A 210,637-nucleotide genomic window follows, 5' to 3' on the forward strand; every position below is an offset into this window, starting at 1 on the left:
AAGCTAGTTAGTTATTAGTTATATTATAGTATTAAGTATTACTACACTCGTTCTATAAATTGTCTAGCCTTATATAATCTATTACTATGGTTCTATTACTACCTTAATAGTTCTACCTTAATATCTTATCTCTATAGATACGCACGGCCTACTTACTTGAGTCTATACTTAAACCTCTTACCTATAATAATATAAAGGGCGATCTTTATAAACTAATCTACTACTATAAGAATAGAATTATATACGCTAGCTCTACGCTTACTAGTAGGTAAGCTTATAATAAAATCTATAGTAATTTCACTCTATAGTACCTCTAGATAAAGTAGCGCTAATATCTTACTATAAAGAAAATATCTTAGCACCTTAACCCTTTAGTAAATATTATAGGTAGCTATATAGTCTTTAACTTATTTTAATATATATAGCTAGTAATATTTTTTAGTAAGAAGCTTAAGTATTCTTTACTCGCTAAAATAGTCTACTAAAGAATTATTATAATATCTCTATAGTAGCTCCTCTTAAATAGACTCTTCTTCTAGTATATATAACCTATTATTATACTAAAGTAGTCTAGTTAAGCCTTTTATTTAGTCTATTAAGGCCCTAGCTATTCTCTTTTATCTCTCTTTCTTTATTATATCTTTTTAGATCTTATAAGTAAAGGCGTCCCCCTACTATAGGGTATTAATTAGCTTAAATAAGAATTAACTTATAGGAGTTAATACTATTTTACTATTTGCTAGCTCTCTAGCATCCTAGTATAGAATAAACTATTTATAACTAGTAGTTCTAGTAATAGGCTTAAGCGCGTCCTATACTCTATTACTTACTTTCTAAGCTACTTAATTAAGGTGTAAACTCGCTAAAAGTTTAGTTTTAGATAGAAAGTACCTAGTTCTCTAAGGCGTAACTAAGTTATTAGCTTTTTACTATTTTAATACTACCTCTATAGTAGTACTTTTACCTATTACTAACTTCTATTATAATATAAGTAGTAACTAGCTAACTATATTACTAGTATGCTTATAATCTAGTCTTCTAGATAGTATATTAGTAGAGTTAGTTTTATCTAGCTAGTACTTAATAATAAAGTTATATACTATAAGTGTTATAGCCTAGTAGGCTTATTAGCTATTTAAGACCTTAATATTTATAAATCCCTTTAGGTTATTATAGTTAGTTAAGACCTTAATTAGGTAGATACTACCCTTATAGTAGTATCTCTACTATCTAAATACTATAATAATAGCTAGAAGCTTCTAGTTATGTATTTTATAGTTCTACTCTATATTAATTATCTTTCTTAACTAAAAGACTACAGAGTGCTATTAGCTATTCTATAGTTATAAGAGAATACTAGCTACTATAAATATAAAAGTATCTATTTTAATATAAGTAGGTAGCTTAGAATTAAAGTAAATAAGAATTAGTATAGTAGTAAAAGTATTAATAAGCTAGTAAAATACTATCTTTATAGCTTTAAGAAAAAAAATAGTCTAGTCTTCTTTCTATTCTTACTTCCCTTTAATATTAAGGTTAAAGGGCTAGTAATCTTAGAGGACTAATAAATAAATTAGTAATAAAAATTAGTAAAGCTAAGAAAAACTTAGATATCTTAAAAGCTTATAGACTCTAGCTACTCCTATAAGGTAGCTACCTAGTAAGAATCTATTATAACACTAGAGTTAGAAATAATAAATCTAAGAAATTCTACCTATAAAATAAAGAATTTATATTTACTTCTTTTAGTATATATCTAGTATTACTTAAGCTATTCTGATATAGTGTATATATAGTATATATAACTCTTTTTATTATTAAAGTATATAAGGATATTATCTAGATATACTATATAAGTTATATCTACTAGGCCTACTAAAGCCTAGTTAATATACGCCTAAAAGGTTACTAGAGTATTAGTAAGCCTAAAGGGTATAACTATATATTTAAAATAGCTATAATATATATAAAATATAGTCTTCTACTTATCACCCTTTTTTATACTAATATAATAGTAGGTATCTTAAAGATTAAGCTTACTAAATACCTTTAAACTACTTAACTAGTCTAGGATTTTAGTAATAAGAGGTAAAAGGTAATAGTTCTTTATTATAATTCTATTTAAACTATAATAATTAATATATAGTTAGAGGCTTCTATTCTTTTTAGAAATAAAGAGAACTAGTGTATCTACTAAACTAACTAAATATTAAATTTAGCTTTTTACTAAGATATTATCTAGATAGCGCCTTAGCTCCTATAACTCTTATATAAAGAGATTATATAAAGAACTATAAGAAGGAGTTTTCTTACTTATATTAATAGAATACTCTATACTTTTAATAGAGAGTCTTTACTTACCTATAGGCTTAAATATATCTATATAGTCTTTAAGTTTTCTTAAAAGTAGTAAGAGTAGTAGAAGCTAGAAGTCTAGCTCTAATTCTTTACTTTTTTAGTAGCTTAGTAGCGCCTTAATAATATATAGAGTAATATTCTACTTCTTTAGCCTATTATAAAGAATAGTAAAACCTATAGCTCTACTTATATATTCTCTATAAATAACTAGGCGTCTATAATCTTATAAGCTTTTAATAAAAGCTTAAAGCGCTAGATATTCTTAGATCTAATTACCTCTAAATATACTATTATATCTCTATTATAGAAGTATTAGTATTCTAGGGGTACTAATTCTAGAGTTAGTATTATACTATTATAGAATATTAGTAAATCTTTTTTTCCTCTTAGAGCCCCTCTAAGTACTTTAAGGGTCCTCTAAGCGCTCTAAGGCTCTAAGCGACTCTTACTCCTATTAAGAGGCTTGCGAGCGTGTCTAAGCGCTCTAAGCACTTTAGATATCTAGATTATTTAAATCGTCTAAATTATCTGAAATGTCTAAATCGTCTAAAACGTCTAAAACGTCTAAAACATCTAGAGGCGCGGCTTAGTAGGGCTTAGTATACTTATCTAGTAGCTAAAAAAAATTAAAAAAAGCTTTAAGTCTAATTCAGCTACTAGAATATAGGGGGTATAGATAGAGCTAGTTTAGAGAGTAAGCTTTTAATAAAACTAATTATTATCCGCTTACTTTTTAAATTTGTAGATACTATATCTCTTTTTACTAGGGGGTAAAAGTTAAGCGAAAATAGAAACTCTAAAAAAATCTGCTTACTAAGCTGCTTACTAAGTAGCCTGTCGTTCTAGATGTTTTAGATAATTTAGACAATTTAGACAATTTGGACAATTTAGATGTCTAAAGCGCTTAGAGCGCTCGGAGCGCTTTAGATAAGGTAGTCTATACGCGAGAGGCTCTGAGGGCTCTCGGAGCTCTTAGAGCCCTTAGAGGGGTTTCGATTTTCCTGAGGCATTAAAAGATTTGCTGATGAAGCGCTAGCTTTTACTTTTTATTTAAATAGTAAAGTCTACTTTCTTAAGACTTAGTTTATCTAGGAGAATTAGAAGTCTAGAGAGATTAATAGTATATATTATATACTATTCTTCTCTTACTTAGCCTTAGTAATCTATTAGCTACTAAGGCACTAAGTAGGCGCTATAATAGTATAGCTTTATATTATTTATCTATAAAGAGATTAGTAGATTACTATTAATCTTTTTAAAACTATTCTTTAATATAAGCTATTAAAATACTATACTAGTATTAGTACTAGAGTTAATAAGTATCTAGGTATCTACCTAGTATCTATTAAATTAGGTCTAGCTTTAGAAGATATAACTTAGTAAACTCTCTACTTTTTATCTCTATATTACTTATATAAAGCCTTCTATAATACTTTAGCTTTTTCTAAACTTTTACCTAATTTATATATAATATATAAGGAAGTCTTATTAGCTCTAGTTATCTTTATAGTGTAATTTTTAGTATAATAGCCTTTTAATCTATATAAGAGATACTTATTATTTTTAAATTATTTACTCTTTAAGGTGTTTTACTAGTCTTTTAATAATATGTTGCTACTATCTTAATAGTTAAGCCTCTTATAGCTCTTATTAGGCCTACGAGTTCTAGCTAGCTAGTAACTACTAGACTATCTTCCCTCTAAAAAAAATAGTAGTATATAGAGTCCTTACCCTCTTCTAGTTATTCTTTAGTTATACTACTAGCTCTAATAGGCCCTTTCTTATAGCTAGAACCTCTTAGCAATTAGTAATAGTAGTATAAAGCTTAGGGTGTAGCTTTATTAATAATATATTATATTACTAGTAAGGAGTCCGCTTTTCTATTTAGTCTTTAGGTATTTAAAGATATATATTAAAGGCTATAATTAACTAGTTAGCTATTTATCGCGCATCTTCTATTACTATTATAATAGTAAGCTTATAGTTTATTAAGTTCTTAGTAAGATTAAGTAAGAAGGTAATAAACTACTTCTAGATATAGGCTTTATATATAGTAGGAGTAGCTTTATATATCTATATCTTAAGAGCTTCTATCTTAAGATATTACTAAGTATAGTGTACCTTCTAGCTATCTATTATATATAACCTAGAGTTAAATTTAAATATCGCCTCTACGCGTTTAACCTAAAGCTTATATTCCTTAATTATTTTACCTTAGTATAGTTTTAGCTTATAGGACTTAATATAGCTCTTATTAAGTATATTAATAGAGTTAAAATAGTATTTTAGAAGTAAATTCTATTTAAGTGCTAAGAATAAAGGGGTAAAATTAGGTCTACTAGGTATAAGTAGACTTAAGGTAACTAGTCTTAGAGTAGATATTAATACTAATAGTAGTTAGCCTGCTTATTACTAGTAAAGAGCCTTAATCTCCCTTTTTAGCTTTTTATATTCCTATAAGTTCTAATTTAATTATTAAAGATACTATAGCTTATAATATCTCTTCTCTAGTACTTCTATACTAAATCTTATAAAACTAAGTAGAGGCATCTTTAGAACTATTAGGTTCTTAATATCTAATAACTATAAATACTAGATTAATACTAAAGTTTTACTAGCTTTATATTAGCTAGACACCTTAGCTTATATATTTATAAATAAGATATTATCTTAGCTAGCTCTTAACTAAGAATAGGTAGTAATTGTTATTCTAGATACTTAGGTAGATACTTTAAAAGGGCGGGAGGCTTTAGAATTATTAGTAATCTAAATTCCCTTAGCAAGATTTATAGGCTAGTAGGTAAATATATTTACGTAAGTAGCTAGTAGCTTAATAATATTAAGCTAGGTAATTACTAGTAGTAAGATATATTCTATAGTAGTTAAGAAATAGTATTTAGTAGTATATACAAAGACTAAAGCCTACCGTCTATTAGATAGTGGGTATTTATAGATATATAAAGAATACTAAGAAGGCGGAGTTATAATATCTAGCTTAGTAATAAGCTAGGCGCGGTATAGCTTAATACTATACTAAGGCTCTCTTCTAGCTAGATTATAATATAGAGGCTCTAGCTAATACTATACTCCGATTCCTTTACATTTTGAATACTTAGTATAGTAGTCTAAGAAATAGAATTACTAACTTTAGGTAGTTAAACCTCTAAACTCTTAGAAATAGCACCAGAATAAATATTGGAGATTGTAGAGAGAGTAGTTAGAGATATAGAGAAACAGCTAGAGCAGGTAATAGAAGGTACAGATAAACTCCAGGAAGGCGTGCTTAGAGGTTTAGTAGAAGAGATTAGACACTCAAAAGCGGAGGCTGAACGTGTTCTTGAAGAGGAGGTATCAGATGCAGAGTTGGAGGTGAAAGAGCTGCTTGTAGACGTGGAAGATTGGTGATGAGAACGCGTGCTCGGCCGGTAAAACGCCAGGGAGCTTTCCTAGAGAACTGGAGGATCAACAGCGATTGTACAACTACTCGGGCTATGAAGTATCAGCGGCTATGTAGCACCCAGCATAGTTCATCCTCACCAAGCAGCTATCACGGAGGTAGTAGTAATATTACACGAAGCGGTTGCGACGCAGTTGGAGGAGCTGGGAGAGCTTTAGTGCATATCCCTTCGACAAGCTGCATCGTAACATACCAGCTTATTTGTGGAGCGGGGTATTGCGTTCCGTTCGTGAGGTTTCCGCATCTTACGGTAGCATTTCTTGCCCTGAAGTCGTCCTGGTCTAGGGATATTGCGAGTCCGAGTGCTACTACTACAACAAAAAACAATAATTGGCATGAAATACAAACATTGCTAGAGCGACGTGGAGAGATACTGATGCATAGCGCGCCTGTACACCAGATTACTACGCTTACTCCAAATATAAGCATTCCCACAGCAAATGGTCCGTCGTATCCAAAGTAGAGAAACACAAACAGCATGCATATTAAGGCAGCAGTTATCCTACAAGCCACGATAACGAACTGTATTTTAATAAAATACCTGATGTGTTTCGGGACATTCTTAGCATCATTGGTGCCAAGCAGAATTAAAGAGATCGGAACAGATGCGAGGATCCCCCTAGAAAGAGTACCGAAGCGTATGCTAACAGCTTCCGAACCAGTATATCGGCACATGTGAGCGTCAGCGCGAGACCGAAAGTAACGGAACCGCCGAAGGTTCCTATACCAGCAACTACAGGCGTGATATTTGAATAATTCTTTGGTGCATATCTTGGTTGCTCGGGGAGATTAGCTGCCTGAGCCTGTACAACCTGTAGTGGCAGCAGAGGAGGCGGACCACCATCCGGCAGGGCTGCAGGTTGGTTGGCGGTGAGAATGGCTGTTTCTACCTGCGATCCATAAAGCGCCCGCATTGTTTTGACTCGTAGCGCCTGAGCTTTCCGCTCCGGGTTATCGTCGCGGGCAGTATGATGGTTGCATTCCGCTTGATACAAAGCGTTACACACTGCTACTAGAGCTGGTTCCCGAGCTGCCAAACTTAGGAAGGTGGACACCGCTTCGAGCGCCTCCTCGCTTTTTTCCTGGACGACGCTTTGTCTGATCGTATCCCGTAGTTCGCGTATCCTCCCTAGCAGATTGCGCAGAATGTCCATAGATAAGATTTATTCACAATGAGAGGAAGTAGGATTCAAACGATGTGTAACGGTCGAGAGCAGTGAAGTTCAGGTAGGTTAGAAGAATTCGAGGATTACATCTATCGACCCTCTTCCCCGCAGCTGAACTCAACAGAGCCCTAATTAAGGTATTGTGAATCGTATCATATCGGAGCCGGCTAAAGGCCGGGCCGGTAGAGTGCACGGGCCTCGAACACGACAAGCTCCTCAATCGTCACCAGCAAGCTCAAACCTATTCTTAGGATAATTAAGTATTCTACTACTGCCACTGTACTAAAGAACTATTCTGGAGGTTGAATTTTAGGCACTAATGGGCTATCAATCGCACGGCAGTCTGCGATACTCTCAAGACGCCAATCTAAAGCCAAATATAAGCAGATTGTAAAGCAGACTAGCGTTAATAAGGCTTCCGCGAGAAAGATTGTGTCTACTACTAAGAAGTGCACAAATAGCTCTAAGGAGCTACCGATTCTACTTGAGGGTATTAAAAGATACAAGAGGCAGAGACGCAATAGCCGGCAGCCATTAATTCCACCCGGTTCTAAGGTATCCTGCTCCCAGGTCTCAACGCCTCCAATATTCACTAAGTTTATAGGTAACCCACAAGATCCGGCAGTACCTTCTTGTAGGCCAACCTTCTGCTCTGCAGCCACGGTCCCTCTCGTCTTGCTCCGCAGAGACCCTTCCGTATGGCCCGGCCCTTCCCGCATCCCACGGCCTTAGTACCCACTCGGCGGTGTCGACCGCGCCGTACTCCTCGTCGGACTCCTCTGTCTACAAGCGACGTTTCTCCCCTGTCTGGCAGCCGTGATGTTGCTCTGCACCGCGTCCTCGATGCGTCTGGCCCCTTTCTCATAGACTGCCCATTTTTCGCACTTCCCGCATGTGATCGCGCCCCGTCTGTCCTTCACGTCTTCCGTCTAAAATCTTGCTCTGTGCTGCGAATTCTTCGGGAAACATTTCCTTAACAATGTGCATGCTTTTGATCACCTCCGGCAAACATGGACCGCATTTCGCTGCACTATTGGCTCCACTCTTGAGAAAAATAAGTAAAAACCGTTCAACACAATCCGCAGTACGTTTGCATCTGCAGGCAGCGTTCTCGTGGGCTAGCAAATCTCGAGATGATGCGGTAGCTCCTCTGCAGTTTCCTTCTCCCGCATGTATACACAAATCCCTCATGAACAGCAGCATGACCAGCTCAGCAATCGAGCAGGCTGGAGATGCTCGGCCTAACGTAGGTGACACAGCATCGGCCGTCCAGCCATCACCAATTACTTCAAGGCAACTCCGTTGAGGCAAATCCTCCATGGATTCTTGCAGACAAAAAGAAAAGCCGAGAAGCTCGGCCGCTTCGACACTTCATGTGAATCATGTCGTGGCCGCAAAGTTGCAGGAGACTACTAGGAGTGAAGATGCTCGCCGAAGCAATACATGCACATACTGACAGTGCGGTCGCCCGATCACAAGGACGTTCCGAGATAAGGGATGAAGCGAGGCATTAACGGTTGACGCATGCGCGCGGCCCGTATAGAAAGCTATCCAGCTATGTGCAACCATTTGAGCGGGGCAATCCTTGGTCATCCCGTCACTTTACCTCCTTGCCTTTTTGTTGAGCTGTAAGAATGAGGTTAGCAATCTTGCCGACCACCCTGTTGACACAAATACGCGGACTCCATAAACAGCAAACCCAGAAGCTGCTGCAAAATGAAATCGATAACTTGGCTAAATCAATCCTGTGTAGTGTGCGCATGTTCTTAGTTATAAGATACTAAGACGAGAAGCTTTGATAGCCCCTAGTTAATATATCGAAAGCTACATAACTAATTATTTACTTTGTGGTTTACTGCTTCCTGGTTATGGAGTCCGCGTATCTGTGTCAACAGGGTGCCAACTCAGATTACTCGGGTTACCGTGGTGTTAGTTCAAGAGTCTATATAAGCAGCTTGCGAACACTCAAACCTCGGACATCAACAAGCTCTCAATTGTTACATACCAGAAGGTCGTAACATTCTACTGTAACCGCATCTCTTCACTCTTTGCCATCATGGAGAATCTGGGAAATGACTCGGCCTGGCCGCAATCACGCTACATCGGCGGCAAGGTTGCTGACGGCGACAAATTCTACCTCATGTGCTAGAAGAACTACGAACCGGGCTATGTGAGCCTATACCCACAATACACCGAGGGTAAAACGGAGGCGAACTCGATAGATGGCTTAAAGGTAAAGGATTCAAAGACCACTAATTGGGGGATCTGGGTCCCAGCAAAAGAGAAGGCAGAAAGAGCGACAGTATTCAGAATGCACCGAAGGCAATCGGATTTGGACACATGTATGTTGGAGGCTATGAAGCAGGGTGACACGGATCTACGCGTGAGTAAATTCTCTCGTGGAAGCACGCAACGCTAAGCAACCCACTAGGTAATTGAGATGCGGTTTGAGGGGAAGTGGGTAAAGTCCTGGTCAACAGGTTACGAGGAAGACTCGGCGAAGTGCAAGTTTTACGCCGATGGTTCTTTCAGGTTCAAGAGCGGCCCGGGATGGAATCCCCTTCACATCGTGCGGGACAGCCCAGACAACCAGTTATACCTAATTTGGATAAGAGTGGCGACAGGGCTTTCTTTATGGCTGAAAAGGTGCCCAAATCTCTATTCGACAGCATCTTCCAAGGTGCCCTTTACTAGCCGCCGGAATCATTTGGTGGGGATGGAGCAGAGTGTTGAGGTTGCTACTGAACTCGCGTGCCACACGCTTTTCCTTCATAGTCTCTGTCAACAGTGTGGCTGTTCCGTTATGCATTATCTGTCCCGCTAAATATACAATACCCGCATGGTGCCTGAACAAACGGACCGCTCGGCTTTATCGCAATGATGTTAATGTGCTGCATGCCTAGCCTCACGCTGCATTTCCTCTTCCTGCCGATCCGAAGCCTCCTTGATGATCCGCTTCTTGGCCGCAGGTGCGGCCGGCTTGCTGGGCGTAAGGACGCCGCGTGTTTTAGCGGACTCTATGATCTGGGCATACTGGTAGAGGGTGACCGCCGAGGTAGGATTGTTTTCGCGAGACTCCTCCCACGACTCCCGATAACGAGCGACCCATTCCTACTGCTCTGGCGGCGTGGGAGGGTACATTACACGGAGCCGCGCGAAAAACCCCGCCCAGAGACCTTCGATTATGATGTCGTAGTCCAATCCATCCGGCGCTGCCACGCCAGTCCAGTAGATCTTCTCAAACGCACGCAGCGACTCGGGATCGTATTGGTCCACCCACGCGTCGAAGAGGGTCTCGGAGAGTTCGGAGGCTTTGACGACAATGCGTGAAGGCGCGTCTGTCATCTGGACGAGCTTGTGTGAGCATGACATATCCATTCTCGCGAAGCGCGCTCGCTTACAGTGATGTCTGGGTCCGCTGCTGTCCCAGGGCCTTGGTCTGCCATGTAGATTGCGTGTCTGACCGACAGGTTAGTGTCTTCCCTCCACTGCCGCGTCTGGACTGACCTACGGTGATAGCTTTTAGACTGAGGGGTTTGCAAGGAGCACGGCTCCTGTTTGAGCGAGATCGAAGGCGGCGAGAGGTTGAAATATAAAGAAGCGCGGCTCCTCGACGGCGACGTGGTGGTTGAAGATGAAGGTTTTTTGGAAGCTGCGGGACAGACCCATCTCTTTCTACGACCGCAGATCACGTGAGAAGTGAACAGGTGAAGCATTATGCGCGCACGATTCACTACGGCAGCACACGCCGTACCTGAAAGGTGTCGAAAGAAGGTAAATTGATGTGTATTCGTAAGAATCGCTCACTCCACAATCTCACTCGTTAAATCATCCGGCCACCTAGGCTGATCCTTGCCGTTCCCTCTCGTGCCAACATTATATCGCAGATCAATCTCGCCACCATCGAAACTGATGATCGGCTTGACAGTATGAATCTTAACGCCTAGCGCCTTCGATTCACGACTCTCAAAGAACTTAGGATTGAATACGACATCGCCGCTATTCTTCTGTATCATGTCTAGGACGCGCGGAATCGTGTATGTCATGCCGTGATACGATCTGCGATGGCCCTCCGTCAGCTTCATACGAACACATCTCCCAACCAAAGACCCTAGAGGACTTGCAGCACGTACCTGAAAACCTGCCTCCCATTCCTTTCCCATAAAGTCTTCCAGGTCTCACCTGTGTACTCACCCACGCTGTTTGCCAACCACTGGTTGTAGTAGTTCAGCGCGACATCAACCTTGTAGCTGCCACCCTTCTCGCCACGCCTCATCAGCGCCGCCAGAATCCCACACACGCCCGCAATCCCGGTCATGTAGTCCGAGTTAGGAAACACAGGCGTGACAGCCTCACCGTCCTTCAAGCCCATGGCTCTCCCGAACGCCCAAGAGATGCCTACGCACGCATCACTGATCTGCTGCCAGCCGCTGCGGTACGCCCACGGGCCGTTCCAGCCATAGCAGTTCTCACGGACGGATATGATGCCGCGCTCGCGGTCCTTGCACAGCTCGATGATCCCCTCGTGGCTGAAGCCGTACTTGTCCAGCACACCGGGCCGGTAGCCCTGGACGACGACATCGGCATCGCGGATGAGGGCGCGAAGCGCGGCGCGCCCTTCTTCTGTCTTCAGGTTTAGATGGCTGTTCCACTTACCCCAGTTCAAATCGATATGCAGAGCTGAAAAGTCGACGAGGTTCTGGGACGTGACGCGCATGACGGAGGCTCCAAGCTCCGCGAGGCCGCGCGTGACTGCGGGTGCGGCGATGACGCGCGTGAGGTCGACAACTTTCAGGCCGGCGAGGGGGCGAGAGGCGGAGGTTTGCGGAGTGGATGGCCACCAGCCGGCCGGCTGGGAGGCATTGGGTGCTTCGTGGATCTCGAACAGCCCGACATGTGCGTTGGCTCTGCCATGCTCTGAGGCGCGGAAGGAGTCTAGGGTTTCTGTAACCACACCGGCTTGCTTGTAGACGTCAGAGGCAAGGCGCTGCATTTCGGCGCTGTCGATCTGGGAGAGTTTCTCGATGAATGATTTCCAGGAGTCTTCGATGGTTGCGTTGTCCATGTCATGCGGCAGCCCTATGCTATCGAGCGTGGGGTCGGGGTTCATGCTGCCGTGGAGATGGAAGAAGCGGCCGTCTTTGGTGCGGTGAATGTTGGTGGCGGCGACGCGGTGGTACGAGGACGCTTGCCGGTGAATATCGAAATTCGGAATCAACTGGTCGAATGATTTGCCGCCGGCGTCTTTGTAGGAAATCACCTCGCCGGTGTCTGTGGTCATCGTCCACAGCAACGTTGACATCAGGAACAGCGAGGCGTGGTCGGTGTTGATTGTTGCGCTAGAAACGGTCTTCCCGTATTTCCGCTTCACCAGTTGCGCGATAACGGCAGCTTCCAGCCCTTTCAGTGACGCTGCGGACTCGGCGAAGCGCCAGTTGATGGGGATACTCGGCGCGTCTGAGCCGACGAAGTTGATGGATTTGGCAAAATCTGCGGTTCCTTCTGGCAGGTCTTTGGCGATCAGAGGATTGGATAGAATCCCTTCCTCAAGTATCCTGCGCGATTCTTTGGGGACGGAATATTTGACAGCGCCATCGACACCGCTTGTTATGCCAATGCTCCCCATCTTGACTATGACGAAATCTTAACAGTATGCATGGAGAAGAGAGATGCGGTGAGGATCACGACGAAAATACCTTGCTTTGGCCTTGAAAGACACGGGAAATCAAACCTTCGTATCGCGAAGACTTCAACTTACCTTCACACAGTTGCACGGGCCAAGATATGGAGCTCCCAGAAACCCGTAATGCGGGATCCATGTGCCGGGAGCATGCATAAACTGCTCGTACGTCAGGCATGGACGGCAAACGGTTACCGTAGATGTAGGTAGACGAGGAGATGCTCATGAAAACGAGGACCAAGCCGAGGATCTGCCCATCCATGCGGGGTAGCGTCGATTGCGGTTGGCCAAATCGTTGACAGCCTCGCTCTTCTGGGTTACATACCACGATGACCGAGCCGAGCCACGGAATCGAGTCCGCTTTGTGTTTGTGATGTCTACGAGCGTGTGCAAAGCTGATGGCAGCACCGGATGCACGGCATCAGGCCTATGCTGACCATTATAATATTAACGTCGCGCGACAACTTCTTGACAATGCTGCATCGAGGATTATTGTACCTCAGAGAAACGAATTCAATACTCAAGTGACCCAGTATGGGTGATGTCAGAACAAGATGGGCGGCGGCCGGGACTCGGCCTGTACGGATTGCGAACTGCTCAGGGGCGAGAGGTGACCCAGGCTCCCAGTATATATTCCCACACTCTGTCAATTGTTAGAGAAAGAGTAGGCTTATACCTGTTATCTAGAATGAGACGGCAAGCAATAGAGGGTGATGTCGACTTCATCACGGGCGACTACCTCGCGGAGATGAACCTGGCCGAAAATGCCGAAAAGATGGCCGCTGGAAAACACGATGGCTGGGAGCCAACTGCTTGGGATGGTCTTGAGCAGACTCTCGACGTTCTCGACGAGAAGAGGATCAAAGTGGTCTTCAACGGCGGTGCGCTGAACCCAAGTGGTTTAGCGAAGAAATGCCAGAAGCTGGTGACCGAGAGGGGCTACAATCTCAAGGTGGCGTACGTGTACGGAGACGACTTGATTGATGAGGTCAAGGCCGATCTCGAAAAGACTAGAACTCTACCGAAACATCTCGACTCGGAAAACGACAAGGTCTCTTTGGCGCAGAATGCCACATCATTGCTTGACACCAAGGGCAAACGCATCGTGTCCGCGAATGCATACCTCGGTGCCCGAGCGATTGTGAAAGGTCTTGAGCTTGGTGCAGATATCATCGTCTGTGGACGTGTCGCGGATGCTTCTCCAGTCATTGGCGCTGCATGGTACTGGCATAAGTGGAACGAGTCTGACTACGACAACTTAGCAGGAGCACTGATTGCAGGTCACCTTATTGAATGCTCTGCATACGTGACTGGAAGCAACTTTGCGGGCTTCACCGAATATCCGCTGGAGACCTTCGTCGACTTGCCTTTTGGCATCGCTGAGATTGCCGCCGACGGCACATCCGTTATAACCAAGCACGAGAACACAAAAGGGTTGGTGAACGAGGACAACGTGAAGTGCCAGTTCTTGTATGAACTGCAAGGCAGCATATATCTGAACTCGGATGTGACCGCGAACGCGAAAGACATCGAGATTCAGCAAGTTGGCAAAGATAGAGTACGGTTGTCGAACATCAAAGGGTTTCCTCCTCCACCTACCACAAAACTTGCCATTTTCTACCACGGCGGCTATGAGGCGCAGCTCTTGTTTAATGCTACGGGATATGCAACCGCTCAGAAGTGGCACTTGATGGAGACCCAATTTCGCTTCGCTCTCAAACAGTCTGGACGGCTGGAAAAATTTCAGCTGCTTGATTTCCAAATCATTGGTACGCCGGAATACAATCCTCGTAGTCAGTTTGCCAGTACAACCTACTGCCGTGTTTTTGCCCAGGCCGATACCGAGACCGTTCTCTATGGCTTGTTGAAGACGTTCTCCGAAATTGCAATGCAACACTTCTCCGGGTTCCATTTATCACTAGATACTCGAACGGCATTGCCAAGGTCTTACTTGGCTTTTTACCCAGCAATCTACCCGCAGAACTCTCTGGATGAGGGTGTCGCAGTCTTGTCTGCGGACGGAAGTGTTGCAGAGAAGGCGTCAGCAGGCCACCCGTCCGAATACAGGAAGCTCGACGCGCGGGAGAACTATGAGACAGCCAGTCCGGTTGACCTTTCCATGTTTGGACCCACTCGCAAAGCACGACTGGGTGATGTCGTCCTCGCTCGATCTGGTGACAAAGGGGCCAACATCAACCTAGGCTTGTTCGTTCGTCGTTCCGAGCACTATCCATGGCTGCAATCGTTCGCAACCAGGGCCAGAATGACCGAGCTGATGGGAGATGACTGGCGGGAGGATTTTTTCGTTGAGCGAATGGAGTTCCAAAACATCCTTGCGGTACATTTTGTCATATATGGACCCCTTGGACGAGGCGTGAGCAGCTGTCGTTTGCTGGATTGCCTAGGGAAAGGGTTTGCCGACTACATCCGCGATAAGGTCATTGATGTGCCGGAATCAATCTTAGCTGATATGCCTGCGATTAGGGAGGAGAGGAAAGCAATGCTCTGAAGCGGATTTTGTCTCTAGGACTCGGGACTGCGCCTGTACCCGTCATCAGGGATGAGTCAAGCTTCCGATATTGCAAAGCGATTTCTTGCCATAATCATGGCAGTCAGAGCAGATTTCCGTAGTGATCGCCCTTGATTCATGAGCGGAGAGCTGCTAGTGTGTGGTGTGAGGTCACGGCTTTGCCCCTCAATCTTCTACGCGGTGTGAAGTCTACGAAGCGAAATAGGAGTAAGAGCAAGCAACGGACTTGGAGTACCATGAAGTCATATACACGAATTCACAGTGGCGACCAAGCTGTTGATTGCGTTTGGTGTTAACGTGTGCTCGGGATCCTATGCCTTTTCGTATCTCTTCGAGGCTCGCTAGCATACTCCGGTTGCAAATGCTAAACTAGTATTTAGTGTTTGCATGTTCAACCGGCAGGTATCCTAGAGGGTTCTAGGGGGGCGTGCACTAGGTCTAGCCCTGTTGTCAGGGAAAGCCGTGATGGTAGTATTCCAAGTCAGGGTAACACGCTGAAGCGCTGATAGCCTATCCGAAGCTAGTAAAGATAGGGTTTGCATGTATGTCTAGGAATATGTAGTTGAAGCAGCTCAAGTACATTGTACCGCTCTTTTGAACAATAACAATGATCAGCTGGCTGACTAGCATCTACCCTTTATTCACGGCGCATATCTAAAGCCCTCAACACCCTCTAAAGCTGGCTTCTTGCCTTCATCGGCCAGCTTGTTCTGCTTCTTGAAGTACATCGACATAGAGAACGTGAGAAGAGAGTAAAGCAACTGCATACAAATGGTTGACCACATGCCAGGGAGGTAGGTTGGCGCATCTTGCGAGCGGAAGATGGTGCTACCAGTGATGCCACCTGCAGCCCCGATACTAATCATCGCAGCAGAGACGATGCCTCGCTTCTCTACTCTCGCGGTCTGGTTCTGGCCGTAAGCCAAAGTGCCCGGAACATTGGCTTGTGTCCCGTAGACGGCAAGGAAGAGACCGAAGTAACGGACGCCTGGTGCGTGAACATAGAGGATGATCAGGAGACCAACGACAGCGGTCAAAGATTGGAAGACGAGGACGGGCCAGCGCAGGCGGATTTTGTCAGAGACCCAGGCGAGCAAGATACTGGCAAAGATTGCAAAGACGTAGGGAGGGCTGGAGAGCAACTGGGCTTTGGCGTAGCTGAAGCCCATCCCTTGTCGGAGGATGATGGGTTGGAAGTAGGCTAGAGAATAAACGCTAGATGCGGCGACGAAGTACTGAATACAGCTGGAGGACGATACATTAGCTAATCACTGATAGTTGTGGAACGCCGAGACTCTCGAAGGAACATACTAGACGCCTATCTTCCAATCCATAAGCATCTTGAATGTTTGTCCGACTGTGGGATGCTGGAACTCGTGGCTACGCCTACCGAGCGCAACACGCGCTGTTGCAATGTGCTTCTGTCGTTCATCCAAGAAACGCGCTTTCTCTGGGACTGCTCACCATCAGCTGTCGTCCTGCGTGGTCTGTCAACTCAATCAGACTTACAATCGATCAGGAAGAAAGGCGCGACGAATCCAGCCACTACAGTCGCGATGCCTTCGATAATGAAGATCCATCTCCAGCCTTGTCGATACATGCCGTTTCCAACTTGGATAAGAGACAGGGCATAAGCGAACTGTTCATTTTGTCAGCTTTGTTCTCTTGTGAGCAGAATGCATGAGAAAACATACTATAGGACCGAAACCGGAGGCTAGCAACGAAGCCATGTAGAAGATCGAAACTCTGCGTGCCGTCTCGTACTGACGATACCAGGATCCGATGATGTAAACGGCGCCAGGGAATACTGTGATTCAATCAGTCCAGCAGATGTTGAGATGCTACAAAAAACGTACATCCAGCTTCGAAAACACCTAGCAAGGCTCTCAGGACGGTGAGAGTCTTCCAACTGTGGACAAAGCCCATGCTAATTGCAGGTCAGCTTATTGAGTGCTTGCATATTTCGTCGGCGCCTAGACTTACCCCAAGACACACGCACCCCAGGCTATGATAAGAAAGCTGAGCCAGTAGCGTGCTCCAAACCGCCGTATGACAAAGTTCGAGGGAAGTTCGAAGATCGCATAGCCTGTGACCAGTTGGTACCACAAAGCGTCTTGGGAGTCCCCACTCTTGCTTACCTATAAAGAAGACAAGCAATGCAGTCGAGTATCTCGCGCTACAAGTCCCTGTGTCAGCTGTTTTGATGCTCCTCCTAGCGCGATGAAGGAGACGGACCCAATGTCCAGTCTCAGGTCCTTCGCAAGGCCTGCGATGTATGCTGCAGAAATGTTGGTCCGGTCAAGCAGAGACAGACCGAACACTACACAGAGCATTGGAAAAACGCGCAAGTCGACTTTCCATCTGAAACAGGTCAGTGTTGTACATTGGGCCTGAGAGATGTGACCCACACGAGCGCTTTCTCCTCAGCTGCATCCCAGTCTTGGGAATTGGTGGCTGCTCCCTCGCGGATGGAGAGTTGTGGAGAGTCTGGTGAGACCTTCTCAAGATGGGTTGCTTCCAAATCTTTGCTTGCCATATTGATTGCGCGTGTTGTTGCGGGTAGTACACACGGACTAATAGCAGCCTCGATTGTAAGCAAGCCGCTCCAAACCCTCGCAAGAGCAAAAGATGATTAGTATGAAGGACGAAAGCAAGAGGACTACGAATTTCATGTAGCCGGCTATACATACTTCTCCACGTTGCTAAGGTTGTCGAATCAATGTGCAGGCTTGCCTACCCGAGGCACCAGGATAGAGGTCCCCCAAGTTACGATGCATATCGCGGTTGCATATCCGAGCCAGGTTCGAGAAACTAGTGTGAATGCGGAACTGGCTCCGCCTCGTGCGGAGATCATCTCCCGTCCCGCCCGCAACCCACGAGCTTCCCCAGATTCCCGAACATCATCGTTCTTAGCCGCCACGGACAGTATGGGGAACGGCGTCCCACGAAGCCCTCACCGCAACGCAACAAATCCACCCTTTGTGTAACTCGCCTACCTCTCCCTCCCCCGCCTCGTCAGCTACCGCCGGAGCCGGTTGAATACCAACGCCCTCTAATGCTAGAGTATCGTATCCGCCGCGCAGCCCATCCCGTCCGCTCCATCCTTTCTCTACACTATATATAATAAATTGTCCAACAGCGCCGAGTCTCCCTAGTCGCTTCCGCAACGCTATCTGCAGCGGCTTGGGTGCGTGATTGACTCTAGCCTCGAACATAACCGCCTACTCACCACGGTCGCGACATACATACATATTACAGTGAGGGGACGGTGAAGGGTCACTCGGGATGGGACACCTGCAAGCTCGGCGTTTTGAACACATGCCAATCCGCATTCTGTGGGCTGCAGACAATCGTGAAAGTCCGCGTACCGAACGAGATGGAAGGACCAGCACACAGCGTACGGCACACGAAGCTGCTTGCGCGCTTTCTCCCCTCTTCAGGTTTCGCAAGAATGGTTTCTCCAAGCGACTACAGACGAGGGTCACCACATGAACGGCGAAAGCTGCACCCGCGCGTCAAGGGTTACGCCGGCTTGAAGACCGTTGCGCTGTACCTAATCATTGTTGCTTTTTACTTCCGGTTTTCTAGCTGTGAAAAACACCCTAAACGTAACATCGCGTTAGCATAAGCCATCGGAACTCTAGTCGCAAACGGGAAAGGGCAGAAGTCTACTTACGCGGTAGTGTATGTATGAATTTTAGGATCCTTGAGCTCCCGCCGAACGTGAGCAAGCAGCGAATGGATCTCTACTGGGTCCCAGCCGCCACTCGTGAACAAAAACATAGAATAGTTCTCGAAGCCCATGTCCAACATGTGAGTTCGATGATACAGCCCAATTGTTTTGAGGTTACGATCTTTCGGCCACGGGCCCACCGGCACTATCTTCGTGACCTGTTGCACATCGACAAAGCCCGCGTCCTCCAGCCACCCCGCCATCTTCGGTGCGGTTTCAAAGTCCATCCCGAATATCGAAACGGCAAGATCATGGAACGCCACTTCCCACTGCTTGCAATAAGAGTCTTGCTTGAACGTGCCATCGTTGCATTGGAATCGAGTTGTGAAATCAGACACTTCGATCAAGCCGCCAGGTGCGAGGTGGAGATAGGCGTCTGCTAGGAACGCTGACCAGTCTTTGATCAGGCCAGCCATGCTACGGACATGAACGAAGTCGAGCGAATTTGGTCGGCGCTCCCATGGCTTCGTGACATCGTCCTAGGGCGGAGGTCAGGGTTACATGAATGGTTCGCAGATCATAGGAATGGTTCGACATACCACCTCAAACTGAACGTTTGGCGGCACAAACGAGGGCTGAATTGGTGCCTGGTCTAGTCCCTTGATCGTGGCGCCTGGATGCTCCTCGCCCATCTCGATGGCCCAGATGCCCGTGCCGGTGCCCACGTCCAGCACTGCTTGCACGTCTTGAGGGATCTTAGTGGCGGTAAGCTCCCCGTCCAGGATCATCTTGAAGATGTGGTGTTGCAGGTCCAGGCGATCTTGCTCGCTTTCATCGATTGGCAGCAGGTCTTTGCCGTCGCGGTGATAGCGGTGCCCGTATTGCTCAAGAAAGTCGTACACAGATGCCGTTAGGGAAGCAGTCTCGGTCATGATGCTTTCGACATCGCAGGCGGAGTCGCTATCGGTCTGGACAAACATCAGTCATCAGCAAAAGATTGCTTGAGCCAGCGCGAGGCTGAAGCTAAAGTTGAGGTTTTACATCTGCCTGAAGAGCCTCCCCGTCCGTGGGTATTGTCGTGGGGGCGCTCATGATTCAATTGTCTCTTGCTTGTGCCTGCGCTTGGAGGGTCGTGAGAGCTATGTGCGCGGTCTTTTTCCGCGAGTCCTGTTCCTCAGGCATATCATTGTTTTTAGAGGCAGGTTGAGGGGGTGGCTTTGCCAAAGGTAAAGCAGGGTCATCCGCATGCCGCGCAGCCGCTACTGCGGCACAGTAACACCGGGCCAACGATACGCTCGGAGGGCCCTGTTTAAGTGGTCCTCACCGTGACAACCGCGATATCAGTAAAGAATAGTGCGAGGCGCATGAAACAACCGTGTCCGGGATTCGGAACGCTTGTCATCCGATAAGCATCCACGTGGCACTCATCTTTAGCGGATCCGTGGATGTGACTCTTGACGGCCCGCTACCCGCGCTGCGGAGAGGACTTCGTCGGCGAGATTACAGTCTAAGACGCACAAGGAACCAAGCCATGGAAAATATCTCCCTGCAGCCAATGGAGATGCTTGAAATCGAGAGCATTTACGGATTTAACCGAGGATGGTTTTGCTTCTTTTGCCCGCAATGCGTCATACAAAGTACTTTTCCCACCCCGTTCCTCTCTACCTGCCACCCGGTAATCACCTGCAGGAACACGGTCTCGCAGTCATGGCTCTGGATGCATTGCTACAAGGGTTGAGCCTGTCAGGCGTTTTGACAGCAGTGGCCATCTCCTCGCTCTTCTTGGTATTTGTGAGGCGACGATACGGCTCGTCAATCTCTGATGTCCCCGGTCCCTTCATTGGGAGTTTCTCGGTTCTCTGGCTGCTATGGAGCATATTACGTGGTCAGCTGGGACAAGCCACTATTGAAGCCCACAGAAAATACGGTTGCTACACCTCCACGATGCTGAAACGAAGGATTGTGAGCTAAGGGAGCTCTTTGCAGGCAAGTTGGTCCGCATTGCATACAATGAGGTCAGCATCAGCGATCCAGACGGTATCGAGCAAGTTCTCAAAAGTAAAATGGACAAGGTAAGGTTATACTCAACCCCCGAGCATTCTAAGCAGTCATCAGCGCTGATGACAATTCGCGTTTGCAATTACCAGGGTGATTGGTACAAAATCACCAGTCTTCCGGATTCAAGGTTCATAAATCAGATGAGCGAGACCAATGCCAGACGGCATATCGAGAAGCAAAAGAACATCGCGTCCGGTTACACGCTATCAAACATTATCAAATCCGAGCCATACATCGACAACCTGCTCTCCCTTTTCCGAAGCCGACTCGACGAGCTTGCCGCCGCGAAGCAGCCCGTTAAGTTTGAGCAATGGTTTAATTACCTCGCCTTTGACATCGTTGGTGAAGTTACCTTTTCCCGGCAGTTTGGCTTCCTCGTGCAAGGCCGCGACATCGGTAATGCAATCGCTAACCAAGGATTTCTTACGCTTTACCTCTCTGTCGTAGGGTATTTCCAATGGGTTCACAATCTACTTCTCGCAAACCCTCTCATAGAGTATTTTAACCTCCAACCGGCAATGCACGTCTTCGATACGTGTGTCGCTGCTATCGATGCCCGCTCAAAAAACGACAAAGTCCGTAAAGACATGATTGAGCAGTGGATGGGCACCCGGAAAAAACATCCAGAGTCCATGGACCAAAAAGAGATCTTCGCCGCGGCAGTCGCGACCATCGGTGCTGGCGCGGATACCATCAGCGCGGTCTTACAAGCGCTGTTCTACTACCTCCTCCGAAGCCCAAAGACGTTTGATCTCTTGCGAGAAGAGATTGATAACGCTCAGCTCTCCTCGATCCCCAGTTACGAAGAGACTCAGAAATTGGAGCTCCTTCAAGCCTGCATCAAGGAGACTTACCGCTTCCATACCCCTGTTTCCCTGAACCTTTCACGCATCTCTCCACCGGGTGGCGTTATAGTATGCGGCCGACATTTTGAACCCGGCGTCCTGCTTTCCATCAATCCCTGGGCAATCCACCGTCTCACGTCAATCTTTGGCGCCGACGCCGACTCCTTCAACCCTCTTCGGTGGCTGGGCAGCTCCGATTCGATCAGGCAGATGGATCGAAACATGGTTGCCTTCGGCGCGGGCTACAACCAATGTCCCGGACGGAATCTGGCGCATCTGGAGGTGAGCAAGGCAGCAGCGTTGATGGTGCGGGACTACGATATCAAGCAGGTCAATCCGGGGCAGGAGTGGAAGTTCATGTCGCATTTCGCTGCCATTCCACACGACTGGCCTTGTTGGGTGACCCCGAGAAAGCGGAGCTAGTCAATTCGGTTGCTTTCCTATTGCGATTGTACAGATTGTACGTTCATGTGGCAAAAACTGCTTTCCAACGCATACTCCAATGCGAAGAGAGAAAGCGGCGATCGTCGAAGACGTAGAAGGCTGAACCATCTCGCCGAAGCAAGTCGGCCGGCAGAACATCAAGAGTGATTATCCAAGCAACTGAGTTTCCGCCGCCTTTTCAATCTCGACTAGGAGAGCTTGGTGAATTGTTCATCCGATTGCTCCACATCACTGCCGGACCGTCTCTCGATTTGCTCTTCAAGTGCTCTCATGCCGCCACCAACACAATTGAGGTCAGGCTCAGCAGCTCAGATTCTCCTGTAGCCTTGTCTTCTACCGGCATGAAATCCGCTCCGTACGACTTGCCGCTGGACCACTTCGAGCTCATGGCCCAAGACTCATCAAGCCGGGCACTGCTGCGGACCAAGTTCTGCTATCACGCGTTAAGCGGTTCGCGGCTATTCCCTGCAGGGAGATCAAGAGGTTGCAAGGCCTACCGGATCAACAAAAGCGGTCGTCCGTAAACAGGTCGGAAAGAGGAAACTTCTTCAGTCGATCCTCCAGGGACACTGTCGGAGCAGCCACCAGTGTTGTGAAGCCTTTTCGGCGCGTGTAGTGGGAGAGCGCGCAGAGAATCTGGAGGAATCTCAACGCCCAACGGGGAGAGGCTGCAGTGTCGTACGGATCCGGTGGGATCGATCTTGGTCTTGCCACTCTGTTCCGTTTGTGTGCCTTTCTTGTATTGCTTATTAAGCAGCTTGTTTGCTGGATTTGATTCTCCTCTTAGTCCGATAGACGAGAGTGAGGAAACAACCCTTCAGTGCTGAAAGGGACACAACGCTTGATTTAGCAGGTATAGCCCCAACCTTACCGAACCTCTCAGCCCGAGAGAACTTCCTCGGAAGTGATGTATTCGGAACAGTGGTCTCCTTACGCACGTCCAATCTTACTGCATGCCATCAATGTTCCAAAGCAACTACAAAGACGCACCGACGGCATGTGCATTGCGGCGATCGATGCGAAAAGGCGGTTTAGTCCGACGCAATAGTGCGTAATTGTCCAACACCAAAGGCCCCGTGCAGCAATCAACTGAATCGTTCTTCTCAACTTCCTAACTCTCCAAGAACTTCTGCCCAATTCCTCCAGCTCTCTTCCCCGCTCCGGACAACATGTCTCATCCGCCCCATCCCCACTGCCCCACCTCCGTTCTTCTCCACTCTATGTATCCTCCCATTCCCTCCACCCGAGCAATCCACCACGACCGTGACCACCTCCCTACACAACCCTTCCTCAAACGCATCCAAATCCACCAGCATCCAGCTCTCCTCCTCCTTCTCCCCACCCACCACCCCCCTCCTCCCCGGCGCAAAAACCCCCACCGTCGCCGCAACCGGGCAGCCCCTCAGCCCCAATCCCCTCGCCTGCGCGCCATCCTCCTCACAAAGCACACACTCCCTGTCCGCATCCCACCACGCGTGCGGCAGCCTCGTATCCCCCAGCGCAGCCACCACGGCGCCCCACGCAGCATCGAACACCGCGCCATCGAGGCTGATGAAGAGGATATCGATGTAGAGCGTCCAATATGCTACGACCTCCCACCCCTTGACCTTCCCATCCCCGTCTCCATCTACAGCTGCGTCGGGGTCCAACATCTCGTCCCCCTCGTCATCGAGATCAGAGCTTCGCGCCCGCGGCCGCAGGATGCGGAGTTGCTGAAGCGGGACCAGACGCGTGGAGTGGAGGAGCGAGAGGATGCGCTGGGCGAGGCTCTGGGCGAGGCTGCTGGGCGGGGACCCGGGGAGGTGGGAGGGGTGGCAGCCGGTTGAGAGCTCGAGGTTTGGGACGAGGAGTTGGAGGTGCGCTAGGGAGTCTGCCTCGGCGTCTGCATCTGCATCTCCACCGCCTTTGGAGCTGGGGTCTGCGCCGCTCCCCCGAGACTCCTGTCTAGTGGAATTGGTATCAAAGTCCCGTTTCTCGCGCTCAGGCGGGTTGGGGATGTCGTCCGCAAGCAGAATCTCGCCGCGCACACCCGCAACGACGGCCGTGTCGCCTATCCGTACCACAGCACTGCCGTGGCTGTGGGTCAGGCTTCCGGTGTTGATGTTCGGTTTGCGGAACTCGGATGGTCGGCGGCCGTTTGCGCGGAGGGAGGGCTGCGAGGGCGAGTCCGGCGCGAGGTGTGCGCGGAGGAAGGAGGAGGGCTGGAGGGCGGCGAAGATGGGGGCGGGGAAGGAGAGAGGGGTGGGGGTTGGAGAGGTGGTCACTGTTGCTGCTGGCATGGCTGCTGGAGGGGAGCTTGCGGTGGTGCTTGCGGTGGTGCTTTGGGAGCTGCTGTGAAATAATCTGGGATACCTTGTTATCGATAGGGCTGCCAAGATATCTGGATAAACCATTGGGTACGAGTACGAGCACATGTCCTCCGTTAGGGGTGTCTCGTGAGTAATCATCTCCAAGGTGTTCTTGTACGGATCTGTCAGATGTTGGCAGACACCATCGCTTCGTGGCCACATCCTCGAACCAGGTGTATAAAAGTACATGACCCCTGAGCCTGTCGCGGCAGCAGGGTTTAGGGAACGGACTTCAATCCTCCGCCCCATTTAGTAAACCACCTCATCCTTCCAAACCGGCATCTCCCTCACCTTCTCCCTATCCCAAATAATCCCATTCCCCTCATCAAACCAAGCGCCCTCATCCGTAATCTTGACCACCTTCCCCGTCTCCCTGACCTCCTCCTCCGAAATCCCCATCTCATCATGCACGATCCACAGCACCGGCGGCTCGCTTGTCATCACGGGGTTAAGGTACGCCTTCCTCGCCACATCGGCCGGGTAAGGCGGGACTAGCCGTCTGAAGCGCGGGTGGAGCGAGGCGGCTATGTCGGCTGCGGATTGGCCGGCTGGGGAGAAGTGGCGGTGGAAGAAGGATGGTTTGGGGCGGTCTTTGTGGAGGGTGCTGATGTCGTTGATGGCGGCTGGTGCTACGGTATCCTGGGTATGAGGGGCTTGGCTGTCGCCGGTATCCGCTTGCCCTTGCTCCGGCTCTGACGAGTCGGCGGACTGGCTGTGCTTTCGTGGGGTGCCGGCTTCGGCGTCGGCGAGGCTGGTATCGTAGGGCACTTCGCTTTCGGCGAGGAGATTGTGTGGCAGGGAGGTGATCAAAGGTCCGAGGGCTTTGTTCATCGAGTAATGGTAGAGAACCGTGACTACAAGAAGGAGGAGTGTGAGAAGGAGCGGGCCGCTTGACCAAAGGCTACTACCGAGACGGATCACGAAAAGTCCAATCAGACAGAGTTCGGCTAGGTAGACGCCTACAGTCAATTGCTGTAGAGCCATGGCATAACTAGCACCTCTGGTGTCGATGTCGGTGTTGTAGACGAAGAACATGTTGTACCGGTAAGCGCCATATATCAGGCTCATGCCAACGGTGGCGAAGCCGAGAACAAGCGGCGCGATGCAGGAGTAAGTGATAGCGATGACACCGAGGTTGGTCCACTTCGGATACTCTGAACCCCAGCGCGGGGAGGTCAGCTTCACGTAGTCCGTGAACATGGCTCGTGGCGTGTTCGCGGTGAATCTCCCTACCACGAATGTAAAGAGACCCCCGAAGTTGATCAGGTATGAGGCGCTAATACCAACGCCATAAAGTACGAAGTAAGTGATGTAGAAGTTGGAGGCCTTGGGCAAGTTTCGTGCCAGTAGCTCTGTGACGGAGGTGGGGTTGGAAGCAATCTGGCTAGCCACGGATGCCGCGCCAGAACTGAGGGTCGTCACAAGGAAGACCTGTATGACTTGGAAGCCGAAGTACCAATACTGCGTCTGCAGCTCGATTTCCTCGCGAGTGACGGCACCGGTTTGCTCGGCCAGAACTACGATTATCAGTACTTTATGCATGAGCTGACCAAAAGGGGATTGCTCACAACGAAAGATCATAGGAACTAGTGATAGAAGAGCGGCAAGCAAGATAGTTGGTAGGAGACCGGTGATGACACCGAGCACAGAGCTCGGAAGGTTGTCAATGAACCGCAGAAAGGGAGCCTTCTCCGACAAGTAGTTAATGTTCGACAGGATACCAACTAAGGAGACGGGTATGCTCCCTGTGTTCAGTTCGTTAGGACGGTGCAGGAGGACGAGGTGCGGTTGTGGACATACAAAACAACACCATGGCACATATCAACACAGTGGCGAATATCCACCGAATATTGGCCTCGTAAGCAGTCATCCGCAAATTCTTCCACACGATTTGTTTGGGAGGCACGGCAATCTGGCGAGGGACCATGCTTTCCGGTTTGCTGTGCACGACCATTGTAAAAGCGGCCTGAGCGGCAGCTTGGGTATCGAATTCGATGAATACGGCGTTCACTAGGTTGCGGTTACCCCCTAAATGGGTTTGCCGAGAAGCATCGATCTTTGGAAGGAGTTTGGAAAGCTGCCGGCGGCAATAATCGATCGTATCCACCTTCTTGCCGATGATTGGCGTAAGCCTATGAGTTGGCCGCTTTTTTCTGTCCAGCCATCGGCGGTTGTCAGACTCGGGTGCTCCGTTACGAGCCGTGTCCTTGTTCTTCATTGCTTTCAGCCGTCTCTTATTGGCGTCTTTCGAGAGCTGTATCTCAGCTTCCTCGAGTTTCAAGGCGGTGCTGTTACGATCTTCCACCATACCTTCCAGATCCTTGTAGTTCGGCTCAAGCCATACCTGATTGACAGCGGAGAAGAGGCGCCGAAGCCTCTCTTCATCGCGGTATTCTCTGGGCACGGACGTGAGCAAGACTGTGCGCGTTGATAACCGGCTCGCATTCCATGGGGAGAGTAGATATGCTTGTCGTAGGTTGATGAGATATATCGTCTCCCTCGTGATCGCGAGCATCACAAAGCCTGTGTAAACAAGATTAGCATGTGTCTCGTCAGTAACTGGACTCCTGTACGCACCCAAAAATACCCACGCGATCAATGCGTGAGCGTAGTACCTGGCAGGATCACGAACGTTGCCGAAAGCGACGCGATTGAACTGCTTCTCTCCGCCGCCACCAGTGGCGTTGATGGGAAGCAGGATAGGCCATGTTAGACAGCATCCGACAAAGCAGATGCCAATAACAACCTTGAAGAACCTGATCAAGAGGTAGCCGTCAAGGGAGTGGTGGTTCAGGATATATTCGTCATCTACATCGCGGAACTTGCGGATCCAACCGATGAAGGTATTGTCTGGTATTGGTGTCTTCTCACTATCCCGCGGTCAGTTTCAATACACTCAGAAGATGCGCAGTCTTACTCGTCGGGTATGGAGTCGATGTACGTCCTCGGAGCATACACGCGTCGTTCTTTACGCCTCAGCACCAAGAAGGCAGTGACGAGAACGACAAACTGGAGCAAGGATGGAACCAGGGTTGCAAAGAATGCAGCAGCCGAAGAGGGCGAGTTCCGATGGCTGCCCTCATTGGGACTCTTTTGAAGACTGATGATGTACTGAGAGCTCTCCTGTAACGCAGTTAGTCATAGAAACGGCCCCAAGAAGAGACACTGCACAGGTGTGCCAACCGGACAAAAGACACCAAAAGAGACGATCTACGCGAGATATCACGAGATATTCAGAGGGCGGTTTGACCGTTGCAAGACGAAAAGAGGCCGGTAGATAATGGGTGGTTTCCTTGAGCTAACAATAGCACTGACATACATACCATTGCTTTCCTTCAGGCTAGTTTTCCGCCACTTACCGCCTCGACTTCTGATCGGGCTCACCACGCATAAGACTTGGGTAGGTCTCTGCAGCAATGTCTCACAGTAAGACTGCCCGTCTTGGCTGCTGTAGAGTGCCGATAGAACGCTCAGATCTACACACAGAAGACCTTCGGATAAGGATAGATGGAGCTAATGAGCGAAAAGGAGGTCGATTCCGAGGTAGAACGACTGCTACAGCAACAGCAACACCAACGGGAGTTGCGGATGGACGATGGCGAGCAAGAGGAAGGATCATGAGCAGGCTTCCACGCCAAGGTAAGGGTATGGCTGAAGTGGCTGAGGAGATAAGATCATTGGATAATACTCTACACATCCCTGAAGGTTCACACTGGGGCTGCTCTGGGGGAGTGGGAGCAAATTGCCGCCGTATTAGCCGGACCATATCCTGTCACTTAAAGGTAGAAGACTCCCAATTTCCATTAGGCCTTGCCTGCCAGCCTAGTAAGTCATCTCGCCTGCCCGCCTAGAGGTCTGGGACAGTGACAGTAGAGATCCCTGTGCCTAGGAACGAACGGCAGAATGTAGTTGCCGGCCCCGCAAATGCTTTTAGCACGGGGAGGACATCAGGATCTAAGCCGTGCACAAGGGCTTTTTGTCTACGGCAATGCAAGAATGGTGGATGAGACAGGCCCTGCAGGGGGGTTGTTGTTCCCCGCCTAAATTCCGAACTGACCGTCAACACAAACCTGCAAGCCCCCACCTCTACCCACCACCCGGCTTTCCACACAGAACCTGCCGCACAAACCAAGGAAAACTCTCCCCAATTGCCCTCTGGAACTCCCAAGTCAAGAGTACGTTCTCCAGGCCAGCTTGCCACTCAGCTCGCCGCTGGTGGGCTTTCTATCGCTATGGCAGCCGCCATCAGCCCCGACAAACACGACTTCAAGCTCCCAATGCTCCCGCCAGCCCTCCACACGCGCTCGACAAACGATGCATACGACCGACCTTCTACCCCATCCCAGCAAGCCTTCACCTCCCCGCAGCGAACACCGCAGGGAAGTCCGAGCAAGAACCAGCTTCCTCCAGGAGCCTACGACCTGCCCAACGTCTTCGACAATGCCATGAAGCTTGTGCCAACCGTTGGTTCTCCCTCCAAGGCCGGACGACAGCAGCAGCCACCGACTTCGCCGGGCAAAGGGGTCTTTGCAATTGCCGAAAACCGGAATGACAGCGCCAACGACGTGAGTGCGCCTGTACCGGGCAGTCCGACACGGAAGTCGAACAAGGAGAACACCCCACCGGGCAGCCGGCCACAATTGACCAAGGAGTCGAGCTACCTCAACCATGCAGCCGCATCACGCCAGGAACCGTACAGGGCGCGCGCTGAGCCGGTAGAGCCAGCACGTACAAGTTACACCGTCCAACGGGGTCTTTCTCCAGAAGAACTAGAGAAATTGCAGAAGCCGTCAGTGAAGCGGTTGGCGAACGTCTCACAGCTATGTAAGTATAGGGAGGCGCAGACTGATGCAGCCAGACCGAGCTAATTGCACCAGACTTCCTCGATTACTACTACGACCTTCTCAGCTACGTCCACACGCGCCAGAACCGGCTGTCTCAGTTCAAAGCGCAGTATCCGCCTCCGCCAGATACCGAAGAAGCAGAGTATCAAGCCGCGCTCAGCAAGTATCTCGGACGAGAACGGGCAAATCTACGGAAGCGAAGGACGAGACTGAGGCATGGCGACTTCCAAATTCTCACGCAAGTTGGGCAAGGAGGCTATGGGCAGGTCTACCTCGCGCAGAAGAAAGACACCCGCGAGGTATGCGCGCTCAAGGTGATGAGCAAGAAGCTGCTCTTCAAGCTGGACGAGATCCGCCATGTGCTCACCGAGCGCGACATCCTCACAAACGCAAAGAGCGAGTGGCTGGTCCGGCTGCTGTACGCATTCCAGGACGACAAGAGCATCTACCTTGCCATGGTAAGTTGCTTCCCCTCTCTGTCCACACTATCCCATAACCCAAAGTTTCCAGCGGTTCTGACATGTCACCTCAGGAATACGTCCCCGGCGGCGACTTCCGCACCCTCCTCAACAACACCGGCGTCCTCCACAACCGGCACGCACGCTTCTACATCACCGAGATGTTCCTCTGCGTCGACGCGCTGCACAGTCTCGGCTACATCCACCGGGACCTGAAGCCCGAAAACTTCCTCATCGACGGCACGGGCCACGTAAAACTGACCGACTTCGGGCTCGCAGCGGGGTTCCTCGCGCCCGCCAAGATCGAGAGCATGCGCATCAAGCTGGAAGAAGTCGGCGACGTGGTCGGGGCCTTTGGGAACAACCGACCGATGGAAGAGCGGACCGCGCGGGAGCGAAGAGAGGGCTACCGCTCCCTGCGCGCCAACGACGCGACGTACGCGAAATCCATCGTCGGGAGCCCGGACTACATGGCCCCCGAGGTGCTCAAGGGTGACGCCTACGACTTCACCGTCGACTACTGGTCGCTCGGCTGCATGTTGTTCGAAGCGCTGTCCGGGTATCCGCCCTTCGCGGGCGCGACGGTCGAGGAGACGTGGCAGAACCTCCGTCGCTGGAAGAAAGTGCTCCGGAAGCCCGTCTACGAGGACCCGACATACTTCCTCTCACGGCGGACGTGGGATCTCATCACTAGGTTGATCTGCATGCCCCCAGCGCGGTTCGCGGGGATCGAGGAGATCAAGCGGCATGACTATTTCGCGGAGGTGGAGTGGAGCAGGCTAAGGGAGCAGAGGGCGCCGTTTGTGCCGGAGCTGGAAGGGGAGACGGATGCCGGGTATTTTGATGATTTTGGGAACGAGGCTGATATGGCCAAGTATAAGGAGGTGCATGACAAACAGGCGGCGTTGGAGAGGATGGAGGATAGGGATGATCAGATGGGGAAGGGGCTGTTTGTTGGATTTACATTCAGGTATGTTGCTGCTGAGACTTCCTGTTGCTTGCTTGGAGCTGGTGTCCGGAAAAGGGATGCGACAAGGAAGGGGTTGAGAAAGAAGCTGACAGCGGGATAGGCATCGTAAACCCGCAACGGACGAGAACGGCAAGCCGGCAAGCCCGAGGAAGGCGTTACCGACGATGAACGAGGAGGCTTTTGGCACCATCTTCTGAGCGGCTGGCGACACTCACCTCCACAACCATTAAGCAGCCGCTCTTCTTGGAACTGCTTTCTTCCGGGGATCGCTTGACGAACGCATTCGCTCGCAGCAAGAATCTCCTCCTACGTTACTTTCGTTTCCGTATTGTCATTGTTCACGTCCAAGGTTCGTTCAAGGTTAACAGAGGTGATGGGAAGAAGGTGATGCATGGTGGACACACTCAGGGGCCCCGGGTTTTAGAGGGCATGCGGAAGGCATAATGACTGGCAGTACGGGGCGCGAAACTTCAGGGAGGCATTTGTTGGGGTCTGGTACTGGCGCCTTGCTCTGTATGATTAAAGTGGGACATGAGCAATGCGAGTTCTAGAAATGACTTCTCCTGGATGTGCTTAGTAATGAACTCATATTCCGTTTCACAGTATTGGTCGTCACTGCCCATCGGGGGCTCTCGATCATGCGATCCTCTGTGATTTAATTATCCCTCAGCGGGAAGAGTGCAGCCTCGAACAGAATACCAAAACGCTAAACTACCAGAGATCCACGTTATCTACACATTCCCGTTTTTGATACTTAGACATCTACTTCTTCTCCTTCGGCGAGATCATGAGCTCCGGCCTCACATACTTGTCAAAATCCTCCTCACTCAGCGCTTTCAACTCCATCGCGCTCTCCTTGAGAGTCAAGCCCTTCTTGTGAGCATTCTTGGCAACCTTTGAGGCCATGTCGTAGCCGATGACTGGGTTGAGACACGTGACGAGCATGAGACTGAAGGCAGCGTTAGCGGGGTGCCTTTTCCATCGAACGGGGTGGCGCTTACCTCTCGTGCAGCAGTGAACTAATCCTCTTCTCATCCGCATCCAGCCCCTCCACCAAGTTCTTCTCAAAACTCCTCATGCCGTCAGTCAGCAGCCTCGCGCTGTGGAGCAGGTTCCTAATCATGACAGGCTTGAAGACATTGAGCTCGAAGTTACCCTGCGAACCCGCAAACGTCGTCGCGGCATGATTCCCAAACACCTGCGTGCAGATCATAGTTAAAGACTCGCACTGCGTCGGGTTGACCTTGCCAGGCATGATCGACGACCCCGGCTCATTCTCCGGGAGTTTCAGCTCGCCGAGCCCGCACCGGGGCCCCGAACCCAGCAAGCGGATATCCTGCGCGATCTTGAACAAGCTGACCGCAAGCGTATTCAGCTGTCCCGACGCCTCAACCACAGCGTCGTGCGCAGCGAGCGCCTCGAACTTGTTGGGCGCAGTCACGAAGTCGTGGCCGGTCATCTTGCTGACCTCGGTCGCGATGGCCTCGGCAAAGCCCACGAAGGTGTTGATGCCGGTGCCGACGGCCGTGCCGCCCTGCGCGAGCATCTTCAGGCGCGGCAGCGCGGACTTGACGCGCTCGATGCCGAAGTCGAGCTGGGTGACGTAGCCCGAGAATTCTTGGCCGAGGGTCAGGGGCGTGGCGTCCTGCAGATGCGTGCGGCCGATCTTGATGAGGTGCTCAAACTGCTGGCTCTTCTTGTGCAAGGCGTCTCGCAGGCTCTGGATGGTGGGGAGCAGCTCCTCCTCCAGCTCGAGCACGGCGGCAATGTGCATGACGGTCGGGAAGGTGTCGTTGGAGGAGGCGGACATGTTGACGTGGTCGTTCGGGTGCACCGGCTTCTTCGAGCCCATCGTCCCGCCCAGAATCTCAATCGCGCGGTTCGAGATGACCTCGTTGGCGTTCATGTTCGACTGCGTGCCGGAGCCGGTCTGCCAGACGACGAGCGGGAAGTGGTCGACGAGCTTGAGGGACGCGACCTCTTCGGCTGCTTGCTGGATCGCCTTGCCTAGCTTGGGGTCTGGACGACATCAGTGTCGGTTACGCGATTGCTGGCCAGATGTGTGTGTACCCACCGAGTCCGAACTGCATGTTCACGGTAGCGGCGGCGCCCTTGAGGATGCCGAAGGCGCGGACAATGGGTGGAGGCATCCGGTCTTGCGGCTGGTTGATCTTGAAGTTTTCGAGTGACCGTTCTGTTTGAGCGCCCCAGTACTTGTCTGACGGCACTTGGATCTCTCCAAAGGCGTCACTCTCTATCCTCATTGATTCTGCCATTCTCGCGGTGGTGGTGAACGATCGGCCGGCCAATGCGTGTGGTGTTGAGGATTGTATCCGTAGCGAAGCTCGAGGCAGTCGACGCGAGGTGGAGAGCGGTCTCTGGGATGTGCAGGTGGTGAGAGCAGCGGAGGAAGTCAGAAAGGTCGAGGCGGGGGAGTGACATGGTGGGACATGTGCAAGCGGGCGTAAGACGGCCTCGGTCGACCGCGCCTTAGGGAATACTGAGCGCAGCATGGCGTGGAAAAGCAATTGAATGGTTTGGGTAGGATGATGGAACAACTGCGTTGATGGAGCCTACCGCCCTTCTACAGCTTGAGGTTTCTGCAGATTGCTTTCTTTTGCTTCCCGTAACTAAGGTAGGTATGCTTGGAAGCTCGAACAGAGCTCCGCCGAAAACGCTGGAGGCGGCTCGGGTGCTTCCGGCATTCGGCTGTGACGGCGACCTTTACATACCTACATACCAGCGTCCGCTCTTGGGCCAAAGCACCAAACTCCACCTCCATCTCCTTCCGCAGGCACTGGGATCGCTACCTGCCTACGTCGACCTAGAGCCAAGGGACTCTTACAATGGCAGCATCGATCAGAGCGAAGCCATCCTGGCTGTGGCCGTTTCGTGAACGTCGAAGCATTAGGACGAGAAGTCCGATGAGGTTACCGCAGCATCTTGTAGGAACAAGTGGCTAACCTGCGAAGAAGCACAAGTACTCTGTTGGATATCCCACCACTCGACATAGCCCGCCACGTTCAACTGACTCAGTTGTGGACTGGCGAATTCTGGTCACCGAGTGTCGTTCCACGTGGAGCAGTATGCCACAACGAAATTACAGAAGTGTACTCTTGACTTGTCTCTTCTACCTTGTGTTTTCAATGCGTTCTTGAAGTCTCGGTGGAGTTCATGAATTAGGCACTCAATTTATGTCGTTGAAATGACCATATCGTTCCTGCTCGCAAAAGTTTCGTCCAGATTCACAATTTGCCAAGCCTAGCAGATCTATTTTGGCGAACCGCGGGAGGGTGAGCACCTAGATCGTACCTTCCCACAACCGGAGAATCAATTCTGTATCGAGGGTTATATCAATATCAAGCTTCGACCCGTAAACTTCTACTGGCACCATGTTCGCTACCAACATGCTATTTCTGAGCGGTCCTTAGAAAGTATATATCTTTCTTCCATCATCATCGTTCTGAATCCCCATTAATTATCCAGCCGCTCCAAGTTCCCAAAGCGCAAGGTTCCAGACCGCTTGCCACTCTCCTACCTTTAATCCTCTTCCGAAGCTCTCCAATTTGTCCAAAATCACCAACCCCTGGGTATCACTTGGGCAACCCTCTGATGGAACCCGCTCAAATCCCACGATCACTCACCAACTCCGTCATAGAATCTTACCTGATACCGATTCCATACCCCACTGCTCCCGAGGACGGAACCTGCATCATCTGCCATCAAGAGTACGAACACTTCGATCTCATGCCCAACGTGGACATCGACAGCCCAGTACGGCTCTCTCCATGCAACCACGTCTTCGGCATGCTATGCGTGCGCAGGTGGCTCAGGCAAAATCCCACTTGCCCGCTCTGCAGGGCCAGGATCCCAGTCCCGCACTCATGGACTTATGCCGAACACTTGGCGCATCACCTCGACCCGCCAGCTCCCTCCCAACCGCCTGCATTGGCCTCGCCGAACATACATGCCAGGGCCCTAGCCGTCTTTTTCGAGGTAGCCGAGGCCGCAGGTCTGGTACGTCGCGCCGACACGGTTGGCGTCACAGCTTGGACACCTGAGCAGATGGCCGCGCAAATCCGCGCATACGACGAACGTCGTCCCAACATCTTCGACTGGCTGCGGCAGCTTCCTTCTTCCGTCCTCGCTCGCGCGGATCCTCAGAGCGTAGATGTTGCTCTCGACATCATCAACAGCATTGATCGGGGACGCGATCGAGGTACTTTTAGCGTGACTCATGCCGAGTCCCTGGAGCGTCCGACGGCGCAAGCGCTGGCATATGAGGACGATCGGCTCGGCGTTTACGATCAGCTGCGCGAGGATCCGGGCGCCGATGTGGCGCGGCGGAACCCGAGGAGCGTGAGCTTTTGGGAGAGTATCCCTGCCAGCGATTGGGATACACTCGGCGTGCCCAGCCAAGCGCCCGCTCCCGCTTCTGCTTCTGCTACCGTTGTTGCTGCCGCTGACCCGGACCCGGACCCAGATCTGGACTTGGAGACTGAGGATGACGAAAACACTGTTATCGATGTGAATCCGGACCATGAAGAGTTTCGCGATCGGATTACCTAGGTACCGAGCCTTTGTTAATACGGACGGATCTGGCGATGGGAACAACTAGAGCTGCGGGATGGCGCTGTAAAAGTACCACACGACGGCAATGGCGAAGGAGTATGGAATGGAAGAGTCAAGCTTGAGACGGAGTTTCGTACGGACCTGGATGTCCAATGTATTGGAAACGGTTTTAGCACGGTTGGAAACTCTACCAGTCCATACGGTGACGGCTTCACTGCACGATGCGTTTCTACTTGTGAAGACATATACAAACTGTAATGACATCACGCCTTTAAAGTTATCAATAAACCAGAGCCTGAAGAAAGCAGTCTTGAGAAGACTGTAAAAGCGTATTAGATTATTACTCGTAGCTATGCACTTACGGCCACGACGATCGACATCCTAGCATTCCTTTCGAAGGTTGAGGAGAACTTAGGTACGTTGATAGACTTCTCCCCGAAATCTATAAAGTTAAGAGCAGCGAGTTGAAAGACGTCTTGAGTTCTCGAGCGGAACGTCACCGCTCGGTTCGGCGCTGGGATTTCTTTTGTCCGAACCACGGTTGCTGGGAGAACCTGGGGTTTACTAACGCCAAGAACGTCTTCTCTTCAATTTCAATTCCTCCCCGGCACGTATTCGATGATACCTCCAGCCAGCATACCAACAACCAACTGCTCTGCTACTCTTGCCATCCGGCTCTCGTTGACAAAATGACGGAAGAGGAGAAGTATGAAGTGCTAGAGAAGATAGGTTTGTCGTGCAAGTTCTGCGCCGTCGACGCATAACTGACAAAGTCACAGGACATGGCTCCTTTGGCGTAATACGTAAGGTGCGGAGAAAGTCAGACGGCTACGTAGGTCTACTCGGCTCCTAGTGTATAAGAAGAGTGGAGGCTAATCAATGTTACTAGGTCCTCTGCCGCAAAGAAATCAGCTATGTCCGCATGTCGCAAAAAGAAAAGGAACAGCTCCAAGCCGAGCTCTCCATCCTCAAAGAACTGCGCCATCCGAACATCGTCGCATACTACGAGCGTGACCATCTCAAAGGCACACAGGACTTGCACTTGTACATGGAGTACTGCGGCAACGGCGACCTTGGCCGCGTAATCAAGAATCTTACCCTCAAGAACCAGTTCGCGGAAGAAGAGTTCGTATGGAGCATCTTCTCTCAGCTCGTCACGGCGCTATATCGATGCCACTATGGCGAAGATCCGCCTGAAGTTGGCAGACATATCATGGGGTTAGGGAACAACGCGAAGCCCTTGAAGAGCAAGCAAGGGCATTACATGATCCTGCATCGGGACCTGAAACCGGAGAATGGTAAGCAGATCACCACAATGTGAACACAGCAGTGGAATGGCTGACCATCCCCAGTCTTTCTCGACGCAGACAACTCTGTCAAACTCGGCGACTTTGGGCTGTCCAAAATTCTTCAGTCCCACGATTTCGCGTCTACATACGTCGGCACCCCGTTCTACATGTCGCCTGAGATCTGCGCCGCGGAGAAGTACACCCTCTACTCCGATATATGGTCGCTTGGGTGCATCATATACGAGCTGTGCGCGAAGGCGCCACCCTTCAACGCGCGGACACACTTCGAGCTTATTCAGAAGATCAAGGCTGGTAAAGTCGCGCCACTACCGACCGTCTACTCGCAGGAGTTGCAAAAGGTCATCAGCAGCTGTCTCAAAGTCAACCCAAACTCAAGACCGGATACAACACAGCTACTCAATCTACCGATCGTCAAGCTTATGCGGAAGGAGCAGGAGGTGGTGCAGCTAGGGCAGCAGATGAAGTTGGAGAAAGAGCTCGCATCAAAGACGCTGAAAGAAGCGAATGACAGAATGGCAACACTGGAGAAGGAGAAAGAAGCCCTCCGCTTCGAGCTCGACGCCACTGTACGGCGAGAATGGGAAGTAAAAGCACGACTCGAGATCGACCGTCAAGTAAAGATCGAGTATGACCGGCTTTGCAAAACATTCGAAGCGGAAGTCAGCAAGCGTGTGGCAGAAGAACTCGCAAAACACCCTAGCCCCGCCGTTCCCACACCCCCTACATCATCCCGCCACTCGTCATCCGGCTCCCAGACCCTCATCGCTTCATCAGAAGCCGGCGACGACTTACCCCGTTCCTCAACGCCAACACTCCCAGACCAGCAACCGCACCACCATCGCCACCCCTCCGAAGTCGACCCCTCGGACAACCCCTCCAGCACTGATCTCTCCGCTCTCTCAAACCTCTCAATGGATTCCCCCTTCCTCTCCAAAAAGCCCCTCAAAAAGAGCACCCGCACGCCCTTCACCCGCGCAAAGACAATGTGGGGACCCACAGCCGTCGCGCCCTCCCCTATGGACATCCACATGGCCGAGCCCAGCCCAATCTCCATCGCCTGTCTCTCGCTCTCTCCCCGGCGCCAGGCCAGCGGCACCGGCCCAGCTGAATCCGCTACGGGCGTTGGAAAGCTCTACCCCCAGCCCCGCACCAACCGCAACATCTTCGCCGCCGCCGCCGCCGCAGGCACCGCGTTGGCGCCCCTGCAAACCGCACTCCCGCTCTCCCCAACCCCACCATCGTTCCCATCCCCACATTCGTCGGACGCGGAGCTCGAGCCTGACTTCACGGCCTCGGACGCAGACGATTCAGACGAGGATGTCGTGCCGGACCTCCCCCCGTCGCCGACACGCAAGGACAGCGGCAATACCAACAATGACCCCTTCAAGGTCCTGGCTACCGCGCCGCCAGCTCGGCCGGGGTTGAGTCGGCAGAGGACGCTTCCACAGCGCCTTGGGGCTGCGCCGAGTTTGTTCCCTGCGCAGCCCGTGGGGAGGGCGGTTGCGAGGCCGGCGAGCGCCGTGCCCGTCGTGGCGACCAGTCCGAGTCGGGTGCGGAAGGGGCGGGCGGCAGGCTTGGAGCCGGCATCGCCGACGCGGAAGGTTGGGGCTGTCAAGGACGTTAACGTCGGAGCTGGCGCTGGGGGGACTGCTGGTGGTGCTGCGACGGGTGGGCTCAAGAGCAAGAAGGGCAACGACGAGATGCTGAGGACCGCGATGCGGAATCAGGGGCAGGCGCTCCTGCTGCAGGGACGGACGCTGGTGGAACTGCAGCAGGCTACCTCGAACCCATCGAGCGGTACTGGGAGACCGGTATCGTCTGGCTCTACAGACCCGGCCGCGCCGAGGCCGGGCAGTAGAGAAGGGGTTGCGGTGGTCAAGCCGGGGACGAGCGCTGTGGACTTCGCGGTCAAGGCTGTCGAGCGGGACAGGTCGAGGGAGAGGCGCGAGGACGTGCCGATGTGGGATCCGGAGCGGGATGAGATGCCGAGTCCGTTTTTGGTGAAGACGACGGGGAGGATTAGGGCGGGAGGGCGGTAAGCGGGTGACGCATGCAGACGACGTTCCGTTCGAAACGCTTGGCTGTTGAAGTGGCATTTCGTGGTGTTGGGGTACTTCTTGGGTGGTACTTTCGGATCACGTTGAGGCGGCGTCTTGGGGCATACACGAGGAGAGTAAGGTTGGATATTCTACCTTCGGTCTGAATTGGAAAGACTTGATTCGAATTGTGTCTTTGAGACTGCTCGGTTAGTGATCTGAAGCCTAGGGGATCTCGTAGGGACATCAGGAATGTCTTTCTAAGACTAGTTGGGGTGTACGCCAAACCCGAGTTCGTTGGGTAGCAGCCCACCGCCCTACATATCAGCCTTACGCTCAGTTTCCTCCACAGCTGGGCAGTTGACTGGAAGGCAGAGTATGCTTCCTCTTCTAGCAGTCTCAGTAACGACCTCTGAAGTTAATGAGCGGGGTGTTCTACACAGACGGAAGGAAAGTTTGGTGCCATATCAAGACCGCTTCAACGACTGAAGAAGTAGGTTGAGAGAGGAGACAGAGAAACGAACGTAATGAAGAGATCTTTCTCTTTCCAAATCATTGCTACTGGTGACCATGGATGGCTCTAAACGGTGTAGGTATTGGATAGGCAGCACTTGCAGCTAAAAGCGACGATGAAACTCAAGCATCACTGAGCAAGCCGAGAAGTTCGAGAGACTTCTCGTACATACCTATGCGAAGCAGATCAGGGAGGCTGAGGGACTTGTGCCACCGTCTTTTTCGGAGGAAGCGATCCTTGCGTGTCTTCGGGTGAGGCGTGAGGCCAGCCCTGCGAAAGCGTACGAGTAGTCCTAATTAAGCATCAAGCATCAAGCATCAAGCATCAAGCATTGCCCAATTCGGAAAGGCTCGGTCTGCAGGACTGGCCACCCCTGCGGACACCACTCCCGGATGAACATGGATGAACATCGCATGTAAACCACTCCTTTCCTCTCTCCTCTCTCCTCTAACCCTCCAGTTGTACTCCGCAGGCATGTACTCCTGTGAAACAGACACCTGATGATTACGACCTCAAGGCCTCTGCAGAGAGAAACGGCTGAGCGCCCTGACATGCATGATTTGACTCGAAGCTTTTCAGCTCGGCTTGCCAAGCTGCAGAAGCTTCTGCATGGCTCTGGGATGCCCGTTGCACGTTTCTCTTACTGTATCGCGTAGAGTAGAGTAGCAACGGTTCAGCCCAGAAATAGTAACCCCCGCTCACACAGGCGGTCATCGCCGTGGCCCAGCTGTGGCCCAGCTGTGCTTCGCTTCGAGTCTTGCCAGATGCACTTCGCCCGCGCCCATTTTGGAGGCTTGCGCTAGGCTGTATCGCGACCCAGCAATACATACCTACTTCTGCGGCTTAGTCAAGATGCACGTTGTGCCTCGACCTCAGGTTCGCCGGGCGCCAGGGCTGAACGGCGTCCCGCATGTTTATATTCTCCACTACGGTAGGTCTGCGCTGGACTGTCCAGCAGCGCTTTCCTCTGTTCCTTTTCTCCACGCCTCCCTTCTCGTTTCATCGTCTGTGCTTCTTGTTCAATTGCGTAGCAGCGCATTTCTCACCTTGTCGTCAGAGAAGATGGGCTTCTCCGTCTTGGGCAGAAAGGGCCATGGCAGCAACGAAGTAAACCCAGACAGACTAAAGCGGAGAAAGCACCACCTTGTCCCGTGGATCGAGAACCCTTGCAAAGGCGCCGACGTGGAAGAGCTTGTGTTTCATCAGCGCCACGAAGCAAACACCGTAGAGCTCTTCTTCGACCTCTTCTTCGTAGCCAATCTTGCAACATTTACGGCCTACCACTCGATAACGGACGACTACACCCTCTACGCCTATATAGGGTATGCCGGCTTTGGCGAGAAGCTGCAGTGCTGCGCTGACTGGGAAATAGCTTCTTTGCCGTAATCTGGAGCACATGGTTCCAAATCACATTGCACGATGTCCGCTTCGCACGGGACTGCGTCTACGAACGTTTCTGTAAGACTATGCAGATGGTATGCAGCGCACCTCCAGCGCGCCCATCATCTCTGACACATGGCAGATCGCGTTTGTCGGCTTTGCCTTGGTCGGCTCCAAGTTCAATCCTAGCAGCAAGAGGGGCAACAACACCAACTTCAGAGTTCTCTGCTATACGCTTGTTCTTTCGCGAGCTCTCTTCACAGTTCAATACTCCGTCGTACTGGTCGGCTCCCTCATGAAGAACTACAACGAGCTGATACTTCCCCTCTGTCTCAACATCGCTTTGAACGCCGCGGCGGCAGCTACGTTTGGTGCCATGACCCCGGCATTCGCAGACGAAGCGTCTACCCACGAGCTGATTTACGGCGTCTGGTGGATTGTCATGTTCGTGGAGGCGGCAGGGACAATCGCAATCGCGTCTTGCTGGCGGACACTTAGCTTCAAGAAAACCCATTTGGTTGAGCGTATGGCGTTGCTGACACTCATCGTGATTGGTGAGGGAGCCATAGGGGTGACCAAGACTATTGCTCGCATGATGGGCAAGTACGGCCTCGATCCTGAGGGAACTATGTTGGTTGTGACGATCATCTTAATACTGGTAAGTGGACAGTCTGGTCTACAAGCAACAGCGGGCTGTATTGACGCACCCACAGGTATTTCTGTGGATGCTCTACTTCGACAACCACCCGCACTACCATTACGGCACCATTAGACAGCAGTTCTGGAGCGCGCTCCACTTCCCCTTCCACCTCGCCATCGTCGGCGTAGTGGAAGGATCGCAGCAGATTGCGCTTGCGCGTTACGTGTTCAAATCTACCGCCAAGCTCATGGGGGACATCGAACTCTACTGCACTCACCGGCAGCTAGAAGGTGACCGCCCTCCCCAGTTTCTTTGAAACGCAACTAACATACAAATTCCCCAGGCGTGGACCTCATCAACGCCCTCAACAAAAGCGTCGACTACTTCCAGCTGGACACGAAAATTGAATCCCTCCTCGAATGGCACATGATCCAGGAGGACCTGCGCGTCCTAGCCGAACGCGAGGTCGGCCTCTGTAGCCGAGAAAAAACCTCGCAATTCTCGAAAGCGAACGAAGCCTGGCCCTTCAACTACCCGCCCGAGTTCGAGAGCCTGACGCAGCACACCTACGGCGGCATCTACGCCTCACTCGGCATCAAGCTCGACTGGCAGAAGAACATCGCCTCCGTCGCCATCTCCGCGTTCCGCACAACGTACATCTACTACTGGTCCGCGATGCTGGTAATGCTCGCGTGCATGATGGTGTTCCTATACCTGATCCGCAGGAACCGGATGGACGTCTTCGACTGGGTGTCGCAGATCATGCGGGCGCTGCTGTTCGGGCTCGCGGCTATCATGCTCATCCTGGCTCGCAGCGACGCGACGCTGACCAGGCTCCTCGAGTCCCCCGCGCTGGTCCCGCTTGTTGCGATTATGCTGTTTCTGCTTGTGCTGTCGGATCGCATGAGCAAGAGCTTCAGCAACTGGCGGCTTAAACGGTCGGGATGGGAGTTTGTGGACGACGAGGAGGAGGAGGATGAGCACCACGGTCATCAGCAGCTTCATGACCACGACAGTGGCAAGGAGCACGGAAACGAGCATGGCGAGCAGGCCGAAGAGGAAAAGCACGAACCGCACGTTATGAGTCACGAAATGACGACATTCTACACGAATACGCGATATAATCCCGTCCCGGAGATAGGCGTCTTCCCGCAGACCCCCCCGACGCCGATGGCGCATTATGATAGTCCGATGCCGCAGCTTAGGCAGCCGCATCGGGATGGGCATGTGCCTGTGGATGGTGGGCGGTATGAGTCTTGATGTTACGATGAGAGGGCTTGATTTGGCGTTGGGAGCGAGGTGTTCGTACTTTTTGCACGGCGATAGATGGGCGTTGCTTGGATTAGCATGTCATGCTATGATGGCGAGATGAATTTCGCTGAACCATAATTGCAACGTCATTAATAGGTTCCGTATAATGAACAACGAAGTAAGTGGATGTACTCCACCCCAGGAACCCCTTTTCAACTACGTTGCAACACATACGTGTTGCCCGCTGTAGCCCTGCATATTTCCCTCAACTTCAACATCGTACGCCTTCCTACGATTAGAAAAAGAGGGATCGGATCTTGAGCGAAGAAACTTCTTGCAAAGGCGAAGCGGAAGATTACAGCAACGTTTACATGTAGGTCACGGCGCATGCGTTAGGATAGAAGGCTTTGCTACCACGCCGTGCAGGTACCCAATCAAGAAAATGCCTCATCACCATCGAGGCTGGTTTTGCGTAGCTGTGTTGTCCCGGGTATTCTTATCGGCAAGCCTCCGACTGCAATCTGGTTTCAAAAGAGTGGAAGTTGTCGAGTAGCAACCGAATGTGGCCTTCGTCCCACGTCAAGGTGCTTTTCCAGCTCCTCTTAGAACCCCCAGCTCAAGTCGCTACACGGAACCCGTGGCTGCCTTAGCGAGCACGAGTAACTTACTCTCAAGCTTATGATGAACGGTACAACTAGAAGCGCATCCGCCTCGGCCTGAATTTTTACGTATTCACGCTGGTCGAGCAGTGTCACTCGGGATTGGCCATGTCAACGCCCAAGAAGAGTCGGTAGAGATTGTTCTTCGGGCGATTGAAGAACAAGGAGGAACGCAATGTCTTCAGCCGCGAAGGACGCGAATATGTCTCGATCGTGCTATGTCTGCGGCGCAAGGGCAGCAGTCCTCCATTCAGCAACCCACCATGCAGAATCCGTCTGTACAGCAAGCTTCAATCCAACAAGCTTCGACCCAGCCAGCTTTCGCTTGGCAAACTTTCATTCAGCAATACTCCGTTCAGCAGACTTCTGGACTAGAAGAGCGTCCGTTACATACGGGACACAACCTACAACCTTCTGGGCAGCCGCGTCTGAACTCTCTACAGCGACTATAGTGTTTACCGTCCGGATTAGTCAGTTCGCGGGCTTGCTGCTTGAGCTGGCTCCTCCAATCAATGCTTCGCAATTCGTTGCCACATCCCTTCGTAGGGTTGAAGACACAATTCGAGCTCAGGATCCCAATCTTCCGTCCCAAATCCAGATAAGCTGCTTCAGAGGAATCGGTAGGTACGAGATGCCGATGCCAGTGGAAGCAGCGTTCCGGATGGTGCCATCGGATCGGGCGTTGGGAGGGACATCCACAATGCATCCAGATAACCTTCGATGGATGAGGGAGAATACCGAGTGGTGGTATAGTGCTGGCGTAGAGTGCAGGACATCTTGATCTGCTAAGGTATCAATGAATAAGCTTTCCCGAAGATTCAGGCACGCGGAGAGCTTGTACGGGGGAAGTTTGTGGAGAAGCCGCACGTCGAACTATTCCGAGGACGTAGATGCGAGGATGCGAGAGAATGGGTTCTCTGGCGCGAAGGAACTGGTCTGCACGAAGTCAATACATGGGTCAGCGATAATTTTGGCGCTGCTGTCGGGATTGATTTTCTTTGAATTGAGTAGTGTAGAATCTTGCTTGCCTAAGACCGTATAAGACGATGACTCGAGATTAAACTTACGTGCACCACGCACGAGTATGCGCTTCGTGATTTTCAGATCTTCAGCACGATTGAACCGTGACATTTCCAAATTCGTCCAAACCATCCCTCGCAACTTCACCCTCACCTCCTCATCAAGTAAACCGCATACCCCGCCGCCACGACCGGCGAAAGCGCCAGCATCCACGTGAGCACTCCCCTCAAAAACACAATCCTAACGATCCACTTCATCGTCTTCTCATCATTACTCCTCGGAAACGGCGCATCCGGGACCTCAACCCCCAAGAACTCACACAGCGGCTCCCAGCCCATGCCCGCCTCCCACTCCAGCAGCGGGACGCCCTTCTCCCTCACCAATTCCCTCACCCACTCGTTATGCAGATCGTAGCTCTCGGCCGCGAAGAAGCCCTTCTCCATCTTCTCCCCATACCTTCGCCGCATCAGCGCCCCGACCCCATCGCCCATGAGCCGCTGCGCCCAGTACATCGAGGGCACGAGATAGTTGGCCCAGTACATGCTCCTGCTCGCCAGCGGGCCGAGCGTGCGGCTCATGCTGCGGAACCAGTCTTCCCGGCTGCGCCGCACGTTCAGCACGATCTTGGCGTCGGGGTAGAGATCGATCAGATCGTCGACGACGACGCAGGAGGGCGCGTCGGTGCTGCTGGTGTAGCCTGCCATGAGGGACCGCAGCAGGGCCTGCCGTTTAGGAGCCGAGGGCTCGAGGTAGACGGCCCGCCAGGCCTTGCAGAGGTGCGTGTGCGGCATTACGCGCGCCATGTGGTGGGTGGGTCCCAACCCGAGATGGTTCTCGAAGGCGAGTTGGAGGCTGGAGGTCGCGCAGCGGGGGAGGCCGGCGGCGATTACAAGGAGGTGGGCGGTGGAGGTGGGGGAGACGGGGGCGTTGTCGTCGGAGATGAAGCGCATGTTTGCTGGTGGATGGGAGAGGTGTAGGATAGGTAGAGGCTGCCGAGACAGGGGAGCTACTGTGTGCGGTGATAGTTATGGACGTTGTTTAAGGAAGATGAGAGCGGGCCTTCTGGAATCTTTATGGGGTATGAGCGTTGTGCACAGCTACCTTATGAAAATATCGAGGAAAAGAAACTGTATGTGAGATGTGGACGCGTCTCTGTACTTATCTGCTCAGGAACCCGATGGCTTGTCCAAGATGCTGAGCTCGTGATAGGGCTGCGTGTCGGCCGTAAGGTTTCTTTCGATGCCAGCCGGTGGCTCCTTCCACATCTTGCATCTTTCCCGCGTCGCGAACTTGGACACCGGGACGTACCGGGTCGTAAAGCGCATTCAAAGGCTCATCGGCCAAACCCGTCTTACGAGACATCTCGTACATGGACGGACGCCTACACATCTCCTGTACCTAGCGGAGGAGGATCTCGTGCGGTCACGGCGCGAGGGAAGACGAAGGATTTCGGCCCCCACGGGGAATGCGGCGGTTCTAGGGTTGCAGGAAACAAAGGTTCGGGGATTGCACGTGATCTTGACATGTGCATACTCGAGGAGAGTTCATGGAAGTGTGAATCCTGCATCACATCGCCAATTCTGTAGCTACTGCTGCAGTCTAGTATTAGAGAATTCCGCTATCCAACGTCCTGCGCGTGGACTCAGTTGACAAACGATGATTCATGGCAAGTTGCCAAATCAGTGGGCTACGGCGGGAAACACATGACAATCTCCTTGAGTCAGTAGCAGGGCCTGAGCACAAGGCTCAGACTGTTGCTTAAGCAGTGTTGATGTGTCAGGCTCAGACAGATGTCCTGCGCGAGCGGCGAGCTGATCACTGGCAGCTTGGATGCAACCGCAGGTGCTGTGTGTGAGAGGAACTTTCGAGCTGCTTGAACGCGGACTTTTTCATCGCAACTATCCAAAGCAAGTGATCGCACATCAAGTCGGGATACAGAAACATCCAGAAGCCAAACGTGCCCAAGATGCCCAAGAAAACCTCCAAGCCTCAAGCGCTTGTCCTCACCACCGCAGACATGTGAGCGGAGGCTTAAACGGATGCCCACATGCTGCCGACGTATCCAGGTGAGAGAAGCGCAAGAACCCACATACATTGCCACCGTGATATGTAGACAAAAGAGAAGAGAAACAGCATACAGTCCACGTTCCAACTGAAATTAACCAAGAAGCTGGACAAGGTGCTCGTATTCCACTTCGACGTGACGCAAGGTGTTTTCCAACAGACGGCCAATGTTCGTTTACAAGACGCGTAGTGAGTTTGACATGGACAGAGTTGCGGGGTGGGAGGTGTTGCGACAGTGCGGGGGTTGAGACATTTGGTATCCAACAGGAGTTGGGAGGCGAAGGCAAGAGAGGTGTGGTGCTCAGCCGAAGCGAGCGGCGAACTGCTGCTTCGCCGGCGTAGAGAAGCCGTTGAACGAATAGACCGCGGAAATGATCTCGTTCATAAGGCCACGGTGGAGAACATGAACCCACTGAAGGTTGGTACCCATCTGCTCGCGGAGGGCTGTGGCCATGTCGTTCGCGAAATCATACAGCAAGTTGCACTCGTGGAACGGCACAATCTCCCAGGCGTGGCAGGGGTACTGTTTGCTAGCATCAGTGCTGTGACTATGATGATGGATTGGATGCACAAACCTTGCGAAGAATTGCGAGAAGAGCCTCGTAGGGGCGTTGGGGATATTCCTTAGCTACTTGGGTGCGAGCGTACTTCGCAGCTCCCGCAGCCATGCTAACGAACGTCGTCAAGTCCTCCACGTGGACGAAGCCTTTGAATCCGTCCAATGAAGAATCAGCAGGCGGATGGAGGAGTGGACGTCCCGAACTGTCCCAGTTCACACACGCGGCTTTGTCGAAAACCACTTTCATAAGCTGTCCCTGGTCAGAGATGGACAAGTTCACCTCACGGTTGCCAATACGGCGGCGGCGGCCCTGCTCTTTGTTACCCATAAAAACGCGCACCTGGCGAGCTGCCTCGGCCATATCTTGAACTTCAACGTAGATGACGCCAGTCGCACGTTGGTTCTGCATGTCAAGAGGGAAGTAGACACCATAATGGGCCGACGGCTGAGGATATTGAGCCAGCATGACGTCTTTCGTGAGAACGGAGACGATTTCATTCCTAGTGCATCCGTACGGTGCCTGAGAAATATTGATCAGCTTCAGCTCAAGCATAATCGCTCTTCGTCTTCAGTCCGAGACGCTGCATGGCTTACATTGTCGATCCGAATCACACCGAAGACAGAACCCATAGGGAACGGACTGATGCCTTTGGGCTGCAGAATATCCTTGAGAGTAACGACACCATCCCATGCGAGCTTACTGTCGTGATACGTTAGATGCTGCTGTTGAGAGAAACCGCCGTAACCAGTTGAACCAAGCTTTTCAACGTGCTTGAAGGTGAGTGCTGTCGAAGTCGGCGATGAATCCGTTGGGCTGCGCAACTGCATAACAGAGACGCGGTCAGTACCAAAGTCTCCCATGATTGCGGTAGCATGCAGTCTTCTTGAAGCACCCCAGATCTCGGACAAGAACAGTCAGTGAAGTTAAGCGGCGGACATGAAGGGCATCTGGATTTATTGGCCACCGAATGGAAGCGAAGCGCGAGAAGATCTTGACAAAGCGAGACAGGCAGAGAGGCCATCCAGAGAAGTCGCGATCAAAGCTGATGACCTGTTCGTCGGAAGAGTTGAAAGTTGCAGAAACTGTTCGGCCTCCCGATGGATTGACCTGTCGCATGCGGCGCTGTTGTCCAAGGCCGCTCGATAGTTGAACTGGTTGAGAAGCTACTGGAGGACCTTCGCCTTTCCGTGGTTGGTTGCGCTGATGTTCGGGTGGCACGTCGACATCCTCAGGCTTTTGGCTGCTTGTCTGAGGTGCTTCAGAGAGAAAGAGAAAGCGCGAGATAACTTCAAAAGAGCACTCACCGTAACCTCACTGCCCCTGCGGGACTGCTGCGGCTGCGGTAGGGGCCGCGAGTACTGGGCCATTGTTTCCTGCGTCGTCGGGTGGTGCTGATGGTGGTGGTGAAGGCGATGGGTTGACTTCAGACGAAAGATCTTTAAGAACCAGAGTCACTCGGCTAAAATTTGCATCGTGATGATAACGTCACTTCACACGATAACGCCGCTGTGAAGGTCAGGCGACATCGGAGTTAATGCCGCTCCTAATGAGGGCATTTGAAAGGAAATGAGCGACGTGAGTGAAGGCATCGTGGGAAAAAGACTGTGACAGCCACTGGGGCACCAGCCAGGAAAGAAACGCGGGAACAACCAACTGTTGGTGTGGAACATCTTTAGCTGCATCAGTCCTCATCTTCGAGCGGTTGATGTCTTGGTCGAAGTTTGCAATGGCTTTCTGAAGCCTCGTTGGGTGTTGTGCAGGCTCAAACACGGCGAACGACTACCTACCTCCACATGCCCTGGGCTTAGCGTCCAGCGCGGTCACTGGCATAAACCTCACGAATCGACTGTTCCAGCCCCTAAGGGCATCCCCTCAGCGACTTACTCAGAACATCCGAAAACAATGCGGCCGCTTGTCCCCGCACTACGTCCTTCGCCTCCTACCGAATCGACACAGTCATCTTCATCATAGACCACTTTTGTACTTGATGTTAGCCGAGACGAAGGCTCATCTCGGGGATGTGTGTGGACGATCTGATATGAGTTCTGAGCTTATTCGAGCGCTTACTGGGACTGATGATCCTCTTGAAGGTCCGTGTCGTGCTGTCTACAGTGCCTCCCGCCACCACGGTTCGCAATACTCCTGTCACGGTCTTAGACCGGCAAGCCCTCTAGACCAGCGAGTTATTTACAGGCTGGCAACCATGCACCTGTTACCTTAACCCCCGGAAACGCCATGCAGTCATCCCTAAGCTGCTATGCATCGCGGTCATAGGTTGGAACACAAACAACATAATGCGATACTAATTGGCTCAGTCCAACTGACTCAGTCAAACTGTAGAGCAAGTCAGTCGAAGCTACACGCCAAGAGGAAGGAGTTCAGCACACACCGGTGTCAGGAAGGACTCGGCAACAAATCGCGCTCTTGAGTTGAGCTACACGAATGTCAGTCACATCTCTCGCACGACACAAAAGGCAAGGCTGCTCTGAAGAGTGCGCTTCAGCTGGTGAGTTCTGCGACATACGAATAGCTTCATCTCCGAGATCTCCTTGTCCACCTCCTCCATAAACTGTATGATGAAGTCCACCAGCTTGTGCTTCAGCATCTCCTCGGTGTGGAAGTTTGTGATCAAGAACGAGATGTCATAGCCCTGATGAGCGTCAGCCACGTGCACGAAGTATGATACTCCGTCAACTGTTTACCTTTACTGGCTTTCTCCTTAGGATGAAAAACGCTTCCGCCCTCTGCGTCAAGAACCGCGTAAACTTGTGGACCAGAATATGTTCTATCTCGTCCGCCTGCTTGATCTTGATGCTGATTCGCACGCTGTTGATGCTCGGCTCGATGAACACCTTCTCGTTCTCGTTGCGGGATACGGTAAATGGATTTAGCAAGACTTCCGGCGAGCTGGCCGCTTCGATTTCAGGAACATTATGCCGTTCCGCCGTTTGCGACGCGAAATTCGAGAGGGACAGCGCGGCGGTCAGAGAGGAGCGGACGCATTGGAGGTACGGGCGGAGCGATTGAGACTGCAAGCGTCAGATTGTGCGGGCTTAAGGGGGCAATGTTTGTCTGAGAGTCCACCATTCTGCTTGGTTCCTCCGCCCGGCAAGTCCGAAGCAGATGGCGCAAGTTCTTCTGTTATCCGACTATCCTTTACGGTTTGCTCGCTCTCAGCAGGCCGCCGTAGTCGAGCATGTCGTGTGGGGGATGTCAAGAGATTAGATAAGATCAAGATCCATCGCCGCCCGCCAGGTCCGCGTCACTCTAGCACTTTCCACCGCGCAGTAAACATCTCACAGTTCCGCCATCGCTCTCCCTCCTCCCTTGCCCTTCGCACTGAGCTTCTGCAGCCCCCTGAGAACACACCGCCGACTATGGATCCTATACCAGGCAAGTTTAAAGCATTTCACCCCTGTCTATTGCGGATATGCTGACAGGAAGGTGCTCAGTTATCGTCAAGCACCAGGGCAAACGCCACAACGTCGAACTCGACCCCTCCTCCACCGGCGAGACGTTCAAATACCAGCTTTACTCCCTTACTGGTGTTGAGCCAGAGCGTCAAAAGATTCTCGTCAAGGGTGGCCAGCTGAAGGATGATGCGGACCTGTCGAAGCTGGGTGTTAAGCCCGGCCATACCTTCATGATGATGGGGACACCTTCCGAGGGCGCCGTAAAGCTCGAGAAGCCCAAGGAGAAGATCCGCTTCCTGGAGGACATGACGGAGGCTGAAGCCGCGCAGTCGGAGGGCGCCACACCAGCCGGCCTGCAGAATCTGGGGAACACATGCTACATGAACTCTACGCTCCAGGCACTCAGGTCGATTCCTGAGCTACACGATGAGCTTCTGCGCTACAACGCAAGGTAAGCACGCCTCCGGGTCTGCCGAGACTTCTCATGGCTGATGTGTGTTGTATCTCCAGCTCAAGCTCCAGCGGCCCCAGCAACCTAAGCCAGTTCGGCCTTGGTGGATTAGGCGCCTCTCTGGACCTGACTGCCTCCCTACGCGACCTCTTCAAGCAGATGTCCGAGACCCAAGAAGGCTTCCCTCCGCTCATGTTCCTCAATGCCCTGCGCACAGCTTTCCCTCAGTTCGCCCAGCGGGCCAAAGATGGTCACGGCTACGCACAACAGGACGCTGAAGAGGCATGGTCACAGATAGTGTCGCAGCTGCGACAGAAGTTGAAGACGAACAACGCAGACTCGAGCTCAGAGCAGGCTAAAGACATGTCGTTCATCGACAAATACATGGCGGGGAAATTCGAGTCTGTGATGGAGTGCGACGAGTCCGCCGCAAGGGAAGGTGGGGAGGAACCCATCAAGAGCCAGGAGCAGTTTTTCAAGCTCAACTGCCACATCAATGCCGAGACGAACCATCTGCGGGATGGCCTGGCTGCAGGTTTGAAGGAGCAGATCGAGAAGAACTCGCCCGTACTGGGGCGAAACGCGATCTATACGAAGACTTCCCAGATCTCCAGACTACCGAAGTACCTTCCAGTTCACTTCATGCGGTTTGACTGGCGTCGAACGACCAACAAGAAGGCCAAGATCATGCGCAAAGTCACGTTCCCACAAGAGCTCGATACCGTAGAGTTCTGCACAGAGGACTTGAAGAAGAAGCTCGTTCCTATCAGGGATAAGATTCGAGAGATCCGGAAGGAAGAGGAAGATGTCGAGCGCGCCCGCAAGCGGCAGAAGCGGATACAGCGCGGAGAGGAGGACGCCAACATGGACCCTGAAATCAGACCCAAGGGACCTGCTAACGAAAAGAAGCTTGCCAAGGATAAGGCTGAAGCCGCGAAGACTTCCTCGGGAGACACCGAGATGCAGGACGTCGTGTACAAGACGGATGCGGAGATCGAGGCCGAGCGCGCTGCATCGATTCTTGCGGCGAAGAAGGAACTACTTTCGCTCGTCACTCCTGAACTAGCGGCTGACGATGGTGCGAACCAGACGGGGCTTTATGAGCTTCGTGGCGTCATCACGCATCAGGGTGCCAGTGCTGACAGCGGTCACTACACGTCCTTTGTCAAGAAGGAGGGCCGCAAGGATCCGGTGACTGGCAAGCGGAGAGAGGAGGACGGCAAGTGGTGGTGGTTCAACGATGACAAGGTCTCCGAGGTGGAACCGGAGAGAATAGAGACCTTGTCTGGTGGCGGTAAGTTTCTGCTTGCTAGCCACTTCAGTTTTCTGTGCGCCTTGCTAACAATCCCCAAGGCCAGAGTCACTCAGCCCTCATTCTTCTCTACCGCGCCGTTCCCCTTCCTACCCTAGATGAGCAGGCCGAGGAGAACAAAGCTTGAGCGTTGTCAATGGACTGCTCCTGTGTACTACGGTACCACGGTCCATTGAGATACGGACTCATCTACTCGGGCGTTGCGTGGCAGGTAGCATCTTCCGGAGCGTGTCTTTGAATATGGCATGGGCTCCTACGAGGTATATAGATGGCTGAACGGCAAGCATAGATTTTCAGATCAACCCACATTTACACTGCCAGCGCATGTCTGCCTACCTCTTCATCTGTGTGTTAAGCATTGTCTCTTGCCACGGACGTTGAAACAGGAATCAGATGAGATCTCTGCTGCGCTGAGATGTCAATGACGCTTATATCTAGGTAGGGAATACCACCAACACGTCGAGATTTACGATTCTAGAACAAGACATTTGCCGAGTTTGACCGGTACTTTCATCGCTATAAGATTTGACGTCATCTTTTCTACATCTGCATCGGTAAGGCTGATATATTGATCTCTTGCAGCGCGTTAAACGCGCGTCTCACACTTTCGCATTCCCTTCCGACCTCTATTGCCCTCCCGTGAACTCGTAAAGCTTCCTCAGATCACGCGGTCGCTCAGTGCTCGCCTCTTTCGTTGAAGGAGTTTCACGCTTCACAATGTTCTACAGCCATGAAGGTTCAGCTCCGTTCCCACTTGCTGCGCGTTACTCATCGCTCATTGCCTCTGCCAGTCCTCACATCGCGCAAGTACGGCGTCGCCACAGTCTGGTAAGTAAAGTCCTTGACTGCAGGCACGACATTGCTAATCGTCCTCGCAGGCTTGTCGCCACTCTCGGTTCGAAGTCGTCACTGAAGAAGGTCAACCGGAAAGCGATCCTAGAAGTCAATGTCCCCAAGGCATGCGAGACCATCCTAATGCCAGAGGCACCAATGGCGCTGCGGCTGCAGAGCAACCTTCTGTGAGCTCCCATGCCTTCTGTCGACCTTACGCGTGTTCCAGCCGCGGCGGCCTGAGCTACCAACTAACTCTCTTACGCGCAGCTACGGCATCTCACGCGTCTACTCTCAGCAATGCGGCTACGTCCTCGCAGACGCGGAAAACGCGCAGCACAGCATCCGCGCACTTCTTAAAGTCGTCAGAACCACCGATCTCGATCCGGAAGCTGGTAGAGGAAGGCACGCGTACGCGTCGCGAGCTGTTGTCTCATGGATACTGACAGAACCCTCAGGCCCGAGCAGCTCCTCCTGGGGGATGACCCATCTTTCTTGCCAGACCTGGCGCTGGCTCCTTTCGACTTCGACCTCTCCACCCTTGAAGCCTCCCTGACGGCCGAATCACCTTTGACCTCCCTTTCACCGCACACGCCTACCACCAGCCCCGGCGCTGCCTTCGGGGGACCAGTCGGTGGCCTCGTTATCCCTACCTCAGACACAGGAGCAGTGGGTGACATTGGTGGCTTCATCGTTCCGGGCGACGACTGCCTTGGGGCAGCCGCAGCACCTGGCGATGATGAAGGATTCTTGCCTGAGGCTGACTTCTCGTTCGATGCGGAAGGAAATCTGCTGGACTTCTCAGTCGCTGGGACAGCACCACGACCGAGTGTGCCAAGAACGGGCGCAGCAGCTGGGGTTGGCGATGTCACTGCTGCCAGTGCGCGGGTTCGCGCAGAGCATGCTGCAGGTGTAGCAGCCGGAGTTCCCGTGAGTTTGCACGAATCTGCCTGTTGTGGCGAGGCCTCTAACAGTACGTAGCTCGGAGACCAGATGGACATTGACCTGCCCATGATAGGAGACGACAACAGCCTGCCAGAAGGTGAAGCCTTCCCAATCGCCCAACGCCCCCCACCCGCCATCCTCCGCGGCTCGTCCCTAGCTCGTGAGACGGAAGCAGAGCCATCCTCTGAAGCACTTGAAGCGCAGCAAGCCCGCCGTCCTCGCGCCCCCCGCGTCATCGCACTCGACCAGAGCATTGAGCTACGCCACGGCGATCTCGCCCGCTGGAACACAGATTACCTGGCCAACATGCAACAAGCCGGGCAAACCAAGCTCGCCCACCGCCTTCCCCTCCAAGCGCGGAAGAATGCCGAGTTCTGGGTCCTGGGCGCCGGACTCGGTGGCATCGGCGCACGACCTACAGATGGGATCACGAACCCTCTCGCTGCCTTCGCGGGCGCGGGCCTCTGGGAACAAATCACGGGACAGACTTTCTACGCTGGCACAAAACGCGATCGCGACAGCGGCATCGACACCGAGACCGAAGAAGCCGCCCGCCGCGTGCGTCCGCGTCCCTCCGCCGACGACGTCTTCCGCGGCGTTGGGCCGGAGCAGGACGAGGGCGTTATTACGGGCTTCGGCGACCATGACGTCGAGTTGCCGCGTGAGGCACCCTCGGCACTCGACGACATCTCCAGCGTGCTGCCCTGGAACATCACGGCCTCGATCCGCGGCTCCTCTGTCGCCCGTGCCGCGAGCACCATCCGGCGCGGCACTCTCGGGCGTCCTTCCTCTGTCGGCGTGCCTGGCTCCCTCGGGCGACGTATCGTGAGTCCGAGTCCTCTTGTCGGCCGCGGTGGGCCTCTCCCGGCGGGAATCGAGGAGCTGGACTTCGGCGCCAGCGACGCGTTTGCGGATCTCGGCGACCTAGGAGCCGCACCGCCGACGGGAGACGACGAGTTCGAGCTCTATGGGCCGGCTGCGGCGGTGGATACACAGACGGCGGGGGAGAGCCAGTGGCAGCGTGCTGCGCTGGATGAGCAGGCGCAAAACTTCCTCACGTTTATTGAGGCGGGGATCGAGGAAAAGCGCGGTAGAGCTGCTGATGGAGAAGTTGGGGCCGCGGCGCGCACGGAGGATGTGAGTGAGGTCTCGTTCGAGGAGCTGTTGCCGCCGGCTACCAATTCGAGGATGGTGGCTGCGCAGGCGCTGTTGCATGTGTTGAGTCTGGCGACGAAGGGGCTCATTTCAATAAGGCAGGAGGAAGACTTTGGGGAGATTGGGCTGGGTCTGATTGAGGTGTGAGCTGGTGGGATGTCGTGCTAGGTGGTGTAAGGTGTTGCGGAGGTGGCTTACCAGTGATTGCTATATGTGAGGAGGGATGTATGGCATGTCGAGGAGTTCTTTGCTTGTACTTGCTCTCTCGATTATCCCCCAAGGTGGAGGATGTGCAATCGCTCGTTAGTTCATTCTGTTCATTGCTTTGCTTGTATTATTGCCTGTACGCTAGAACTGCTATAGTAGGCACAACGCAGAAGTGACATAGGACGTGACGTCTCGAGTGCCAGCATTACTCAACCAGGCTGGACAGTAATCTGCAGAAAATCTTCAGAAGCTCAACGCATAGTCTCATGTCTTCATAAGAGAGGTGCTTAGCACTTGTGGTCTAAGAAATGAAGCCGTTAATGTTCGCATCTACAAATCTATATACCAAGTACTACAAAACCACATAAATCCAATGCCCAGTACGCGATATCTCATCATGAAGTGATTTCAGTCTGCCGCCTCAGTCCCTACCGCGCTTTCTTGATAGACACAGCTCATATTCGCAATCTATTGTCTCGGAGCCGCTGGCTGCACATGTGCCCTCTGCGCCATCATAGCGGCCCACGTAGCGGTAATTCTGGCAGCAGACAGCTGACGGAAACGCTGCAGCTGTATAGCTTGTTGCCTGGTATATTCATGTAACATTTTGTGCTTTATTGACAGTATGTTCATCGCGTTTTTGGAGCAATGTAGCTGTAGATATTGTCGCTTGGCGTGTTCGTGTAACATTTTGTGCTTTATGGACATTATGTTCATTGCGTTTCTGAAACGATGTAACTGTAAATATTGTCGCTTGGCGTGTCCGTGCAACATCTTGTGCCTTGTTCCGAGTGTGTTCATCATTTTCCTGGAGATGAGGTTAGTCAGATGGTACGTGACGGAGGGACGGAGCGGTGGAGTGAGACCTACACTAGCTGTTCGATTTTCTTCTGCTTTTGGCTGTGGGTGGTGGAGTCAGTATGATTGTTTGGAGTAGTAGTGGGAATGCAGACTTACGCTAAAGCTTCTGACATCTGCATGCTGATCTGCCTCTCGGAGATTCTGTGGGTAGTTTGGGTAATGAGAGGAGTTGTATTAGTAACCCTGGCGATATAGTTAGTAGATATAAGACGGACTTCTCGAACAACCGCAAGGCTTGTTTTTGACAATCCTTTTCGTCCAACTGTCATCTGTCGCACCGCCGCGTGTTGCGGAGATGGGCCATAAAAGGATTGAACTGGATTTGGAAAGCTGACTTACTTTCTAGGCCTTCCTCGCTTGCGGGCAACTGTGGCTGCCGATGAGGTGGTATTTCTATCAGTTGAAGCCATGTTCGTATTGTTTGAGTAATCTAGTTGAGTGCTCCTCAAGGTGTTTGTAGTGTAGAGTAGTTGGTAGTGAGTAGGCTCTAGTTAATGAAATAGCAGAAGTGATTTCCTTTCAAACCATTAAGAACAGTGATGTTTAGAGGTCTGGAAGAGAAGAGGAAAAAGAGAGGTAGGCATCGCTCTTTTATAGAAGAATAGGTCTATAGTAATAGCTGTGAATTAATATTATATTAATAAGACTAATAATATAATATTAATTGCAGCATTCGGATCTTCTATCATTCCGAAATAATATTAATTAAAGCATCCGGATCTTCCATTATTCCGAAATCACGTGCTTCTACATTGCATCAGCAAATCGTTCGAAATCAGTTCTAGTTCAGAATATTCAAAGGGTTCAAAATAGTCCGAGCAAAAACTCAACTACCAGAAAAGTGATCCTCGATCATCAGAAACTGATAGTTGTTACTGAAACTGACATTCGAAATCGCCCGCGAGATTTCCAGCAGCCACGAAGAAAAACCCCGCACCATCAACACATCCAAAAGGACTTCTTCAACAAAGTTTAGTGCTCAAAAATCTTCGAACACCTAGCTATCAGACCATACAGCTCTCGAATCTCGAAGATTAATATTCGTTAGCAGGGCTAATGTACTCCTTCTCCACAAACTCACCCCGGACCCCTGCCCGAGACCGACAACACGTGACTTTTTCAGGACTCATTGCCTATCAAGCAAAGCGGAACGATTGTGCAGAGATCCTTGCACGAGAAACACCTGGTTCAAATAACAGAAGGTACAGGCAGTCTCATCAGAGCCATCTTAGTCTCCGGGAAGGGAGCCCTTCGGTACGTTCCTGGTTTCAGTCCCCGCAGACCTTGCAGGTGCAGTAGAGGGATGAATACCGAGAGGTGGAGCTCAGAAGCTGCATAGCACGAACTTCACGGTAATCTCGTGTAGTGAGCCCGAGTGGGTACGGGTAACGCATTCCTGCCCGGCCAGATCGCAATGCGCGTTTTGCGCTGGGAATCGGTAGATAGTCTACAGCGGATGGAGATGGGCTGCAGAACGTCATATTGGCCCGTTGTGAGACAGTTAACAACCTCTTCGCAATCTCTTGCGGAGGTAAGATGGAGCGGTTACGCTGGCGAGGGGCCCGGATGAAGGTTGTGGGGTGGTTCCTCCAAGTGATATACTGCGAGTAGGACAGGCATGGTGATTACCAGCAACATGGCAACGCCGGTGACCTGGCAGCCGATCACAGAAGGGGTGGATACGGGGATTAGGTGATAACAAAGCGCCACAATACCAATATCCATATCATAAGTGTAAAGGCTCTCAAATCCGTCTCATGAGCCAGAATTAAATCACCAGCTAGGACTATCTCTAGTCGTCTATGTGTGTACCAGCATGAGCCGCGCTCTCATCGCACAGCTCGAAGGAAGCAAGGAGAATCGTAGGTCTATTAGAAAGAGCGAAACAGGTCTTGCTCCTCAAAAGCCAAGACTGCCCGCTGAAAGCATGACGTTTATCGAAGCCATTGAAGCGCCTGCCTCCATCAATGGCTTGACTGCTGTGCTTGGCGGAGTTGTGGATGTGCATTAGAGAGAGTGAGAAGTGGAGGAATTAAATAGAGCCGAGGTCCCCATGCGCAGTGCGGAAAGAAAGGGACAAAAGGCCACAAAGGGCAAAGGTGTCCAGGGACTGAGAGAAGATCTGGAAAGAAGGAGAGCCATCCAGCCAGAACCCGATCGGGACGCCCAAACGCCGGTCGTGTACTGCCTTGCCCGTATATGGTCTTTGGCAGGATAGAAAGCGGACTGAAGTAAATAAGCCGTGACCCACATGGGGTGGTGAGGGAGAGGAAATCGGCCGCAAGATCCGCCAAGCAACATTACTGAATAACCGTCCTCTACCCGCGTCTATACGACCATCGCCCAACTCGTACTCAAATGGTATCTCGCATCAATCGACCCAACTCATGTCCCACGCAATCGTCGCTCGTAGCGTCCAACGAACCCGCTTCCCTGAACGCCTTCTATATCCCGCGCCTAATCAGTATCTCACTCCTACTATCTCACAAGCTCATCGTCAACCACTCCCACTCCTGCGGTCCGCTGTGACCGCCCGGCGGAACACCCTGCCCCATCGCGCCCATGGGAATCGGGTTCGCAAACTGCGACGGCATGGTAGGCACCGCAGGCTGCATTTGCTTCCCGCGTGCCGGCGCTTTCCCGCTCGTGTCATCCGCGTCCGCCATCTCGATCTGATGACCTCCAGATCGGCTCTGTCTCCGCACCCGTTTTGGCGGCGCAATCGTGACGGTTCGACTAGGCGCTGTGCTTGCGACGGTTGTGACTGTTGGTTTCGGCGGACCGGGAGCAATAGGCACAACACCGGATTTCACGGTTGAGGTTGATCCAGACATGGGAGTGCTGCTTCCGGCGTTGGGCGCACCAGTCGCTGAACCGGCACTTGACTTGGGTGACTCTGAGTCAGTCGGGCCTCTAGCAGATGTCGGCGTCGTTGCCGGAGTCTGCACGATCGAGTTCTTACGCGAGTTCTTTTTTGACGAGCGCGTGGAAGAGCCGCCTCCGGTCGGTACCGTATTGCCGCTACCACGGTTTCGTTTCTTGATGACGTCTGTCTTCAGAGACAGCGGTCGGACAACACCATGAAGCTTTAGGAACAGACCGCAAGCGTTGCAGAGAGGATGGCCCTCGGGATTGCGCCGCCACAGAGGCGTTGTTTGCGTAAAACAGTTAGTGCAAGTGGTAGGGACCCCATTCTGCTCTCCAGTCTTGGTACCGCCAGGTGTTGTAGGACGTGAAGGTGCTGCCGAACCAGCTGTTTCTGGAGGAGAGTTCGGTGACGATTGCGGCCTTTGGTGGATCGCGGATGAATTCGCCAAGGCGGGTGCATTGGGAGTCGAGCTGGTTCTTGGTATCTTTTGTCGTCGCTGATCGTTACCGCGGTTGCGAATGTCGCTCACGGACGCCGCGGACCCGTGAGTGCGACCTAGACTGCCACCACCGTGCCAGTCCTGCGGCGAAGGCACCATCTCGGTTTGCCCGATCGTGACTGTCTTTCGGGGTGGTCCTGCGGGATAGCGTGCCGGTATAGGATTGAACTGATTGGAAAGGTTTATTTCCCACTGGTAGCCACCGGTCAAGTCCATCGCCGGGTCGTCCATTAGCGAGTAATCTGTCTGCATCGGCATAGTCCGATCTGGAAACGATCCTCCTTCATCTTCCTCGTTGTCTGAGTCGGCGCCGAAAGTGAACATATTCTCCTGACGAGAGATTTGCATGCCGGGATACTGAGTGGTCGAGAAGTCCGAGTGCAGCACCTGGCTCGGATCGATGTGACTTGACTGATGGGATGACGGTGCAGAGAAGGGCGCAGGAGGCCCGGATGGTGTGATGGCGCTGAACAAGGTGTCCCCATTGGGGTTGAAGATATACTGAGGTTGCATTGAGGTCGAAAGGTTTGAAGGTTGATGAGATCCATAGCCTTGCATGGGATGTGGCCGTCGTATGTCCATGCCAGTGCGATCGAAATAGATATGCTCGCCTTCCGGTATTGGCTGAGGAGTGGAAACAGTGGACGGATAGGCGGAACCGGGGGATGAATAGTAGTCGGTCGAGTTTAGAGAAGAGGCCATTGACTGCGGGTTGAACATGCTGGAGAAGGTATTCTGGTTCATCATCGGAGAGCCGACCGGCGAGAAGGCAAACTGCTGCTGGAAGGGGCCAGCAGAGCTCATGATCGGATCGTTGTCAATGTTGAAAGTGTCGAGAGCAAAGGGTACTTGCGAAGGGTGCAGAGCTTGGGGTTGATACGCTGGATGAAGGTGGGATTGGTCGAGGCTGTAGTTATTAAGAGCCGCTTCTGAATCAGGATCATTGGGTATCATAATGCTGTTGACAGCTGGAACTTGAGGCGATGTTTCTGCTCGTCTCTTGGGGGGCTGGTTGTGTATGGTAAGCTGACGGCGACACACAGATGGGGTTCGGTCCGACTTACCCTTCTTTCGTCAATGCTTGTCTTGCGCACGTGCCGTTGTACATATCCAAACTCGCTGCCTCTTTGGACCGCAGGTGGTACTGAAGGAGCGGAAGCGCGAAGAAGCAGGTCCTGGTCGTTCATCTGGCTTGATCGCCTTATCGGGATGCCAGGTGCAGTAGCACTGGTGCTAGTCGAATCCGGCTCGTGTGCGGCTGAAGGCGATAGCCCTGCCGGGGATGCTACGGACGATGGAACAATGAAGTCGTCAAGATTCATAGAATCCAAGGATTGCATCGTCGGCGAAGCCTGATGGTCGACGGAGCTTCGCAGTTGCGCGATTCCGCTGGGTGCGCTTGCATGCATCCTACTCCGTCGAGACAGCCTAGGAACAAGTCATGGTAAGCGTCAGCGTCGCAACGTCTAATAATCAGCATCACGTAGTTCGTGGGAACCCACTCTTGTCTCTCGAGCTGCTTCCGCCTCAAGTTCATGGACATCATCCGCCATGTCAGGTTCTCCATGCGCTCCGAGTTCGGTAGCTGCGCCTTCGTCCGACTGAACAGCCTCCATATCTGTGTTCCCAACGGGTCTTTCCGCTGCATTTCCTCTGGGCTTTCAATTTCGGCCAGCCCTCCAGTGTCATCTTTCCAGTCAGGGAAGAAGGACTCCCGCAGGACGCCCTTACGAGCAACGTTGTCCGTGGGCGACAGATCCAGCTTGCTGTCGATTGTGCTGGCGGAAGTGAGCGACTGTATCGCCGAAGACGAGCCTGAGGAAGTTTGGAAGTGGCCGGGAGGGAAGTGAACGTGCCGAGGAGACGAGGACGAGTGAAGGTTTTGGAGGTCTGCAGCTCCGCCAATAGCGGAGCCATTCGAATCTTTGGACAGGCCTGAAGCGTGCAGACCTCCCCCACGCTCCCCATATTGCGCCCCAGACATTGCCGACCGGTGTTGCGCAAGGATGCGGGGAGGAGCGCCCAGTGAGACAAGCAATGGGTCTCAGTAAGTATGCTGCAGTTCGCAGTTGAAGCCCTGCCTTTCTGCTGTTCTGTCCACGAAGGAACGCCCAACGGGGAAGAGCGCGGACTCGAGGGGATCTCTGCTGTGGTTGTGGGCCGTGTGCAGCAAGCGGCGTGACGGAGGTGACTTGGGTCGGGATAATTTCAGAAGTCAGCCCAGCATCTGCCGGCTCGACAGTGCGGCGAGGCTAGCTGTCCTGAGCCTGGTTATTTTGGCGTCGACCTTTTTCTGCGACGCCCTAGGATCGACTGAGGGCCTCCTTGACCAGGTGTCGACGGTGGGCGCTGACGATGCGGGATGGGAGTTCGGTGGAGAGGAGGGGGGGGGGCTTGTGTGTGGTGCGGAAGCGCCGAATCAGCTTCTCAGCTTCGAAGAGCCGACGCAGCCCGGCTAAAAGTGGCGCTTCCACTTCCAAGGGTCTTGACGGCGGACGGGTGCAGGGAATAATGTTAGGTGGGTACGGTAGGTAAGGTAGGTACTCTTAGATTTCTGGTCAATTTCTCGCGCCTGGCCCTGCGTGTTGAGGCGGCGTGTTCAGGACTTTGCAGATGCTGCGGACAGAATGCCGCGCAGCTGCTCCACAACCAACCCGAGAGTTTGCACACGCGAGCAAAGACTGGCCCGCTGCGGCGATCGCAAGTGGTGAAAGGGTGAAAGTAGGGCTTCGGGGGACGTTAGGAAGTACTCGGTAGCTCGAGGCTTTACCGGCTGGCGTCCGTGGCGTCATCTAGCAGCGAGGAAACAAGCGCGGCAGGGCGTGCCGCAGAAAAGGCATGTCGAAATGCACGAAGCCGCGAGGCCTGGTGCTGCAATAGGCCGGCTCGGTGAAGGATCGGTGCAGAGGGGAGTTGGTCTTTGTGGGTTGGAGGCGTCGACTCTCGCCTCGGGGATGTCTCGGATGCTGCTTGAAGATGGAGCAGGAGGTGCAGGATGGAAATGCAGAGTACATTGACCTCTTCTGATAGCTTATGCCAGCGCAAGCACCAACTCTTGTTGATACTGCAAGTCGAGTAACCCGATCTGCCCCATAACGCTTTCGACCGTGCGCTACAGTAGCAAAGGAAGCCAGCGCCGTACTCTAGCGTCGACCTAGCCCGCCGAGCCCGCTCACTGGCAATCTCTATGCGGAGTTGCCCCGCCCATAACGAATCCCAGTCACATGTCGGCGTGTTGGAGGCTGCGGCAGCTGCAAGAACACCACAAACTCTTTCCCGCTTTCATAAATATCTACACAGGTACACTGCGGACATGCGGACTTGCACAAGCCCACACGTCACTTTGAGGACGGCCGCACCGCCGCACCGCCGCAATGCTTCAACGTCCCCTTGGCGGTCAACAACTGGGCCAACCCGCGGCTCGCCTTTCCTTGAGAGAACGCTCCGAAGTTCTCCCTGATGCCCACCGGTTCTTCCGAATACTTCCGACGATCAACTTCCAGACTTCATAACCAGCCTCCCGTTGACCACCTAAAAAGTCAAGCTCAGATGGCTACACGCTCTAAATCATTCACAACAAGTCCAGCAAATGCTGGAGCTTGCACAAGCGCTGCACGTCAACAACAGACGCCCGCCAACAGTTGGACCAAGGCAAGGCCAAAATGAAGGTTGCCACGTCTATTTTGGCCTTCCCTCGGATCGAGAGCTTGCTGATGCCCTGGAGTAATCTTATTCCGCCAGGCTCAACGCGACGACTCCGCTAGTGCCGGCTCACTGAAACGGCGGAGCGGACCATCAAGTCGCACGGATGGCCCGCTCGTCTATCCAAACGATACATCCGCAAGGCGAGACTCCATAACCACGGAACAGACCGCTTAACGAGCCACGCGACCTCTCCCCCAACACCGAAGACGGAAACTCCTCGGGGATCGGAGGGGTGTTCGAAAACACCATGGTGGATCGTCTAGCCACTGGATGATGATAGATCGGTCTCTTCATACCGCCTTGCACTAGAGTATGAGGCACTAGCTGGCTTTGACGCGATGCGGAGCCGCGCTAGCTGTCATCACATGTAAATATCGATATTCAGCCTCAGCCAGTGAATCGATGCTGCAGGAACCTCGCTTGTCCCGCTTGACAGAGACGGACTTATTCTCAACCAGCGGTACAGTCCTTGGAGCGTCCGCTTGCGCCAACGAACGGCGGATGCAGGGTCGTCGTAGTATTTTCTTATTCTCTACAGCCGATATCGGCCGTCTGGGAATCGGGCAATGACTCGCAGCTGTTCCAAGATGCCCAGCAATTGGCTCAGGTACGAGAATGGCGAAAGGAAACTCCTCGCGGCGGCATCATTGAAGAGACTGCACTAGGAAAGCCCGCTCAAACGGACACCAAGGAGATGGAAATTGCATTGAGATGCTATCGTCTGGATCGCGTACAGTGTGCAACAAAGAAAGTCAACTCACAAAATCGTGTCCGCGTGGCGATGAAACCAAGATACTCACGACGTCAGGAAACGCGGATAATATCTATCCCGTCCTAGAAGACTCCCGTCTTCGATGTCTCCCGTCCGATACGATTGTTCCTGCTGTGTAACAAAGTGTAACACAGATATTGGCAGGGGTCGCGCCATGGCGGGGATACTTTCACGTGCAGATCGCGGGCCGACTATTCCTAGGAACAAGATGCACAACTTCACCCCCCACCACGGCGGCTGCTGAAAAATGTTGTCGTTCTTCACCGGGAGCAGGAGAGTCCTCCGGAAGGCTCGCACAAGGATCCGCCTGGTGCAGTCTTGGCTTTGTTCCTTTGCCGGATTTGCGCTAGCAGCAGCCGCGTGGGGGTTGAAACACGGGATCTCCAAGCCACCGCGCTGGGACACGGCAGACGGTGCCATGCAAGTCAGCCCGAGGCAGGCTCAACGCTTCGAGCATGTGTCGGCTGGCGCGTGCGCCGTTGCTTGTGTTCGAGACGGGAGCACCAAGCAACTGCTGTGGATTATCAAGCGACTGGTCGAGCTGATCTCTCGAGAACTCGGTCCGCCGCAACAACGGCTGGTGCACGGAGACCTTGGATGGTGCAATCGCCTGGCCGTTGTGGTGTGATTGAGCGTTGACAGTGAAGCGGTGAAACTTGACACAGCGAGGCCGGACGCTTCCAACAAGCGCTGGAGATGGGTTCCAAGGCCGTTGGTCACTCAGTCCGGCACCACGTAGCTCGAATAGTAAGGCATCCATCCAGCAGGACATATATCGAGAAGCGCGTGTGGCGGCAAGAATGATCCGCGTATCTGGTGGTGACGGTCCGTCTTGCCAATAAGTCGAGCCTGCGAACAACGCACTCACGAGGGTAAAGCAGCTTCATATATACGCTGAGATCTGCACGCTTCCGCAAGGGTGTTTGCGAGCTCAGCTCCTTATCTTGCGTGATGCATCGCTGCAAAGATAGCACAACACGGTACCAATAAGGCACCAAGCTCGGGAAAGGTGGTCGGCAAAGCCTCCGTGATAGTTACACAGTACGTTGCTGCGCTTGGCTATCGTGATCTTGTTCTATACTCCAGTTTTAGGCAGTGATTCCGTCTTATCTGCATGGCAACATCCGCAGCGAATAATGGCTTGCAGGTGCTGCAACCATCTTGGGGACGGAACGTGGCGGACCTGAATGCCGAGCTTGATAACCTCGATGAGTGCTGAAGACGAGGCCTTCACAAGCGGTAAACTCTAGACCAATGAGACTCGTGAACATCCTCCCTTGTACGCAGTACACTAAGGTGAATGAAGGAGACTACATCAGATACAATTTGGCCGTTCTAACCTCAGCAAAATCCCCAATCAAACCCTCCAACAAGCCACGTGACTCTACTCAAGGGACTCGGACATGATGAGAGGATTGTCATAACAGCTGCATTGCATCCGTTCCACGGCTGGGCGCTGGGTTCCCGTGAATGACGACAGCATCATTTCACCAGTGTCTCAAGACGGTACTTAGATCCAGGGACTCTCCCGTCTCCATACGTCGATCTCAGGGCACTGGTCTCTATGCTCGAAATCCGGCCCGCTCTCACCCTCGACCCGTTATCACCCTTCCCGGACATTCTTTCCGTTAAAATAACGTCCAGCGATAGGATAGCAGCCCTGAAATTCTCCTGCGCTGAGGTCGGTGCTAACACTGGAGTCGTAAAAAGTCCACACGCAAGCTAGAGACAACCAGTCAAGCACATTGTCTGAGAGCAGGACATGGCCGGATCCATGCCTTCGAACAGCGTATCACCGGCTCTTCCAACGTTTACTTTCAATTTTGTGACTCAGGCAACTCGTTGCTCGAAGGACGCTTTGAAAACGGCTCGTTGGTAACCTCAAGGACCATTCCGATCTCCTTGCCGGCGGGTGTCGGCCTGCGCACCGGATCCTGCGGCAGTGCTCCCACCACTTACGGTCTCTTCGCCGAGGACTTTGCTTGCGGCCATGAACCTGTCGTCTCGAATTGTCAGCCATTTCTCCAAACTGTGCTATGCCCTACTATGTAACATATGCGCAGATGCTTCCATATCGCATACAGCCAAATGCTCCCAGCGCACCGCAGAAGACAGGTGGACTCACATTCCACCAGCATAGCCCCCTAGCCCGCGCATGCTTTCCGCTTGTACCGCCGTCATACGTAGGAGGTTCTCGAGATCGGAGACATTAGCTGTGAGCTGAGCGAGCTGGGAGTGGAGGTGGGAGAGCTGGCGGGGCTTCTGTGAGGGGAGGGTGCTGAGGCGCGAGGAGGTGCTTGTTTGGGGGCGTGGTTGTTGCGACATGATGGGATTGCGGTAAGCTCGGGATTGTGTTTGGATTGTTGACTCGATCTTCGAGGCTTTGCGTAGGGTCTGGATAGACGTTGTGTCTGGACGGAGTAGAGCGTTAGTAGGGGAGCTCCAGTCGGTTTACCTTCCCGATATAGCATCCCGAAAGAGCGTCCAAGCTCCATGACAACTTCGCCATCAACGGCACGAATACTTCCTCTCCAAACACGTCGACGTCGCAGCGATCGCCTCGAGTTTTCCGTGACAGGATCCGAATAGAATGTCTCAGCAGCAACAGATTCGCCGCTTGGTGATGACCGGCGCCGTCGCAGCCGTCACCGTAACCGGAGCTTGGTATGGAGCCGGACTGAAGACACGCCAGGAGTTCAAGCAGGTAAGCTATTACTGCCTCGTTCTTCTTTCAACCTTGCCACTTCTAGGCCTCCTGGCTCTCCCCATTCTCACCTAATACAATTCTGCTAGGTTAACGGGGTTACTAATCACCCGGTGCGTGACAGGAGAGAAAAGTCGTCCTAGAAGCGTCCCCTGAAGAACGGATATCACAGCTCGAGAATGCGCGCGCGAGACTCGTCACAAGGAGGACCGAGTTGGAGAAGAAGATATCCGAGCTCCAAGCCCGCCGCAACCAGAATACTACGGATACCCGGCCTGGAACTTGAGTTCGCTGTGTTAAGGAGGCTCTTGGGAACCACAGTACTGCCACTCCTATCAAGTTATGTGTTGAAGGCCGCCCGGGAACATTCGGAGCTCTACTAGCCATCAGCGACGCCTACCCACACCACTCGGGACAAGGAAGCGTTTATCAGTACACCGAACGACGGTTGCATCATCAGCACCAGGGAATCGCCCGCAGAGTAGCTTGTTTAGCAGGCACTTTCCAAGCCCTGCGCATCCTACAACCAGAATACAAACTGCTACGTCCACCTGCATACAGATTCTCGAAAAGGAAGCTGAAAGAGAGGGATGTCCATTGTATATTGGGACTGCTCGAGCTTGTTATACGGCGGCAAGAGTCATCTGTGCCAGCCGTATCCCATAGTTTCTTCGCCCGCAAGGAATTCGAACCATAGGGCTGGCTGATGGTTAACTGCTTGCGACAATGGACAGGAGCGTCACGTGGCCGTCACGTGGCTTTATCCTGAAACTCCCGCAACGTCATTCAGGGTCTGCCCCGCCAGACCGTTTACTTTACTCCACAACGCCTGAGAGCTTGAGCTCCGCAAGCTGACCCTAAGCATAGCCAAGCTGCTGCACCTACACATACAGCACATCCAGCCACGATGCCCTCCGCACTCATCCTCATCGCCGACGGCACCGAAGAGATCGAGTTCGTAACCCCCTACGACGTTCTCACACGCGCAGGCATCACAGTCCGCTCCGCAGGCGTGAATCTCAAGAACGAGCAGTTCGCCGTCTGCTCCCGCAACGTCAAGATCCTGCCGGACGCGCCGAGTCTGGACGAGAAGCTGCGAGCCGAAGAGTTCGATGCGCTGATACTACCCGGAGGCGCGCCGGGCGCGAAGGCGTTTTGCGATTCGAAGACTGTGCTACAGTTGTTACGGGATTTCAGGGAGAAGGGGAAGCTGGTGGGGTGTATCTGCGCAGGGACGACGGCGCTGGTGAAAAGTGTAGAGACTGAGGGAGGGGAGAGGAATAAAAGGGTGAAGGTGACGAGCCATCCGAGTGTCAAGGAGGGTATTGTGGGGAAAGGATGGGACTATAGTGAGGAGAGGGTTGTGGTTGATGGGGGAGTTGTTACGAGTAGGGGGTATGTTTCCACCTCACCGCTCGGAGAGAGTGCACTTAATGCGTAGGTCACTGACACGGTTGATTATCTTCAGGCCTGGCACTGCTATGCTTTTCGCGCTGACTATCGTGGAACAACTTTGTGGGAAGGAGAAGAGGGAGGAGATAACGGGTCCGATGATCTGTGCGGAAACATTGTAGCTGGACAATGTGTCAAGAAATATGCAGCTTCAAAATGGACTATGGAGTATGATGGCCACCGCTATTCGTATAGTCATACAGAAGCTATCGACCAGGACGCATCCATCCGGTGCGGCTTACGAGTACATGCACGTCACAGCATTCAAGTTCATATGAGATAAAGTCACGATAATCAGACTATCATTTTTTAAAGTAGCTGGCACTCACCGGAAGCGCAGGAACTCTACACCCTACTGCAGTCAAAACAACTGAAGACTCTGAGAAGGAAACACACAATCGAACAACAACTGCCAGCAGCTGCCTCGCACCACCCCACCCGATCCAGCGAATGCGCTAAGCTCTCCTTCTAAGCCCCCCATCTTCTTCAAGATACGGCACCACAAGCCTCCTCTCGTACGGGCACTACGCCGCGACAGGCGCAAACATCAAAGCACTCACTACCTCAAGGGTCCAATACCACATACCCTTCTCCTTGGGCTTCCGAACATCTCCACCTACGGGGACACGATCCATCTGCATGTAGTCCTCCGCGAGGACCGCCTCGTACTCTTGAGGCAGTGGGTTTGTTGTCCTAGTACTGGCCTCGCAGCCATGTGTTCGACGCTGTGCTTGGACACTGCCGACAATGCCTTTGTCAGGTGCGTGGCTCCCGGGTTCCGGCCGATTGAACTCTGAGTTTCCTGCTCCGGGAGACGGAAATTTGGAAGGAGAGTGGCTTTACAGCGCCGTCCGGTAATGCCCATGGAGAACACGATCACTTTCACAAGTAGAGTATTTTTGAGTCCCTCTCAGTGCAAACAGTACGATATTCACCGTGGTCGGTATACGAGAACGAATACCAGGCCGCTATTTTGATTGAAGATGCTGCCGGCGTCCTGTTTCATTCTATCTTGCCCGAACACGGATTTCTGGTTGGTATGGCTTGCCTTTCAGGGGGAGTCAATCCTAGCCGGCGGAATTTTCGCTCATACATGCAACGATTGATATAAGTCTGATGTGGTGATGCGACAATCACAGCCGGCCGATCTTGCGCAATGCTCTTGTATAGAGCATACTGCTGTGGACCATTAACGGTGAATCATGCGCCTCCGGGAGCTTCGGGAGAAAGCCAATAGTAAGGGTACCTTGTTCCAACCATGAAGGAGTGAACAACAGATGTAGGAGTAACCCCCGATCTTGATTTTTATGAGCTGGCGATGAGTGTACAAGAAGCGTAGCTGAGAAAACGACCATTTCAAGTTCAACCACTCAAGAAACCATGCAATTCATTCCAAAGCCCAAGGCGGCCATCCCGAACAACATGTCAAACCCTTGGAAAGACAGTTGACCACCTAGAAATCTCCGGAGCAGCATCCCAAACAGCCTTCTCTCGCTGCACTCAAAGCCTTGCTCATGCTGGTGTTGGTGACTGAGGTGGTGTGTATGACGGAGGGCCGTTGAATTCGATGATTGTGACAACCACTTGGGTGGCATCCGTATTACGGGCATCCACAATCCTTGCAGGAGCCGGCCGAGTAGGAGGCGTGTAAGCTGGCGGCGCGATATAAGGAGGCGGCGCCGTGTCTTGCCTCGCTATCCCCGACCCCGGAAGCGGCTCAGGACCACTGCGTGCAAGGTCGACTAGCCGTGTGCCACGGTCTTCGCCGTTCTCCGAACGGGATCTGCGGCTACCGAAGTATTCGCGTAAGGCGCCTCCATAGTGAGGCAACATCGTGCGCGCAAAGCCGAAACCCCCCTCGCTAGGGTAGTGGTCACTCCCCGCAGCGACTCTATCCCACCAATAATTCCGCAGGATGCCGAGTGCGTAGCCCAGCACCAGTATTCCCACGATTGCTGCGAGGATAACAAAACCTGAGGCGTACTCAAGAGCGGACGCGTCGGTCTGGCTGACTTCTTCGATTGTAGCCCGCACGAGGAGCATGGTAGGGTTGATTGGTACCATTCTTGAGTCGCGGAGATCGGATGGAATTGCGAGTTCAGAGATCGGACGAGATTGCTGGGTAGAGCCGTTCTTTGATGATGTTGATCGAGAGCTTGCTGACAAAAGCTGGTAGTTCCGGAGCGTTGAATGAGGCAGGAGATCTTGACGGTGATTTCGAAATACCCAAAGTGCTTTTGACCGAGAAGCGCAATGTGCTGAGGGGGAAGTGTCGAGCGACATGCACGGCGTTTTATTGTTCTTTTCTGGTGTATGTTCACGACTCTCGCGTATGTTCACCTCGCAGGTGAGGCAGTGCAATGGCAGCACTGATAGGCCTATAAGCGACCATCAGCATAGTGAGAGCAGCTGTGACCGTAGAACTAGCCACCATGTTGCCATTTACTAGACGGCAGCTGTTGCAAGCTTGGAAGGATTCAGTGAATCAGCGTACACAACACATATGTCAGCAAGGTTGAATCACAACAAAAACATTATGGGACAGGAGGGTGTCAGGGCAGAACCCCCGTTTCATACTTTTTGGTCTGCTGCTTACCAGAAGCGGAGCTGTGGAGGAGTACTTCCGCAGATGGACCACCAAACTTATCCAAAGAACCGCCCGATCTATCCAGATAACCACCCCGAATATTCAAGAACAACAACGAGAAGTTAGACTTACCGCCAATTAGACCCAGCCCCTGCGCCGAGAAAGATCAAATCCACCACCCAGAGAGCAAACCTCTCGTATGACCTGCTGGCATCTCACCCGAACTGTTTCCCTGCCACTTGCGGGTGTTGGCATTGGGAGAAAGCGTTTGATGCAGTGTTGGTGCCTAGCGTAGGGACGCTCAAGAAGGGAAAGCCTCGGAGTTTAGTGAATCACCATCAGCGAACTTGATACGACCGGGCCTTGTGGGCCTCGGGTGAGCGAGATGTGCGTACGGTGAAGAATCGTGTGGTGAAGTATCGTCCGGTGGAGGCTCGTCCAATGGAAGGCTCTCAGTTACCCGTTGTTCCTCAGTAGCCCGTGGTTTCTCAGAGACTTGGTGTTCCTCAGGCCCGCTATTCTGACGCCGAGCGAGCCTTTGGGCGTGGTCAGCCCGGCTTTCCTTAGCCGCGCTGTCTCCCGTAGCGCATTTCCAGACGACTGCACCTACCCAGCCTAGCATGCCAATGGCGACGATGACTCCGAGGACGATGCCTCCTAGCGCCCATTTTGAGAGTCCACGTCCAGAAGTGGCTTGTTCCTGGGTAGCCTGTCGGACGAAAACGCTGCCGTGATGAAGCATCATCGTCGAAGTGGAGGTGGCGATATTTGGGACGATCATGTCCGCAGGACTCAAATATGAGAGAATAAGTGTTGAGTAGTAAAGTCCGGAGGAGATCGATTTTCAAGTCGATCGGGTTTCGGCTTCGCCGATATCTGGAGTGTTTTGGAAGAAGTTTGAAGATTCCTAAGAAATTTAAAAATCTCAAGTGTTTCCCGAACGCAAGGGAAGCTGGTTGATGCAATGATGCCTCAGTACAGAGGGGAGTACATGTCGTTTTATACACCCCTCCTAGCGCACTTTCGCCCCCTTCCTGCCATACTTCGACCCCTGTTCTGGTGCATTTTCACCCTTCTGGCGCAATTTTACCCTTCTAGCGCAATCTCATCATTTGCGTAGCATTCGAAAACGCAACTCATAGGGTGATAATGCTATTGTCAGTACGGACGGTGTCTATTAATAGACAACGAGACTACACTGCTACAACGCGGTGTGCTGTTCCGCAGAACGCCTTGCCCGAAACGGATGTTGGTGTTGGATAATGCAAATGTCAGAGCGCAACACTGCCTTGACGGCGATAGAGGAGTTTAGGGGTTGGGACTTCGAGCTATAGTGTGCATCAGTATACTAGATGGTAATTGGTACGACCTTTGCAATACCAGGGGGATCATTGTGCATAGCACAAAATATAAGGAATAACGAAACTTGGGTTGAGAGTAAATCCCAATTTTGATTTGTTTTGGCTGCAGCTTACCAGAAGCGCGTCTAAGGGGAGTACTTACTAGCATGAACCAACCATTCGACCTATCCAAATGACCACCCAGTCTAATCAATCAATCAACCACCCAAAATACCCAAGCGAATTACCCGGAAACTCAAACGAACCACCTAGGAAAGGCTGACTTACCGTTCAAAACACCAGTGGTATGCCCGAGGCTGCCGCTGCACCGACTAGAGCTCTAGGAGGCTGCCGCACCCTGACCCTCCCCCTGACTGACGGTGGGGGCCGGGGTGCATTGTGGTGGCACTGGCATGTCGGAGCGCGCGCTGGAGCGCTCAGCCCGATTCCTTCGAATCCCTGATGGTCAGAATCCGTACTAGGTATGTGCTGTGCAGGGCTCGCAAATCGAACACCCCTGGTTCTTGCCGGTTCTGGGCGACGCGGTAGCGAATATGGCGGGGTGGGGGTACCACCCGATCGAATCTGTTTAGAGGCCTGATGCTCCTCCGGGCCACTGTTCGTGGCTTGTGCATGACGCCGAGCATGGTCGGCTCGACTCTCCTTTGCCGCCTTGTCTCCAGTCACACATTTGTATAGGACGGCGATTAACCATCCTAGCATTCCGATGGCGACAATCAGCCCAAGGACGATCCCGCCAATGGCCCACTTGGACATACCTTCACCCTGGACTTGTTCAGGAGCGCTCTGGCGCGTGAAGATAGCCCCATGATAGGGCATGGTACAGTTGTGGACTGTGCTGTTCTGAAGAAACATGGTTGAATGAGCCGGCTCCCGAGTTGGACCAATGAAAGATTGAGTAGTGGTTGTTGGAAGTGATTGGGTTCTCAAGTTTGGACTTCTTTCCTGGTGCGCCGAAGGAAGGTTGAAGGTTCCTGAGAAACTCTTGGAGGTTTCAACTGTCCCCTGATGTAACAGAAGTTGGATGAAGATCAAATCCAGAGGGCAATCCACTGCGATTTAATACCCCTTCTGGGACACTTTCACCCCTTGCCTGCCATACTGTTCACTATTTGGTCACAACGCTACAATGGCATTGTGAGAAGAACAATGCCGTTGCAAGCGTTCGCGCGATATCCTGGACAGAACAATGGAAGTCCGGTGCTGCCGCGCAATGTGGAGTCCCATAGAACGCCTTTGTCCGAGATGGTTGTTAGCGTTGGACCAATGTAACAGTCGGATTACAATGCTGGCTCGACGGCAATAGAGAAAAATTTATTGGACATATGAAGTTTTAGCGAACGCTTGACGACACGGACGTTCGTGTGTCGGGTTTAGACGGCGCCAAGCTTGGAGTCATGGACTGTCTCAACGCATTCGGTCGACACAAGCTAATGCTACTCACGCTGAGCATAGCCTGGGGGCTCCTTGGTTAAGGGAGGATGTTGTCCTCTAGATTATAAGAATGTGGATGACGCAGTGTATAGGTTGAGATTGTTGACAGTAGCCTGGCAGCGCGCGCCTCTGTAACAGGCGAAGCGACCATATATGAACGAAAGAGGAAGAGCGAGACAACAGAGGAGATTTGAGACAAGAACCCTTGAAAGGCATCTGAGACATTGACACAAGCCTCTACGATGAAAGTGGAGACAATGGAGGGAGAAGCACCATCTCACAACGGACCTAGGCAAGATGATGTCCACAGCCGGCTGCCACACACCAAGCCCAGCAATATCCGAGAAAGTGTTGCCCGGGTTTGATGTTGCCGGAGAGCAAACGGTCTTATCTTCACGGCAGCATGATATACTTTTGCTATCTCGGCAAGGTGATAACCTTATACCAGTGCAGAATTCAAAACTAGGCTACGAAGATAAGGGGCAGTGGCTCGATTCGATGGTGAATTTGTCTGCTGATGGCATAGTGCGCTTTGGTTATGGTTCCTTTCATGATCCGAGCAGGAGCCTCGAATCTGAGTCCGAGTCCTACAGCTTGAGTCTCTAAAGATATTATCATCTTCAACTGACGGAAGGCGTTGTTAGGCTTCGACTGTGACGTCCGGTGGAAATTAGTACGTCTGGTCAGTTTGCGGAACCAACATGCTCATTGTCGGTTCTGGCGTCCTTCCGGACGAATGGCGATCGAAAGACATACATGTCTCACACAGACACATGGCAGGTCTTTCAAGCTTGATGGCATGGAGTGTCGAAGTTGAATCATTGTCAGTTTGTGGAGGTTCCTCCGTCAGGCTGTTCCTGAGATCGCTCCCGCAGCGCCGCCGATCCTCCGCCCTGCGTCTCAGCATCATCATCAGCCCGTTGCCCTTCCCACAGCTCTCTCCACCCATTCCACCTCCACAATGTCTCCAAAGCGGTCCGGAGCTTACCAGAAGCTCCCCTCCCTGCCATGCCAGCTACGTCGCGACCATGGGCCCTCGTCTCACCCGCATCGCGCGGCATCGGGCTGCAGCTAGCGCGGCGCATCCTCCAAACGACCAATGTCCCCGTTGTCGCAACAGCGAGAAAGGAGCTTGACAGAACCAAAGGAGAGATCCTAAATGGACTGAAAGTCGACGAGAGTCGCCTCGATGTGCTCAAGGTTGACATGCTTGGTATCACTTCCCCCACCTTTTACCAATCTTCCACCAGCCCTGCGAGCTCTACAGCAACCGAAGATAGTCACGAATACTGACCACACCGCTCTCTAACAGACGAGACCACCATCGAGTCCGCAGCCTCCCACTGCGCCTCCAAGTTCCCTACCAAGGGCGATGGCGCGCACCATCTCCACCTCGCCTACATAATCCCCGGCCTCCTCTTCCCCGAGAAGTCCCCCCGCCAAATCGACGCCTCCTCCGCACTCCTCACGTTCCAAACCAATGCGCTCGGCCCGCTGCTAATGCTGAAGCACTTCTCGCCCTTCCTGCCCAAGAAGAACGCCTCCTTTGCCGAGGAGGACGACGCGATGAAAGGCCTGCCGAAACAAGCAATCATGGGCCTCATGTCCGCGCGTGTAGGCAGTATAACGGACAACACCCTCGGGGGCTGGTACTCGTACCGCGCATCGAAAGCGGCGGTGAACCAGATCACGAAGACGTTTGATAATTTCCTGAGGTCTACGGCTGGAGACGCGGCGATGGCGGTTGCGCTGCATCCGGGGACGGTAAAGACGGAGTTGAGTAGAGAGTTTTGGGGGAATGTGAGGGAGGAGAAGTTATTTGAGGCGGAGTGGGTGGCGGAGAGATTGGTTGAGTTGCTGGGGGGTGCGAAGGGGGAGGCGCAGCGGGAGGAGAGGAGGTTGAGGAGGGTGCTGGGCGTAGGGGAGAGGGGCAGGTGTTGGGATTGGAAGGGGGAGGAGATACCGCCATGAGGGCTGATGTGGGTGGATAGGAGGTGTTCAGGCACAATTGACGACCGGGAGTGTAGTGCTGCGATCACCGCTATACAGGAGTTAGGTTCCCGTGGCGGTCCCGTTGTATCTGAGATCATTGGCAAGTGCCATTTTCTAGGTACTAGCAGTCTTTCGCCCATCCATATGCCATCCATCCATCCGTCCAATGCAAATTACCAACATAGGAAACGTCCCATCTTCCACTGATTCGGCTCTCTCGCACTCCTCTAGGCATCGTCTTCCTTGTTCAGCGCCTTAGCCCGATCCTTCAACGCCTCCTTACTCTCAGGCTCCCCCAAATTCTCCGCGATCACTGGACCCTGCATCACGTGCACCGTCAGCATCAGCCCTGTTTTGCCCTCGCCATTCCCGTCTCATCGACCAGCTCCTTCGCTTTGTCCTGCACCATCTCCGTCATGGCTGCCGCGGCCGAGCTCTGGAGCGTCTGAGCCTACGTTCTTAACGGAGAGGGCGGGGCGGTGCAGGAAGTATCGAGGAGACAGGATAGGCGTAGGAAGGGGAAAGGGAGGAAGGAAGAAGAAGCTGAAGAGGATCACATACGGGATTGGCCTTGTGGTCCATGGCGCTGGCCTTTCCGCCAGATGTCGCGCCCGTGTCTTCCTGGTGCAGCTCGTGCGTGCTGGCGGTCGAGTCGGAGGACTCCTTTGCGACTTGATCGGTTAGATCTGGGGCAGCGCGCGTCAGCTTATGAGCAGACTTTGGTAGTGCAGCAGAATAGCGTAGAGGATTGGATAGAGGGATGTGGCTAGAAAGGCTGAAGGGGCACTGACTGCCTTCGGCAACTTCCTCGCTGGGGTGGACAGGCATATTGTCTTTGCTGCGGATCGGGACGGTAGCTTCGTTTGAGTCTGCTTCTGTGTTTGCGTCTTTGAATGCGTTGATGATGGGGTCGTAGTGTTTGTCTTTCTGAGCGTAGTAATCTTGGATGCGTTCGTGAAAGGAAGGCTGGTTTGCGGTTGTGGTGGCCATATTGGAGGATGGGGGGTTCATGGAGGGGTCACACGCTGACGTCGTTGACGGCGTGATCTCTTGAATCAACACCTCAGGCATCAAATATTCTACTGACATCCGCAAGGCTTACTTTCAAGTACGAGTACACATACGGGGCATCGTGTTCTCACTGCTGTGCTAGGGCGACGTGCAATTTTTGTACGCGACTGAAGCCAATTAGAGCGATGGACAGGCAAGTCAGTGGGACCAACGTGGCCATGGATCATAGCGCTTCTGCTGCGAAAGGTCGACGCAAGAGGCCGAGGGTTCCCGAAGAGAGCAGAGAAAGAGTTGCAAGAGCGTGAGTTGAAAAGGCGCTGCTTCTGTTGAGACCGCTAAAGCTCTGTCCAGCTGCGAGGCGTGCCGCAAAATGAAGGAGAAATGCCACCGGCAGGGAGGTCAGCCCTGTAGTAGATGCACTCGGTTGGGTCGTTCCTGCGAATTCAATGATATATCCAAGTCGCCTGGGACTCGCCCAAAGGGCAGGTATGGAATGAACCCAGATGGTCTCACAAACCACAACATGTGTTCATTGACAACCTCAAGTGGTCTCGACGGCTTCTTTGACGTGGAGACGATAAGGATTATGGAGCAAATCATCACACATTTCACGGGGACCACGACCTTTGATAAGTTACGACTTGAGCAGGTTGCTGCTGGTCTTCATCATGGGTGCTCCACTGATCAAATACCTATCCACGATGCGCATTCGAATGACTCTGCGGAAGCGATCAGTGAAGATGAAGAGTTTATCATCAGTGCTGTCTCCCCTACTACCACATGTACGTTTGCCACTGACCAGAGGCGGACACCACGGCCGTTCTTTTTCTCATCTCTGACCGAACGAAATATATTCTGGAGTGTTATCACACTCCAATTTCTCAAGTCGCGTCCAGCAGAAAGTTGGCAGTCGTCTCCACACTACCTTTCCAGAGGTACCGAGCCCGCATTCGCTAAAATATCAATTTTCTTACAATCGTTCATCAGCATCAAGCCAGAGGCACTGCGAAGGGAGATCCTCTTAGGGCAACACATCTCCGCTCTCCACCCTTCATGATTGTCGATGCCACCGCTTCGTTCCCGCCGGCAGGAATTGCGTATTTTCTCTTCGACGTTTTCTTCGATTATGCCCAGACGAATTATTCATATGTGGACGAGTGTTCACTCCGCCAGAAGCTCCAGGATTTCTATACGCTGACTCCTGTTCTGGGGACCCATGATGCGCCCTGGATCTGCACGGTTCTGATGATGTTTGCGGTCGGTACGCAGTTCGCACATTTGAGCTCAAGGCCCCACGAACATCACTCGGTAGAGCTCAGCACCGGACAAGAAGATGCACACTCAGCTGACGACGCTGTTGTGCTTACCTTTTATCACTCGGCCTCCAGGCTCATCCCGGATGTCATTGCAGCTGCCTCCATCGACAGTGTCCAAGCTTTCCTCCTGCTTGGTGTATATGCTCTGCCTATTGACGCAGCCGGGTTATCCTGTACGTATCTTGGGATTGCCATCAGAATAGCAACTCAGAATGGCATGCACCGCAGGTATCACAAGTACCTAGAACCTCGGCAGATTGAGCTACGCAATAGGATTTGGTGGACTGCATTCACGCTGGAAAGGTCCGTGGCATGATTTGCCTTCCAACTACCACGTGCTGACGTGGTGTAGACGCATTAGTGTCTTACACGGCCGGCCGGTGTCAGTAGCACGATCAGAAGTGGACTCAGATCTGCCAACAGACTTTCCCGAGTTGCGACCAACAACTCGAATTGACACCTTACCGAATGTGTTGGCGATGATCAAGTTGACGGATGCTCTGGAGGATGCTAGAGACAAGCTGTATGCTTTCTCCAACCACTCCAGAATGAGCTTACGGGACTTGGCTGACGCCTCTATAGGTTATCGTTAAAGAAAGCTCCCAGGAAGCTCAGATCCACTGTATTCGGCTCTATTCTGCAGTCAAAACGAGAATTGCAGCAGTATTGGCAGTCACTACCAGATGCAACCTTTTGCAGAGACTTGACCCCTGACAAACCACTTTTCCGATTCAATGTCCACCTGGTCTTGACTTATCATCTAATACACATCTTTATTGGACGGTCCTTCATATTCAACAGAACAAGAGCTAGCAGTCCTGACACCCCAATCGAACAGTACCTCGCAGACTGGGTTGAAACGCGGAACGTACTTGTCGCAGAGTGCGTCCAAAGCGCGGAGGCTGTGATCGATCTGTGTCAAGTTCTGCATGATGAGGTGGGTCTCGCAAGAGCATCTTATACCGAGTTCACTTCATGCTGCGCTGCAATTCTAGCAGTCCTGGCGCAGCGTATATCTGCGGGACCTGTGGGACCTGCGAATGACCTTCGCCTCCAAAGCGTCTGCAACAAAGGGATCAAACTTATCAAGCAGTTGTCAGTCGGCATCTATTCCGCAAACTCCGAAAAGCTGGCGGTTGAGGTCTTGGAGAGGGCTTTACACCGACTCGATCCCCGTGGCCACAAGGAAGCTTCTGAGAGCACACGTAGATCTGCCTACACGCAATTCAAGGACTGGGCCGTGCTTCAACAGAGTGAACCGGGAGAAAGGGAACAGGCGAGCGCTTTGGGCCATGCTGGCAACTTGGCGCCAGCCAGTCACAATCTTGACGTTCCGGACTTCTCTCAATCGTCACTGCTCGAGGGCACCGAATGGTATGGTGACTCTGGTTGCAACCCCTTCGAGTTGGGTGAACTTGCTTCGGTACCCGGCTTGGACCAGTTGTTCGAGTACGGCTTGCTTTGATCACAACGCTGTTCTCAAACAAAAGCATGCAGAGTGACAGAAGTGGCTTATACAGTACACATCATTCCATACTTGGCTTCAACCACGAAGGAGGGTGCATTCATTGAAGAAGCGGCGGCCGCTTGACCACCCCCCAATACCATCAAGAAGAACTAACACACAGTTTGTATGATTCACATCTGAACCTTCCATTTGCTGAAGCTATATTTAATGAGTCGGTCGCCCTTAGTAAGCACCTAGATACTGTATTGAGAAGCTTTGTGGCTGCGTGCCGTCAAGCGGCCTCTTCCTCCGTAAACACCCTAACACCCTCTCCATCGTATGGTCTTCCACTGCTAAAAGAAGCCACGTATAACAACGCCTTGCAATGAACAAACGGCCCCAATGAAGCTTGATAGGTAATCTATATGATGATGTACTTCAAATTTTTACTTCGTCATGGTTCGCGATAGGATCGAAGCCGCATCTGTTGTCATGTGTGGGTAAAGACGATTATGAGAGGGGGCACGTGACCGGGTGCATTGCAACCGGGTGCAAGTACCCGGTCTCGTCTCATCCTCAAGTGGCACCCGGGGCAAGAATCAGTTTCTTTCCTCTTGATCGATGGGACTCCTCCGGTATTTCAGATAAAACTACAGTATAAGAACCTGCAGCTAGTTCAGTTCATCTTGGTGCATGCCTTCCAGACAGCAAGTGATTCTTTCCACTACAACGCACTAAGACCGCATAGTTAAAGCATCATCATTCATATCTCATACGTCCAACTTCACAATATCACATCATGTCTAAGTTGACGGACTACCGTCTCTTGTCTTTCGACGTCTATGGCACGCTTGTCGATTGGGAATCAGGCATCCTGGCTGCATTGCAGCCCACCCTCGACGCCAACAACCGCACTGATTTCTCGCGCCAGCAGCTGTTAGACGTTTACCATGAGCTTGAAGTCACGCAACAAAGCAAGACTCCAGACCTCACTTATGCCGAACTCCTCGCCACGATCCACCCTCAGATAACCGCCAAGCTTGGACTCGCTCCGCCAACAGCCGAGGATTCTGAAAAGTTTGGACAATCGATTGGCGAATGGCCCGCTTTCCCAGACACAGTGGACGCACTGGGCCGACTATCAAAGCACTACAAGCTGGTCGTCCTCTCGAACGTTGACCGAAAGTCGTTTGCTGCAACCAACGCCGGGCCACTCCAAGGCTTCAAGTTTGACTTGGTAATCTCGGCTGAGGACGTGGGCTCTTACAAGCCCGACCTTCGCAACTTCGAATTCATGCTCAAGAGGGTAAAGGAGCAGTTTGGGGTGGAAAAGTCAGAGATACTGCAAACGGCGCAGAGCCAATTCCATGACCATCATCCGGCCAAGGAGATGGGCATAAAGTCGAGCTGGATTGTGAGGCCGGGGACCTCAATGGGCAATCGGGACAACGCTGTGTACGACTGGAAATTTGATACTCTTGGCGATATGGCGGATGCATTGGAGTAAGAGATGCGAGCACGCTCGACCTGATTTACATGAACCGGAGGGGCACCGGGCCGGGTGCGCAGCCAGGCGTAACCGGACTACAAAGCTACTAGTCGTGTTGCAAATGTATATATCAAGATCTCCATAGGCTGTTGTCACACATTTCGTGTCAAGTAGCTTACAACTTTCAGCCTAGCTTCGCTGTTTTATCTTGTGAGTTCATCGCCATGGTAGGAACATTCTATGGAAGTGACCTTGAGCAACTCCGCCCCCTAGGTCAGTCGTGCCCACTAGCCTCTGATCTATCTCTAATATTCACCCAGGGCGACTTGAGCGATACTCGGCAGTACGAAGCCATCTCGGTATCTACCTTAATGTTGGCGTTACCGCCTGTTACCGGCGGCAAAGCAGCGAACCTTTAAAGCCGGCGCTCTTTCGCGCTCTAGCAGTTGTCATCTCGAAACGCCCAATACTTTCAGCTATTCCAGTCAATGTCGATACGACATCTCCTCACTTTATACGACTGCCCCATATCCCCCTACAAAGGACGGTGACCTTTATAAAGAAGCACGACTATTGTGAAGTCCAAGGAACAGGCCTTTGTCTGGACAAACTTCTTGAGGAGCAGCACAATCGACCTTTTGGCTATGAAACACCGCTGCTGCCATTTTGGAGGCTATGTGTGGTTGAAGATCCTGCTGACGCCTCGGTATTCGCGCTTGCATTCATATCCCATCATAGTATAGCCGATACCCAGAGTGCTCTCGTCTTTCACGAAGACTTAGAGGATGCCCTTTCTCACCCAACACAGGCTTGGTCAACTGACATCGTCTCCACGCCCACGATGGATCTCATACCCCCACTGGAAGATTTGCATGATCTCCCCGTTTCTGAGGAATTCCTCCGCCGTCAGCAAAGCTACTGCGCCCCTTCGCCTTCGGCCTGGACCGCAGCTCCGCAAACCGTTCCCGTCAAAACCCGGTGCACCTCCCTCTCTCTTTCCACAGCCACGACTCAGGCCCTCCAAAGAACTGCCAAGGAAGAAAAGTCCTCCATCACCGCGATGCTGCACAGCCTTCTCGCAGCGAGTCTCTTCCACATCTTACCGCCAACGTACACAACGCTGAACGCCGACTGTGCCGTCTCCTTACGACGCTGGCTCCCGTCCCCAATCATCCCATCCTCAATCGGCTGCTTCGTTGGCTCTTTCGCGCAGACATACAGCAGGGGCCCCTTCAGCTGGAGCGAAGCTCGCAGGACCAAATCGACCATCGACCACGCTGTGCAAAGCAGAGGCGCGGACATGCCTGTTAGTTTTCTGCGGCACGTGCCAGATATGCACCAATGGTTTGGCGAGAAATTGGGGCGACAGAGGTTGAGTGCTTTTGAGCTATCCAATGTGGGGAAGTTGGGCCCGTTGGAGAGACAGGGGGACTATAGGATAGAAAGTTTGCTGTTCAGCCAGGGCGCTAGCGCTTGCAGTGCAGCAATCAAGGTTAGTGCGGTGACTGGAAGGGATGAGAGATTGGCTCTGGGTTTCTCGTGGCAGGAAGGTGTTGTGGATGATGATATAATGGAAATACTTGTGGCAAGGCTTCGGGAGGAATTTGAAAAAATCGTGGCCCACTGCTGAGATTGTATCAAAAGCACTGTTGCCTGGACATGCGAATTGTTGCTCTACATTGATTGTAGAAATTGCGAAAGAGACGGGATTCAAAGAGTGGTCCGGAGAAGGAGTTACCACAACACATGGACAATGGACCTGGATACGTCTCTATTTTTTTTTTGTCGATCGAGGTGAGTCGCGGTCAAGATTCAGACAGTAAAAAGCACAGTTTTTTGGACACAGCAATCCATGCGGCACGGCAGCAAAGCTCTGTGAAGCTTAAACGGCATATGAAAGTTTTGGCTTCGTGGAGAACTGGCGTCCGGCCGCAGTGGTACGGTATCCAATTTGCTGAACAACAAGAAACAAATTTGCAGAATTAAGACGGTATTCTCCGCCCTTCAGCGTTGTCGTCCGAGTATATGCTCAACTATTTACATTGAAGATTACATGATCATCACAAGTTTCCATGCCAGATTCCCCTCCCCCACCTGTGCGGCAGATTAGATTAAGTGGGTGGCTGCTTCTTAAAAAGAACGAAAGAAGGCGGCTGTGTATCGCCGATGTGTTCCCAAGACCCAATTTCAAGAAAATAATAAATCCGCTCATGGTTCTAAGTCCCATCGGTATGTATGCCGCGGACGCCGAGAAACAATGGTGAGAGGTTGGTCCCAAAGATCTAGAGTCGCCGTATAAACAGAAAAAGAAGAGACCGTCCGGAAAGCGCCCCGAGTGAACCGCCGAAAAATGCATTTACCACGAGAAGGTCATCAACGCGGGATTGAGTGCTATTGGCAACAACAGATGGCTCACCGTGACCGTCGCCATGGGCAAGATAGCCACGAAATCCTTGATCATCCAATCATGCGGCACCCAGGGCGCGACGGCAAGGAAAATCATGCCGAAGATGCCGAACAGCGCAAATGCGATGCTGTATTTAAAGCTCTTCAGCACTTTGGGCACTTCGATGAAGAAGTTGGAGAATTCGGCTTCCTTGGAGGTGGCGCCCCAGGTCATGTCGATCTCGAACATGTGTGCCAATAGCGCTTGCGAGACGTGGAGAGAGAGACCACCCAGGAAGATGGCCAACATGAGGATCCACTTTAAGTTCTCGAGCAGCGCGCCGAAGAAGCTGCGGTCGCCGATGCGGTATCTCATGATTGCGAGCGCCACATTGCCGAGACCGTTGAAGACGATGACGATGGAGAACCACACTTTCCAGCTGTCGATGTAGTACTTGTCGAGATATCCGTTGAACCAGCCGATGGCGAAGTAGTTTGCGGTCGTTAGTATCCAGGCAGCGCCTATGGCATAGTAGGTACCGATATATGAAACGATAGTGACCTTCGAGGTGAATCGGATGTTGCTGAACAGGAAGCGGCGGAAGAGCTCGGTGAATGGTCCGCGGGTGAGCCAGAGGCGCATTGGGTGGAACAGAAGCTCGTTGCAGCCGTACGCGTACTTTTCCCAACGCGCCAGTTCGTCGTAGACAGTGAGCGAGACACCCTCCTTGAAGCCCTCGCCAGCCCAGGCGGCTAGACGGATGATGTAGCCATTGCACTGCAGACGAAGCGACATGTCGAAGTCTTCGGACACGTGAGATTCTGACCAGAACTTCTCGTAGCCGTCTTCGTCGAAGAAAGAAACCTGCTGGATGGCGGACCACCGGAGGATAGCGTTGTGGCCGACAAACGGAGCAACGTCACCGTTGGAGACCGTGTATCGAATGGCCGTGTAGATCAAGTTGGTGAAGAAAGTGATACCGTTCTCGAAATACGTGTGGACAACCTGCATGACACCAGACGAGAACTGCATGATGCCGACTTCCGGAGACTGCTCCATTTCGCTGGCAGCATCAAGCAAGCAGTCGGCCGGCACACGAGTATCGGAGTCAATAAGGATGATGTAGTCGCCGACACGGATGTTGCCATCTGCCCACGCGCGGCCGTTCTCCTCGAGAACTTCCTTGAGGCAGCGCTCATATTCGCGCGCCTCGTCGTTCTGAGACCAATCCTCGGGGCGGTGGATTTGAGCTAGCTTTTCTTCGACATTGTTGGAAATCATGAGGCCGAAGTTCATGTTAGAGGCCTGCAAGGCTGCGTTAGCGATCTGCATGCAAGGGACTTCGGATCGACACGCCGACATCGCACCGCGTGCTGGGCGTCCCGATCACGAGGCAAAGCTTAAACTGACCTTCTTGAATTTGCCTCTGCGCGTGAATCCATTCTCGCCGTGCTTTGGACGTGCGGTCCATCCAATGCTGTGGTCTGCATAAAACTCGATTCTGGCCTGGCGCTCTTCCTCACCGATGATTTGCAGACCGTCGTCATTGATGAACATGTTCGCAGAACCACCCTGCAATTCGTAGGTAGACATAGCCTGCTTGATGGACTTAACGGTTGGTGCAATGACAGATGCGAGACCCTCCTTGTAGACTGGGCACTGAATGGTAATGTGCGGTAGTGTTCTGCCTGTAATGCGACGAGGCAGAAGTGCCGAGTAATATCTCGAGTTCTGTGTCATCTGGCGAACGGGACCGATGCATTGTGCGATACAGCCAACGATTACCTGTGCGAAGAAAAGCGTGAAGAAGACCTGGATGGGCGTGAGGACGAGCAGCGCAAGACGAGCGTAGCCCTTGTCGACCATGACCTCGATGGCGATCTGTCGGAAACCAGCGCCCAACATGACAGTGATGATCAGCAAGGTGAATCCGACTAGCACACTGTTCATGATGTGCGTCGGTCGCTTTTCCGGCTTCACCTCGCCGCTTTCCTCGTCGATCTCGCATTCTACGACGGCAGGTCCTTTCTTAGAGCCCTCGTCCTCCTCCTCTACTTCACCGGTCTTCCACACCAGTTGCATCAGCTCGTTCTCAATGGCCTTTGCGCGGTTGATGATGTTCATGGCTTCGTCGTCCCACACGATAAGGAGAGCCTCTGATGCGATGAAAGCGGCGAACTGGTGCTTCCTAGCCTTCGGTAGATCGTCAATCGTGGGAAGGATTTGTACTCGTAGACCGTTCATGAGCGGTACATCGACGGCGTCGGGAGCGCATTGGAGGAATGTCTTGATGATTCGGGAGTTCACGGTCATGGCGACCTGTTCTTGGGTCAGCAACCTACGAAGCAGTCGCACCTTGTGCGAGGCTTACCTGGACATTGAGCTGGGCACAGTAGTGCGCGAAAGCAGACTCGGCGAGTTGAGGCGGGCACGCCATGTAGTTTCCCCGGCTTTTTCTTAGCAGTACACCCTCAATCTCCCCGCTGCCGTCACCGACCCATAAGGCACCGCATTGCTGCTGGAAGAGGTAGTTGACCATAACCTCATGTTTGATGTCGTCGAGGAAAGTGCTGTGTACGGAGCCGGCAACTGATGCTCGTCCGGACATTGGTGGTGTAGAGAATCCAGGCGATGGGGGTACTAATGGTGTTCCATATCCAGGTGAAGATGGTTGTTGCGGGAAGCCCTTTTCATTGAGTGTCGGTGATAATTGAGCCATCTGTTGTCGAGGCTGTTCCTTCTCTGAAGGCTTGTCCTTCTTGAAGAACCCCATCGCTCCGGTAGGGGTGGAGGAGTCTTGGAAAGCGAATGTGAATGCCTAAGCGGCGTGCTCTTCTATTCCGCTGCTCGAGCCGTTGCAAGCGAAAATGCAAACGCCTGCGATGGTTGTTACTCGTGTCTCCACACCAAGTTGTTCAACGTTACTCACGTTGGGATCGAGCAGTTGAGATTGCTTCAGTTGAGCCTGGTAAGCTAAATTCTATGGAAGAATATAAGAGCAAGTGGACCAAGGTACTGGAAAGTGGATGACAATGCGAGCAAACTGCTGGCTAAACGAGGGACACAACCAGGAAGATACAGAACACGAAGCCTGTTCTCCTCGAAGATTGGAATTGAAGAAAAGAGAAGAGCGAGGGTGGGGGAATTGTCGGTACTACAAGGAACGGCGGTGGGTGCAGACGGGTGGGATATGTAAAAGGCATCAACTGGCTAAGTGCATCAAGGGAGCCCGGCGTGAGCCTGCTCGATGAGATTAGCTATCGGCATGAGCCCGTTGGACTATTTTTGCGGTGGCTCTATCTAGCTCCTCCAAAAGAAACGCGATGCCATGGTGAGCTAGTTGGGGGGAATTCGGTAAGGCCTTGTCACTCAGATACCCCATCGAAGTTACAAGGGCCGAGCGAGATTTGATGCAGGGCCATCGCTAGTGATCAAGGATAGAGAGGCGCGTGCATCCCATGCAACCCTGGAATAGCAAAGCGGCTCTGTGCTGGCCGGGGCGAGCTCAAAGTTGATTCACACGGCGCTCTTGAGCCGGCCATTGTCATTGCTTGGAGCAGATTCGAGGCATCAGAGACACCGGAGAGGCTGCCATTGCGTATGGCGTGAGGTTCCATCAACCATGGGCGGCAAGGTTAGCTGGCCGCTGGTGGAATCCCCGTTTCACCGGTCCTCATTAGGCATGGCTTGTCTGGCTGCAGGTACAGGGCGCACCGATAAAGTGCGGCAACGCCATGAGTGCCTTCTGCCGCCTTGGACGCCCCAACTGTACCTGCTCATCTTGCATCCGCTGTGAGGTGTCGTCCACAAAGCTTATCTCCCGGTAGTGAACCAACCAGAAGCCCGCCTCTGTAATGTTTCTATTCCTGAATCCCTTCGCCGCGCATTTGATTGACATGATCGCCGCTCCATGCTTGCTTGATCAGCGAAACGTGCGACGAGATCAACGTGGAGGAACTGTCAAAATCCTTACACATGCCGCAAGGCCATTGGCACGATGCCCCTGTGCAAGTCGTGACTGCCGAGGAGTCGCCCCTTTGTGAGCGGAGGTCAATTAATTAAAGTGGGCTGGGCTGACATCAGGCTCCTCTTCGCTAGCACATGGCGAGACAGGCCAGCGGCTCTAGCTGCGCATCTCCCGTGGCGCCGACGAGAGTCAACGAAAATCGTAGAGAAGCAGCCGATGCCAAGTTCTCGCGCGATCAGTGCCCAGTGCCTGCGGCTCCCTGACTCAGAAGTGTCAGACTGTCTCGTGGAATAATACAAGCAGTCCCAGCATGCCTCCTATCTTGGAAAGATACTATCAACTCTACTGCAGAAGCGATAAGAATGTGTATCTGCTGGGGACCCGCTGCAGCTGCTATTGCAGGCCGGCCCGTGTTGTTGGAGCAGCTTCCGCCGCGCCGTCTGGAAGCCGTGCTATCAAGCTCTCGTATCGCGACGTCGCTGGCGTTGATCCCCCGTCGTCAGCGTGCATCTGCGCGTGCGCTGGCGGCCAGACTCTTTGAGGACCGGGATCAGGGGGCTCATGCGGACCCCTGTCTCTGTTCCTGAGCCGACAAGCCGTCCATCGTGGGCTTCAAAGCGGCAAGTCAACGGTTGGCCAGCCCATCCTGGCGCAGGCTCCTCCTGACCCCTGTGCGTAGATAATATCACGAATTCTAGCGGTGATGGGACGTCTTCTCGTAAAATCGCTCGCCCAGCGATGCAGCTTCCTAGTTGAAGCGCGATGCTTGTAGCAATCTGTGCAAGAAGCTCCGTGGCGGTGCTATTCTTGTGCTCACGGCGATCATGATCGACTCCCTCCCGTGCTGCACCGAAGCCGACCCAACCTCCGTGTGCCTCTGCGACTTACTCAAAGCGCGAGTCGCTGCAAGGCGCGTAGCGTATCTCCACCCAAGCTTGGAAGCGAGCGATGAAGCCGTGGCGGACCGCTTTTCATCTCACGACGGGTCAAATTTCCACCCAGCACACTTGTTGTGATATTGAGCTCAACCCGCCATGGCACGCGCTGGAGCTTCACGCCGCGCTGTCAACGGCGAAGAAAAGGATTTCTAGCTGCGCCTGGCGGCCGCTCTAATTAGTGAGGCGTTGGCTCTACTCATAGAGAGACGCTGAGGCGTCGTTGCAGCTCGCTCTGTGTATTGGGGGCGTTAAGGCTCGAAGGGTCCCTGATGCGCCAAAAGCATGACGCGGTGAAGAAGGCTCTGCGGGTATGGAGATGGCTATGTGAGACACGTGACTGTTGAATTAATGAATTAATGGAATGCCACATACGTCTACTGGCAGTTGGAGTTTCCTTCCTCAGTGGAAGGTAAACAGGTGGGATCACATATGTGGGGATGAGATCAATAGAATTAAGTGATTCGTTATCTGCTGTGCTCCATCGAAGTCTATATTCCAAAATCCCTATCAAGTTCGAACACACATGTCCGCTTCCGCATTAACACCATTCCATGTGGCCCTAGTAACATGCACAGTGACAAGTGTACAGAGAGACCCGCAAACCAATGCAGAACTCAAGAATGAAAAAAAGCGCGGCGCAACGCCTAACAGCCCTTGTAGCCTTGCTGCTGCCAAATCTTGACAGACTTGACAATCATCTGGCCGTCCTTCTCCCACGTCGGCTCCCACTGCTCGCGAGCCTCCCAAAAGTCCTTCCTTGCGGTCTTGCTGCTGTCGACCCAAGGCTTGTTGGATTCGCCGTCCTTGAACCAGCCGTTGGTGCCGCCAACCCCGACATTGAGGATGAGGTAGAACTCCTGATCGAAGGGTGTGTTATCTCTGCCGGTGAAACTCCAGGGATCTTGGAGACGAGTGCCGTTGCTGTCGGAGAGAGGGAACTGGCCTAGCTTCCAGAGAGGCTTGTCGAACTGCGTGTACATGACCTGAAGCAGACGGGTGTCGATATACGTGAAGATGTACTTTTCAGACCACTCCAGACCGAAGGTGTGAAAGCCTGCGGAGTAGGTGGTGTGCAGAGCCTTGCGCTTCACGTTGTTGCGCCACCAAGCGTCGTTCGCAGAGTTGGGGCCCCAGTGCAGGGCGCTGCTGACAATGTTGTTTCCGCCTTGTTGGTAGGTGTAATTGTTGCCGCGAGATTCCATGATATCAATCTCGCCGGAGCGCGGCCAGGGACCGTACTTGCTGTCAACTGGCAACATCCAAATGGCAGGCCACATCCAGTCTCCAGCGGGAAGTTTGGCCGTAACCTCGACACGACCATACTGGAGGGTAGCACCCGCTTTGGTGTTGATGCGTCCCGATTTAACCGGGTTTACGATGGTGCCGTTGGTGACGTTTGTTCCAGTAATGCAATTGGACCACAGAGTTGAGCTGCAGGAGCCATCGGCGAGAAGATCGATGACGTTGTTTGACTCGATCAGAGCAGGATCCTGGACGGTCGGCTTGATGTAGAGCTGGCCGTCTCGCACGAAGACGTTCTCGTCGTTAGTGGTAGTCATCTCGAATTGGCCGTTGCTACAAGGACTGGGTAAGCCGGGATTTCGATTAACGGCGCATCAGAAGTCTTACCCAAACCCGCCGACCTCAGCTTCCTTCGTCCATACTGCGCTGTTGAGGCCTCCAGAGAAGTCCTCATCAAGGACCGGGCAGTAGACGTGATTGACCACGGTGCGCAGGCCGTCCCAGATGAGCACACCGGTGATCGCCAGGCCGAAGAAAATACCAAGTAGCGGAATGATTGTGACCCATTTCTCTTTCGGGTCTTTTCTGTCCATCCATGGCCTCTCCACGGTACCCTTCTTCATCCGCCTGGAATGAAAATATCGCTGTTCTGGGAGCTGTAAACCGGTTGTCGAGCCGGTTCTCGAAGCTGGCATTGAGCCATATGGGGTCGCGAATGGGTTTATGCGCGCAACAGGCGTGATCGTGTCGCTGTCCGGCGTGCCTGCCCGTACGGGCGTCACGGCCGCCGAACTGTTGGCCGTCTCCTGACGGTGGTTGTACATCGTTGCGGATCAGGCAGGTATAAGTGGGAGGAATGGTCTATGTTAAGGATAAAAAACTCTAACGATGACTTTGAACGAGTGTGAGGAGGAAGGACGTCAAGGGGGGGAAGGAAAAGAGGAGTGAGTGTATGAGAATCCCTGGCTGGTAAGAGTGATGCTCTTGAACCTTGAAGGGCGGGCCTAGCCTGTCGAAGAGATATGGTTCAGTTCCAGCTCAGCCATGGAGCACATTCAGTGGTAAACCTTCTTGGAACTGAACCTTGCACGACGCCTTTCCTAGCTCGTGGTGGGAAATGCATCTCAACTGGCTGGCACAGAAGCCCGCACGCTCCGGGTACAGGTTCCGCATGCGCGCAGATCCCCTGCTGAGAAAGATAATGGGATGGGCGGTAGGGCCACAAGGAATGCCTAGCGCCCGAACTAGGAGAGTTTCATTATCGCCATTGCGGTGTGTTGGCGAGGACCAATATCGTCCATTTCAGTTCTCCAAGTCCAATGGCATGACATGTGCGAGATCTTGCCCGATACCCGGTCGTAAGATAGTCGTCGCTTGTGGGCTGCTTGACATGACTATGAGGTTCCCCTCGGCAAACGCGATTGCTGCCATTTGTGCGTTTAGAGAGCATGTTTCTCTGTCCTGACTAGTTTTCAAGGTCAGGGGAACTGTGGCTCGCCTTCGGTTGAGGTGAGATTAGCTTGAGATGCGGAACGCGCTAAGAAGCCACCGATCGGCCTGCAAAAGCGGCGAGGGCGCGGGATGCAGGCTGAAGGGGATGTGTATTTTTAATTTCGACTAGTTACACCCCTGATCCATGGGTGGATGCAGATCGCTTGCTTTCCATATCGCGCCTTGAACACGTTTGCGAGTTCAGCGACCACCGTGGCGATACGTTATCTGCAGCGGTTCAACAGCCAGCACCGACCTCAATGCGCCAATGCACCTCCGTGGGCCCATCGCTGCTACACTAGATACCGAAAAGCTCTGTACCTGACGCCAGGTCGAAGGTCGAAGGTCGAGCTAACAAGCGTGTCCTTGAAAGCGGTGATACTGACGACTTGCGTGCCCCTCACCAATGGCCAAGGGTTGGGTCCATATTGTCACGGACCTAATCGTGCTACTATAATTTGATTGACCACGTTCTGCGCTCCTTTCTCTGCCATCGTTTTTCCAACGTGGAGCTCTCAATTTCCTGCTGCAATGTTGAGCCTCTCTTGTGGTTGCTGCATGCATCTCTGGAGCAGTAGTCAGACCTCATTGAGGAGCCATTGACGATGGGTTATCCTCCGGACTGTGCAAGGATAGTCCCATACGCTTTCGACGCTTCTTTTGCGTTCCGTGTGGGAGAACTTTGAAACCTGTTATCCTTACCCTCGATTGCTTGTCCAAGCTCGTAAGTCAATGGATTCCGCGAGTACCTTTGATACCGCGTCCGCTGAATGGCTCAAGTCCTACTCCTGCACTACCCGGCGTGGTAGCTGATTTCGCTATGACGCCTCTAAGTTTCCCCAGGTCACCTTGAAGCTGCCTGTTGCCGCCGACGTTGATGCAGGCCATCTACCGACTGGAACCGGCGCCGGTGAGATGGTCACACAATAACCGTTCGGTTACGCCAGATGCAGTCTGCCGTTCACGCAGCAGCCTCTTTCGACGACCGAGGCGGCTGTCGGCACATTGCGTACAATGCACCTTGTCGAGTGCGGCAACTCTTCCCGAATGTGGTCGACTTTCAACGGTACTACGGCGCCGCGGTCGTAGAACCGTTGTAGCGGCTGCCCGGGCTAGGAAACGTCCGGGCAGCTTCTGTGCGAGGTGTTCAGAGAGGAACTCTGTCCTTGGAGATCACCGATCGTGCTCTGTTGTCCTGTGCACCTTCGAACCGGTTGTTTCCTAGATTCGTTAATCCACCGGTCTCAAGCATGCCGAAGCTTGGCCTAGCGTGACAGAAAGAAGCATGGAAGCTTAGGACTGCCACAGCTGGCTGCGCGACTGTCATTCTGTTCGTTACCAGCATGCTTTGCGGGCTTCAAATGTCTGTGGAAGACGCTTCCGTGAGATGTAACATCTTCACACAACTCTCAATGTGTGGTCTTTAGCTTCTTATCCTCAAAGTAGTGGTTGGCAGAAAGGATTCCTATGAAGAGCTCTTCGTAATTTCCTCATGAACTGATGAGCGTAAGAGCACGCGTTTGACAATATGACATGTTCATACAAAAAGCTGAGTATGAGCCCGAGAAGTTCAGTTTGCCTTGTATCCTTGCATCCCCGACCAAAGCTGGTCCGGTGAGGCCTTCATCATTGCTTTGACCTTGGTGCTCTTTGCCTTTCGCCTTCGACCTGTTTCCTTCCGATTACCTCAGGCAAATCTCTCAGCAGGACGGTCAAGCACGACGCCGTCATACTGGCTACCTCACTGCATGCAACCTTGCAAGTCAAGGCTTCGAACCATGTCTATTCCGCGTAAGTTCCATTCAATGCGAAAGGGCTCTATGTTCAGATTCGTCAGCCTCGAGGGAGACCTTCGTCCTCCTATCCTCCGACTACTCCAAATCCCTCCACCTCCAGTCCGACCGAGAAACCAAAGGGGCACCGGAAAGTGAATCTTTGCTGCTTCGGTCCCCCATTTGCTCGCCATGTCCTGGGTTTCTGTCCATCTGACTGTTAACACTAGACCTACAACGACGCGAGGCTCAAACTCGTCAGTATCGCGCGGGTAAACCTACGACTGGCTAGACACTTTTCAAAGCAGCTCTGCTTCGAATTTCTTTTATACAGACGCCTTCCGCCGCACCCCGTGACGGCCCAGTGTTTTTTTTGGAAGAAAAGTGGTCTTTTCTCAGCTTCATCCTGAATATTGCAGCTGAGCACTTCTACTGGTATACCTGACGGCCGCTTGTTCCAAGAGTAGCCATCACCACGAGGCCCCGCCGGGGACCTGCTCCCTTAACACCTGCAGTACTCTTCGGCAACACTATTCACCAGGCAAGCATGGATGTTTTCATATGTGCCTGGCTTGCCGCACAACAAGGAATATAAACAATCGCGCTGTTCTACCCCTCTATACACGTTTGGCTCCCCCATCAGTTCTTCACGTACAAATCCACATACTCGTCCACATCCATGCCCTCCAACTTCTTCCGATCCTGCCCCAACTCGACCAACTCCTCGACCCTGCTGCCCTCGAAATGCGGTCCCAGATGCCGTCTGTACTTCTCCAGGATCTGCGGCTTCGCCTCGTCCCGCCTCCACTTGTGCCCGAGCGGGGCCTCGACGACCTCCTCCTCGAGCGTGGTACCGTCCCGCAGACGCACGGTCAGCGCGTTCGCGATGGTGCGCTTGGACGGGTCGTGGTAGTCCTTGGTGAACTGCGGGTCTTCGACGCAGGAGATGCGCTTGCGGAGCGACTCGACGAGCTCAGAGGTTGCGGCCTCGCTGCCGTCGGTGTAGTCGGTTGCTTCGAGGCGGTCGAAGACGAACATGGTCGCGACCATGTACTGTGATGGAGAAATGTTAGCAGCTGCGGTACAGTCTGTGGTTGGTAGAGGAGGGGGCTGACCTGGACGCAGTGATCGCGGTCGGCGAAGTTGTCCATGGGCTTGAGCTGCTTGTCGATGATGCGGATGCAGGCTTCGTGGGTGCGGTTGGTGACGGTTTCGATGTCTTCGGCTGTCTTGCCCATGTCTTTGAGTTTCTTGTTAAGACGTTGCGCGGCCTCGATGGCGGTCTGGGAGTGGAATTCGGCTGCAAAGGAGAAGCGGTTAGCCATACTGGTCGGGATCTCACAAGCAATTCGGTGTACCTACCCGGGTATGAGACCTTGAACAGGACGTTCTCCATAACATAGCTGCCATAGTCCCGCTGGAACCTGAAGGGCTGGCCGTGGAAATTCACGTCGTAGAAACCCCAGGTTGGTGCCGAAAGCACCGTAGCCATACCACCCTCGCCCCTCATAACCTTCAAGCAAAGGTTGACAGCCATCTGGCAAGCATCGCCCGCAGCCCACGACTTCCTTGACATGGTATTGGGCGAATGCCTGTACGTCCGCATAGCCTGGCCATCAACCCACGCCTGGGAGATAGCATCCCTGGTCTGGCCTTCGGAGAGGCCGAGCATCTTGGCAACCACAGCCGTCGAGGCGACTTTGACCAGCACGACGTGATCGAGGCCGACCTTGTTGAACGAGTTCTCCAGCGCCAAGCAGCCCTGAATCTCGTGCGCCTTGATCATGGCCTCCAGCACATCCCGCACCTTCAGCACCTTGCCGTTGCCCAGGTTGCCGCCCGCACGGTTCGTCCGCGATATCCAGTCCGCAACGGCGAGGATCGCGCCCAGGTTGTCTGACGGATGGCCCCACTCAGCGGCGAGCCAGCAATCGTTGAAGTCGAGCCACCGGATCATGGCGCCGATGTTGAAGGCGCCGTTGATGGGGTCGAGCTGGTAGGATGTGCCGGGGACTTTGGTGCCGTTGGGGACAGTAGTGCCCTCGACGACGGGGCCGAGCAGCTTCGTGCACTGCGGGAATTCGAGGGCTTTAAGGCCGCAGCCGAGCGTGTCTAGGAAGACCCAGCGGGCGGTGTCGTACTTTAAAGCGCTCAGTTAGCCCTCAGATGGTTTAGGACGGGTGTGGTATAACTTACGGCAACGTCAGAGTCGATATTGTAGTGGTGGACATATTTTGCCATATCCACAATCTCATGATCATACTCCTTCGCCGGTGCGGGCACGGCGGTAGCATTGTCGCTCTTGGTAGGCATTGTGGTAGAGAAGCAGCGGGTAGTAGTAGCTCGTTGGGAGAGCGGTATCCGCGAGGCTGTTGCAGCAAGTGGGCGGAGAGTTTTACTCGCAGAAGACCTGCAGATGCTTGCTCTTTGCCGAACAATTGCCCTGGATGCGCTGCTGTATAGATTTCGACTGAGGGCCGACATGGTCAGTGTGAGTTGCCAATGGCTCCCCGAAACAGCAATCGAGCTTCAAGAGAGAAAGAGGGACGTCCGTACGCGGTGGAAAAAATCGTTTGGGCTGTTTGGGAGGACAGCTGCAGAGCCTGCGGCGTCACAGAGCTTTCGATGGAGGGGACATCAGCCCGACGTTGGCCGAGGTCGCCGGCCGCAGGAACTTCGGGCCTAAGGAAAAATATCTCCGGCCAGTTCGGTGCTGGGAGTTTTGAGAACCTCACGCTCCATTCGTGAGGATGTATTGTAAGCATCAGACGAGACATAAAGGCTCATCTAATGGAACTCGAGTCAATAATGTACTACTGTCCGAGACAAAAGCTAGGCATGTATAAGTCTTTCTCACTGCGAGACTACAAGAATAAAGATACGATTTCGCTCTTCTGCGCTGTTGCATACTCCTCGTTCAGACTGTCTGAGTCCTCCTTAAGCCTCCAATCTGGGTTGGGGAACCTATGTTGAGACTGACGAGTGTCTGGTGCCGGCCGCCTTGGTCCCCACCTCTCGTTGTTTGCCTCGCGGTTCAGTACCTGTAGAGTTTGTGAGGAATCCTAATTTCCTGGGTTGCACATGTAAGCTGATCGAAATGCATCTTGGATATCTCATATGCCGGGTCCAATGAGTTTACTATTACTCGGTTCTCCTAAGCTTTCAGGATCTAAGCAAGTCAGTACCATGGCTGGAACAAAGAAGCGTTCTCTAGAGCTACCAGGGCTTGTGATTACTTCTACATCCAGTGATTACGCGTGCCGACGCAATGTGTTTACCCGTTTATTCGTATAGACTCTGACGCCGGCCATGCATTCTCTGATATATTATCCGTTCCTTACAGAGAAGTTCTCTGTCCTCGGGAACGAGGGATTGTGTCAAGGACCACCAGCTGCTGAGAACAGTACCGGACGGCCGCAATCTCTGTAACCATAAACATGTCAACATACGTCAACCCCTAGGAATTCCATCAATGTGTTGATAGGGGGTGGTCAGTCACGCAGTCAATTCAGCAACGCTGAAAAGGAACAAGCTCCAACCTTTTCAGCCTCCTCCTCAATGGGACGCCAGCCGTGTACGCTTCCGTCAACTCAGGCCAGTACTGCCAGCAGCCTTGTAGATGCAGAAGGATGCTGCCGCTTCCCCTGGCAACGGAATACGCACTGTAGTAGAACTATCGCGCCGACTCACCACATCTTTCACGACAAGTTTCGCACAGCCTAATCCAAGGTGGTCGCAGACCGGTCTCACAGAGCCCTTTCCCCTGTTCCTGATGGCCAGCGCCGGCATCCGTACCCGCTGGAGGTAACCAAGAGCAGTGTGTTCCATGACTGGTTCGTGGTTCGTGTCTGCAACGGAGAGAATTAGAACATGCCTCCGCCGGCTCCGATTGTCCTTGTAGGCTATGTTCGGAGCATGCAGCAGGTATGTTGCGTTTTCTGAGACCGGCTCCGACGTTCTTTGCTTGTTGCGTACGAGATGAGGCTGGGGGACAGTTGAGGCGACCCCTTGGTCAATAGCTGCCTGAAATCTTCTGTAGCTATCCGGCACTTGTAGGGGGAGATGTTTTCTCTGTGGATTTGGAGTGGGAAAAGCCCTATGCCTGATGCTGGAGAGTCGGACGTGTCGGCCATTGAAAGCAATACATCCTCTAATATCGGAGAAACGACGAAATACCCCGACAGGAACTATCGCACTTTTTGGCATTTATAGAACATTTACAAGATACAGACCACCAAAACGTGGGTTGGTTTGAGATATGCGCCAGACAGCAGAGCAGCTTTTCCGTCAGATATGAACAGATACGATTGATCTGGTGATGCTCAGCTCAATGTTGCAGTCCGACGGGCAGAGTAGCATGCCACACCGGCAGTGATTAGGTACTGGGTTGATAGCTGCTGTCGGTACACACGTGGTCACGGAGCAAAAGTCTAGAAGAAAAGTGCATGCCGTTGACACAGCCATGTCGGCGGGCTCTGCGAAAGTCGGCTGTGAACTGGCACTTGAGGCGGAGTGATGCTGCACTTTGCTTCCCTGCCGGACGCTCCAGTCTGTACAGCGCCCATTGAATGCCTCGTGTCATCTCGGAGGAAGTGGAGGCTGAGGGGTATCAAACGGCCGCACACTTGCACGATGCTTACTCGTACTCTGCGCGAAGAGACGGTCGGCTCCGGATGGCCGCTCTCCCGGCAGCGATGCGACTTTTGTCAGCCGGGACGAGCTGCGGCTCTCCGACTTGGCTTCACGGCTCGTGCGACGCCAAACGCGACTCCCGGTGTCAAAGCTCTCACCCGAAAGAGACTCCATTTACGCCCGTTGAACTTCCAATTTCTCAGCAGCGCTGTAGCTTCATCTGCCACTGCGTGCGTAATAGGCTGCTTACACACGCTCGTTGCTTCTCTTTCAAAAGACTTCTTCTGTAAGCTTGGTGGCAGCTGTAGCTATAAACCAGAGTATTTCCTCCGTACAGCCTTGCAAGCTGCATCTCGGAATCCCCACACGGGCCACGCTTAAAGCTTGTCTATCTTTGGCCGCTCACCCAACCACCAGGGACCCTCTTCAATAATAACAATCTCCTACCGTCTGCCGTTGGCTTTTCCTTCATCTTCACTTCTTCTGATACCCCGAACTTGCTCTCTCTGCTCCTTCATCCATATTCCCTCAACACCACCACCACCACCATGGCAGACTCCACCACCAAAAACATCGTAATACTGGGCGCCTCCTTCTCCGGCCTCAGTGTCGCCCACTACTTCCTCAAGCACATCCTGCCCTCGCTTCCGGCCTCCTCAGGCCCCTACCACGTATACCTAATCAACCCCTCCGACTCCTTCTACTGGCGGATCGGCGCCCCCCGCGTGGTCGTCTCCAACGACCTGCTCCCCATCTCGCGCTCCTTCTACCCGATCACGGACGGCTTCACGCAGTACGGCTCCGAGCGCTTCACCTTCATCCAGGGCACCGCGACCTCGCTCGACACCTCCGCGCGCACCGTCACAGTGGTCCCCTGCACCGAAGACGGCGCCGAGCAGCACGACCAGGCGCGGCAGCTGGCCTACTATGCCCTTGTCATCGCGACGGGGACACGCACCCCTTCCAAAGCACTCAGCACGCACACGACGACCAGAGTCGCCAAGGACGCCATCGCGGACCTGCAGACCCGCCTCCCCCGCGCAAAGACGGTGCTCATCGCCGGCGGTGGCCCCGCGGGCGTCGAGACGGCCGGCGAGATCGGCGAGCAGCTGAACGGGCGCGCCGGGTTCGCGGCCAAGCGGCCGCCAAAAGCGCACGCCACCATCACGCTCGTGGCAGGCGGGTCGCGGCTCTTGGCTGCGCTGCGGCCCGCGCTGGCCAAGACGGCGGAAGGCTACCTGAACAAAGTGGGCGTCGACGTCGTCTACGACGTCAAGATGGAATCCGCGACGCCGACCGCCGACGGCAAGACGTCGGTGGTACTCTCCAACGGGGAGACGCGCGTCGTGGACGTCTTCATCCCCGCCACGGGCGTGGAGCCGAACACCGAGTTCCTGCCCGCGAGCCTCAAGAACGACAAGGGCTACGTGAAGACGAACCCGAGCACGCTGAGGGTCGATGAGGCCGGCCCGCGTGTCTACTGCCTCGGCGACGTCGGGACCTACACCCGCGGCGGCGTCATGGACATCTACGACGCCGTCCCCGTGCTCATGACGAACATCTCACGCGACCTGCACGCGGCGGTCGACGGCGAGAAGAACAACGGGATGCCGACCGGCAAGGACCGCGCGTACAAGCCGAACCTCAAGGAGACGCAGCTGGTGCCTGTCGGGCGGAGCGTGGGCGTTGGGGCTGTGTTCGGCTGGAAGCTGCCGAGCACCATGGTTTGGGCGATCAAGGGACGGGATTACTTGACGGGCGCCGCGCCGAGTATTCAGATGGGGACCAAGTGGAAGAAGGATGCGGTGCATAAGTGGACGCCTGTTGATGCCTAGGGTTGGGTTCGACGTGCAGGGGGACGTGGATGCGGTTTGTGAGTGTGGAGTTGAGTCTTTTATGAGGCTGAGGCAGCGGGAATGAGACGAAAGTTGTTGAGGACGACGGCATAAATCCTGGAGTCGGCATAATCGTGTGCGGATTGTTGTTTTGCATGGTTTTCTGGGAAAATAGCCAGTTTGTGATTGGTTTGTTACTCTTTGAGATTCTGGCGTGGGCTTGTATATCCTTTCAGCTAGACTGCCCGTTCACTGTATGTAGTTTATAATGTCTGATATCTTCATGCAAGGTCAAGCGCAGACAGGAAACGGGGATGTGAGAGAGGCATGCAGAACCCGACGAGCAGCAACGCCGCCGGCTCCATGTACAACCGCTGTAGAACCGCTGATAGTAGGTACAAAGTTTTGTGGCCAGGGCCTGACTATTTTTCAACACGCATCACGTGACAAACAGATGGCCCTCAACTTCAGCCGTCTCCAGCCCAGCGAAGGCTCCATAGAGAGTAGCCCTCCTACTCAACCTCGTTCTTGTTCTCGAAGCTCTCGCCCGCAACCAGGTCGGGGATGTCGTCATCGTCGTCGTCCTTGGACTCGCCCTCGCCCTTGTCCTTTTGCATGCTCTGGTAGCTCTCGGCCAGCTTGCGCAGCGAGGCTAGCGAGTCGGGGCCCAACTGGTTCAGGATGCCGGGCACGAGCTCCGTCAGCTCTTTGTCTTCGCCGTTGCCGTAGATGGCGAAGGTGTTGGCGGGCACGGCTGCGTGGACTGTGAGGGGGTGCTTGCGTTAGCGTTGGCTCCCTCGCACTCTTGTTGTGCAGCTGTGCCGCGACTCGGGCCAGTTACGCGTCGCTTGTAGTATGGATAGGGAACGTGTGTCGGGCTAACTGATGGGGGGAGGCCATGAACATACCCTTCGGTGCCGAGAAGTGGATGACGTTGCCGTCCGCCTTGAACATGTTCACCTCCTCAATCGCCTGGATCGGCTGCACGTTCAGCTTCTTCAGCGCGGTCTGCAGCTTCTTGTCGTCCGTGCCGGCGCTCTTGTGCACCTTCTTGACCTTTCTTCGCGGCGTGCCTTTGCCTCTGTGTGTTTGCAGAATCGCTGGTTAGCCGTGTGTCCGTACAGCCAATGCTCCTAGAACATCTCAATGGTATGTGCGAACGGCTCGAGGGTCTGAAGCGCGGTCGCCCGATGACGCGGAGCGGTGGACGGAAGCTTGCTTACCCTGTTCGAAAGAGTTGATGTTAGCATAGCTACTTCAGTCTCCCCGTCGGATGCGGTGCTGCCACTGCCCAAGCAAGAGGTCCCGATTCTAGCAGGAAGGGCCGAACTCACCAATGCGCACCGACTGCTGCATCTTCTTCAGCTTTTCCGTATCCATGTTTGCGGAAGAGGTGAGGTCGGACGGCTAGCGTGACCTGCTGGCAAGTCGTAGCTCGGTCAGCGGGGATTCGACATACTTCAGCAGCAGCGGAAGCATGCGCTGAAACTCAATGGAGCGATGTCTGTACCTTGGGATATGTATGGCGTGGAGGCAGGTAGGTAGGTAGCTGGGGCTAATGCTGTCCAATGTACTGAAGTTGAAGCGGTGATGGATCGGCTCGGCGGCAATCTGCCGACTGTGCGGCTCGCTTGTCGTTGCTGATCTTGTGGAGAGCTTTGATGCGCCTCAAACCGAAAACGATACTCAGCATACAGAACCCATTCTGTGAAAGGCTACGAGCAGGATGCTTCAAAATGGAAGGCTAGGCCCCAGAGAGTATTTCGAAGCTTGAGCAATGCGCCACCGTTGGACAGCAGCTTCACCAACCGCTCCCCATAGGGCTGTGCCGCTCCATCCATCAATACGGAGCAGTAGGCCTGGATGGCAGCAAATTCCCCTAACGGCGATCATCTTGCATTTCCCCTAAACCTCGATCTCCTTACATTGAGGAACCAGGCAGTCGAGCCTATGTTCCATTATCTATCTGAGCGCAACACACATCTTTCACACATCTATCAAAAACACCTGCTGGCCCACTACATCCGCGTACAAGTCCCGTGCAAGGCCTGTAGCCTCTATCATCTACTCTATCACTCGAAACGCCCCGCGCAGCACTCCCCACCCACTACACAGACGCCTGATCCCTCACCCTCCTCAACAACGGCGTCCTCTCCGCGTCCTCGTCTCCATACGGCATCTTCAAGAACTTCCCTCCCGCAACCCTGCTCACCCTCCAGCTCCCGACCTCCTTCGCCTTCTCAAAGAACTCCTGGTTCTCCTCGAAGCTCCTGCCCCCCGTCTCAGGCTGATAGAGCCACGTCCACGCGCCCGCGAACAGATTCGTGACCGCGAACGCCGCGAAGAGGAAGTACTCGAGGTTGTTGAACAGGATGGGCGTGAGCAGCGTTACCGCGAAGTTCGCCAGGCCCCAGATTATGACGCTGACGGCGGTCCCCTGCGCGCGTGCGGTGGTGGGGAAGATCTCCGTCGGTATCAGCCACACGGTCGCCAGCCAGCCGATGCCGAAGGCGCCGGTCGCGAGGTAGAGCGCGATGATGCCCGGGATGGCGGGCGCGAGGTTCGAGATGCCGAGGTTGTCTGCGTTGAAGGCGAGGCCGCCGAGGAGGGCGAGTAGGGCGAAGCAGACGGTTAGGATGAGTGAGTTCCAGACGAGGAGGGCGCGTCGCCCTACCGCGTCGATGAGGATCCAGGCGAAGGTCATGAGGAGCAGGTAGGAGACGTAGTTGCCTTGGGTTAGATATTCGGAGGTGCGGACGGGGAAACCGAGGAGCTGTGTCCAGGCCACCTTGTCAGCTTGCTGTGTTGAAGACTCCTAGGTGCGGGTGGAAAGGGGGGGGCTTACCTCGAAGATCTGCGGGCCGTAGACCGACACCGCCCCGTAGCCCGTCAGGGCCTGGTTGACCTGTCCCATGATCGTGATCATAGTAGGGTGGAACTGCTGGTGGCTAGGCGTGAACATGTCCCTGTAGCTCACCTTCTGATCCGCCTCCTTATCATGGCTCTGGACCAGCTCCTCGCACTTCTTCTTCCCCTCATCCTCGCCATAGATAGCCTCCAGACTCTTCTGCGCAGCCTCCCTATCCTCATTGAACACGAACCAGCGCGGGCTCTCCGGCAGCCTCTGTATGAACAGCAGCAGCAGCACGGGATACACCTGCATGCAGAGAATCGGCACCCGCCACGCCCACTGGTTCGCCTTGCCCAGCGCCACAGTGATGCCCAGGTTGATCGCAAACGCCATGTTGAGCCCGAAGATGTTGCTCTGGAACTCCTGCGCCAGCGCCTTTCCGCGCGCCTCGTCTTCGCTCAGCTCGGAGCTGTAGACCGGAATCACGGCGTCGACGCCTCCGACGCCTATCCCCATAACGATCCTCCCAACGAACATGACGCCCAGCGCCCCGCTGGAGTATCCCAGCCCCGCGATAAACATGATCAGGTTCCCCAAGCTGGCCGTCGCCAGGCACACAAAGATGGCGGGCTTGCGGCCGTACTTGTCGCCGGCCCACTGGAAGATTACAGCCCCAACAGCGCAGCCGAGATAGTAGACAGAGACGATTAAGCCGACGAGGGGGGAGGACTCCGGGATGCCCATCGTGGAGAGGTAGTCCGTGTTGGTGTTGATGAGGGACATCATGCCCTGGTCGTAGCCGTAGAGGGCGATTGCTGTGCTGGAGAAGAGGACGACTTGCATCACTTTGTCGTGGTAGAATTTTTTGAGGAGGGACGACATTTTGGCGGGAGTGTTGGGGAGGGGGCTTCGGAAAAAGCTCTGCTGAAAACTACAGGTATACTTCTGTAGACCTGTTCTTCTTTCTACCGAGACTCGGAAACGGTAAAGGAACGTAAGGGAACAGGCTCAGTCAAAGGACAGTGGAAATTGCAGAGCTTAAAGACAGCGACCGGCAGGTCATTTGACACGCACAGCACAGCGAAAAAACTCACTAGGAAAGATCTAAACAGAGGGGCAATCTCAAGCTCGGCGGCATGATGACGGCTGGCGGGCTTGCCTGGCGCCTCGATTGAACGCAAGAGCGTTTTTCGGTGCCAATCGGGCAATTGGTCTCGCAGTCGTGCAGGCCAAGCTTTGAAGCTTGCTCCGAGATCGATCCTGCCCTCACCCCCACCATACCAAGGGCTGTGTGAGATCGGTGGAAGCTACCTAGGTAGAGAGTAGCTGGAGAAGGCAACAACCATCTCGTGAGAAAGCCTTTGGCTGTGAACAGACTGGAGAAGTGCTTGGATGGGCATCGTCCACCAATTTAACTGAGTAGAGATGGGGTGGACCCTTACCCGGCCGGTGGTGTGCACCGTGCGAAGATGACGCTGATGCTGCAGGGGAAGCTGCGCCCCGGTCGTCCGGGAGCAACACCGGGACCATAAACGACCAGACACTTGATGGAGTGCTCGTGGCTACTGGAGGACAAGCAGTGGTGCATGTCGCGAACAATGAAACGATTGGGGGGGGGGACTTTCTCATCACATAACAGCAGAGTCCTCTAGGTTAATTCCCATGCACGATCTAACTCTTAGGATTTAACTCTTAGGATTCTTGACTCCCATAGCCAGCTATTGCCAGCTATCCGTCTTCTTCCAAATTCAGACGCCAAACACTCAAACACGGCCCTCCCCGTTCCCCTCCCCAGCCGCCCCGCCCTCATCCCTCCCATCCCCTTCCCCATCTGCGTCCCCCTCTCTCCTTCTCCGTTTCCACCACCCCATCTTAAACCACCCCCCAAGCGGCTCCTGTCCCATGCTCCTCCTCCGTCCCCACCGCCCCGGCCTCTCCGTCGGGCTCGGACTCAACAGTCCCGCAAACTCGTCGTCCTCTTCGTCGAGGGGCCCGCCATCATCCCTACTCCCCCTCGCCGAGCTCGACGAGCGCGGTCGTGGCCGCGCCTGCGTCCGTCGCGGACGCTCCCACCAACTCACGCCGGGCGCGTTTCGGGCGCTGGGGATGTTGAGCGTGTTTGCCCTTCCCCGTGCCCGCGCCTGCGCGCTGCTGCGCCGTCGTCCTGCGGCCAGCGAGGAGGACGAGGCTGGGCGGGCCGGGAGAGCGAGGGAGACGCGCCTGGTGTCGGAGAGGTCGTTCAGCTCGTCCCAGATCTCGCTTCGCTCTTCCGCGATCGCGGCGTCGAGGGCTGTGGGATGCCGTGGTGGGAGCCGATGGCTGCTTCTCGAAGAGGCAGACGCGGTGGTGGCGCTGCGGTTGAGGAGCGGTGTCTGCTCGCTCGGGCCGTCCTCGTCGTTGTCTGCGCCGTCGCCGTCGATGGTGCGTTTTCGTTTGCGTGCCCTGCCGCCGGCTTCTTCGTCGTCGAGACTGTCGCGAGGACTTGCTGATAAGAGCGGCTCATCCCCCGCGTCCTCGGTGTCGGAACTGGCAGACTCGACGAGGCCCATGCCGGGCGTCAGCACAGACTGCGGCGCGATAGCAGCGTGGTCGATCGTTTTCCGCCTGCTGCGCCGCGAGACGGGACTGCCTGTGTCGTGGTCGTGGCCGTGCTCGTGTTCTAAGCGCCAGCTAAGTGCCATGACGCCGCTGAGCAAGATGACTGTCCCAACGGCAATAAGACCTGCATGTAAGACCGGCAGGCGCGACGTCTGCCGGAAGTAGATGAGCCCATCCAGAATGGCGATGATGTTGTAGATGCAGAAGACAAAGGGATACAGCACGCTGGTCGAGCAGAGCTTGAGGCCGCGGTGGAGGTAGTACAGCTGGGAGAGGGCCAGGGCAACGAGTCCGAGCAGTATCATCCACGACTGCCAGCGATTGAACTGGTTATGGCGATCTACGATCGTGCGGACCAGCAGCTCAACGGCGGACTTGGCGACGAGAAGGCTGTGGGCGGAGAGCACGCCGCTGATGAAGCCGAAGCACATGCCTAGTACCAGCTTGACACGCGGGGTTATGTGGCCGCGGTAGAGGCGTCTCAGGACCCAGGTGCCGAGGATTATGACGGCGACGAGGAAAAAGGTGCTGCCGAGCCAGAGGAGGAACTGCTGCCGGCTGAGGAGTGAGAGGAGCTGGTCGAGATTGTGGGAGGGCTCGGTGAGCGCGCCGAAGGTTCCTATGAGGATTGCGCCGGTTGTGACGAGGAGGGTACCGGCGAGGGAGTAGCGGGTGAAGGGCTCGCTGAGGATGAGGGTTGCGCAGATGGAGTTGAAGACGAGACCGGACTGCGGATGGTCAGCATACGGATGCCCATGGAAGCTGCCTGAGCGTGCGTACCGCTTGTAATGTCGACAGGACCGGCAAGGGAAGGGTGGTGATCTGAATAGTGCTGCCGACAAGGTTCGCAACGATGAACATGAGCATGCCCAGCTATGTAGCCGTTAACCCCTTGTGCTGATACTCTTCATTCCAACGGGCCTCTAACCTGCCACCTCCGCCGTCGATACGGCGGGCGCCGAGTGTGGTGTTCCTCTTTCTCATCTTCCAGAAGGTGGGATTTCCGCTGGAGGGTCAAGCCGACGCTCTGAATGCTGGTGGATAGTACACCCACAACGACGCCGACCTGTGTATACGTGATCCGTCAGGGTCTTGTATCTTCTTGCGTTTCCCATGCCAATCAGTGATAGGAAGCTCAGCTGGGTCCATACCGCTACGCTTGCTCCGGCGGACAGTTCGCCCATGATGGATGCGCCGAGGGCGACAAAGGGTGCACGATTGGGTCCAGGGCCGGCGCTATCTGACAGGGACCTGCATCGTGTCTAACAGTGTCGTTTAAGATGGTGTTGTTGCGTGTAGGTGTTTCGCAAGTCCGAAAGGTGCTGGCGTCGGAGTAGGTCTACAGCTGTCGGCGCTACAGGGACTCGTGATGCATGCAGGTGGAACCTGGAAGCTGAAGCCGAAGATGGTCACCGTGATGGAGTCGCGTGGACTTCAAAGAAAGCTCTCGTTGTGTTCTACAGAGCCGGTCTAGTATAGAGGACAGAGCTGTATGGGCATCGAAGTGCATCGACTCCAGCTTGCTCGACTACTGCTGTCAAGTCCACGGATGCTCGATTGCTTTTCCCGCATCATCACCGCCCGCCGCCAAGCTCCGTCAGCCTCAGGCCGCCGCAGCTCCATCGCGCAAGCAACGTCAACGCCGGCCCAGCTCCCAGACCATAGCTCACCAGCAAGCACACTATCACCACCACCCAGCTGCAGCACGGAGCGATCGATCTTTCCTACCCACCGCAAACATGGCAGCACCCATGTCGGACGACCAGGTCAGTCTCCCATCGTCTCCACTATCGAGGCATTCCACCAAGCCCACCAGAGCCGCGATTGCTACATATGCCCTCCCTCGAGCAGCAACCCCCCCTTCCTCCCCATCCTCTCCCTTAACCTTCAACACAAGCAGCCCCAGAAGACCCAGCTAACCATGCACTCCCGCACCTCAGGTGGCTTCGGAGCTCAAGAAGATGACCGCCTTCATCCGGCAAGAAGCGCTCGAGAAAGCACGCGAGATCCAACTAAAAGCCGACGAGGAGTTCGCCATCGAGAAGTCCAAGCTCGTGCGCCAAGAAACCTCCTCCATCGACTCCTCCTACGAGAAGCGCTTCAAGCAGGCCTCCATGTCGCAGCAGATCACCCGGAGCACCGTCGCCAACAAGACCCGGCTAAGGGTGCTGAGCGCGCGGCAGGAGCTGCTGAATGAGCTGTTTGAGAAGACGCGGGGAAGGCTGGGAGAGTTTACGGAGGGGGAGCAATATCAGCGGATCTTGAAGGGGTTGATACTGGAGGGGCTGTATGCGTTAAGTGAGGGCAAGGTGGCGGTTAGGGGACGGGAGAAGGATAAGGAGATCTTGGGGAAGGCGATAGAGGATGCGAAGAGCGAGTGCAAGGAGAAGACGGGGAAGGATGTGCAGATTACGATCGACGAGAAGAACCCGCAGCCGGATGAATCGTGGGTCCCCTCTCTCTCTGGTCTGGGTGAAGGTTTGGTGGGACGTGAAACAAGATGTTCATGCTGATGCTGTGCTGCAGGGCTGGTGGCGTCTCGATTGTCGGAGGCAACGGCAGGATCGACATCAACAACACGCTTGAGGAGCGACTAAAGCTGCTGGAGACGGATGCACTGCCGTCAATAAGGGCGACGCTGTTCGGTGAGAACCAGAACCGGAAGTTCCGCGATTGAGCACAGCCGTTTGTCGCGGAACAGCACCGGATGCTCGGGAAGCAGGCAGCAATGCAAGCATCCCTACCGGCAGAGCGGACGGGCGATGATCTATGTTCCTCAAAGTCTCCGTGTGAAGAGCGTGTCACTTGTTTTCAGCGTCCCCTAGAGCCTGTAGAGAGTAATTTATATCGTACAGCGTCCCATGCCAGAACCCAGCCCATGAAGGTTAGCCGCGTTCATTGGGATATCTTGTCATTTGAATAAGGTAGGCAATGTCGCCATTCTACACTGCTGATCAACCATCCATCCCGGGCCCCATGGTCTGGAAGCTCTATTACAGACCGAATATCGCACCGTAGATGCATTGTCATCGATCTCAAACCATTTGCAACTCCCGCAGACTCACGCCTTCAACCCAGGAAATTGACAGGTTTAACGAGGACATTTTGGATCACTATGCTAGCTTCCAAGAAAACTTCCACATTTCTCTTCAAAGTCATGATCCAAGTTTTTATCGCCCTTACACATCGTCAAGCCTCGAAGTCCATAACAACCACACCCACTCCTCAGACAACAGCAGTCGCGAGCTTGCCTAGCACTGGGACAGGATCCTCGTTCCTAGGCTGAGCATTAGGCTCAAACCGTACGTCGACATTAGGCCCGAAGATCAAGCAATGCATCGAGCCGCCAAAGTGGAACCGGCCAGTCTCCTGTCCCTTCTCAAATCTCGGAAGAGTGTCAAAATCCACCACGGACACTTCAGCCATGCCGATCATCACCACGGCCATGAGGCCAGTGACAGGGCTGTCGGCCTCAATCACCGCCACCCCGCGGGCAGCAACGGCCGAGATGTATCCGCATCAGCGCCGGGATCGGGGTCGGCGGGATCTGGAGAGTCGGGGGTCAAATCCTGTCACGAGCGGCTCGGGGCAGTATGTCCCCCCGATTATCTTGGGGCGTCCGAGATAGCTGCCGGCAACAGGGCGCGTGCCAGTTGTGGTAGCTGTCCGGGCTGAGGAACGCCTGGTAGACGGCACCGCCGACGAACTTGGATGCTAGCCTCGCATCGTCGAGCAGGTGGGCGAAGACTGTACCTTTGCCCCTTGGTCCAGAAGGTGTCGTACAGCTGGAAGTTCCTCTGAATTGCGAATGGTGTTGCCTCCGCCGCGCTGACAATCACACTGTCGTCCGTAGGGACCGCGAGAGGACGAATCCCAGGTCGAAAGTGGCGTGTGAAGAAGTCGTCCCAGGATTTGTAGCCGTAATGAAGGTTGTTTGGGTCGCAGATGCATTTTTCGGTAAAGTTCTCCAAGCCGGGGCTGTGCGGGTCGTTGTGCGCCGCGGCTGATATCCAGCCGCCGTCGGCAGTAGTAACGGTTTCAATGGAAGCGGAACGACTTCAGGTACGCACCCCAGTACCGTAGAGAGTCCTGGAAAAGCTTGTTGACGTCGTCTCGGAGGAAGGCAGCGAACCCGGCCCTTGTGCCCACGGGCCAATCGAGAATGGCGTTGATCGGACTTCCAATCTGGGGTGGGTCGTTGTAACCGATCGGCGACTGGATCTGCACGTTGAGCACCTGTAGGAGCGTGAGGATATCCCGAGCCTCGGGCTGGAGAGATGAATCCTTGTTATACGGTAGCTTGTCCGGGACCTCGGTCAGCGTCTTGTTGAAGAGCATGTAGACAATAGGAGTGCCGTAGATATGCTCTTGCAGTGCCTTGATGGGTGGGGCTACTGGAAGCTTATTCCCACTAGCACGGCGGACGAGATCGTTGACACCGTCGCGGATGACTGTTGCATCTCGCGGAAGCCAGCCCCAATGCGATGTGCTCGGGGATGTTGGGGGTATGGCCCGTGATTCAGTGCTCGAGTTGTCTTTGCAGGCATGATAGAAGTGAACAACCTGGAATCTTTAACGAGTAGGATTAAGTAGGAACTTTGGCAAAAGCGAAAGGGCTGTGATGTTCCCTCTCTAAACTGAACCGGTGTAAGAGTTTGCTACTCGGTAATGAGCATGAGACGTATTTATATAAAGCGGAATCTCGGATCACCTCAAAAAACCATTAGGCCATAACCCATAAAGCCATGCGAGGAGAGATGGCGCTGCTGAGTCGACTGATCCCTACATCGAGACTGCACCACTCCAGCTGAGCGCGAAGCTGACGGGTACACCTGGTACACTATTAAAGCACTGCAAAATGCGGTCCGCGCCCCTAATTGGCTTTTTCATGGAGGCGGAGCCCTCACGGCTGGCTGGCATCTCCAAAAGGTCAGCTCTAGACTTCAGCTATCGTGAAGATGACAAGATCCGGTCTGCAAGAAGCGCAGCTTGCATGATCCCTTACATGTTCAACGTCAACCACAGCCCAACCGGGACCATCTTAAAGCAGGTGGACTGGACTCTGTACACCGCTTGTAGGTGCAGGACCCATCCAGTGCAACATAATGGGATGTGCGTTGCCGCTGGCCTGCCAGTGGCTAGGGAGAATCTTCAGGCAGTGTATGAACACTCGATTCTAGATACAGTGGCCGCCTAAGAGAGGCATACCCGCAGCTCGTCTAAGCAGGCTGCGCTGATGCAGCGAGCCACTAGACAATTTGCTTGACCGCTATTAACTTCCGACGCTGGAAAATATTTCAATCGGTCGTCCAAGGCGTTACTCGTTAGCAACGACAGCAACGCCAGCAATGCAAAGCGGCGTTCCATCTGCCACATTAGCTCAACGCCAGCCCAAGTACCGCATAAGCCATCAGGCAACCATGAACATAACCTCAATGAGCCCCTCGATGTTGAACGCCAATCTAGCCCACCACGCTCTCCACACCTGTTCCCTCCGGGCCTACCGGTTATCACGTCATCAAAATACTAACATAAATCCCCCAAAACAGCCCCACGAGGCTCCCAAACAGGACCCTCTTATCGACCGGCACGACCGAGAAGCTGAGCAGCGACACCAGCGGCCACAGCTTCCAGCCCGCCGACATGAGCGGATACGTCTCCGTCTTGACGGCCGTGAGGATCTCGACCGTGCTCGCGCCGCTCAGGCTGCGGATCCCGACCACAAAGAGGACCGTGTTGACCAGCGCCCCGAGGGTCTGGTCGAGCGCGAATTTTGTGAGGATGTTGGGGATGTTGATGCTGGAGGTTTTGGAGTGGGCGGGAGAGGTGGTGGTGGGCTTCGTGTCACCGTTCTGAAGCATGCCATTGGGTGCGTCTTTTTCGTCGGCGGAGAGCGGCTCGATGGCTGTGGTGGTGGAGGGGGAGGCGTGGCTTGGGAATCGCTCCTCGAGGTATTGTTGCCAGAGGATGTTTGGAGGGGTGTTGAGGGCTGTGAAGAGGGTGAAGCGGATGATGGGCGGGAGGTCAAGGGCGAAGGATTTCTGTTGGAGAAGACGTGTTAGCTGTTGTGATCAAGTTGGTAGCTAGGGAGGTTCAGAAGATCTGACAGTTACTGCGGGAAGGGGGGCGTACGTCTTCTCGGTATGCCGTAAGAGCTTGTGCAAGTATGTTTGAGGTTACGCTTAGGACGACGGCCTGAGTCGTCTGCTTGAGCATCGTGTTCGACATGACTGCTGCCGGCTTTCTTGGTTTCGGTGATTGTGGAAGAATAAATCAAGAGACGCGGATTGAGGTAGAAGGAGTTTGGGAAGTTGACCAGAGGATAGGAATTGACTGAGGGTTTACGGAACAAGTGACGAGGCCATGATAAAGGGTTTAAGGCCGTTCTTCCATCATACACCCGGCAGTCGCGTTGTGTCTCCCAATTGCTGGGTATGGGTATTCGTGCTGCCTCTAAACATTTCCGAGAAGGTCCGACGTCACTCCAACCGGCGTGAGGCCGAGAATTCGGCCGCCCTCGTCCCTAGGGCTCCTTCCTTTCCACGTTCAAATGGACTATCTCTTGCCATGGCTGTCAGCTTTGACGGAGGCTCTCGCTCCAGCAATCCTTGAAGCTTGAACGATTGCAAAGTGCTCCACCTGGGCAACCTTCCATGAAAGGCTGCTCACCTCCGCTCCGCTTGGCTTGGCATCGGCTGGCTGTGCAGTCGAATACGAGATACGAGATACGAGCAAGGCAGACTCGCATGCTGTGCTTGCAGTCTTGAAGCTGTAAGACGTGATTGGTGTGCTGGAACGCTCGAGAGGAGTTGACAGCTATTTTCTGATTTCTCGTATGCATATGACGTCTGAATGTCTGGCCAAGGATAGCTGTGCTTACTGGTAAACAGCGTTCATAAGGTCTCATGCGCAGAATGTTCCATTTCAAATAGTCCTCCGCGTCTCTCTCCTACGTCCAAGCCATGGGTGATGTCTCTCTTCAAGGGAACCACAATCAGAATCTCAATGCAGTTGAGATGAAGGACGGTGCCAGACCAGCCGTTCTGCCGACTGATGAGAAAGCTCCGCTGCAACCTAATCAGACTTTCTATATCGTGCCTCACACTGGCTTCACCAAGGTCATCCAGGTCCTTGACTTGACCCCTCAGATCAAGGAGCGTGTAAGTGTGCCTCTCGGGCTCTTTGCCTTCTTCGACTTGGCCTTATATACGTGGACCATGGCGAACTTTGGATCAGTAATCGAACTCCTCTCGCACGATGCTAACCTGCCGGCAGATCCCTTACAATGGCTTCACCGACGCCTATAAAGAGGCAGTCAAAGAGCTCGCCAAAAACTCCCCTCCAGAGCCCACTTACACCATCACACGCCAGAACTGGGTGGCCTCGCGCATGATAGTCACCTCAGCCAGCGGGGCCGAATTGGCAGCATGGAAAGCGCCGCACTGGTCTCCTGGGACCACCACGCTGACCTTCCCTCGCAACTCTCCGCACTGCTCCCATACCATCGAGATGAAGCCTGTGGGTTTCTGGCATCGGTCGGAGCACTTTGTTAAGGACAGCGTGACGTATACGTGGGAGATGGAGTCGAAGCTCACTTCTTCTGCCTTCACGCTGCTCAAGATCATTGGCCAGAAAAAGGTCGAGGTCGCGAGATATGCGCAGAGCTTCGGGTTCACAACGGGCGGAACCTTGATCCTGGATTCGAGGGAGGTGGACGAGCTGGTGGTGGTGCTGACGTGCGCCGCCATGCTGAAGAAGAAGAGGCTGCGGGATCAAGAGTATGCTAATAGTGGAGCGGGACACTAGGCTTCTGACCATCTCTAACGTGTGTCTATCAGATGACCGACAAGGGTTTTGGAGTACAACGTCAGTTCTACAGCTGCTTAAGCTTTGGCGACATTTACGACTATTGCACGCTCGGTTACAGTAGTTTTTGAATAAAGAAACACTACATTGTTCGAACTTGCTCGGATAATCAAACCTCATGGTGTAGCGGCAGGACTGACTCTTGAGGCTCAAGTGGAGCCTTTGTACCTGCATTTGCATCAGACGAGATGATTCGTATCCGTATCATATTGAGCACAAGTCTATCCTCCAGTATGCGTTCAGTTAGTAATAGAAAGAACCCGTTCTTAAACTGATCCATCCTCGAGATAATTCTACTCTTACTCTTCTGCCCTCCGCTTGTCCCGAGCCCTCCCATTTGTAGCCTCCTTGCCCATGCTCTCTTCTGATGCGGAAGCATGGGGAGACACCGGGAGGGGCAGCAACAGGCAAGAACCATAAATGACTAGGACAATATTGGAGGTCATCATTTGGGGTGAATGCAGTTTACTCTCCACTTATCTCTACTTAAACGCGTGGTCCCCTGCCCGCGAAGTCTATTGTTAAAGAACTCTTACCATATTACGTTCGTTTAAGCGCCATTTATTCATTCAGTTAACTGCTCAACGTTCAACTGTCAGCTGGACGTGCTAGGAAAGTTAAAGCGATGAGGAAAGACCTGTACGCAATGGTCCACCGAGCGTTCCGACCGCCCCAGAACCTCACAACCAGGCTTCACACTCAATACTGATATCTCCCCTGCACTACCCTCGGCGCGTTCAGGCCCTCTGCCTGCATCATCTCATACCGACTCCCCGTCATCTGATCGCCCTGCTGCGTTCCAAGCAAGTGACCGCCCGCGCTGGCCCCATGCGCAGCCGCCATCGCGCCAGCCTCGTGCTGCCTCCTCTTCCTCCTCATCAGGCACAACGTCGCCACGCCGATGACCAGGCTCGGTATCCCGATCCCTAGGGCCACAGCCATGGCTAGGATGTCCGACTTGCTCAGCCCCTCGTCGTCGCCTTCTGGTGTCGCCGCAGGGGCCGTGGCGGTGATAAGGCCTGAGGCCGTCACCTGAGCCGGTGTCACTGCTCGAGAGGTGCTGGACGCGCCCGTCGTCACCGCTACCGGGCCTGTCGTTGCAGCAACGGTCGGCGTCGACGTAGAAGTCGCGAGCTCGGCGGTGGTCTCACCAGCGACAGCTACGTTGGCAGTAGCGCAGTAGCCGTTGTACAGGTCGACCATGCTCGTGGCGTCGACGCCGCGGTTGTCGACGTTGGCGCACCGAGAACTGACGCAGCTTTGGAGGTAGGCTGTGACTGAGGAGGCGTAATCGGCTTTGCAGTAGCAGGCGTTGTTGGTGCTGGCGCCGCATTGGAGATGGACTGGGTGGGGATGTCAGTGGCCGTGGTACGAATGGAAGGAATCGGCTAGTAAGTCAAAGTGTTTCTTGGTAAGACTTCAGGGGCAGAAGAAAGGCACGGAGCAGCGAAGTGAGTGCTAGGGTGGAGCTTACTGGCGAGGTCATAATATCCTGCGTTGCTGGGGTGGAAGACGCCGTTGTACCAAATACAGCAGGCTGCACAAGAACGCGCGGCGATATAGGTTGGTTCATCTCAGATAGAGACGCGAGCAGTTGGTCCGACGGTTGTAGCGGCGTAGATCAGTGGGGTGAGAAAGGAGAGGATACAGATGATCGGTGATCCGGAAGTTGAGCTAAACATTGCCACGCACCAAACGGGCCGTGTGGCTCGACAACTATGCTTGTACCGAACACGGAAGAGCTTCTAGCAGCAAGTCCGTCTTGAACCTAGTGAGGCAGCAACGGGGCTCTGGAACGAAACGGGGGTCAAGACCAAGCAGAGGTAGGACAATCGATCATCGACAAGGGCTGCCTGCACTCACGTATTAAGAGAGACAACAACTGGAGCAACGAGCTGCTTGATGTTCCCAAGCGAAAGAACACAGAGATGAAATCGAGCGGCCTAGATATTGACAAAAACCACCGCTCGGGGAGGAGAAGAGCGGAGGCCGGCACCAAGGGGACACCCTCCAGCCTTATGCTCACTGAATCAACCATGGACATGCAGTTGACACCTATAGGCGTGCGGGCAAGCCGTAAGATAACACTCCAAAGATCGCGGTGTTGCTCTCCTGGCCGGGCCAAGACCTCAGCCGCAACGCCATAAAGCTGCAGGTAGCCAGGGAGACCAAGGGGCGTCCTGGCAACAGCCTATCCAGGGTTTCAAAATGTTTATCGTATAAGCCAAGCGACACAGCCCTGCGACAAGGCACCCACTTAAGACCTATCAAATCGAGAAAGCGGGAAGTTGGTAGAGATCCGCTGGCATGCAGATACGAGTAGTGTTTAAGCGAGCCCTTAATAAAGGCTGAACGGAGAGACAGGGCATGGACATGGGCGCTGCGGCATCCAGCTGTTCGATGTATGGAAAGCGGTGAGATGGAGACTTAAAAAGCTTTAACCTGTTGCTCGGTCCAAGGGTGAATTTGAGTTTCTTAGGGAAACCAGGTTTAGGCTTCAGCCTCTGGGATACTAAACGACGAGATAAAGAGCTCACAAGAAAGCATCTCTATATAAAGGGACTTCTGCCCGCTTCACGAATAACATTTCAGGTAGTGAGCGTTTGATGATAAGGAGCGCAATGAACAGTCCCCCTTATTGAAACTAGGTACTGACAGCCCCGCTCGGCAGCCACTCCTCGTGTGCTCGTTGTGGTACCAAGAAACCCATGCAGGCATCTCATGAAGGCTGTCTGTTCTACGGGCGGTTGGCTCCGAGGAGCGCCGAATTTTACGGTGGTAAGAGCTGCAGAAGGTTTCGGTCGGTGGTGCTGGACGATAAGTATTGAGTCACGTGATCGTACTAGGAACCTTTTGACCTCCCATCCACTCCAACTGTTCCATTATCACCACTGCAAAGCGCTCCTTAGGCAGATTGATTGGCATCATCCACCAGCGCGCAACCACACTGCTCTGGCACAACATGCCTTCCTAGGATAGCTTGACGTTTGACAGATTGAGTGTCCTTAATGCCGTACTCCGTCTCCCCTTGCGCGGATGCGGCCCGAATCGCGAAAGGGGTTCTTCAGGCCTGCGGGCGTTCCAGGAATCTGACATGTTGGTGGTCTGGGATCGGCTCGTACCGGATACTCAGGCTCATCGTTCTCAGAACATGTTCAGATAGGCTAGGAAGCACTGGTCCATTAACTCAGTGGACCGTTAAATTCTAAGCGGTCTCACGTCTACCGCAATACTACCTTGCGGACTAGGAGAGCTCCAATATAGTTTTGAAGAACCAAAGTCAGTGTGGAGAGACTTTGCTGCGAAGCGGCTGTGAGCAATATGAGGAACTTTTCGAAGTAGAATAGCGCTGTATGCTTGAGGATAGATCGGGAAGGTCTACAGCCCACAATGGCATCTGTCATCGGCTATCAGTGAAGATACAATGAGTCTATCTTCAGTGAGCCTTCACCGGGATCCATGGCGATTCCGGTGCAATGGATTGCCGATATTCTCCCTCGCTTCCAGTGCTTCACAAATATTTCCTGTGTCGGTCTATCTCATTCCGGAAAGTTTCCCACGTCCACTCTTCCTTCGTCTCGTCGACTCCGAAGCCCACTTCCCACCGACCCTCATTTTCGCACCGCTCTGAGCCGACTTGTAACCTCGTGCCAGCATGCCACCAACTGACGAGATCTCCTCAGTATACTCTCACGACCAAGCGAACGACACCACGACTACCCTGCCTCGAGACAAGTCTTTCGCCTCCAAGACGGATGTCAACGATCAGGGACGGTCGGCCTCTCCCACGCCACCTGGGAGCCCTCGTTCTCATAAGGGCATATCTGTTCAGTGGGTTCGCATCTGCCTCCGGACAATTGGAATTACTCTTCCTTTCGCAGCCGTGGTAGGCGTTTTCAGCTGGCTTGTCTTAAGCCGGCGAGTGGAGAAATTTTCTGGCTATACCAACAGGGATGGTTCATTCGTTGTCGACAGGCAAAGCTCGGTCCTACTACTCCTACCGATGCTATCCAGCCTCTTTGCCTTGCTAGTCCTACGACCTCTCACTTCTTTGGCTTCCTACATTCAAGCCCGGCTGCTTCTGAACGAGTCCGACCAGCTCGGCAACAGCAAGCTGCCAACCCCGTACGAGTTCGGCCTTTTGCTTGGGCACTTGCACAGAGGCTTGGGATCATTGTGGAGTACTTTTGTGTACTCACACCGACCGCGCAGACGGACACTCTTCATGCGTCAGCTAGTGGGTGCGGTGTGGTTGTTATGTGTCGCCCTACTCCTCTCGTATGTACCATCACTCCTCTAGGTTGGAACAACACTAATAGCCGGCAGTATCCTTGTCATTGCTTCGAGCATCTGGCTCCACGCATCCACGAGAATGGTGCAAATTCAACAGATCCTACCTCGTGATGACTCCGCCCATATCTGGGGACGCACAGTAGCTCCGGACTGTCTTCTTGATCTTTCCGCGTCTCCGGATCAGGCGCCTGTAAATTTCAGCCTTGATGGTGCTGGTTGTCGTGGCCGATCTGATCTTCTGTCGGGCGGTGACGAGGCCTATCTCACGGCTCGAAATCGCTCGTCAAGCAATCGAGTAGTCTTACTCACCGGCACTCCGTTGGCCTTACTTGCAGACAGCGAAGCTTCGTTCACCACTCCATTCTCGGCATCGAGCTATGCCGTCAGCTCTTCCTGTGATCCAATCGGCCAGGATTGTCGATTGGACCCAGACGAACTAACTTATCACTGCCCAATGCCGGCTTTCTCCGGTACGGTGACTAAGGCTGTTACATTACATTATTGGAACTCGTCGACCAGCAACTCCGAGGACGTGGATTGGACGGTAGCTTTATACTTGAAAGGAGCAGACAACGCCTTCGCTGCGTACGCCAATACCAGCAACGCTGTTCTTACTGGCCGGAGTAGCGGCATCCTCACCATCTTTCGCTGCTCCTCGCAAGTGCACGCGATCAACTACTCCTACGTCGGCGGTCAAGCGATGCTTCAGGATTCGAGGCTTACCAACAGCACAGTCACGAACTTGATCCTCTCCGCCATGTTTCCGGAGATGATTGAGGGACATGCAGGCTTCGGGAATGACCTCCTTGAAGAGGGAATTTCCGCCATTGCCGCGTCAACCAAGTCTGTTGACCACCTCGGAAACGCCTCTGCTCTCATCTTCAGTCAGACAGCCATGGCCTCAACGGCCGGCATCATGGCCCCTGTCGCGATAGAAGGCAACCTCGTCAGCAAGCTCGTTACTATCATGCCCAAGGCAGCATTCTGCCATCTATGCTTCGCAAACATCGCTCTCGCTGTGTTGGCCTTGGTGCTGGGCATCGTTGCAATCATCCTCTCCTGTACCAGGGCGGGTGTCGCGGACGTTCAGGCGCGCCTTAGTATACTGGCCCTCACAGCTCGAGCATTCGGAGCACCCCACCAAAATCACCCAGTCACGAATGTCAAGCAACTCTTCCATGAAGATGCGCCCACCACGGCAAAGAAGATTCGCATCGTGAGGACCAATGAAGGCGGTTGGTCCTGGATCGCAGCTTGACGGGGCACTCCAGTCTGCCATTCGGCACATCATCGCATCTGACTGAATGTCAAGCCGGGCCATTGTAGGGCTCTCTGACCATTTTAGTGGAAATCATGTTAATACACAAGAGTATGAGGGTTTAATTTCTGTACTAGAAAGATCAGAGCATCGTTGTACTGGTGCAGGACCTGGCTTAGATTCGCTACTGCATGATCGCACTTCGGCCGTTAGATTGTACTGTTTAATACACAATAGATGTAATTACCGAGTCCCCAAATTGAGATGCGCACTGGAGTCCTTAACAGCTATTCGTCTTTGCGCTTGGCTAACTCTCGTTCACGGCCGTTTTTTGTGGCTTGCCATGGCTGCGCGGACGCAGGAACAACCGCATTGTGACGTAAATAAAGCAAAGCTTCCAACGCGACCAGCAAAACACCAAAAGCTCGCGAGAACCAGCGAGAGAGACCCACTACCTCAACCTTTATATCGACCCGGGAGCAATCGCATCAAGATGGGCTTTCGCGATAAACGCATATCGAAGTCTGTTCTGCGCGCAATTTTCCGCAGCAGAGCTCCCAAAACAGGCCTACTCGCGCGCATCTTAGCTCTCTTCTCGGTGTTCCAGCTCACGCTTGCGAGGTACAAGGAGGACTTGTTCAACAAGCTCAGAGAGGATGTGTGGCAGCTCGACGAGGACGAGTACCGGGAGAGCTTCCGGGAAGCAGAGAAAGGCGGAAGTCTGAAAAGTGTCGGCGACCTAGGCTACTCAGGCTCCGTACGTTTCCTCTCCCCTCGAGCCCATTATACTCGTACAGCCCAGCTGACACATACTCCAGACCTTCTTCACGACTCCTAACTCCAAATACCTAATCAAATCCCTCCCGCGCCACTCCGAGCACCACTTCTTCCGCGAGACCCTCTTCCCGGCCTATTACAGCCACATCAGCACGCACCCCTCCTCCCTCCTCGTCCGCATAACCGACCTCCTCTACTCCCCCTTCTGGTCCCTCGGCCGCGCCCTGCGCACCGCGCCCAGCCACCACATCGTCATGGAGAACATCCTGTACGGCAAAGAAGCCGACCCGAAAGGCGACAAATGGGAAACCTACGACCTGAAACCCACGAGCTACTTCTACCCGGAGCGGGACGTCGCGGGCGGCCGGCTCGCGAGCGAGAGCGTCAAGGAGCGGCTCGTTGATAAGTTCGAGGATAAGATCCGCATCACCGCCGAGCAGCGAGACGAACTCCTCTCCATCCTGGACGCCGATACGAAACTCCTAGCGCAAAACAACGCCATAGACTACTCCCTCTTCCTGATCCGGTACCCGGCCCCGCCACCCCGTGATGTCGCTGCCCCGGACCCACGGCACCCGTTCCGCGAGGGCGTGGAGAGCACGGATGGGAAGTGGGTGTACAGGATGGTGCTGCTGGATTTCTTCTGGGCGAAACATACGCTCCAGGCCAAGGCTATGACGGCGCTGATTAGGAGTTTCAACTTCTTTGCGAGACATGATGATATGAGCATTACGACTACGCCAGGGGAGTATCGGGAGCGGTTCTTGGGGATGGTGAGGGAGATGGTGGAGGTGCGGGGGGAGGGGAGGGGGGAGTGAGGAGAGATGGGGGAATGGCATATGGGGTGTTGGTTGGCGTTGGTGGTTGGAGTGATGGTCCTCCTTTCGATGATGGAATAGGTCTTTAGAGATTTGGCGATGCCAACACAAGGTAGAAGCGTGATACCCAAAGTCACTACAGGTTGCTATGACACGAGTTGCTGCATTTCCTGTTCGTCTATGAGGACGTGAAACGTACAAATCATACGTACTCCGAGATCAGGCCCCAGACATGTACAAGAAGACATCCGTCAGTCCGTCAACCGTGAACGCCGGCCCAGACTAGGTATCATCGCGCTCATGTACAACAAAGAGTATAGGGACCTGCCGCTGGAAACGAAGGCAAGGAAAGCAGAACAACAAACAAGGACAGCGCTGAGTGAAACCAATCAAACACGTCCGAAGCCATTACTGGCAGGGAGATTGGGGGGCCTATGAAGGCTTAGCACGCTCAAATCGCATAGTTCTCCGCGTGCAAGAACACCTCCTCCAGCCCGCCTTCGCCCCAAACCTTCCTCTGCATCTCCGCAACAGTCCTGCTAACATCAACCCTCATGCCAGGCGGCCCACACACAAACACGCACGCCCTTCTCCCCGTCCAGCCGCGGCTCATCTGCCGTAGCATAAACGGCAGATCCGGGCGGCCGTACTCGGTGCTCCACCCGTCGTGCGTCTTCTTAACGGCTGCAGGCAGGAAGGCGAAGCGCATGAGGTTTTTCTGGAAGTCGGTGGGAGTTTGGGGAAAGCCGAAGTCGAAACCTTGGGATTGCTGCTGGGGGTGGTGCGGCTGGTCGAAGTATTGGGATGAAGTGGAGGCCGGATCGTTTCCTGGAGCTGACAGGGAGGGGTCGAGCGCGCTGTTGCCGGCCGAGACGGCCGAGGCGATGTCGATGGCGAGGTTGCGGGGGGACTTGCGCTTCTCGAGGATCGAGCGCACGGGTTGTGGCTGTTTCAGCTCCGGCTGCCTCGACTCCGGCGCCGGCGCCAGCTGTATGTGTCTTGTTGAGGCGCTGCGAGAGGGGACTAGGTGGGCCTGCGGCAGCGCGGTAATGGCATCCTCGTTCTCCCTGCGAAGCTCCTTCTCGCGCTCCGGATCGCCGGCCGCTTCGGCGTGGATGAAAGCGCTATTACGCTTGCTGGACAGGCCGCCGGAGAGGCGCTTGTCGGCGATGGTGCGGAAGGCGTCGTTGACCTTGTCGTGGAAGTGCAGACTTACCGGCCGCGTTGGCGTCTGCGCTGACACGAGCGGGCCGTTGTGCGTCTGCCGCTTCGCGGTCGTGATGTAGAACTGACACTGCACCGTCTCGGGTGGCGCGTACTCTCGGCATATCCGTAGCTCTTCTTTGAACCACTCCATGACCTCTGGTCTCTTCAGCGCCCAAACCACTTGCACGCTCCGGGCGGTGGCCTTGCCGTCTCGCATACGCTTGATGAGGTGCAGGAGCTGGCTGACGATGGCGGTGATGCCGCTGCCGCCGGCGATGAGGACGACATGGTCGAATGCCTCTATGCATCTGTTCATGCCGCCGTATGGGCCATCAATGAAGGCGCGGTAGGTATGCCACGGTCCATGCTCTAAGGCGCTGTTCAGCACCTTTCGGGTGAACCCCTGGAACGGGCGGAAGACCAGAACCATGTCCCGATAGTCCTCGCCGTAGTCCGAGGGGAAGTCGTCGCTGCACAGCGACGCGATAGTGAAAGGATGGTTTTCAAAGACGGAGATGCCCGGCATCCGCAGGTAGATGTACTGGCCAGGTCTCCATCTGGTCTGTGTGGGTATCGTAACTTTGACGGCGTTCTCGTGCATGATCGTTACGGCAGCCTCGTTGCCGATCAGCCAGGACATCCTCCATGGACTGGTCCAGTTGAGATAGAAGAGGCGGAAGATGTACGAGAAGAACCAGATCGCCGCTGTGGAAAAGAGATAATGCCATGAGGTGAGGTAGTTGTGGCAGTGCCAGAAGAGCATGCCTAGGTAGATGATCGCTATGGGTACATGGGAGGCCACGAAAAGCTCGTACAACCTGAGGCGGATGGATGGGAGCGAGTGCACGCAGAGCACGCACAATGGTACGAGGGCCGCCACACCTGAGTCCAAGTTAGCAAATGCACAAGCTACGTTGATCTGAAGCGTTCATTGACCTGTGCCGTAGATGTAGAAGCTCTGTTCGGAGAAGTACCCCTTGAAGGTGCGTAGCCCTTCATCGTCTCCGGCTGGCGTAATATAGAAGGGTATCGTATGGATAAGGCTCAAAAAAAGACAAAGATACGCTGCCCACCTATGCAGCACGTTCAATCGCTCGTGGCCGATGCCGGTGAGGAAAGAGATGAGGTTCGCCTTCATGCTCAAAGCGACGATCCAAGGCATCAACGCTACTGCAATCATTCCGCTCCGGATGGCCAGTGGAGGGGAGCCATATGCGATACTTTGCCAGTAGAGTGGTTGCGGAAGAAAGCAGTACAGCGTAACAAAGATTGTTGCGGCACTGACGATGACCACGACGGCTAGAGATGGGAACACTATAGTGAACTTCTTGCCGAACCGGACCACTGGCAATGGGCGATAGAAAACCCATCTGAAGAGAGCGATTGCGTTGTTCAGGGGCGCAAACGACGAAACCGAACTCTGTGCTTTTGGGTACGTGGGCTCTGGCAAAGGCCCATGCCGTGGGAAGAACTTGTGCGTTGACTTGTCAGTGTCCAGGACTGACAACTCGTAGTCTGTGTCGGGCGAAGAGGTCGCCGAGGACTTCAGTACCTCTTCGTGATGCAACGCCGTTCTTATCTTGTCGGTGAACAGGTTGTAGAACCGTATCAGAGCCGCGAATACCAGCAGAATGATGCAAAAGTACACCCATCCTAGTGCGTATTTCCCACTCTTGTTCCATGGGTCTCTTGTGTTTGCCTCTACTAGTCCCGGCGGACTCGAGCTGTTGTATGGTATGTTGATGCGCTCAACCAGCATGTGTGCCATGTCTCTAGCTTCTCTTTCCACCATCGACGCCATATCCTCAAGCCCCTCGACTGCTAGACCCGCTCTCCGCGCCAAAAGCTCCGCGAGGGCCGGCATGTTTCCGTTGGAGATCCCGGTTGCTGTGTTCTCACAGACCAGCTCTATCCAGCCCTATGCCATGCCCCAACCTCCTCTTCCGTGCGTCGTTATGCTATGATATCTTTTTCCAGCTTGCTGAGCTCCGTCTTTCGATGCGCATGCCTTCCTTCAAGCTGTGTGGGCCAGTCCCTCTACATCACTTGAGGTCCGCGACTGGCGACCGGTGGGATGCTATTTTTACAGAAATTCCTGTTGTGTCTGGGTCCCTGCTGACGTATACGGGGTATTGCGTGGTATCAATCGCACAACGAGGTTTTCGGTACTCCCAATTGCGAGGGCCTGATGCGCTTGCGCCGGTGCGATGCCAGGTTGCGATCTTAGCGGTGTGGGGTATTCTAAGTATATACAGCGAGAGGAAAACAAAGGGTTACAACGAGCGACAGCAGCTCTGGAGAGCGGTACAGAGTTACACAAAGCATGGGCGATAACGGAGCTGCTGCCGGTAAATATGGAGGTGGAGAAGGAAGCGGCAGCGATGCAAGGGCAAGGGTCTGCCAGCCCTGAGTTGGGGCAAGCCGCAAGCACACGGCAAAAACGACAAAATGTCCAATGAGACGAATGCAACCGCTGGGAAGCCGATCGGCACAGTGCACTAACGGTCTATCCGCCACGCTATTGGAGTCTAGACATGCGAGTCCGTCCCAGTCACATCACGCTGGGGATGAGTTGTATCGTCACAGGCTACCTACATATGAGCCGGACTCATCCCTTCTCTAGTCCGTAGCTGATCGATGGAGGTGGAAATGGAAGAGTCGCAACAGACATCGGGGCGGCTCTCAGGCGGCCAGCATTGGCTGCGCAAAAAGTGACGATCTTGCGGAAGCTTGAGCTCAGCAACGGCGCCAATCTTGAAGGACCGGTCCGGCTGGCGACGCCGCCATGCATGGTGCCAGGATTGACCCGCGAAGGGGTCCCGCGCCTAGCGGAGGGGTGGGCGCGAGAAAGGGTAATAGAGCTGCTCAATACCTCGCGAACTAAATAAAGGCGTGCCCGAGGAAGACGAGGAAGACGGAAGAGAAAGAACACCTACGGAGTACACACCTACACACCGGCGGGTGAGCGCACGGAAACCATGCGTCTTTCTGCACGCGAAAGCACATGAACTAAAGTGGCACATGGATGCTTCCGACGCATCAAGTTGCGCGACGTACCTGCCTTCGAAAAGCCACTGGCCCGTTAGCCCCCAAGACTCCCCGTTCCATCACCTTGCAGCCTTTCACAATCGGGTAATTCCCAGCAAGTGGCACCCACCAACTCAGAAACAGGCGAGAGCACGGCATCTCGACTGGCCCTCCACCTGCGAAAAGTCTGTTAAGCGCCCGCGGCGCCCACGTCCCTTGCTGGAAGTGAGTCTAGCTTAGTCAGTGCCGGATGAGTCGCCGACACTTGCCGAAAGGTTTTGTCGATCTTCAAAACGGCCTGCACAATGCACCGCTTTTTAGAAGTGCGTCCGATTAAGAACCGTTTTGCGCTGATGGAGCCTCTGTATGCACGAGGTACGTCACTGTGAGTACACATTACTTCTTGGGAAGGCCCAAAGATCCAGGCCATCGGAAGCAACAGCAAGTCCGCTTCAAAGAGTTCCAGATCTCAATCTATCCGCTAGGAGTTTTTCTACACGTAGAGGAAGTCGACACGTGTGTATATTGAGCTTTCCTGGAGGACTCCGGCGCAGTTGCGGAACAAGTTCACCTCCGTCTACTACTCGTAAGATGTGGTCGCACAGCTACTCCTTTCGCTGCTCAGCATCTTGCTTGACCTGCCTGTTTGAGTGATGTGCTACCTCAATCATCCCCATTAAGAGACAAAGTAAAACGCCGAGGCTAGTTACTGTCGTTGTCAAAAGATGCGCTCCCCACGCATGGGCACAGATCCTCCTTACTACAGCGTTCAAACGTGTTTAAACGCAACTAATCAATGTGCAAAGCAGCTATATCACTGGAATTACCGTGAAACCATCTCTCCTACATAGCGCTCTCAAGCACATGTTGACACAAGTTGAAGATTATACCAAAACTTTTAGACGTATGCAAACAAGAGTAGGGGCTGATTGCAACCTTCGAAACAACGTGTCATTATATCATAAACCTTAGCGCTATATACGCATATATTATCACAGCAAGTTCAGCTTCTTTGTAACCTGTTATGGTCGTGATAACCATGTTCAACCGTGTTCAGTTGTGCTCAAACGTGTTCAAAAGTAGTGGTGGGGGATGCATGCCTGTGCGTGGGGGCCGCATCTTTTGACAACGACAGTATAACTTCAAACCCGCATTCGCTTTTCGCACACAAACATACCAGCTCTTCTGCTATCTATCAGCGCTGTCAAGGAAGTCATGGCTATTCTGAACATATTCCAGAGCCTCTCGTTGTCTTCAATAATACTATCCGTTACCGTCCTCGGCTCTCTTGCTTTCTGCCTAACCTTCCTTTCACGCCGCCCCTCTTTCCCTAAAAATGCACCGCCGCTCTTCCGTGGAGGCTATCCAATACTAGGTGCCTATCAATTCTTCACTCGGCGATGGGACTTCTTCCGCCATGCAAGCGCAGCAAGCCCGTCGGGCAATTTCAGCTACTATATCGGACAGCATGGTGCGCACTGAACTGTTTGCTGTCTCAGATCCAACGTTAACACCCTTTCTGCGCAGCCGTCGTCGGTTTGTCTGGCGATGACTCTCGGAAAGCGTTTTTCGAAAACAGGGGCCTTGGATTCGCCGAGGGGTGCGCGGCGTCTTTGAGTCTTCCCTCAACATAACGCTGATAAGCATTGCTGCAGATATGCCGTTCTGTTCAACATGTCGCCAAAGGTTGATACGGAAAAGGAGGAGGATATGGTTTCAGGTTCCTACTTCAGCTCCCGGATAACCCGCATGCTCCGCAAGGAGAACTTCGTTAGAGGTAAGGCCGGCTCCTTTCCCGTCAATCATGAGACCTAGAGCGGTGGACTTGATGTTAACTCAGTATTCCAGGTCTGCCGCAGCTTATCAAGGATACGCGTGCTCGTCTCGACGCCTTGGCCGCTGATCCGAGTGGTATCACCGACCCTTTCGAGAGCATCTATAAGATCGTATACCAGCTAACGATGCGCACTGTCGGTGCAAATGAAATTGCTGACGACCCCGTACTACTCAACAAGACGCTCTCGCTTTTCGAAACAATAGAGCATTCTTCCCAACCCAGCACCATAATTTTCCCCTGGTTAGCGTCGCCTGCTATGATCAGGCGGTATATCGCCGGAGGTAAATTATACATGGTCTTCAAGAGCATCGTGGATGACAGGAAAAGAACTGGAAGGCGAGAGGACGATGCATTGCAGTATCTGATTGACCAGGGTGACAGCGTAAACCAGATTATTGGCGTACGTCTCGTCTGGATACCGAAATAGACCCTTACTCCGCAGCAACCTTGAGCTAACAGCCCTACCAGTTCGTCCTCGGTGCCCTCTTCGCCGGCCAACTGAACAGCGGCATCAACGCCTGCTACGTCCTCTGCTACCTCGCTCAGAACCCGCACTGGCTGTCCGAAGCGCGCAAAGAAATCACCGCCGCTGGCGCAAAACACTCTACCAACCCCGATCAGCCCCTGGTGGAGCAGCTCGCCAGTCTCTCACTCGAGGCCTGGGAGACTGAATTCCCCCTCCTCGACATGTGCCTCCGCGACAGCATCCGCCTGCAGCTCCTCGGCACCGCCTTCCGCCGCAATGTCAGCGGGCACGCCATCAAAATCGGCACCGAAGTGATCCCCAACGGCGCATTCGCGACCTACCACCTCGACGACGTGCATCAGGATCCCGCCATCTACCCCGACCCGGAGACGTGGGATCCTTCGCGGTACATGCCGCACCGCGCCGAGGACAAGAAGAAGCCTCACGCGTTTGTGGGGTGGGGATCATCGATTCACGTGTGTTTGGGCATGCGTTTTGCGAAGCTGGAGCAGAACATTATCGTGGCGTTCTTTGTGGCCATGTTCGATTTCGAGGTCACGGATCGCGAGGGGAGGAGCATGAAGCTGCCGAAGACGGATCGGAATGGACATGCGGCGAGTAAGCCATCCAAGCCGGTCTATCTGAAGTATCGGGTAAGGGAGAAGTCGGGAGCGTGATGGCGGATTTGTGGGAAGAGCTGGTGGGATGGGGAGCATGGTGGGTATACGACGATGTCTTTGGGCATGGAACAAACACTGGGCATCTAAGGGGCGCTGGGCAACGTCGATTGGTGATTATGGTGATGGAGAATGACTAATGATGTAGGCTCGAAGCACTGTTGTTGTTGTTGTCAAACTCTAACGACGTTAAGGCTGCACTTATACTTCGGAATTTGCTGTCTGTTTTCTAGAACCCTGAATTACTGAAGACCTCCGAGGGTGCCATCCGCCGTGCGTCGAACTCGCATCAAATGCCCAAGCTGGGATTGGCAGCATCCAATTATCTTCCACAGAAGCTCTGAAGATTTTTGCCGTCTGGTTTGGACACTATCGACACCCGTCATTTAATCATCACCCCTACGTGCCTCTCAGCTTGGCCCAGTTCCAGCAGGCAGTGTCGGTTGTCGCATTAGGCTGTAGGTGACCCAGCCGTAAGTGCGAGGCACTGCACCGTTCTTAGGCAATGGAGACTAGTATTGTGATCTTTGATCGAAGGGTGGATATTGTCTCTATGAGCCATGTCCATGCTCCTCGTCTCCGATTCTTCTCCCATCTATCGTTCCACCGTAAGCCCCTCCGTCAAGGATCCACTGCTCATTATCATCCTTATCATCCTGCACCCTCCTCCACGCGGTCCTCCTCTCCCGCTCAACCTCCTTCCCTTTCCCCCCGCTCTCCCCGATCGTCGGCCTAATCAGCGCTCCAAGCAGCGGATTTCTACTAAACGCGCCCCCGCCCCCGCCCCTCCCCTCCCCTTGCACCGGCCCCGCAGCACCATTCTCACCATCCCCCTCACTCTCCGGCGTCCTCGGCCTCTCCGCCCGCTCCATCCTCTTAACAACCTTGCCGCCCACAAGATCAATACTAGCCACCACCTTCCGCTTCTCCCATTCCGGCCGCGCGCTCCACTCCTGCTCCCTCAGCACCTTCTGCTGCCGCTTCAGCTGCAGTGCCCGCTCCGCCGGCGAGGCCCACATGCTCTGGCCGCTGCTCGGCGTCTCGAAGTCCGCCGCCTCGTCGTGGATCCTGGTCCTTCGGGCGTTCTGGGCCTGGTAGTCGAGCAGCTTGTCGCGGTGCGCGAGAGCCGCGGAGAGCCTCTCAGAGTCCGAGGTCGGGGTGCCGGGTCTGCTCACCACGGGAGAAGCCGCGCCAGAAACCGAGGTGAAAGCGCGCGGGGCCTTCGACACCTCTGCGCGGCGCTGGGCGAGGTTATTCGCGTCCATCTTTTCGCGGCCCCGCTCTTCTTTGAGGACGCGCACCATGCCCTGGATCTCGGACTGGGAGAGCAGCGGACGCTCGCAGAAGGTGCAGGGACCGAGTCCTTCTTTTACGCAGATGATTTTGCCGCACGAGAGGCAGTTCGGCGCCGCGGCTAGCAGGGGGTGCCGGGTGGCCATGCAGTTGCAGCGGCGCTTGAGGGTGTCTTCGCGGGAGGAGGTGGAGAGGGAGGGGTTTGTTTGGATTTCGAGGGCGCGGATCGCGGAGTCTAAGTCGGAGAGCGTGGAGGACGAGCCGTGCATGGATGTGCCGCCTGTGATGGCGACTTTGGTCTTTGCGGCGCTGGGTTTGGGCGCGGGCGAGGCTTGGCGGGAGGAGGGGCGTGAGTTGGATTTGATATCTGAAATTAGCGGTCCTGCTGCTGAGGGTGGGGGTTTAGGCGTTGGGACCGCCGGGTTCGTGGCTGAGAGTTTGGAGGTGATTGATGGAAGCTGGCGTGCATCTGGCTTCTCTTGGAGCTGTAGCGCATTTGCTAGCTGAGGCTCTTTCCGCGCTCTAGAGGCCCCGGACATATAGTCTTGTTCATCTTTCTTGATGTAGCCGCCTGATTGGTTCCCATAGTCCTCTGGCCGTCGTGCTGGGGGCAGTTTATTGAACTGATTTGGCTTCTTTTGCTGTCTTGGTCTTGCTCGAGGGACTTCTGAGACATCGCTACGTTGCTCTCTGTGACCCTGTTGCGAGGACGGCTCATCTGGTGCGGCTGCTCGCCGCGAGTTGAAGGATGTGATAAATTCAAGTGCTTGTGGCGAGTCACCAAGCAGATTTTTTAGATGTTCCGCGGCAGCGTTCTTCGGCAGAGTGTCGGTATATGTTATGATCTGCCGCAAAGAGCCTTCATCGAGTGGGAGAAGCCGAGATAGTTGAGGCAGAGCCCAGCTATTTAAGTCCATGACGGTTCGATTGATCCTGGATTGTAGCTGGACGCGGATTTTATGATCTCTCTCGTTTCGAAAGGTTTCAACGGCTCTTAGCTAGAGCGACCTTTGACTGTTTTACGCCGATGACCTGCAAGTGGCTTTGTGTCGTAGGTTTGCGGTTGTGAAAGATGATGCAGACCATGTACTCACGTGAGCCGAGTGATGGTGTACCAATCCTCAGGCAGCTTTTTCTGCCACCGCCAGCACCGTTGTCACTTTCACAGCTTGCCCTATTCGCAACACAAGCTCATAGGTCATACATCGAGATAAACACTCGACAAGATGGCTACTAACGTGGCGCTCGAGACAACAATGGTAAGCCGCCAGCTTCTCCCCCACACTCCCTCACTCACACTACCCAGGGCACCATCACTGTCGAACTATATGAGAGCCACGCACCCAAGACCTGTCGCAACTTCTCCACCCTCGCCTCGCGCGGCTACTACAATGATGTCCTCTTCCACCGCATAATACCCAACTTCATGCTCCAAACCGGGGATCCCACCGGCACCGGCCGTGGCGGGTCCAGCATCTACGGCGAAAAGTTCGAGGACGAGATAAGTCCCAGCTTGAAGCATACAGGAGCAGGTATTTTGAGTATGGCGAACTCAGGGCCGAACACGAACGGCAGCCAGTTCTTCATCACGCTGGCTCCGACGCCCTGGTTGGATGGGAAACACACGATCTTTGGGCGGGTGAAGGCGGGGTTGAGGGTTGTGCAGCGGATGGGGCTGGTCAAGACTGGAAAGGAGGATCGGCCGGTTGAGGAGGTGAAGATTATCAGGGCCAGGGTGCTTGAGAAAGATGAGGAGGAGGTGTGAATGGGACAACGCAGAACAGCTTATGGGGCTCGGTGCTTCCTCAGTGGTTCTGTCCGGCGCTGCAACAACCGACCAAGGTTTCAAGATGTTTAAGACCTACGGCTAAGCTACTGTCAACATGCGACCACAAGAGGACAGCAACAAGATCGTCGTGTCCAGTCACACTTGCCATCGGTATCCTTTTATCACCTCGAACGGTGTGCGGTGACCTGCCGATTTGGACTTTTCGAGTCGTCTTGTTGAGAGACGTCATCCAATCGATGACCACACTTGCGCGAGTACCGGTCGATCTCAGTTACACTGCCACTCCCACCCTTGGCTGGTTGTCAACGACTCGCTGTCGTGAATCTGTGGAGGCGTTGGCCGATTCTATTCAACAGGAAGCTAGGGTATCCGGACAGGCAGGAAGGTGTATTGAGTCAGCTGTCAGATTCCTGAGCCAAGAACACAATATCCAGGTGCAAGGGTACTGTGGAACGATGAGGCCACTGCTCATCTAGATAGCTGGGGATCTATAACCGATATCATCATAGTAGCCTTTGGGTATGCGACTAAGAGAACTCTTATGGGCTTTCATCTTCACATGGACGGGATCTCCAAGTTGAAGACTCCATGATCCCGCACGGCCGGGTCGCTCCGCGGACTTGGCAATTTCTGTACCTGCAGTAGTCACGCGCTTTACCCCGCGTAGAGCTGCCATTACGCACTCGGCCTGTCGTCCGTACCACATATAGCTAAAGAAGCACGCGACATGTAGTTTCGCCACCTATCCGACGCTGCTACAGGCGACACCAGAGATTCTTCCTTAAGCAACATAGAATAGCCCAGTTCCTCCAACCACTCAAGACACCATGCCTGAACCCACCGGTGACCCAAATAAAGTCAATCCTGACGACCTCACCACCCTGACCGGCACATGCCTGTGTGGCTCCATACGCGTCACGATCAACGACCCTGACCTCTTCACCAGGCGGCGCGGACACCTTTGCCACTGCGCCAACTGCCGCAAGGTTGCTGGAAGCTATGTCGCAGCGAATCTACTAATTGAGAACGACAAGGTGGAAATTGAGGATAAGAATGGGACGTTGAAGGAGTTCAAGGTATGCACGCATGGTGTAGAAAAACAAGGAACAATGGACGAGACCCGAAGCTCATACGCAATACAGGACACCGAGACAATAAGCGGGACGCCGCTGGGAAGGTGGTTCTGCTCCACGTGCGGAAAGTGAGTCAATGTTGAACCCTGCTGCGTCTCTAGAGCGTTCCATTAGAGATCTCATCCGTGGCTGTTGTTGATCTGCTGCCGCAGCCCCATCAAATCCGTTGTACCAGCCTACGGCGACAAGGTCGTCCTGAAGATGGGCATCTTCCCACGCATTCCGGCCCCAGAATTCGAGACCTTCGGTTCACATCGGCATCCCTGGCAAGGCCTACATGAGAACATGGAACAGTACAAGCTCAAGGCCGGCGGAGAGAAGATAGAGATACCCGTAGCTCGGCCCAATGAGCAGTCTGTCGAGGATTTCCCGCATAATCTGTGAGAGACGAATTGAGAAGCAGAGCGTAGGACAGCGAAGGGTTCTCGAAGCAAACGTCTTCAAAAAAATCAACGTAAAACGGAGGTGTTATACCGGCGTCGAGAGAAAAGGTTTCTGAAGGTTTCTCACATAGCCTGTAAGGTCTCACTGGAGGTATCATCTTCCTGGTCTGGCGCAGTTTCTCTGACGTTCGCATGATTCCCACAAACTCACGTCGCACTTCGCTCTCCGCCTACTTCTTTATGCGTTGCTGGTTCACATCTCGGTGATTCGCACTGCAAGCACCCAATCACCAAACATACATTACACTGAATGTTACTTACTAAGCAACCGCATTCCCTTATCGAGTCTGCCGATAAGACCCGACACTATTCAAGTCAACCAAAGATTCCTTTCTCAACGAACTCCGTCTACCACTAGTGTAGGGTTAATAGTCAGTTGAAATTTTACAAGACGTGCAAGTGTTCCTACCACATCACATATCCATATTGTGTCTACAACACAAAATGTCCGACAAGGACGCCGGCACGCCTCGCGTCTTCCTCTTCAGACATGGAATCACCGAATGGACCATCAATGGCCGCTACACCGGCAAAACCGAGCTCTCTCTCACAGAAAAGGGCAAGCAGCAAGTGATCGGCACCGGCCGCATGATCGTTGGTCCCGGCAAGTTGATCGATCCGTCTAAGCTTGCACGTGTCTTTGTCAGTCCGCGGGTGCGGGCTAAACAAACATTTGAGCTGGCCTTTGGCGAGAACGATCGATATGACTTGGATGGAGAGGGGAATCTAACCGAGACGGAGGAGTTGGCGGAGTGGGATTATGGGGCGTACGAGGGGCTTGTGACGAGGGAGATTCGGGCACTGAGGAAGGAGCACGGGCTTGATGGGGAGAGGGAGTGGGATATCTGGCGGGATGGATGTGAGGATGGGGAGTAAGTTGCATCTCTGCTTCGTACGGGCCCATTGTTAAGCCGCGGCTGCCAAGATGCTTTGGCTCGAGTACCTTCGGTATGCTTTCGCGCGCTGCGCGTTATCAGATATCTCTCGAAGGCTTTCCGTTCAGGGTTGGAGCGTGGATGTCTCTCTCGGCCCGGACGGTTTCCCGAGAACCTCCATATTCGGGGCCCTGTCCACAAGGCTCATGAGCTGAGAACCCCAGTTTCTTTCAGCTCGCACGTGCAGCCTCCGTCCCCATGGAGATCAGGAACGTGCCATGGCATGGACAACTGTTCTCCACAGTGGAAGATTTTCGGCTCAGGCTGCTAACAGACCTCTCATAGATCGCCAGAGCAAGTGACCGCTCGGCTTGATGCTCTCATCTCCGAAATACACGCAATTCAAGGCCCGAACATGCATGGTGAGAAGGTATGCGACGTGGTGCTCGTCGCTCATGGTCACATACTCCGAGCCTTCGTGAAGAGGTGGCTGAGGTATCCCATGGAATTCCCACTCTCAATGATGCTCGAGCCTGGCGGCGTTGGCGTCTTGAGGTAAGCCCTCACTCGTTGAGACTTTGGAGAGCTCTTGGAGAGGGCAATCTACTGACTCTTTGCAGTTACCAACACCACAACGTTGAAGAACCGGCTGTGTTAGTCGGTATTGGCTTCCCCATTCAGTGAGGAGCTCACGGGGAACGGGAGAGCATGCACGGGGCACAGGGCGTCTGAAGAATCAGTTCCTCGGGTATTGCACGCAGCGTGAAGTCATTTTAGCAGCTTGGCAACGCTTTATCACCGTAGCTTGCGTTCGAGGCCAGATGTCAAATTGTCGCTAAGTGTCACTCAACACCGCGTCCGCCAGTGGGACGACTTAGCCTCAATAGACTCGTCTACGTTACTGGAATTGGCTAGCGTCGCGACGTTTGAAATCTGCCAAACCATGGATATCGAGGGCGCTACAGTTGATGCTTGGCACTGACCACGGTACAGAGAGAATCCAGGCTCGGCTTCAGCGACTTCATTACAGCTATCTCAAATCAATTGGTCTGCCAAGCCATCGCAATGCTATCACAGCCATCTGAGCCTCCTCGAAAGGAGGTGAGCGAGGACCCAGGTAGGGATATAGGACTATTCGATGCGCAGCTCGAGACGTCTTCTTCACTCCAGCTATTCTCATACTCTTCGATTTGGACCATCAATCCCAGTCATACACTCGTTCATTCGTCCTCTTCCTCTTATTATCATGTATTAAAAAGTCAAACAATCCGAATCACCAGATTACTCATTGATCATGCGTTCGCTCTTTCTCGCAGGCTTCGCCAGCCTGGCACTAGCTGCTCCCCGGCCACAGAACATAGACATCGAGGCAGTCGAAGCCGCCCCTGATCCAGTCATGGTTACCCCGGCTGTAGCAGCACCCTCCCAGGGAGCGTCAGTTGCTGCCGCCGTCGTGGAAGCCGCTGCCGCCACTAAGGTATCTTTGCTCAAGCGCACCAACATGATCTGCGGTGGAGAGGAGGATCCGTCGGCGTGTATCGAGGTCGAGTCCAAACGCGATGTGCAAGTCAGGAAGCGAGATGGAGACTGCTCGAAGCAACCGCTGGGCTCTGGCCCAGTTCCGAGCCCTGACACTGCTGTTGCGTTCAGCTCGAACCAAGATATCCAAGATTTGGCTCGCAGTGCTCCCACTCCTGATGGCTACTCACTTGTTTTCTCGAACTTGGACGGCTCTCTGAGCGCTAGCGTCTACATGGGCCTCACTACGATGGACAGCTATGACACCCTTGGATGCCAGAATCTGTGTGACCGTGCGGTCGGCTGCGTAGCCTTCAATGGTAACTGACTCCTCCGATCCTGTCAGCTTCTTACAACTGATGACCCTCAGTGTACACCGAAAGGGATCCAACTATAAATACCAATGCCGAGAGTTGCCCGAATTCCCCAAGTACTACGAACTTCAAAGTATGTAGACTGGGATTCGACTCCGTGATATTTTGTACGTTTTGTTGACAGCTCATAGTGTACTCTGTGGGGCGCGCCCGTCAGTGCTGAGCAGGCTACAAACAAAGGCCAATGGCGTAACCCGTTTCAGGTCGTCATCGCCGCATCGAATGGTATGTCCCTCCCCTTGCAGCTCTTGTTGCTCTACAGTGCTCATGATGTACAGCGTACAATAGGGCCACCCCGCCACCGGCACTAGGCGGATTCAAGGGCCCTTTCCAGCTCGGCGGAGCTATCAACGCTCCGTATGCTGCGGACGGGCACGACACCTTCATGGGTTCTAGGTATGATCCATCATCGTGATCCTTGGTTGCCTAGCTTACCATGTTAGATACTTTCCGTTCTCTCAGGAGCAAGGCTATACTCCATCAACTTGTGCAAAGGCTTGCGTCGAGCAAACCGCTTACAACAAGCGCCACCCAAGACCGGATGGCACATATCAGAGATGCGTAAGCGAGCCCGGTGGTCTGAGATATGAATGACGCTAATCCTGGGCAGGCATTCTTCAACTCCTACGTCCTTTCCCTAAACGATATTCCTCAAGGCCTTTACTGCTCTCTCTACGATCTAAGCTGGGATGCCAGTTACGGCAAGAACTACGTAAGTGCCGCTCCCAACATAGCTCAAGCCCAATCTTACCGGCTTCAGGGACAATACCGCGGTAACGATAGGTATACCGTCAGTCAAAGCTACAGTTACGCAGTTGCTGTAGATGCCGACTACGTATCCTCCGCGCGGTCCATCATCCAAGCCTCCACGCTCCAACCATTCTGCTCCAGCCTGCTGAGCTACACCACCCCAGCAACTACCGTCAAGACTCTTGTCACTGCTTTCAATGTCAAGACCCAGACTACCGTCGTAACACAGACCAGAACGTCCACCACTACTGCATTGGGCTATCATAAGAGGTCGGCGGGTCCAGCCACGCCCACAGCTCTCACCGACTTCCCCGCCAGCATCCTCACCTCGGCCTGCAGCGCTGAAGCAACCCCCGTCACGCAAACATCAACCCATCTCATCACCGCCACCACAACCGTCGAAACGACCACCTTAGTTACTTCAACCACCGTTCAAACGGCCGTCGCGACAGCAGTGACTGATTGCGACGCCGTCGCAACTGGGTGTCGCTTCGGCAGCGTGGTTCCGATAATAAGGACTAATATTCGCACGCTCCAGCAGTGCCGAGATCTCTGCCGTAGGGATTCTAGATGTACTTTCTTTATGTACTCGAGGGTTTTCCAGGACTGTTTGGTCTTGTCGACGGCGCTTGGCGGGTCGAGGGTGGCGGGTACGGGGTGTCTTTATGATTGGTTTCCTGGGAGCTGCTGAGAGCTGGTAGCATGGAGTTACTATGCGGTTTGGATATTGTTGATGGATAGACGGATAAACAACGTTCTTCTTTCGTGCTCTGTATGTTGCTCAGTATCTGCCTTCACTTTTCACGTATATGGGTATGTTTCAGAATGAACAGCAGCAAACGATCAGAGCTGTAAGCCGCTGGTCCTACTGTTTGCACACAGCTCAGCTCGATACGCCTCACTTGGAACCGGGGTCAGCACCGGAACAGGACGGTAACGTGGAAGAAAAAGTTCTCAGTCAAATCAGTGGGGCGGCTTCACTGCGCGTCGTGTATGCTGGAAGCTTGCGCGGGTGATGTGAGCCGGTGCAATATTTGATGTGACAAGGGAAGTGCACAGAAATCTTGAAAGTTGGTCGCAGGATCTGATTAGCAGCTAGGGGTCAACCCCGTGACACTACTTAACAGTTCAGCACTTTCGGGAAAAGCGCTAGTACTTACTCTCTTGATCAAACTCAAATGTTTGCTTAGATATCCTGCCGAGAACTCAATTAAAGTATTGAAGTACTGAGGAGAGCAATACGGCCTTGATACGTAAGGCCTCCGCGGACAAAGCTCAACTCCGCACGCCGCCCGCTCGGCCCGGCCTGGCGGTCTGCAACCTAATACATAACCTACACATTATAACTACTGGGATCACTTACTCGTATATACCAGGACACGCCAGTAGAGATGGCGGACCAAGATGATCGACTGCATACGGTGACTCCAACTTCAGGATGTGAGATTTGTTTTGGAACGTTGGCTACCAACCCCGGGCTCTGTGAAAGGTGTCAGGCGTGGAATGACGCAAAGCACATATTCCAGTGCATGAACTGCACCTTTTATCGCAGGAAATATATCCCTGTAAACGACGTCCTACGCGCTCGAGCATGCCTAGTCTGCGGAGCTATTGGTTCGGCCATTGGCGAGAAGATGCACCTCACTCCCTTCAGCACTTCCTCCAGTAAACCGGAGTGGCAGGTCTCCATCGCATGGCCCTTCACGCTGAGGCAGTACGATTGGTGGCTACCTGGATCGGAACTTGTCGACTTTGCCACTGGGAATGGGTGCGAGTACGCCATCAAATGTATCGTGTATTTGCAGATCCATCAGGATCCAGAGGCCTTCGAGCGAGAGGCGGCGAAACCCCAGCGTTTTCGTGGGTTACCATCACCTACTATCAGCGTCAGAATTCAACTCTTCTATCAGCGCTACACGACCAATTTAACCAGGGTCGAGCGGTGGGAAGACTCCCCGTTCATCGACATCCAGCTCGTAAAGGACTGGGTATCGACCTGCGAGCACGAACATGGAGAGAAATGCAATGGCGCTAGTAGCCCGACACCTTCACCGGCCCGACCCACGGATTTCAGGGTTGTTGACGTTCGCCGCTTCTGTATTTCCACACTTCCGGAATCCTCGCGATATGTTGCGCTCAGCTACACGTGGAAAAGGTCGACCGATGAAAGACCGCTACAACTTGAGCAAGCCAACGTTGACCGATTGCAGGCGGACGATGCGCTAAGGAGCCACCCTTTACCTGCTGTTATCGTGGACGCAATACGGTTGTGCGCTGATCTTGGAGAGCGCTATCTTTGGATCGATAGATTGTGTATTGTCCAAGATGACCCGGTGTCAAAGCATACACAGATTGTAGCAATGGATAATATATACAACATGGCTTATGTCACAATAGTTGCCGCCATTCAGGGACCGGATGTCGTCGGACTCCCTGGCGTTAGAGATCGTCCAAGGCAATCACTATCCTACAATTGCAGTCGACGCTTCGACCTCGAGAGACGTTGTACTTTCGCCGATTTCATCTCGACTGTAGAGGCGTCTGCCTGGAACACTCGAGGCTGGACATTCCAGGAGCGGCTGTTGTCACGCAGATGCCTCTGTATCACAGACTACCAAGTGTACTTCGTCTGTGGTCAGGACACTCTCGCGGAGGAGGGTGACGTTGGCGATTCCGCAATTCATCCCGTTCATATCAAGTCTCCACATCTGGCGGCCGGAGTTGTTGTGATCTCGCTTGAGGATTATTTTGCATGTGTCAGTAACTATACCGCGAGGTCGTTATCCTACAAGACAGATATCCTGAATGCCTTCTATGGGGTCGGTAATGTCCTCTCTAGACTGCTAGGAAATACGCGCATGTCGTTCGGTCTACCGGAGCGGTATTTTGTGCAGTCGCTGCTCTGGAGCCAGAGTTGTCGATTTGAGTTGAGAGACGGATGCTCAGAGATTCCCAGCTGGAGCTGGGCCGCGTGGTTAGGAAAAGTGCAGTTCCACTCTACCACTGGCTCCTTTCATAAATGGGACACGGAAATCGGAACGATGGTGAAGTATTACATACAGGATGGCACAGCGCAAAACAGCCAGCTGCGAGCGCTGGACACGGAGGACGTGTGGTTTGGTACTGCGGTGGACTTCAGCAGATTTGGAGAGCGTTCGAGTTTACCGAAAATACGAGGGATGAAAAGTTTGCCGGGACACTCACGGTCAACGCGTACATGGGCCAAGTGCCCACACAACCCATGGACGGCGCTTTCCAAACAAGTTCTTGACCCCGAATCGTGTGCTCTTTCGGAAAAATATCCTGGCTGCCTCGTGTTCAACACAACAGTTGCATCTTTGTTCCTAAGCCCTAGAACGGCACCTAATGCTGGGAGCGTTCGCCTTCCGTTTGGGGACGAGAAGAATGAGAATGTTCTGGTCATGCTGGACCTCCTCGACAAGCACCTTAATATTATCGGCTACATGGGAACGGACAAGCGGTGGCTAGACAGGGAAATTGACATAAAAAATCCATACGAGTTTATCGTGCTTTGCGCAGCTATCATGCCATTGGCTCCAAGGAAATATTTGGTGTTTAGTGCGCGCAATGGCTTACGCAACGAATTACACGGTCTCCGTGCGGTTGAAGAGATCACACCCTGGCGACTACGCGTTATGCTAATCGAACGTCATGGAGGCGTTGCTCGCCGGCTAGGTATCGGTTCTGTTGAAACAAATTTGTGGAAACAAGCCGAGCCAACGTGGCAAACAATTGTTCTCTTCTAGATGAGGAGAAAGGAGATTAGAGGATGGAACAACCCGCTTACCCATTAGGTTAAAAGGGACGCGGCATGGCAGAATATTGTAGTGTCTTGGGACCAAGCTAAGGCGACGTCTTGTTTGGATTTAAGATCACAAGTAGGTTTTTCCCAACTTTGCTAATATCCGAGTCACGATCATGAGTACCCCGTATATTTGGCAGTGCGAAGTTTTGATGTAGAACGGTACCATAGAATTCGAACACAAGTTTGGGCCGGGCCCATACTTTGGGACTTCATCCGCGAAAGTTTCCAAAACACGTGATGAAAGTTATAGTCCGCTCAGACACTCGTACAGATATAAGCCATCCTCCGCCGCGCAGCTGGAGAGATACACCAACAATACCAGAATTCCTCCTCAAGGCAAAAGCCATAGCACAGCACAATCAAGGCCTCTCAACAAGTTCGCATATACAATGCCTACCTACAACTCCTATGGGACGATGGAGAAACGGAGCTCCGACGAACGCTCAAGCTGCCGCTCCGACCACGACATCAAAATGAACGAAATCCACGTAAGGCGCTTATCCAACGCCTCGGACTTCGGCCAAAGCCCCCTCGGCTCTTGCGGCTACGACCTGGATCTCGAGGAAGTCTCAATTGGGCGACCCCCCGTCGTAGTAGACTTCGAGCTCGGTGCCCTCAGATGCGACAAGTGCGTCAAAGAGGACGAGAGTAAGGCCATGGCGTGAAAGAGGTTCGTGTACTGCATGGGAGTTCTCATACTCGTCGGCCTTTTCGGCGCGCTCATCTGGGGCTTGAGCGCGGGAGGTAACGCTCCTGGTCAGGTTGACCCACCTGGTCGGGTGGATGATCCGATGGCTGGGCGGACGGATTGGTCGCTGTGAGTGATCTTGCTTCTTGTGCATGATACTATTAGGAGCATACATGCCGGGGAATGAGAGAGCTGACTACGGGCTAATTAGTGGACCGTAGGGTGGATAGGTATGCCGAGTTGGTTTGCAGGTCGGGCAAGTCGCCGGTGGAGTGGACAAAGGATGAGGCGTTGCGGTGTGCGCAGCTGATGAGCCTGAGCTGGAACCCATTCTGGTGAGCAGTGAAGTCCTGGTCTCGCGGGCAAAGTTTGGCATTCTTTTCCTTGGACGCTCTGGATCTATTTATCGCACTTGGGTTTTGTGGAAGGTGGAGGTGGAGGTTGAGGTTCCCCGGGCGGAGGCAGGAACAGCGCGTGGCTTCCGCAGCCGAGGAGGCTACTGCAGCTACCCGCGCCTTGGCCCTTTGCGGCCGTGATGGGAGTCTAGCGGAGTCTAGCACTGAAGTCCCTGGGGTTGCGTTTGTGCCCAGGTAGCGAATGAGGCCTGCTATTAAGCACGATGCACGCATAATACATACATAGACACACATATGTGCCACTCTTTCTACTAGCTAAATCGAGGGCCCAACACACAAAGCCGCTTGGGAATGGGGCACAACGGATCCAGTCCCGTTCGCTCGTCTCAGCCCGGCGGCGCGTGGCCCGCCCACGGTGGCCGGAGGCGACAGTGAGGTGTAGAAACCGACCGCACTTGCGCATATCCTCTTCTCAGAGGAGAGCGGGGGCGCGAAGAGAATAGCTGTAGGATCGAGTATTGGTCTTGCAGACCGCTCGCAGTCAGTTTTCCTACAATAGCACCGTCAGGCCGAACCGTGGCTACTATCTTCGCTTCAGTAGGCTAATATCAGTTGCAGACCCGCCTTGCTATCTAGAAATTCGCCCATAAGCCCCATTCCAAAGCTTCGGTCCTACTCTAAACATCTCATCCACGACCTGCAAATCCAATCCTTTCGACGATCCATCTCAGACTTCAGCCGCACCCTTTACATATCAGCCGAAGCACACGAACCCACACACAACAGGTTACAATGTCAGACGACACAGCTGCAGGAGACACTGTAGTAGCGGACGGAAGCAAGCCGACCAAGATCAGCGGTGCAACCTTCAACAGCATCGTACGGCAGACCCTCTCCCAACGCCCGCTTAGTAGCCTCTACCCTTCCAAAACCCCACCGTTAACACCAACCTCCAGGTCTCCAACATAGTCGAAGACGTAATCTACAACATAATCCACGACACAGTCCTCTCCGTGCACCGATCCGAGAAGCTGCTACGCATGCGCTCCGCCGCCGTAACCGCCGAGCTCCAATCGACCACCCTCCTCGACTCGCTCCCGACCTCCTCAAAGCTCTCCCTCACCGCCCCGCCCCCCACGCCCCCCAAACTCGAGACCCAGGCCGGCGTCTACGAAAACGGCCGCTTCGCCCTAAAGGGCAACCCGCTGCTCACCGTCCCCGTCGACGAGATCCTGTGCCCGCACTGCCGGCTGCCGCGCCTTAGCTACCCGATCACGGGCGCGGGGGCTCGGCTTCCGGACCTCGGCCAGGGCCAGCAGTATTGTACGCGGTATCCGTTCGTGACGCGCCCGGGGCACGACTGCTACGGGAACCCATTCCCGTCGACCGCGAACCTGACGAAGAAGGAGAGGGAGGCGCTCAAGCGGAGCGAGAAGGAGGAGGGGAGGGGGGCGGGGGGCACGCCTAGTAGCCAGGGGGACGAGGGCGGTGGCGCTACGAATAATACGGGAAATGCGGAAGAAAGGATTCTGAAGAAACTGGATACGGGTGGCAAGCCCGCGAGTTATATTCCCTGGCACACGTGTCCGAACTGTAAGCGCAGCTTGCTGATCACGCGGTTTGCGCAGCACTTGGAGAAGTGTCTGGGCATTTCTGGCAGGGCGAGCAGTAGGAACGCGATGGTGAAGATGGGCGTGAATGGGGTGGGGAGTGTGGGTGGGAGTAGGGTTGGCACGCCTGCGCCTGCGGGGAAGAAAGGTGAGGAGGACGAGGAGGAGGATGCGCCGAAGAAGGTCAGAAAACGGAGTAGTTATGTCAAGAAGGCGGATCGGGAGAAGCTGGGGCCGAAGGGGAGGAGGGAGGGCAGTTTGCTCGGGAATGAGATTAAGCGCTCGGGCACGCCGAAGAGGGAGAGGGAGAAGGAGGAGGGGGCTGAGAAGCCGAGGAAGAGGATGAAGCTTGTGAGGACTGAGAGCGCGATCAGCTCTGTTGATGGTGGTGGGGATGAGGGTGAGGAGATCAGGATTGGGGGCCCGGAGGAGAGTGAGGAGGATGGATGAGGCGAGAAGACGGTAGGAGCGAGCTGCGCTCTACTCCTCGGAACATCCTAGGTGATGCTGATGCATGTGGATATCTGATGGTCTGGCGTTTTAGGGGTAGCTGGGGTTTCAGCGGCATTCTATGGCGTCCACTGTAATACTTGCAGGCTGGTCTGTCTGATATGTCATAGCTGGCTTTAAAGGGCCAGAGTTCTCGGTACTGCGGTTAGAAGTCGTCTTGTTTCTGATGTAGCTTTGAAATGGATCAACACCCCAGGATTCTCGACCTGTGTTCTTCCGCGACGACTAACGCCAGACCAAATCAATTTACAATAAAAACTACGAAGTAGTAAAGAAACTCCCAACAGATTACTCAGTCTTTGCCCGGAGCAGATCAGACCCATCGCCGAGTCTGTTCGATCTGTCAATCTGCCCAGTTACGAAGATACAACTGCTGCTCAGTATCACCAAGTTGATCTTGATGGTCTAGATCCAGGTCTCCTTCTCTGATCCTCCTGTAAATGTGAGAAGTCCCGAGACTGCCAAGCAAAGATATCAAGCCGGACGCATGGCCGCTTCATGAACCTGTACGTTCTTCTCTCGATACGCTAGCGGGGCGGGACACTTAAACGCGTGAGCCATGGTACAGCCGCTATCTCCTAGCTTCTACCGACTCCATGTCCGACATTGATACGGGGTAGTATCTAGATCGTCGAAATCTATGAGTTTCGGATGAGCTGTTGTCAGCTTTCCGCCTTCGTGCATGTCTGTAGAGTTTTTCTAAACGCTGTACCTTCTGAGATTGTACAGATTTATGCATAAGAGCGCTGAGCGCACTAAGCACACTCATGCAGGGCATACCAATAGAACAGACGCGACCACCTCCAGAGACCTGGTAATCTGCGACGGTCTGGGACGATGCCGGATTCGTGAAGAACTTCCGAAGGATCTAATGTCGCCTTGAACGGACACTCGTCGAGATGAGCGTGCATCTGAGGTACTCTTGTACGAGTTAGATCTGCGAACGGTAAATCGGTTCTATAGCGATGTCTATCATGTAGCACATGGTGCCCAAGCTGACCATTGATTCTGAGTCTACATGCAGCCGGAAGGTCTTCGAAACAATAGTTGTTCCTGGTGGCGTTGGTCTGAACGATCTTGCGAGTTCCTCGAAGGTTTTGGTTTTTGACGTAAAAGCGACATCAAAGGCGAATCCAAAGTTCATCTTCGAACCTAACATGACGATGAGGCCCTCCCCACCATCAGCTTTCAGAAAGAGTGCTCCTGCCAATCGACTGGTCCCTTTGCTTATCTTGAAGGTGAATGGCATCCCGGGAGGTATCCAGCTAGGCGCGCATGAGGGGTAAATCGGCGCTGGTGCATCTTTATTTGAGACAGGGGACATGACATGAATCAGCTGATAGCCGGCCTCTTGGGCAGGGCCGTTTCGAAGCTGACAGGTATGCTGCGGATAGATACCTCGAAACTCAGGAGCAAGGATAGATTGGCGTACGTATACGGTCTCGATACTGCCTGCTGAACAAACTCTGAGAAAAGATCGGGGATCCACTCTAGCATATTGGTGATCACTGGTGGGAAAGCGTCTTAGGTAGATGCCTAGAAATCCTTCGTAGTCGGGCCGCGATGTACAATTCAGAGCTGCAATGTATGTGTAACCCTTGTGATGAGCAAGACGCAGGCTGATACACAGGCCTTTGTTGGTGATAGCGAACGGAGCGCGGGGCTCCCAGTCAGGGTACGGGATTACACCCTCGGAATACGCGAAGTCGGCGGGGGACTTTGCCAGCAACCCATGCCAAGAGTATGGAGGTGCCGTTGGATCGGTCCATGCAAACAAAGACTGGTCATCTGAATGTTTCATGATTTCTTCCTGCAGCCTTATAAATGCTTTGTCTCCCTCTCCGTACAGCATCGGCATGTTGACCGAGAAAAGGCCCATAAGACAATATGCTATGTCTTCAACTCTTGTTGTGGCTCGGTCGGAAGCCCAAGACATTCTCTTTGCTACGCTTGCGGTCTCGATGTCCTTCATACCGGTAAGTATGTCAGCATCTATACCGGTGATCTTTGATAAGATGTCTTGTAGGTCCCATTTCAGTCCGAGTTCGATCCAGTCATTCGAGAAAAATATCAAGCTCGACGGCCCTATGAGTTCTTGCAAAGTCCAGCCTCTTGTAAACCATCGGCTTTTAGCAAAGGCGGAATCCATCGTTTTGGTGTCCACGTTCGCAGGGACGTCTGCCAGGTACGCGTAGCATACCTCTGCTTGCCGGTACCATGAATACATTGAGTTGATTGCTTCTGATAACTCAGCACTGCTACTTTTGTCTATGCAGCAGGTATCAATCCAGGTGTAGTGAAAGCCGTGGCGGACAGCTTGAGCGCAGGCGTATCGAATCTTCTTGTATCCTGCTTTGTTCTCCGGGTCGCCTCTTTCCATGTCCGCAAAGAGTACTTCCTCGTCTTGCCATGTGTGGGAAAGTATAGCATAAGGTGGAATTCGATCGGCAGGGAATACTTCAAGCTGGAGTGTGGACGAGTTTAAAAGACGCATAGTGAAGGAGCGCGGAACACCGAGGTGACGCTCTGCGCGAAGTATGTAGACCACTAATGTTTCTTCTTGTATCCAGCTGAACAACAAAGAAACAGTAGACAAGGTGTTCTGATATGAAAGCTACTTGCAGATGCGAATGTTCGTCAAGGAGAAGTTGCTGGCAGGCTGAGGTACGAGAGTCGTGAGCACAGCCTCGCCAAACCGGTCAAAAGTCGCATGAAGTAAGGGTAAGCAAGAACTGCTGGCACAGTGACTGAGGCCTCAACGTGTTTGCAATTCTGTGTCAATTTTATATCGATGTCGACTACAACCTACGTCAGCTATTAACATACCGTTTATCAAGCACCATAGGTCTTAACTAGCCGGCCGGGGCTGATTTGGACTGGATGCAATGGAACAGAGCGTCCAATTTGACTGGTACAGTACAAGGACTCAAAGGCTCGCAACCCTCCTGACTCACCGGACAGAGAGGCGAACAATTGCAGATCAGATATATAACATCTTGGTATAGTGCTAAGTTGTCCGAAAACTTCCGCCGAGGAGCCTGATCCGCTCTCATCTAGTCGTTATCACCACGTGATGAAATATCTATCTCCTGTTAGTGCCCTTTTCTGTCACACTCACGAAGGATCAAGAGCGAAGAAGTCCAGTCGAATCCTATACCTGCCTCATACACCTTGCCATACATCATTCGTATCATCGTGCCCTATTGTATCTAAACACCTCACACCATCGCCACAGATGCACTACAAATGCACCACATACGCCCTGCCCTCACAATGCGTCTAGCACACACTCCGACATGAAATTCCCCCTCTAAGCATCCAACCTCAGCCGGTCAAGCAACCGGTCGATCTTCCCCAGCAAGATCTGATAGTTGATCGCGTCCTGCGTGAACTCATCCCCCGCAACCTCGCCATCCAGCGTCCTGACGGCGCCTCCCGCTAGCATCTGTTCCATGTCTGCCGCGTACAGTTCTCCCTCCGACCCCTCGTCGCAGGTGTCAATATATCCTGGATCGGAGGGTTGGAGATGGGGCTCGGGAGATTCGTCCATCATTTCGTCGAGGCCAGCATCTTCGAAGCGGAGGCGGAAACGCTCGGAGAGGTAGTAGCGGATGCTGTACACCGTACTGTCAGAGGCTGTTTCTTCTGGTCGGGTTCCTAGTGAAAAGCCAAGGGGAAATGCGGGGACTTACTCGTCGACCAACTCGACCGTATCCGTCTCCTGCCTAGCCTGAATCCTATTCGCGCTCTCTCTAACCAGCTCCGCAAAATCCTCCTCGTCGATAAACCGCTCAAGCCTGTACGCAATATACCGCGCCCCAAATTCCTCGAGCCTGTGCACCCTCGTATCCCATCCGGCCCTCACAACATCATAGATATCCACCACCTCCTCAATATCCGTCTCGCCCCTCGGGTTCTCAGCCTCGACAACACTGGCGCCCCCGTTCCCCAACGTGCTGATGATGACCGCCGCCCGCGCCTTCAGCTTCTCGATGAACAGCATGTCTGCGGCGTGCAGCACGTCGATGGCAATGCTGAGCCCGAAGTCCGCTTTCTCGGTATACAGGTACGTGAGCACGACTTCGAGGACAGCGGGGGAGCAGTCTATGGGGATAATTTGCAGGTAGAGCGTTGACTGCGCTTCGCGGAAGGAGGAGGAGAACATGGTCGAGAAGAATTCGGAGCGGAGGAGCATCGCGCGGTGCGCGGGGAAGAGGACAGATTTGCGGGATGAGCGGGTTCGCGAGGGCGAGCGGGAAGGATATGACATTGGGCCTATGGGAATACCGTTCAGGGGGCCGGAAGTCTGCCGGACGGTTGGCGGAGCGGGCCGTTCTGCTTCATCCTCCTCTTCGTCTGCATCTTCGTCTGCCCGCAGCAGGACGTCAGCGAAGACGCCATTGTTGCGATCCCATCGTACGCTGTCTGCTTTGCTGGTTGCAACCGTGATCTTATGCCTCAGCACATTCTGCTGGAACCACGTGTGCAGCTGGTCTCGGCCCCGGTTGACTTCTTCTGTTCTCCGTTGCCGAGCTAGCCGCCTGTCACCACCCTCCAATATGCTCTCGAAGAGTCTGTCTATCTCCAGCTGCCGGCTGAGCTTGTCAATCCCTGTCAGTACGGCCTGCTCTTCCTCGCCATCCCCTAAGTCCGCTGCCACTTCCTGCAGGTATAGGTACCGCACTGCGACCTCGAATGATTGCGGCGGGACAGTGTTTGCCAGCTTGAAGGATGTGCTATCCGGATTTGCCGCAAGCTTCTTCGCAAAGTATGGCGATCGCGCCGAAAGCACGAACTTGTGCAGGTGGAACGTTTTGTCCGCAGTGACGAGCGCGACATCGGACGTCTTAGGGTGTTCGCGAGTAAGGAGGGACGTGATATGCGCCGCCAGCGGCTGCAGCGGATCTGTGCTCTTGGAGTAATCGTAGGACAGGAGCAGGTTGCGTATGCGGTCGTTAAGTGCGTTGTAGAGGCAGCGCTCGCCTTGGAAGGTGTCTCGCTCGCAGAGGGCGCCGGACTCGAGGAGAAGCTGTACGACTTCGAAGTGGCCGCAGAGGCTAGCCTTACATAGAACAGTTTAGCGAAATGTTCTCTAGGGGCTGACTGAGGCTGTACAGTCTCATGAGTGGCGCGCTGGGGAACCCTTCTGGGGCGCCTTGGATCATGCTTACCAGAATCAATGGCGTGTAGTCGAATCTATCCCTCGCATTGATATTGACGCCCTCTGTGATCTTCTCCTGGCAGACCTTCAAGTCGCCTCTTCTGCATGCTTCGCAGAATACCCGAAAGGTTTCGCTGAGGTCGAGCGGGTTGTCGTCCTTTAGTCGTCCGGCATTGATGTCCTGTTTCTCCGCGTACAAGGCCGCCTCCAAGTCATGTTTCTTGACAACCATATTGAACACCTACTGCCACGCCTGAAAGAAGGATATAGGGAGAAGTAGATGCTGTGGCGGGACTTTTCTCTGAGTTTGGATGGAGTTTGCGGCGATAAGAACCGATTGCTGTTTGATCTTATCGTAGCTGATCTTATCGTCATCGGCTTGGCAGGAACAGACGGTCATCAAGCTGTGTTACGAGTGGACCTCTACGATGCCCTTGCTCACAATAGCATCTCAGTACGAGTAAGACTACGCTCCCTAGATTGTATAAATGTATGTAAATCTAGTAAACAGGCCCCAGGTTTAGCCCTTAACCAGGCGGACCATTCGAGATATCTCTTTAGAGGTATTCGTGGCTCTGCTAAAATACCAGGCCGCTAAAGCGCAGTTTTCGTAGCTTTAAGAAGGGAGCTTGTTTGGCGCATGAAGGGCCGGCGAGACGCCTCTTTACCCACTTGGTATATTCTTGTTGACCCGTACCGAACGTCTGCAGCGACACCACACGTCATAGGAAATTAGTGCAGTACTCCCGAGGAACCCGGCTTCGTGAAAGATAACTGGCGAGCACGGTACGTAGTGAGTAATGAGACGACAGAAGAGTGAGCAGAAAAACATAGGATCTGACTCTGCGAGAGATCGGCCCTCATCTATCAACTTATATAACGGTGTTGCTGTTGAGATCGCTGTCGACTTTCGGCTTCTTTAGAATTTATGTGGTATTCCGATGCACCCCTGCGCGTGGTGGCCATAACAGTGGTCTAGGTGATCCCTGGTTATGGAGATCTCCCAGTATGCATCAAGCGGAAGTGGCGCGTTCAACGGAGAGAAAGGTCTCAGGGGGGAAGCCTCGTGCGGCCCTTGGTCGGTTCGGGAGACACGGTCGATCAGGGAAGCGCAAGTGCAGCTGGATGGCGGTGGAGATACGCCACATTTGGAACACAGCCCTGACAAGTATTGAGGACTTCTCCGGGTGCCAAGACTGAGACCTGCAACATAGAACAACTGCCGTAATGCGCATCCGGGTAAAGCTTGGGATACGGATGTTGTACATAAGTTGCGGTCTTACCATAGCGACCATCCTCAAGAGGGAAGACAGCAAGGCGGGATCCCGCACATGAACGACAGCGAGTGCCACGTTGCGCACCACGTGTTTCTCGAGTCGGCGCTTACGAGTTGTTTGATTCGGGCGCCTGAAGGTGGATTCTAGAAGGAGGAAGGTGCCTGAAATTGAAATCACGAACCTTTTTGTGCACTCCAGCCAAGGTGCGGATGTCGGGACACCAGAATGTCGTGCTCAGCACGAGCAAGCGGCAGCCTGCAAGATCTTGCACTCACATGTGAGAAGATACCGAGAAGTGGCCCTTCGTATGCACAGTCGTGCGCGCTTGAAGGCATGGGTCTTCTTGCTGGGAACACAACTTGTTCATTCAGTTAAGGCTCGACGGTGGTTGAGCCGGAAATTGGCGAGGAACCGTTGCTGTGCGTCGTTTCCGGCAGACTGCAGGTCAGTGAATACGATTTATATGCAGAAACCGATAGACTTGAAGTGAGATGTGAGACTGCCCGATTGGATGGGATTGCGGTAACTCCGGTCCCTTGCGTAGTGCTGGCTTCGGTCGCCATAGTACGCTCTAGGCATTGCTGCTTGACAACGCAAGGTTGGGGTCTCTGCAGATGTTTAATGTAAACGGGTCTGTTCTGCGAGTAATACAGACACGAGAGCAATGGACAGCGGGTCCTACGGAAGCCTATGCACTTGAATCGTATCACCCGAGGGGCACAGGCAAGCGAGCTTCTTCTCGGTGCGTAAACAGGGTCCTTCGGAGTTCCTCGATGACGGTACGCTCGAACATGGCTTCAGCAACGAGCAGCTCGTGGTAGCCAATGATGAACCCGACCACGGGTAACTGCAGGCACACGTCCCGAGCGCCGTTTTCGGCCTTTTGACAGCTGCCCCTGTTGTGACTGTGCTCGAACACAGAACGTCGTCCGGACGCTTGCATAGCCGTTGAACATGCTTTGAAATGCGCAGTCGTAGCGACCTGCTGAATGCTAACTGGTCGTTGGAACCTGTGAAGCTACGGCTGTCATGCGTTCAGTTGCGAAACAAGTAAACCGGATAGCAGAGTCTGACGCCGGAACAATTCCGAGTAGGACCAGTAATATACCTCGATCATCAGTTGTGTTGAAAAAGAATGCAGCCTGTATCCCGTCCAAGTGAGGTTGGGGTATTCGGGACGTCGACGCATACATACGTACAGTGTATTGTATCTGGCTCGATTGGCTACAATCTACAGATTGCTATAAGGAAAGTTCGCGAAGACGGTTGAACAAACTTACATAGTCAACCGAATCCATCCACAGGACAACCCCGTCACTGAATCCAAGAGCACGACTTCAACGAGAGGTGCGAATGGGTTTAGATGTTGCGACCTTGGTGTGGAGCGCGAAAGTATGAGGCCCTCGTTGCATCTTCGCACAAGACATGTCCGCCGACAAGCTCGATCGCTACAGCCAAAAGGAAGGAGATAACGCCTGTTACGGAGTTACCTTACACTCCACTGAACAGTGTTCGGCGCGGTGTTGAACAGCTCACACCAGCCTTACAATGACATCTCTTTCCTAGTGAGTAGATAGAACTTCAGATCATGGATGCTGTGCTGCGAAGGCGATGCCACGGTATCCTCTGAGCTCACCGGCTCGCCTGAGACGGTCCTCGAAGCGTGATGGGGAAGGCACCGTATCTCCAGTGGGCCTTCTCACTTACAAATTCCTGTCAACTTACCTGGTGGGTTGCAGTGGTGCGATGAGTTCCATTACAGGCTCATCTTCTCCTTCGATATTCTGCTGGGCGACAGCTTAGCCTCTTTCAATCTAAAGACGAGTTCGGATGCACGTCGTTGAGACGAATATCACGCTCCTGCGCCCACGTTACACAGCGATTGCAGATCGAAGCGAAGCCACGAGGGCGCTGTACTCTCATGCTTCAAACCCGGTCGGCGGGCCACTAAGGCAGAGGGCAGTGACGGACGTCAGAATGCCGACGAGGGCTGGCATTTGGAGCAGGTACGGATGTACGGGCCAGGAGTGCCTAGAGCCTGTGTAACCAGCCCGACATACGCAAGACGGGAGGACTCGCATAGCATCTTGCATTCCGAAGTTGGCTGTCGCCTCTGGGAAAGCTACCCAGTCCGGCCGAAGCGCTCGATGCTGTTCGTTTGGGCGTGAGGCTGGAGAGCTCCAGCAAAGCGCGTAGATGAGCCAGATACTCGAAGCGAGGTAGATGTCTTGTATGACAGGACACCCACGCGGATCTGCGAGGAGGGTCTTCTTTCTCATGAGGCCGCATTCCTAAGGACAGAGGTAGCTGCGCGTCAGGTGAAGCAAGGGTAAATGAATTGATACCAGCGCCCTCCAGGGCTGCTCATGAAATGCGGGTCTCCTCCAATCAAAGGAGCTGGTGCATCGGCGCCCAGGAGGTACACACCACACGTGTGGCAGATACCCGTACACGAGTGTCTCGGTGACAGCCCTGCCAGGTGTGCCAGATGTGCCAGATATGCCGGATATGCCAGTGCAATCCTTCAGGACTTGACTTCGCGGGCACAACTCCGGCAGCCTCGGCGAGAGGAAAGAACGTCTCGAACAGTGCGTACCTAAGTTAATCAATGATCTCGGCGTCAACAGTTCTCCGGCCCGCGGGCGCTGATGGTCCAGAGCAGCGATCTGAAGGATGCCATCCCGCTGCTGGAAGCGTTCAAGGATGGCTAGAACACGCGTGTGGCACAGCGTTTGGCGCATTGGTCTCCATCTGTCCCGCACCGCATCCCTTGACTCCACCTTCAACGCGCATTGCTTGAAGTTAACCTGCCCCTGCTGCGTCCATCAATGGCCTGCCTCGTTTGGCCCCTAGACCGGACGCTGATTGCACCGTCGGCACGCGGGCCATGCCGCGGACCTCCCACTCAGGGTCCGCCGATATCCAGAACCTCCAGGGCTTCTATCTCCCCTGAATCGGCAGCTACGGACCGCGCGCCTCTTGTAAATTGATATGCACACTCGACTGAAACTGCCCGCATGCTTTCTGGGTGACACAGCGGCTCGATACTTAGGGAAATGGGCCAAAAGCCAGGAACCTGCGTGCCGGCTTCACGCCTTGAGGCTTGCCGATCCATAGATTAGGGACCTTTTGCCATTGAATGGGAGATAGTTATGCAGGCTTCATCAGGGACGGCGACATGCCGGGTTCCGGATCCCTTCACCATGTGCACGTTTAGCTCTATGGGTGAACGTGGCGTGCAAGGTTGTTAATCGTTCGCCTGTCGACCTGCATACCCCTCGGCCTGTCAGCAGCAGCAGGCATGTGCTATTTAATTCACTCCATATCTCCTTGCCTGACTTGTCGTTTCTATCCGCTTCCAATCCTTCACCCCGCCTTCCACGTTTTTCCTGCGACTTAGTCCACCAGCTTCCTCCAAGTTGCGTACCTCCACCGAGCATCATATCTTCTACAGCAATACGGCACCACCTCACTCTCGACCTACGTTATCGCTATGGCTGCCGTCGAAGGTCCGGCTCCCCCAGCAGAGCCCGCCCCGGGCCTCCCAGACTACGTCCTCGATCCCAACGCGGTGTTGAAAGACACTGAGGTCAAATGGCGATATGGAAGGGCCCCCGACTACTCGAAGACTAGAACCGTCTTTGAAGAGAGTACGTTTTGTCTTTTCGTGTCTTTGCCGTCCTTCAAGATTACTTCGTCGTGAGCGTTCCTCTAGTGGTCGCGTACCCTAGATCTACCACCCTACCGCTTCAACAACACAGGGCGGCGCACCACCAACCCGATCTCTTGTTTGATCGCGTGGGACCTCGTGTATCTTATGGACACGCCTTTCCCCTTGGAGCTTCTGAAACTGCATCTGCGCGTCGGACCTGCAGAACGCACGCTTGCTTGCCTCAGACGACGCTCAGATCGTAGCTCGCCCGTGCACCTGCGGTGTGACCATCTGGGTAGCGGCATGAGAGCTTCGAGATACGCAGCGCGTACCACGGCTGGCCATTTCCGTTTGCATGTTCGCACTGTTTTGATGTTCTTACGCTTCCCGGTTATTGAACTGCACTCCGACCAGAAACTCTTAACTAACCGCTTCCGCAGCCAAGAAGATGAGCCACGAGGCTGGCAGCCTTCCCGATCTTGTCGAGAACCTTGTCAAGAACTGGGAGATCGAAGCCTCGTTCAAGCCTGAGCTGGCAGACTGGCGAACCGTCGATCACGACAACTACACCTTCGCCATCAATGGCGGCCCACCTCAATCCGCAGAGCACATGCTCAAGGTCGGCACGTACAATGCAATCATCGCGCCGAACGAGTACTACAGCCCGGAGAACTCCGACTTCGCTTCGAGTCACAAAACCTTCAAGCGCATGATGCCCACTTTTGCGTGGGAAGTGATTGAGGTCTACAGCGGTCCGCCGGTTGTGGCGTTCAAGTGGCGTCACTGGGGCACTATGAAGAACGACTACGTAGGGTTCAACGAGTACGTCCATAGCCATGACTCTGTCGTATTTCTGTGAGCTTCCTGCTAACAGAAACGTGCAGCAAAGGGGAGAAGGTCACAGCCAAAGCCCATGGCGGTTCAATCGACATTGAAGGCGTCACTATCGCCCAAGTCAACGACAAGCTCCAAGTCCAGAAGCTCGAGACCTGGTTCGACCCTCTCGAGATGTTCCGACAAATTGCGCCGCACGGCGTTGTTAACAAGGAGCCTACTACCAAGAAGGTTGATGTTGCGCCCAAGTTGGTTGACACTGCGCCCAAGCCTGAGGACGCTGAAACCACCGCGAGAAAGCCGGAGGACACTCAAGAGACTCTCAGCGGCCCCGAGCCAGTCCCGTTCACGCCGAAGATAGCTTCTGTCGAAGGAAACAAAGTCCATACCGAAGAGCAAGTGCGTGATGCGCCACAGCCGCAAGAGGATGACGCCGAGGCTGCAGCCGACGAGTTCGTTGATGCGCAGGAGCACGACGCGACCTCTACTAGAACCGAAGCTAAGCCCGCTCCCACGACCGAAGACGCTTCCACCGACGGCAAGGCCTTGCCCATCCGATCCCGCTCGAACACTGGTTCCGAGCAGAGCTGGACCAAGGTCTCATCCGAAGATCTCCCGCAGCAGACCGCCATCAATTCGTCAAGCGTCAACGGCAATGTCGAGACCCTTCCAGAAGTGCGGACGGGTAACGAGCAGGCTACAGCCCACGTCGACAGCATCGACAAGTTCCTCGAGCGCCCGGCTGACATCGTTCACCCTCATCCTCATGATATGGAGAAAGCCGTTCAGCCCGAAGCTGGCGAGGCTGTTGCCGCTGCTCCCAGCAGCGAGGAGGTCAAGAAGACCCACGAGGAGATGAGCAGGATCACTCCCATGGAGTGCCCGTTCCTCATGAACCGGGAGTGAATTTGGTGAATTACTTGGGTACTGTATTATGGTTTGGCGACGACTTCTCAAAAATTGTGCACATTGGATCGATTTGCCTCTGGCATCTTCATGAACGGGTTTCGTGCTCCTGTATTATGGTTGGTGGCTCACGAGCTGCCAGCTTCTCAACGACTTTTGCACCCATGGTTGCGGCTGGGGACTTTACTTGCTTTCTTTTCCCACGGCTGGCGGATACTTGCTTCCTATCACAGCAGGAAGTCTTCTTGTCCTCTTGGGTGCTTTCCTTCTTCCTGGATAGATCAGTTAGGCAACTGGGGAGGATGAATGCTAAACTTGGTTTCTCATGTCGTCTCTACGACTTTGCCACCCTCGGTGCAATGCACGTTCCTGGCTGAAACCTGGAATCTGTTCATGACAACAGGCGGCGCCAGAGTCAGTCGTGTCATGCCTCGATACAAGTCACGCTGTCGCATCGCTCCTGAAACTCTCTTCCAGGCTGCACCCGTCACATCAACAGGCAGCAGCCCCGTCTCCGCGATCCAACGCCAAGCCTCCCTCGCCTCACCCCAGCCTCGCCTCAGCCACTCCGGTCCCGGCCCGCAACCGGCAGGCAGAAAAGTGGATCCTCGCTGCTGAAACGACCCGAGCCTAACCGCAAACGGCTTCTTTTCGCTTCGGATTATCCCTCTTGCTGATTCGCCTTCAGCTTTCCGCAGGCAGCAGAGGCCGAGGTTTTTCTCAGCAAACTTAGTCAGCCCTCCTGTTCATGCGCGTGCGGCGGCGGCGGCCTGCGGGCGTTTCCGCGGTTTAGGCTGTGGGCGGGCGGTTTGCGAAGGCGGAAGGTGAGTTTCACTGCCACGGTGCCGCGTGTCTCGGCTTCTGTTGAAGATGTGGCCCGGCTTTTCGCGTTGTGGTACGCATCATGTTGAGACGGGCGCTGGCTGCGGTGCGCTTTCAGCCCTCTCCGCGCAGAGGCTGCATCCTGCTGGGCGCCACGCCGGAAGAGAGGCACCACGGCTGGAGAGCGATGCGCAGAGCTGAGACGGTGTATTGAAAACAATGAAAGAAGCTGGACTAAGATCAGAGGGGCTGCATATTACTTTCAGCCTGCCCTATCGTAGTCAAGGCAGGGCGCCTCGCCCAGCGCTAGTCAGCCTTCTAGAGCATTTCTGGCCATTCTGCGCAAGCCTTCAGCACAAGGGGCAGCTGGAGAGACGAATCAGCCCCAGAGTGTTCGTGGCACGGACACGAACTGCGTAAAGTACGAGATGAGGGGATGTCCAGCCCAGCCGCATGATCATTGGATGAGTGGGCGGGTTTGCTGCTGCTTTTTGGAGTCTTCGCTGTTCGGCTTCTGACGCCGGCGTTGATGCAAACAGCTGGCCTGAGCAGGCTGATGACGGGTTCAATACTAATTACAGCTCCTGACGAAGAAGGAGCTCTGTCAGCCGTATGTCCATTCGCACGAGGATGGAGCAGGCGCCGAGGGGGGCTGTTTGATTGCTGAGGCTGCAGGCTGATAAACTTTACATATCGCATCGCGGGTTTGATGTCGGCAGGCACTGTGATACGAGGACGGCGGCAGCAGCTGAGCAATCTCTCTATGCGCAAATCCCGAACAACCTCAGGTGTGTTGCTGCAAATCGCAGCGGTTAGGTTACAGTGTCCTGATCCAAATAGAGCGTTTGCCACAGCAAAGTTGCACAGTAGTAAGAATTGTGCTGATCCACGGGGTGGCCAAAATTGCTTGGGAGGCGCGCAAGGCCAGCTTGGCCCGGGCGCTCTCCGCGACCAGGAGCTGAGCTGTTGGGTGTGGGTGTGGGCGTGGGCGTGGGCGCGGGCTGCGTCGAGTCATCCTGCGAGCATCAAAAGCGCCGCCCTCCGCATTCCCACGAACGCATCCCATCGCAGCAAAGATGGTCACCACGATGTCGCTACTCGAGCGCAGGGGCGTCTAACTCACGTCTGCCTCACGCTTGCAACTGGCACGGTTTCGGAACACACGTCGTCTTCGGCCTTTCTCTTCCGCTTGCTCCAACCTTTATTCCGGCCAGCAGCTTTGTCCCACAGCCGCCCGACTGTTGCCGCCGCTACCTGGTCACTGCCGCCTTCTCGACTCACAGCTCCAGTCATTCACTGATACCCTATATTTGCTACCTCGCCGCATCCGTGGCTTTCGTCTTATTCCGCCTGCAACACTCCCCTACCTTCCGTCTCGTTGCGGTATTTGCCTCGTTAACTCGATCGCGACCGCCACTCCGGGATACAGCACCATCCGCGCAACCAAGCGACCATCACGCCAAACGTCGGAGATCCACATCAAACACTGAACTACATTCTGCCTCTGGACTCATCCGCCTTGTCTCGACAGAAGCTGTGGATTTGTTGATGGTGCCAGGTCGTTAACCAGCACCATTTACAACAACACCCACCACTTCCACCGCCGGAAACAGTCGCAATGAACATCGATCTACCATACGCATCTCCAGTCACTCGTCGCTCGCATATCACCAAATCGGATAACAAGGCCTTCGCTATCGGAGGCTCGTCCTGCTAGACCACCGCTACCCTTCGTGAAGGACTCAGCTTGCGAAGGCACCGCCGACGTAAGAGCTGATTACTCGAAGCGCATAGCGGAAAGGTCTTGACATAGGTCTTGTTTTAGTGATATTTGCAGCAGACGGGTGACTGGAGTCAGCCTGTGGGCAAAGAGCTTGGAGAGACAATCCTCGAATACGTACGCACTTGCACGAATTCACGGTTCTACCTCGTTGCGCCTACACGCAAAACGCCATCAACGGTACCTGAAGAGTCGCACGACGAACAGGCGCTTAGTCCAACTCGAACGGTTTTCTCATCGGTAATTCTGTGATCACCCCACGATCACCCTTCTAGTTTCGGGACCACGAAAACCACGGCAACAATCCGGATTTAGACCCCGAAAAGTAATCGCAACAAAAGCGTTACTCTCCCCTCACTCCTTGTCATCTCATCATTGGAATTTGAAAAGACGGGCGTTATCTGATCATGAATATTGACTTGCAAATGTCGCACCCTGGTGCATCAGTGGTTTCACCGAGCACTCATCATCCTTATACATCTTCTCTTTCTTCCTCAGCTTCATCCTCATCTTCTTCAGTCTTTTCTGTCGATGCCATCTCGTCACAATCTTCCGTGAGCTCGGGCTCTTCCGACTCTCGGCCTATCAGCTGGGATGCGGACGACATCTGGACTCGACCACAATCTAACGCATTGACTCACCAAGCGGACAACGTCATCGGCGTAGCCCCAGAGTCTGACGAGCGCCAAAACGGCTGTGGTCGGTTTCGGTACCTGCCGACCCAAGGGGTTGGCAGCATTGTACCTGCGTCAGGGTTTCGGGCACCTCGGTGTCTGCTCCCACCGCTGAAAACGGACATCCCTGTTGCACCAGAGCAACGCCAGCACCCTCGGAGATGCTCGAGCACTGCAAATCAGCGTCCGCCTCCTGCGCTAGTACGACAGAGCGAGAGAAAAGTGAATTTTGTCGACAGTCTTGTTGGTGAGTAGATTCTGCTTCACTTCCTTCCCTGCATTCGCTAAATTTTTCCTTTTTGAGACTCTGCGACACAAATGGTCGAGGTTATCTGGCCGCTCTCTGTTCCGCCACGCTGTACTGCCGCCTCTGCTGGCCGTGGTGTTCTCCCTCTACGAACCTTTATTCAGGAGACATTGCGACGGTCTCGCACGAGCTACTCGACGCTCCAGGTCGCGCTCTACTATTTGGTCCTCATCAAGGCTCACGTGCCGAAACATGACTTCACCATGGAGCAGCCAGAGGATACGCAGTCACTTCGTGCGCTGCAGTGCGGACGCCGCATGTTCCTCGCCGCCCTCATACTTGCATCCAAATACCTCCAGGATAGGAACTATTCAGCACGAGCGTGGAGCAAGATCTCTGGACTCAAAGTCTGCGAGATCAATACGAACGAAATGGCCTTTCTCCATGCCGTCAACTGGAAGCTGCACATTGTGGATCCCATATTTGAGAGATGGCAGCACATCGTTCTCAACTACACGCCAGCGCATCCGCCTCCGTCACCTGGCTCAGACCCTATGAGTGTACCTCGCAGTGAGTGGAAGGCTATCGTACCGCTCCTGACACCACAGCTCGATACGATTGATACTACTCCTCGGCCTACTTCTCGCGTCCCCTACACGCGGCCACTGACACCGGCACGCTCTGCGACATCTCCTCTGACCAGCTGTTACTCGAACGACGCCACGCCGACACCCACTACTCAGCTTCAGCCTCCGCGCTTTTTGGAGCCAAGGCCTGATCTGCTTCCGCCCACGCCGCCTCTGCCGCGTATGGGCCCGCTACCGACGCCGCAGTTGACCCCTCAGTCAGCAACCTCGAGCACCCCTGCAGCGGGTCTCGAAGCCTTCGCGCTACGTCGCCCATCCATGTGTTCGGCCATGGCACAAGCCCAAAGCTTGTCGATGGCTCGTTGCACCATGGAGTTCAAGCCCAGTGGATTGGAAGCTTACCAGCTGTCGAGCCGCCGCCCTTCGCTCGCGCCATCATCGTCATCCCTGTCTTCGTCCCCTGAGTCTATGATCTCGGACAACTCCCGCTTCTCGTCACGTGCATCCTCAATCTCGTCCGTCTCGTCCGCGGCTTGGGCGCCGACCGGCAGGCCTCAACTGGCTCGCCTGGCGACTTGCCGTAATGCGGGACTGCCGTACGTGGCGCCGTGCAAGGAGAAAGAGAACATGGGCTACCTGCCAGCGGAGCCTTTGTCGGCAATCGATTTCACTGGCCTGCAGCTGATGGAGTCGGAAGCGACATCGCTTCCCCACAGGCCCAAGGCTGCTACCGAAGCGCCAGCCCAAATCAGCCCGACAAGAGGACGAAAGCGAGGCCGATCATCGGTTGACTTGGCAGCAAAGCAGGCTCATCTGTACCGCCAAGTGCAGCTGGAACGAGAAACCCGCGAGCTTTTACAGTCATCGCCGACGCCGATGCAGGACACTGTCCTTCCAGATCGCTCAGTCGCGCAGTCATTCCTGGTACAGACGCCAGAGCCCTATGCAGCGGAATCCAAGGCACTGCAGTCACCTCTGTGCGCTACAGCCCCAGAGCGACGCATGCCTCTGCAGAAGGAGCTGGGCAGGAAGAGGGCTTGCTGCGCCACTGAAGCTGCGCATGTTGTTCTCAAGGAGGGTCCGGGCATGTGGGAGGGCATTCTGTGGTAGCGGTGGGACAGAGCTTGGGTGCGACTACTCCAAGCAACTATCATACATACCTTCCGACCTGTGTACATCCTTCTTTGCTGTTTTTGCTGTTGATGTGTTGTGTTGCTTTGCTTTGGATGGGAGGGATCGAGCTTTGCTCGGGAGTTATTGTTGAGGTCCTTGCTGCCTTGCACAAGGATGCAGTGAGGGACGGCATGGAATTCTCTAGGCTAGCTGAACTTAGGATAGGAAGATGTATCAATGGTACTATTGAGTGCTTGTCATTGGGTCTGCCCAGGTGATGTCCGTGTTTTCTGCTACGCTTCCACGTGGACGGGTTGATCAGCTGACCTCTGACTCACATCAACTCGCAAGGCATACTCGCGGCGTCTTTGATCAATAAACGCCTAACATAAGATGGTAAGGATCACCAGCATCTGCAAGCCTGCAGAGGTGCAGTTTATTTTGAGAGATTCGACTATTTCATAGGGTGGCATCAACACTCGACTGCTCATGACGTCCGGCCATCTTCATCCTTTGAACCTCCTTGTTGGTGGGCACCCCAAGATATCGCTGAGCGTGTAGGTCCAAAATCTGCCTCTCTGCACGGCTGTGTGTTGAAGGATGTCGCCAGCTTCTCATTAGCTGCTCTCTTGACCGCCAGTGCGCCATGTTTCGGAACTTGCAAGTTGAGCGCGAGGCTGAGCGTCGCCACACTCGCCCATGGTAAACACATATGTACAGCATACATCCTTCCATGTTATCACTCAACACCCTCTAGAAGACAAACAGCACCATTCGTCTCAAGTATGGCAGGGCTGAAGACCATAGATCCTCTCTTTGTGTTAGGCAGACTTCGCCTGCTCCTATCACCTTTAATTCTCTCACTCGTTTGGGGAGCTACAGTTTATACAGCTATAAATGGTGGTACGTCCAGCTAATAAATCATCACGAGGTGTAGAGTCGAACTGATGAATTCTTCGAGATAGGGTTTCCGCCTGCGATTGAAGGCGTAGTTGCTTGGCCGTCCGCCTTCTGGCCTCTTGTCGCCCTCGCCTTCAATACAATGACACAACCAAGCGGCCGCGTATGCAGGTGCCCATCGTCTCTTGGGTTCGCTCTGCGTAGCTCTCACGTCATATGTGCTGTTGACGTACTAGACGTTGCTGGACAACTCATCTACCAAACCGCGATCACGCGGTCACCCAGTACTGCTGCCAGAATAGTCGCAGAGCTTCGGTTTGCTGAAGAACCTAACTCCACGGAAGATGGGAAGTTTGAAGACATGAGAAGGAATACCTATGTCCGTTGGATTGCCTTCGTGGTAGCGCTCTTCCAGGCTATAAGACTGATTGCAATGAGAGGCGTCCTGTTGACACAGGTCTGTGGCGCGATATACCTTAGCTCCTTCATAGCCATCGAGTGTCTTGCCCGTGCCTTTAGTAGAGGCAGGTCCGATGCGCCCTCTGAGATCGGAGTTGAAACCGTAGTTGATAGCCGGGTCAAGTCCTGGGAGACCTATCTCGCCGTTACTAGTCTTCACCTCCATTTTGCTTACTGCATCTGGCGCTTGGTCGTCCTTTTACTTATGGGCCATAGTCACGTGGCCAACCGAGGAGTCCTGATTTACCTGGGTTACTTCTCAGCGGTCATCTTGTTCGGATCCCTGGAAATTCAGCTTGGACTGAAATTGTCAGGAGACATGGAGCGCGTTTTAGGCGAGCACGGGTTAGGCAAGCCCATGTTATTCTTTGAATGTACGGCGATATTTCCCGTTCTCATTTCACTGGCTTCTACATTCTTTAGCTTTTTCATAGAAGCATTGTCATCCCCAGTTGCATGGCCAGGGGAAAGCCGCAGTTTCATCGCAGTAATAAGTTTCTTCGTCATAGTAGGCTTGGCTTCTTTGGCGCTTGCGTTGGTGGTCCTATGTCATGTTATCGGAGGCTGGGATTTTGATCATTGGCGTGTTGTTGACGTTGGCTTCAGCCTGGATTTCATTGCACTGAATGTAGTTATTGGGCTCTTTTACTACACAATTTCCTATGAAGCGGACAGGACCTATGGTCCCCCTTGGTTACCAATATTTGGATGAAGATCCCTGCGCAACTACACTGGTGTTGCTTGGAATTCGGATTAGATTTCCTTGTTCGTTGTCTGCGCTCTTTAGAAATCTTGGTGTTGCTTTGCTTTGGATGTCTGCCGATGTTGAGGATCGCGCGGATTAATACCTCATGTATATGCACGAAAAATTATTTAGCACTGGCTATGTCATTATTGCTCTTTGAAGTGGCCCTCTTCGAGCCCAATTGCTCGAAGGACGCTGTAGAGCACTTATCGTTATCGTGAGCGGACATCTTAGAGGTCTTTATCACAAATATTACCACCCGCCAAGACGACTACAGCCCAAATTGAATGGAAACGCGTCACGCTCTCGGTGCTGCTTCCAAAAAATTTGCCGTCCACCCTAAACGACGCATTACGAGTTCGGCCCTTTAGGGCACCCTCATCGATCCCGGTTCATCCAACCGTTGCTCGAGCGAGCGCATCGAGCATCACCACTCCTCGTAATGTGTTCTGACAAGAAGGAGGAGTCAGTGCACCAATCATCCACTCCAGAGATTCGATGGTTTAACAGCCATTCAGCTGTATGCATTAACGCAGCCTTGTTACATCCTAACTCATCAGCAGCCGCGTAGCCCACTTAACATTCAACCCCCTCAAATCCCCATAATGCTGCCCCGTGCCCAAAAATACGACCGGTACGCCCGTCGCGTGCACCATACTAACAAGCGTCCCCACCATATCCCCCACAGTATCACATTTGGAAATCACAAACCCATCCAGTCTCCTCCCAGCCCCAAACGCAGCATTAAAGTTCTGCGCCTGCGCCACACTATCACTCCCGACCAGCGCCTCCGCAACCATGAGGATCTTGTCCGGGCGCGCCAGCTTCGCGAATTTCTCCAGCGAGCTCATGAGGCGCGCGTCGTTATGTCTTCGGCCCGCGGTATCGATGAGCACGACATCGAACGCGTTGGCTGCGGCGTAGGCCACGGCGTCCGCGGCGATATTCGCGGCATCCTTCCCGTAGCCGCGCTCGAAGAGCTCGACGCTTCCGCCCTCGCGCGCGGACAGCTCGGACAGATTCCGCACGTGCACGCGCAGCTGCTCGACGGCGCCCGAGCGGAAGGTGTCGCCCGCGGCGACGAGCACGCGGTATTTGTTCTGCAGCAGGAAGTAGCAGATTTTGGACAGGTTGGTGGATTTACCGACGCCGTTTACGCCGACAATGGAGAGGACGTAGGGGCGCGGGGCGGCGAGGGGGTTTAGGGGGTTCGGTGCTGTGACGGCTTGGATTTCGCGCAGGAGGTCGAGGGAGGATGTTGGGGTGAGGATCTTTGTGAGGGCGGATTCCATGGCTGTTTGGATTGTTTGGTCGACGCCTGGGGGGTTAAAGTCAACTTGTGGGACACAATGGAGGGTGTATGAGTGGAGAGGAGGTAAGCATACTGGTGAAGGAGCCGGTCTTCAGCCCTATCAGATTCCGCTCCACGCTCTCGCATAATCGGACAGCTGCCTCCCTAGCCACGTTCTTCCGCAGGAGATGGTCCTCCATCTCCTTCAGCGGCTTCGCCAGATCCTCCTTCGTCAACGTCTTCCCGCCCACCACGTTCCTGAACAGTCCGCTGACGGCGCCAAGACTGGATCCCACGATCCCGCTCGCGGGCTCACTGCTCGCCTTCTTTGCGCCCGCATTCGCCAGTATCGAATCCATCTCCTCGTCCAGATCCTTGAGCACGAATTCGCCCTTGCCCGTCCGCTTTCCCCATGACGCGCTGTCAATCGCTTCCACGGCCGCTGGCGCATCGGTGCTGCCAGCAAGGTCGGTAGTCGAGTAGTCGAGATTATCCGTGCTATCCTCGTCCATCATGCCGAAGTCGTCCCACTTTCTTGCGCCCTTCTTGGCCGCGGCTTTCTTGTCTCGCATGCGATGCGCAGGAGACTCGTCGCCGGAGGACTGGGGCGCGGATGTCGCTGACGCCTTCTTCTTCGCGCGGCGCGAGGCGCGTGGTGGGCCGCCCTTGGCCGTGAGGAGGTGGCTCACGGCGGGAGACGCGGGGCGGGATGTCTCGGGTGTTGGGACGGGCGTAGCGTCTGTGGATGTGGTGTCGCTGTACACGGACTTCTGGGGAGCCTTGCGCAGCCCTGGCATAGGCGGCGGCGCATCAGGTCCATTGTCTGTTCCTGAGCTCGAGGGCGGCGTGAACTCTACAGTAGGCGTCGGCTCGAAGGGTCGTGTGGCCGTCCTGTCGGCTGTCTTCTCAAGCTCTTGGACTTGGCGGTCGAAGTAGTCGTCGAAGGGGCAGTCTACCGCGCTGGTGTAGGGCTGTCTCAACTGGTCTTTGTACAATTCGGTGAAGAGGGCGCGGACGTTGTCGAGGAGCTTGTCTATCCAGGTGAGGTGGACGAGCGACTGGTAGACTGCCTGGCGCATGTGAGTATAGCGTGCGCTACGATGATGTGCTTAGATTGGGGGAGCGCCATACCACGAATATGAGGCCCAAGTCTTTCGCGGTAGTCCACTTCAGAGTGTAGCCCTCCTTCTTGTACATAGGCTTGCTGCCCGCACCATCGTCGGCGGCGGGTTTGGTGCGCTCTTCTATGAACACATCGCGGATGAGGCTGTTGACGATATTGGCGCCAACCGGTACGTACGTCTTGGACCAGAGCACAACGCCGGACGTGGACAGAATCTCGAAGCTATCCAACATTATGGTGGGTTATATGTTCCGTGTTCTGTGACGCAGCGGAGGTTTTGGCACTCCTTGCGTCGCCCAAACTCGAGCTCCGAAGTCACTCTTCAGCCTTGGCGCCCGCTCCAAACTTCCGCCTATTGTGAAATATCGCATGACACGTTGCCTTGTCAGATCCTCCACGCATAACCCGAGACTCTCTCTCGGAGAAAGATCCCCACAGCGCGCACCTGACGAATGCCATAATGCAACGGCCAGCCTACTCGAACCCACCGCCCGCTCACTCCCCTCCGCTCCACCACCCTGTCCCTCAGCACGTCTCCACGGTCCCCCAATTACGCTCCCCTCCGCCGCCGGTGCCGCAGCAGCAGGGCAACAGCTATGGCTATCCACAACAGCAAGCCGCCGGAGGAGGAGGGGCCTTTATGCACCCGGCCTTTGGCGGCTTCATGAATGACTCGACCGCACAGATGGGCTTCCAAGTGGGCAGCAGTGCTGTCAGGGCTGGGTAGGTTGAAGGACGAGCTTCTGCAGTAGGGAGTGCTGGCTGATACGTTCCAAGGCAGGAATATGTGGAGCAGAACGTACGGCTCTCTCCCTTCTCCACATAGCATCTCCACCCCAGGCGCAGTTCTCAGTAAAGGGGACGAGCACAGCGCGTTATGACGACCAGCGTAGCTGACAGTCCTTCACCAGTTCAACCGCTACGTCAACGTTTCCGCTCTAAAGCACTACTTCAACGTCAGCAACTCCTACGTCCTCCGGAAGCTTGTCCTAGTACTCTTCCCCTGGCGACACCGGCCCTGGTCCCGCCAGCAATCCCGCGTTGCCTCCTCCGGCGGCCCTCTCTTCCTACCGCCGCGCGAAGACATCAACTCGCCCGACATGTACATTCCTGTCATGTCCTTCGTCACCTATATTCTACTATCCACCCTGCTCGCCGGTCTCCGCGGCGCGTTTGATCCCGAACTCCTAATGCGGCGAGCAACATCCTCAATCGTGTTCGTGCTGCTCGAGATAGGGTGTTTGAAGCTGGGGACGTATCTGCTGAGCATCAGCAACGACAGCCAACTGTACGACCTGATTGCGTACAGCGGCTATAAGTTCGTCGGCATCATCGTGACGCTCGTTGTTTCTGAGAGCTGGAACCGGGGCGGTGGAACGGGTGGATGGGTCGGGTGGGCGGTCTTCGCGTATACATGGCTCGCCGTTGCGTTTTTCATGGTATTGTCCCTTCCTCCCCTCCACATATGTCTAAAGCAGAGTACAACACTAAAGCACTGCGACGCAGCTCCGTTCTCTTAAATACGTACTGCTCCCAGACACGAACGCCGGCGGCCCGGGCTCCAGCGGCGCAAACTACACCATTGCGCGCTCACAGCGGAACAAGCGGACTCAGTTCCTGTTCTTCTACTCCTACGTTGTGCAGCTAGCCTTCATGTGGCTCCTCACTCGGCCATGATGAGGATGTTATGTTAGCGACGTTACAAAAGCGTTTTAAGCCTCTAGAATCTTTGCAGACTGCTAGTCTAGAACAATCTGACCGAGCGGAAGACGCGTCGGGCCGCTAAGGGTGATCACTAAAATGCGGGCTTCAGGCTGTGGCCTAAATAGCAGATCACTACGGCTGCAGTCGAGTTGAAGCATACGAGTAAAATGATGAGCTGGAGGACCGCAAGTAGCCGTACCACTACCGCAGCGTGAAGGTAACTTCAATGTAAGATTGAAGAAGCGGAGTTAGAGGGGATCCAAGATGATTAGACCATGTGCTTGCTTGAAGTTTGACACCAGTTACTTCCGCACTACGTCCATCATGGGTTTTAACTGTGGATGCACGTGACACACTCGAACTCGGCCTTATCTTATCTCACGCGTGCTCCCATTCGCGACGCGTTTCGACATCTGCGCTTGGAACAGCCCTGCGGAACAAGTCTTGACTGACCTGATCTTAAACAACGAAACCCCAGCATGGCACCCGGTCGACGGCGCAGCGCTGCTGAGTTCGAGGAAGACAGCGAGGCTTTAATAGACGGCACTGCATCGCCAGCCCCTCAGCCACTGAGAAACAGAAAGCGTGCCCGGCTCGAGGACGATGCGTCTTCAGAGGTACTTGTTCCCCTTACCTTATGAGCTCGCTACGTAGAATGTGCGCCGCACCTCAAATGTCCCGCTGACCACAATCTACAGCCCTCCTCCCCCGGCCCCGTCCTCCCAGACAGCTACCGCACCACCTCCCTCCCTCAGCCTAACGGCGTCGTCTCCCACCTGAACCGCGATGGCTACACCCCGGGCTCCATCGTGCGCGTCAAAGTGCGCAACTTCGTCACCTATACCTCCGCCGAATTTAAGCTCGGCCCCTCGCTGAACATGATCATCGGCCCTAACGGCACCGGCAAATCGACGTTCGTCTGCGCCGTGTGTCTTGGGCTGGGATGGGGGCCTCAGCATCTCGGTCGCGCGAAGGAGCTGGGGGAGTTCGTCAAGCATGGGGCCAGAGAGGCGGAGATCACGATCACGTTGGCTGGGAAGGATGGGGAGGAGAACCCGGTCGTCAGGCGGACGATCAAGAAGGAGGGCAACAAGAGCACGTGGCAGATCAACAAGAAGATGGCGAGCCAGAAGGACGTGCTGAAGCTGGCGAGGGGGTTCAGCATCCAGATCGATAATCTGTGTCAATTTCTGCCACAGGATCGTGTTGTGGAGTTCGCAGCGCTGAGCCCGGTTGATCTGCTCCGCGAAACGCAGAGGGCGGTTGCGTCGGAGGAGATGGTGGGGTGGCATGTTGACCTGCAGAAGATGCGGAAGGAGCAGAAGGCGGCACAGACGTTGTCGGCGCACGACAGGGAAACCCTCGCTACTCTGCAGAATAGGCACAATATGCAGCGCGCGGACGTCGAGCGGCTGCAGGAGAGAAATGAAATGGTGGCTCGTGTGGAGGCCCTGGAGAGGTTCAAGCCCTATGTGCAGTACAACGAACTGAGAGTCCAAGCTGGCGAGGCGAAGCGGAAGAAGAGAGATGCGATGGAGGACCTGAAGAAGCTGGAGAAGGAAGTTGAGCCCACGCTCAGGGCGGTCAATGCAAAAGCGGCCTATCAGCAACAGGTCGAACAAGTCACGAAGCAGCGCAAACGCCTCGTCGAGCGACTGGATCAACAAGCCGAAGATTTATACAAGAAGCAGTATGGCATCCAGAAGCAGATTGAAGATCGCGTCAAAGACGAGGAAGCGGAAAAGGAGCAGGAGAAGACGAGGCGCGCGGAACTCGCCCGCATTGAGCAGTCCCTCGCGCGACTGCAGCGCCAAAGAGAACAGGCGCCGATTGACTTCGATCCAGCGGCGTACAACGAGAGGATACGGGAAAAGACACGCCGAATCCGTGACATTGATACCGAAGCTCTCGATGCTCGAAACGAGATGGGCAGAGTACAGCGCGAAGCCCAACCAAGGAAGCAACAGATTACGCAGTGCGAGAAAGGCATTGAAAACTTGAGCACTCAAGCCGGCCAGCAAACATCAAAGTTGAAGCAAGCATCGGCTGACGCGAACCAGGCTTGGGATTGGGTTCAGGAGAACCAGAATCTCTTCGAGGGCAAAGTTTACGGTCCAGCAATTGTGGAATGCTCAATCAGGGATGCACGATACGCCGATGCCGTAGAAGCGCTGTTCCAGAAGGCGGATTTTTGCGCATTCACTTGCACGAATCGAAACGACTTCAAGATCTTGCAGGAAAACCTGTTTGGCCGCCTGCGATTGTCAGACATTTCCGTCCGTGTAGCGAGTAGGCCGCTCAACGCTTGGCAGTTTCCAGTACCGGAGGAGCAGCTGCGCGCGCACGGCTTGGATGGGTGGGCTCTCGAGTTCATTGCAGGTCCTGAGCCGGTCTTGTCGATGCTCTGCGACAGCATCAACCTGCATCGGACCGGGCTGACACTTAGAGACCTTAATGGGCAGCAGTTCGAGCGTCTGTCCGAAAGCCAAATCGCCACTTGGGTGGACAGGAAGACATATTACAGAGTCACGCGGCGCAGGGAGTACAACGCTTCCTCCACCATGACTCGGCAAATCAGGCCCGCTAGAATCTGGACAGATCAGCCGGCTGATGTTGGCGAGGAGAGGCAGTTGCGTCAGAGGATCAATGAGTTGAAAGATGAGTTGAGCGAACTGCTAAAGACGCATGAAGCTTCGAAGCAGAAGTTGACCAACCTCAAGAATGAGAACCAAGAGCTGACTCGAGAGAAGGTAAGTTAACGGCCGTGATTTCGCCAAGCTAGGCTAACGGTCCTCAGGATGATTTGCAGCGGGAGAAGGATGAGAAGCAGAAGGCTTTGGGCGAGTACAATGCGCTGCCTGTCAAGATTGGTATGTGTCCGTTTCTCAATGGAGAGACCTAAGCTAATGTGCCAGCAGCAAATCTGGAAGGGAAGCGCGACAATCTGAACAGCGATAGAGCGAGCATGAGGCAACGCATCGATGCTCTCAAAGACCAAGCAGATGATCTAGCTCTCAAAAAAGGCCAATTAGCTCTCGACTATGCTGTATGCGTCACCACTACCATTTCCTAAGCTGCTACTGACAGTACTCCAGAACCTTGTCGAGACCTTGCGCAAGTCGCACATCGAGCTTTTCGAAGCGGAAGTCCTGGAGATCGAGGCAGCTTCGGAGGTTGAGACACTGCGCGAGCGCAACACGGAGATTAGCCGACTGCTCGAAGTGCGCCGCGCAGAAGTCAAGGCCATTGAGGCAGAAGCCAGCCGGATCCACAACACGGCAAAGCAAGCTCTGGAGAGGGTCAAGCGGTACAACCAAGAGCAAACACCCGAGGAGCAAGTCATAGTATCAGCATGGTATAACAGCCTTGGAGAGAAGGCGTCATCCGAAGACCTTGCAGCCGAGATCGAATCCGTCAACGCGAGGCTGGAGCTCACCCACGACGGCAACCCCGAGATCATTCAACAGTTTGAGACGCGCGAGAAGCAGATCAAGCGGCTCGAGGAAAAGCTTGCAACCTCCACCGCTGAGCTCGAGAAGCTGGACGCAGACATCGCCGCCCTCCGCGCGAAATGGGAGCCCCAGCTTGACACCCTCGTCGCCCAGATCAGCGAGGCTTTCTCGGACAACTTCGCCAAGATCGGCTGCGCGGGCGAGGTCGGCATCCACAAGGACGACGACTTCGACCAGTGGGCCATTCAGATCCGCGTCAGCTTCCGCGAAGGCGAGGCCCTCTCCACTCTCGACGCGCACCGCCAGTCCGGCGGCGAGCGCGCGGTCTCCACAATCTTCTACCTCATGGCGCTGCAGTCGCTCGCCCGCTCACCGTTCCGCGTCGTCGATGAGATTAACCAGGGCATGGACCCGCGGAACGAGAGGATGGTCCATGAGCGTATGGTTAATATCGCGTGCGAGGAGAATACGAGCCAGTGTTTCCTCATCACGCCGAAGTTGCTGAGTGGGCTCAAGTTTCATCCCAAGATGACGGTGCATTGCATTGCCAGCGGAGAGTTCATGCCTGCGGATCATAGGGAGCTGGATTTTGGGCACTTGGCGAGCGTGGCGATGAGGTTGAGGGGGAAGGCTTGAGGGAGGTGTGATGGCTTTCTGGACGAACATTCATGGCTAGAACGAACAAGCTGTTCAGATGCTGTTGGACTCGTTGCCGAGGTGGTTCTGGATTGCTACAAGCAGCTACCCAAGTACGCCCCACTGCTCACTGTGCTGGCCGGGGCGACAATTTGGGAAAAAGAGCGACTGTCCATTGAACGAGCAGACGACTGCAAAGCTTGGTGGCTTTCTGAGACGTTCCAATCGGCTGTTGACACAGATCTGGTAAGATCGTGCGTTTGTGTGTCAGTTTCACGCAGTCGGCAAGCAATCGGCGTTCAGCTCAGTACACACACCTTCATCAACGAGAGCGGGGAGGTCAACGACCATCTCGGCGGTGGAAGTTGAGTAGATTTTGGGTGGTGCTGAGCCTCGGCTTCAGCAGCTGGGATGCTGTCGACCAAGGGAACGTTTGATGTTCCAGAGTCTGAAAGAGAGGTGGGTGATCGTCATGTTGATGGATGGATGTGTACAATAATTCTGCTCGGGGTCCTGCTCGCATGCTGTCTGCCCCAGCCATGCCGCTTCACCAGCACGCCCACCGGGCTATCAAGATGTTAGAAGTACGACACGAATAGCAGGGCGGTTGATTTCTTTCCAGGATCGTAATTCTTCGGGAAGGATTAGCGGCACGAATGTGCTCGCTGCGTCAATACGTTCGTGCTCAGATTCTGCTGAGTTGCTGATTTGCAAGAAGAGTTGTTCATTTCTGAATGGGTAGACCTAAGCTGCTTCGGCTCAGGAAGCGCTCTTCGGTAAGCATCAGTATTGCGCTCGCCAGTTAGGACGAAGCGCTTGATATGATGCTGTCAGTTTACCCCACCCGGCCGAGATGCTGTTCGACCAGTCCGTGTACCTGAGAAATATACTGAGGGATCTGAAGCCATTGAGCGTCAGGCTGAGGCATGGACTCCTCTCCTGGCACCCTGCTTCGCTATTCACCAGCCCGCACACCTACGAGGTCGGATCGCGTATGTCTAGTAAGAGGTGGTGTGATGCTAATTACGTCCGTCTGCACTAAGCGAATTGATCTCGTAGTGAGCTTTCAAGGCACTTAGCTGCATGCTCGTCACACCTGTCAACAGTTGGTCGTGGCACGGTTCAGTTGCTTCTAGCCTCAAGTGGCTGGGTGCGGGAAAGGAGATCTTGACGACTCCAAGCACGCAAGTAATGATTTCATCGAAAGCCCAACCAGCTGGATATAGATTTAGAATGTTCCATGGTAGCACTATCAGCCAATCTCCACAAAGCAGGTTGTTCCTCGCTCGAAAGAACGCCACTGATCCAGCCCTATTGCAGGACTGCATCGCCTCTTTTGGTACTAGTAGCCTTGGGACAGCGGATTGACTCCTCGCCCTAGGAGATGCACAAACTCGAAGACAGGGGAACATCCTGCGGTTCAAGCCGAAGTTCCGTAGGACGTTGCGGGGTAGACGTTGTGACTTCTCGACAATCGTGGAAGCTTATGCATAATCGGCATCCAAAGCAGAGCCATGGCTCAGACTAGGGCGGAGGAGCATCCGAGAGCTGGTCAATGAAGTCAAGCCGTGAGTGCTGAAATGGCGTGCGTTTCATGTTGCGCCTACTGGTGATTGACACACAGGCAGCAAAACAACGGCGTCGCAGCCTCGGGACTTCCACGAGGTCAACGCTCGACGACGATCTCATCCCTCGTGGCAGCACTGACCCGACACCAGGAACAGACGGCGGCCCGCTAACGTCATCCCGGCTTGCTTGAACCGGCTTGGTCAGTCAGCGCCATACTGGATAAGCATTCGGCCCTGCAGATGTCGAGACGGCCAGCTGGACCAAGATGGTTAGAAGCAAGACCGCGGTACGGAGGTACATCCGAAACCCATTTAACCTCACCCGCACTTCGCGGTGAAGTCTCTTGAGCCAGGGGCTTCCGTAGACCTCCTCCCGCCATCTCTCGAACCATGTCAGATGTTCATTACTGAAACGCTATGGCTGCCTGTGGTCATGAGCGCCCGTTCCCCCTGCCTGCAGATCAAGGCCATGGCACCTATCAGAGTGTGGAGATATAGACCCAGTTCCGCGGGAGGAGTGCTGTTTCGCGGCTTCTCGCATCTTGTATCGTGAAGTGCGTTGCGCGTGTCCATACAGTGCTGGTCATTGTTGGTCTGCACGAAAGTAATACTGCTCATCTCTATTTCAACATCCCCCTACCAAAGTCCTGATGTCGGGCGCTATACCGCAGGAATATGTGGGAACAGTAGTCGCGGTCGTTCTTTACACATTCCTCTGTCTCTTTGCTGCCTTGATCCTTGTGCGCAAACTCTATCTCAACGGCGACAAGTTTACCTGTAAGTCGTCACGGGGAGAACGACCGTTCCAGCATCACCGCCTAACGGGACCGCGCGTACAGATGTAGCCTTGCTCTCACTCTTCGTGGCGGTCGGCATAGTCGCCGCAATAGGCGAACAAATACATTACGCAGCCAACTGGAAGGTGGTGAAGGAAGCACAGTACCAAAAAGCACTATATATGGTCGACCACCCCGGCCTTGTCTTCACGAACGCTGCTGGGTGGGGCGACCGCACATTCTACAGCATCCGTGAGTATTCGTCTCCTCAAAATCTATCACTGGAAGTCTTTGGCTGAACCAGATTTCAAGGCTCATACTGCGCCAACGTTCAAGCTATTCTCATCCTGTTCTGGTATGTATTCGCGTTGGCAACGCGCACCTCAAGTGCTCTATGCTGATTAAAACGCCTTCCACAGGTCTATCGCGCTCTTTGTAGGAACGTGGAACCTCTCCCTTAACAGGATTCGCGGACATCAAGATCAAATCTCACTCGGATCTAAGATTTTTGCAATCGTCCTGCCTGCGACACACCAAGGAGTACGTCAGATACCCGCGCTCTACAAGTCCGCCATAGTATACCTATTCGTCGCCGACAGCATCAGTATGCACCCGTCATTGCGCTTCCCATCCTGCAGCCCGGTTACTGACCAACCCCGCAGTAATCTTTAGCTTTACATTCGGCACATTCTTCCTGATCCTGACCTTGTACAAATACGTCCAGAGCCGTAAAGTTTTCAAGCTCTTTCAAGCATCCTCCGCGCAATCCGCCAGCATTGCCGCAGACGGTCGCGCAGGTACCTCGACCTCTAACCCCTCGCCAATCTCAGCAAGCCTGGATGCCGACGACAAGTGGCTCATCATCCGTTTCACCATTGCCTTCTCCGTCCTGACGTAAGTTTCATCCCGGTCCCATCCTCAACACAACACCCCCGTCCCATCCTTAACACAACACCCCAACTCCCCAGTGGATCCCAAGCTAACGCTGCTTAACATACAGCGCCTACTCCATAATCCTCGGCATGCACCAACACCGCCTCTACCGCGAACACAAGGCGACAGACCTCGCCGACGGCCCCAACATCTCCCCCGCTTTCATAAAATATGAATGTGTCCAGGACATCCCAGTCGTCTCGACCGGTTTCGTGATGCTCCTTATCTTCGGCACGCGCCGCCGCTTCTGGCAGGGCTACTGGGAGAAGTGTAAGGAGAGTTGGGACGGGATGAGGATGCGCTTGAAGCGGCTGGGTAGGCGGAGGAGCGGGGTTACCGGGAGAAGGCAGGAGCTGCCGATGCATTGGAATAGGATGCATTCGGAGGATGACGGTGTAGAGTTGTCGTGGAGAGGGGACAAGGGGGAACCTAGGCAACATATCAAGGCCGTAGTGGGATAAGATACGTAGTAATGAAAAGCCATATTTCAAACACTATGCGGACAACAGCTATGAAATAGCTACGAATGTGTCCTTCGTCGGCTCTTCTATGGAATAATGGCCTTCGCTATCTGGGGACCTCTGTCATTAGCTGAAGAGCCCTCCACAGCCACTCGTAGCACTCCATAGACCGCAACACGAGTCGGTTGGACTACCTCAGACACAGCCTCGGTTAACGAACAGTCAAATGCATCAACGGCCATGCTTCCGGGTTTCCATTTTCGTCTCCATACTTCGTGTCTTTCGTTATGCTGCCAAGGCTGCTAGAGTTACCGGCTACATACCGCACATTCATAGGCTTTCCAACAATCCATCTCTTAGACCTGTCATCCTCCACCTCGCCCTGAACACGCTCTTGGTCCCAACGAGGAGATGGACTATGCCATGTTCTCCGTATCATAAGTAACATTCGTCTGCACGACCCTCCCACCCTTCAAAAATCCACTCTCAACAACGCCTCCCGCAACCGGCCTTTGCAGCCTATTCTCGCCGGACCTGACCGTAAAATTCGCCAGGCTGATCTCAAGCCCGTTCCGCGTTTGGGTAGTAGGCACGCCAAAAAACTGCGCCTCTACAGCTTCCTGGCTGATATGCAGCTCATAATACCCGCGGTAGTACAGGTCCTGCCACTGCAGCTCGTCGTTGGCGCGCACAATGGTGGCGCTACCGTTGTTGGCGCGTGCGATGGTGACGTTTTGACCGGCGGGGGAAGGGGAGGAGACGGCTGTGCCGGCGAATTCGACGCCAATGGAGCCTTCGCCGGTGGAGGCGTTGTAGGGCTTGTCGCCTAGCCAGACCAGATCGCTGACCCAGGAGGCGTGGCTATCGCCGGCTAGCATTATATTGTTTCCAATATTGTTCTCGTAGAGGTGCGCAAATGTGCGGTTGCGGTTGGCTAGGTAGCTGTTGAGAAGCCTCAGTATCAATTTCGCAAGGACAAAGGCTAGGAATCAGGAAATGCTTACCCGTCCCATTGGTCGTAGTTGAATGGGTTTTCGTTTCCGAGTGCAGCGCTTAGGTTCATGCGGGAGAAGACTGGGAAGGTGAGTACCGGTACATAGCGCAGATAGATAAAATCGACTCACTGATCTGACTGCCAATAATCCTCCATGCGGCTCCTCGCTCCGCAGAGCGAGAAAGCTCATTGTAGAACCAGTTTTCTTGGCGGCCGCCCATTAGCGTCCTGCCTGCGTCATTGGAGATCGCATGGATGTAGTCAGTGTTCCAGTAGAGGTCTGTTATGCTGCGGTCGTATCCTCTGGTGTCGAGCATAATCAAATCAAACAAGGAGCCGATAGAGAAGGATCTCCAGATACGAAGATTGTCGTCCATGTCGACTTGTCTGACAGTTGAGAGTCAGTTCCTTAATAGCAAACACTGAATCTGGAGCACGTACCGAATGGGCATCCACTCAAAGTACGCGCGCACCGCGTTCATCTTCCGCTGGTCAACACTGACACCGCCGTCTCTGACGAAAGAATCCTCAGTGTTGTTCAGTTCGGACGAACCGTCACGGTAAGTATTGTCCGCAATTTCTGTGGACATTAGCACAAGCAACTTGTATCCGGTACTAGGATTCAAGCAGACTCACCATGATCATCCCAGACTGGGATCCAGGCGAAATTCTGATGGCTGGCCACAAGGTCAAGATCGGTACGATAGGTAGCGTGTCTCTTCCTGTAGTCGTATAGAGAATAGATCTCCTTGTTTGGCAATGAGACGCGACCAAGGCTGTAGCCCCAGCCGTAGTATCCCTCGGCGTACTCGTAGATGTAATCTCCAAGGTGGACCACATAGTCGACGCTGTCCTTCCTCGCGGTGTTGCCGTAAGCGTTGAAAAAGCCGAATGCTGCAGTTTCTCAAGTTAGCACTGGCACAAGTATCGGGACGGTTGCTACCAGCCCTTAAGCTATGTACGGAAACGCAGGGCAGGTGTCCTAGTATCAGATCCAGGAATGCTTACGGTAATTTGAGCACGAGTAGACAGCGAGGCTGACGTTCGTTACATGGTCATTCGGCAAAGGGGTGGTTTTCGTGCGGCCTAGTGGGCTGGTATTGTTCGATTTACAAACTCGGAACTGATAGTAGTAGGCTGTGTAAGGCGTGAGATGGACTGCCTCAACCTGTTCGAGCGTCAGTGATCCATCCGTTTCAGGGCCTTGGAAACCCAAGGCAATCCTCATTGCCACACTTCAAAATACCCCGCCCTGGTGACGGAAAAGCTCTCGGTGGTGCTGCTTTTTCGAGGAACACCAGCTCTAAGGAACGTACCTTGACCGTGTAGTCGATATCCGAACTCGTATATGCCGTCCCAGAGTCCACCACAGAGCTGAGCGCCTCATCTGTCGCCACAGAGTATTCCACACAAACCGGCGCGGTCGACGCCCTGACATATTGCTCCGTATCGTGGTTGTACAGTGGTACGTAGCCAGACACCGTCACGTTGGACCGGTCATTGTCGCTGGTGGGTGCAATGCGTGTCCACAGAATGACAGATCGCGGGTACGGGTCTCCAGATGCAACGCCGTGCGTAAAGTTCAGCTGATCGGGTCTGAAGGCGGTGGCAGGGTCATTGCGCTTCTGGATTTTGTGGATGGCGAGACCCAGGCTTGGGTGGTTGTGCGAAGGGCTGCGGTAATTGAGGTTGGTGGAGAAGCTGGCGCCGGCGGCGGCCACGAAGGAGAGGATGCTCAGAAGGTGGAGCATTTTGGCGATGTGATGAAGGCTTCAGGCTCTCCTGCTCATTGCTCCGGGGCCTTGTTGACTGTAGTCATCGAAGAACTTGCATCCAAAGGCTGCTACTTGCAAGCTACACAGCAAAGTACCGACATCACCGTACATGATCTCGACCCTCTGGCACAGAGTCCGCGTGTGTCGCTTCGACACAGCCCAATCGTAGCTAGAGTCATCCCCGCCATAACGAGCGAACAAGAAGCTACCGCCCTCAGAGTGCTTGCAAGAACTCTGGGACATGCTCAATTGGTCTCTCGCGATTGGATTGACCCTGGCAGACGTCTTGGACGGTGGCTTGATGGTCGGCGTGGTCGCCTGGTAGCTGCATGAGATAAACCCGTGCTAAGGTTGTGAGGTGTCATTGGCGTGGAGAGCCCGGAAGGAGGTCGCAGGACGGAAGGATACCGAGGTTGGGTGGGACGGAGGACGGAGGACGGAGGACGGAGTGCCGGGGAATTGTAGTTACAGTACCTGTCACAGCCACGTGACAACCAACTACCAAGACCACAGGTGTAGATGAAAGCTTTGCAGCACTTTACCATTCGCGATGTTCAAGCCTTTGGACGTTCACATCCCTCAGCGTTGTATTCTTTACATGATTCAATGCACTTCCCGCCCTCAACCACTCAATCTGTTTCGAATGAAAGCTATGGTTCAGCATCGCCTTCCACACGTCGCCATCCCTAGGCCTCACTTCCATGGTAATCTGTCTGCCGGACCGCATCTCACCGCTCTCGACGCCGACCAGCTCTATGCGATCGCCCAGCTCGATCTTATCGTAATCGGTCCAGTCGTCGAATGTCAGCGGTAGCATGCCCTGCTTCTTAAGGTTTGTCTCATGAATACGTGCGAAGGACCGCGCAATGACGGCAACGCCGCCGAGGAATCGTGGCTCAAGAGCGGCATGTTCCCGGGATGAACCCTCGCCGTAGTTACTGTCGCCGATAATGCACCACTTCACGCCCTCCCTTCTCAAACCCTTCGCCACTGCGGGGATAAGATCCATCTTGCCCGTGAGGGGATTGAGCGTGTGTCCTCGGCTCTTGGGGTCCCTCTCCGGAATGAACGCGTTTTGTGCGGCGATGAGCATGTTGTTGCTGATGTTCTCCAGGTGACCTCGATAATTGTACCACGGGCCGGCTGGGGAGATATGATCCGTCGTGCATTTACCTTTGACCTTCAGAAGAACTTCCATCCTGGATGCGTTTCCTCTAGCCCAGGGCTCGAAGGGTGTCAGACGCTGGAGACGGTCCGATTTGGAGTCGATGTGAACGGATAGATTCGAGGCGTCTGTTACAGGCACTTGGTAGCGATTCTCGCCTGGATCAAAGGCTTTCGGAAGCTCCGTAGAGACTGGTGGGCGAAAGCGGAACGTAGGTCCGGCTGTCGATCCTGCGGAAAAGGATGAGGAGACGTTATCGTTCAGAATCGGCAAGGAATCTGTAATGGGATTGAAATCGAGGCGGCCAGCAAAAGCGAAAGCGGTCACTAATTCGGGTGAGGTGACAAAGGAGTGAGTTGCTGGATTGCTATCATGACGACCCACGAAGTTACGGTTGTAGCTGGAAACCACCGAGTTCTTCTCGCCCTTAACCACATCGGAGCGATCCCATTGGCCAACGCAGGGACCACAAGAGCTACTCAGGAGAGTTGCTCCAGCCTCGCGAAGCTCTTGCAGGATGCCATCCGCTTCTGCTGTAGCGCGAATCTGCTCGCTTCCAGGTGAGACCAACAACGGTATCTTGACCTTCGCAATGCCGGCGGTTTTGGCTTGAGCCACCAGATGGCGCACCTTTTCAAGGTCTTCGTATGAGCTGTTTGTGCAACTTCCGACCATACTGGAGCTCAGTTCCACTGGCCAATCGCTTTCGGACAAGGCGTGCTTGAGCCGTGACAAAGGATGCGAGAGGTCCGGAGTGAAGGGACCGTTGACGTGCGGTTCCAAGGTGTCAAGATCAATTTCGATGACTTCGTCGTATGAATTTTCACTACCTTCGTCGGCTACCAAGAGAACGTCTTTGAATCTGTCCGCGGTTCTGGCAATATCGGCACGCTTCGTGGCGGAGAGATAGCGACCCATCGCTTCGGTATACGGAAAAATGCAAGAGGTGGAACCAATCTCAGCGGACATGTTGCAGACTGTGGCCATCGCAGTGGCACCCATCGACTGCACGCCAGGACCGAAGAACTCAATGATCTTTCCCTTACCGCCTGAGACTGAGAGGATCCCGGCGAGCTTGCAGATGATGTCCTTCGAGGAGTTCCATTTCGAGCCGAGTTTTCCTGTGAGTTTGACCCCAGTGACATTAGGACAAGGCAGCTCCCACGGCATACCGGCCATTGCATCAACGGCGTCGGAGCCTCCGACTCCAATACCAAGCATGCCCATGCCTCCTGCATTCGGAGTGTGCGAATCAGTTCCTATGATCAGGCCTCCCGGGCTGACGTGACCTCAGATTAGCTCCGTCACGTTCGCAGCAGGCAAAGATGGGGAATTCTTACAATGCGTAATTCTCGAAAATGACAACATGTATGATACCCGATCCGGGTCTCCAGTAGCCGATGCCATACTTCTCTGCAGCACTGCTCAAGAAAGCATAGACTTCTTTGTGATCACTTATGGCGCGCTTGATGTCGTCTTTCGCCCCTTTTTCCGCAACGATCAGATGATCGCTGTGTACCGTAGTGGGAACCCTCACATTGGGAAGACCAGCACTGATGAATTGCAGCAGAGCCATGGTCGCAGTAGCATCGTGGCACGCGACTCTGTCTGGCCGGAGCTGAAGCATGGTCCTTCCCCGCTGGATCTCGTCGAGAACCCATGGTTGCTCGGGCAGGGGAACAAGGTGGCTGTAGAGTATTTTCTCAGACAAGGTCAACGGCCGTGTCGTGGTCCTTTTGACATCTTCCAGCCTTCGGAGCTGAGATGCATAGTCTAGGGTGATGTTCTAGTGTAACCGCGGATGAATCAGCGCTCTCATAGCTTACAAGGCGCGAGGATACATACCCACCGGTTCTAGCGGACTGATCGAAACTCGCGGCAAGGCAGTCGCAAAGGGACGAGCCTGTTTAGGCTGGTAGGATCGACACAACTTTCCTATCAACTCTCTATACATAATTGCTATATCTGTGAAACCAATGCTTGCAGCCGAGACGACGACAAGATAAACAGGCTGCTTGAAGGGCGGCTTGAATCACGGTAGAAAGTACTCCTTTATCTGCCCCGAACGCGCTGTGGCGCGTGAGGACTCTGGGATCATCTTTGGTGTCGCCTCATACAATGCTCCACATAATTGCCGGTATGGGCGAGAGCGAGGTGGTAGGCGGAACAGTTCTTCCAACCCTCGGGGAGATACGGTCCGTCCCGAAGCTTGGCCCACGGAGCAGCCGCCGCCTGTGCAGCTCCCTGTGAAATGACAAGCAGCATCTCCAGCCTCCCGTGCGAGGCACTTCGAAAGTTCCAGAAACAATTGGTTTACCACAGACCGTGTTTGCAGGTCTCGCCATGCCCTACATCGCCCTATCCTTATCCGCAAGATTCACGCTCGGACACCGAGTCGCCAACGCCGAAACTGCATTCCATAGATCGTATCGAAATACCTAGTACCGCCTTCATCTAGTAGCCAACAGGTTTAGTCCGCACCTACTTGGGCGGGTTGATAGACACGCTAGCGCAAACATCACGCAGTCTCCATCTGCTTCAAGGCAGCAGCGACCTCCTTCTCCGCATCGTACCCATATAAGAAAGGCTGAACTGTCGGACACGTCCTGTTTGATATGAGTCCACGATCCAAACCTCTTCAAAGCGAGGGAGAAAGAGAACAGACTCACCAGCGGCTTGGAAAAGCGCATTCGATTGTGTCCTTCCCCAACTGAGATAAGAAAAGCTTGTCTCGCTCAACTTGTTCAGGCCCGTCAACCATGTGAAAGTCGTGTCTCTGTGTTGATGAAAACGTCAACTTGCTGGCTAGAGAGGACCCACATCGGTGGTCATGTACCTGTTTGAAAGTTTCTCTGACGATAGCCTCACCACGCGACTTTCGTAGCTGTTGGAACACCTTTAAAACCGCGGGCAGCTGAATTGACGCCGCTGTTCGTCGAAGCAGTAGCCCAAGGACCGCACCATCCTCCATTGAAGAGTTTGCGCCCTGGGCGAGATATGGAAGCATTGGATGGCATGAATCACCACTGCAATTGAAGTCAGTGCCTGCAAGGTTGTAAAGATGATAATACTGACATCAGAACAAAGTTGCCTTTCTCGTTTACCCAAGATTCCAGCTCCGGTCCTATCGAATAGTCGCCTGTCAGTATCTGCGCAATCAAGCAGACCCTAGTGGTGTACGCAGTAGGTAAGGTCCAATCCTGCAGAAGACGTACTGTGCATAAGCTTCCACTTATCTACTTTACTGACACACTCGAGGAACCGGTTTAATCTGGCGAAGGACGTCAGTTTGGTAAGCTCATCGGAGATCTTCAGGTCATACATAGGATCCCAGCCTTGGAACAACTTCCGCATCTCCTCAACTGATCCGGGTTGCTTCGACACAGCCTCAGGCAAATCGTCCGGCACCAAAAGCACTATGTTGTACATAGTTCCGCTGCGCACAGAATAACCTACTACATGCGCGTTTGGCCCGATCCAGAAATGGACGGTTGGACTAGAAATCCATTGCCGAAGCGCGGGGTCGCTGATTTGATCGAGCGTCAAGACAATTCTATACGCAAGATCTCCTGTCGGCAGAGGCGGGTCCCTCGATCCAAGAAAGCATTCCCGGCATTTCGACCAGAGACCGTCGGCGGCAACAATGAGATCGCCTCTATACTTGGCACCAGTAGTAGTAGTGACCTCTGCGGTATCGAAGTCGATAGATTTGACACGCGTGTCGAGCATGATTTCGGCGCCTAGTTCTTTCGCCCTTTTGGCAAGAATTCGTTGCACATCCACGCGGTGCATATCAATGAATGGTGCTCCGTAAAGCTGCCGCATCCTCTCACTGAAACGGCCGTCGTGTGCGAGAACATTGCCGTCCGCATAGCGATGTACCGTAAGAGTTTGCGGTTCTGCAGCGAGCTTCTCGATATTGTCCATGACACCCCAAAGCATGAAGAGACGAGACGCATTGGGCGTTATCTGCAGCCCGGCACCAACCTGGTCGATCATTGCAAGTCAGCGAGCCTTCACGCACGCAGGATGGCATCCTCAAACCTCTGCAAGCTCTTTTGCGCTTTCCAGAACTATGACATGATGTCCAGACAGGCTACAGGATATGGCAGCAGCCAATCCACTGAGCCCAGCACCGACGATGACTATATCGAGTACTTGCGCTGCCCCGCTCATAGCGATAACCGACGTTCTTCGATCGAAGAATATATAGTGATATCGTGGGTACAGGGTGTGGGAGTGAATGTAAGGCTACTACAGACGGTACTCGCCCGAATATCAAGCTCGTGTGCTCTAGGTCCTTTGCTTCCTGCCTTTTTACGGTAACTTACTGGCAAAGACATATATAATCGGAGCCTGGATAGTGATTTTCAGGATGCACTTTTTCACTCGGTACATCCGGCTGGCACACCTCACGCCTTCGGCATTGCCGTACTGCCGATATTGACTACCGCACACCTTCAAAACAGGCCATTGGAATCTTGGAATAAGGAAAAGCACAGAAGTCAACTTCCGTTCTTAAGGCACATTGCACACTCAGCAGGTCCAAATCTCATGAGCATGTGCGGCCTATTTTCTTGATAATAATGCCGCTGGAAGACTGCGCAGACTTACGGCTCCACTTGACGACTAGGCTCCGGCTCCACATGGATGGCCCCGCATCCACCGGATGAAGAGCCGGAAGAGAAAATCTGGGGAGAGCCGCTGGACAGCCGGCATTTCCGAAACCACATCAATATGCTGCCTTCACTACAACCAACGCCATCCGGCAGCGCCCCAAACCGTCTCAAGCGGCCTCGAACTGTGCAGGCCTGCAACCACTGCCGTGCAAAGAAGTACAAATGCGATGGAACATATCCGTGCCAGAACTGCCGAAGTAGGATACGGATTTCTATGCAAGCAGGGCAGTTGCTGAGTCCGCAATTGCAGAAGCCGGTGTCGACTGCGTCTTTCGAAGCACTCATATCGCCGGCGCAAGCAATGCGTATTCTGCAAGGTACATACACAGCTCACGCTGATTATTCTAAACCCGCTCCGCTAATTCGGCAAATGTCCACAGTTATGTGAAAGACCTGGAGGCAAGGCTACAAGCAGCTGAAGCTGCCATTGGACGCTCAGAGAGCCTATCCAGCAATCATGCATTTGCGGAAAGTCCCTCCGTTACTTGCCGAGCTCACAGAGAAGAGCCTGCGCATTCCAGTGATCTTGGCCCAAACGAGCAGCCTGTGCCAAATATTTCAAGGACTTCGGCCGGATCAACCGTTCTAAGTAGCATTACATGGACTGATCGGCTCCCTCCGCCTCATACAGAATCAGACGATGAACTGACAGAGGATGCCGGCACGGAGCTAGTTGACATCAATCCTTTGACAAAGGCTGTTGAGTTCCATGGCGATACATCTTCCGTTGCTTTCATTGGCCGCTTACGCAAAGAATACGTCGATGGGACTCGCGGCTACGAAGACCTCGAACGACAATCACTTGTCGGCGCCTTCCATAACCATACGTTCTCCCCACACGGTGCGGCATCCAACGCGAACGACTTTCAGGAGCAGTTCTACATCCCGCAACTGTACATCTTTCTTGACGGATACTTTAGCGGTCTGCATTTCATACACCCAATCCTTGACCGTGACAGTTTTTGTACACGATGCAAAGAACTCTGGCAGGGTTACAAAGAACGATTGCCGTCTGGCTTTCCCGCACTGTACTTTGGTCTGTTGTCTCTCGGTGCTTTGACACGAACGTGGACCGAAGGGAGAATCGATGGCATGGACCGTTTCGAATGGAGTCGTTTACTGTTCGAAAGGGCGCAACTCGCGCTCGGGAAACCTGGGTTCAGCAACGATCTGGAGACGATTCAAGCCCTGCTCATCATGGCGAAGATATGTCAAAACGAGTTGAACCCCAACCTCGCGTGGATGTATCTCGGTATGGCCATACGCACATCTCTGTCCGCCGGCGTGAATAGGAACACATCATCTGGAGATGGGAGACAAGCACAGGATGTAGATGCGCTACAGAAATCCAAGACTTGGTGGGGGCTGTACTCTCTGGAGATTGAACTCAGTTTCGCACTTGGGAGGCCCGACACCCTAGGGATCGATGACTTCCACAACAGGCTCATGCCCGCTATTGATGATTCTGAAGTATCCATTATCACTTGCATGATTGATCTAGCACGCATTATGCGTACTATCTCCGTCAGCATCTACCTTCCCCGCCTGGGTTTGGCCGAAAAGCTTGTGAGGGCTTCAGGTATTGAAGCAAGTATCGACGCTTGGGTCAGTCGCCTTCCACACCTGATTCGACCAAGTTTGACCCCGGACGTTCATAATGCCGGTGGCTCGCTTCGTGATCCAGTATGGGCTCGTTTGCAGAGACTGGTTCTCCAAATACGTAAGCTGGCGCCAACCCTATCTTCCATCTCCAGATCCTGTGTTTGATCTGTTTGCTAACAAATTTTTAGGATATTACAATGTGAAGATGTTGCTGTTGCGGCCATTCATTCTTCACGCAGCTAAGCTACTACCGTTGCGTGCCTTGTCACTACCGCTTAAGGAAGCCGTTACAAAATGTGTCAACGCAGCAGTTAGCACAATCGAAACCGTCTACGAGACCTGCCGTGTGCACACATTCTTCCGCACTTGGTATGTACACCGCGGCAGTGTACCGGTTCTTCTTCACTAACGTGTCTCCCTCTTGGAGGTTTTACAACGTGACATATTTGGTCTTCGCCGCATCTATCTTACTCTTTCGAGCGGCTCAGCCGGCGCATTTCATGAATGAGCATACCGATTTCCTCCCTGTGATTGAGAAGTCTCTAGATCTACTCGATGCCATGAACGAGAGCGTGGTTGCAAGCAAGACCGCAAATGTTCTGCGGTATATGATAACACAGCTTCGCGGGCGGCGCGATCATAACAGTCGGGAGAACGACAACCAGGCGTTTTTTGCAGCACAGGCAGATCACAGCTCGACAGGGGTATCAGCGTCTCAAGCCGTTGATTCAGGTGCCGTACTGGAAGGAATGGATGTGTTCAGTCTTGGATCGGAGTTCTGGGGCGGAGGGATGTGGAATGATCTGGAGCTTGGCTGGGGGCTTGAATCCGAACTCCCTTTGACGTAAGCTCAACAGCTTCTCCGCAGGTCATGCCATTTTCGATCTCGGAAGCGTTTACGGTTTGACACAGAGTGAGGATACAGGTGCGCACAAGTACAAGAGCATGAAGACTTTGATAGGGACACATAAGTGAAGAATTGATATGATGAGACCTATTCAGCATCAAGACAACGCAACATTGCTAGAAGCAGCTCTGAAATACTACCCACGCATTGTGCGCCTGGTAGTCATTGATATTGAACTCATAAAACGGACCTGCAATCCTCGTACTAGGCACGAGTAGCTTTACCGCAAGGGATGCGTTACGAGCGCCCTTTATATACCGTGTATCTCCACGCATTCCACAGTGGCTTCATTGCCTTTCCGTCACAAATTTCGGTACCGCCAGTAGGCTGTTGTATTCTTAATATGTGTGTCACTAGTGCCGATCACATGCTCCAAAAAATCGAAACCCTTGCGCTGCAGGTCCCAAGTCCGAAACCCTTTCTTCATCTTGCCGACAAAAGTGTGACCTTCGTCTGGGACTTCGATAAACTCAGACTTGGCGCCGGCATCCTGCAAGGCCCGAAACAAGGCCTTGCTCAGAAAAATCGGTACCATGACATCGTCAATGCCATGCACGATGCAAGTGGGTGGAAATTTCTCCGTAACATTTAGAGTTGCATCAATCTTTTTCCACTCTTTCGAAGGGAAGCAAACATCCATCAACGTGCCATTGGCGATGTGTGTAAGGGCAAATGCGGCGCGCGGTTGAAGAGGTGGAGGCTTGTCGTCGTTTGCCTGGCCTTCCAGTGAAACGCCGCCTCGAATTGGAACGGGTCGCTCTTGGTATACCTCGTTGATGAACTCGCGCGGACAATCCGGTGGTTTTATGGAAGGAAGAGGTTTAGACCAGAAAGCGTCACGAAAATTTGTAGCACCGTAGAGGTCCAGAACTGCAGCAACCGGCCTCTTAACACTGAACCCCTGAGAGTAGATCAGCCTCAAGGACATGACCTGGACGATGCAATCAGATGAGGACTTACCAGAGCGAGAGCCAGCAAACCTCCGGAGGATGTCCCAAAGGCCACAACACGGTCATCATCGACTGCGTACGTCGAACTGTCTTGATGGGCATGGAGCTCTTTATCAAGGCCGCCGCTGTAGACCCACTCCAAGGCGTCGCGACAATCTGCAACTGGGCCCTCAAAGATATCAACTTGCGGACACAGTCGATGCTCGAGCGCGACTACAATCCACCCTCTTTCCAAACAGTCATCGATCTGGTCGGCTGAGACCATGCCAGCGTATCCAAGGATGAAAGCACCTGCAAGATTTAGCAATCTGCCGCTTTGATCTTCGGTCAAGAGAATCCATACCTCCATGGATGGCTAATACTGCATAAGAGTTAGAGCTTGAGGCCGCTCAGCGGTCAACGCGAGGACTTGCCTGTAGGATACTTCTTCAGCCCAGGAGAAGATCTGGGCGGCACATAGACATCTGCATAGATGATGCAGTCGTCTACTGTCTTGTATGCGCAGCGAAGAGTGGGCGGCATATTTGTCGAAGGTCTTAAATCTGCGATGAGTATCACTCATCCATGTTTTCTACAATCCGTCGTTACTAACACATCATGGTCCGAATCGCGATGCCGATGAAATTGCCGTGCACTCGGAGCGCTTCCGAACAGCTTCGGCAATTCCGAATGCGCCGCGAAGGTTACGTCGAAGAAGTCGGTGGAGCAGCCGCCGAAAACAATTGTCTCCGCATGGCTCACAGTGGGGTGCGCAAGCGGCGGCAGTTCCCTCAGCACTCCCGGTATGTCCTCAGAGCGTTGCTGGAACGGTCTGAACGATGGACAGGCTTGTCGTGGCCCGCTGGCATATAAGCCACTGCCACCTGCATAGCTCGATTGTCAAACTTTGTAACAATTTCATGCGGCATTCGAGCTTTACACCGCCCACTCAAGCAACACGGACGAGCTCGAAAGAAGATTGAAAGTGTAGAGCTTCAATAGTCGGTCCTGATAACCTTGCTTCCCGGCAGCACATGGCGATCCCACGACATAACCAGCCCCCTAAGGGTGGCGGAAGCTATATCATCCCGCAACTAGAAGGCGAATGTGTCACAATTCCAGGGTCTAAGACTGTATTTCGAATCCTGACTTCCCAGTTTCAGTCTGATGGGACGATATCCGTGATTTCGATGGGCGGACCACTGGCAGATGCGCCAGGCTTTCATCACCACGAGAAGGCACACGATATCTTCATGGTTACAAAAGGATACTTGCAGCTGTGGGCAGGAGATCGATGCAGGATAATGGCTCCGGGTGACTTTGCTTCTGTTCCTCCCGTGAGTAACGAGTGTTAGAGCTTCGTGCCGTGCAGGGAACAGAACTCACAGGCTGACTCCATTATAGGGAGTCGTCCATAACCCCAAGACACTAGGACCGCATACCGAGACGTTTGGCCTCATTACGCCAGGGGACTGGATTGATTTCTTTAGATATGTTGGCGAGCCGTTCGACGGAGTCCTGTGTCCCGAATTCGACGAGCGGAGTCTGCGTGAGGCGGTCATGGCCAAAATGAAAAACGCAACGAAGGACTACGATGTGTCTTTCCACCCTAAGCACGAAGGCTGCGAAGTAGGCGAATGGAGCTTATCAGACGAGACCCTGCCGGAGACCACAGTCCCGTATTATCTACGGGCGAACACGGGACCACGATGGCTCTTGGGCGGCGTCCTATCCAGGCCATTCATCACGACGCGGCAGAGCGACGGCAAATTCGCCATTTCGAGCATCGAATCTTCAGCGAAACATGAGCCATCCGTCTTCAGTCAGCAACTCAAGTTCCCAAAAGTGCACCACTGTCTCTGTGTGCTTGAGGGCGCTCTGGAAGTTTCTCTAGGTGACGGCGCATCGAGCACAGTCCGGGAAGGAGAAACCATCTTCATCGCAGCGAACACTGCTTTCTCGCTGCGATTTGGAAGCAAGTTCGTCCGGCTTTGGAGCTTTACGAGTGGAGATGGCATTGAGTCATTGATACATGAAGTTGGAACACCGTTTAAGGGCTACGTTCTTCCGGATCAAGCTGAGACAGTTGACCAGTCCAAGGTACAAGCAGCTTGCGAGAAGTCGAATATCGTTGTCTCGCAGAAGTCTTAGCGAACTGGAGCGTCTGAGAACGGACAACAGAATACCGTGCATGCAATCGAACTTCGTAGCGTGTTTGGTGACCTTCAAGAGTTCCTGCGTTGTACATGGTATTGTGTATGGCCAGATAGGAGTAGAACATGTACTTAAGGTTGTCGGAAAGATCATGGCTTAGAAAGCCGATAGTCGTTAGTCCACGTGCATGCAAACCCACGTGAAACCGCAAGTGCCGCCCAGACACGCGCCCACACGTGCGCGTGTCGATCCCTCCACTAGGTAACTACCAACAGCAATACCTCCTTCACCTCCTACATACTTGCGCCCCTACAATCCCGTCTGCACCTCCACGCTTTCCCCGTGCCCCCTGCTGGCCAACTCCGTCTCCTGCGCCTCGCGACCCTAGAGTTTGACATCGAAGAGTCCTTTATGAAAGGCAGCGAGCCGGGCAAGCAAAAGTTCGTCAGTATATCCTCGATCTTGCAGCTCATGCATATACTGACAGGCTTTGTAGTTCAGAGCCAGGAGACGTGGAGCCGTAGCCAGAACCGCAAGGTCGCGCGGCGTATGCTAATGGGGCGGATTGAGGGAACAGAATTGGGCGAGCAATGGGGAGAAGGCTGCTGAGAGTGGTGCAAGTGGGTAAGGGGAAGAGAAGGAGCTGGAGGGGTGGACGGAACATGCGGAGGAACGTGAGGAAGAGGTGGGACAGGACAGTCTATTAAGATTTCCAGAGACTGGGTAAAGATTGGATGAGACCTGTATATCTACCGAAACCTGAGTGCCACGATACAACGGGACCATCTTACGAGAATCACTGCATCGCTCTATAAGGCCTTGCGTATCTAGCTTCCGTCCCGGCTAAAGCATTCTGTTAGGCTACTGCGGCGGAATTTTGACAACAGCAGATTGTGCAGAAGTTCGTTCAGCCCGCGCGGCGCCCACGAGGACTTCGTCTACACGAGCGAGATCCCTTCAGCTAGCTATAACAGGCACTCCATTACACATCGCCTCCAGCTCATTCAGATCTCCAGTCTGGGCTACCGTCCCGTTGGCCCCGAAGATCCTGACAGCACCACCAGGACCTGTATAGGCCGGCCAACCCTGTGTGGAAAGTCCGCCATCAGGGTCCTGGGCGAAAGTTTGCCAAGCGTCTTGCATTGCAGCGCTGACTGCGTACTCAAACGGCGTGGAGTTCCCGCGATAGTTTGGGTGAGTGCCGAAAAGCAAGGGGAGTTCGGCTTGACCGTATTAGCAGGGTAAAGCCTAAAGGATTTGAACACTTGCCGCTATGATATGCTCCAAGCCAAGGCCGCGGGGAGATATTAGTGAAGTTGCCCCGGTACTCGTAGCGATACGTCGTCCGGCTGGCTGCTAGGCGGTTTCTAGGCAGAGTCAGCCTGTTACAGTGCTGCTGAGCTCCGATGCAGTTGAATCACACGAGTTACCTTGTAGTTACGACGGCCGGACAGAAGAAGAGACTAAGTAGTGCTTGCTGAGCGATCGTCTGATTCGGGCCGGAGGGGTTATAAGGCGCGAACGGAACCCCATCTTCTGAATTTGTACCTATAATGGCCGGCTGGTTTTTCGTCAGCCCCCATTCACTGAGACTCTCGAAAGGTCGGATGACTTACCACGTTGGCAAGTTTACCTTCAAGCGCACGTTCTGTGTAGTTAGCAAACACGACCTTGCCATCTGCAATTGGCGCGAATGTGATTCCAGGCGTGGCTCCCGACTCCTGGTAGGTCCCGACGAACTGCTCAAGTGTCTGAGCTGGCACTCCCCGCATACACGCAAGTTCCGCTGCCGCATGTGCTTGGTTACCACATCCGACTTGCGAAGCTACGAATGAGAAGTTTGAGTGGCTGGTGTCAGCGGAACGTAGGGGCACGAGAGCACTGCCGGAGTTCATGATAAGACCCTCGACGATGGGATCATCATAGTAGGCGAAGTTGTAAAAATCCACGCTCATGGCGCCGGCAGACTGACCTGAGCACCCGAACTTAGCAAGTATCCAAGACCATCTGCAATACCAGACTTACCCCATAGAGTGATACGGGCTGGATCACCGCCAAAAGCAGCAATGTTGTCGCGGACCCATTCGACGCTTCGAAACACCAGTTAGCCCACTGCAGTTGACTTTGTTGAAGCTTCTGAGTCACTTGCGAGCTTGTGTACTCACGCTAAGCGCTGGTCAAGCAAGCCAAGATTCTGCTCACTTAGCCCTGCCGCATTAGGGAATCCGAAGACGTTGAGGCGGTAACTGTTGTATGATCAGTAAGATCCTGTTTAGAGTCGGTTACGCGATTTGGCATACTTGAAAGATACCACAATGAGGTTCTGACTCCTTTGCACCCATTGCGCTGGTATCTGGTACGGCACATTCTCACCTCCTGTCTGGAAGCCTCCTCCGTATATAAACATCATCACTGGAAGCCCTCCATCCTTCTTTGCCTTGTGCCGGCCACGGCCTCCTTTCCAGCCAGCCCAAACAGGCGTCCAGACACTAATTGTCAAACAATCCTCACCCATTGGCGAATCGTTCCCACCTGGCACGCCAAATTCCAGAACATCTCGCGTGTATACACTGCTGCTGTTGGATGCGTATTGCATACAAGATTTGGGTAACTCGGTCGCCTTCACCTCTGCAACGTGAGCGGCCGGCTGGGGCGGCGCCCAGCGCAGAGGCCCTACGGGTGGAGCAGCGTAGGGAATTCCTAGAAATTGAGAGACCAAAAGATTATCTGAGTCAACGATGCCGCGAATCAGAGTTCCGCTCTGAGTGCGAGCGATTGGGCTACCGCCATGACTTTCGAGAGGTGGACGAGAAGAAGGCGTCACTTGAGTGAAGAAGAGGAAGATGGCTGAAGCCACACGGAGCACTCCGCGAGGATGCATTGTTGCTATTGACAAGAACCACCGAAGCAACAGAAAGAGAGAGAGACGGAACCATCTTGTAAATCTGCTAGGTATTGCATCGTTGAGAATGCAGGGGGCTATCGGAAGGCGTGCATAGAGCGGGGTACCTTCTATGTATACTCTAAGTTAGGCCTGAGCGACGATCGTGGAGGGCGGGGAGCTCGGAAGCGATGCAGGGTCTCGGAGGGAAGTCCCGGGCGCCGAGTCGCGTAGGAAGCCTTTGCGAGGCGGCTCTCACTTCCCGTACGCGTTGCTGTCCATTGTTAAGCAAACCTACTAATAAACAGTATTTCATCCTTCCGCTAGACGATTATCGGCGGATGTGACATGTCGGGGACACTTGGAGAGGAGTTGCGTCAGCATCTACCCGCCTGTCAAAGGTGCAGGCTGAGGAAAATCCGATGCGATGGCGAAGCACCAAAGTGTGCGGCATGCACAAAGGCCAACGCATCTTGTATCATTATAGATCCAAACACCAACGAGAAGTATTCAAGAGACTATATTAGACAGCTTGAAGAAAAAGAAATGGCGTTGCGTGCAAGGATAGAAGCCGCCACTGGCCTAGCCTCAGTCACTGCTAGAGACCAAGCGACTGAAGGACCTAGCAGCATTGGGCCTGAAAGTCCATCATCATCGAGATTGAGCGGATATGTCGGCGCTGGTAGTGGACTCAGGTTAGGCGTATGCCTTATTTGAGAGCACCTAGAGCTAACATCGTTTACGTGCAGTTTCCTTCGCCACATGTTCTCCAGCGAACAGCTCAACTTTAGCAAGGCTCAAATGCTGCACCACCTTTCTCAAAGAGCCGAAGTACCTGAAGCCCGATTACTTCCAAATCTACATCCGCCTTTTGAGGAAGCTTCAGCGCTATTGGGCAATTAGTATGTTCGGTGCTTCAATTGCCTTCCCGTTCACGTGACTAAAGGCAAGGTAGTTTTGGTCGGTTTCATATACATCATACATTTTTGCTTCGACAAGATGTGTTAGACACGTTCAGCAGGGTTTACAATCCCGAATCCTCGAACATCCCGTCTTCCCAGGACCATTTCAGGCTCTTCATGATATTTGCCATTTCCGCAATCACACGCTACCGTGCTGGATTGACCACAGAGCACCCTTATGGATACTACCTCGCCGCTCAATCATACATCGGGGACGTTGCTCTGATTGGAAATCTTGACGCCATCCAAAATCTTTTATTGGTGGCAAGATTTGGCATGTACCACCATATCGGTAAGTCAAAATTAGAAGGAAGAACTTAGGATCTTTTGCAGGCCAATCATCGAGGACGATTTCTTGGACTCTGGACTAAAGTCTTATAGGTACGTCACTATGGGAGATCTCACACCTCTGCATGCGACAATGCATCGAATGGGCCCTTCATACGAGGCCCGAAGAGCCTTTGGAGCCTCTACGTGAACAACACCATAGAAGAATATTCTGGGAATGCTATGTGCTTGATAGATACAGCTCTGGCATCCTTGGGCGGCCGTTTGCTATTCCCGAGGCGGACATTAGTGTTGATCTTCCGATGTCCGCCAGCGACGATACCATTTCAAGTGCTCATGTCAGCAGATTAGCAGAAGTTCAAGGACAACTCGGTCTTACCACTCCCAACGAGCTTTCTGTTTTCATCTTCTGCATAAGGCTGCGGCAGATTACCTCCCGGATACATACAGCTTTCTTTACCGGATCAATGGACCCTAGCAATGATCTTGGCGCCAACGCCGTCACCTTACCTGGCTATATATACGTGAAATACCATCACTTCATGGCTGAACTCGAGGACTGGCGACGTAGTGCTCCCGTCTTTGACTCTCCAAATACTCTCTATGAGCGCCCAGAGTGGTATGACTTCTTACTAGAGAAGGACAAATTATCGTTGATACGCGCTGCGATGCACAAAGCGCCCAAGCGCAATGGAGTGCCTCCAAGAGACCTCTCAGCTCCTTGCATGCAGTGCGCAATACGAGTCATCGAGCTATATTCAGAAATGCTCAAAGCCAAGTACATCACATGGACACGAAGCTATTTCCAGATTATGTTTACTGCAGGACTTTCACTCATGTATTGCGTGTCACTCAACGAACACGAAAGCAAGAGAGCTCCGCAGAGCGGGGACAAGAGTTTTGGCTGTGCGGGCGAAGCATTAAGATCATGCAGCGAGGTATTGGGCAAATTTGCGCAAGAGATGCCGGACGCACGAGGCTTCGCGATTGTTTTCGAAGGAATGAGAAAGTCTGTGCATACGACTGGCGATGCGCCGTCCTTTAGAGAAGAGAGTTCGTGGATGCCGCCAGCGATGACAGCTACGGCGCTCCAAGCGTCGACTAGCGGTGTAAGCATTCAAAGAGCGTCAAACCCTCTCAACGAACTTCAAGCGGACAACTTCCTTCCTCCACATTTCTACGGCAGCATACAAGGCACCGGAAGCGGACAATATCAACTAGAGAGTCAACCACACTACACACTGGAATCCCGCACAAACGATAGGGATCTGATCTCGGCAGATACGACTGACTTGGCATCCGCCGCTGTGGCCAGAATGCCGATTGCGAGTGACGGCTTGCAGATGTCCGTAGATGGACTTCAAGAACCGTTCTCGGCCTGGCCGATTTTTACGGACGAGATTATGGAGCGCTTGGAAGCCGACCTTGGGGAATATGCTTGGGGAGACCCAGATGGCGACGCATACGCTTGGAACCAGCTGTAAAACACTTGACAATTCCAGCTACTCAGCAATCTACGGCTGCTGCTACACAAATTGGCATTCCTTAGCTTCTTGTGACTGTGTACAAGGCTCCGGTACTCCCAAGCTTCGCTGCAATACCAAGTGGGCTCGGCGTAGGACGAAACAGTGTCACCACGAAGGCATTCCAGTCTTCTCTAGAATCATTGGCAAAAATGGTACTTAATCCAACCTGACGCCTCATCCACCATCCAAAACCCGTACCGAACTCTTTGAACATTTCACAGATGCCCTTTTGTACCATCAAGATTACTTCTGGCCAACTTCCCCAATGCAGCTGTACCTTCCACTCGCACCCATTCGGTCATGACACAACGCCGAAAAGCAAGCCCAAGAAGACGCTTACTTTCCAGGGTTCCTCCCCGAAACAAAATCGTATAACCGAGCGACAGCAGCAGTCGCGGTCTCTTGCTGTGTTTGGGCTGTTGTGGCTCCGATGTGAGGTGTGCTAACTACTCTTTCATTCCAAAGAAGCTCATACTTCTCCTTGCTTGGCGGCTCTTGTTCGTGACAATCCAGGCCAGCACCCCAGATCAGCTCGTCTCTCAGCCCTTGTTCCAGATCGCTCTCATTCACGATTCCTCCACGAGCGGTGTTTATCAGGATCGCGGTTCTCTTCATCATCTGTAGCTCCGAGTACGAAATGAGGTGCTTCGTCTCAGGTGTAAGAGGGACATGGATAGTCAAGATGTCGCAAACCTTGAGTACTTCTTCAACTGTTGAGGCGCGGGTGTGCGGGAGTTCTGGCCAGGCATCTAGCGGAAGGAAGGGGTCGTATGCTACTACGGGCGCGTCGAATGCTCCTCGAAACATTTTGGCCACGGTTTTTCCAATATTTCCCATGCCTAGGATACCAATTGTCTTGTTGTGCAGGATCAGCCCTGAGCAGGTCTCCTTCGGCACTCGCTTGCCAGAAGCTTGACGCACGCTGATAGAACACACCTCCCTCGCGACCGCCGTGGTAAGTGTGAGCACGAGCTCGGCAACCGCCTGGGCATTGACTCCAGGGGTGTTGAAGATCTTGATGCCGCGAGCTGCGCACGTTGCTGCGTCGATCTTATCGATGCCGACGCCTTGCTTGCTGATGGCCAGAAGGTTGGGGCATTGTTCGATATCCTCAGCGGTGAGGTAAGAGGAACGGATCAGGAGGTACTTCGCTTTTTGACGCCATTGGGCGTGCTCTGGAGTATCGGGGAGTATAGTGTTGAAGCGCGCCTGGCAAAAGGCAACTGCGGCCGGGTGGAACGTATCGAGCATGTAGACAGTTGGTTTTTCGACGGCCGAGGAAAGCTTAGCAGGCGGGCTGTCGAGGATGCGTGCGGGTGCCATTTTGCTGTCTCCGTTCGGTGTCGTTTTGCAAGAATTACGTGGGCTAAATCTTTGCTTCAGGAGGTAGCAGGACTGATACAGGCAGGATTTGGGTGCTGCAGTAGCATTCGATGTTGAGCGTGCTGCTTTATCTATGGGACTTAATAAAATAAAATGTGCCGAGTCTCATTCCACATAGATACGGAACTTGAAGGTCCAACGCCGGTGCTGGGCCAGCGCGGCGGGCCTCCGACGAGCGATGTACGGGTCTTGGCACAGGGGAGGTCCTCCGTGCCCCGTCTCCTCCAGCCCGACAGAGCACGCACAAACACAAACGATGCCTTGAATCATTTGCATGGTCTTGTGGACATGTAAGTGCGGAACCCATCCATATCCAGCCGGAAGTCACCTCTCTAATCATGCTAGCCCACATCATCGCAGCACACCCCGCATTAGCGCCTTCAGTCGTCCGGGCAGGGGCATCGAGGAGTTGGAGATGAGTGTTTCCAGCTGCGACCATTCATGATTCTGGTTGGGATTGCCACAGTCTGCCTTCGCCGTAGCCGCCTGCAGGAAAGCCCACAAAATGTCCTCCAGGCATCTGATCGCTGTGAACCGCTCGGAGGTGACCATGAGAAGCTCAACGGACAGCCTGAAGGCCGAACCCTTGCTCATCATCTTCATCACTGACATGCTTCGGTGATCTACCCTTGCCGCGATTGCAATCAGCGCAACACCAACGGCAAAGGCATCAAGGGCGTCGAACGCAGTCAATGCGAAATCTTGCGCCTTGGAACGGCGATGAAGAGCACAGAGGAAGGTGCAGAAGTCGTCTTTTGCTTCATTCGCCAGTATGTTCAGGGCGCCCACCTCAATTTCTGAGCCTGGCATCTGCATCACATGAAGCATGGCCTGGCAGCGAAGCTGAGTTGAGTACGCGATTGTGTACTCCACCAGCCAGGGCTCACACTCTGAATCGGACGGTAGTCGCGGCACACTGTCTCTCCAGTGATGAAAGTTGCTGGTGTGGAAGAGCGCACCTCTCTCTGGATTTCTACGGATATCGGAGATCATCTGCGCGTGGTGGATGGTGTAGTGTGTGAACGGCTCAAAGACGTTGCTTCCCCCAGCTGTTGTTGCGTCTGCTGGTAGCTGCTCCTCTCAGTCCAGGCTTAGGCGGATATCAGCCGTGATGGCAAGCTTACCGGAGCGGTGATATCTTCGTCTTGTAAACAGAACGGTCTATCCAAAGCAGTAGAGATCGACCTGACGCGGTTAACCCAACAGTATAGTTGGTCTGTCAAGCCTCCGTACCTATCCAAAATGTAGAGAGTCCAGAAGAGTCTGTTTTCCTCTAGCCTCTGAGAGCCTAGCGGAGGGGTGTCCAATGGCTTAACAATGTGCAGTCCAGAGGATATGCATCTCGTCATAGCCAAGCCAGTCAAATGCCATGTGGATCCCCCGAGAGGACTGAAAAGTGAATAAATTGCGAGCGCGGTCAAACATTGCACGATTGACAGGTTGCCGCATTGTGCCAGTACTTTAGGCATCAGCTGTAAAGCAGTCAGTGCTAAGTTTGTAGCAAATGTCTCCCTGTAACGGTAATGTGGTGACTGCAAAATGCCTGTGGCAACAGCAAGGTAGACGAGCACAGCTTTTTCAGGTTCCCTGTCAACGAGCTCAGCAATAGTCCCTTGCTCATGGCTTTTCAGAACGCTTTGGTGATCTGCCACAAGTGATTCCCTGTCCAGGAACGGCCATCTCAGCGCGGATACGTCCAGAAATCTTTCCAGTGGAAGCTGAGTCTCGACATTTGACAGGCTGATGCCTTGGCGAAGAAGACCCCGGTGAAAGTCTGCAAGAGGACCGGCAATACTTGGATTTTGTGCCACGGGAAGGACGGGATTCGAGGCCGAGATGCTTGTCGCAGCATGCAGAAAGCTTTGGAAACTGAGTCTTTGGGATAAGCCCATCGTCTGCTCCCCGGACTCGGCCATAGCGCTTAGGTTGAGGTAGCCCATTTCGCCGAGAGCCGCATGGAGGATATCACTTCGGCGCGGTTCCTGATCTGCTTCTTCATTGGCGCTAGCCACAGCTGCTTGAGCATCGTGGACCGAGAGTCGTGCATCTGCGGTCCTTGGAGATATCGGTGACGTCGCAATTTGGTCCTCAAGGATCTGTATCTTGCGTTTGAGCGACTCGACATAGCTTTTTGCCAATCAGAATTGTGTGGCTCAGTTAACGGCGCTATTGGCCGTATACAAAGCGACGGCACTGTTACCTGTAGGAGTTCACCTCGGAGGGGCTCAGCAAGTTGCCTTGTCTTCTTGCGATACAGATTGAGTCGGTGAGTGTGCACTGCAGACACACAGGCAATTGCCGATCGCACTGGAAGCACGTTAGAGACCAAAGCTCTAAGGTTGCCATTCGTCTGCATGGGTAGAGCACATGGTTGACTGGGCTGACGGGCTGGCTAGGCTGACCTTCTGCTTCCTCTTCCAACACCGCTCGCAAGCTTGTGGCATCAATGCCGCCATAACCATCCGTCACGGACCGTGTCCGTCGGCGGAGATTTGCAGGACTTACTTGCATATTTACAGCCAACGTTGTGGAGAGGCGGGGTCAGTCCGCACATCCTTCTCAACCCCTGCCTCCCACCTCCAGGCTCGGACATCGGCCGCTGTCCGAGCCTGGAGGTGGAGCATGCAAACCCAATGAACAGCATCGCATCGCAGGGCGGCTTGGTTCAACCGCCGGGAGTGTAGCCATAGCTGACTGTGTGCATATAAGGAGTGGCCGATATGGCTACGATACAGTTTGCTAAGATTGTTAGCTGCTCTACAACAGGACGATCCCCCTTCACCCAGACTTCGTTAATATTCGGAGTACGCCATACCAACGCCTACAATCAAGTCAAGTCCTCTCATCATGGCCGTTGCGATTGGAAGTTCGATGAAAGAGAAGCTCCTCCGCGATGAGGTCGCTTACACGCTCAGCATCAAGTTGGTGCGTTCGGTGGAAATACCCATGATGGCCAAAACGGCAGGCTACGATGGAATTCTCATCGACATGGAACACTCTTCTTTCGACCTCGACACCGCTAGCCAGATATGCATTGCAGCCCTATATGCTGGCATCACCCCCATCGTTCGATCTCCAAGCAAAGACCCATTCTACGTCTCGAGGATACTGGACGGCGGAGCTCTCGGTGTCATTGTCCCTCACATCCGTAGTGTCCAGGACGCCAAAGACGTAGTCGCAGCCTCCAAGTTCCAGCCCATCGGTTGCAGGTCTTCCACAAACGGCCTGCCACACTTTCAATACCGATCCATCCCCGCCAAAATCTCGAATCCTGTGTGCAACGCTGCGACCCTGGTGATTCCCATGATAGAAACGCTTGAAGCGCTTGACCTGGTTGACGAAATTGCGGCCATTGAGGGGGTGGATTCTCTCCTGATCGGCACCAATGACCTAACTGCGGAGATGGGCATTCCGGGGCAGTACGAGGATCCTAGGGTCACAGAAGCATATGAGCGGACAATTGCAGCATGCAACAAGGTCGGAAAGTGGGTTGGATGCGGTGGCTTGCATGCGCGTCTTGATTTGGTGGAGAAATTCTGTAAGATGGGCGTAAGATGGGTTATGGCGGCCACGGATGGCCCGCTCTTGATGAGCGCGGCTGCAAAGAGGGCTGGTGAGATGGCTGCATTGAACGCTCAGGTCTCGGGTCTCAGCCGCGATTGTGTTGCTAAGCGTATCGTGAAGACCACCACAAACGGCGTTCACAATGGACTATCAAATGGAGACTCGAACGGGATGTCCGTCGTTGGCTCTTGATGTTGCGGGCCTGCATTTTACACTTAGAGCTCTTTATCTCGGTCTCTCTCTTTGGTCTGTTAGGAATCAAATGAGTAGTTGGACTCAATTTGCTCGCTTACGACGCATTAAATCAAAGAAGCAAAGTCTACATCCGTGTGACACGGCACAGATTCATTCAGACTCGTTGGTGCCGTAAGCCTGGGCTGGACAAAACGACGCACAAGATGAAGATGATTCGTGACTCACCTGATCCGTTAAGCCTCCGAGGACTGCGAAGGCAAGGATGGATTCTTATCACTCATGCGTGAAGGCCTTATCCCAGAACTCTGCAGGTACGTCCGGATTGGTGAACACGTGATTACAAGTCAAGCACGAAGCTGCACTTTGCAAGAATGACTCGTGTCAGTCGCCCGCCTCTGGTAAGATGCTGGCGAGAGACTAACAGTACCGTTCGCCTCCGAGAAGGTGAACGGGGCGTCTCCACGCGCCGGACCTCCACCGCGCACCATTTCCTTGGCACTTCCCCGGATGCACATCGCCACCGGCGAGGAGTACCCGGCGGTCCTCCGCAGCGTGGCTAGCCCTCGGACTGCCTCCGACTCCATAGGAGCTTCCCGCATCCTCATGGTCAAGAACATCGTTGTGAGAATAATGTAGAGAACACGACCGCACGGCCAATGCCAAGAGTGGACATGTGTGGGGATATAGTCATCCTGAAGCAGGCGTCCTTGACTATTAAAGGCTGGTGATTCCTCACCCAAACGGACAGAATCTAAATCTTCGTTCGAGGAGCAACACCCAGCAGCTTTAACCATCTTCTCATCCCCTTCCACATCCCACTCCGATACTAGATCTAGCACATGATGCATGCTTCAACAACTCCATCGCAGGTGTCTCTTGATGGGAAGGCGGCCGCCGAGAGGATCGAGGAAGCCCCTGAGGTCGATCCTCTTCTTGAATTCTACCCTCTCCTCAAGAACAAGTCCTCTGAGGAATTGGCTGCCCTCAACAAATCTGTGCTGAAGAAGCTGGACTGGAGGTTCTTGCCATGCATCACTCTGATGCTACTTATGAAGTAACGCACTCTCACTCTTCGAGCTCCCCTCGCTCCAAGCTGAATCTGTGGCGCTAATCTGTTCGCAGCTATCTGGACCGCATCAACGTTTCCAACGCCCGCCTTGCAGGCATGCAAGAAGACTGTGGCAACATGTCCGACACAATGTGGTCCGCCGGTATATCCATGTTCTACGTCGGCTACATCATCTCGCAGGTCCCTGCCAATGTTATCATTGCCAAAGGCAAACCCAGGATCCTCTTGCCCTGCTGCATGCTGGCTTGGTCTGCTGTTACGATCTGCATGGCGGCCTTGAAGTCCGGCTGGGGCTTCATGCTCTGCCGTTTCCTTGTCGGTGTTACGGAGGGACCGTTCCTGCCTGCCGTCGCCCTCATGACATCGTCGTGGTACACAAAGCAGGAGTCACCTCTGCGTATGGGTATTTGGCATGCAGGGAACATCATTTCCAATGTCTTCTCTGGACTCCTTGCGGCTGGTATCCTGACGAATATGGATGGCATCGCCGGACTTCACTCCTGGCAGTGGTTCGTATTGCTTGAAGGTGAGCAATTCCCAGCCCACGACCAAAACAGTTCTAACAAGCGAAGGCATTGTCAGCATTCTGGTGGCTATCTTAGGATTTTGGTTCCTCCCAAACTGGCCTAACAACACCGGCACGTTCTTCTTCTCTGCTGAAGAGTCCGAGATGGCTCAATACAGGCAGAGAGTATCTGCTGGCGGTATCTCCGAGGATGACGAGGGCGACTACTGGGACGGTATCGTTCAAGCGTGCAAAGACCCATTCACCTGGATGTTCGCCGGTATGCACTTCTCACTCATCATCGCGCAGTCATTCAAAGACTTCTTCCCTTCGGTAAGTGCGAACAATCGCCCTTTGATGTGGCATTTGCTGAATCGCTGTCAAGATCATGGACACTCTCGGCTTTTCCAAAGTAGTAACCTACCTTGTCCAAGCTCCGCCTTATCTGATCGCCTACTTCGTCACACTTGCTGTCTCTTGGTCGTCCGGTCGTATGCTTGAGCACTGCTGGCACATTGTCGCATCCATCTCCGTCTGTCTCGTCGGCGCCGTTATCATGATCTCCACCCTCAACACCGCCGCCCGTTACTTCTCCCTCATCCTCCTCTGCTCTGGTCCCTTCGTCGGTCTTAACATCCAAATCTCCTGGGAAACGACTGTGGTGCCGCGACCACGCACGAAGCGTGCGGCGCTAATCGCCATTGCAAACTGCGTTAGCAGCGTCAGTCATTGGTTCACGCCATACTTCTTTTTGAGGAGCCAGGAGCCGCGGTATCAGACCGGTGGCGGCGTCATTATTGCTGGGTGTGGGCTTACCATCGTCTTCTGTTTGATGGCCAGATGGTGGTGCATGCGAAAGAACAGAGTGCTGGAACAGCTCGAGAACCAGCGAGGTGATGAGAAAGGGTGGCGCTTCGCTACATGATTAGCGGCTAACGGGCGAGCTAGCAACGAGTGAGTTCTCGTGGAATAGATATTGGAAAGTTTCTGTAGTCGAAAGGCTCGGTTCACGATTTAACAGCCGCTGACCGTAGGTTTCTTACGTGGAAAGAAGTTATATTAGTGATATTTACTAGAGAGGGCGATGTCTTTGTAGTTCAGAAGTTAGTTGCTTAAAGCTTATCTTAACGCGAAATGTTTTCGTATCGTGAAAGATATAAAGTTATATTATTATTAGTTGCAAAAAGTATAGCTACTTAGAAATAAACGTTATCTACCCTTCTCTCTCTAAGGCTTATTATTCTATAGAGCACGCGTACTGCTTCTATATAAATATATAGATCCGCAAATAGGCACTCTATTTATATATAAAACCGAACCGTTCGTCTTACCTTCACTGTCTATCGCACCTAAGACTTCCAAGGATGGTGAGACCAAGCTCTTCGGAGATTAATCTGGAAGAGGTGCGGAAGGCATCTAATCTTTTTGCATTGGGTTTGGCTCTGATTATCTCCGCCCTGGACTGATCGAGCATGATGACAGGAAGGGAGTTCGGAGCTAATGAGCCATGCGTTGTCGGCTCACAGGAGACAGGTCTTCATTCAGGTGACGTGCGCGCGATGAAAGTAATGTCGAGGGCGGGTAAACAGTGATGCGATCTCGTAGTGATGGACTTTGGAGGTTAGGGAAGGCAAAGTGCCAAGAATGATGCACGAGCAATACCGCGGTGTGGGCGCGGAAGCGACGCGTCTCGACTCTCAGCCCCACGACGGTCGAAGATTTCAACTCCTAATTGCTACCGCAATGTGACCTCAACTTCATGATTCCATCGGTACAGCTTTGAGTTTTGCGCGGCTCGTGGACTTCCAATATCTAAATCTCAGCCATTTTCGAGAGTTCAGAGTATTGGAGCTGCAACCATCTGGTTTCTCCCAACATGCAACGCTTTCCTGCAAGTTGATCACTACGAAATTGAGAGATGGCAACCAATCTTCGGCCCCCCTAAGACACGCGTATAAGGCCTTATCATATGCTTGGGAGGGCCAGACACCAGACAGAAGAATCTCATGCCAAGGACAAGACCTTCTGATTACGGCCAATTGCGAGGCTGCATTGTTACAACTGCGACAGCGCTGGAGACGCCGGATTCTATGGATTGACTCCATTTGCATCAATCAAGCCTCAGGCGATGAGAAGGGGCAGCGGGTCCAGATCATGGGTGAGATCTCCAAAGGGGCAAAGACCGTCATTGTATGGCTGGGCGAAGGAAGCCTCGAGATTTCTCGAGTCTTTTGGCACTTGTCTTTGCTCAAAGAATCTCGAAGTCCACCCTTGGGCCATACCTAATCCGTAGACGAATAATACGAGCCTTAGCACTTCGAATCAGCAGGTTGCAAGAGCTCAATGACAATCAGATTCGGTAGCTCCCGCGCGGCATGGGCTGTTTGTATTCATCCCGGGGGATTGTATCTTAGCCGAGGTTTTCTCCCGGACTTGGTTCACACGTATGTGGACTTTGCAGGAGGTAATAATGGCTAGAACGTGCTTGGTTAGCTGCTCCCCGAGTTCTCTATTTTGTTACATCGCTGACTACTCTGTCCAGGTCAACTGTGGTGAAGCAACCGTGCCTTAGGAAGTTTTGGCGGGTCTAGACAGCTATTTCCTAGCTGTGGGAAGCGAGCAAAGAGTGGATAGTGCTGTCTCTATATATAGAGAGCTTTCAAATAGTCTTATACGTACGAAAGGCCGAGGATACGCAGCGATACTAGAGATGCGGCTATCATCTATCCGAGAGCAAACCGGATATTAGCAGGTTATAAGCCCATGTAATGGAATTTGTACTAAAAAAAGTAAAAAAGGAAAATACGTATTTTCCGAGCCTATTTTCCAAGCTAAAAATCCCTTGGAAAATAAAAAAGCATATGGAAATGTCATGACCCGGCCAGGAGAGAGCCTTGGCATGGTGTTGAGCCATACCGCGCCCAGCTTGTCACCAAGCTGGACGTCATAACCCCGCCCTCTTGGCGTTCTTCCTATATCCATAGATGCCCACCGTCTGACAGACGGTAGGCTTTAGTCTTTGCATATAGTACTAGATACTATTCCTTAACTACTATGGAATATATCTTACTACTAGCGATTGCCTAGCTCGACCCCGTCGAGCTACTAGCCACTCACGTGGATACATCAACCCACTAGCCTGTAGATCCCGCTAAGGGAATTCAGGTTACTGACAGGAAAATAGCCGAGTTCCTTAGAAAATAGATTATTTAAGGAGCTCTTTAGGTGGCTTACTAATTCTAGATAGTATCTACACTATACTAATAAGTATAATACTAGAATCTTTGAATTTAGAAGGTATTTTAACTAAAAAAAAGAGTTTTTTATCTTTAAGACTACTAGAATATTAGTTTCTAGGATAGATAACTTTTATTAACTAAACTATCTCTATTACTAATATTTATTAGTAAAATACTCTATAAGAACTACTAATAACATAATTTAAAACTATAATATAAGTAGAATTAGATATAATATATATTCTATAAGATATTAAGATTCATATATTTAAGAAGAGTATTAAGAGATTTAAATAAGAAGTAGCTCCTTATTATTAGTTCTAAAGAATATAGAATTTATATTCTACTAACTAGATTAAGAGGAAATAATAAGAATTATACATCTAATAGTAGAACTAATAAATAGTAAAAAGATATACACTTAACTAACTATATTAAGAAGAGATAATAATAAGTATACACTTAAGATTGTACTAAGAGACACTAATAGAATAGTCTAGAACTATAATATCTATATAATTTAGATTCTACTAATTTTATTAAGTAGAGATAATAAGAATTATGTATCTAAGAATAGTAGTAGAAGGTATTAATATTAACATTAATATATTCTAATATTACTAGAAAGTGAGATGAGGGTTATCTCACTTACTAGAGTTAGAGTCTACCTTAGGAAAATTATAACCTAAAGCCTTATATTATTTTTTAATATCTAGATCTTATTTTAATTTCAATATAACGTCGCATCCACTTTAGATTTAGTTATCTTTCGCTTTATATTAATCTATATTAATATACCTACTTTCGATAGCCGCGCGATAAGTATAAGATTATAAAAGTTATAATAATAGATTTAGAGTATAGAGATTCGGGCGTAATATAAAGATAGTAGGTATAATACTATAGTACTTAGATCACGTAAGCTCTTTATTATAGTAGAAAGTATACTACTAGATAGTTATTGCTTTTTAAAGCGTAATACTACCTCGTTCATCTACACTAAATAATACTAAATAAGTATAATAGAGTAATAAGACAGGGTCGAGTTAACAGATATAGGAGTATCTTAGGGAAGCTTTTAATAGAAGACCCTTAATACTACCCTAATAACTCTTAACTATCTAATATATAATTTATACCGCTATTATCTTCTAGTAGATACTCTAGTAGACGAGACAGCTGTAAACTAGGCACCTTCTATAGCTTCTTTTTATTAACTACCTCTAGAACTAGCCGATCTAGTAGAATCTAGCATCTAGCTAAAGTATCTACTACTATTCTTATAATCTACACGCTAAATACTATAGCGCGATTATTATACGCCTTAATTAGATCTAACTAGACCTTAAACCAACCTATAGGTATCTATTTAAGTAAAGAGTAGAATATCTTAGAGCTTAGAATTAGTGCGAAAATACCTACTTTATACTATATATAGACCTTCTACTAGCGGCGGCCTCTCTCTAGATGCTTATTAAAGTTTATCTATAGCTTATTAGAGGATAAATAGCTACTTAAATTAGAGGCTTTAATATCTAGATAGAGTACCTAAAAGAGATAATACTTCGCTACTATAGTATTACCTACTCTAACATCTCTTAAGTGTACTTCTTTTAATCTATTACTACTACTAGCTAATAACCGCACCGCATTCTAATACTAGTTCTAGAGGGAGGCTAGCTAATACTAGTATATTATATTATAGAGAATACCCGCTACTTTAGTAGCTCTAATAGCCCTAAATACTCTAATAAACTTTATTATAATATTATTAATAGTTACTAGAGTTTACACTATATAGAAGCTTAGAGAAGTCTAATACTTAGTACTTAGAGTACCTATATCTTACTAATATATTAGTAGCTTTCTCTAGTCCTCGAAGGCCTTTAGGCTAATAACTATCTAAGTCTTATAAACTAAGTCCTAGACAGCCTAAAAGCCTATACTATAGTAGCTAGATTATTTTTCTAGCTAGGCTAGAATTAGCGTATTAGAATACTAAAAGATAGTATTAATATTTAAGATATCCTTATTAGAGCTAATAAATACTATAGAGAGCTCCTTTACTATCTTTTTCTAGCGCTCGCGCTCCTTATAGTAATTATTATTTATAATCTTTAAAATAGCCTTCTCTCTCTTCTCTATAATAGGATCCCGCGGCGTGCTAGACTTAGCTTTAGAAGAAAAAGTAGATTAAGATTTATCTTAAGTATTAGAACTAGCGTCTATATAGGCTTATTTAGGTAGCTATATAGGCTTAGAGTCTTTATCTAAGTTATTTATAGTATAGCGCTTAGTAGTACTCGCGGCTGCCTAGCTAGATATAGAAGACTTATTAATACTATTATTCTTACTAGAGGTAGAGGAAAGAGGGTGAGTTCTAATTAGAGTATCACCGCTACTACTTATATTACCTAGTATACTATAAAGCTTCTCTAGTATAGGTAGAAGGTCTAGTATATAGTTCTATGCGAGCTAGTCTAGAGTATTAAGTGGAAAGGCGGTAATAAATAGTCTAGAGTTCTAATTAGACTTATTATATACCTAGAGTAGAAGTCTACTTATTAATATAGGTAGCTAGAGTAAATATTAAAAATTAACAAGAGACACTTAATAGAGGTAATATTTACTTAAAGAGAAGACACTACTATTATTTATAGAGTATATAGGCGCGTGTAGAGGCTAAAGGATAATTCTAATATAGAATATTAAACATGTTGCTTTACATTAAGATAGTAGGGAAGGAAGAGCTAGGAAAACCTTAGATAGTAGAAGCTAGAGGGCCTATTTCCGTATATATAGAAGTAGGAAATTAATAAGATACTTATCTATTCTAAAACGCAATAGTAATAGAACTAGTAGGGCTACTATTATTATTCTATTAATCTAATCTAGAAGCTCTCTATAGAAGCCTTTAACTAGGCTTCTATTATTATTCTCTTACTATTATAGACTGTATTATGCATCTAGCCGACCTCGGCCTTATTACTTATATTATTGTAGATAAGGAGTTTGAGTATAGAACTTAGGTGAGTAGGTTGTACGTGTCTATAGAGGTGAGATATTAAGGTAGAACTATTAAGGTGGTAATAGAATCACGGTAATAGGTTAACTAACTAACTAACTAACTAACTAATACTTCTATACCGATTTAGTTCGAGGGTTTATTCTAATTGTCTAACTTTTCTATTAGCTGCTTTCACCTTAACTCTACCTACACTAACTACCTACATTAACTACCTATACCTATACTAAAACTACCTACCCTAGCGGAATAATATAATCTCTCCGCCTCTAGTCTTCTATACCGCTAGCCCTATCTATAGAAGCTTTTATCTACTAATCCTTCCTCTTCTAGAGTCCCTTAACTGACTTTTAATTATAACCGCGCTAATATAGATATAAATATAGAGATAGACGCGTCCTGCAGTTAGTATATATTACTAGGCTACCTTATACATTCTCTCCTATCTCTATATATCCCTTCTACCGCCTCTTACCTATACCTCGATATCCTATTAACGGTACTATAAATCTATTTAACTACGTGCTAGACCTTAAGGTCCTTATTTATTACCTATATCGCCGCGCTATTACTCTAAAAACTATTAAGGCTTAGCTACTAAAGTATTATCACTACTATATAGCACTATAGCTATAGCCTACTACTACTATTAACGCGCTACTAGTAATTCTCTAAGTATAGTATTCTCTTACTAATTCTAACTCCGCTTTTTTTAAGCTTTTAGCTCCCTTCTTCCTCGCTATTCTAGATATTCTAATCTTTAAGAATAGCTTACTATACTCGGAATACTACTATATAGTATATACTAAGGACTCTAATTAAAAGCACTTCCGTATCTAGTATATAGTAGGCTTTAGCTATAGAAACTAGCCTCTAGCACGTGTTAAGAGTATAGTTACTAAGCTTCTACTATACCCTGTACCTATAAGTTCGAGAATCGGGTGCCGATTTCCATACAAAATCACCCCTACACGGAACTTGCCGCTTCAGAATAGGACCCTATTCTCAGATCCTTACTAAGAATCCGGTCCCTCCACACAATAAGCCTATTCATACGACGCACCACGGTCGCATTCTCTTTAAAACTCATACAAACGTGCAGGATAATATAGTAAGTAACTCTATTAAAAAATCTTCTGGCTATCTCGCATAACGCGGCCGATGCATGAAATTAACCACTTACATAGTATGTACGAAAGCATATTAAATCCTGTAATCTCGGGAAAACTAGCGATACCCGCTAGACGACTCACGTGAGTGCATCACGTTATAGATAGCTTAGGTTTATATGCGACTACTCCACTAGACGACTTACATGAGCGTATCACGTTATGGATAGCTTAGGTTTATATACGACTACTCCGCTAGCTATAGCACTTAACTAAGGATACCTTTTTATTAGGGTCACCGCTAGTAAGGGACGGTCACGACCTTAATTCTAGTTTAAACCAAAATCCGCTATTAATGCACTCATTATTATTAAGGGGAATATTATATACTTAGGTTAGTAGAGGCACAGGCTTAGCGGAAACATTATCTACCTCTATGCTAAAGAAGTTTCCGATACTGCGACCGTAACATTTATAGTCTAGTTAAAACCACATTATAATATACAGTAATATAACTTCCGCCCTAACCTATACTATAATGTATTCTATATATAAGACGCCTATGCTGGCGCTTAGGGTTCTTATAGAGGCTAAACGAGAGATCACCTCTATGTATAGCTGCATAGAGGCTAACTAGTAACCGCAATAGGCAATCCTATAACTTAGTTGCTATATCTCTTAACCACTATATACCGAATCTATACCTTATAAGACTAAGAGTAGAACCATAATCTTTCCACCGCTAGGGCTAGCCTAGTTAGTAATATGCGAATAATACTTAGGCTAGGGGTTTAAGTTAGAATAGGAGAGCTCCGTATAAGGATACGTTATATATGGTGGTTAAGGTCTACGAGCTCTTTATAAGAAGCTTAAAGGATGTAGTATAACCTATATCTCTCCTATTATATATACCGTAATACTAATAAAGCGGATACTAGCTCGAAATCACCCTAGAGTGTAGGTATTAGTTTGCACTAGAATCTAGGAAATAGTCGCCTACCGCCTTAAATTAGTGTAATCTTAAATGCTATTACGCGAAGCTTTAAATGATTATTATACCCTTTCCGCGTTTCTTAGCAATTCACTATAGAAATATGGAAGGACACTAAAGCTACTATGAAGGCCCACCGAGAATACCTTATCTTTTAGGTTCCTATCTCATTTCACGTTACACGTGCTATACTATCTTCACTTCCTTTAGGTTAGCGAACACCTATTTCACTTTAAAGATAGTGCAATTCACCGGAGTAATGTTATGCGCCTATTTATTAAGCAATTTCATGAAATAATTCTCACTTTAAACGCTTTACCCTAGATGCCTATATAAACCCCTCTACCCCCTAGTTACCTCCTAGACTCCTACACCTTACTCGCTCTTTTAGGTAGGTCCTAGTATGCTTTCGTGCTATCTTAATCTTTTTAGTGTAAACTAGAATCCATCGCTTTAAAAGATAAGACTAGCGCGCTACTTCGCCTGCTAGACACGCCTTATTAAGCTAACGCAGCTATCTATTAAGAATTTTGCTAACCAGTATTCACATTAACCGGAAGTATACCCGCCTACTTTAAATAACATATTATTTTAATGATGGCGGGAACGCTAGACTCTTTAGAGAGTAATAGTGAGGGTAGAACACCGCCACGTAAGCTAAATACTATTCTAATCGAAATATTGATGGTAGTATTAATATTAACTATAGGCTTAAAAGACGGCGAGGCTCTAGCTTTAGTAATAGGTAAGCCTAGTATCCCTGCGTGTCTGCTCGATTTTAGTTTAAACTAAATCCAGGTACTCCAGCTCTGGTTGCTTTCTCGTCCGCTCTAGGTGCTCTGGCTCCGGTTGCTTCCTCGTCCGCTCTAGGTACTCTGGCTCCGGTTGCTCCCTCGTCCGCTACGTATGTAAGTAAGCTTAAACCCCCGCTTTAGCCTGATTTTAGTTTAAACTAAAATCTAGATACTCTAGCTAGGAAGTCGAAGAGATGTAGTAAGGAAGAGCGTAATGCTAACGCCGCCGCGAAAGCGGCTAAGAAGGCTGAAGCGCTAGAGGAAGCAAAGTAAAAGATATAGGAGAAGTATGACGCTTTCCTTAAGGTTTCTACCTATAAGTTTATTAACGAGGATCCCCTCTTTATGATTGAGGGTAGTAATAACGAAGTATAGCCTATCGCGGTGAGAATTAATAAGTTCTATTCTAAGTAGGACCTCGCCTCTTATCTCGGCTTTATTACTATAAGGGAGTTAGATAACTAGATATACAAGAGCCTAAAGTGGAGCTCCTACTTTATAGCTTAGTTGGGGAAGTATACTAGCATCTTTAATAGTGGTTAAGGCTTATATCTAAGGCGGGAGCAAGTGTAGGAGCATTTCCTGGGTCTTAGCGGATAGCTTGTTGATTAATGTAATTAGCTTATTAATGCTTACTAGAAATGAACTATTATTACGGCTGAGGACGTCTAGAAAGCTGGCTTGCTCGTAGGCTATATGGCGCTACTTAACTATATTACTATTGCTAAGTGGCTTATTCCGGAGAGTAAGAAGGTATTTCCTATAAGCTTTATTAAAGACGGCAAGTTCGTCTATCGCTCCGAAGACTTAAATAGGGTCTAGGAGTTAATGTATCTCCTAAATAAGAACTCTTAAGCTAAGAAAGAGAAAGGAAAGCCTACTAAGAAGTACCTGGCGAAGTCTCGACGCACGATACCTATGACTGTTCTTAACGCTAGCGTAACTGTAGAAAAGAAATAGCGCTCACGTGCCCAAGTTGCTATATTGCCGCTAGAGGAGACCGCAGCGGCTGCGAAGCCTAAACTATAGCCCTTCTAATACTTTAGGACGCTGCTTAGGACTAAGGATAAGGATGTACCTAAGGGAACCCTTCACTAGTGGACGCGAGCTAAATAGTAGAAGCGTATTAGGAATGAGCCGTATCCGTTAAAGATTAGCGAGGCTAACTATATCTAAGTGCTTAATAAGATCGCGCTAGAAGCCCTAGGTAACGTTAAAGGAGCGCTAGATTGGCTATAGGACGGTAAAAAGATGCTGGTTAAAGCGAACACACCCTACTTCTCGAATAAGACAACCGTCGAGGGGGCTTAAGTAAGAGAAGAGCGGCTTAATATTAGCCAGGCGATTGCGGATATGGATAATACTAAGGACGTGAACGGTGCATTAGTAAGTTGGATTTTAGTTTAAACTGAAATCTAAGTTCTTTTCTTTATCGCCTCTTCTTGCTAATCGCTTCTCTTATAGTTGGCCGTAGACTTCAATGAGCTTAGGAGTGTTAAATAGAACGACGCTAAAGATAATAGCGATGTTGTAAGTTATCGACACTATGCTCCTGCTAATTAAATTCTAACCTGCTCTCTAGACCGCTCTTAAGTTCCGCTAGCTAATGAGTACTCTCATCCCGGCTGGCATGAGCCTTCCGTCGTACGTCGACGCCTGCGTTTACCTGGGGCTGGACCTAAAGGAGCCTCTCTTCTCCCCAGTAACCTATAAAGAGAAGCCTCTTATCCTTAAACCTTATTAAGCTCCTGTTGCCGCTAGCTTGGATATACTATGCCGCGACCGTACGCGTTCCGCTCTTAGAGGCGCTATACTAGCTAATAACTACGGTCTCGGCAAGACTGCCTTAATGCTTATTATAATATATAACCACGCCTGGTAGGTATCCGAATAGAAAGGCGACTAATATAAGCTAATGGTTGTCCTTAGGGTTAGGGTTAGGGTTAGGGTTAGGGTTAGGGTTAGGGTTAGGGTTAGGGTTAGGGTTAGGGTTAGGGTTAGGGTTAGGGTTAGGGTTAAGGTTAGGGTTAGGGTTAGGGTTAGGGTTA

General features: G+C 52.9%; 73 protein-coding genes across 73 annotated transcripts; 37 read left to right on the plus strand and 36 right to left on the minus strand.

Annotated features, from left to right (window-relative positions):
- Positions 1-10,092: 10,092 nt before the first annotated feature.
- W97_08005 (uncharacterized protein) lies at positions 10,093-10,427 on the minus strand (the record flags this gene model as incomplete). The annotated part of the gene is made up of 2 exons (XM_007785874.1): positions 10,093-10,326; positions 10,383-10,427. 2 exons carry the CDS (start codon positions 10,425-10,427, stop codon positions 10,093-10,095), a joined length of 279 nt encoding a protein of 92 aa, XP_007784064.1.
- A 357-nt stretch (positions 10,428-10,784) lies between these two features.
- Positions 10,785-12,607, minus strand: W97_08006 (uncharacterized protein; the record flags this gene model as incomplete). The annotated part of the gene is made up of 2 exons (XM_007785875.1): positions 10,785-11,040; positions 11,115-12,607. 2 exons carry the CDS (start codon positions 12,605-12,607, stop codon positions 10,785-10,787), a joined length of 1,749 nt encoding a protein of 582 aa, XP_007784065.1.
- A 588-nt stretch (positions 12,608-13,195) lies between these two features.
- Positions 13,196-15,170, plus strand: W97_08007 (uncharacterized protein; the record flags this gene model as incomplete). Its single annotated transcript, XM_007785876.1, has 2 exons — positions 13,196-13,287; positions 13,349-15,170. The coding sequence occupies 2 exons, from the start codon at positions 13,196-13,198 to the stop codon at positions 15,168-15,170; spliced, it is 1,914 nt and encodes a 637-aa protein (XP_007784066.1).
- A 662-nt stretch (positions 15,171-15,832) lies between these two features.
- W97_08008 (uncharacterized protein) lies at positions 15,833-17,524 on the minus strand (the record flags this gene model as incomplete). Its single annotated transcript, XM_007785877.1, has 8 exons — positions 15,833-16,436; positions 16,503-16,647; positions 16,701-16,830; positions 16,886-16,998; positions 17,048-17,118; positions 17,175-17,277; positions 17,330-17,367; positions 17,427-17,524. The coding sequence occupies 8 exons, from the start codon at positions 17,522-17,524 to the stop codon at positions 15,833-15,835; spliced, it is 1,302 nt and encodes a 433-aa protein (XP_007784067.1).
- A 1,339-nt stretch (positions 17,525-18,863) lies between these two features.
- On the minus strand, positions 18,864-19,796 carry W97_08009 (uncharacterized protein; the record flags this gene model as incomplete). The annotated part of the gene is made up of 2 exons (XM_007785878.1): positions 18,864-19,403; positions 19,464-19,796. The coding sequence occupies 2 exons, from the start codon at positions 19,794-19,796 to the stop codon at positions 18,864-18,866; spliced, it is 873 nt and encodes a 290-aa protein (XP_007784068.1).
- A 775-nt stretch (positions 19,797-20,571) lies between these two features.
- On the plus strand, positions 20,572-22,190 carry W97_08010 (uncharacterized protein; the record flags this gene model as incomplete). Its single annotated transcript, XM_007785879.1, has 3 exons — positions 20,572-20,791; positions 20,851-20,936; positions 21,012-22,190. 3 exons carry the CDS (start codon positions 20,572-20,574, stop codon positions 22,188-22,190), a joined length of 1,485 nt encoding a protein of 494 aa, XP_007784069.1.
- A 1,124-nt stretch (positions 22,191-23,314) lies between these two features.
- Positions 23,315-24,490, minus strand: W97_08011 (uncharacterized protein; the record flags this gene model as incomplete). Its single annotated transcript, XM_007785880.1, has 1 exon — positions 23,315-24,490. The coding sequence occupies one exon, from the start codon at positions 24,488-24,490 to the stop codon at positions 23,315-23,317; it is 1,176 nt and encodes a 391-aa protein (XP_007784070.1).
- Positions 24,491-24,808: 318 nt separating this feature from the next.
- Positions 24,809-27,880, minus strand: W97_08012 (uncharacterized protein; the record flags this gene model as incomplete). The annotated part of the gene is made up of 6 exons (XM_007785881.1): positions 24,809-26,076; positions 26,128-26,304; positions 26,360-27,082; positions 27,137-27,429; positions 27,477-27,682; positions 27,875-27,880. 6 exons carry the CDS (start codon positions 27,878-27,880, stop codon positions 24,809-24,811), a joined length of 2,673 nt encoding a protein of 890 aa, XP_007784071.1.
- Positions 27,881-28,791: 911 nt separating this feature from the next.
- On the plus strand, positions 28,792-31,028 carry W97_08013 (AGC/NDR/NDRprotein kinase; the record flags this gene model as incomplete). The annotated part of the gene is made up of 4 exons (XM_007785882.1): positions 28,792-29,383; positions 29,437-29,861; positions 29,936-30,831; positions 30,932-31,028. The coding sequence occupies 4 exons, from the start codon at positions 28,792-28,794 to the stop codon at positions 31,026-31,028; spliced, it is 2,010 nt and encodes a 669-aa protein (XP_007784072.1).
- Positions 31,029-31,593: 565 nt separating this feature from the next.
- Positions 31,594-33,107, minus strand: W97_08014 (fumarate hydratase, mitochondrial; the record flags this gene model as incomplete). Its single annotated transcript, XM_007785883.1, has 3 exons — positions 31,594-31,780; positions 31,833-32,850; positions 32,906-33,107. The coding sequence occupies 3 exons, from the start codon at positions 33,105-33,107 to the stop codon at positions 31,594-31,596; spliced, it is 1,407 nt and encodes a 468-aa protein (XP_007784073.1).
- Positions 33,108-34,443: 1,336 nt separating this feature from the next.
- W97_08015 (uncharacterized protein) lies at positions 34,444-35,400 on the plus strand (the record flags this gene model as incomplete). Its single annotated transcript, XM_007785884.1, has 1 exon — positions 34,444-35,400. One exon carries the CDS (start codon positions 34,444-34,446, stop codon positions 35,398-35,400), a length of 957 nt encoding a protein of 318 aa, XP_007784074.1.
- A 692-nt stretch (positions 35,401-36,092) lies between these two features.
- On the plus strand, positions 36,093-38,752 carry W97_08016 (NEK protein kinase; the record flags this gene model as incomplete). The annotated part of the gene is made up of 6 exons (XM_007785885.1): positions 36,093-36,132; positions 36,183-36,235; positions 36,293-36,701; positions 36,756-37,420; positions 37,469-38,524; positions 38,594-38,752. The coding sequence occupies 6 exons, from the start codon at positions 36,093-36,095 to the stop codon at positions 38,750-38,752; spliced, it is 2,382 nt and encodes a 793-aa protein (XP_007784075.1).
- A 1,573-nt stretch (positions 38,753-40,325) lies between these two features.
- On the plus strand, positions 40,326-42,543 carry W97_08017 (uncharacterized protein; the record flags this gene model as incomplete). Its single annotated transcript, XM_007785886.1, has 5 exons — positions 40,326-40,585; positions 40,636-40,738; positions 40,786-41,301; positions 41,357-41,573; positions 41,627-42,543. 5 exons carry the CDS (start codon positions 40,326-40,328, stop codon positions 42,541-42,543), a joined length of 2,013 nt encoding a protein of 670 aa, XP_007784076.1.
- A 1,819-nt stretch (positions 42,544-44,362) lies between these two features.
- W97_08018 (uncharacterized protein) lies at positions 44,363-45,163 on the minus strand (the record flags this gene model as incomplete). Its single annotated transcript, XM_007785887.1, has 1 exon — positions 44,363-45,163. The coding sequence occupies one exon, from the start codon at positions 45,161-45,163 to the stop codon at positions 44,363-44,365; it is 801 nt and encodes a 266-aa protein (XP_007784077.1).
- A 1,415-nt stretch (positions 45,164-46,578) lies between these two features.
- On the minus strand, positions 46,579-47,697 carry W97_08019 (uncharacterized protein; the record flags this gene model as incomplete). Its single annotated transcript, XM_007785888.1, has 3 exons — positions 46,579-46,800; positions 46,853-47,356; positions 47,431-47,697. 3 exons carry the CDS (start codon positions 47,695-47,697, stop codon positions 46,579-46,581), a joined length of 993 nt encoding a protein of 330 aa, XP_007784078.1.
- A 1,496-nt stretch (positions 47,698-49,193) lies between these two features.
- W97_08020 (actin-like protein 2/3 complex subunit 4) lies at positions 49,194-49,924 on the minus strand (the record flags this gene model as incomplete). Its single annotated transcript, XM_007785889.1, has 4 exons — positions 49,194-49,271; positions 49,362-49,487; positions 49,540-49,866; positions 49,922-49,924. 4 exons carry the CDS (start codon positions 49,922-49,924, stop codon positions 49,194-49,196), a joined length of 534 nt encoding a protein of 177 aa, XP_007784079.1.
- A 343-nt stretch (positions 49,925-50,267) lies between these two features.
- On the plus strand, positions 50,268-52,140 carry W97_08021 (ubiquitin thiolesterase; the record flags this gene model as incomplete). The annotated part of the gene is made up of 3 exons (XM_007785890.1): positions 50,268-50,701; positions 50,761-51,995; positions 52,055-52,140. The coding sequence occupies 3 exons, from the start codon at positions 50,268-50,270 to the stop codon at positions 52,138-52,140; spliced, it is 1,755 nt and encodes a 584-aa protein (XP_007784080.1).
- A 603-nt stretch (positions 52,141-52,743) lies between these two features.
- W97_08022 (uncharacterized protein) lies at positions 52,744-55,091 on the plus strand (the record flags this gene model as incomplete). Its single annotated transcript, XM_007785891.1, has 5 exons — positions 52,744-52,841; positions 52,892-53,032; positions 53,115-53,255; positions 53,303-53,774; positions 53,826-55,091. The coding sequence occupies 5 exons, from the start codon at positions 52,744-52,746 to the stop codon at positions 55,089-55,091; spliced, it is 2,118 nt and encodes a 705-aa protein (XP_007784081.1).
- Positions 55,092-58,495: 3,404 nt separating this feature from the next.
- On the minus strand, positions 58,496-61,364 carry W97_08023 (uncharacterized protein; the record flags this gene model as incomplete). The annotated part of the gene is made up of 3 exons (XM_007785892.1): positions 58,496-60,388; positions 60,445-60,808; positions 60,883-61,364. 3 exons carry the CDS (start codon positions 61,362-61,364, stop codon positions 58,496-58,498), a joined length of 2,739 nt encoding a protein of 912 aa, XP_007784082.1.
- Positions 61,365-65,738: 4,374 nt separating this feature from the next.
- W97_08024 (uncharacterized protein) lies at positions 65,739-66,182 on the minus strand (the record flags this gene model as incomplete). Its single annotated transcript, XM_007785893.1, has 2 exons — positions 65,739-65,853; positions 65,983-66,182. 2 exons carry the CDS (start codon positions 66,180-66,182, stop codon positions 65,739-65,741), a joined length of 315 nt encoding a protein of 104 aa, XP_007784083.1.
- A 265-nt stretch (positions 66,183-66,447) lies between these two features.
- Positions 66,448-66,847, plus strand: W97_08025 (uncharacterized protein; the record flags this gene model as incomplete). Its single annotated transcript, XM_007785894.1, has 2 exons — positions 66,448-66,561; positions 66,686-66,847. 2 exons carry the CDS (start codon positions 66,448-66,450, stop codon positions 66,845-66,847), a joined length of 276 nt encoding a protein of 91 aa, XP_007784084.1.
- Positions 66,848-67,468: 621 nt separating this feature from the next.
- Positions 67,469-68,135, plus strand: W97_08026 (uncharacterized protein; the record flags this gene model as incomplete). Its single annotated transcript, XM_007785895.1, has 2 exons — positions 67,469-67,956; positions 68,030-68,135. The coding sequence occupies 2 exons, from the start codon at positions 67,469-67,471 to the stop codon at positions 68,133-68,135; spliced, it is 594 nt and encodes a 197-aa protein (XP_007784085.1).
- A 1,390-nt stretch (positions 68,136-69,525) lies between these two features.
- On the minus strand, positions 69,526-70,056 carry W97_08027 (uncharacterized protein; the record flags this gene model as incomplete). Its single annotated transcript, XM_007785896.1, has 1 exon — positions 69,526-70,056. The coding sequence occupies one exon, from the start codon at positions 70,054-70,056 to the stop codon at positions 69,526-69,528; it is 531 nt and encodes a 176-aa protein (XP_007784086.1).
- A 4,347-nt stretch (positions 70,057-74,403) lies between these two features.
- W97_08028 (uncharacterized protein) lies at positions 74,404-75,366 on the plus strand (the record flags this gene model as incomplete). The annotated part of the gene is made up of 3 exons (XM_007785897.1): positions 74,404-74,608; positions 74,708-75,248; positions 75,291-75,366. The coding sequence occupies 3 exons, from the start codon at positions 74,404-74,406 to the stop codon at positions 75,364-75,366; spliced, it is 822 nt and encodes a 273-aa protein (XP_007784087.1).
- A 248-nt stretch (positions 75,367-75,614) lies between these two features.
- W97_08029 (uncharacterized protein) lies at positions 75,615-76,377 on the minus strand (the record flags this gene model as incomplete). Its single annotated transcript, XM_007785898.1, has 4 exons — positions 75,615-75,707; positions 75,770-75,823; positions 75,949-76,073; positions 76,179-76,377. 4 exons carry the CDS (start codon positions 76,375-76,377, stop codon positions 75,615-75,617), a joined length of 471 nt encoding a protein of 156 aa, XP_007784088.1.
- A 1,074-nt stretch (positions 76,378-77,451) lies between these two features.
- On the plus strand, positions 77,452-79,179 carry W97_08030 (uncharacterized protein; the record flags this gene model as incomplete). Its single annotated transcript, XM_007785899.1, has 3 exons — positions 77,452-78,017; positions 78,067-78,237; positions 78,297-79,179. 3 exons carry the CDS (start codon positions 77,452-77,454, stop codon positions 79,177-79,179), a joined length of 1,620 nt encoding a protein of 539 aa, XP_007784089.1.
- Positions 79,180-79,960: 781 nt separating this feature from the next.
- W97_08031 (haloacid dehalogenase, type II) lies at positions 79,961-80,668 on the plus strand (the record flags this gene model as incomplete). The annotated part of the gene is made up of 1 exon (XM_007785900.1): positions 79,961-80,668. One exon carries the CDS (start codon positions 79,961-79,963, stop codon positions 80,666-80,668), a length of 708 nt encoding a protein of 235 aa, XP_007784090.1.
- An 823-nt stretch (positions 80,669-81,491) lies between these two features.
- Positions 81,492-82,280, plus strand: W97_08032 (uncharacterized protein; the record flags this gene model as incomplete). Its single annotated transcript, XM_007785901.1, has 1 exon — positions 81,492-82,280. The coding sequence occupies one exon, from the start codon at positions 81,492-81,494 to the stop codon at positions 82,278-82,280; it is 789 nt and encodes a 262-aa protein (XP_007784091.1).
- Positions 82,281-83,006: 726 nt separating this feature from the next.
- Positions 83,007-85,809, minus strand: W97_08033 (uncharacterized protein; the record flags this gene model as incomplete). Its single annotated transcript, XM_007785902.1, has 3 exons — positions 83,007-84,341; positions 84,447-85,355; positions 85,408-85,809. The coding sequence occupies 3 exons, from the start codon at positions 85,807-85,809 to the stop codon at positions 83,007-83,009; spliced, it is 2,646 nt and encodes an 881-aa protein (XP_007784092.1).
- A 2,776-nt stretch (positions 85,810-88,585) lies between these two features.
- W97_08034 (uncharacterized protein) lies at positions 88,586-90,007 on the minus strand (the record flags this gene model as incomplete). The annotated part of the gene is made up of 2 exons (XM_007785903.1): positions 88,586-89,516; positions 89,571-90,007. The coding sequence occupies 2 exons, from the start codon at positions 90,005-90,007 to the stop codon at positions 88,586-88,588; spliced, it is 1,368 nt and encodes a 455-aa protein (XP_007784093.1).
- A 3,078-nt stretch (positions 90,008-93,085) lies between these two features.
- W97_08035 (2-methylcitrate dehydratase) lies at positions 93,086-94,759 on the minus strand (the record flags this gene model as incomplete). The annotated part of the gene is made up of 4 exons (XM_007785904.1): positions 93,086-93,499; positions 93,562-93,746; positions 93,809-94,586; positions 94,643-94,759. The coding sequence occupies 4 exons, from the start codon at positions 94,757-94,759 to the stop codon at positions 93,086-93,088; spliced, it is 1,494 nt and encodes a 497-aa protein (XP_007784094.1).
- A 2,867-nt stretch (positions 94,760-97,626) lies between these two features.
- Positions 97,627-98,913, plus strand: W97_08036 (uncharacterized protein; the record flags this gene model as incomplete). Its single annotated transcript, XM_007785905.1, has 1 exon — positions 97,627-98,913. The coding sequence occupies one exon, from the start codon at positions 97,627-97,629 to the stop codon at positions 98,911-98,913; it is 1,287 nt and encodes a 428-aa protein (XP_007784095.1).
- A 512-nt stretch (positions 98,914-99,425) lies between these two features.
- Positions 99,426-100,293, minus strand: W97_08037 (nascent polypeptide-associated complex subunit beta; the record flags this gene model as incomplete). Its single annotated transcript, XM_007785906.1, has 3 exons — positions 99,426-99,676; positions 99,822-100,013; positions 100,248-100,293. The coding sequence occupies 3 exons, from the start codon at positions 100,291-100,293 to the stop codon at positions 99,426-99,428; spliced, it is 489 nt and encodes a 162-aa protein (XP_007784096.1).
- A 727-nt stretch (positions 100,294-101,020) lies between these two features.
- W97_08038 (uncharacterized protein) lies at positions 101,021-102,646 on the minus strand (the record flags this gene model as incomplete). Its single annotated transcript, XM_007785907.1, has 2 exons — positions 101,021-101,686; positions 101,759-102,646. The coding sequence occupies 2 exons, from the start codon at positions 102,644-102,646 to the stop codon at positions 101,021-101,023; spliced, it is 1,554 nt and encodes a 517-aa protein (XP_007784097.1).
- Positions 102,647-103,527: 881 nt separating this feature from the next.
- W97_08039 (uncharacterized protein) lies at positions 103,528-105,546 on the minus strand (the record flags this gene model as incomplete). The annotated part of the gene is made up of 4 exons (XM_007785908.1): positions 103,528-105,090; positions 105,143-105,235; positions 105,291-105,428; positions 105,514-105,546. The coding sequence occupies 4 exons, from the start codon at positions 105,544-105,546 to the stop codon at positions 103,528-103,530; spliced, it is 1,827 nt and encodes a 608-aa protein (XP_007784098.1).
- A 555-nt stretch (positions 105,547-106,101) lies between these two features.
- W97_08040 (V-type proton ATPase subunit E) lies at positions 106,102-107,039 on the plus strand (the record flags this gene model as incomplete). The annotated part of the gene is made up of 3 exons (XM_007785909.1): positions 106,102-106,128; positions 106,303-106,808; positions 106,889-107,039. The coding sequence occupies 3 exons, from the start codon at positions 106,102-106,104 to the stop codon at positions 107,037-107,039; spliced, it is 684 nt and encodes a 227-aa protein (XP_007784099.1).
- Positions 107,040-107,587: 548 nt separating this feature from the next.
- On the minus strand, positions 107,588-107,809 carry W97_08041 (phosphatidylserine decarboxylase; the record flags this gene model as incomplete). Its single annotated transcript, XM_007785910.1, has 1 exon — positions 107,588-107,809. The coding sequence occupies one exon, from the start codon at positions 107,807-107,809 to the stop codon at positions 107,588-107,590; it is 222 nt and encodes a 73-aa protein (XP_007784100.1).
- Positions 107,810-107,967: 158 nt separating this feature from the next.
- Positions 107,968-108,700, minus strand: W97_08042 (uncharacterized protein; the record flags this gene model as incomplete). Its single annotated transcript, XM_007785911.1, has 2 exons — positions 107,968-108,365; positions 108,433-108,700. 2 exons carry the CDS (start codon positions 108,698-108,700, stop codon positions 107,968-107,970), a joined length of 666 nt encoding a protein of 221 aa, XP_007784101.1.
- A 1,172-nt stretch (positions 108,701-109,872) lies between these two features.
- W97_08043 (uncharacterized protein) lies at positions 109,873-110,590 on the minus strand (the record flags this gene model as incomplete). Its single annotated transcript, XM_007785912.1, has 2 exons — positions 109,873-110,403; positions 110,495-110,590. 2 exons carry the CDS (start codon positions 110,588-110,590, stop codon positions 109,873-109,875), a joined length of 627 nt encoding a protein of 208 aa, XP_007784102.1.
- Positions 110,591-111,324: 734 nt separating this feature from the next.
- W97_08044 (uncharacterized protein) lies at positions 111,325-112,168 on the plus strand (the record flags this gene model as incomplete). The annotated part of the gene is made up of 2 exons (XM_007785913.1): positions 111,325-111,522; positions 111,638-112,168. The coding sequence occupies 2 exons, from the start codon at positions 111,325-111,327 to the stop codon at positions 112,166-112,168; spliced, it is 729 nt and encodes a 242-aa protein (XP_007784103.1).
- Positions 112,169-112,927: 759 nt separating this feature from the next.
- W97_08045 (uncharacterized protein) lies at positions 112,928-113,431 on the minus strand (the record flags this gene model as incomplete). Its single annotated transcript, XM_007785914.1, has 1 exon — positions 112,928-113,431. The coding sequence occupies one exon, from the start codon at positions 113,429-113,431 to the stop codon at positions 112,928-112,930; it is 504 nt and encodes a 167-aa protein (XP_007784104.1).
- Positions 113,432-116,975: 3,544 nt separating this feature from the next.
- On the plus strand, positions 116,976-117,779 carry W97_08046 (uncharacterized protein; the record flags this gene model as incomplete). The annotated part of the gene is made up of 1 exon (XM_007785915.1): positions 116,976-117,779. The coding sequence occupies one exon, from the start codon at positions 116,976-116,978 to the stop codon at positions 117,777-117,779; it is 804 nt and encodes a 267-aa protein (XP_007784105.1).
- A 493-nt stretch (positions 117,780-118,272) lies between these two features.
- W97_08047 (uncharacterized protein) lies at positions 118,273-119,374 on the plus strand (the record flags this gene model as incomplete). Its single annotated transcript, XM_007785916.1, has 2 exons — positions 118,273-118,536; positions 118,598-119,374. 2 exons carry the CDS (start codon positions 118,273-118,275, stop codon positions 119,372-119,374), a joined length of 1,041 nt encoding a protein of 346 aa, XP_007784106.1.
- A 451-nt stretch (positions 119,375-119,825) lies between these two features.
- On the minus strand, positions 119,826-122,444 carry W97_08048 (uncharacterized protein; the record flags this gene model as incomplete). Its single annotated transcript, XM_007785917.1, has 3 exons — positions 119,826-120,146; positions 120,249-121,462; positions 121,517-122,444. 3 exons carry the CDS (start codon positions 122,442-122,444, stop codon positions 119,826-119,828), a joined length of 2,463 nt encoding a protein of 820 aa, XP_007784107.1.
- Positions 122,445-124,822: 2,378 nt separating this feature from the next.
- Positions 124,823-126,587, plus strand: W97_08049 (uncharacterized protein; the record flags this gene model as incomplete). The annotated part of the gene is made up of 5 exons (XM_007785918.1): positions 124,823-125,078; positions 125,135-125,207; positions 125,263-125,384; positions 125,456-125,844; positions 125,913-126,587. The coding sequence occupies 5 exons, from the start codon at positions 124,823-124,825 to the stop codon at positions 126,585-126,587; spliced, it is 1,515 nt and encodes a 504-aa protein (XP_007784108.1).
- Positions 126,588-127,138: 551 nt separating this feature from the next.
- On the minus strand, positions 127,139-128,797 carry W97_08050 (uncharacterized protein; the record flags this gene model as incomplete). Its single annotated transcript, XM_007785919.1, has 1 exon — positions 127,139-128,797. The coding sequence occupies one exon, from the start codon at positions 128,795-128,797 to the stop codon at positions 127,139-127,141; it is 1,659 nt and encodes a 552-aa protein (XP_007784109.1).
- A 309-nt stretch (positions 128,798-129,106) lies between these two features.
- On the plus strand, positions 129,107-129,645 carry W97_08051 (peptidyl-prolyl cis-trans isomerase-like 1; the record flags this gene model as incomplete). The annotated part of the gene is made up of 2 exons (XM_007785920.1): positions 129,107-129,139; positions 129,187-129,645. The coding sequence occupies 2 exons, from the start codon at positions 129,107-129,109 to the stop codon at positions 129,643-129,645; spliced, it is 492 nt and encodes a 163-aa protein (XP_007784110.1).
- Positions 129,646-130,496: 851 nt separating this feature from the next.
- On the plus strand, positions 130,497-131,186 carry W97_08052 (uncharacterized protein; the record flags this gene model as incomplete). The annotated part of the gene is made up of 3 exons (XM_007785921.1): positions 130,497-130,745; positions 130,812-130,870; positions 130,955-131,186. 3 exons carry the CDS (start codon positions 130,497-130,499, stop codon positions 131,184-131,186), a joined length of 540 nt encoding a protein of 179 aa, XP_007784111.1.
- A 503-nt stretch (positions 131,187-131,689) lies between these two features.
- On the plus strand, positions 131,690-132,804 carry W97_08053 (phosphoglycerate mutase; the record flags this gene model as incomplete). Its single annotated transcript, XM_007785922.1, has 3 exons — positions 131,690-132,117; positions 132,466-132,675; positions 132,741-132,804. The coding sequence occupies 3 exons, from the start codon at positions 131,690-131,692 to the stop codon at positions 132,802-132,804; spliced, it is 702 nt and encodes a 233-aa protein (XP_007784112.1).
- Positions 132,805-133,414: 610 nt separating this feature from the next.
- W97_08054 (uncharacterized protein) lies at positions 133,415-134,427 on the plus strand (the record flags this gene model as incomplete). The annotated part of the gene is made up of 4 exons (XM_007785923.1): positions 133,415-133,958; positions 134,009-134,085; positions 134,144-134,237; positions 134,291-134,427. The coding sequence occupies 4 exons, from the start codon at positions 133,415-133,417 to the stop codon at positions 134,425-134,427; spliced, it is 852 nt and encodes a 283-aa protein (XP_007784113.1).
- A 1,726-nt stretch (positions 134,428-136,153) lies between these two features.
- Positions 136,154-138,529, plus strand: W97_08055 (uncharacterized protein; the record flags this gene model as incomplete). The annotated part of the gene is made up of 1 exon (XM_007785924.1): positions 136,154-138,529. The coding sequence occupies one exon, from the start codon at positions 136,154-136,156 to the stop codon at positions 138,527-138,529; it is 2,376 nt and encodes a 791-aa protein (XP_007784114.1).
- A 448-nt stretch (positions 138,530-138,977) lies between these two features.
- W97_08056 (uncharacterized protein) lies at positions 138,978-139,253 on the plus strand (the record flags this gene model as incomplete). The annotated part of the gene is made up of 1 exon (XM_007785925.1): positions 138,978-139,253. The coding sequence occupies one exon, from the start codon at positions 138,978-138,980 to the stop codon at positions 139,251-139,253; it is 276 nt and encodes a 91-aa protein (XP_007784115.1).
- A 1,171-nt stretch (positions 139,254-140,424) lies between these two features.
- Positions 140,425-141,692, plus strand: W97_08057 (uncharacterized protein; the record flags this gene model as incomplete). Its single annotated transcript, XM_007785926.1, has 2 exons — positions 140,425-140,511; positions 140,589-141,692. 2 exons carry the CDS (start codon positions 140,425-140,427, stop codon positions 141,690-141,692), a joined length of 1,191 nt encoding a protein of 396 aa, XP_007784116.1.
- A 991-nt stretch (positions 141,693-142,683) lies between these two features.
- W97_08058 (uncharacterized protein) lies at positions 142,684-144,132 on the minus strand (the record flags this gene model as incomplete). The annotated part of the gene is made up of 1 exon (XM_007785927.1): positions 142,684-144,132. One exon carries the CDS (start codon positions 144,130-144,132, stop codon positions 142,684-142,686), a length of 1,449 nt encoding a protein of 482 aa, XP_007784117.1.
- Positions 144,133-145,062: 930 nt separating this feature from the next.
- On the minus strand, positions 145,063-147,145 carry W97_08059 (uncharacterized protein; the record flags this gene model as incomplete). Its single annotated transcript, XM_007785928.1, has 3 exons — positions 145,063-145,366; positions 145,445-146,814; positions 146,924-147,145. 3 exons carry the CDS (start codon positions 147,143-147,145, stop codon positions 145,063-145,065), a joined length of 1,896 nt encoding a protein of 631 aa, XP_007784118.1.
- A 4,538-nt stretch (positions 147,146-151,683) lies between these two features.
- W97_08060 (uncharacterized protein) lies at positions 151,684-153,582 on the plus strand (the record flags this gene model as incomplete). Its single annotated transcript, XM_007785929.1, has 3 exons — positions 151,684-151,840; positions 152,283-152,664; positions 152,727-153,582. The coding sequence occupies 3 exons, from the start codon at positions 151,684-151,686 to the stop codon at positions 153,580-153,582; spliced, it is 1,395 nt and encodes a 464-aa protein (XP_007784119.1).
- Positions 153,583-157,176: 3,594 nt separating this feature from the next.
- Positions 157,177-158,802, plus strand: W97_08061 (uncharacterized protein; the record flags this gene model as incomplete). The annotated part of the gene is made up of 1 exon (XM_007785930.1): positions 157,177-158,802. The coding sequence occupies one exon, from the start codon at positions 157,177-157,179 to the stop codon at positions 158,800-158,802; it is 1,626 nt and encodes a 541-aa protein (XP_007784120.1).
- A 2,655-nt stretch (positions 158,803-161,457) lies between these two features.
- Positions 161,458-163,556, minus strand: W97_08062 (uncharacterized protein; the record flags this gene model as incomplete). The annotated part of the gene is made up of 3 exons (XM_007785931.1): positions 161,458-162,227; positions 162,295-163,270; positions 163,332-163,556. 3 exons carry the CDS (start codon positions 163,554-163,556, stop codon positions 161,458-161,460), a joined length of 1,971 nt encoding a protein of 656 aa, XP_007784121.1.
- A 227-nt stretch (positions 163,557-163,783) lies between these two features.
- On the plus strand, positions 163,784-165,000 carry W97_08063 (uncharacterized protein; the record flags this gene model as incomplete). The annotated part of the gene is made up of 4 exons (XM_007785932.1): positions 163,784-164,046; positions 164,101-164,122; positions 164,235-164,762; positions 164,830-165,000. 4 exons carry the CDS (start codon positions 163,784-163,786, stop codon positions 164,998-165,000), a joined length of 984 nt encoding a protein of 327 aa, XP_007784122.1.
- Positions 165,001-165,506: 506 nt separating this feature from the next.
- On the plus strand, positions 165,507-169,115 carry W97_08064 (uncharacterized protein; the record flags this gene model as incomplete). The annotated part of the gene is made up of 5 exons (XM_007785933.1): positions 165,507-165,644; positions 165,726-167,777; positions 167,825-167,897; positions 167,946-168,073; positions 168,123-169,115. The coding sequence occupies 5 exons, from the start codon at positions 165,507-165,509 to the stop codon at positions 169,113-169,115; spliced, it is 3,384 nt and encodes a 1,127-aa protein (XP_007784123.1).
- A 2,218-nt stretch (positions 169,116-171,333) lies between these two features.
- Positions 171,334-172,853, plus strand: W97_08065 (uncharacterized protein; the record flags this gene model as incomplete). Its single annotated transcript, XM_007785934.1, has 6 exons — positions 171,334-171,460; positions 171,523-171,711; positions 171,772-171,814; positions 171,879-172,063; positions 172,122-172,353; positions 172,460-172,853. The coding sequence occupies 6 exons, from the start codon at positions 171,334-171,336 to the stop codon at positions 172,851-172,853; spliced, it is 1,170 nt and encodes a 389-aa protein (XP_007784124.1).
- A 416-nt stretch (positions 172,854-173,269) lies between these two features.
- On the minus strand, positions 173,270-175,598 carry W97_08066 (alkaline phosphatase; the record flags this gene model as incomplete). Its single annotated transcript, XM_007785935.1, has 7 exons — positions 173,270-173,795; positions 173,858-173,927; positions 173,978-174,234; positions 174,289-174,427; positions 174,484-174,741; positions 174,856-175,015; positions 175,164-175,598. 7 exons carry the CDS (start codon positions 175,596-175,598, stop codon positions 173,270-173,272), a joined length of 1,845 nt encoding a protein of 614 aa, XP_007784125.1.
- Positions 175,599-176,160: 562 nt separating this feature from the next.
- Positions 176,161-178,363, minus strand: W97_08067 (aconitate hydratase 1; the record flags this gene model as incomplete). The annotated part of the gene is made up of 2 exons (XM_007785936.1): positions 176,161-178,066; positions 178,128-178,363. The coding sequence occupies 2 exons, from the start codon at positions 178,361-178,363 to the stop codon at positions 176,161-176,163; spliced, it is 2,142 nt and encodes a 713-aa protein (XP_007784126.1).
- Positions 178,364-179,305: 942 nt separating this feature from the next.
- Positions 179,306-180,963, minus strand: W97_08068 (uncharacterized protein; the record flags this gene model as incomplete). The annotated part of the gene is made up of 7 exons (XM_007785937.1): positions 179,306-179,393; positions 179,457-179,563; positions 179,624-179,813; positions 179,863-179,911; positions 180,003-180,058; positions 180,110-180,774; positions 180,832-180,963. The coding sequence occupies 7 exons, from the start codon at positions 180,961-180,963 to the stop codon at positions 179,306-179,308; spliced, it is 1,287 nt and encodes a 428-aa protein (XP_007784127.1).
- Positions 180,964-181,524: 561 nt separating this feature from the next.
- W97_08069 (uncharacterized protein) lies at positions 181,525-183,916 on the plus strand (the record flags this gene model as incomplete). The annotated part of the gene is made up of 5 exons (XM_007785938.1): positions 181,525-181,663; positions 181,717-181,783; positions 181,847-183,186; positions 183,257-183,437; positions 183,496-183,916. 5 exons carry the CDS (start codon positions 181,525-181,527, stop codon positions 183,914-183,916), a joined length of 2,148 nt encoding a protein of 715 aa, XP_007784128.1.
- A 360-nt stretch (positions 183,917-184,276) lies between these two features.
- W97_08070 (uncharacterized protein) lies at positions 184,277-185,274 on the minus strand (the record flags this gene model as incomplete). Its single annotated transcript, XM_007785939.1, has 2 exons — positions 184,277-184,876; positions 184,936-185,274. 2 exons carry the CDS (start codon positions 185,272-185,274, stop codon positions 184,277-184,279), a joined length of 939 nt encoding a protein of 312 aa, XP_007784129.1.
- Positions 185,275-186,208: 934 nt separating this feature from the next.
- On the plus strand, positions 186,209-187,055 carry W97_08071 (uncharacterized protein; the record flags this gene model as incomplete). Its single annotated transcript, XM_007785940.1, has 2 exons — positions 186,209-186,241; positions 186,309-187,055. The coding sequence occupies 2 exons, from the start codon at positions 186,209-186,211 to the stop codon at positions 187,053-187,055; spliced, it is 780 nt and encodes a 259-aa protein (XP_007784130.1).
- Positions 187,056-188,365: 1,310 nt separating this feature from the next.
- W97_08072 (uncharacterized protein) lies at positions 188,366-189,939 on the minus strand (the record flags this gene model as incomplete). Its single annotated transcript, XM_007785941.1, has 6 exons — positions 188,366-188,425; positions 188,500-188,619; positions 188,675-189,030; positions 189,084-189,148; positions 189,224-189,304; positions 189,359-189,939. The coding sequence occupies 6 exons, from the start codon at positions 189,937-189,939 to the stop codon at positions 188,366-188,368; spliced, it is 1,263 nt and encodes a 420-aa protein (XP_007784131.1).
- A 1,552-nt stretch (positions 189,940-191,491) lies between these two features.
- On the plus strand, positions 191,492-192,673 carry W97_08073 (uncharacterized protein; the record flags this gene model as incomplete). Its single annotated transcript, XM_007785942.1, has 1 exon — positions 191,492-192,673. One exon carries the CDS (start codon positions 191,492-191,494, stop codon positions 192,671-192,673), a length of 1,182 nt encoding a protein of 393 aa, XP_007784132.1.
- A 378-nt stretch (positions 192,674-193,051) lies between these two features.
- W97_08074 (uncharacterized protein) lies at positions 193,052-194,038 on the minus strand (the record flags this gene model as incomplete). Its single annotated transcript, XM_007785943.1, has 1 exon — positions 193,052-194,038. The coding sequence occupies one exon, from the start codon at positions 194,036-194,038 to the stop codon at positions 193,052-193,054; it is 987 nt and encodes a 328-aa protein (XP_007784133.1).
- Positions 194,039-194,449: 411 nt separating this feature from the next.
- W97_08075 (uncharacterized protein) lies at positions 194,450-196,038 on the minus strand (the record flags this gene model as incomplete). The annotated part of the gene is made up of 3 exons (XM_007785944.1): positions 194,450-195,169; positions 195,223-195,283; positions 195,332-196,038. 3 exons carry the CDS (start codon positions 196,036-196,038, stop codon positions 194,450-194,452), a joined length of 1,488 nt encoding a protein of 495 aa, XP_007784134.1.
- Positions 196,039-196,945: 907 nt separating this feature from the next.
- W97_08076 (uncharacterized protein) lies at positions 196,946-197,854 on the plus strand (the record flags this gene model as incomplete). The annotated part of the gene is made up of 1 exon (XM_007785945.1): positions 196,946-197,854. The coding sequence occupies one exon, from the start codon at positions 196,946-196,948 to the stop codon at positions 197,852-197,854; it is 909 nt and encodes a 302-aa protein (XP_007784135.1).
- Positions 197,855-198,364: 510 nt separating this feature from the next.
- Positions 198,365-200,356, plus strand: W97_08077 (uncharacterized protein; the record flags this gene model as incomplete). Its single annotated transcript, XM_007785946.1, has 5 exons — positions 198,365-198,478; positions 198,727-198,911; positions 198,980-199,452; positions 199,499-199,764; positions 199,817-200,356. The coding sequence occupies 5 exons, from the start codon at positions 198,365-198,367 to the stop codon at positions 200,354-200,356; spliced, it is 1,578 nt and encodes a 525-aa protein (XP_007784136.1).
- Between the last annotated feature and the right edge of the window lie 10,281 nt (positions 200,357-210,637).

Source organism: Coniosporium apollinis (assembly GCF_000281105.1).
Source record: "Coniosporium apollinis CBS 100218 chromosome Unknown supercont1.48, whole genome shotgun sequence".
Taxonomy (NCBI): domain Eukaryota; kingdom Fungi; phylum Ascomycota; class Dothideomycetes; genus Coniosporium; species Coniosporium apollinis.